Source organism: Bubalus bubalis, chromosome X, assembly GCF_019923935.1.
Source record: "Bubalus bubalis isolate 160015118507 breed Murrah chromosome X, NDDB_SH_1, whole genome shotgun sequence".
In the NCBI taxonomy this organism is placed as follows: Eukaryota; Metazoa; Chordata; class Mammalia; order Artiodactyla; family Bovidae; genus Bubalus; species Bubalus bubalis.
Genome location: NC_059181.1, coordinates 93,151,383 through 93,439,740, shown reverse-complemented (window position 1 = coordinate 93,439,740; position 288,358 = coordinate 93,151,383). Strand labels below are relative to the sequence as shown.

General features: G+C 41.4%; 8 protein-coding genes and 2 pseudogenes across 18 annotated transcripts; 3 read left to right on the top strand and 7 right to left on the bottom strand.

The window, feature by feature from the left end:
• Positions 1-1,542: 1,542 nt before the first annotated feature.
• LOC102411551 lies at positions 1,543-3,568 on the bottom strand (annotated as a pseudogene).
• A 29,807-nt stretch (positions 3,569-33,375) lies between these two features.
• On the top strand, positions 33,376-34,960 carry LOC102411883 (protein BEX2). The gene is made up of 3 exons (XM_025275788.2): positions 33,376-33,531; positions 33,912-33,997; positions 34,339-34,960. The coding sequence occupies exon 3, from the start codon at positions 34,344-34,346 to the stop codon at positions 34,728-34,730; it is 387 nt and encodes a 128-aa protein (XP_025131573.1). The 5' UTR covers positions 33,376-33,531; positions 33,912-33,997; positions 34,339-34,343; the 3' UTR covers positions 34,731-34,960.
• A 31,904-nt stretch (positions 34,961-66,864) lies between these two features.
• On the bottom strand, positions 66,865-76,875 carry LOC102415180 (nuclear RNA export factor 3). 3 transcript variants are annotated; one of them, XM_025276538.3, is made up of 18 exons: positions 76,597-76,875; positions 76,406-76,483; positions 73,824-73,968; positions 73,450-73,603; positions 72,757-72,840; positions 72,546-72,650; positions 72,342-72,422; positions 71,704-71,811; positions 71,447-71,556; positions 70,843-70,879; positions 70,411-70,479; positions 70,273-70,328; positions 69,733-69,840; positions 69,555-69,613; positions 69,347-69,462; positions 69,201-69,243; positions 68,533-68,605; positions 66,865-67,963 (listed from the first exon to the last, which is right to left on the bottom strand). In XM_025276538.3, the coding sequence occupies exons 1-18, from the start codon at positions 76,598-76,600 to the stop codon at positions 67,843-67,845; spliced, it is 1,551 nt and encodes a 516-aa protein (XP_025132323.2). In that variant the 5' UTR covers positions 76,601-76,875; the 3' UTR covers positions 66,865-67,842. The 3 variants fall into 3 exon arrangements, with proteins under 3 accessions (XP_025132323.2, XP_025132324.2, XP_025132325.2); XM_025276539.3 differs by having other exon boundaries at positions 68,533-68,602; XM_025276540.3 differs by lacking the exon at positions 76,406-76,483 and having other exon boundaries at positions 76,597-76,874.
• A 22,976-nt stretch (positions 76,876-99,851) lies between these two features.
• On the bottom strand, positions 99,852-101,251 carry LOC102412204 (3'-5' exoribonuclease 1-like). The gene is made up of 2 exons (XM_044937614.2): positions 100,237-101,251; positions 99,852-100,104 (listed from the first exon to the last, which is right to left on the bottom strand). Exons 1-2 carry the CDS (start codon positions 101,201-101,203, stop codon positions 100,022-100,024), a joined length of 1,050 nt encoding a protein of 349 aa, XP_044793549.2. The 5' UTR covers positions 101,204-101,251; the 3' UTR covers positions 99,852-100,021.
• A 40,665-nt stretch (positions 101,252-141,916) lies between these two features.
• On the bottom strand, positions 141,917-252,579 carry LOC102412527 (basic helix-loop-helix family member b9). Of its 5 annotated transcripts, none has more exons than XM_025276844.3 (5): positions 252,534-252,579; positions 252,357-252,428; positions 146,369-146,464; positions 145,957-146,035; positions 141,917-145,638 (listed from the first exon to the last, which is right to left on the bottom strand). In XM_025276844.3, exon 5 carries the CDS (start codon positions 145,486-145,488, stop codon positions 143,782-143,784), a length of 1,707 nt encoding a protein of 568 aa, XP_025132629.1. In that variant the 5' UTR covers positions 145,489-145,638; positions 145,957-146,035; positions 146,369-146,464; positions 252,357-252,428; positions 252,534-252,579; the 3' UTR covers positions 141,917-143,781. The 5 variants fall into 5 exon arrangements, with proteins under 5 accessions (XP_025132629.1, XP_044793208.1, XP_025132628.1 ...); XM_044937273.2 differs by lacking the exons at positions 252,357-252,428; positions 252,534-252,579 and adding exons at positions 198,869-198,947; positions 199,419-199,459; XM_025276843.3 differs by lacking the exons at positions 252,357-252,428; positions 252,534-252,579 and adding an exon at positions 191,689-191,819.
• Positions 166,682-169,561, bottom strand: GPRASP2 (G protein-coupled receptor associated sorting protein 2). Its single transcript, XM_044937272.1, has one exon. The coding sequence runs from the start codon at positions 169,555-169,557 to the stop codon at positions 167,020-167,022; it is 2,538 nt and encodes an 845-aa protein (XP_044793207.1). The 5' UTR covers positions 169,558-169,561; the 3' UTR covers positions 166,682-167,019.
• Positions 169,709-198,491, bottom strand: GPRASP1 (G protein-coupled receptor associated sorting protein 1). The gene is given in 7 exon segments (XM_044937270.2): positions 169,709-169,884; positions 170,207-170,283; positions 170,464-170,527; positions 170,633-170,696; positions 191,689-191,832; positions 191,970-194,200; positions 194,203-198,491. Coding segments are annotated over 2 exon segments (4,095 nt in total). The 5' UTR covers positions 198,224-198,491; the 3' UTR covers positions 169,709-169,884; positions 170,207-170,283; positions 170,464-170,527; positions 170,633-170,696; positions 191,689-191,832; positions 191,970-194,126.
• LOC112582291 lies at positions 225,234-225,684 on the top strand (annotated as a pseudogene).
• On the bottom strand, positions 247,861-270,837 carry ARMCX5 (armadillo repeat containing X-linked 5). Its single transcript, XM_025276845.3, is given in 8 exon segments — positions 247,861-249,689; positions 249,692-249,850; positions 251,782-251,860; positions 252,357-252,428; positions 262,004-262,097; positions 262,244-262,571; positions 267,751-267,878; positions 270,770-270,837. Coding segments are annotated over 8 exon segments (2,430 nt in total). The 3' UTR covers positions 247,861-248,187.
• LOC102402115 (T-complex protein 11 X-linked protein 2) lies at positions 262,185-285,428 on the top strand. 5 transcript variants are annotated; one of them, XM_045164417.1, is made up of 11 exons: positions 262,233-262,306; positions 262,468-262,693; positions 268,255-268,391; positions 270,761-270,893; positions 276,551-276,671; positions 278,057-278,277; positions 279,168-279,304; positions 279,591-279,808; positions 279,904-280,085; positions 281,080-281,243; positions 282,115-285,427. In XM_045164417.1, exons 4-11 carry the CDS (start codon positions 270,865-270,867, stop codon positions 282,345-282,347), a joined length of 1,305 nt encoding a protein of 434 aa, XP_045020352.1. In that variant the 5' UTR covers positions 262,233-262,306; positions 262,468-262,693; positions 268,255-268,391; positions 270,761-270,864; the 3' UTR covers positions 282,348-285,427. The 5 variants fall into 5 exon arrangements, with proteins under 5 accessions (XP_045020350.1, XP_045020352.1, XP_045020349.1 ...); XM_045164415.1 differs by lacking the exon at positions 262,468-262,693 and having other exon boundaries at positions 262,185-262,306; XM_045164414.1 differs by lacking the exon at positions 262,233-262,306 and having other exon boundaries at positions 262,314-262,693.
• The last annotated feature ends 2,930 nt before the right edge of the window (positions 285,429-288,358 follow it).

Below are 288,358 nucleotides of genomic sequence, written 5' to 3'. Positions count from 1 at the left end.
TGTAAACCTTAATACATTACACTGTTTTCCTCCTTTTTGGTCATGGACTATTCCAGGAAGATTTAATTGCATAACTTTAAAATTGAGGAGTCCCTAAAATATAAACCAAAACTGGTCTTAAAAAATATTGGTAAGATTAAAGTATAGATTTTTGTCTATTTAGACAAATGTGGTTAGTTGCTAACTACACTTCAACTCTATCATTACTCAGAGGATAACCATTTATGACAGAGGTCAAACTAAATTTTAAATTAGCATCAGAATTCTACACACAATTACCCAATCGATATTGAAGTAGATGCCATCACATATCCAAAGATTACAGAATTTCAGTTTCAAAATTTGGAGGAAAAAAATCTTAATAATGCTTAAAAACACTAACAAACTTAACCTAGAATTATTAGCTCCAGGACATTTTATTGTATTACGACCTTAAAAGGATGACAAAGTACACATCAGTAGAAATGCTGTTAAAACTATCGTTTGTTTGCTCAAAGTTGTTGATAATAATGAAACAAAAAAGTAATAATGTCTGAATTTCATAGAACATAATTTCTCCCTTCTTATTTAACATTCGGGGGTATGACAAGGCAAAATCTAAGTATCATACTTTCTCTTTTTGTTCTTAAACTCAAATAAAAGTCAGTATCAATACAAATGATAACAGAATAAAATAAATACATGCTTACATAGGTTCTACAACATAGGATACAGTGACATAACTCTGCCAAAATAAAATCCGGTTTTGTGTTGTACAATAGCCGATTACACAGAGTAGTGTGAAAAACTATAAAAAAAGAAAGGATGAGGAAGAATATTTTGCCAAACTGCACCTGCGACTCCATCCTAGACCCAGTTGTCTGATCATCCACTCAGTTCCAGTGCTTACAAATTCTCAATCTACCCAGTCAGCCTCACCCAAGATTAACTCCTTTTGCATCAAAGGTCTAGTTTCTTTTCTGTACACTAAGTCCTACTTTTCTAGGAAAGTCTGATTTTTCTGACTTCATGTTGAACTTAAGCCATTGAAGTCATAGAAATTGCTGTAATACTGAAAGTGGAGATGGAAATTAGAGTTGTCAAAGGTGATTTTCAAGTGTTCTGCAAATATAATGGGAAAGTTACAAGAAAACAGATTTTAAACTCTGCCTGGATTATGTAGCTACTTGGTATATTATAAAGTTACTTTGATTATTAGTCAGGATAAAAAGGTGCTTAAAGGCAATAAAATATGCATTTGGGGGACATACATGGAAATGAAGTTTTCTTGACAGTTGGCCAAGGCATTTTTACATCCATAACAACTGTCAACTAAAACTTAGTATGTCACAGTTATTAAAAAAGGAAAGGAGTGGGACTCTTGATTACAACTGAGTTTGGCAAAAACACATTTGTATATTCCTCCCCTGTAAGCACACAGTCCTTTAATTAGGGACAATGAATGTGCCCACATAGCAGAATGAAAAATTTATAAAGAATCTATGATAGAGAGTTATACAATCCTGCTTTACTAGAATGTAAAACACTCTTCTTACCCAAGCATTACTGTGTGTATCTCTGAAACATCTGAAAAAATACTCTTCTGTGACTTACTAGGCTGTAGGGAATGAGCAGTGTTGGGAACAATTCTCTGTAGTAGTAGTTGGTATCTTTCTTCCATTAACTAGATCTTAACATTTCAACTGGATCTTAGAAGGTTGTCAATTTTCATTTTTTCAGGCAAGGAGATCCAACCAGTCAGTCCTAAAGGAAATCAATCCTGAATATTCATTGGAAGGACTAATGCTGAAGCTGAAACGCCAATATTTTGGCCACCTGATGAGAAGAACTGATTCATTTGAAAAGACCCTGATGCTGGGAAAGATTGAAGGCAGAAGGAGAAGGGGATGACAGAGGATGAGATGGTTGGATGGCATCACTGACTCAATGGACACGAGTTTGAGTAAGCTCCGGGAGTTGGTGGTGGACAGAGAAGCCTGGTGTGCTGCAGTCCATGGGGTCGCAAAGAGTTGGACACGACTGAGCAACTGAACTGAACTGAGGTTTTTGGTGGATGCTCTAGATCAGTTTGTCTTTTAAAGCTTCTATCTTTGCATTCTTCCTCTGTCCATTTAGTACTTTGTCTAGAGGTGAAGACATAGCCCATAACTGATATTCATCTGGGGATCCTTTTGGCCAGGTTAGCCTCATTTTTTCTTGATCCACCTCTTTCTGAAGCTGTAATGAAGCAGAAAATAACTTGTCCCATTCTTCTTGTTTATGTCTCTCAAAGAGGTTCCAAATCTATCAGTCTTGGGGTAAAGTGGACTTGTTTACTCAGCCTGAGGAAGATTTGGGGAACATTTTTCTTCTTTTTGTAAAACAGCATGGATTGCTGACTGCTTCAGACAAAGATTCCTGTTTTTTGTTTGTTTGTTTGTTTTGGAGGTATCTTTATTGTTCAGTAGGTGAGACCCCTCATTTTCTGTCACAACTGTTATTTTCAAGTGTATGTGTTATATCTGATATTGTACATCCACTCTCAGTTTTACCATAAGGCTTAATTGCAGCTTCTCCAGAAGAGGGAACTCCGGCTTTAGGTTCCTTATGACTTGTGACACATAACTTTTTCATGACTGCTTTGTTTTGACTTCGTTCAAGACACCATTCTCCACCTCTGGCACATAACTTAGGTTTAGGTGATTCCACTGAAGATTCTGCACCTTGCTTTTGAACTTCAAGGCATATCTGAGGAGAAAATGCGGACATACCTTCCTCAATTTCTGTATCTTGCCATGTAGGGTTCTTCATATCACTGCTGTCAGTCTCCTTGGACATGGAGGTTTTCCTGTCTTTTTCTACAACTTCAAACTGTGATGCTAACCCAAGTTGAGAATTTGGTGACAAATACTTCTGAATATCACCAGTGTTTTTTTGTTTGCTCTTCCTTTTCCTTTGTGACTTGTTTGTGACAGGATCAGATTTTTTGGAATCCGAGGGGGAAGCCGAGACACTCCTCACAGATATTGCTAATATTAAGGCTTAGCCTTCTTGCCAGGGTTTTATTACTTTTCAGTTGTTCCTCCATCTCTCTGTGGCTTTTTTCTGCCTGTCTCTTTTCCTCTTCTTCCTCCTCTGCCAGTAATCTCTATATGTATTCTTCACTGGCTTTGTTTTCTTCTTCCTGATTGGCTCCTCACTCTGCCTCCATCTTTCTTCTCTCCTTTTCATATTCTCTTCTTAATTCCCCAGGTTGACTTAACAGGTGAACTGGCTGACAGTCATTAACGATTTCCTCTGACTGTTGCCCAGAGACTCTAAGTTTGCATTCCTCTGGATAGTGTTTTTGAATTATCTCCCACAGTTCCATATTGACAAGAGAATTTCTTTGGATATGGCACCAAGTCCAGAAAGCAATCTGGCAGTGACAGCTGGGACAGCACAAATTTGTCTTTTCAACAGTTGACTTGAAACATGCTTTACAGAGCGTGTGGTTACAAGGTAGTGTCATGGGCTCAATGAGGATTTCCACACAGATCTGGCACTGGCATTCCAACAAAGAAGGGATGGTGTCTTTGCGTACAGCCATTTTAATATGCTAATAAGGTGTATTCAACAACAATACAACAATTCAGGAATTGGGTGCATCAAACCACTTGACGTAAAAAGGTGTTCCGAGGGCCAGGTAAACAGTATGACCGTGGAAGGCAGTGTATTTGCCCATGTTTAAGACAAGTATCCAGAAAGGAAACAAATAAACCTTGGCAGCTCCCAGGCATTAACAACCATTGCAGTAGGGCAGATGCTGGGCAATGGCGTCTCAACAGGGCAGAAGGAAAGTGCCAAGCTCCCTTCCTCCCTCTTAGCAGCTGAGGGTTCTCCCTTAGCTTGGGGCAGCCAAGCCCAAGGCCACCAAGTCTCAAAGCCTGTGGGCCACTCCTCCATGAAGAAAGCTGCTTCCTTCAGGACTCCAGTTTCCTCAGCAGAAGGACTTCTGTTTGACCTTTGCTGTGGAGTCATTCCTGCATACTTCTCAGTGCTCAGAGTCCTCCCTCACCTCTCTTGTGTGTTACTCACTCAGTCGTGTCTGACTCTTTGCAACCCTGTGGACTGTACCCACCAAGGCTCCTCTGTCCATGGGATCTTCCAGGCAAGAATACTGGAGTGGGTTGCCATTTCCTCCTCCAGTGGCTCTTCCCCACCCAGGGATCGAACCTGGGTCTCTTGCATTGGCAGGCAGATTCTTTACCATCTGAGCCACCAGGGAAACACAATCTCCTCTCTTAGGTCAGCTAAAAAGCCTAATCCTGGAGGCAGTGCTCTAGCAGTCCTGCAAGGGCTAGGAACATAACAACCTTCTCTCTCCTTTTTCTTTATTTTTTTTAGGTGTGGTAACAGCTAATGAGGTTTTTTGCTTGTTTGTTTGTTTTAAATGAATGATTAAATAGCAGTTTCTAAGACTCTTTAACTTTAAAGTTCAAGAAGATAAATAGCAAGGCAGAATTCTCACAGAAAACTGCTGAAGCTCAATTCAATCCAAGGCCCTAGAGTTCTGGAACCATTGTCTCAGGGCCTTGAGAATAGGGCAGCTAGCACACTTCAGGGTCTGCATGCCCCACCATGCTAGGGGCTCTCACCTTCTGAAGGATGTTCCCTCCCCACCCCAGCACCTGCTGGGCTCCTCACCCAGCCAACACTCACAGGAGCCTTCCTCCTGGGCCCACTCTATCCACTGTCCCCGGGTCCTGGACTAGCCACCTCTCAGGAACCCTTAGTCAGTGCCCAGCTGCTCCTCAGATGGCCCCTGGGTTCCGATCCACCCACAGAAATAAACATGCCCAATCCCAGGGATGGGGGAGCCTGGTGGGCTGCCATCTATGGGGTCGCACAGAGTTGGACACAACTGAAGCAACTTAGCAGCAGCAGCAGCAACACCTACAGGGGATGGAAGCACTTCCAGCCACATAAACCCCATTCCCACAGTCAGTGCAGGTCATGGGCACCACCCCATGCACCCCCAGATCCTCTCTTCCTGTATCTGGCCAAGCCTTGAGTGGGTCATCAATGGGGCCTGGAGGGTCCCAAATATACTCCTGTCCTGCAAGGCCTTGACTAGGGGCAAGTCAGACCTCAGGAGGCACCTCTTTGGGAATAAAGTTTACCCTTCCCATGGGTACCCCCTCCCAGGGCAGAGACCCCTACAGCCTGCCCTAGGCCCCATGAGGCTGCCTGGGGAGCTGAAAGCTGACATCTGTCTCCATGGCAGGAGGAAGCCCACGCTGAGGATGCTGCTGGGAATTTCTATAATAAATCCTTTAGTTAGGAAATCCTGGAGCTTCCAGCACAGGAGTCACCTGCTGTTTCCACTCTCAGGTTCCTGTCACAAGCCTGGCCACCTGCTGCCTGTGGGAGGTGGGCCAGGGTCCACTGCAGAGAACAGGTCTTGGAGGGCAGCCTGGGGGGCCTTTCAGAGACATGGGGTGCAGAAGAAGTTCTTGGGTTTGTCCTTTGCACTCAGACATTGAAAGTACATTTCAGTGCCCCCCCCCCATTTCTGGAAGCTTCCATAAGGTCAAAGATCCAGAGTGTGAGGGTGTGAAATATCCCGACTGGATCCAGATGGGGTGAACCACTAGACTGAGGCCAGCAAGTGGGCCTAGGGGCTTGCTGCCTAGTGGGAGAGCTGTGTGGGTCTGCAATGCCTTCAGCAGGCAAGGATAGGCTCCCCCAGCCCAGGTGGCTTTGCCAAGAAAGTTGTCACCAGCTCCCCAGTTTGAGTCTCACCTTCGTACCCCCCAGTAACCCCCTGAAAACCTGGTGCCACAATTTGCTCACACACCCCCTCAGGCCCCCAGACCCCAGGATGACCACATGCTGCCTCCTGCTGCATGTGGGGTACATTCAGCCCAGCATAAGCCCTGCCAGCAATTTCCAGGAGGATCAAGCATGTAGGAGGTGCCCCAAGGAAGGGGGACACCAAGGGACAAAGATGAGGTACACATGCTCACACAGGACATAGGTAATAGTTGTGGACACAAGAGTCATTTATGTACCATATGAACATCCCAATTGAGCGGCTTCAGGGAAATCACATGGGTAAGAGAAGGGCATCTGTCTCTAAACAAATGTTACATTCAACAGTTAGGAAGCATCTCCATTTCCCAGGATTTTAACTAAGATCTTGAGTTGAAAGTAGTTTCACAATATGCATTGCTCTGTCCTTTCCAAATAAACTCTCTTGAAATGAAGGCAAGCTCGTGGGTTTAACCACCCAGTTAGCTAAGCAGTGAATACCACAGAGAAGGGAAAGGTTGGGAGTTTCCATGAGATCACTCAGCCCCACAGCATCCAGAGGGGGAAATGTTCAGAGCACAGGTGTCAGTGGAAGTTTAGTCCCAGGATCATTCAGACAAAGTCCCCAGAAACAGTCAACAGAGGTAAATGAAATCATCTTTGAAGTACTTTCCTTGTTGTTGTTGTTGTTGTTCAGTCATTGCTCATGTCCAACTCTTTGTGACCCCATGGACTACAGCAAACCAGACATCCCTGTCCTTCGCTATCCCCCATAGTTTGCTCAAACTCCTGTCCATTGAGTCAGTGATACTATCCAGCCATCTCATCCTCTGTTACCCCTTTCTCCTCCTGCCTTCAATCTTTCAGAGCATCAGGGTCTTTTCCAATGAGTCAGCTCTTCACATAAGGTGGCCAAACCATTTGAACTTCAGTTTCAGCATCAGTCCTTCCAGTAACTATTCAGGGTTGATTTCCATTAAGATTGACAGGCTCTATCTCCTTTCCATCCAAGGTAATCTCATGAGTTTTCTACAGTAACACAATTAAAAAGAATCAATTCTTTGGTGCTCAGCCTTCTTTATGGTCCATCACATCATTGCATGACTACTGGAAAAACCATAGCATTAACTATATGGACCTTTGACAGCAAAGTGATGTCTCTGCTTTTTAATACGCTGCCTAGGTTTGTCATATTGAATGGTTTGCCTTGGAAACGAACAGAGATCATTCTGTTGTTTTTGAGATTGCATCCAAGTACTGCATTTCAGACTCTTTTGTTGACAGAGATGGCCACTCCATTTCTTCTGAGGGATTCCTGCCCGCAGTAGTAGATATAATGGTCATCTGAGTTAAATTCACCCATTCCAGTCCATTTCAGTTCGCTGGTCCCTAGAATGTCGACATTCACTCTTGCCATCTCTTATTTGACCACTTCCAATTTGCCTTGATTCATGGACCTGATATTCCAGGTTCCTATGCAATATTGCTCTTTACAGCATCAGACCTTGCTTCTATCACCAGTCAAATCCACAGCTGGATATTGTATTTGCTTTGGCTCCATCACTTGGAATGCAAAAGTAGGGAGTCAAGAAACACCTGGAGTAACAGGCAAATTTGGCCTTGGAATACAGAATGAAGGAGGGCAAAGACTGATAGAGTTTTGCCAAGAAAATGCACTGGTCATAACAAACACCTTCTTCCAACAACACAAGAGAAGACTCTATACATGGACATCACCAGATGGTCAACACCGAAATCAGATTGATTATATTCTTTGCAGCCAAAGATGGAGAAGCTCTATACAGTCAGCAAAAACAAGACCAGGAGCTGACTGTGGCTCAGACCATGAACTCCTTATTGCCAAATTCAGACTTATATTGAAGAAAGTAGGGAAAACCACTAGAGCATTCAGGTATGACCTAAATCAAATCCCTTATGATTATACAGTGGAAGTGAGAAATACATTTAAGGGCCTAGATCTGATACATAGAGTGCCTGATGAACTATGGAATGAGGTTCGTGACATTGTACAGAAGACAGGGATCAAGACCATTCCCATAGAAAAGAAATGCAAAAAAGCAAAATGGCTGTCTGGGGAGGCCTTACAAATAGCTGTGAAAAGAAGAGAAGTGAAAAGCAAAGGAGAAAAGGAAAGATATAACTATCTGAATGCAGAGTTCCAAAGAATAGCAAGAAGAGATAAGAAAGCCTTCCTCAGCGATCAATGCAAAGAAATAGAGGAAAACAACAGAATGGGAAAGACTAGGGATCTCTTCAAGAAAATCAGAGATACCAAAGGAACATTTCATGCAAAGATGAGCTCGATAAAGTACAGAAATGGTATGGACCTAACAGAAGCAGAAGATATTAAGAAGAGATGGCAAGAATACACAGAAGAACTGTACAAAAAAGATCTTCACGATCCAGATAATCACGATGGTGTGATCACTCACCTAGAGCCAGACATCCTGGAATGTGAAGTCAAGTGGGCCTTAGAAAGCATCACTACGAACAAAGCTAGTGGAGGTGATGGAATTCCAGTTGAGCTATTCCAAATCCTGAAAGATGATGCTGTGAAAGTGCTGCACTCAATATGCCAGCAAATTTGGAAAACTCAGCAGTGGCCACAGGACTGGAAAAGGTCAGTGTTAATTCCAATCCCAAAGAAAGGGATTGCCAAAGAATGCTCAAACTACCACACAATTGCACTCATCTCACACGCTAGTAAAGTAATGCTCAAAATGCTCCAAGCCAGGCTTCAGCAATATGCGAACCGTGAACTTCTTGATGTTCAAGCTGGTTTTCGAAAAGGTAGAGGAACCAGAGATCAAATTGCCAACATCCACTGGATCATGGAAAAAGCACGAGAGTTCCAGAAAAACATCTATTTCTGCTTTACTGACTATGCCAAAGCCTTTGACTGTGTGGATCACAATAAACTGTGGAAAATTCTGAAAGAGATTTGAATACCAGACCATCTGATCTGCCTCTTGAGAAATCTGTATGCAGGTCAGGAAGCAACAGTTAGAACTGGACATGGAACAACAGACTGGTTCCAAATAGGAAAAGGAGTTCGTCAAGGCTGTATATTGTCACCCTGTTTATTTAACTTATATGCAGAGTACATCATGAGAAATGCTGGACTGGAAGAAACACAAGCTGGAATCAAGATTGCCGGGAGAAATATCAATAACCTCAGCTATGTAGATGACACCACCCGTATGGCAGAAAGTGAAGAGGAACTCAAAAGCCTCTTGATGAAAGTGAAAGAGGAGAGTGAAAAAGTTGGCTTAAAGCTCAACATTCAGAAAACTAAGATCATGGCATCCGGTCCCACCACTTCATGGAAAATAGATGGGGAAACAGTGGAAACAATGTCAGACTTTATTTGAGGGGGCTCCAAAATCACTGCAGATGGTGACTTCAGCCATGAAATTAAAAGACGCTTACTCCTTGGAAGAAAAGTTATGACCAACCTAGATAGCATGTTCAAAAGCAGAGACATTACTTTGCCAACAAAGGTTCGTCTAGTCAAGGCTATGGTTTTTCCTGTGGTCATGTATGGATGTGAGAGTTGGACTGTGAAGAAGGCTGAGCGCCGAATAATTGATGCTTTTGAACTGTGGTGTTGGAGAATACTCTTGAGAGTCCCTTGCACTGCAAGGAGATCCAACCCGCCCATTCTGAAGGAGATCAGCCCTGGGATTTCTTTGGAAGGAATGATGCTAAAGTTGAAACTCCAGTACTTTGGCCACCTCGTGCGAAGAGTTGACTCATTGGAAAAGACTCTGATGCTGGGAGGGATTGGGGGCAGGAGGAGAAGGGGACGACAGAGGGTGAGATGGCTGGATGGCATCACTGACTTGATGGACGTGAGTCTGAGTGAACTCCAGGAGTTGGTGATGGACAGGGAGGACTGGCGTGCTGCGATTCATGGGGTCGCAAAGAGTCAGACACGACTGAGCGATTGATCTGATCTGATCTGAGGTTTGTCATAGCTTTTCTTTAAAGGAGTAAATGTCTATTAACTTCATGGCTGCAGTCACCAGCAGCAGTAATGTTGGAGCCCAAGATTATAAAATCTATCACTGTTTCCATTTGTTCCCCATCTATTTGTCATAAAGTGATGGGACTGGATGCCATTAACTTCATTTTTTGAATGTTGAGTTTTAATCCAGTTTTTCCACTGTCCTCTTTCACCTTCATCAAGAAGTTCTTTAGTTTTCCTTTGATTTCTGCCATTAGAGTGGTATCATCTACATATCTGAGGTTATTGATATTTCTCCTGGCAATCTAATTCCATTTTGTGATCCATCCAACCCAGAATTTCACATGATGTACTCTGCAGACAAGTTAAATAAACAGGGTGACAGTAGACAGCCTTTCCGTACTCCTTTCCCGATTTGAAACCAGTCTGTTGTTCCATGTCTGGTTCTAACTGTTGCTTCCTGACCTGCATACAGGTTTTCCAAGAGGCAAGTAAGGTGGTCTGGTATTTCTGTCTCTTTAAAAATTTTCCACAGTGTGTTGTGATCCAACCAGTCAAAGGCTTTAGCATAATCAATGAAGCAGTAGTAGATGTTTTCTGGAATTCCCTTGTTTTTTCTATGATCCAACAGATGTTCACAATTTGATTTCTGGTTCCTTTGCCAATCCAGCTTGTACATCTGGAAGTTCTTGGTTCTCATACTGTTGAAGCCTAGCTTGAAGGATTTTGAGCATTACCTTGCTAGCATGTGAAATGAGTGCAATTGTGTGGTAGTCTGAATAATCTTTGGCATTGCCTTTATTTGGGATTGGAATGAAAACTGACCTTTTCCAGTCCTATGGCCTTTGTTGAGTTTTCCAAATTTGATGGCATATTGAGTGCAGCACTTTAGCAGCAGCATCTTTTAGGATATTAAATAGCTTAACTGAAATTCCATCATCTCCTCTTGGTTTGTTTGTAATAATGCTACCTAAGGTCCACTTGACTTCACACTTCAAGGTGTCTGGCTCTAGGTAAGGAACTACATTATTGTTGTTATCCAGGTCATTAAGATCTTTTTTGCATAGATCTTAAATCTATACAAAATTTAAAATTTTTGTATAGAAAATCTTATATAAAAGATTTGGGCAACCTAAAATAAACCTTCTTTGGGCAACCTAAAATAATCCTTCTTTGGGCAACCTAAAATAATCCTTCTTTGGGCAACCTAAAATATTCCTTATTTGGGAAACCTAAAATAATCCTTCTTTGGGCAACCTAAAATAATCCCAAGGAAGGAAAATGTATGCATGCCCAACACTAGTAATACAAAATTTGATCACATTCAAAATTGAGGCATCCATAAAGTGACCAAAAGTCTTGGGTGTTAGTCTGGACACAGGAAAACTCATTCCTTGCAGTCACTGTCTTCTTTGACCAGGTTGTGGCTGTTAGATTTTAGCTCTGCAGAAATGGGAAGTGAAAAAAAGCAATATGTAAATGATAGTGTAGTTGAATATTAAATTTGGGGTTAGCTTGTCATGGCAGTGCTGTGTCGTGATACACCTCACTGAGATAATGAAAGGAGTTGAGACAACAAAGAAGGAGAAAAACCTGAGTAATGTCAGAGATGATACAGAGATGGAACAAACCAGGGTGTGGGGAGAGGTAACAGGTGAACAGAGTGTTCTGGTTAGGAATGTGACTCCAGGCGGCAGGTAGAATCTCACTGGTAGATAAAGTCCATGGGACCTGGGATCAGAGAAAAACTAAAGAGGGTGTATGTTTTCCAGATGGAGTGGGGGTTCTCTTAGCCGTGAATCAGTCCCCTTTATGTCTGCTTCCTACTTTAAAGGAGGTGCAGGGCAATGAGAATCAGCACAGCTTCCTTACTGTCAGTGGACCTGGTCCTTCTCTGCCCCATGGGCTAGTGACAGACGTGGAGGGCACTTTACTCCTTACCATCATTGTGGCATTCCAGTGTATAAAGGGGCTCTGTAGTATCCAGAGACAAATATGGTCCTTCCCCAATCAGTCCTACACCCAGATAGCCTCAGTTTCCTGGAATGTCCCATCAGTTACCTCTGAGCCTTATCTGCTCACCTGGGAGCCCCTACTCTTCCCTCCAATCAGAGTGGACTCCCCATCTCCTCCCTTCTATCCACCTCCCCTTAAGTTTTGCCCACTGTCCCAGGCCCAGCTCCTATTTCAGGAGTCTCTGATGACTCTAGTGAGCATCAAGATTATTTTGTCTATTCAGTATCTTTTGTTGTTTTCTACCAATTTTAGAATTATTTGATTTGGTTCAGTGAAAAATGTCATTGTTATTTTGACAGAAGTTGATTTGAATCTGTAGGTTGCTTTGGTATTATGGTCATTTTAACAAATTTAATATTTTCAATCCATAAGATAGAATATCTTTCCATTTATTTGTGTCTTTTTCATTTTCTTTCACCAGTGTCTTACTGTTTGCACTATAGAGGTACTTCACCTCATTTGTTAAATCTGTTTCTAGGTATTTTATTCTTCTTTATGCAGTTGTATGGAGAAGGCAATGGCACCCCACTCCAGTACTCTTGCCTGGAAAATCCCATGGACAGAGGAGCCTGGTAGGCTGCAGTCCATGGGATCACTAAGAGTCGGACACGACTGAGCGACTTCACTTTCACTTTTAACTTTCATACATTGGAGAAGGAAATGGCAACCCACTCCAGTGTTCTTGCCTGGAGAATCCCAGGGACAGGGGGAGCCTGGTGGGCTGCCATCTATGGGGTCGCACAGAGTCAGACATGACTGAAGCGACTTAGCAGCAGCAGCATGCAGTTGTAATGATATTGAACACCTTTTCATATACATGTTGACTGTATATAATCTTTGGAAAAATGTCTCTTTAGGTCATTTGCCCATTTTTAATCAGATTTTTCTATATTGAGTTGTATGATTTCCTTATATATTTTGAAAATTAATTCCATATTATATATACAGTTTACAAAGATTTTCTCCAGTTCCATAGGTTGCCATTTTATTTTGTTGACTGTTTCTTTTGTTGTGCAAGATGTTTCGTTTTGTGGGCCCATTTGTTGATTTTTGCTTTTGTTACTTGCGCTTTTATAATATATCCAAAATCATCACCACGACCAATGCCAAGGAACTTTTTTTTATATTTTCACCTGGGAGTTTTATGGTTTCAGGAAATAGCAAAAGAACTAGAAATAGAAAAGGGGCCTGAATATGTGAATGCATTTTTGCAATCTCATGATAAAACTTTAACTGCCAAGGAACTGTTTCTTATGGGAGTGAAGAAAGTGGTTTTTTGAAAGGAATCTACCCTTGGTGGAGATGCTGTGAAGATTGTTGAAATGACAATAAAGGATTTAGATTATTACATAAACTTAGTTGATAAAACATGGCAGGCTTTGAGAGGACAGACTCCAATTTTGAAATAAATTCCGCAGTGAGTAAAATGCTATAAAACAACATTGCATGCTATGGAGAAATCGTTTCTGAAAAAGAAGAGTTAACTGATACAGCAAACTTTATTTTTGTTTCATTTAAAGAAATTACCATGGCCACCCAACCCAACCTTCAACAACCACCAACCTAATCAGTCAGCAACCATCAGAAAACATGCGTGACCCTCCACCAACCAACAAATGATGGCTCACTGAACTTTCAGATTCTGTCAGCAAGTTTCAACAGTCAAGTTTTGTTTTTGTTTTTTTTGAGGGATACTTTTTTATTTTCTTTGCTCTGATCTTCTGGAGTTTTCCCTTTGCAGTAATTTAGGTCATGTCTACATTTACTGGATGAAAGCTTTATCTGTTGTGCTCTTTTTTAAAAAAAATATTTATTTTTAATTGAAGGATAATTGCTTTACAGAATTTTGTTGTTTTCTGTTAAACCTCAAAGTGAATCAGCCATAGGTATACATATATCCCCTCCCTCTTAAACTTTGCTCCCATCTCCCTCCCCATCCCACCCCTCTAGGTTGATACAGAGCCCCTGTTTGAGTTTCCTGAGACATACAGCAAATTCCCGTTGGCTATCTATTTTATATATGGTAATGTAAGTTTTCATGTTATTCTCTCCATACATCTCATCCTCTCCTCCCCTCTCCCCATGTCCATAAGACCGTTCTCTATGCCTGTTTCTCCATTACTGCCCTGTAAATAAATTCTTTGTTCCCATCTTTCTAAATTCCATATATATGTGTTAGTATATGATATTTATCTTTCTCTTTCTGATTTACTTCATTCTGTATAATAGGCTCTAGGTTCATCCACCTAATGAGAACTGACTCAAGTGCATTCCTTTTTATAGCTGAGTAATATTCCATAATGTATATATACCACAACTTCTTTATCCATTCATCTGTTGATGGACATCTAGGTTGCTTCCATGTTCTAGCTATGGTAAATAGTGCTGCAATGAACATTTGGGTACATGTGTCTTTTTCAATTTGGTTTCCTCAGGGTATATGCCTAGGAGTGGGATTGTTGAGTCATATGGTGGTTTTATTCCTAGTTTTTTTAAGGAATCTCCATACCATCTTCCATAGTGGCTGTATCAATTTAAATTCCCACCAACAAGAGGATTCCTTTTACAAAAAGGTCCCTTTTTCTCCACACCCTCTCCAGCATTTATTGCTTGTAGACTTTTTGATGATGGCCATTCTGACTAGTGTGAGGTGATATCTCCTTGTAGTTTTCATATGCATTTCTCTAATAATGAGAGATATTGAGCATTTTTTCATGTGTTTGTTAACCATTTGTATGTCTTCTTTGGAGAAATGTTTGTTTAGGCCTTTTTTACACTTTTTGATTGGGTTGTTTGTTTTCCTGGTATTGAGTGGTATGAGCTGCTCATATATTTTGGGAATTAATCCTTTTTCAGTTGTTTAATTTACTATTATTTTCTCCCATTCTGAAGGCTGTCTTTTCACCTTGCTTATAGTTTCCTTTGCTATGCAAAAGCTTTTAATTAGGTCCCACTTGTTTACTTTTGTTTTTATTTCTATTACTTTAGGAGGTAGGTCATAGAGGATCTTGCATTGATTTATGTCACCAAGTGTTCTGCCTATGTTTTCCTCTAAGATTTTTATAGTTTCTGGTCTTACATGTAGGTCTTTAATCCATTTTTGAGTTACTCTTCATATACGCTGTTAGGAAGTGTTCTAATTTCATTCTTTTACATGTAGCTGTCCAGTTTTCCTGGCACCGCTTATTGGAGAGGCAGTCTTTGCCCCATTGTATATTCTTGTCTCCTTTGTCAAAAATAAGGTACCCATAGGTGCATGAGTTTATGTTTGGGCTTTCTATCTTGTTCCATGGGTCTATATTTCTGATTTTGTGCCAGTACCATACTGTCTTGATGACTGTAGCTTTGTAGTATAATCCAAAGTCATTAAGGTAGATTCCTCCAGCTCCATTCTTCTTTCTCAAGACTGCTTTGGCTATTTGGGGTCTTTTGTGTTTCCATATGAATTGTGAAATTTTTTGTTCTAGTTCTGTGAAAAATGTCATTGGTAATTTGATAGGGATCACATTGAATTTGTAGATTGCATTTGGTATTATAGTCATTTTCACAATATTGATTCTTCCTACCCAGAAATATGGAATATCTCTCCATCTGTTTATGTCATATTTGATTTCTTTCATCAGTATCTTATAATTTTCTGTATACAGTTCTTTTGTCTCCTTAGAAAAGTTTATTCCTTTTATTTTATTCTTTTTGTTTCAGTGGTGAATGGGATTGATTCCTTAATTTCTCCTTCTGATTTTTCATTGTTAGCATATAGGAATGCAAGTGATTTCTGTGTATTGATTTTGTATCCTGCAACATTACTAAATTCCCTGATTAGCTCTAGTAATTTTCTGATACTATCTTTAGGGTTTTCTATGTACAGTATCATGTCATCTGCAAACAGTGATAGCTTTACTTCTCCTTTTCCAATCTGGATTCCTTTTATTTCTTTTTCTTCTCTGATTGCTGTAGCTAGGACTTCCAAAACCATGTTGATTAATAATGGAGAAAGTGGACACCTTGTGTTGTTCCTGATCTTAGAGGGGATGCTTTCAGATTTTTACCATTGAGAATAATGTTTGCTGTGGGCTTATCATATATGGTCTTTACTATGTTGAGGTAGGTTCCTTCTTTTAGGTAGTTAGAATAGGAAAAAGGAGTCTAGAATGGCAGTGGCTAAAAGACAAGGAAGGGAAAAGCCTGCAATAATAGAACAAGGGAAGGTCCGAGGACTGGAGTGAGGACCTCGGGTAAAACAAATAGCACTCCTGGATAGCCTAATTTACATAGGGCAGGCCCAGGGGGAGGAGAAAAAACCATATAAAAAGAGGAGCCAAAATTGGTCTGGGGCCCTCTCTTTCCTTTGTGTCTTTTGGGTCAGCATGCCCTCACGCCTCAAGTATGTATTTTCCTTTACTTTCTAAATAAAACTGAGCTGTAACACTGGTCCATCTGAGGACTGTAACACTGGTCTGTTACTTCAAATTTTTGTTGTGATGAGGCAAAACCAAGGAAATTACAGACTCTCCCAACATCTATGGTGCCATTTCTTGGATTTAACCTGGCTGAAACAACCTCGGCACAGCCCCTGCAAAGAGGAACCCAAGCACAGCAGGAGCCCAACTCTGTGACAGCTACCCCCGTGGAAGCTGAACGTGAAGAAAACCCAGTGCAGGGGAAATGACAAGAAGCATAACACACTGGAAACTGGGACATGGAAAAACTAACTCAGCAGAAATCTCACAAGACTCAGTCTCGATTCCAGAAGATCTCCGGTTTAGGTAGGAGGTCCTCACTCCTATGGCTGGAAGGGCATATGCCTAACAAAATCTTATTTCCTTTACAATCTTTCATTTCTTGTTTCTTTGAAGCCCCCCACGAACAGGAAAGTGGAAGTGGGTGCAATTGAGGGACTCTGGAGAGGCTACTCCTCAGTGTGTCCTGAGGCTCCACTATCACCTGCTCTCTAGTAGCTGTTACCCAAGCCAGTGGGGGTTCTTCTGTCCTTAATCTTCTTTGTACCAAGGATCAGGTCAATGAAAACTGTGAACACAGGTCAGGTATTTAGCAGATTTTCTGGCAGTTTATGAAGGAGATTCCTTGGCATGTTTTCCCACTAATTTTTCCTCCTGTCTTTCAGCTCCTCTCTCCCAGGACTTTGAGCCTGGCCAAAATCCATGGTGCCTGACTTCAGGACGTAATGAAGCTCAGGCTCTCATGTCTCATTGCAAAAATTCAGTTAGAGACACAGCGATAGGTAAGATTGATGGATTTGTTTGGATTCAGACAGACGCACACTCCGCAGGGTGTGGGACTTTGCAGAGGGCAAGTGCTCAGCCATGGAATGTGGTGTGGCTAGTTTTTGCCAGCTGGATGAGTTCATATGCTAATGAGTGGGAGGATCATCCCAACCATTGAGGAACCACCCACTCCTCCATCTTTGGTGCCTTGGAACTGCCCTGCCACCTCTGGGTGTCATTAAGCTTGCAAACTGGGGATCAAGGTTTAGTTGCATTTGACTTGTCATCTTGGACCCATTTGATTTTAATTGGTTTTATGTTACGCCCTTGGACTTTGTCATTCTTTCAAAAATTGTGCCCTGCCCCTTTACTTTCTGTTTCATGCTCTTTTCCTGAGCCCATCCAGGCCCACAACGTTGCCTCTACAATCTTCTGGAGGTACAACCAGAAAATATCTGGCCCTTGAGAGGGAAATACTGTATAATATCTGATCCCTCTAGGTATTCAGGCCTTCATCTTCTATGTTTCCTACAACATGTGCAACAACAGCATCTCTCAGGGAATCCCCTAGGGTGGGTGACAGGCACACAAGGCACTGCAGTGTGCCTCACAGGCACTTCTGGCCTGCTAGAAGTCCATCTGTTGGCATCCCTTCAAGGACAACTGGATTTCCAGGGATAATGTTTACCACTTTGGGAGATAGCCCTGCAGGGCGTTTGGGTCCAAACCCTTACCACGCTTCTCCTAAAGGTTAAAACAAACCCCCGGGTCAAATCTCCACTCCACTTTCATGGAACATATGGTCTGTTGCCTCTTATGAATTTGTTCTTAAGTCAATTACTAATTCCTACAATCAGGACCCTGTCCCCTGGGTCAAAGGTTGTCACACCTCAACCTGCTTGGGGATCTGCCAATCCAGGGGTCCCAGGAGGTCGACATGCCTCAACTTGCCCAGGGACCCAATTCTCGGGAGGCCTACATGCCTGGGCCTGCCCAGGAATTCAATCTCCACGAGGCTGTCACACCTCAGCTTGCCTGGGGATCTGCACCCTGACCCAGGGTCATATTTAGTCAAACTTTATCTGACCTTGAGTATCACTTCAGTTCAGTCGCTCAGGCAACATCGCTCCACCCTGCTTATTATTAAAATATTCTAATGCCCCTAACAGGACCAGAAAACCCACTTCTTTGTCATTACTTCTGTTATTACCTAAAGTGGGTCTGTGACAATGAAATGTTTACCATTGGAGACACCTTAACCTGCTCTTATGGAGGACTAGGAAAGGAAATCAGTGACTTACATTCCCTTAGAGCAGTAAGAGGATAAGGCTTATGGCTGTTTCACCAGGTTCCCATTCTTGGGCCACAGGCTTGGATTGCTTTTCATCATGACATGTATTTCCATCTGTGGTGAACAAACTGGCAATGAGTCAAGATTACAACCCCTTAATCCTACCCAGCCCTGGTCATGCTGGAGACCTTGGGGACACCCAACTCCAGGCCACAGGTCCGAGGAGGTCGACCTGTCTCGATCTGCCTAGGGATCTGGTCCTTGAAAGGTTGTCACACCTCAACCTGCTTGGGGATCTGCCAATCCAGGGGTCCCAGGATGTCGACATGCCTCAACTTGCCCAGGGACCCAATTCTCGGGAGGCCTACATGCCTGGGCCTGCCCAGGAATTCAATCTCCACGAGGCTGTCACACCTCAGCTTGCCTGGGGATCTGCACCCTGACCCAGGGACACCTGGCTCTCAGGTTGCAACAGTACTGGATAGGATAAGCTTCAAAAAGACTCACGCCTAAGGAAGTCCACCCATGGAAATTGAAAGAGTCCTATTAGTTTTTTCTTTTTTCTTTTCCTCCTTGTCATCACTGTCTTTCAGATGGGAAATAACCAATCCATTTCCCAGTAGACGCCCTTGAGATGCATCCTTGATAACTGGAAGCTGTTCAATCCTCTAACTCTATGGAGAAGTCACTTAAAATTCTTTGGAGCCACTGTGTGGCCACGGTATCCTCTATTCTGCAAAAGACAAGGGAAATAGACAGAGATCCCCTATGTCCAAATTTTCTTCCAGCTAAGAGATATGAAGGAACTCTGTCTTAAGTATGGGATTGTTGTATGCCCTAAAAGTGAGCCTACCAGGCAAATGGTGTTAGGCACAACTAAGAGAAGGAACCACCCCCCTCCACATGAAGGCTCACCTCCCACAGCTCCCAAGTTGCCTGGTGCTCCTTCCATATATCCAAATGTGCCCCAATATCTGGGAGCACCCCCCCCCAACCAAACCCAACTCGAGTATGTCCCTTAGTCAAAACTGGAGGAGAATTCAGACCAACCCAGGTCCATAATCCCTTCTCCCTCTTAGAACTAAGATGGATGAAACAAGACCTGGGAAGCTATACAGATGATCCAGGCAAATATACAGAAACATTCCAACACATTACCTTGGCCTTTGACTTGATGTGGAAGGACATCATGGTCATATTTAGTCAAACTTTATCTGACCTTGAGTATCACTTCAGTTCAGTCGCTCAGTCGTGTCCGATTCTTTGCGACCCGATGAATCGCAGCACGCCAGGCTGCGACAGAGGAACCAGAGATCAAATTGCCAACATCTGCTAGATCATCGAAAAAGCAAGAGAGTTCCAGAAAAACATCTATGTCTGCTTTATCGACTATGCCAAAGCCTTTGACTGTGTGGATCACAATAAACTGTAGAAAATTCTGAAAGAGATGGGAATACCAGACCACCTGACCTACCCCTTAATAAACCTGTATGCAGGTCAGGAAGCAACAGTTAGAACTGGACATGGAACCACAGACGGGTTCCAAATAGGGAGAGGAGTACGTCAAGGCTGTATATTGTCACCCTGCTTATTTAACTTACATGCAGAGTACATCATGAGAAACGCTGGGCTGGAAGAAGCACGAGCTGGAATCAAGATTGCCAGGAGAAATATCGATAACTTCAGATATGCAGATGACACCACCCTTATGGCAGAAAGTGAAGAGCAACTAAAAAGCCTCTTGATGAAAGTGAAAGAGGAGAGTTAAAAAGTTGGCCTAAAGCTCAACATTCAGAAAACTAAGATCATGGCATCTGGTTCCATCACTTCATGGCAAATAAATGGGGAAGCAGTGGAAATAGTGTCAGACTTTATTTTTATGGGCTCCAAAATCACTACAGATGGTGACTGCAGCCATGAAATTAAAAGACGCTTACTCCTTGGAAGGAAAGTTATGACCAACCTAGAGAGCATATTCAAAAGCAGAGACATTACTTTGCCAACAAAGGTCTGTCTAGTCAAGGCTATGCTTTTTCTAGCATTCACGTATGGATGTGAGGGTTGGACTGTGAAGAAAGCTGAGTGCTGAAGAATTGATGCTTTTGAACTGTGGTGTTGGAGAAGCCTCTTGCGAGTCCCTTGGACTGCAAGGAGATCCAACCAGTCCATCCTAAAGGAGATCAGCCCTGGGTGTTCATTCGAGGGACTGATGCTGAAGCTGAAACTCCAATACTTTGGCCACCTCATGCAAAGCATTGACTCATTGGAAAAGACCCTGATCTGGGAGGGATTAGGAGCAGGAGGAGAAGGGGACGACAGAGGATGAGATGGCTGGATGGCATCACCGACTCGATGGACATGAGTTTGGGTAAACTCTGGGAGTTGGTGTTTGACAGGTGTTTGACAGACATTGGCAAAGTAATGTCTCTGCTTTTGAATATGCTATCTAGGTTGGTCATAACTTTCCTTCTAGGGAGTAAGCATCTTTTAATTTCATGGCTGCAATCACCATCTGCAGTGATTTTGGAGCCCATAAAAATAAAGTCTGACACTATTTCCACTGCTTCCCCATTTATTTCCCCATTTATTCATGGGGTCACAAAGAGTCGAACACGACTGAGCAACTGAACTGAACTGAACTGAGCTTACTCCCACTGCACAAGGAAGGGACGCCCTATATTGGAGGAACCAGAGAAAAGGCAAAAGGCACTGGACTCTGGTCTTCTCTCCTTCAGATGGGAGCAACCTCTTCGAGCCCCATACTTGGCTCAAGCAGACGCCTTTGGTATGTATACTGAAGAACTGGAAGAAGTTTTACCCTCAGGCCTTGTTAAAGAAGCATATGATCTTTTTCTTCACAGAGGCATGACCTCAATATGATGCATCTGATGGTGGAAAATGGCCCCCTGAGGGCTCACTTAATTATAATACCATCCTCCAACTAGACCTGTTTTGTAGATGAGAAGGAAAATGGTCAGAAGTCCCATATATACAGGTTTTCTTTGTCTTGAGAGAAAACACCCTCTTATGCAGGAGTTGTGGCCTTATTCCTTCTGTGATGCCTATAATTTCCCCCAGACCCTTGGGTTCAAACTGCCTTATCCAGGGCTGCCCAAACCTAGCCCACAGGAGCCTCCACAATCTCTGGTAACACCTCCAGCACCAGCAGCAGCTCCCATCCTAGTGGCTCCTTATGCAACCCTGGTGATCTCTAGGCTATATTCTTCCCTCCTTCCATTACAGGAAGTTCCTAATGGGAACTTGTGACGCATGCAAGTTCATGTCCCTTTCCACCTCCAAGATTTAAGACAAATTAAATTAAACCTAGGAAGCGTTACTGAAGATCCTGACAACTATAGGGTCTAACTCAGTCTTTTGAAGTGGCATGGAAAGATGTTATGCCCATCCTGACTAGCACCCTTACTGACAATGAAAGAAGAGTAATTAAAAATGCCCAAGAATGGGGAGATGAATGGTATGCTACTAGCTTGCAGGGGATATCTGACAGTGAATCATCCTGGTTTCCTATAAGACTCCAGGCAGTGCCCATAAGCTAATCCTAATTGGGCACATGACAAAGCCAATGATGACTAGAAGAGAGTTCACTTTATCACTTGCTTTAAGGAAGGCTTAAAAAAATCGTGAGCGAAGCCATTAAACCACTCCAAACTATCAGGAGTGACTCAGTAAAAGAAGGAAAATCCCACTGCTTTTCTGGAAAGGCTCAGGGAGGCATTGAGAAAACAGTTATTTGGACCCAGACTCCCCAGAGGGCCAGTTTATTCCTAAAGACAAATTTATTACTCAATCAGCTCCAGATATTCAGAGGAAACTCCAAAAATTGGCCTTCAGCCCAGATATGGATTTAAAGTGCCTCCTAAAATCTGCCACATCAATATCCTTTAATAAAGATCAGGAGGAACGTAAGGAAAAAGACAAGAGAGATAAGAGAAAGGTGGAAGCTCTCATTATGGCCCTACAGGGAGTTGACTTTAGGGCTGCAAAGGTGGGAGGACAAAAACAAAAATCTGGAGCCTCTTTCCATTATGGAAAGGATGGACACTTTAAGGGAATGCCCCCAGTGCAAGCAGAGGTCACTACCGAGGCCTTGCCTCACTTGCAAAGGAGATCACTGGAAGAGTAACTGTCCCCAGGGATGTAGGTTTCAGGAGTCAGAAACTCAGACCCAGGATCAAGACTGAGGGGACCAGAGGCTTTCCACTTTGGCTCATGTCCTCATCACCACACAGGAGCCTCAGGTGACTCTAACTAACTGTAGGAGGCCATCCTGTTATCTTCATACTTGGTACAGCAGCTACTTTCTCAGCCCTCCTCTCTAATCTGGGTCCTCCTTCTACCAAGTCAGCTACTATACGTGACATTTCTGGAAAGCTGGTTACAAAATCCTTTACACAACAGTTGAATTGTAACTGGGATTCTATTCTTTTTTCTCATGCCTTTCTGGTAATACCAGAAGGCCCAACCCCCATCCTAGGAGAGATGTTCTATCTAAAATGCAAACTTCAATTCATATGGAAATGGAATCTACAGAAAACTTATGCTTACCCCTGACAGAAGTAGAAATTAACCCTGAAATCTGGGCAACCAGAGAAAAGATAGGAAGAGCCATCTCAGCTCAACTAGTACAGATAACTCTTAAAAATCCTAATAACTTTCCTTACCAGAAACAATACTCTCTAAAGCCAGAGGCAAAACAGGGACTTATTCCCTTGATTGAAAACCTCAAAGGACAGGGGCTCTTAATAGAATGTAACAGCCCTTATAATACAACTATTCTGGGAGTTCAAAAGCCCAATGGGGAATAGTGTCTAGTTCAGGACCTCTGCCTCACTAATGAAGCTGTAATACCATTACATCCTGTCGTGCCTAACCCCTGTACTCTACTCTTCCAAATCCCAGAAACAGCCACTTATTTTACTGTTTTAAATTTGAAGGCTGCCTTTTTTTTTGCATACCCTTAGCTCAAAGTTCACAATTTTTGTTTGCTTTTGAGGATCCATCTGATTTCTCTACTCAACTTGGACAGAGTTGCCTCAAAGATTTAGAGATAGCCCTCACTTGTTCGGGCAGGTGTTAGCCAAAGACCCAGCTGCCTTTCAAGCAACTGAATCTAAAAAAGTCCTTCAATATGTAGATGATATTCTCCTTTGTGCTGACACAGACAAAAAATGTAACCAAGCCATTTGTGACCTTCTTAATTATCTAGCTCCATGTGACTACAAGATATCAAAATCGAAAGCTCAAATGTGCCAACAAGAAGTCAAATATTTAGGACTCAAACTCTCCCATGGAGTTTGAACCCTGGGAAAAGAAAGAATGGAACTTTTACAACATCCACTCCCTAATACTCTTAGATAACTCCATGGTTTCCTTGGCATAACCAGTTACAGCTGGATTTGGATTCCCAGATATGGAGAATCAGGACAAAAGGCATTACAATGGGAACCTGGAGAAATACATGCATTTAAGACTTTAAAACAGGCTCTTCTTCAGGCTCCTGCTCTCAGCCTGCCTGTGCTAAGTTACTTCGGTCATGTCCAACTCTGTGCAACCCTATGGACTGTAGCCTGCCAAGCCCCTCTGTACATGGGTTCTCCAGGCAAGAATACTGGGGTGGGTTGTCATGTCCTTCTCCAGGGGATCATCCCCACCCAGAGATCGAACCCAGGTCTCCTGCATTGCAGGCAGGTTCTTTACCACTAGTGCCACCTGGGAAGCTCCTCAGCTTTCCTGCAAGAGACCAGTTTAATCTTTTTTGTAACAAAGATCAGGATATGCAACAGTCACATTATCTAAAATTTTAGAAAGTAATCCCTTATCCCCTAGAACTAGTGCTCAATTAGCCAAATTGACTGTTTTAACCAGGGACTTAGAGCTGGGAACTGACAAGAGATTGAACATCTATACTGATTCTAAATATGCTTACTTAGTCCTTCATTTTCACGCTGCTATCTGGAAGGAAAGAAATTTTATTTTATTTATTTTTTTTTTTACTTTACAATATTGTATTGGTTTTGCCATACATCAACATGAATCCGCCAGGGGTATACACGTGTTCCCCATCCTGAACCCCCCTCCCACCTCCCTCCCCATACCATCCCTCTGGGACATCCCAGTGCACCAGCCCTGAGCACCCTGTATTATGCATCAAACCTGGACTGGTGATCCATTTCACATATGATAATTTACATGTTTCAATGCCATTTTCCCATATCATCCCACCCTCGCCCTCTCCGGCAGAGTCCAAAAGACTGTTCTATACATCTGTGTCTCTTTTGCATACAGGGTTATTGTTACCATCTTTCTAAATTCCATATATATGCATTATTATACTGTTAGTGTTTTTTCTTTCTGGCTTACTTCACTCTGTATACTAAGCTCCAGTTTCATCTACCTCATTAGAACTGATTCAAATGTATTCTTTTTAATGGCTGAGTAATATTCCATTGTGTATATGTACCAAAGCTTTCTTATCCATTCATCTGCTGATGGACATCTAGGTTGCTTCCATGTCCTAGCTATTGTAAACAGTGCTGCAATGAACATTGGGGTACATGTGTCTCTTTCAATTCTGGTTTCCTTGGTGTGTATGCCTAGCAGTGGAATTGCTGGGTCATATGGCAGTTCTATTCCCAGTTTTTTTAAGGAATCACCACACATTTCTCCATAGTGGCTGTACTAGTTTGCATTCCCACCAACAGTGTAAGAGGGTTCCCTTTTCTCCACACCCTCTCCAGCATTTATTGCTTGTAGACTTTTGGATAGCAGCCATTCTGACTGGTGTGAAATGGTACCTCATTATAGTTTTGATTGGCATTTCTCTGATAATGAGTGGTGTTGAGCATCTTTTCATGTGTTTGTTAGCCATCTGTATGTCTTCTTTGGAGAAATGTCTGTTTAGTTCTAAAACCTCAGATGGCAATCCCATTAAATACTACCAAGAAATTATGTGCCTCTTAGATGCAATTAAACTACCCAAAGAAGTGGCTGTAATACACTGCCAGGGCCATCAAAAGGATGATCCTGACATAACAGTGGGAAATAGGAGAGCTGACCAACAGGTAAAAGAAGGCAGCCATCCAGTCTTTTAATACTCAGGCTCCCCTCCTCTGGAATAAGATCCCCAGTGACATAAAATCCCAGTATTCTCCCAAGAAATGTCAACACTCTCTTTATCATGGAGATACTCTACTCCCCTCTGGATGGCTTCAAAAAGAAGATGAAAAACTTGTATTGCCCTACAGCACCCAATGAAAAATTCTTAAAACTCTACAGCAAACTTTCCATTTGGGAATTGAAAATACTTACCAACCTGCTAAGAGTCTTTTCAAGGGAAAAGGATTAATAAAAACTGTTAGCTAGATTGTTAAAGGATGTGAAGTCTGCCAAAAGAATAATCCCTGTAACAACCAGTCAGCTCTCCCAGGCTTACAGTGTACAGGAAGATATCCTGGAGAGGACTGGATATATTTCACTCATATGTCAAAAGCCAAGGGACATCAATACCTACTGGATTGGGTTCATACCTTTACCGAGTGGATAGAGGCTTTCCTTTGTAGAATAGAACAATCAAAAGAAGTTGTTAAAACTTTAATATAGGAGATCTTTCCTTGCTTTGGCCTGCCACATGGAATTCAAAGTGACAATGGCCATGCCTTTAAGGCTACAATAGCACAGGGCGTCTCCCAGGCCCTAAGAATAGAGTTTCATTTACACTGTGCCTGGAGGCCTCAATCCCCTGGGAAGGTAGAAAAAGCTAAAGTATGATTAAGCAACATTTATGAAAACTCTCACAAGAGCCTCACCTTTCCTGGACTTCATTACTTCCTTTAGGTCTTATGAGAATAAGAAATATTCCACAGTCACTGGGACTCAGCCCTTTTGAAATGTTATATGGGAGGCCATTTCTCAAAACTGATTTACTTCTAGATCAAGAAACCACTGAACTAACAAAATATGTCGCTAACTTCTTTTCAAAAATAGTTACATTCCTTAGAAAATGGGATCTCACAACCAAAAGAAAATAAAAAGTCCTTATATAATTGTGGGAAATTGGTATTAGTAAAGGCTATTCCTGACAATCAGTTCAGTTCAGTCACTCAGTAATGTCCGACTCTTTGCAACCCCATGAATCGCAGCATGCCAGGCCTCCCTGTCCATCACCAATTCCCGGAGTTTACCCGAACTCACATCCAGTAAGTCAGCGATGCCATCCAGCCATCTCATCCTCTGCAGTCCACTTCTCTTCCTGCCCCCAATCCCTCCCAGCATCAGAGTCTTTTCCAATGAGTCCACCCTTCGCATGAGGTGGCCAAAGTACTGGAGTTTCAGCTTTAGCATCATTCCTTCCAAAGAAATCCCAGGGCTGATCTCCTTCAGAATGGACTGGTTGGATCTCCTTGCAGTTCAAGGGACTCTCAAGAGTCTTCTCCAACACCACAGTTCAAAAGCATCAATTCTTCGGTGCTCAGCCTTCTTCACAGTCCAACTCTCACATCCATACATGACCACAGGAAAAACCATAGCCTTGACTAGATGGACCTTTGTTGGCAAAGTAATGTCTCTGCTTTTGAACATGCTATCTAGGTTGGTCATAACTTTTCTTCCAAGGAGTAAGCGTCTTTTAATTTCATGACTGCAGTCACCATCTGCAGTGATTTTGGAGCCCCAAAAAATAAAGCCTGACACTGTTTCCACTGTTTCCCCATCTATTTCCCATGAAGTGATGGGACCAGATGCCATGATCTTCGTTTTCTGAATGCTGAGTTTTAAGCTAACTTTTTCACTCTCCTCTTTCACTTTCATCAAGAGGCTTTTTAGTTCCTCTTCACTTTCTGCCATAAGGGTGGTGTCATCTGCATATCTGAGGTTATTGATATTTCTCCCAGAAATCTTGATTCCAGCTTGTGCTTCTCCCAGCCAAGTGTTTCTCATGATGTACTCTGCATATAAGTTAAATAAGCAGGGTGACAATATACAGCCTTGATGTACTCCTTTCCCTATTTGGAACCCGTCTGTGGTTCCATGTCCAGTTCTAACTGTTGCTTCCTGACCTGCATACAGGTTTCTCAAGAGGCAGGTCAGGTGGTCTTGTATTCCCATCTCTTTCAGAATTTTCCACAGTTTTTTGTGATCCACGCAGTCAAAGGCTTTGGCATAGTCAATAAAGCAGAAATAGATATTTTTCTGGAAGTCTCTTGCTTTTTTGATGATCCAGTGGATGTTGTCAATTTTGTCTCTGTTTCCTCTGCCTTTTCTAAAACCAGCTTGAATGTCAGGAAGTTCACGGTTCACATATTGCTGAAGCCTGGCTTGGAGAATTTGGAGCATTACTTTACTAGCATGTGAGATGAGTGCAATTGTGTGGTAGTTTGAGCATTCTTTGGCATTGCCTTTCTTTGGGATTGGAATGATAACTGACCTTTTCCAGTCCTATGGCCACTGGGGAGTTTTCCAAATTTGCTGGCATATTGAGTGCAGCACTTTCACAACATCATCTTTCAGGATTTGAAATAGCTCAACTGGAATTCCATCACCTCCACTAGCTTTGTTCATAGTGATGCTTTCTAAGGCCCACTTGACTTCACATTCCAGGATGTCTGGCTCTAAGTGAGTGATCACACCATCGTGATTATCTGGGTTGTGAAGGTCTTTTTTGTACAGTTCTGTGTATTCTTGCCACCTCTTCTTAATATCTTCTGCTTCTGTTAGGTCCATACCATTTCTGTCCTTTATCGAGCCCATCTTTGCATGAAATGTTCCCTTGGTATCTCTAATTTTCTTGAAGAGAACTCTAGTCTTTCCCATTCTGCTGTTTTCCTCTATTTCTTTGCATTGATCGCTGAGGAAGGCTTTCTTATCTCTTCTTGCTATTCTTTGGAACTCTGCATTCAGATACTTATATCTTTCCTTTTCCCCTTTACTTTTTCGCTCCTGACAATAGTTCGACCTTAACTCCCACATGGGAGGGAACTAATTCTGTTATTCTCTCTTCACCCACTGCTGGTAAGGTTACAGGTATTGATGCCTGTATTCCTCACACACCAATAAAGCCTTGGAAATGTCCTGGAGAAAAATCACAAGGACCATCTAACATCCCCAGGAGAAAATTCACAGGAAAATTCACAGTGTTTGGAATATCAATACACTCCCTTAGAAGGACTGAAAGGATAACTGTTCAAGAAGGGCCCAGGATATGAAAAGTCAAGTCTAGGCAATGGCTGATTCCACTTCTCCTTTTGGGACCACCCTATAGAACTAATTATCAACTTCCATGTGGTGGAAACCCCTGGTCCTGATCTGAAGCCGTGTTTTGCTCTTATTGCTTTTTGGCCCTTGTATTCTAAATTGTCTCTCTTGCATTGTAATGTTTCACATAGAAGCTATCAAACTCCTAATGGTTATAGAAATGGAGCCTAAGATGACATACCAAGGTCCACTACATCATCCCCCTGGTGGAGACCTAACTGCCATCCCTTTATGACACCCCTACACAGCTTGAAGAAGCCAGATTGGTCATCTCCCCTTTCCTCATAATGGCAGTTAGAGTCTCCATCTCTAGGGGGCGGTGGGGGGGGGGCGGGTGTTGAGGTAGAAATTACTAGGCAGTCAGTCTAGAACTCTGAGATCTTGGTCCTGTTTTCAGTAACCATCCCACTCCATTGTCCTGAATTCCTGAAATATGTCTTTCAGTTCAGTTCAGTTCAGTCACTCAGTCATGTCCAACTCTTTTTGACCCCATGGACACAGCCTTCCCTGTTCATCACCCACTCCTGGAGCTTGCTCAAACTCATGTCCATTGAGTCAGTGATGTCATCCAACCATCTCATCCTGGGTCGACCCCTTGTCCTCCCACCTTCAATCATTCCCAGCATTAGGGTCTTTTCAAATAAGTCAGTTCTTCGAATCAGGTGGCCAAAATGTTGTAGCTTCAGCCTCAGCATCAGTCCTTCCAATGAATATTCAGGACTGATTTCCTTCAGGACAGACTGGTTGGGTCTCCTTGCAGTCAAGGGATTCTCAAGAGTCTTCCCCAACACGACAGTTCAAAAGCATCAATTCTTCTGTGCTCAGCATTTTTACAGTCCAACTCTCACATCCATACATAACTACTGTAAAAACCAAAGGTTTGACTAGACAGACCTTTGTTGGCAAAATAATGTCTCTGATTTCTAATATGCTGTCTAGGTTGGTCATAACTTTTCTTCCAAAGAGCAAGGATCTTTTAATTTCATGGCTGCAATCATCATCTGCAGTGATTTTGGAGCCCCAAAAAATAAAGTCCGGCACTGTTTCCATTGTTTTGCCATCTATTTGCCATGAAGTGATGGGACCAGATGCCATGATCTTAGTTTTTTGAATGTTGAGTTTTAAGCCATCTTCTTCACTCTCCTCTTTCACTTTTATCAAGAAGCTCTTTAATTCTTCTTCGCTTTCTGCCATAAGGGTGGTGTCATCTGCATATCTGAGGTTATTGATACTTCTCCTGGCAATCTTGATTCCAGTTTGTGCTTCCTCCAGTCCAGCATTTCTCATGATGTACTCTGGATATAAGTTAAATAAGCAGGCTGACAATATATAGCCTTGATGTACTCCTTTCCCCATTTGGAAGCAGTCTGTTGTTTCAAGCCCAGTTCTTACTGTTTCTTCTTGTCCTGCATGTAGATTTCTCAGGGGGCAAGTCAAGTGGTCTAGTATTCCCATCTCTTTAGGAATCTTCCACAGTTTGTTGTGATCCACACAGTCAAAGGCTTTAGCATAGTCAATAAAGCAGAAGTAGATGCTTTTTAGGAACTCTCTCACTTTTTCGATGTTCCAATGGATGTTGGAAATTTGATTTCTGGTTCCTCTGCCTTTTCTAAATCAAGCTTGAGCATCTGGAAGTTCATGGTTCATGTAGTGTTGAAGCCTGGCTTGGAGAATTGTAAGCATTAATTTGCTAGCCCGTGAGATGAGTGCAACTGTGCCGTTGTTTGAGCATTCTTTGGCATTGCCTTTCTTTGGGATTGGAATTAACACTGACCTTTTCCAGTCCTGTGGCCACTGCTGAGTTTTCCAAATTTGCTGGTATGTTGAGTGCAGCACTTTCACAGCATCATCTTTCAGGATTTGGAATAGCTCAACTGGAATTCCATCACTGCCACTAGCTTTGTTCATAGTGATGCTTCTTAAGGCCCACTTGACTTCATATTCCAGGATTTCTGGCTCTAGGTGAGTGATCACACCACTGTGATTATTTGGGTCATGAAGATCTTTTTTGTACAGTTTTCCTGTGTATTCTTGACACTTCTTAATATCTTCAACTTCTGTTAGGTCCATACCATCTCTGTCCTTTATTGAGCCCAACTTTGCATGAAATGTTCCCTTGGTATCTAATTTTCTTGAAGAGATTTCTAGTCCTTCCCATCGTATTGTTTTCCTCTATTTCTTTGCATTAACCACTGAGGAAGGCTTTCTTATCTCTCCTTGCTTTTCTTTGGAACTCTGCATTCAAATGGGTATATCTTTCCTTTGCCTTGGCTTCTCTTCTTTTCTCAGCTATTTGTAAGGCCTTGTGAGACAACCATTTTGCCTTTTTGCATTTCATTTTCTTGGCAATGGTCTTAATCACTGCCTCCTGTACAATGTCATGAACCTCCATCCATAGTTCTCCAGGCACTCTGTCTATCAGATCTAATCCCTTGAATCTATTTATCACTTCCACTGTATAATCATAAGGGATTTGATTTAGGTCATACCTGAATGGTCTAGTGGTTTTCCCTACTTTCTTCAATTTAAGTCTGAATTTGGCAATAAGGAGTTCATGATCTGAGCCACAGTTAGCTCCCAGTCTTGTTTTTGCTGACTATATAGAGGTTCTCCATCGTTGGCTGCAAAAAAAAGTGACTTGAAACAGTTGGCCAAATACATAGTTCTATAAGATCAATTGATTATGATAGTGTACACTAGATATGAGAAGAAGAAATAAGAGGGAATCATTTCCTAGACCACTGAAGACTAGTAGGTCAGATGGCCCAAAGATTCGGGCTACTGTTAACAGTGCCTAGTCCAGTAATAGCACATTGAGTGACCTATCAATGAAATCTTTGCCTGACCTAGGAATGAGCATTCCTAGCTCTGTGGGATAAAATAGTCATGAAATGCCTCCCAAAACATGGTTGAATTTATTACCATGGAGTGGGAAGAGGAGGAGAGGTAGGAGCACTGACAACAAAAATAGGTCACTCACCATCTAGTTCTATAAGAATGAAGTCACTTAGCTCCTGCAGTCACTGACCTTGAACACACCCTGCAAGGAGCTCAGGAATGAGGTACTCTCTGCTCTGGGAAAACTGGCAGAATAGGCCTTCAGATCCTTCAGATAATTAAATATTTGGGGGAGACAGTTTTATGAACCTGATTTTTTGCATCTTCACATACCTAGCAAAGCATTTAAAATCATTATCAGAGATATCTGGTCCTCGTGAGTAGCAACAACCTTCTACTGAGATTTGTGCTTGATTGCACATAGCTCCTTCATGAAAATCATAAATATACTGACTTCTCACATCTTCAAAGCAGTTCCCTAGAGATAGTTGAGAGGCTGTCTCCCAGCTATGGTCCTCAAATAAAACTGAACTCACAGCTTTCACATTGTTAACTTTATGCCCACTAATATGAGTAGATACAAAGTTTCAGCTGACAATACATGGTGAGGATGTGGCAAATTCAGAATTCTCATATAGAGTTGGAAGGAATGTAAAATGGTCAACGACTTTGAAAAACAATTTGTCAGCTCCTCAAATGATTAATCATATGTTGCCATGAGCTTTGAAAACATTATGCTAAATGAAGAAGAGAGCACCCAAAGAACACATATTATATGGTTTATAAAAAAAAATGTAGATTTCCCCTTTCTGGACATTTCATATAAAATGTCCAGAATGGGGAAATTTACAGTGGTTCTCTCCATAGCACTTACTTTTCTGCAATTCTTGGAATCCTCCACCACAGAGGTGTAGAAGAGCCCCATCTAGCTTACCTCAACTATCTGGGAGATATGTTTCTAGGTTGGATTTGGGGGGGTAAATGGAGGGAAGAAGCCAAAGGAATTTACTCAGGTCAAGACCCTGGTCACCTGTCCATCTATATTTTCGGAGTAAGCAACTGCCAGGAGCTTGAATGTAGGAAATGAGAGATTCTGGAATGTGACAACAGGAAGACCAGTCCCTTCCCAATCTCTTGACAGGATGGGGTGAGGCCATTATCTCTGTATCCCTCAACCTGCTTCTGCCTCAAGGCCCTTCCCTTTGCTTAGGTCTTCAAAACCATCTTTAATAATAACTGTTAAATTTCAGCAGATGACTTCAGTTGCCAGCAAATGCTTTTCATATTTAATGAATGTTTATTATAGTAGAATAAAATATAAATGTTTATTAATAAGACTTGAAATCTGTCCCAAAAGGGGCAAAAAAGGTAGATTACTCACATAAAATAGCCAAGATTTGGCAAGCAGACTTCTGCTTGAAGGTTAACTTCACAGATCATTTTCAAAACACCAACTGTGTTTGTTTAGAAAGATTCCCCCATGTTTTTTATTCCATGAAACAATAGAAAGTTCTCAAAATGAAGCTGTGTGGAGTCCACAGAAAATATTTTCTGTGAGGTGCAAGAGAACATAAATAATGAGTTTTTTTTTCTCTTTTACTTCCCCAGCTTGAAACATGTCTTTCAAAAATGAAATTTCCTAATTCTCAGGATTTTTTTGAGACATACTGATTTTTAAAATGGAAATAAAGAGAAATTAGTAGGAAGTCAATATACAGCTAAGGAGAAAAAGAGGAAAAAAAAAGCAGAAAAGGCCAAAATTAATACCAAGGCCTTGGAGTGGTTGGGAGATGTAGACACTCCATTGTACCTAGAGAAGGTCAAACCCCAAAGATAGGGCAGCGAGGCCACCTATGGGTCTCAGATTGGGGAGGACTGAGCTGAGCCCAGGGCCTAGCACACAGCTGTGTGGACTGGGAGTTTTTTGCGTGCAGAGGTGGAGGGGCGGGTCCTATTGGGGGTTGGGGGAGGGGGGATCGGAAGGCGAGCTCGGCGATGAGGCGGGGCCCTCACGTGACTGCGAGCTGCAGAGCGATGCAGCCTTAAGTGCAGGCGTCACTCCTGTCTGGTTATCAGCTCCCCGCTGCCCTGAGCTCAGCGGGCTGGCATCGGGCCCGCGGCAAGTGGAGCAGGTAAGGGCCCCGGGGCCCGCGCGCTGACGCCAGGGAGGCAGTGGCCAACCAACCCTAGAGGCCCGCGCAGGGGTTCAGCGTGGAGAGTCCCGCCGAGTTGTTTCCACACCCCAGCTTTCCTGGGAACAGAAATAGGGGCCCCCTGGAGTGGGCATGCGGGAGGCGGGGAACAGGGTTCCAGGGAGGGCAGCAGAGCAACTGCGATGGGAAAGCATCTCTGAATTTCTGCAGGGCAGTGGTGAACCCGGGAGTGGGGCGGGGATGGGGCACCTGGCCGTGGGGCGGGGGACGATGGTCGCGGGGGGCGGCGGGGGCAGGGGAGGAGCGGTGGTTCGGCACCCAGAGCTTGATGACAGTACTCCCTCCCTCCATCCACTTAGGTCTGCTGGTCTACGTGTCAAGTGTTGCAGCAACTCACTTTGCAACAGGAATCGGAACGAGGAGGAGACAGCAAGGATAGGCTCAGGTCGGTGCAGGGGACAGTGTGCGTAAGGGAGTGCAGAATACCCCCTCTCAACTTCCCCATGCCCCGACCTCCATTTTGATGTTTGAAATGGCCTAGGGGATGGATCTGTAGGGAAAATGGTGGGTTTGGGAGGAGGGAGGGGAAAGAACTGAGAAGGAACGGGGAGGGCTCTGACTGGGGGCCCCCTAGAGGATGCACGAAGCCTTTCAGGTGTGAAAATTAAAAGAAAGAAAGAAAACCATGATATCTAGACCTCTGAAAATGTCTAGTAAGGCCTCTGTCCTCGGTGCTGATCTATCCATCAAAAATGCAGTCGCTTTTTCTTGTCTTTTGTCTTCTAGGAGCAATGATGCCCAAAGAGGAACAAGTGCTGAAAAACCTCACCATGGAGAATGCCAACGAAGAAAATGAAAAAAAGGATGAAAAAGAGCAAGATGCTAATAAAGGAGAGCCTTTGGCCCTCTCTTTGGGAGCTGGTGAATATTGTGTACCTAGAGGAAATCGCAGACGGTTCCGTGTTAGGCAGCCCATTCTACATTATAGATGGGACATGACTCAGAGGCTTGGAAAGCCACAGGCGAGGATGAGAGAAGAGAATATAGAAAGGATTGGGGAAGAGATGAGACAACTCATGCAAAAGCTGAGGGAAAAGCAGTTGAGTCACAGTTTGCAGGCAGTTAGCACTGACCCCCCTCACCATGAACATAATGATGAGTTTTGCCTTATGCCTTAAATCCTGATGTTAATAGGGAGACACACTTACTTCCTAAACTTACATGTTCATGATGTACCTTTGTCATAAACCTTTTGATGCCACTCATTTCTGGTGGGTCTCAGATTACCAGCTTCTAGATGAATGTTTTGACCCAGTCTGTAAGATTTTGTTAACAGAATAATTTTACCTGTTTCATGGCAAGATGCTTATTATATATTGTGAAGTAAATAAAGAGTTTAAAAAAGCAATTTCTGTATGTATTCTTTTTTATTTCAAATTTAATACTTATCTAATACATAAAGAGAAAAATGCTGAAATTAATGTACTGAAAGATTAATACAGGGACTCATTTCTGTGACATGGGTTGATGTCTTTTATAATTTCTGTAGTTTGAGAAGATGTGGAATTATTTTTAATGACTTTATGAGAGCCATAGAGTCACTTAATAAAGACTTGGTTATGAAATTTGAATCTTTAAGCCTGATGAATAAACCCAGGAATTCTTTACAAATTGGGAGCTATATTTGCTTCACATGACTGTAAAACAAGGTCTGGTGTGTCTGAGCTGTGCTTTTACCTATTTTTTCCCCATCTCCACATATTAAGCAAGAACCCCAGATTTTCCCCTGAGATTTTCCCCCTACCCTCAGATTTTCCCTTCAAATATTTAGCAAGAGTCCCCAAAGATTGATATCCCCAGTCCAGCATCCTTCCTCCCCTTCAGGGCTGCACTTTCTGCTAGTCAGTTTGTGATTCTGCCTGACATAAGGTAGGCACTTGGCAAAATACAATTAATAATGATTGCATCAAGAGCTCTGAGTTTTTGTCTCATTCAGTCCCTGAATAAAATAATCTTGGATATGTAGCTTCAATTCTCTAGAAGAGATTATTTGCAATTCCTAAAGGAACACTGGATTCATTTAATAATGTCCTAGTGTTTCTAAAACTATGATCATCAGCCACCCGTGTGAGAATCACCTGAGGAGTTTCTTAAAAATGTACCCATCTAAATCTACTGAATGGAGCTCTGGAACTTCTGTTTTTAGCAAACTTACCTGGTGATTCAGGTGCATATTAATGTCTAAAAGGCTACTAGTGTGTATATACTTATTATGATCTCAGTTCTTCAGTAGGAACCATAATAATTAGAAGAACATAAAGATGAATATCTGAATTTGGTGGAAAGAAGCATTAAAATGCAAAGCAGGAGAAAATTTAAAAGATCTTTAGGTTTACTATATAAAAATTAAAATTGAAAGTATATACACTAAAAAGTTAACAGTGGTTCTCTTTTGTGGGATATTGGGTGATTTTTTTTTTCCTTGTACTCAACTACATTTGTCTTAAGGCATATGGATTACTTGTGCAGAAAAGAAATACATCCAGATCCAAAGAACTCTAGAGTGAGCTTATAAATGCAATAGAAGTACATAAAAAATTCTCATTGACAGAAAGATATGTAGATTTCAAGTTACCCAGAGATACAGTATTCATGCACACATGCATGTTAAGTCATTTCAGTCATGTCTGACTCTTTGCGACCCTATGGACTGTAGTCCACCAGGCTCCTCTGTCCATGGGATTCTCCAGCTAAGAATACTGGTGCAGGTTGCCATGCCCTCTTCCTAGGAATCTTCCCGACCCAGGGATTGAACCCAGGTCTCCTGAATTACAGGCAGATTCTTTACTGTCTGAGCCACCAGGGAAGCTTCCATGGTTTAATTGTCTCTCCTATTGAATGTAGGCAAAACCACTAAGTCTTATTTCTAATCAATAGAATACAGCAAAAGTGATGTGATGTCACTTCTGTAATTGTGTTACAGAAGATTATGACTTCTATCTTACTAGGAGACTCTCTCCCTGTCCTCTACTCCCTTAGTGGCTTTGAGGAAACAAGCTGCTATATTGGAGAGACCCATATGGCAAAGAACGGAGAGTATCTTACAGCCAACAGACAGTAAGGAACTAAGACTCTCAGTCCTAGTCCTCCAAGAATACTGGAGTGGGTTGTCATGCTCTGCTCCAGGGGGACTTTCCAACTTTCAGATCAAACCCAGGTTTCCTGCATTGCAGGCATATTCTTTACTGCTGAGCCACTGGGGAAGTCCGCTAAAGAATAATAATGCTTTTCACTAAAGGGTAATAATGCTTTTAAAACATAACCACAGTATCATAATCACAAGTAAATATGGAAAACAATTATTTAATAATCGGTCATGGTTCAAATTTCCAATGGTTTCATAATTTTTAACCACAAACTATATAAACTAACAAAAAATAAATTGGGTTCCTGAGCAGCACTATTGACCTTGTCAGGTTGCAAATGACAGGAACAACCTAATATAAAGTTTTCTATTGGGGATCTGACAAAAGTGTATGCTTAAGAAAGAGTCTCATAACTTCTGAAGCCAACATAGACCTGAGGCTATAGATATTGAAAATCAGCAAACGTAAAGAAAGAAATTAGTTCTATACAATGAAAATGGGGGAAGGCAATGGCACCCCACTCCAGTACTCTTGTCTGGAAAATCTTATGGATGGAGGAGCCTGGTAGTCTGCAGTCCATGGGGTCGCTAAGTCGGACATGACTGAGCGACTTCACTTTCACCTTTTGCTTTCATGCATTGGAGAAGGAAATGGCAGCCCACTCCAGTGTTCTTGCCTGGAGAGTCCCAGGGACAGGGCGGGGGCGGGTGGCGGGGAACCTGGTGGGCTGCTGTCTATGGGGTCACAGAGTCAGACATGACTGAAGTGACTTAGCAATACAATGAAAATATAGGGTAGCATCAGGGTTGGAGAAGGGAATCACATAGACAACTTCATAACCAAAACAGTCATCTGAGATTTTGACACTTGTATTTTGCAGAAATCTTGGAAAACAGTTATACTTAGTCAAATTTGTCAAAATAATCTGTTTAGGAAAAAAAGCATTGGCTAGGAAAGCAGAGGTCAAACTGACAATATTGGAAAGGTGCAGGCATAAATCATCAGCTTACTAATCACTCTTGTGGTTGGGTAAGTATCTGCAAAAAAATTTCTATTATGGAATTACAATTGGAGGAAAGGTAGGACTAAGGAACAGGATGAAAAAACAAGTATATGAAACCATTTTATCATCTACTTTAATTGAATAAGGCACAGAGTATGTTATTAAGAAGTCATTTGTTTTTTTCGAGAAACAAAATTTGGAGGACTAACATAACTACATTAGGCTTCCCGGGGGCTCATTGGTAAAGAATCTGCCTGCCAATTCAGGAGACGTGGGCTCAATCCCTGGGTTGGGAAGATCCTCTGGAGACAGAAATGGCAACCCATTCCAGGAGTCTTGCCTGGGAAATCCCATGAATAGAGGAGCCTGGCGGGCCACAGTCCATTGGGTCACAAAGAGTCAGACATGACTTAGCGACTAAGCAACAATAACAAATACAAGTACATGGAGAATGGGAATTTCCAATGATTAGGACTCAGCACTTTCATTGCCAGGGCCCAAGTTCAATCCCTGGTAAGGGACATAAGATCCCACGATCTGTGTAGTGCATCAAAAGGAAAAAAGAAAAAAAATAAGTACACGGAGAATATAATTTGTGAGTCAACTGGACCTCAAATCTTGAAAATGTGGATACCCTCTGGGAGTTCTAAATTGGTCAACTTGACAGGCAATGAATATGGCTTTCCATCTCTGTGAATAACACAAGAAATTATCTGTGAATCTGGTAATAAAAATGTTGAGAAGATCTAGTACTCCAATTAGCATCATTTGGGAGTTGTCCAATGCAGGCAGGACCATGGAAATGCTTCAGGAAGGAAAATAATAATAATATGCCCATAAGAAGCAGAGTCTGGGAGATTCTTTAAGACACTTGAGGTTAAAACAGGCAGAGGTCCAAGAACACTTTAAAAAACTTTAAGGAAGGAAACTATGAAATAGATGGCATAAATGTGGCATAAGAGAGAAGGAAACATGCAAAAACAGGACAAAAAGTAATGCAAAATGAGCTGAAGTGAGTTCTGACCATAATATCTAGCTGTCACAGTGGGGAAATGCATTCAGAAAAGATATCAATTAACACACCTTCACAATACTAAAAATAAATCTCTTTAAGAAGAATAAAAAGTAATTTCAGTTCATTCATAATTGGAAAATAAAGTTGTCTTCTGAATGTCAAAGAAGTAAAATTCACCACACACACTATGAATCAATGTAATAATCATACACACCACACACACTATATAATAATATAATAATCATACACACAATGTACACTATATAGTAATAATAATAATGTAATAATCATATGCATCACACACACTATGAATCAATGTAGTAATAATCTAAGCAGATAATGTAAAAGTTTGGGTTCCAGAAAATAATGGTATGTACAAAACCAAAGGGAGAAGTAGATGGGCAGATGAGCTACCTAATACCTACAGTGATCCCCAGACAGAAAAAATCAAACATGTAAACAGTGCTAAAGCCAGTGGTGTGCTGATAAACTAAATGTTATTAAACAACTAGGTTTCCAGTAAACTATTCATAGTAGGTGGTTCAGTGGTAAAGAACGTACCTGACAATGCAAGAGACACAGAAGATATGAGCTCGATCCCTGGGTCAGGAAGATTCCCTAGAGAAGGAAATGGCAAACTACTCCAGTATTCTTGCCTGGGAAATCTCATGAACAGAAGAGCCTGGCAGGCTTTAGTGCATGGGATTCAAAGAGTCAGACACGACTGAGCACAGATGCACACACATTTATGTTAGCCTGTTTCCACTGTGTAAATACTCCTACTAAGCTAATTTTCAGCTACCAACATGATGACACTTAATGTAGAGTTGAGAAGATATATGCACAACTAGCTGTCCTGAGCCATTAAGAGCCAGCTTCAGCACACCACTGGCTAAGAGTCTCCCTTACCAAGGTGGTTAAAACAGGGACAGTACTATGCAAGGAAAATTAAAGATCAAAATGGGAAAAGGAAATGTCTTTTGAAAAAGAGATGTAGGATGAGCATAAAGGAGAGAAAGATAAAACGAGGCAGCACATACGAGAAAAAGGACTGGAGGAGTATGTGTGCATGTCTATGTGAGTGTGCGTGCGCGTGTATGTGTGAGACAGAGACTGGGTGTGTGTATGAGTGTGTGTGTGTGAGAGAGAGAGAGAGAGGGAAAGAGAAAGAGAGTGATTGGTAAATTACCTAGACATGGATACCCCCAGGTGATTTAAGGTGTGTTTGTAAAAGCACAGACTGGAGTCCGGCAGACCTTAGTTCAAGTACTGGCCTCATCACTCACAAGTTTTGTGACCTTATACTAAGTTGGTCAATTTCCTAGCTTCATTTTTCTTATTGGTAAAATGTGGCAAGTGTTTAACAAGATGCCTGTCATATGCTATTCTCCCAGTAAATGTTAGCTGTTAATGTTAACACACATGTAAAATTAAAAGAAAAAGGTTTAGTCACTAAAACTGACTAGCTTAATGTTTCAAACTTAACAGAATTAGTGGATTTTTGAAAGTATGTATTGATCCCACTAGTCAAAAGTTGGCATAAAAAGGATTGCATGCATGCCTGCTAAGCCCTATGGACTATAGCCTGCCAGGCTCCTCTGTCCATGGGATTCTCCATGGAAGAATATTGGCGTGGGTTGCTGTGCTCTCCTCCAGAGGATCTTCCCAACCCAGGGACTGAATTCCTGCATTGCAGGCAGATTCTTTACTGCTGAATCATCTGAGAAGCCCCAAAAAGGATTACATTTGGTGAAAGTGATTTGTTGCACAAAGTACTGTTCAATTTTTTAATCATCATTGATATTTAATAATTGAGAAATTACACAGGAAATCCAGAGTTTCAGTTCAGTTCAGTCATTCAGTCGTGTCCGACTCTTTGTGACCCCATGGACTGCAGCACGCCAGGCTTCCCTGTCCATCACCAACTTCTGGAGCTTCCTCAAACTCGTGTCCATCAAGTTGGTGAAGCCATCCAACCATTTCATCTTCTGTCATCCCTTTCTCTTCCTGCTTTCAATCTTTCCCAGCATCAGGGTCTTTTCTAATGAGTCAGTTCTTCACATCAGGTGGCCAAAGTATTGGAGCTTCAGCTTCAGCATCAGTCCTTCCAATGAATATTCAGGACTGATTTCCTTTAGGATTGACTGGTTTGATCTTCTTGTTGTACAAGGGACTCTTAAGTCTTCCACAACACCACAGTTCTAAAGCATCAATTCTTAAGCCCTCAACTAGCAGCAGCAGCAGCAGCAGCAGTAACTTTCTTTTGGCTTCCTGTATAGCTCAGTTGGTAAAGCATTAGCTTGCAATGCAGGAGAGACCTAGCTTCAATTCCTGGGTCAGGAAGTTCCCCTGGAGAAGGAAATGGCAACCCTTTCCAGTATTTGCCTGGAGAATCCCATGGACAGAGGAGCCTGGCAGGCTACAGTTCATGGGATCACAAGAGTTGGACTCCACTTAGCACTATCGTCAGCTTTCTTTATGGTCCAACTCTCACAACCATACATGACTATTGGAAAAACGATAGCTTTGACTAGACAAACCTTTGTCAGAAAAGTAATGTCTCTGCTTTTTAATATGCTGTCTAAGTTGGTCATAGCTTTTCTTCCAAGGAGCAAGCGTCTTTTCATTTCATGGCTGCAGTCAACATGTGCAGTGATTTTGGAGCCCAAGAAAATAAAGTCTACCAATGTTTCCATTGTTTCCCCACCAATTTGCCATGAAGTGATGCAACCAGATGCCATGATCTTCGTTTTTTGAATGTTGAATTTTAAGCCAACTTTTTCACTCTCCTCTTTCACTTTCATCGAAAGAGATTCTTCAGTTCCTCTTTACTGTCTGCCATAAGGGTGGTGTCATCTGCATATCTGAGGTTATTGATACTTCTCCCTGCAATCTTAATTCCAGCTTGTGCTTCACCCAGTCTGGAATTTCTCATGATGCACTCTGCATATAAGTTAAATAAGCAAGGTGACAATATACAGGCTTGAGGCACTCCTTTCCCAATTTGGAACCAGTTCATTGTTCCATGTCCATTTCTAACTGTTATTTCTTGACCTGCATACAGATTTCTCAGGAGACAGGTAAGGCGGTCTGGTAAATCCAAAGTTTAGGTTTCCATAAAAAAATCAGTAGGTCTGTCAACCCTCAGCCTGCATTCTCTTGCACCAATTTACTAGAGGGAACTTAGTAGTGGCTTCAGTTCTTTAGAAAGACACGTTCCAGTTTGACTTTTGGTACCCACCTTTTCTTATTCAAATTACATAGTTATTTCTCTGGCCCTTAGAGGCATTTCAGTCTGTAGCCCCTAATCCATATTGACTGCATTTCAAAATAATTTAGAGTAATGGTTCAGTAAATGAGTGGAATTCAGCCTAATTTGGGACTCAAGACATTTTTATGTTGCAAATCTCAAGTGTACAATATGATAACCATGAGCCACATGTGGCTATTGAGAACTTGAAATATGACTAATGCAATTTGAGATGGGTAAAAGTGTAAAGCACACGCAGGATTTCAAACACATAGTATAGAAAAAGAATTTACTTTATTAAAAATGTATATAAATGATTATTAAAAGACTAGACTAGAATGAATCAAACTGTTAAAAAAAGAATATAAAATATCTTGTTAATTTTAAATGGATCACGTGTTAAAATGATAGCATTTTGGATATAATGTGTTAAACAAAATATAATATAAAAATTAATTTAACCAGTTACTTGTTCCTTTTACAAGTGAGTTTACTTGAAAATTTAAAATTAGATATGTGGCTTACATTATCTTTCTATTGAACTACACCATTCCAAATCATTTTTAAGAAATATCACATTTTTTAATTAAAATATAATCTAACTTTTTAGTATTGCATTAAATAAGGCATCAATAGATTCAGGTTCTATTATTGTGAATTATTACCTTAATGGTCCACCATTTGCTTAATACACATTGTAAATTTCCCAAAGATAAGTCACTCTCCTGATACAGAGAAGCCATATATGCAGATTTTCCTGCTCCTCTCTTCAATCTCTGTGTCTCTGTTTCCCCTTCTTATTCCTTCTTTCTCTTCCCTTCCTCTTCCTCCTCTTTCTTTCTGTTCTCTCTTCTTTTCAGACAAGACGCCTCATTTGCCTTTGCAACTTTGAAGTCTCTGTGGTCTGATGTTAAAATCCATATGCTACATAACTGGGCCTTAATGTAGTTCATACAAAAGGTACTGCCTTTTCAGGCTTCCCTGGTGTCTCAATGGTAAAGAATCCACCTGCCAATGTAGGAGACATAGGTTCAGTCCCTGGTCCAGGAGCAATTTGAGCCTGTGCCCTAGAGCCTGGTTCCACAACAAGAGAAGCCACTGCGTGAGAAGTCCACACGCTGCAACTAGAGTGGCCCCTGCTCACTGCAACTAGAGAAAAGCCCGCACAACAATGAAGACCTAGCACAGCCAAAAATAACTCAATAAAATTATTATTTTTAAAAGGTGCTGCCTTTTCAAGTATGCATTTTGGATTTACATGGGTCTGTCCTGGTTTTTACTATGGATCATTCTGAGGTAGAAATTACTAGGCAGTCAGTGTAGAACTCTGAGATCTAGTCTTGTTTTTAGTAAACATCCCACTTCATTGTCCTGAATTCCTAGAATGTGTCTTTAGTCTCATAAATTATCAGCACTCAGACCCAGGGAATGGCAGTAATTAAATTCTGTTCCATATACTTGAGGGAAAAAAAAACACTGGTGATCATTAATCCTAAACCCATACCTCTGGTCAATGATAAAATGGCCATGGGGCATGAAAAAGGGTAGTGACTTAATCCAAGGATCAAGAGAAGCCATAAAGATGTTAAGTATCTTGACCACCAAACTGATTGGTTAGAAATAATGTGATTTAAGGAAGGATATGAAAACTACTGTAAGTCCCACCTTGGGGGGGACACTTTACCCATTCTTAGTGTCTATTCTGAGAGCTATGTACGTTCCTTCTTTTTATAGATCCTATTTACTTGATACAATGAGTATTTGTGTGTTCATGGATTCCATTTTTGGCTACACGGATAAGAACTTGGGTTTCTGTCTCAATTTGACAATTTGAATTTTTCAAAAGGAATTTCAAAGGCTTATTAAAGGAAAGTGTGATCCAAGTGCATTTCTTCAGCAAAATGTAACTAGCAACATAGGGCAGGTGGTTTCTTTACAACTAGTGCCACCTGGGAAGCCCTTATCAAAAGACATATATTTTTAAAAGCCTTAGCTATTAATTTTGCCTATATTCATAGTTTCACAGGAAAAATTGAGACCTAGATTTAAAAAAAAATTGTAAAAAAATCTCATGCCAAATGATACACATTCGTTTTGGAAAACACAAAGAATCATAAAAAGGAAATTCCAAAAATCATCTTAATCTTTATGAAAGAAAGTGAAAGTGCTAGCCAGTCAGACATGCCCAACTTTTTGCAACACCATGGACTAGCCCTCCAGGTTCTTCTGTCCATGGACGTCTACAGGCAACAACACTGGACTGGGTTTCTATGCCCTTCTCCAGGGGATCTTCCCAATCCAGGGATCAAACCCAGGTCTCCCGCATTGCAAGCAGATTCTTTTACCATTTGAGCTACCCAGTTCAGTTCAGTCACTCAGTTGTTTCTGACTCTTTGCAACGCCATGGACCGCAGCATGCCAGCTTTCCCTGTCCATCACCAACTCCCAGAGCTTGCTCAAACTCATGTCCATTGAGTCGGTGATGCCATCCAACCATCTCATCCTCTGTCATCCCCTTCTACTCACGCCTTCAATCTTTCTGAGCATCAGGGTCTTTTCTAATGAGCCAGTTCTTCACATCAGGTGGCCAAAGTATTAGAGCTTCAGCTTCAGCATCAGTCCTACCAATGAATATTCAGGACTGACTTCCTTCAGGATTGACTGGTTTGATCTCCTTGCAGTCAAAGGGACTCTCAAGTCTCTTCTCCAGCACCACAGTTCAAAAGCATCAGTTCTTCGATGCTCAGCTTGCTTTATAGTCCAATTCTCGCATCCATACATGACTACTGGAAAAACCAAAGCTTTGACTAGATGGACCTTTGTTGGCAAAGCAATCTCTCTGCTTCTTAATATGCTGTCTAAGTTGGTCATAGCTTTTCTTCCAAGGAGCAAGTGTCTTTTCATTTCATGGCTGCAGCCACCATGTGCAGTGATTTTGGAGCCCAAGAAAATAAAGTCTGTCACTCTTTCTATTGTTTCCCCATCTATTTGCCTTGAAGTGATGGGACCAGATGCCATGATCTTCATTTTTTGAATGTTGATTTTTAAGCCGACTTTTTTACTCTCCTCTTCCACTTTCATCAAGAGACTCTTGAGTCCCTCTTCACTGTCTGCCGTAAGGCTGCTGTCATCTGCATATCTGACGTTACTGATATTTCTCCCAGAAACCTTGATTCCAGCTTGCGCTTCATCCAGCCCAGCATCTCACATGATGTACTCTGCATGTAAGTTAAATAAACAGGATGACCATATATAGCCTTGAGGTACTCCGTTCCCAATTTGGAAACAGCCCATTGTTTCATGTCGGGTTCTAACTGTCACTTCTTGACCTGCATGCAGGTTTCTCGGGAGGCAGGTAAGGTGGTCTGGTATTCCCATCTCCTTAAGAATTTTCCACAGTTTGTTGTCATCCGCACAGTCAAAGGCTTTGGCATAGTCAATAAAGCAGAAGTAGATGTTTTTCTGGAACTCTCTTGCTTTTTCGATGATTCGATAGATGTTGGCAATTTGATCTCTGGTTCCTCTGCCTTTTCTAAATACAGCTTGTACAGCTGGAAGCTCTCAGTTCACGTACTGTTGAAGCCTAGCTTAGAGAATCTTGAGCATTACTCTGCTAGCCTGTGAAATGAGTGCAATTGTACAGTAGTTTGCTCATTCTTTGGCGTTGCCTTTTTTGGAATTGGAATGAAAATTGACCTTTTCCAGTCCTGTGTCCACCGTTGAGTTTTCCAAATTTTCTGGCATATTGAGTGCAGCACTTTAACAGCATCATTGTTTAGGATTTGAAATAGCTCAGCTGGAATTCCATCACCTCCACCTGCATCACCATGAACAAAGCTAGTGGAAATGATGGAATTCCACTTGAGCTTCCTAGGAAGTCCCTTAATCCTGCTACACATGTTAAATATTTCAGTTTATTTTCTTTTAGCCTTTTTTCTACACAAAATATCCACAGATGAAATCTTGTTCTATAAAAATTTGATAATACTGTATAGGCTATTTTGTATGCTCCTCTTCCACTTAACATTTTCAAAGGCTGCTGCTGTGGCCTGGATTTTGCCGGGATCCGTGACATCCCCTCCGGGGGAGACGAGGCTTGACTACTTGGAGCTTTTTGTGTAGCAAAGTTTTATCAAAGTATAATAGAGATAGGGAAAGTGTCTGACACAGACATCAGAAGGGGACAGTAGGAGTGCCCGCTTGCTAGCTTTTAGCAAGGCATTTTAGGTCTGTTAGCAAGCTGCTAATCAAATAAGAGAGACATGTCAAGGTTGAGGGAGTTTCACCAGGCCTCTTTCCCACGATATGCATTTTTGAGACAGGATAGCATGAGGTGTGTCATCCTGCCCCCCACCCCCCACCAGCCATAAAACAATGGACTTGAATCCTGGTTTGTTGAGCCACATTACCAGCCCAAGGTTTGAGCAAAGAAAAAAAGTTAGGCAGAAATGGTTTCATCAATAGAGAAGGGAGAAAAAAACAAAAGTCTGCCACTTGGAGTTTATTTCGTCCTCCCACTTGGGGACCTCTGGCCTTCCTACCTGTTACCCTCTCGTTTTTAAGATAACCCTTTTTTGCTATCTTTAAGAATTATTTCAGAGAAGGCAACGGCAACCCACTCCAGTACTTTTGCCTGGAGAATCCCAGGGACGGGGAAGCCTGGTGGGCTGCCATCTATGGAGTCGCACAGAGTCGGACAAGACTGAAGCGACTTAGCAGCAGCAGCAGCAAGAATTATTTGAAATAAAATTGCTACTTAAATGGATTGACAAATTGAATATAATTACGATAGAATTGGGAGAAAATACATATGATTAAGTTAAGCATGCTAATGGCATTTCTCAACATATAATCCAAGTGAGAAATCATGCAGAAAAATTACTTTCATTACTTTAAAAGTAAGCTTTTACATGATATAATTTTAAATGGAAAATAAAATACAGGAAAACTAACATACAGTAAACACCAAAAGTTATTATTATAAGTAATGAATTGGGTTCAAATCATCAAGGAAAGGGCAACACAGATATAAAAATGAACAAAAAAGGAAAAGGTAAGCCATTTTACAACTGAGTAATAGACGTGAGAAACAATGATGTTTCATCAGTAATCAAGGAAATTCAAAGGAGAATAAGAAAATATTTTCAAATCACAAGGTGGTAAATAATCTTCATAATGATGACAACCTACATTTATTGATCCCTTACAATCTAAGTGCCTTACATGTCCTGCTTAATTTCCCTACCCACATAAGTTGCATGCAGATACCAGTGTTAGGCCCATTTTGTAGTTAAGCATAATGAATCACATACTCAAAGTCATATCACTATTAAGGTACAGAGCTAGAATTTGAACGGTCGGATTTCTTAGTCCATGCCATTTTTAGTGATTTATATCTAGAGGTGAAGGTTCAGAAAAGTGGGCACTTTTTCATATGGTGCTGGTGAGAATGACAACTGGTACTTTTCTAAAAGTTAGTTTGAAGGTATGTATCAAAAACTTTAAAATAATTCTACAGTCTTTAACCCCAAATGTCTACGCCTATGACTACATCCCCGATGAAAAGTCATACAAATGTCTTGTGTCTGAGCTGTGAAAACATCCAAGTATGCAAATATGTAACTATATTCAATAACAAGATATTTATTTCAGCATGGTTGAAATGTCAAGAAACCCACAAAATTGAATACAACTTTAATACTTGTGAATAAGGTAGAAAATAAATACATTAGAGTTCAATAAGACTTTGGAAAACTATGCAGTCATTATAAATAATGGAATAGTTCTGCCCAGAATGAAATGGAAAATTCTCTAAGAAATATTGGATGGGGGAATTTTAGCTATATGTGAAGAAGAATTGACCGCAAGTGGCTAAAATATTAAGGAAATTTATGATTTCATTTAGCCAGAAGAACAGAAGTGGATAGAGCAGGCTTCAGGACTAACTGATTCAACAACTGAAGTATGTCATCAAGACCCGAGGTCCTTCCATCTCTGGTCAGCTTTCCCCACACCAAGTGTTACCTTTTTCCTGAGGCTGATGGTTACCCCTGATGCAACAAGATGGCTGCTTATGGTGACTGAGGGCACATTCTTCTCTGTTTCTGTTCCTCAGGAGAAAAGAGATAAACCCCTCTAACCATCAAATATAAGGCCTTTCCAAAGTGACTGGGCCATTTTAAGATTGTTGGCCTCCCTCAACCAGTAACAGTACTCAGGGAGGTTCTAGATCCTGATAGATTCAGAATAAAAAGGAATTGCTCCCAGGAGCTATCGGTGAGGTAAAGTGGGTTAGACATTCCAACGTCTGCAGTTTTGTTAGTGAGGAAGTGGGAAACCGATGTTAGCTAAGCATATACTACACTGGATGCCTCAAAAATAAGAATGCCTCAGAACACTCTGACCTCCAAGAGGCCCTGAGTGGTAAATGAAATAGCCAGAAGACACACTGAATAAACTTTGGAAGGAAAGGAGATAGATCATAAAAAACAGAACTTTCCAGGAAAAAAAAAAAAAAAGCCAACATGCAGAGGAAGGTAAAAGAGACAGAGTAGGGGGAAAGGAGGGAAGGGGAGAGAGAGAGAAGAAGAAATCATGAATGTGACTTGGCAAAAGCTCCCCAGTTGATAGAAATCTGAGATATCCTTGGAGTCCTATGATCAAAAACCAAAAGCAAAAAAGGGGACATTGCTCCAAGTTACCAGGTCCGGTAAGATCACTCACTATGGCTCAACGGACTTCAGGTGGGTCTGTGCCCACAGATGCCCTAGAAACCAGTCAGTGAGAAAGAGAACCCAGTGGAGATAATTCCAAGGAGATAAATTTTTTCACAGAGTTTCCACGTTCATCACATATATAACACCTCCCTTCGGAGAATCTTGCCCTGCTCTGTGGACCTGTGCCACATGTGTTGGGCACATCCCTTTCTTCTGAAGTAGGTAGAAAGTCAGCCTTGAATGTCATTTAACAGCATTTCTAAGAAGCCCAAGTTTTAGTTGTCTCAGCTTTTAACCTTATTGGGGTTTGTAGGGATTTCCACTGGACATTGCTTGCTCGCTTGGTGGGCTCATGACCTCTACCTGAGCCAGGCTACTCTCTTTTACTTATTCTTTCTTTCCAGAACTCTCTCTCCTAGGGGAAAAAAAAAATCCCAGAGTTAGCTACATTTCAAGGCTCAACCGAGATCCTTCTTCCTCATGACCGCTTTCCTGGCTCTGTGAATATCTCCCTTCTTATACTCCTATTAAGCTGACAGAACCCCATAGTTTTTCAATTTCTTTTTTACTAGAAGTTACGTGCAATAGCAGACCTTCCCAGGCCCATCTTGTTCTCCTTTCCCTGTGATATCTTGGATTGTGTTTTATAATTGTTTTGTATCTTTCACAGACTTTAGACCACCGAATCAGTGAACTAGTCTGTTTCTCTTCTTGCCCCTTTCCAATCCAGTCTCTATATGGGAGTCCAAGGAATATTTTAATACTTTAAAGAAGAATTAGAACATGCTCCTTCTTTCAATTAGATCCCTTAAATTCCTCCATTGCATTTGAATACTTTAAAACAAAACAAATCATTACCATGGCCTTCGAGCTCTGCAAGACTTGGTTCCTGCTCACCTCTCACACTCAGCCAGGCCACTCTCCCCTGCTTTTGATGAGCTCCAGCTACAATTCCCTCCTTTGCTTCTAACTGAGCCAACGACTTTTCTGCCTTAGAGCCTGTGCACGTGCCATGGCTCCTTAAAGGCTAACCACTTTCCCTCCCTACCATCTCACTGGCCCCGATTAACTCATTTCCTTATTTCCCCTTTAGGGCTCAACTTAAACATCATGACTACGCTTAATCCCTGGTCTAGCTCCTCATGTTATGCCTCACAGAAACTTGTTTTCTTTCTTTATCGTAATTTGGGATTACATGTTTGTTTAGTGTTTCTCTTCCACACTAGACTGTTCATCTCATGCTCTGAGAGATCACGTCTTTCTTATTTAACAGGGCGTATCCTGCAACTAGCCCAGTGCCTGACACATGGTAAGTCCCACAAGATAGTAGAGTAAATCCTACTAAACCGCCATTTTTTTAAAGGTAAAAACCAGGCACATATAGGCAATCTGCTTGTGCTCAATCTCCCTTTATGATTGTTAGCATTTGCCTTATATACTGAGATGCCTCTATGTTAAAAGCATTAATATTTACAATTGTCATGTCTTCTTTGGTGGAGGTGGCACAGTTGGTAAAGAATCCATCTGCCAATGCAGGAGATGCAAGAGACATGCTGGTTCGATCCCTGGGTTGGGAAGATCCCTTAGAGTAGGAAATGGCAACCCACTCTGGTGCTCTTGCCTGGAAAATCCCGTGGACAGAGGAGCCTGGTGGGCCATAATCCATGGGATCACAAAAAATCAGACACAACAGAGCATGCACACACACACACCATTCTCGGATTGATCCTTTGATCATCATGTGGTGTCCTTCCTTGTCTCTTGTAACAGTCTTTATTGTAAAGACTATATAGTCTGATATGAGTATTGCTACTCCAGCTTTCTTTAGATTTTTATTTGCATAGAGTTACTTTTTTAGTCTCCTAATTTTCAATCCATATGTGTCCCTAGATCTGAAGTGGGTCTCTTGTAGGCAACATATATTTGGATCTTGTTTTTGTATCCATTCAGCCAGTCTATGTCTTTTATTTGGGGCATTTAATCCATTTGCATTTAAGGTAATTATCTATACATATGGGCTTCCTGGTAGCTCAGCTGGTGAAGAATCCACCTGCAATGCTGGAGACCCAGGTGCAACTCCTGGGTCGGGAAGATCCCCTGGAGAAGAGATAGGCTACCCACTCCAGTATTCATGGGCTTCCCTGGGGGCTCAGATGGTAAAGAATCCACCTGCAATGCAGGAGACCTGAGTTCGATCCCTGGGTTGGGAAGATCCCCTGGAGGGGGGCATGACAACCCACTCCAGTATTCCTACCTGGAGAATTACCATGGCAGAGGAGACTGGCGGGCTACAGTCCATAGGGTCGCAAACAGACACGACTGAGCAACTAAGCACACATATTGCCATTTTCTTAATTGTTTTGTGTTTGTTTTTGTACTTCTTTTTTCTTTCCTTCTTCTTTTGTTACCTTTTCTTGTGTTTCTTGCCTAGAGAAGTTCTTTTAGCAGTGTAAAGCTCGTTTGTTGGTGATGAATTCCCTTAGCTTTTGCTTGTCTGTAGAGTTTTTGATTTCTCCACTCCAGTATTCTTGCCTGGAGAATTCTATGGACAGAGGAGTCTGGTAGGCTATACAGTTCATGGAATCGCAAAGAGTGGGACACGACTGAGTCACACACACACACACACACACACACACGAAATCTGTATGAGAGCCTTGCTGGGGAGAGTATTCTTGGTTGTAAGTCATCCCCTTTCATCACTTTAAATATATCCTGCTACTCTCTTCTGAACTGCAGAGTTTCTGCTGAAAAATCAGCTGATAACCTTATGGGGATTCTATTGTGTGTTATTTATTGGTTTTCTCTTGTTGTTTTTAGTATTTTTTCTTTGTATTTAATTTTGTTAGTTTCTTTAATATGTGTCTCAGCATGATCCTCTTGGGTTTATCCTGTATGGGACTCTGCACTTTCTGGACTTAGGTGGCTATTTCCTTTCCCATGTTATAGAGGTTTTCCTCTATGATCTCTTCAAATATTTTCAGACTCTTTGTCTTTTTCTTCTTTTTCTCTGACCCCTATAATTTGAAAGTTGTCATTTTCCTAGAGGCTTCTGGGACTGTCTTCATTTTATTTCATTCTTTTTTTTTTTTAATTCTGCTCCATGGCAGAGATTTCCACCATTCTGCCTTCCATGTCACTTATCAGTTCTGCCTCTGCTATTCTGCTATCGACTCCTTCTAGTGTAGTTTTCATTTCAGTTATTGTCTTGTTCATCTCTGTTTGTTTGTTCTTTAGTTCGTCTAGATCTTTGTTAAAATTTTCTTATATCTTCTTGATCCATGACTCCACTCTTTTTCTGAGATCCTAGATCTTCTTTACTATCATTACTCTTAATTCTTTTCAGATAATTGTTTATCTTGTCTTCATTTAGTTGTTCTTGTAGGTTTTCATCTTTCTCTTTTGCAATATATTTCTTTGTTGTCTCATTTTGTTGGACTTACTTTGTTTGTGGTCTCCTTTCTGTAGGCTGCTGCTGCTGCTGCTAAGTCACTTCAGTCATGTCCGACTCTGTGCGACCCCATAGACGGCAGCCCACCAGGCTCCGCCATCCCTGAGATTCTCCAGGCAAGAACACTGGAGTGGGTTGCCATTTCCTTCTCCAATGCATGAAAGTGAAAAGTGAAAGTGAAGTTGCTCAATCATGTCCAACTCTTAGCGACCCCATGGACTGCAGCCTACCAGGCTCCTCCATCCATGGGATTTTCCAGGCAAGAGTCCTGGAGTGGGTTGCCATTGCCTTCTCCGTTTCTGTAGGCTACAGGAATGTATTTCCTCTTGTTTATAGTGTCTGCTCTCTGTGGTGGGTGAGGTTGGTCCAAGGCTTTTGCCATTATCCCATTGCTATGTAGTTTGATTGGTGTTGCAGTGATCAGAGCCTGCCCTAAATATTGAGCGGGGGCTCCCCTTTGCTCTGTGGTTGTCGTTGCCTTGTCAGGGGTAGGGTTTGTTCCCTAGTTGTTGGAGTAAAACCCCCAAGATATGTTTCTTAGCTGTGATTCTGATTTGTGGTGTGAGGTAGGTGGGATTGGAGCATTCCTACTGAGAGAGAAGTCACTGAGTACGCCTCTTCTGAAGATGTTCACTTGTGAATGTGGTTGGTTTTGTCCCCTTCTGCCCATTGTGTGGGCTCACAAAGTACACTGTTGCTGGTACTGCTCTCAGTCCCACCTTAACTGTGGATATGCCAGCATTTGGCCTTGATGACTCTCAGGCATTGTTTTCACCTGGCCACCAGTGTAGGTCCACCAAGGTTAGATTCCAGGACTGTAGTATTCATGCACCTGGACCTTCTGTGGGAGCTATAGAGGCAGCTTGTACTCTGGTCTGGCCCAACTCCCATGTGTACATGCCCACAAAAGCCACAGCTGCTAAACCACCCTCATCCCCCATCCCAGATGCAAGAGTAATTTTCCTTTCAGATGTTTTGTAGGCTCTGAATTAAGGAAGCCATAAGTAGAGATATAACTTGACATTTTGTACCACCACAAGGAGAGATTTCAGCTCTTCTTCCTTAGTCACTCAACCCCTAGGGCTCAGCTCTTGTTTCATCCCTCCTATGGGAGAACTTCCTAGTGGGGGTAGCTATTTGCACCTTCCTGGGACAGTGGGGCAGGTCCTGACACTCACTGGTGGATTTCCTAGTACCGAGAGCTAACCATGGCCTTCTAGGCCAGCAGGGGCAGATACTGAGGCCCACTGGCAGAATTGCTAGTGGGGAAAGCTGTCTGCACCTTTTTGGGTCTGCAGGGGCAAGGCCTGCTGCCTTCCTACAAGTCTGGAAGAGGCAGCTAGTGCCCACCTCTGGAACCCAAGATAGTGGCAGCAACTCACGCCTGCCCACTGAGCTCCTATAGGCATTGTCCTGTTGCCTGGGTGCACTCACAGGGTTAGAATTTCTTATGGTTGTCACACCTTTCTCCATGTGCATCTGCCAATAGTGGTGCCTTGCCTCTCTGGTGGGGCAGGCTTCTTCCTAGTGATAGTTGAAAGCTTACAGTGTCCTGCCATATTCGTTGTCTCCAAAGGAGAAGATTTAACTCTGGGACCAAAGACAGTCTCAGACACTCAGAGCTTTGTGTAGTAGAAATTTTATTAAAGTGATAGTCACAGGAAAAAGCTTCTGACATAGATATCAGAAGAGGGTAAAGAGATTACCCGTCTTGCTAGTTTTAAGCAGGGAATTACATACTTTTCTGCTAGCTGTTGAGGATAGAAAAAAATACCTCAGGGCTGAGAAAATCTTGCCCAGACCCTTTCCCGTAACATACATACTGGGATGACATCAGCACGAGATTAATCAGAAGGAACAGGTTAACCCAGAGCTCAAGGCTGTGGAAGTTTTACCCAGACGTTCTTCCATAACATACATTCTGAGCTCAAAAAAAGACATGTCCTTGAACAAGAGATACTGCTGCCTATGAGGCCTACTTGTATAAGGCAAAAGAATGTGAAAAAGAAAGAATGTTCACCTCCACCCTAAAGGGGTCTTAGGCTTGGACTCCTTACCAACCTGCCTAAGTTAACTCTCTCACTAGTACACCCTCAGTTGCCACAGTGGATCCTCTTCAGGCTGTTTCCACACCTAACCCTGGTCTTTTCTCTGGGGCTGATCTTTGGAGTCTGAGCTTGAACACCTGACCCCCACCCTCACTGACAGAGGAGTGTTTCAGGTTGGGAAACACAGAGTAGTGGTGCCAACCCTCTGTGCAGGTTACTCCATTTTGCCTTCCACAAACCAGTTACTCTTCTCCCCTTTTAGGTTCTGAAACTTGCCCTCTGCCCAGTCTAATTTCTTTGCTGGTGAAAAGCCTTCCCAAGGTGCAGGAATCTTTCCTTCGATTCCCTCCCTGGGGTGGAAGCCCCATCCTGATTCCTTCTTTTTCCTTTTGTTCTACCTGCTTATGTGAAGGTTTTATTGTCTTTTTGAGGTCCTCTGTCAGCCCTCAGCAGCTGTTCTGTGTAAATCATTCCTCCTGTAGATATATTTTCAATGTTTATCTGGAGGGAGGTGAACTCTGCTTCCTATTCCTCCACCATCTTGGTCTTCCTCATAACAAGACTAAAACTTAATTAAAGGAGAGCAAAACACTTCCCTTTCCCACACATCTTACTGTCACATCAATAGGGCTCCTGTATAGTAACAGAGGAATATGATGGAAAAAAATTGAACATTGCATATATGAGAACTTACTTAAAAAGTCTCTGGGAAAATCCAAAGTCAACAAAGATGACAAAAACAAGAACACAAGAGAAAATTTTAATCTCTGATACCTACAGCTACAGCAAATAGTGAGTACAGCATAACTTCTAGTCAGACAGACATAAGCCTCACACTAAAAGCCTATGTACCTCATTTCCTTTCCCATACTACATCATTTTTGGCTTTTAACAAAAATTATGAGTCACACCAAATATAAAAAATATAATTCAGAGAGAGAGAGAGCGCACAACTATTAGACTCAAGTATGATAGAGATTTTGAAATTATCAGACCATGAACTTATGGTGAGGGCTGTAACAGGAAAAGTAGACAATGTGAAAGAAGGGGTATGTAATGTAAGCATGGAGATTGAAAGATTCAAAAGTAAATGCTAAAAAAAAAAACACTGTAAGAGGAGTGAATAATGTCTTTTGTAGGCATATGCCATAGACTGGGCATGGCTGAGGAAACATTGCAATTAAAGGTATGTCAACAGAAACTTCCCAAACTGAAATGAAAAGAAGAAAGAAAGAAAATAATAGTATAGAATATCCAAGAATTGTGGACAGTTACCAAAGGTGTAACATGTATGGAATAGGAATACCAGAATTAAAAGAAAGAAATAAAGGAACAGAAAAAATAGTATAATAATGGATGAGAATTTTCCAAAATTAAGGACGGACACTAAAGCACAGATCAATAAAGTTCAGGAACACCAAGCAGTAAAAATACCTTAAAAATGTACATCAGTATATATCATATTCAAATTTTAGGAAATCAAAGACAAAGAAAATATTGAAAGAAACCAAAGAAAGGGGAAAAAAACTATATAGGAGCAAGGATAAGAATTACACCAGACTTCTCTTCAAAAATCATGCAAGCAAGAAGAGAATAAAGTAAATTATTTAAACTGTTGAAAAGAAAAAAATTACTCATTTAGAGTTTTGTATCCAATAAAATTATCCTTCAGAAGTGAAGGAGAGATAAAGATTTTCTCAGATAAACACAAATTAAGAGAGTTTGATCCAGTTTATATATGATCCAGGAATTCTAGTATGGTTCAACATACAAAAATTGATCAGTGTAATTCACCACATTAACATAATGAATGAAAAAGACTACATAATCATTTCAATTGAGGCAGGAAAATCATTTGACAAAATTTAACACCATTTAATGATACAAAAGTACTCAATAAACTAGAAAGAGAAGGAATCTACCTCAACATAATAAAAGCCATACACAAAAAATACATAGTAAGCATCATACTTAATGGGGAAAGACTGAAAGCTTTCCCTCTAAGGTAAGAAACAAACTGAGTGAGTGAGTGAAGTCACTCAGTCATGTCCAACTCTTTGCAACCCCATGGACTGTAGCCCACCAGGTACCTCTGCCCATGGGATTTTCCAGGCAAGAATGCTGGAGTGGGTTGCCAGTTCCTCCTCCAAGAAACAAAGTAAGGATGTCTATTTTCACCACATCTGTTCAGCATTGTACTGGAAGTTCTAGCCAGAAGAATTATGCGAGAAAAAAAAATAATAAAGGCATCCAAATTGGAAAGGAAGAAATAAAATGTAAATGATATTGTCTTACATGTTGTTGTTCAGTCATTAAGTCATGTCTGATTCTGTGACCCCATGGACTGCAGCACACCAGGGTCCTCTGTCCGCCACTGTCTCCTAGACATTGCTCAGATTCATGTCCCTTGAGTCAGTGATGCTATCTAGCCATCTCATCCTCTGCTGCCCTTTCTCCATTTGCCTTCAATCTTTCCCAGCATCAGGGTCTTTCCAATGAGTCAGCTCTTTGCATGAAGTGACCAAAGTATTGGAGTTTCAGCTTTCGCATTAGTCCTTCCAATGAGTATACAGGGTTGATTTCCTTTAGGATTGACTAGTTTGATCTCTTTGCAGTCCAAGGGACTCTCAAGAGTCTACTCCAACACCACAATTTGAAAGCAGCTATGATACTAAAAGACTCTTGCTCCTTGAAAGAAAAGCTATGACAAACCTAGATATAGTATTAAAAAGCAGAGATATCACTTTGCCAACAAAAGTCTGTATAGTCAAAGCTATGGCTTTTCCAGTAGTCATGTATGGATGTAAGAGTTAGATCATAAAGAAGTCTGAGCACCAAAGAATTGATCTTATATGTAGAAACCTTAAAGGCTCTATAAAAAAAAAAGCTGTTAGAATTAATAAATGAATCCAGCAAATTTTCAGAATACAAAGCTAACATGCAAAAATCAATTGTATTTCTGTACTTTAGCAGTGAATAATCTGAAAAGGAAATTATGAGAACAATTTCATTTATAATAGCATCAAAATAATGAGAAAATAGAAAATAACCAAGTGTATTAAAGACTTGAACAATAAAAATGAAACACTGCTGAAAGAAATGAAGAAGACAGACAAATGAAATCACAACCCATGTTCATGGATTGGAAGACATAATATTGTTCAAATGTCAGTGGTATCCAAATTATAGATTAATTCAATCCTGATCAAAATCCCAATCATGTTTTTAACAAGCACAGAAAAATTTATCTTTAAATTCATATAGAATTTCAAGAAACCATAAATAGCCCAAACAATCTTGAAATAAAAAAAGCAAATTTGGAAGATTCACACTTTCTGATTTCAAAATGTATTACAAAGTACAGTAGTCAGTGAAGTACTGACATAAAGACAGACTATAAAGAATAGAGACTTCAGAAATAAACCCTTATGTATCTAGTCAAATGATTTTTCACAAAGGTACCAAGGCCATTCAATGGAAAAAGAAAAGTTTTTTCAACAAAAGGTGCTGGAAAATCTGGATATACACATGCAAAAGAATTAAGTTGAATCCTTACCTAACAACATATGAAAACATTAACTCAAAATGCATCAAAGACCTAAATGTAAGATCTAAAACAATGAGGGAAGAGGGAGGGGGGATCAAGAGGGAGGCAACACATGTATATCTATGACTGATTCACCTTGACGTATGGCAAAAACCACCACAGTATTATAATTATCCTCCAATTAGAAAAAAAAATTTAAGAAAAAAAAATTCTTAAAAAAAGGAACTTCCCTGGTCATTCAGTGGCTAAGAATCGGCCTTGCAATGCAGGGGACGCAGGTTCAATCCTGGTTGGGAGACTATGATCCCACATGTCACAGAGCGACTAAGCCCAGGTGCTACAACTAGAGTTAGCACACTGCAATGAAAGACGCCACACAGTGCAACAAAGATCCCATGTGCTCCAACTAAGACCTGACCCAGCCAAATAAATAGATAAATTCCTTATAAAAACTCTTAAAATAAAAATTTCACAGTGTTGGACTTGGCAATTTCTTTGATGTGACACCAAAGATAACAAAAGAAAAAATAGACAAATTGGACTTCATGAAAAATCTTTCAATTTGTTCATCAAAAGACACTATCCGCAGAGTAAACCCACAGAGGCAACCTGTAGAATGAGAGAAAATATTTACAAATCATATTTATAATAAGAAATTAGTATCTTAAAAAATCAACAAAATCCATACAACCTGATTCAAAAATAACCAGAGCAAAGGACATGAATAGAAATTTCTCTGAAAAAAAAAATACAAATGTCCAGTAAGTACAGGAAAATATGCTCAGCATCACTAATTATTTGTTGTTGTTCAGTTGTTAAGTCGTGTCCCACTCTGCGACCTCATGGACACCATGCTTCCCTGTCTGTCACTATCTCCCAGAGTTTGCTCAGATTTATGTCCATTCAGTCAGTAACGCTATCTAACCATCTCATCCTCTGCCACCCACTTCTCCTTTTGCCTTCAGTCTTTCCCAGCATCAGGGTCTTTTCCAAAGAGTAGGCTCTTTGCTTCAGGTGGCCAAATTATTAAAGCTTCAGCTTCAGCATCAGTCTTTCCAATGAATATGCAGGGTTGATTTCCTTTAGGATTGTCTGGTTTGATCTCCTGGCTGTCCAAGAGATTCTCCAGAGTCTTCTCCAGCATCACAATTTGAAAGCATCAATTCTTCAGACCTCAGCCTTCTTTATGGTCCAAATCCCACATCCATATATGACTACTAGAAAAACTATAGCTTTGACCATACAGACTTTGTTGGCAAAGTGATGTCTTCACTTTTTAATATGCAGTCTAGGTTTGTCACAGCTTTCCTTCCAAGGAGCAAGCATCTTTTAATTTCATGGCCGCAGTCACCATGAATTGCAAATTAAAATTACAATGAGATACCACCTCACACACATTAGGATAGCTAATATTAGAAAGAAAAAAAAAAAACAGAAAACAAGTATCACTGAGGATGTGGAGCATCCTCACTGTAGATGGGAATGTAAAATGGGATAGCCACTGAGGCAAACAGTATGGTGGTTCCATAAGAATTAAAAAAGAGAATTGCCATATGATCTAAATCTGGATATTTATCCCAAAACGTTGAAAGCAGGATCTTGAAGAAATATTTATACACCCACAATGATAGAGAGCAGCATTATTCACAATAGCTAAAATATGGGGGCAACCCAAGGGTCCATTGACAGATGAATGGATGAACAAAAATGCAATATATACATACAATGGTATATTACACAGACTGAAAAAAGAATGAAATTCTCTCATATGCTACATCATGAATGAACCTTGAGGACATTTTGCTTTGTGAAATATGCCAGTCACAAAAAGACAAATACTGTATTAGTTCATTATATGAGGTATTTAGAGTAGAGAGCAAATAGAATGGCAGCTGCCAGAGACAGAAGGAAGTGAAATGGGGAGTTTTGGTTTAATAGGTATAGAGTTTCAGTTTTATAAGATGAAAAAAAAATAGAGGTGAATGTTGGTGATGGTTGTACATTATGAATATTTAATATCACTGAACTGCACACTTAGAATGGTGAATATGGAAAATTTTATATTCTATTTCACCAAAATTTAAAAATGAAAAAAAAATATATGCTCCATTTGTTGAAAAAAAAAAAAAAAGAGTACACAAATATAGAGCACAGAAAGTAAAATTCTTTGGTACTCTTCTCTTCTAATGACGGTTGCTGTTAGTTTCAGTGTAGTGTTTGTATTTCATGTATGCATATTTTAACACATGTTAGTAATTCTTTTAAGAAAGATGTCACTATATATAATGTTCAGTCTGCTTTAATTAAAATTAATACAAATTTTTCACTAAATGATCTAAATTTTTCCCTCTCCCCAGAAGTCTACAACAAAATAAAGCAAAAACTAGAACATTAAATATAAAGATGTTGAACCAAACATCTATTAAAGCACCAAAAAATGTTCTGGGAACATTTGTCCCTTTATTGAAGTCCATCTTCTTAAATATATAATTGTAGATAAAAAATACATTCTTGCTGACATGCTTACTTTCAATCTACCCCAAACTCTTACCTGTTGTATGAACCATTTCTAGTTAACATATTACCTCAGTGCTCAGCCTGCCTCATTTATGTTCCTTTGGTGGTAATTTACAATTTCTTAAAACTGTGGACACGTGAAAATATAATGTAAACACAGGCAACCAAAAGACCTGCTGGCAACCATTGTTAACACTGTGCAGTGTTTCCCTCTGTAGGTTTTTCTGTAGAAGGCAGAGGGCTCTTCTGAACCAAAATAACGCTTTTTTCATATCCACTTCACCTTGAGGACTGGAAAGGTGTCTGCACTTTGAAAGGACTTTGTCATGTGACAAAGGAGTCAGATTTTGAAGGGCAGAGGGGTACAGAGAAAATGCGCTGACACTTATAATCACTATCTTTGACTATTATTCAGTTGCACCTATTTTTCTGCACATGACCATAGATGCACATATATATTACATTACACATACAATAAAAAATTAAATGAAACTATACAGCAGGTCGGAGAAGGCAATGGCACCCCACTCCAGTACTCTTGCCTGGAAAATCCCATGGACGGAGGAGCCTGGTGGGCTGCAGTCCATGGGGTCGCGACTGAGCGACTTCACTTTCACTTTTCACTTTCATGCATTGGAGAAGGAAATGGCAACCCACTCCAGTGTTCTTGCCTAGAGAATCCCAGGGATGGCAGAGCCTGGTGGGCTGCCGTCTTTGGGGTCGCACAGAGTCAAACACGACTGAAGTGACTTAGCAGCAGCAGCAGCAGCATACAGCAGGTGGTATAGTACAACTTTGCTCTTTTCTAAATACTTTACCAAATGGCCTTAAGACTATTGGTCTCTGCACTTATATCAGATAACACCTTTATGACCTAAGAAATATACAAAGGATCAGGGTGCAAGGGATTAATACCACATGGTTTTTTTGCCATACCAGTCCTAAGAGGAATTTTAGTGACCACTGGGAAAACAACATATTCATCCCTTTATACGTGGAAGAATTCCTCTGAGGTTCTGGCAATGTTCAACATTTCAATCAAGCATAAAGAAGAAAATGCATATAATCAGGGATCTCATTAACCATTGACAACCAGTATAACAGATAGATGTGATATTAATATTTCTGCATTTTGAATTCTTTATTGGCTTGAAAAATATACCCTATAAAGTTTTATAAGGACTAAATAAGTTTATATGAATGAAGCATTTTAGAAATGTGCCTGGAAAAGAACAAATGCTCAATATTGCCACTAATAGTAGTTAGGTTCATATTCTTTGTATAAATGCATATAAATGCACACATTCATAAATTTCATATATATGTTTTAGCCAAATATAGTCATGTTGCATATGCTATGAGAAAAAGATAATGACCTTACTTTATCCAAGTGACTACTTAGCATATAATACACTGCTCAATATCATTATTCATTGGGAAAATCCAAACTACAAACATAATGCAGTGCCCTCTGGAATGGCTGAAAGTAAAATTAACTCTCTAATAATATGCTGATGAAGCTATAAAGTAAGTGGAACCCTTTACATGGCTGGTATGGATGTGAATTGGTACAGCCACTTTGGAAAACTGTTAGGGTGTATCTACTAAGGCTGAACTTGCACGTACCTGATAGCCTACAGGTTATCCTGATAGCCTATATTATACCCATAGGCAAATATATATTGAAAGTGAAAGTGTTAATCACTCATTCATGTCCAGCTCTTTGCAACCCCATGAACAAATACATAATACTTTACAACAATTCATTTGTGTGTATGCAAAAATATATGTATAAAATGTTCATAGGAGCATCATGCATAAAAATCCAATGCTGGAAACAGCCAAATGCTCATCAATAAGAACAGATAAGTTAAATTTAGTAAAGTCAAAGAATGGAAAACTGCAGTGCAATGAAAATGAACAAAATATTGCAAAAAGTGGTAACAGACATAAAGAAGCCAGACACAAAAGAGTTCAAGCTGTATGATACTTTTTTTTGTAAACATCAAAACCAGGCAAAACTAATCCATGACTTAGCAATCCAAGTAGTAGTGAACTTTGCATAGGGGCAGTGGTAGTAATGGCTGGGAGGACGCCGTGAAGGACTCCTCAGGGGTTATGGTAATGTTCTATACCTGGATTGGGGTGGGAGTTATATGGTGGTGTTTATGAAAAGTGTTGTTGTTGAACTCACACCTTGTACAGTTCTGGTACCCCCACATTTCTGAGATATTAAGTGTTTAATTGAGGATTTGTACTTTACAGACAGAGAGGAAAGTCACTGGTGCTGGTGGTGTGCAACGTCTTCAAGATATAAATGTGGAGACTTCAGGTAAAACTTGTAGATCCTCTCTCATTAGGATCCAAAGTTTTAAAGAGACCGTTAATCATTTCTAGACAAAAACTACAGACATAGACCGTCCAAGCCTAATGATAGGTTCAGAAGTTACCTTGAAGGTTTCTAGATCAGATCTTGACATTTGCTCCCCTCACCATCCCCAACAGCAAAATTAATTAAGCAAACAAACAAAAAACAGATTCTGTTGCTTGCCAGGTTTGGCAACAACAAACCTACAGGGTCGCATCTTGATCCCCTGGACACACTGTTCTAAGCTCTCAGAGACTTGTCTGCTCCTATCCTTTCATCAGTTCTCATATCCAAGTATCTTACATTGAAGCAACACTGGACTGTTCATCATAACTACCAAGTATACCTTTGTACATTGTCTCTTCTGTACCTTGGATCATACCTGGAATGTCCTCTGGAGACCTTTCCATGACTACTTATCCTTCATCAATTCAAATCGCATCTCCTTCTTGAAGCTTCACTGAGAATTCCCAATCCCACTATTGGCAGGAAACACCCATACGCTGTTCATCCACAACGTGTCACTTATCTTTCTAGTCTGTTCATCCAAAGCATGTCACTTATCTTTCTAGTATGTTGCTCTGATGCAATTAGTGTGAGGACTATAAGGAGAGAATGCTAAATATCAGCAGGTGGCAAATCTGGGTAATGGATACTTTAGTGTTTGTAAATTTATTCTCTGAACTTTATTGCACATGCATATGTGTTTGTCATGTTGCATTTTAAAATAACTTGAAAGTGTGGGCAAACAGATACTGTAATATCTAAATTTCACAATCTTTTTGGAGAACAAATAACATTCGTGGAGCTTAATGGGAGCTATTTGCTGACTGTGAAATTTTGTTAAGAATCCAAAACTCCAAATGTTTTTCAATAGGAGCAACATTGGTGTTTAGGGGTATGAGGTCACTCTTCTTGTGAGGCATCAACCACACTTGTCATTAAACAATACTGAGTACACCAATACAGTGAAATGCTATGCATCCATTAAAAGGAGTGAGATGCTTCTATGTGTGCATAAATTTATATGTGATTCTGCATGATGGAGATGTAAATAAAACACAAACTTTTGCACTGCATTTAAGATTTAAGAAAACTGTCACACTTACTTTTGTTTCTGTCTCAATTGGAAGAAAATTTTTAAAGAATTCTTCCTTATGTTATCAAGACAAACTGACTTTCATAGAGGGAAAACAAAATTCTTTCTTTAACAAAAAACTTATCAAGCTTTGAACTTGATGTGTTACTTTTACTGTTACATATTTTAAAGCATCGATAACTCTTACAATCACCATTGTTTGCAACTTGTTTTATCATATGGAAAATATTTCAACTTGAAATAAATGCAACAAAAAATCTTTAATACCATGAAAAAACAGTGATAAAACTTTCAGCTTAGAGCAGTTCTTATCTACCATATGACCTACTAGATTAGTGAACAATAGTTTCTTGTATAAGGAATACTCTGCTTAGAAGCTATTTACCATACTAAACGATTATATTTTTCCTTGAGTTTGAATGCATTCAAGAAAATAAGAGGAATTTTAAGAATGCTGCTCATCCCCTAAGGCAAAACAATATGAGGGTGACCCAGTTGGTGGTGACCTCTCTCATAAGGGAAAAGAAGAGTAGTGAGTGAGTACCAGGTTATTCCAGCTTTGTGGGATGCATTTCTCACCAGCAGCACCTAGAGGACTGAGGTTGGACCCCAATGACTCAGGAGAGGAAATATATTGGAAAAGGGGCAGAAGTTGGCCCACAAACCTCTGAGAGAACTTCACTGAATGATCCCCCTACTAGGTCTGTGGGCTCTCCCAATACTGAATGCTAAACCCACACCTCCCTCATTCTGAAACTGGCTCCCTGTGTGCACCTCCAAGGGCAGAGGTGAGAGTAAACGGAGTGCTTTCAGAAAAACAGACCAGGGTTTCAGGTAAGGGAAATAATACACATTGAGCTATAGTGCCACCTTGTAGAAAATAAAACAGAGTTTTCCAGCATCTACCCACTCCAGTGTTCTTGCCTGGAGAATCCCAGGGACAGGGGAGCCTGGTGGGCTGCCATCTATGGGGTCGCACAGGGTCGGATACGACTGAAGCAACTTAGCAGCAGCAGCAGCAGCCTGGCAAGAACCAAAGAGGACATAAAAAGTTAAGAATTCTGCTACAAGAGTGAGTGCAGAAGTCCAGAGCAGGTGTCTCCATACAAGATTTGAGAAAACCCTAGATACAAGCAGGACCAACAAAAAATATTCTACTTGAAGACAGATAATAAAGTTTGTGAGAGATGACTGCTATCAATACTTCAAATGTGAAAGTAGCAACAAAAATCCAAGGATCATGAAGAAACAAGGAAACATGTCATCACCAAAAGATAATGATAAATTTTTCAGTTATCAAACTCAATGACCTAGATCTAGCTGATAAAGAATTCAAAACAGCAGTTTTGAGGAAACTCAAAGAAAGCACAGAAAGATAGTTCAATAAAACACAGGAAAACAATACATAAGCAAAATGAAAAATTTAACAAAAGAACAGAAATCATTAAAAAGAATCAGACAGAAATTCTGAAGCAGAAGAATTCAATTAATGAAATGAAAAGTGCAATTAACTATATATATATAGCTATATGTATATATACAGCATATATATATATGTACACAGCAGAGTAGACCAAATGGAATTTATAATAAGTGATCTGAAGGACAGAAAATGTGAAGTAACAGAGAACAAAGAAGTAAGAGCAAAGAAAGCCTGCATGATCTATGTGCTTAGTCACGCTCAGCCGTGTCTGACTCTTTGCAACCCCATGGACCATGGCCCTCCAGGCTCCTCTGTCCATGGAATTCTCCAGGCAAGAATATTGGAGTGGGTTGCCATGCCCTCCTTCAGGGCATCTTCCAACCCAGGGTTTGAACTCAAGTCTCCCGCATTGCAGACGGATTCTTTACCATCTGAGCCAACAGGAGGGCCCCTATGAAATGTAAAATGTTAAATAATTGGTATTCCAGAAGAAAAAGAAAGGGAGAAGGGGCAGAAAGTTTACTTTTTTTTTAATGGATTAGAACTTCCCAAACCTGAGGAGAAACTTAGACATCCAAATTCATGAAGCTAATAAATCACCTTCATCTCAATGCAAAAAAAAACTTCTCCAAGACACATTAAATGAAACTGTCAAAAAATCAAACATATAGGATCCTAAAAGCAACCAGAGAAAAAAAGATTGTAACCTATAAAAGAACCCCCATTAAGCTATCCAAATATTTCTCTGCAGAAAGTCTATAGGTCAGAAAAGGATGGAGTGATACATTGTTAACAAAAAATTCAGCCAAGAATACTCTATCCAGCAAAGTTATCTCTCAGGTATAAAGGAAAAATGAAGACTTTCCCAGGCAAATGAAAGTTAAGGGAGTTCATCGCTGCTAGGCCTGCCTTGCAAGAAATGCTGAAAGAAGTTCTTAACGTTGAAATGAAAAAGATGCTAGTCAGTGACATAAAAACATATGAAAGCATACAATGCATTGGTAAAGGTAAATATACAGTCATATTTGGAAAAATCTAATTCTGTAACAGATTGGGATATTAACCACTTAATATAAAGGCTAAAGGAAAAGATTAATAAAATTAATACTACTGAAGTACACACTTTAAAATGTTTAAGTGATTAAGGTAGAAAACTATATTTTATGCTTTTTTAACCACAAGTAAAAATTTAGAAAAGATAGTGAGGGTGAATGTAAATTTGGAGTAAATTTGGCAGAACAGCATTGTGTTGAGCTGATGAACAGAGCTCATCAGTCAGTGAGGAGAAGGCCCTTAGTAAAAACTCTGTGAGAGGTTGCAGAGAAAGTAAATCAAAGGGTGAATAGAGTGCTAATACATGGAGAGGGGCTGTGCTTTCTGTCTGGATACCTCAGTGTACCTGTAACTGGGTTTCTCTCTTCACACACCAGGTGGCCAGATCAGAATGTCAGCTATGAGAGCCTCAGACCAGGATGCTCAGCAAGGGGAAAGAAGGGATGGAACTTGGAATCTTGGTATAAAGACTTCAACCATTATAAAAAATTCCAGAAAGCTCTGTCTGGTGAATTTTGGCAACACATAGACCTTCCCTCCCACCTGCCTGCTCTGCCTGTTCAAGCTGCTGTCAGGCTTATGTCATGACGTAGCACCAACATAACTCCAGTATCCGAGTTCTCTACAAAGAACTTTATTTAAAGAGCAAAAAAAAAAAAAAAAAATACAATGTGGTCCCTTAAAAGCCAGCATATTGAACTAAGTATAAAGTAATTTTAATTGTCTGAAAAAAGAAATCTGATAGGTGTTAAATAAGCTGGTAAAACACTCCAGAGCCTGCATGCAATGAATCATCAGGTAGCAGTAATGTATCGGCAGTCAGCAGCGTAGGGAAACACGGGGCCCTAAGAGGAATGGGGCAGAGACTGAAGTCTGGACAGCTATATCCAGTGTCCCAGTCATGAGATGGCAGAACAGGGTGTGGGAGAAGAACTGGGCAGCTGATACAGAGGTGGGTGATGGACGTAAACACTCAGCTCCTTGGGAGGGACCCTCTACAGGGGGAACAAGTCAACCTACATTGATGGGGGAAGAGATACACCAATGAATGTGATGTAGCTTTGGGGTCAACAACAGATGGGATTGCTGTGAATTTTCCAAACAGAACTGGATTCATACTAAACAAGCCATTCCAAGACATCTGTTATTCTTTGCAAAATGTACTTCTTTTCCTTAAAAATGAAGATGGATGGAACCAGGTGGCCAGATAAGAATGTCAGCTACGAGAGCCTCAGAAGAGGGTGTTCAGCAAGGGGAAAGAAGGGATGGAACTTGGGATCTTGGTATAATGGCTTCAATCAGAGTTTTCTGGAATTTTTCACCACCTGGAAGCAATCCTTCCTTATCTATCATTTTCTGGATTACTGAATCCCAAGATTGGAATCCAGTGGGAGTCTGAGCTGAAGAAAAATTTACACTAGTGAGAAGGGGGTGATTGGGCTAGAGGAGACCTAGAAAGAGAAACATGCACACACAGATATGCTGTCAAGTACATTTTGATTAAACTTCATCTACCCACAAAATTGAACACAATGAATGATTTTCCAAGGCAATGAGTATATGTGTGCATGTACGTGCACTATAATCTTCAACATCACTTCTGAGACTGCTGGAAGTTCATCCCAGACTGGATGGAGAAATCCTGCACCATTTCCTGTTACTCCAAGGAGAAGGTAGGCATGGAGTTGACAGGTTTAGGCTTTGGGATGAAGAGCACAGGTTCAGTCTTCTTGGGGTTGAAGTCACTCACAAGCAGCTTATCATTCACAATACAAAAACTGGAGGAAATATGGACTGTTAGACAATTGACAGATGTACCGACCCACACCCCAAAAAGATCTGCTCCCACTGGCACTCAGCAACCAGATTCCTTCCATCCCCCTCCTGTGTCTGTCCCCAGACTCCTTGACTGGTTCCTCTGCCCCTTGTACAGAGCCCACCTTCAGAGAGATTGTCTACCAGCTTCAATCAATGGATAGGCTGATCCCCAACCCAGGGACAACTTCACATCTACCCTGAACAGCAGCCCAGTACACTACAGTACAGGAGTGCACATTCTGATCCCCATTTTCAGAAGAAGATACCAAGTCACAGAGAAGCCCTGTGATTTAACCAAGGTCACACAGAGAATGAGTGTTGGGTCAAGGAGAAAACCCATGTGCTCAAGGAGAAAGCCCATGTGCCAGTGAGAAAGCCCATGCTCTTCCGAACCACTAGGTTAGACTGCTCCTTGGAATGACCTGCTGGCTTTCCACAATACTGAGTCAGCCTAAGGTCTGCACTACCACATGCCCAGGGCCCTGAGACCAGGCTGGTTGGGCCATCCCGCCCACAACACAGCTCTCACCTGGAAGAGGTGGCAGGGGTAATGATGAAGGTCCGGGTGAAGGCACGCACACAGCCAGGAAACCTTCCTTCTACTTCAACAAAAAACAATAAACAAGAGTACCCCTTAGAGCCCCATGTGTTTACGGGTTCCCACAGGGGTCCCCAGTCAGGGTCTGACTTGACACTCATGCTGAGGGGTCAGTTGTTCACTTGGGGAGCCTGGGTGTTGGGAATGGGGAGGGCAACTGGAGGGCGGTCTGCTCCCAGTAACATGTTCCCATGACAACCACTTTACAAGTTCATGGGATACATTTTTCTTAACTGCCCAAGATGTGGGTATATGGGGAAACTGAGAGGTTAAGTATTGGCCCAAGTTCTCAGTGTAAGGATCTGGTATGGGAGCCACGAAACTCCACCGCCTGTGTCCCTAATGCCCAGAGTGAACAGGGCAGACATGAACGCAGTTCAGACCTGGGTTGTCTGTGGGAAAACTGAGGGCTGGAGATCACAGAGGGGAAAGGGAGGGGAGGGGAGGGAAAGAAGGGAAAGGGAAGGGGAGGGAGGGGAGTCCAGAGGAGGGGACAGAATGGAGAGCAAGGGAGGGGAGGGAAGCTGGAAGGAGGGAGGGAGGAGCCCAGCCAGGGGAGGGAGCAGTGGACGGTCTGGGAGGGATCTATGAACACTCACCTTCCTTGAACACTCCATTCACAGAGAAGCAGAGCATTGTTTGCTGAAAGGGAAGAACGCAGGTACTCAGTCACCCCTCAACTTGATTCCTCCCCATCTGCAGCTTCCCACCCCTGGTCCCAACAAGGCAGGAAGCAGGTGCCCACCGTCTGGAACCACATGTCCACCATGAAGGACTTTAAGTCATGCTGAGTTTTGGGCAACCCACAGAGGGCATGCACAATGTCACATTTTGTGTGTTTCAGCAGCAGGAACCGCAGATCTGTGGAGGAGGGGAAGCAAGCAAAGGTCAGGGACCCTATGAATCTTCCACTCACTGCCCTTTCCTGCCCAGTCTTCCCACCACACACTCACCAGGGTCCTTGAGTGTCTTCATATTCCTGCTGTTCTTGAAGTATGCACACATGCTGCTTCTAGGAGACACAGAGGAAACGGGTTGGTGGTCCAACCAGCATAGGTGTCAGCAGGAGCTGGCCTGCATCTGCTGGGGAACTAGATGGCCCTGGGGAGGAGTCTGGGCTGTGATACTCACGGGCCTGGGTCCTTGAAGTGGAATGGAATGGTCAAGGAGAAGCAGGCTTCCTCATGATAAGCACACAGGAGTCCCTGGCGGTCCCCATAGTCATGGATCAAGTAATATCTGAGGGGGAACAATGAGGACAGTCTGGCTCTGTGGTATCGAGCTCAAAGGAGATTTGAAAACTCCCATGAGCAGACCTGCAGAGAAGGCAATGGCAACCCACTCCAGTACTCTTGCCTGGAAAATCCCATGGATGGAGGAGCCTGGTAGGCTGCAGTCCATGGGGTCGCTAAGAGTCGGACACGATTGGGCGACTTCACTTTCACTTTTCACTTTCATGCATTGGAAGAGGAAATGGCAACCCACTCCAGTGTTCTTACCTGGAGAATCCCAGGGACGGAGGGGCCTGGTGGGCTGCCGTCTATGGGGTCGCACAGAATCGGACATAGCTGAAGCGACGCAGCAGCAGCAGCAGCAGCATGAGCAGACCTGAGTTTGGGTGGCCTCCCCTGTACTAGCCCTCCCCTTGCTCAGATTCCCACGGGTACTTACTGCTGCAGGAATTGCAGGATTAGACTCTTCAGCTCATCAGATCCAAAGAAGCTTCCCTAGAATCAAAACAGTCCTCAGGACCAGGGCTGACACCCCCTTGCGTACCACCTAGAACCCTGCTGGATCCTCCATGCTCACCTTGCATGTTGGTAAGCACTTGGGGGCTTCAATAGCACACTTAGACCCTGAGGGTGTCTCCTGGCCATCCTAGGGGAAGGAAGAGGAAGTCAGCAGGGCAGTCCAGGATGTGATGCTAGATGATCAGGGAAAAGAACGGACCCAGGATGAGGGTGGGGATCTGAGATAAGAGGAGAAAGGGTCCTGGAAATGCCAGGGGCAGGACTACATGTCTGTCATCTCCATGGGTCCCCAGAGCCTGTGGAGAACATAGTTGAAGAAGATCCAGGGCCTTTTCAGGTTCCCACAGAGGATGGTACACTCTTCATCCCGCAGGACATGTAAGGGTCAGGTTCAAAAATGGAACTTGGACAGGTCCTAATGGGTTTCAGAGTAGTTTGTGGGCACTGTCAGTGCTAGTTAGAGGACTCTGTGATCAAGGGATATGCTTACCAAGCTTAGTAACCTGGGGAACAACTCCAGGATGGTGCTGCCAAAATCAAGACAAAAGAGAAAAGCCAGTGAAAACGTGGACATGACCCTCCTCATGGGAGCAAGTCACTTACAGCAATTACAGTCCTGTGTGTGCCCCCCACCCACAATGCAGTATGCTAGGCTTCCAGGGCCTTGGTCACCACTCTGTGGACTGACCCAGAGGAAGGCTGTTCCCTCTATCCCTTCCTCCCACCGCCTTTCCCCTGGGTGGCTCCCAGCCAGAAGGTCCTGATTCCCTTCTCCAGTGCCACAAGGACCAGCAATTCAAACCCTTACTGGACGTCTTCCTCCCCTCCCTTCCTTCCTTCCTCTACCACCCAGTGAAGGCTGTGGAGAGAAGAGGAAATGGGGGGATGAGAGCCCAGGGCTTTGATACTTCACAGGGGTTTCATCACTCTGTCAAGTCAGGACAAACCTCAGGGATGACCCAGGAGGCTGTGACAGGGAGGTGAGTGAGATGGGACTCAGGAGGGAGGGAGGAGGATGAAGACAGACATGGAGTGGAGGGAGGAGGGGAGAGATGAGAGAGACATAAGGGTGTAGAGGCAAGGCAGAGAGAGACCTTATGTTGGTTGACTTATCAGGGGAGGTGGTGCACGTGGCATTTCTGTCAACCCACATCCCTTCTGGTTCCAGCTGTTGACCCTTGTCCATCTCCCCTGCAGACTTCACCTGGAATTATGGGGAACACCCACATGGACTAGATGGCTCTGCATCCACACCCATCCTTTCCCTACAAATCCACTTCCCTTCATCTGTCACCACCCCATAAGCCTTCCCACATCCCTTTGAAAGGAAGATCTAAGTGCTCCACCTCACCTCAGTGTTGGAAAGATTCAAGTTCTTGGTGTGGGAAGCATTCTCCATAATGGTGGACAGGCTATGCACCACGTAGGGTTTTTTGTTGCTCTGGTCCAAGGACGAAAGCTATGATGAAGAAAGAAGAGTGAGGACCCCAAAGGGGATATCTGAGACAAATATGCCTCTTCTATCTGATCTCTCCAATCCTCATCATCAGCCTCAACATTGGGCCTAGGTCCTCACCTTGGACCTGATCCCTGGATGGATGTGCAGGGAGGCAGGCATGCCATTTCTACGGTTCCATGTCATTGCAATATCATAGATCATCAAGTCTCCAGGAAACCAGGAGGGAAACACAGGCTGAGAGGGCCCTGGCTGGTGCACCTCCAGCACCATCCCATCCCCATGATATCATCTCCGAGTGTCCTTCCCAGACAGACCCTCTACCCTCACCTGCCCTACAGTTATTGCTACAGCCATACCAGGGCCAAAGAGGAGTCTCTGGATGTCAAGAGATTGCTGGTGGACATCGTATGGTTTGTTCATGGCCAGCTTCAGAGTTAGGGATGGGGTTCAGTGGCTCTGTGTCTGAGGGTGAGCAGGGGGAAGAGGTGGGGCTGGGTATCAGTGCACAGCTTGTGTTAAGTCTGCATTACCTTCATCTGCTCCACCTTTTCAGACTTCAGTGCTTTCTGCACAGATTCGGGTGCATCACAGGGCTCAACAAAGACAGATATCTGTAGAGAACACAAGAGGGGCTGGGTAAGCTCCAGGAAATCTGTGCATGGGATCAAGCAAGACCATGCCCCTCTCCTTCCCTCTTGCCCCTATTCAGCCCTGTTAATGCCCTTGACACACACCTTTTCATTATCCTCATTGAAAATCTTGCCATTGACATTCTTCAATGCACCTGCAATGTTGGCATTCTCTACAAAGAACTGGGCCTGCATTTTCTCATAGTGAAACTGTAGGGAGAGTGACAAGAGAAGCAGAATATGAGACCAGAGCCATTTCTCTTCTGGGCCTGCCATCTACCCCATTTCTTCTCATTGCCTCCATGTCCTCTCTTACTTCGACTGGAATGAAGGGGACACTGCATTCCTTCTGAATCAAATCCAGCAGCCACTTCTCATCATATTTTATACCAAAGGGAATCTAGGGGCCAAAGAAGAAATGGGAAACAAAATTGATGCAATAGAATCCAAGGTTAAGATAAGACCCAACTGTGTCTTACTTTAGAACCTATTTTCAGGCTTTAAATATATTCTTAAGATAGGACAATATCTGTTATCACTAACTTTTGTACAAAGCATGGATTTGCTAAATATAGTTTCTTTCCATTCATATACCCTTCCTGAAAAAATAATATGTTTCACATGTATTTCCTTTTATAACGTTCCAAGAGATCCATGTGAGATAGGCCTGGCCTGCCACTCTGACATGGACCCCAGAGACTCAACCTCCTCCCACACTCAGCTTGAGCCAAACTGTGTGATCTGGTATGAAGTGCTTCATCTCCCTGGCAGTAGGTTTCCTCCTTTGCTTTTAGACAACCTCTCCCATGCTCCTTCTTGCAGTCAGTCTGTTTCCTTTCTGTTGCTTCTCTGAACTTACCCTTAGATGATCTAGGAAGATAGTCCCTAGTAATAACAATACATTACCAACTCCACTGCCCCAGAAAAGTTCCCAGCATCTGTACACAAATCCAACATGACTCTCTCTGTCATCATCTACATATTAGGTCCATTTATCCAGCACACTCACTATGATCTTGAACCAGCTCCCCAAGGTCTCATTCTGTCTGTCTCGCTTCATTCTTCTCTCTGAAGGCTTTTGCTTTGTCTCCATATTAATATGCATTTGCTCTTGTTTCTGAAAACTGCTTCTCTGACGATGGGATGGAACAGCATAGGGAGCACTGTCAGGAAGTGGAGAGAAGAAAGTGGTCCATATAGACTTAGAAAGTCTTCTTCAAATTTTTCCACATGATATCAGAGCTACAATAAAGATTGCTTAAACATTAGCCAGATCCCATCATTCCTCACTCTTCCAGATTGGAGAGAAGAATGACATGTTTAACTACAAGGTTTTATTGTTCACTGGTTGGTACATGTCAGCCATGCTCACTGGTCACTTACTATCTTGCTCGGAAGTCCATGGGAACATCACCTGAATCTTGCTGCTGCTGGGAAATGACACGTTCAGACGAATAGTTGTATCGCCTTCGGTAAAAACTCCAGCTTCGTGCTCTTCTTTGTAAAGGGTTTGGTTTATCACTGTCCTCTAAAATTGACAACAACAGATCAATGGTCCCAATACCAGAAGAAGTCTTGGGTAAATATCATGGCTAAGGAAAAAATATCACTGACTGTATAATCTAAACAGAAATGCATCACTGTGCTAAAAGCAAAGGCTGAGAGACTTCACTGTGGCTCCACTTTTCAGGAAATGAGAGGTCAGAGCATTCACAGCCAAGAAAACAGGCACAGAAGAAAGGGTCTAGATCTAGAGTGTAGTCTGTGATGTTAGATCCTGCTCTACTTGGTTCAGGCTAGGTGACATGGGACAAGTGACTTTTAATCCCCAAGTCACACTTCTCTGCTCTGCTCTAGGGGGACAATAAAACATTCCCTGAAATCTACCCTGGTGTGATGTTCAAGGGTTGAAACTGGTCTGCCTCACTGGAGGAAGAACTAGAGAAATGAAAGATAAGTCTGATGAAAATATCCAGAATGGAGCCTGGAAAGATATATCAGTTCAGTTCAGTTCAGTTGCTCAGTCATGTCTCTTTGTGACCCCATGGACTGCAGCACGCCAGGCCTAAACTCATGTCCATTGAGTCGGTGATGCAATCAAACCATCTCATCCTCTGTCGTCCCCTTCTCCTCCTACATATAATATGGAAAATACCAAAAGTGAGGTGTAGAGAATTAAAGGTGATGCAGTGAGTATACCGAAAACATGGTTAATGTGAATCCCAGAGAAAAGGAAAGGAAAAGTAGAGAAATGATATTTGAAGAGAACTTGATTGAAAAGTTTCCAAAAGTAACAAGATATCAACTTAGGATAACAATGTTAGTTGGAGAAAAAATAAATTTTAAGGAAAAACTTTCCTAAAAAAAAATGTATTCATTTCACCATAATGTAACAAAAAGTCAGAAATTTTGTGACCAGAAGACTCAAACTAAAAGTAATATTACAGGCTCTTTTTTGGGCAGAAGAAATATCATCCCAGGTGGAGTCACATAGATACAGGAAAGAAAGACTAATATCATTTGTGAATATGTAGGCAAATTTAAACTATATAAAATGATGATAGCAATATTTTCTGGGGGTTCACATATATAGAGAATGAAAATGAATGACAATAAATTTGGAAAGAGTATGTGGAATCAATGTGTCTCAAGGTCCCATAATTTTCTGAGGAGTTTTAAAGAACTAATTAACTAATATTAGACTGTGAGAGGACTCCCCTAGTGGCTCAGATGGTAAATAATTCGCCTGCAATGAAGGAGACCTGGGTTCAGTTCCTGGGTTGGAAGGATATCCTGCTGAAGGGAATGGCAGCCCTGTCCAGTATTCTTGCCTGGAGAATTCCATGGACAGAAGAGCCTGGTGGGCTACAGTCAGTGGTGTCCCAAAGTGTTGGACACAACTGAAGCAACTTACCATGCACCACCACCAGACTGTTAAAAGGCAAAAATGCACATTGTAATATGAAGGGCAAGCACTACAAGAATAGCAAAAGAATGTTTAGATATCTGCATGAATTAAGAATTCAATAGTTACAAAATATTAACCATTTCAAAGGAAAGGAAAAGGAACTTAGAAGCAGCAAAATAAATACGTAGCAATATGATACACATAAAGCAAATTATATCTATCTTTACATTAAAAGATTCAGGCTAAATATTCTAAATAGAAAGACAGATATTTTCAGACTGGACTAGAAACATTTCATCAAACACTCTTGAAAAGAGAAACATGTGAAATTTAATCATCAGGAAATCTGAAAATAAAAAATGACAAAATGTATATCTTGTCCACATTAATCTATAGAAAACTGGTATAACCATATTAGTAAAAGAAAATGTACAGTTTAAAGAGAAACATTATAAGAGAAAGAGGGAAATTTCCTTATGATGATGGGTTCAATGCAATAAGAAGATATTAATACAAAATTCTAAATTTGTATACAGGTCTTAAAATAGAGCCAAAATATGCAAAATAAAACCTGACAGAAATAAGAGGGAATGGACAAATCCACAGTCACAGTGAGAAACTTTAACACTTCTCACTGAGTGACACACAAAATGGCAAACAAAAACTCAGCTAGAGGGAGAGGATTTTTAAATGTGACTTAAATAAACAAATTTATTTAATTGACATAGAACAATGCACATATCAAATACTTATTGAATATTCCAGAATAGGTCATATGCTAGGCAAAAAAGCAAGCCTCAAAAACTAAGGACTAATACAATTTACCCTGACTAGTTAATGCAATATTCAGTAGCAATGGTGGGGTTTCCGTCCTCCCTCCACCTCTAGTATAAATACAAAGAACATTAGTTTACACAATCCCACCCTCTACCTAGGTTACCATCCCCACTCTCCAAACCCTAGACCCAAGAAGATCACATTACTCATGCCTTTTCCTTAGCCAAGGAAAAAAATTCACCCAGCCAAGGCAATTTCCATAGGAGGGGAAGTTTTTTACCTGCAATCAGGAGTTTGTGAGAACCCATTTCCTCAGGAGAGTAGAAAACAGTCAGCCTGGGCCCTCTCTCACCTTTCTCTAAAAGAGGATTGGCTGGTTAGGGGTCCGGTGGGTTGGGGTGGGGAAGGGAACCCAGAAACCCTCCTGTCCTGTGGAGATCTGAAAAGAAGTTCTCATGTAGAGTGACTCACCCATGGGGTAACCTGAAGGCAGAGATTTGTCACCGCTGTCCTCACAGGCTTCTCTAGAAGAGAATGTGTGGGTCTGGAGCTGGAGGTTTGGAGAATATCAAGGAAGGCTGCCAAGCAAAGAGAGAGCAGGCCCCAAACTCTCTCTCAATGCCAAGCAAGATGGAGTCCTTACAGGAAGTCCTTTCCCCAAGGGCATAGAGGAGGAGAGCCCTGGGGGCCAGAGGAGCTTTAACTTCTTATAATAATAGCCCTCTGGGTTTTCTACCAGCTTAACACCCAGGGACCGTTTCCAACTAAACCACCCCTACAGAGGTGTTAGGAGGCACTGGGGACCCGGGTACTTATAGCTACAAACACAGAGAACTCTCTATGCCAGATTCTGCATCGGCTACATTACACTGTGTTCCTTCATTCTGCAGACCCAGAGAACTGTGAGTGCCAGAGGTAGGAAAAGTTCTGTACTTGCTACATTGCATCTGTTCTTTCATGTATTCTTCACGAGGAGATTCTGATATCAGAACCACCAACTTTTCAAGGTTGCTGAGGCTTACTGAGGTGCTGGAGCTTGTGGAGTCATTCAGTTGCTACCTGGAGCAACAGAGACTGGAATTGAGCTCCAAGGAATTGGGTTGATTTCCCTATGCACAGATTCACTAAATTCTTGGTTCAGTTCAGTTCAGTTCAGTCGCTCAGTCGTGTCTGACTCTTTGCGACCCCATGAATCGCAGCACGCCAGGCCTCCCTGTCCATCACCAACTCCCGGAGTTCACTCAGACTCACGTCCATCGAGTCAGTGATGCCATCCAGCCATCTCATCCTCTGTCATCCCCTTTTCCTCCTGCCCCCAATCCCTCCCAGCATTAGAGTCTTTTCCAATGAGTCAACTCTTCGCATGAGGTGGCCAAAGTACTGGAGTTTCAGCTTTAGCATCAGTCCTTCCAAAGAACACCCAGGGCTGATCTCCTTCAGAATGGACTGGTTGGATCTCCTTGCAGTCCAAGGGACTCTCAAGAGTATTCTCCAACACCACAGTTCAAAAGCATCAATTCTTTGGCACTCAGCTTTCTTCACAGTCCAACTCTCACATCCATACATGACCACTGGAAAAACCATAGCCTTGACTAGACGGACCTTTGTTGGCAAAGTAATGTCTCTGCTTTGAATATGCTATCTAGGTTGGTCATAACTTTCCTTCCAAGGAGTAAGTGTCTTTTAATTTCATGGCTGCAGTCACCATCTGCAGTGATTTTGGAGCCCAGAAAAATAAAGCCTGACACCATTTCCACTGTTTCCCCATCTATTTCCCATGAAGTGATGGGACCAGATGCCATGATCATCGTTTTCTGAATGTTGAGTTTTAAACCAACTTTTTCACTCTCCTCTTTCACTATCATCAAGAGGCTTTTTAGTTCCTCTTCACTTTTTGCCGTAAGGGTGGTGTCATCTGCATATCTGAGGTGATTGATATTTCTCCCAGCAATCTTGATTCCAGCTTGTGCTTCCTCCAGCCCAGCGTTTCTCATGATGTACTCTGCATATAAATAAAATAAGCAGGGTGACAATATACAGCCTTGACATACTCCTTGTCCTATTTGGAACCCGTCTGTTGTTCCATGTCCAGTTCTAACTGTTGCTTCCTGACCTGCATATAGGTTTCTCAAGAGGCAGGTCAGGGGGTCTGGTATTCCCATCTCTTTCAGAATTTTCCACAGTTTATTGTGATCCACACAGTCAAAGGCTTTGGCATAGTCAATAAAGCAGAAATAGATGTTTTTCTGGAACTCTCTTGCTTTTTCCATGATCCAGCAGATGTTGGCAATTTGATCTCTGGTTCCTCTGCCTTTTCTAAAACCAGCTTGAACATCTTGGTGCAAAGTAACAAAATATTGTGATAATAGTCAAATGTCTGAAATTAATACCAGTTCATCCTAGAGAGAATACCCCCCACCCCCCCCCGCCAAAAAAAAAAAAAAAAAAAAAACAGAGAGAGAGAGAAGAAACATACACTGGAATGGGTTGCCATGCCCTTCTCCAGGGGATCCTCCCCACTCAGGGATTGAACTTAAGTCTCTTACATCTTCTGCATTCTCAGACAGGTTCTTTACCACTAGCACCACCTGGGAAGCCTATATAATTTATGATATATAGTCAATGTAGATAGATGACCCTAGTGGTCAGAACCAGAATTGTAGTTCTAGTGCACCAGCCAGAAACTTCTGGAATTTTCCGCTACTTTCTGGAATTTTCCACTCCTTGCCCACATCCCCTTCCTGGATCTCTATCCTTCCTGAAAGAGGAAGTCTAGCCACAGAGGGGTGGAGAAAAATCTGCATGTGAGAGTGTGAACAGTTGGGGTAAAAGAAGCTTAAGACAGAAAATCACACTCAGTACAGATAAACTGTCAAGTCAAAAGCTGAAATTTTTTTTATTTTTTATAAAACAGTATCATGTGAACATTTTGATAACATGATACATATACATGAATTTTTTGTCATTTGGTTATTATTTTAAATTGTTTAAACAAATTTTCCTTATCAAAACATATTAAACATTTAATAATCTATACTTAAAAATGAAAGTATTCTACACATTCCATATATATGATCCCCTCACCATGACTTGCAGGTCCCAATATAGTCAATGCAAAAAGACTGGTGCTCACACTGAAAGGTTGTTGCTGAACGAAAAGACGCCGGGAATCTTAGCCCCTGGAGGAGAAGAATTCAATCCCGGGCCAGAGACAAGGCTTGATTGCTCAGAGCTTTTGTGTAATAAAGTTTTATCAAAGTATAAAGGAGATAGAGAAAGCTTCTGACATAGGCATCAGAAGGGGGCAGAAAGAGTAACCCCCTGCTAGTCTTCAGCTGGATGTTACATAGTCACTGTTGCTGCTGCTGCTAAGTCGAGTCAGTGTGTCCAACTCTGTGAGACCCCATAGACGGAAGTCCACCAGGCTCCTCTGTCCCTGGGATTCTCCAGGCAAGAACACTGGAGTGGTCTCTAGCAGTCTGTTAATGAAAGAAAGGAATGTCTTAAAACTCAGAATGGCACCAGGCCCCTCATCCATAAGATGCATTTTGGGATAAACTTGGCACCAGATGATTCATCCCGGGCCATAAAACGATTGACTTGAATCTTGTAGAAGGGCAGATTACCATACAAATAGTTTCGTTTACATAGATTAGGGGAACAATATCTGAGTATAACATATTGGTTTGTCAAGTAGGTTCTGAGCCATTAGGCAGAACCGACTTGAAGGCAGAGTCTGGGGTAAATGCATAGTACATTAACATAGCTTAAGACAAACATTTCCATAAGAAAAATGCATTGGTTAACTCAAGGTTTGAGAATAGTTAACTTCTGGTGAAACCAGGTGTCATTATGGCAACACAGTATTTTAAGAGAAAACTCCTTTTAAATTTGTATAGAGAAGGAAAAAAATATCACTAGTGTGTTTCCTCCTGCCGCTTAAGTGAGATAAAAATGTCTGACACTTGCAGCCTATTTCCTCCGTTTGGAGACCCCTGGCCTTCCTGACTATTACCATCTCATTCCCCTCTTTTCTTTTAGGAGAATTATGTTGCCTAGGGGAAAGGAGCATCGTTCTTGTTCCATAACTGCTTCCAAGCTGACAAGGGGCATTGTCCCTAAATTGGTGAGGCAGCATATTCTCCTAACCCTCATACTGAGGATTTCTGATCCAGCGGCCCCAAATAGTAGTTGGAAGAAGCTGCAGCAGTAGCAGAAGTTTGAGCAACCTTTTGTAACTTAAAAGCTTTCATGCGACTAGAAACAAATCCAGTTACACAGTTACAGATGCAGGGAGCAAACAGCAAAAACAAAACAATCAGAATTATTGTAATTAAGATAGTTTTCCACCGTGGGAAACTAGTTAATGTCTCCCAAAGTGAGGCAATTGAGGCTTCAGGAGTATCCATGGCCCCAGTCATCTTGTTCATGTGGTTAGTAAAATGAGTAACATTCGTGCTCATATCAGGTATATATGTACAGCATTGGGTATGAATAATGGCACAAGTTCCTCCTTGTGCAGCTGTCAGAATATCTAAAGCCAATATGTTTTGTTAAACCACCTTTCTAATTTGTGCTTGTTCAGCATTAAGAGCTGAGATAGCTTTTTGAGAATCTTGCAATGCCTGTTGAGTAAAATTAGTCAAAGCATCCACTCATAGCATAACATCTGTAGTTCCCAAAGAGGAAACAAACACTGCAGCCAAATAATCATACCAGTGAAATACAGACCTTGCCTACCGAGTTTTAAGGTGGAGTAAATTAGCAGGCTTTTCTGGAAGCTCTGAAAATATAAAGCCATGAGTAAAGGCTCAACCCAGGGTGCATCTCCCTATCCAACCAGGGGGAAGCCATGCCCATAAGTAAGAGCCACATATCCAGTAAGTCCCGTTTGGAGCAAGCCAGCGTGACTGAGATATCCAGTCCCAATTAGTGCCTGGCCAGACAAAGGGAGGACCAGAACTGGGGCTGGAAAACACGGGAATGATTATGTTGCATATTTCCTGAGGCAAAAATCTCAATTGTTTCCAATCATTGTAATTAAGTTGTTGGCTAACTTTTGGGGATGGCTCTGTTTGTTCCCAGCATATAGGGGCAGTAGATATTAGACGTCCTTTTTCAGGAGTTAGCCATATAACCTCATCCCATATTTGATAAACGTCAGGTAAAAAACCATTAGATCTAGACCTATTTGCCTTATGTGTAGCGAAATAGTCATTAAACCGAGACAGTGTATAATCAAAATTAAAAGTCACGTTATGTCCATAGTTAAAGTACAACGTGTTGCACCAGTCCATTTTAGGGTTGTTAGATGTCATCAGATGAAGACGAGGCATCACATATGATTGTTGTCAAAGGTATTCACAGACTTGGAGAAAGTCTTTTCCTTAAAGTGGAGATGTCCACCACAGGAAGCCTTCCACTGATGAAGAGGGGAGCACTCCGCAGACCCAGCAGTTAGACCGATTGTGGAATGTAGCGTAGGAGTGAGCCCAGGACAGGAAGGCATTGTGTTGAGGATCAAACAGCAGACTCAGGATTTTTGGAGTCAGCAGAAGTAGGCTCACATAGATTATCAGGCCCATCTGAAACGTACAAAGTCAGAGCATACAAAGTAAAGACATAAAATGAAGTCACTTAGTTCTGGTCAGGGTGCCACATCTTAACTCGAGTGTGATGTACCCAGGAATCAATTCCTGGCACTTTGACAGCTGTGGGAGAAGAAAGAATAACCTAGTAAGGGCCTTCCCAGAGGGGCTCTAGGGATGGGCCCTCAGATCCCAATGTTTTTATGAGGACCTCGGTTTCTGGCTCAAATAGAGGCTTGCTTGACTCCGAGGCTGGGTCAGGAGTCCCAGAGTTCTGTTAATGCCTGTTGAAAAGCTGAGAGCTGAGTTACATAACTAGTTAATTCCAACGCTTCAGGGTCTATAACAATGTCTATGCGTAAGAAAGGCCTTCCATAAACACATTCAAAGGGGGACAGTCCCTCCTTTTAGGGGGCAGTTCGAGCCCTCATTAAAGCTATGGGTAGGACTTTAATCCAATTGTCCTGCGTCTCTTGAGTTAATTTGTGCAGATGTCTTTTGATAATGTCATTAGCTTTGTCAACCTTTCCTGAGGATTGGGGTCTCCAGGAACAGTGTAAATGATATTCTATTCCTAGAGCCTTAGACACCCCCTGAGTTACAGCGGCTTTAAAGGCGGAGCCATTGTCACTCTGAAGGCTCCGTGGCAGCCCAAACCTGGGCATAATTTCATGGATTAAAATCTTTATAACCTCCTTAGCCTGTTCACTATGACAGAGAAAATCCTCAATCCATCCAGTAAAAGTATCTACCCAAACTTTTAAACAAGAATATCCATTAGCTTTTGGCATATGAGTAAAATCAATTTCCCAGTTCTCTCCAGGATACTTTCCACTTCGTTGTAATCCAGATTTTGCTAGCTTCTCAGTCTTTGGGTTATTCTTCTGACAAACCTCACACCTTTTGATAATATTCTTTAAAGTTTTCATTACATTTTTACCTTCAAACAAACGAGAAGCCATTTGATAAGTACTCTCTGCACCCAAATGAAAACTCTGGTGTAAACCCTTAAGAATTTTCCACTGAGCATTTTCAGGAATTATTAATCGTCCATCCTCGGACTGTAACCATCAGTAATCTTTGCTCCTTTTTTCTCATATCTTTCTAATTCTTCCTCAGTATATTGTGGTTTTTCCTGTTCCACAGGACCTGTCCAGATCAAAGGTGTCTGCAGTGAAGGGGTTTCGTAAAGTGCCGCTTTCCTGGCTTGACAGTCAGCCAACTGATTACCTTCCGCTACTTTACTCCCATCCCTGCCGTGCCCTTTGCAATGCATAACAGCTACTTCTTTAGGACAATATATAGCAGTTAAAAGAGCATTCTTGGACAGTAAATAGAACAATGGATTCATAGTCAAGATACAGCCACTGACCTGCTGTGTGACATCAGGCAAATGACTTTCCCTCTCTGAGCCTTTGCTAACTCATCTGTAAAATGATGGCTTAGACTAGCTTTCTTTAATGGACTCAGTAATGGGTGTTTGGGGAAATGTGTGCTTTAATAAAGGTTTGCTATTGTTATCATAAAAAAAAGTCTCTTGATCTCTCTGAAATGCTTAATAGGTTCTCCTGTTGTTGTTTTAACTGTCTTTCTTTCCATATTGCAGCATGAGCATGTAAAGTCAAATAAGCATACTTAGAATCCGTGTAGATAATTGCTTGCTCCCCTTTGCTTAACTCTAGAGCTCGGGTCAGAGCCACAAGCTCCACTAACTGAGCACTGGTTCCCTGGGGGAGAGATTTTGCTTCTAAAACCTGCTCAGCAGCCACCACAGCCTAACCTGATTTATGCTTTCCATCCCGAACAAAAGAACTGCCATCTGTAAATATTTTCATGTCAGGATTGTCTAATGGGGTATCCATTAGATCCTCCCGAGCTGCATAGTTTAAAGTTAGAAACTGGGAACAATCATGATCAGGTGTTTCATTTTCCTTCTCAGGAAGGAAAGTGGCAGGATTTAAATTTCCACAAACTTTAAGCTTAGTTACTGGTCCTTCTGACAACAATGACTGATATTTAAGAAGCCTACTGTCTGTCATCCAAATATTAACCTTAGAATTTAAGATTCCACTCACATCATGAGAAGTCAGTACAGTAAGGTTTCATCCATTAATTATTTTTAAAGCTTCAGGTGCTAATAAAGCCATTGCCCCAATTACTCGTAGGCAGTGGGGCCACCTACGTGAAATTACATCTAATTCTCTGCTTAGATAAGCAATAGGTTGCTGGTGAGGCCCTCGGGGTTGTGTTAAAACTCCCAAGGCTCTACCTTTTCTTTCAGTGACAAACAAATTAAATTCTGACCCTGTGGGCAAGCTCAGAGCTGGAGCTTGCAGGAGGGCAGTGTGAAGAAACTTAAAAGCCTTTTGAGTATCTGGAAACCAAACCAGTTTGTCAGTTTGGGCCTGCTGAGTTTCAGCTATAAGTTTATATAAAGGCCAGGCAAGTTCCCCATAACCCAGAATCCAAATATGACAGTAGCCTGTGATTCCCCAAAATCCTCTCAATTGTCTTAAAGTCATAGGTAGGGGATGATTTAGTATAGGTTTAATTCTCTCAGGGCCTATGGCCCTAGTCCCTTCTGATATGATTAGGCCCAGATATCTAACAGATTGTTCACAAAGCTGAGCGTTTTCTCTTGATGCCTTGTAACTGCAGCCTGCCAGAAAGTTTAAGAAATCTTCTGAGGCTCGTGAACAAGCTTCCTCTGTCTCAGCACAGAGCAAAATATCATCTACATATTGTAACAGCACCGCTTCAGAGCTATTAAAGTTTTGTAGATCCTGTGACAAACTTTGTCCAAATAAGTGAGGACTGTCATGAAATCCCTGGGGCAAAACTGTCCAGGTTAACTAAAAAGCTAGCTGTGTAGGGTCTTCAAAGGCAAATAGAAATTGACTTTCTTCTGCCAAAGGCACTGAATAGAAAGCATCTTTCAAATCAATTACTGAGAAATAGTTGGCTGTTCAGGAATTTCTGACAATAGAGTATAAGGATTAGGCACCACAGGGTGTAAAGGAACTATAGCCTCATTTATTATTTGTAAATCTTGAACTAGTCACCATTTACCATTTGATTTCTTTATACCCGAAATAGGAGTGTTGCAAGGACTGTTACAGGGAACTAATAGTCCCTGCTCCTTTAAATTTTCGATGATGGGTTTTAACCCTTCCTTAACCTCAGGTTTCAGTGGATACTGCTTCTTATGTGGAAATAAGTGCGGGTCTTTGAGCTTGACAACTACAGGAATAGCATTTTGTGCTTGACCCACAGATTTTCCATCAGCCCATACTCTAGGATTTACATTTTGTTCAACTAAAGGGAGAGAAAGGGAGGGCTCCATATTCATGAAAACAGAGTTATGGACCTTGTTCAGTATATCCCTCCCCAAAAGGGATGAGGGAGATTCTGGCACGATAGAAACTTGTATGAAAATAGCACAGAATCCCAGTTACAACATAAAGAATAACTGAAATAATACCTTTTGGCTCATCCAAACAGTCCCATTACGGAAGTGGATCAGGAAGAAAGTAGGCCAGGGGCTTCAGTAAGCACAGAGTAAGTTGCCCCAGTATCTAAAAGGAAATCGACGGATTGGCCCCCACAGTTATTAATACCTGGGGTTCCTCAGGTGTAATTAGGACGGGAGCTTGTGTGGGGACCCCCAGGCACCTTCAGTCCTGATTGTCTTGAGAATCTGACCCCTGAGACCTACACCACTGCAGGCAGTCTCTCTTCCAGTGTGGTCCTTTGCAGACCGGACATGGAGCCGGGGGCGGCTTAGATGCCTGAGGGCAATCCCACTTGTGGTGCCCCTCCTTTCCACAGTAATAGCAAGCCCATCCCTTTTCACCTGGGTCCCTCTGGGCATTTTTCTCAGGCTATTTAAGAAGGGTTTTCATGGCCATTGTGAAGGCTTCCACCTGTTCCTTTGTCTTTCTCTGCCTTTTTTTCTTTTCCTCATATTCCCTACCATAATAGACTGTCTGAGCCAGTTGTAACAGATTATCTAAAGACTGATTTGGTCCATACGCCTGTTTTAATAGCTTACGGCGGATATCTGGAGCGGACTGAGTGAGAAATCTATCCTTTAAGATCACTTTTCCCTCTTCACTTTCGGGGTCAATCTCAGTGAATCTGCGAAGGGCTTCTCTCAGTCTATCTAGGAATTTACCAGGCGCTTCCTTCTCCTCCTGTTCTATGTTTGCCAATTTGCCATAGTTTAAAGGCTTAGAAAGTGCCTGCCTGAGTCCTTCAAGAATACATCTGACAAAATGACTCTGAGCCCATCTTCCTTTAGCTGTGTTATAGTCCCAGTCTGGTTCTGTAATTGGGACCGCCTGATTCCCAGTGGGGAGGGCGGCTGTCTCATCCTCCCTCTTCCCTACTGATTCATTACCAAGCCATTCATCTCCATAAGCAACTGCTTTTCCCAAAACTCGACTTTTTGAGTCGGGAGTCAGCGTTTGCCCCAAGATATACACCACATCCTTCCAAGTAAGGTCATAAAGCAGAGTAACACCTTTAAAAGCTCTAATATATTGTTCTGAGTCCTCTAAATAGTTTCCCAGATCCTACTTGATTCTTTGTATTTCTTGATAAGAAAAAGCCTTATTAACTCTTATAGACTGATTATTTCTCCCGGTGGGTGCTTCATGAAGAGGCAACAGCTTGTGTGGCTGTTCCTCAGTCTCTCTGGCTGCTCTGCACGTATGATTCCAGGAATGGATTGGAGAAACCTACTTTTCTTTATCTCTTTGTTTCCTGTCCTCCCTCTCATCTCTTACTTCGATGGTCTGAGTTTCTACTGAAACTAGAGTAGTCTGAGGTCATACTGAAACAGGAGTTGTTGGACCTCTACGTGGGCAGTTCGAATCTCAGTTTGGGTTTCCACTGAGACCAAGGTAGTTTGGATCTCAGTTTGAGTCTCCATTGAGACAAAGGCAACCCTTCTTGAGAGGGGGGTGTTCTCTGGCTTTCAGTTTGCTCAGTTTGGAGCCCCAGGTATGGAGACAAAGTAGGACGACAAGAGGGAGCTGAAGGTTTCACACCCAAATCTATACCCTTAGTACATAAGCCTGGCCTATTTTGCAGAGAGAAAAAGGGCAACACATGCTACTTCTACCAATTTCCCTTGTTTTTTACAGAACCGGTCTAACTGTGAAACTGTATTATACTTAAGAGACCCTCCAACTGGCCACCATTCGCCGTCCTCCAGTGGGTACTGCGGTCATGCAGTATCACATAGGAAGACCAGGAGTGTCTTCTTTAAGCCCTGGGGATCAAATCTATCCCAGTTTTTCAGGATACAGTTCAAAGGAGTTAGGCTGGAATTGTTAGCTTCCATCTGTAAGAGAGAAAAAAAGCGATCAGTGCCATCTTTCTACCAGAGGCGTCCCTCCCTGCTCTAGATGGGGGTGTAGACAGACTTTACACCAAAAGCTTTTCCTTCCTGGTCGGACTTAGTCCGTCCCTTATCGATGCAGGCATCGTACTCGTCCCTTCTGGTTCTACCACCGAGACGGGGTGGGGATGCACCAGGGGTAGACATGATGGCATCCCTGACTGACATCCAGCTCTCCACCGTTAACCTTGCTTGCCTCTGATGCCACCCAGGGTACAATCAGAGTAACCTTCCAGAATGCCTCCCAAGCTAAGACCACTGGGGAAAACATCGTCACCTGAGTGCCTGTGCACGACCCTGAGTATATTCCTGACCACAATAAGACCAATACAAACATAATACTGAGATGTTCCTTCCAAGTGTCACCACACCAGTATAAGAGCCTCCTCTGGTCCACTAAGAGCCAGCATTACCAAAAGAAAAAAACCCATTGCAGTCCCAATCTGAGTAACCATTAACCTCAGAGATGTTCTTGGAGCTAGAGCTCCATCTAGCTTTCAAACTTCTGATTCCTAGTGAGGCTAGGCGCTTCCTGACTACCAATCCAAGTTTGGGACCTAAGCCACAGTACACAGTAACAGCATAGATCACAAGTCCCTTGAAAGTCTATGATCCAATAGATTAGGTTAGTACTTCTAATTCCCAAGGAGTTATGAAATGGTCAAAGATACTGAAAAGTTTGACTGAGAAAGGAGAGTTCAGTCCACACGCTTTGCCCATTTCTGGTCTGTTCCTGAAGGAGACATTGGGTGCCTATTGGCAATGGCAGGTCGGTATAAACCCCCAACAGGTTTCTGCCATAAGCTGTATGAGATCACCGTGGAATCGCAGAGCAGGGCTCCTCACTTGCTTTGCTCAGGGCATTTCACTCATTCACACAAGCACACTGTAGAGTTAGTAAAGTACAGCAGAAAACGTGTTCGCTAGGAGAACAAAGAACTAGAGTTCCAAGCATCCTTACCTTGTCCTGAAGGATCCCGGATGAGCCCCCAAGATGAAAGGTTGTTGCTGAAGGAAAAGACGCCAGGATTCCTGGCCTCCAGGAGAGAAGAATTCAATCCAGGGCCAGAGACGAGGCTTGACAGCTCAGAGCTTTTGTGTAATAAAGTTTTATCAAAGTATAAAGCAGATAGAGAAAGCTTCTGACATAGGCATCAGAAGGGGGCAGAAAGAGTACCCCCCTACTAGTCTTCAGCTGGATGTTATATAGTCACAGGCAGTCTGTTAATGAAAGAAAGGAATGTCTTAAAACTCAGAATGGCACCAGGCCCCTCATCCAAAAGATGCATTTTGGGATAAACTTGGCACCAGATGATTCATCCCGGGCCATAAAACGATTGACTTGAATCTTGTAGAAGGGCAGATTACCATACAAATAGTTTCGTTTACATAGATTAGGGGAACAATATCTGAGTATAACATATTGGTTTGTCAAGTAGGTTCTGAGCCATTAGGCAGAACCGACTTGAAGGCAGAGTCTGGGGTAAATGCATAGTACATTAACATAGCTTAAGACAAACATTTCCATAAGAAAAATGCATTGGTTAACTCAAGGTTTGAGAATAGTTAACTTCTGGTGAAACCAGGTGTCATTATGGCAACACAGTATTTTAAGAGAAAACTCCTTTTAAATTTGTATAGAGAAGGAAAAAAATATCACTAGTGTGTTTCCTCCTGCCGCTTAAGTGAGATAAAAATGTCTGACACTTGCAGCCTATTTCCTCCATTTGGAGACCCCTGGCCTTCCTGCCTGTTACCTTCTCAACACTCCAGATGTGTTTCTCTTTAAGTAATTCAGTTCAGTCACTCAGTCGTGTCTGACTCTTTGCAACCCCATAGGTGGCAGCACTCTTTAAGTAATGTGTATACTAGGTCCGTCTAGTCAAGGCTATGGTTTTTCCAGTGGTCATGTATGGATGTGAGAGTTGGACTGTGAAGAAAGCTGAGCACTGAAGAGTTGATGCTTTTGAACTGTGGTGTTGGAGAATACTCTTGAGAGTCCCTTGGACTGCAAGGAGATCCAACCAGTCCATTCTAAAGGAGATCAGCCCTGGGTGTTCTTTGGAAGGACTGATGCTAAAGCTGAAACTCCAGTACTTTGGCCACCTCATGCGAAGAGTTGACTCATTGGAAAAGACTCTGATGCTGGGAGGGATTGGGGACGGAAGGAGAAGGGGATGACAGAGGATGAGATGGCTGGATGGCATCACCAACTCGATGGACATGAGTTTGAGTGAACTCTGGGAGATGGTGATGGACAGGGAGGCCGGGTGTGCTGCAATTCATGGGGTCGCAAAGAGTCAGACACGACTAAGTGACTGAACTGAACTGAACTGATACCTAACTTAAAATATTTGTGTATTTATGTCATTTTAGATACTGTACATCCTTCTAAGATTTGCAATCACATACATACAGTTTTCTGTGGGTTTCTCTGGTGGTGCTTGTGGTAAAGAACCTGCCTGCCAATGCAGGAGACATAAGAGACACGATTTCAATCCCTGGGTGGGAAATATCCCCTAGAGGAGGGCATGGCAACCCACTCCAGTATTCTTTCCTGGAGAATCTCATGGACAGAGAAGCCTGGCAAGCTACAGCCCATAGGGTTACACAGAGTTGGACACGACCGAAGCGATTTAATGTGCACAGTTTTCTGTAAATTGAGTTTTTCACTTATCATGACAACTCCAGATTTTCATTTCCTCAGTTATTGTGGTTGGTCATCTTTCCAGATGTTTTTGGAGACAGCATTTTACTTTTTAGGTGAGTTATCTGCGATTATCTTTTGTCCCTTTTTCTGCTGATAAGTAAAAGTCCTTTCAATTATTGAATGTAAGCACAAAATCTGTAGCATTGTTCGAAATATTGACTCTCAGCTTTTAAATCTTTGGATTTTTTTCTCTTGATAGTACAAAAATTGCTTTAGATTTATGGATTTTTAAATTTAAGAATAATACAGCTATAATAGAAAAAAATGTATAATACATAGGATTGCATCAACTATTAGTCCACTGGGAATTATAGACTCAAAGCCTTGAGGACTTAAGGACAAAATGTAAGAAAACTTTAAACCAAATTCTACATTGATGAATAATGGGGAAAATATTTGAATATTTGTTTGCTTATAGGAGATACCATGTAAAGTGTATCTGATCTAAAATAATTCCATAAATGATCATTTTCTTTCCTTCATGGAGGCTAATTTCCTCTGCTTCGACCTGAGCCCCATGCAAATCTCTCACACAGTTCAACCCCTGGGTCCCTATACCCAAGGAGTATATTTCACTTACATCATCTTCAAGACCAAGATATGGGGGAGAGGGTTGTATCAGCATGGCATTGACACTAGGAAACTAAAAACTGGATATGTGGTACAAGAAAAGCTTTTAACTCTGTTACAAAATTATTAGAGAAATTTAAGTGAAGTTAAAAAAAAAATCTTTCTTTATTCCCTCCAAAATTCTCATATATAAATGCATATGAATTATAGGCAAAACACTTTGTAAGCAACTGTTTAATATTATCTTATATGAATAAACCTGGTTAGTAAAAAGTGTGTCATTCAAATCTATTGAAATAATTTAAATAAGAACTATTCATTATAAAACTATAAAGCTTAAACAATTATATATGCATTCTAAATATGCATATATACATAAACATTATATAACCTGTGAAGAACAGTGTGTATATATATATATATATTGAGCAAAATTTTAAGAATATATATGTTCATGTAAACCTGTTTATATAGTACTTCACACAGAGAAGTATTTCTGGGGAATGTAAACTAAATTACAAAAGGTGTGCATCTTGCTATGTAAGAAGATAAAAAATATAGAATAATATTTTTTCTAATAAATACACCTTCCTGAACTTTGTTAGCTTTCAAAATAAAAATATTAATTTGAAATCAGAAAAATAGCTGATGTAAAATTTTATAACATTATGATACATACCTGGTTGGGAATTTCATTGCAAAGATAATGCATACATATGTGACTTAAATGTATATATCTAAATTTATATATTTTTGCATTACCCTTCTCTCAATCACATATATATGTACATTTCTTGTCATAATTGGAAGGGAGGGGCTGAAGAAAATTTCTTGCCTCTAGATTTAATGTGCATGGTCTCTGACTCACCCTTAATGCTTCATTTGCCACAAAAATCTTCCAGAAATCTCCACGTGATGGGCACATTTTTCTCTTCCTCCTTCCAAGGCTTCCTGCTAAGTGACAGACAAGCTGCCATTCCAGATATGTTCACCAGGTGGCCCAGACATCTAATTTCTGAATTTTATCCAGTGAAAAATGGGTTATCTGGGAAATGGAATGAAAAATGTTTTAAAAGTTTAAAAAGAACATATAAAATAAATTCATAGTTAAATTGCTTTGCCTAACGATTTTCTTCTTCTTTGTGGTTTTCCAGATAGAAATCATAGTAATAATATGACTCCTCTTAGGGGGCTGCTGATTAGCATATGCCTGAGGTGGGAGCAAGGAGGGCAGAAGGGATCCATGTACATACTCTCTATAACCGTCCTGTAAATTTCACAAAGTTTTTCCTGGCATGATAGAGTGCAGGGTAAGGGATTTCCACTTTGGATTTTCCAAAGGGATGAACCAGGTTACAGGATATTTCCTTTGGTTATATCTGGCTTGTCTCCACTCTCTCCTCTTTTGCTGGCTAAAGCCTCCTTAGCCTCAGATCTCGGCTTAAAGTTCACTTCACGTGAGAAATCCCAGATATACCCTACTGGTTTGATTACCAAAGGCAAAGGCTAACAGAGTTTTGAAACGAGAATTCATTGGTCATAGCAAACACCCTCTTCCAACAACAAAAGACATGACTCTGCACATAGATATCACCAGATGGTTAATACTGAAATCAGATTGATTATATTATTTGCAGCCAAACATGGAGAACCTCTACACAGTCACCAAAACAAGACCAGGAGCTGACTGTGGCTCAGATCATGAACTCCTTATTGCCAAATTCAGACTGAAATTGAAGAAAGTAGGGAAAACCACTAGACCATTCAGGTATGACTAAATCAAATTATACAGAGGAAGTGACAAATAAGTTCAAGGGATAAGATCTGATAGACAGAGTGAATGAAGAACTATGGACGGAGGTTCCTGACATTGTACAGGAGGCGGTGGTCAAAATCATTGCCAAGAAAATGAAGTGCAAAAAGGCAAAATGGTTGTCTGAGGAGCCCTTACAAATAGCTGAAAAAAGAAGAGAAGCCAAAGGCAAAGGAGAAAAGGATAGGTATATATCCACCTGAATGCAGAGTTCCAAAGAATAGCAAGGAACGATAAGACAGCCTTCCTCAGAGATCAATGCAAAGAAAAAGAGGAAAACAACAGAATACGAAGGACTAGAGATCTCTTCAAGAAATTTAGAGATACCAAGGGAACATTTCATGTAAAGATGGGCACAATAAAGGACACAAATGGCATGGACCTAACAGAAGCAGAAGATATAAAGAGGAGGTGGCAAGAATACACAGAAGAACTACACAAAAAAAGATCTTAATGACTCAGATAACCATGATGGTATTATTGTTCACCTAGAGCCAGACATCCTGGAGTGTGAAGCCAAGTGGGCCTTAGGAATCATCACTATGGACAAAGCTAGTGGAGGTGATGGAATTCCACCTGAGCTATTTCAGATGCTAAAAGATGATGCTGTGAAAGTGCTGCACTCAATATGCCAACAAATGTGGAAAACTCAGCAGTGGCCACAGGACTGGAAAAGGTCAATTTTCATTCCAATCCAATTCTTTGGCAATGCCAAAGAATGTTCAACCTACTGCACAATTGCACTCATCTCATACGCTAACAAAATAGTGCTCAAAATTCTCCAAGCTAGGCTTCAACAGTACATGAAGCAAAAACTTCCAGATGATCAAGCTGGTTTTAGAAAAGGCAGAGGAACCAGAGGGCAAATTGCCAACATCCGTTGGATCATCGAAAAAGCAAGAGAATTCCAGAAAAACATCTACTTCTGCTTCATTGACTACACTAAAGCCTTTGATTATGTGGTTCACAACAAACTGTGGAAAATTCTTAAAGAAATGGGAATACCAGACTATCTGACCTGCCTCCTGAGAAATCTGCATGCAGGTCAACAAACAACAATAAGAAACGGACATGGAACAATGGACTGTTTCCAAATTTGGAAAGGAGTACATCAAGGCTGTATATGGTCACTCTGTTTATTTAACTTACATGCAGAGTGCATCATACAAGATGCCGGGCTGGATGAAGCACAAGCTGGAATCAAGATTTCTGGGAGAAATATCAGTAACATCAGATATGCAGATGACACCACCTTTATGGCAGAAAGTGAAAAGGAACTAAAGAGCCTCTTGATGAAAGTAAAAGAGGAACCTGAAAAAGCTAGCTTAAAACTCAACATTCAAAAAACTAAGATCATGGCGTCTGGTCCCATCACTCCATGGCAAATAGACGGAGAAACAATGGAAACAGTGACAGACTTTATCTTCCTGGGCTCCAAAATAACTGTAAATGGCAACTGCAGCCATGAAATTAAAAGATACTTGCTGCTTATAAGAAAAGCAATCTAGGCAGCATATTATAAAGCAAAGACATCATTTTGCTGACAAAGGTCCGTCTAGTCAAAGCTATTGTTTTTCCAGTAGTCATGTATGGATGTGAGAGTTGGACCATAAAGAAAGTGAAGTTGAAGGTCCAATACTTTGGCCACCTGATGTGAAGAACTGACTCATTGGAAAAGACCCTGATGCTGGGAAAGATTGAAGGCAGGAGGAGAAGTGGATTACAGAGGATGAGATGGTTGGATGTCATCACTGACTCAATGGACATGGGTTTGAGCAAGCTCCGGGAGTTAGTGATCGACAGGGAAGCCTGGCATGCTGCAGTCCATGGGGTTGCAAAGAGTCGGACACAACTGAGCAACTGAACTGAACTGAGGCATCTAGTGACTCTACCACATTTGCAGTCTCCAGGCATATATTTATTTTTATTTCATTTTATTTTATTTTTAAACCTGAAACACTGTATTAGTTTTGCCAAACATATATTTAAAGGGGGACCAAAGACAGAGTTCACGGTTTGTCATAGGTTGTAGCAACACACAATGGACTTAAGATGCTGAAGTTTTCAAATATCTTGCTTGAAGATTCACCTAAAATTCACACTCTTCCACTTTTGAGGGGGATTCACTGGGGACACAGGTCACTTCAGCAATGACCTGCATAATTGTTCCTCAGATAACAATCTGAGCATGTAGTTCAGAGGAACTAAGTGTTCATCAACAGATAAATGAATAAATAAAATGTTTTATATATACATATATATATATATATATATATGTTAGCATAATATTATTCAGCCAAGAGAAGGAAGGAATTCCTGCCATTTGCAACAATATGGATGAACTCTGAGGGCATTATGCTAAGTAAAATAACTCAGAGAAAGACAAATACTGTATGATCTCACTTATATGTAAAATCTAAAACAGACAAATTTATAGAAATAGAGAGTAGACTGGTGGTTGCCAGGGATTGGAGGTGGGGAAATGGGTGATACTGATCAAAGATTGCAAAGTTTGTTTATAAGATTAATAAGTTCTGGAGATCTGATGTACAGCATGGTAACTATAGTTAATAATACTGTTCTCTATACTAGGAAGTTGCTGAGAGTGGATTTTAAATATTCTTGCCACACACAGAAAAAATGGTAACTGTGAGACTGATGTATGTGTTAAGTAACCTTATTGTGGTAATCATTTCACAATATGTTCATACATCAAACTTCATGTTGTGTACCTTAAACTTACAGAATGTTATGTCAATTATATCTCAATAATGCTGGGGGTGGGAGATCACTAAGCAAACTACAAAAATGACCAAACACCCTCTTCTAATGCTGAATATGAGTGACTGATTCTTCTTTACCAATTATAGCTTTGGCCTTGCTCTATTCTTCTCTCATTTCAGTCAAAATTTATTAATATATTCATTCATAGAATCACTCCTGCTTCCTGACAGCATTAAATAAGGAGCAATATGGACCCTCTCTAAAGTCACCTAACACAAATTGAAGTCCTATAATGCTTCATTTCTAATGTCCTCTTAAGGAATCTACAGGGTGAATTCTGCCAAACTGTAATAAGGAAAAAACCCAACTTTGGCTACAGATGTGTTCCTGGTAGTCTTCTGGCTAGAGAACCCTGACAGCAGAATGGTCCTGAATTGGTTGACTCACCCCCCAGCGGAGGCAATGCAGATTTTCTTAAGTCCTACCACTCATCCTTTCCACAGTATCTGGTCTCCAGGCTGATCAAAGATCTGCAAGAAACTGAGTCCATGGTAGATGCTTGGACTAAGGTGTAGTTAGACTGTGAAATGGTATGATGTGTGGTATGGGAAGACTGATTAGTATGAAAGGCAGCAAATGGGAGTCCTGACCAGGAGGGTCCAGGGGCAGCTGTTCTGTTCACTCTCTGGGCCCTGGCACACTCTGTTTAGGGATAGGGTCACATAGGGGGCTGTGGAATTCATGTGGGATTAGCTCCAGGAATAGGCCTTATTTCCAGTATGTGTTTTCTCTTCTGCCCGTCAAGTACAAAGGCATTAAGCTCATGGACACTTCCAAAGTGTGCTAAGTCACTTCAGTCATGTTCAACTCTGCGATTCCATGGACTGTTGCCTACCAGGCTCCTCTGTCCATCGGATTCTCCAGGCAAGAATACTGGAGTGGGTTGCCATTTCCTCCTCCAGGGGATCTTGCAGACCTAGGGATTGAACCTGAGTCCTTTTCATCTCCTTGCATTGGCAGGTGGGTCCTTTACCACTAGTACCACCTATAGAGCCTGGAAAAAGTGCCTCAAAAACAGATGTAGTAACTCTAGAGGAAGTGGCTTGATGATGCCCTTTTCCATCCTTCATCTCCAACTAAGTTGTGTGCCTTCCCTCAGAATATCTCTGGCTCCTGTGTATTACTCTCTGCTCCCAACACTTTGTCCCAGAACTTATCTCTGAGCTAATCAGATACCATTGCCTCTGGGAATGCCCCCTGTAATAACTGCCCTCCACAGCAGTGTGTAACTGTTGCTTATCTTCCCAAATAGAGATTCCACTTGATCTCGTGTGGCTTCTTATAGGATTTTAGTGTCATCATGCCCTTAATGATCACAGAATTCCTCTCCATTAACTTCCCCTTGTGATCCCACCACTCTGTAACCCCTGTGCTGGACTATGTCAGTGGTTGGATGTGAACAGTGAAGAACCTCCTCACTGGGCATATCCAAAGGCAGAAAACTAAAAGGAGAGCAGAAAAGTTTAGATACTGTCCCTCATTCCTCCAAAATAAAATAAGACAGGGAAAAGTGGTATCTGGCTATTCTTAGCACACCAAACTGCATCAAAGAAAAATGGTGAAGTAATGGGAGAAGGGCACGCTTTTAGCCAAGTACCTCGTAGCTCAGGCAAAGTTTTGATCTCACCCAGACTTCCTGGACTTCCCTAGTAGCTCAGACGGTAAAGAATCTGCTTGCAATGCAGGAGACTCGGGTTCCATCCCTGGATTGGGAAGATCCCCTGGAGAAGGGAATGGCAACCCACACCAGTAGTCTTGCCTGGAGAATCCCATGGACAGAGGAGCCTGGAGGGCTACAGTCCATGGGATCACAAAGAGTCGGACACAACTGAGCAACTAACACTTCCACTTTCAGACTTCCTGGAAGCTCATGTGGTAACACAAAGAAGCAAATAAATAATAACCCTGAAATCAGTCCTGCTATAAATAACAATCCCAATCAGTCTGAGGATGACCTCAGATCCCTGGAGTGTCCCATCAGTTAGCTCTGAGTCCTGTCTGCTCACCTGGGAACCCCCACTCTTCACTTGAGTCAGGATGGATTCCCCATCACCTCCCTTCCATCTAGCCCCCTTAATTCCTGCCCACTGTCCCAGGCCCAGCTCCTCTTTCAGGAGTCTCTGATGACTCCAGTGAGCACTTGTTCCTCTTTTTAAACTAAGGGGGTTCTACAGAGGTAATCCTATAGAAGGAAATGGCAACCCACTCCAATATTCTTGCCTGGATAATTCCACGGACAGAGGAGCCTTGTGGGCTATAAGAGTTGGACATGACTTAGCAACTAAAACAACAGAAGTGACCACAACACCACAGGGATCAGGATCATGTGAAATGATTACCATGACCTGTGCAGCTCCTTGGTCCTGGGACATGTGAGGGGAAACAGATGCTCAGTAAACACCCATGTGATGATGCTGATCACAACAGGAGAAGGAACTCACCATTGGGTGGCTCCAGTACTGAGATCCAGGAGCTCCTGATTCTTGCTATCTTGTCCTTCCCTGCAGACCCGCAGTTACCTAATCTTGGAGCTTCAAGGAGGTCCCAGATCCTCAGGTCAGTGCAGTCATGATGTGAACATAGAGGAACCAACAGAGGACAGGAAAAGCACAATTATTCCATTGGAAGGGTGAGGGCTTAATCCCCAACCCAGCCCATTACAATGAAGATCACAGAAATGGCCCTGAAATTCCTACATTATGTGGAGTGTGTGTGCTTCCCTTCTTCTTACATCCCAAATACTCACTTAAATATGGTAATGTTATTGAGGCAACTAACCTCATCCCTGTAAAAGATAAAAGCATTTGGGATGGGAAGGCAGCAAATATTGGTGATGTAGTTATACCAAATACCATACTGGGATCTTGAGGGAAGTTCCCCTTGAACACCTCAAAATGATCCCCTAAGGTAGGAGTCAGGATTTCCTTTTACACATTAGAAAGATGAAGCTAAGGAGGTTAAGAATGTTTTGAGGTTTACACAGCTATTGAGAGACAGAGTCACTCTCATCTGACCTGTTTGTCTGACTCCAGAAATTGTGTTTGGAACCAAGAATACAGCCTCCCCTTTGGATGCATGATTTGGCAAAAGGGAACTAACAGGTGCCATGGTGAGTGTACAGTCACTCTGGAGAGGATGAAGGTGACAGCTAGCAAATATCTAGCAAAGATGAATGACTGGCTTGAAATAAGAAGCACACATGTTAACCAAAAGAGAGATGGTTAGGACAGCAATGGAGAATTCACTTAAAAATGTACATGTAACAATAACCCTGTATACGAGACAGCAAAAAAGACACTGATGTATAGAACAGTCTTTTGGACTAGGTGGGAGAGGGAGAGGGTGGGATGATTTGGGAGAATGGCACTGAAACATGTATAATATCATATGTGAAACGAGTCGCCAGTCCAGGTTCGATGCACGATACTGGATGCTTGGGGCTGGTGCACTGGGACAACCCAGAGGGATGGTATGGGGAGGGAGGAGGGAGGAGGGTTCAGGATGGGGAACACATGTATACCTGCAGTGGATTCATTTTGATATATGGCAAAACCAATACAATATTGTAAAGTTAAAAAATAAAATAAAATTTTAAAAAAATGTACATGTACAAAAGTACTTCTAAATGCCAAAACCACAATAACCAATGAAAACATGTAAAAATCAAAATGAATGACATTAAATTGGAAAGCAAACAAAAGGCAAGTATGTATAAAGCGATTATAATTTTGAAGAATGTGAGATTGTGCATACATATTTGTTTATCTGCAAGTACAAGTTAATACTTCACCTACAGAAATATATATGGAGAATATCTATCAGTCTATTGACAGGCACTTTTTTGTACTTTTTGATGAGGTTTGTAAGGGGAACGATACCATATACCAACTTTATTTTATAAATACATATTCACTTATTGTTTGAAATATTATATTATGAAAAGCATTAAGGAAATAATTTGGAGCGAAGATGTTTGTAAACAGATTGACAAAGACATATACATATACTTAGTACCTTTGAAATATGTACAAAATATAGTGCTCCTGGAAGAAAAAGAAGGCTAAAATAATTACCTAGACACAGTAGACGTGTGTGTATTTGTGTTTACCTGGGTGTGTTTGTGTTTACATGTCTCAAAGTCTATCACTTCCCCTCCCAAGCAAAATGGAGACATGTGCCCCTTTGCTGATCACTTCCAGAATTGCAGCTTTAAAAATCTCCATGAGCAGTGTGGGAAAGGAGATGGTTCTCACATCCTCACCAAATGTGTTGACAAACTTCTGAATTTGCCAGTGTAACAGTTTAGAAACAGTATCTTAGTGTGGTTGTAATTACATACCTCTTACTTGAATCAAGTTTGAGATTCTTTTTGTGTGTTTATGGACATGGTGCATATTTTTGGAAGTTGTTTATATTTATTACATATCTTTGATAAGGTTGCTGTATTTGATGACTCTATATTTATAAACTTATTTTTTGTTGTTGTTTACTAAGTTCTTTATGAAATTTACCACTCACAGCTCATGTTCACAAATAAGCTTCAAAAATCAAAAGGACTGTAATATTCTTAAAACCCAAAGGCTAGTAGATAAAGGCCCACCTTTCTGATCTTTTTTGCCTTTGAAGAAATGATCTGATCTAATGATGTTAATGTAGAAATACATCACATATTTTAACATCAGTAAGATATGACATTCAAGGGGAAAGGCAATAAACCTTTGCATTTTAAACCCAAAGGAGCACATATTGGATACCTTAAATTATAAAATTCAATTCTAAGAAGGAACTGTTACTGTGTAACAAATACTGCTCATATCAAAAGTGCTGGTGACAAGGAATTCAGTATACCCTACCACGGAATCTGTTCACATATGTATGCGTATACCTATTACTGTAATAAGATTTTAAATGTTTAAGGTGCTTAAATTTTGCACTGCAGGACTAATTCAATAGGTATTCATCTGCTACCTCTTTGTAGCAGCTCCAGTTACAGTGAATGATCCACAGGCAAAAGGGCAAAAATGCTGTTATTTTCTGGAATGTGGCATTTGTGGCGCTGGAGTGCCCTCTATTGGCAGTGAAGAGGACACACTCACTAGCTGCCCCGCATGTATCTTCTCAATCCACTCCAGTATTCTTGCCTGGAGAATCCCAGGGACTGGGGAGCCTGGTGGGCTTCCGTCTATGGGGTCGCACAGAGTCGGACATGACTGAAGCGACTTAGCAGCAGCAGCAGCAGCATGCATCTTCTCGTTAACCCGGAGTTCACATCCATCTTGCAGCATTCGAACTGCTATGCGTGCTACGTTCTTAGAGTCATCAAGACCACTATGAGGCCGCACGTCGTAATCCATTCCGAGTTTTTCAAGCATTATTGTCAGCTTAGTTTGGCTTCGAGGAACCTTGTAAAAGTTTCCATATGACTTTCGAATATTGATCCACTTTTTGGCAAAAGGTGGATATTTGAGCCTGCTTAGCTGGCACTGAATGTTCAAGAACTTACTCATATCCCATGAACCATCTGTTAAAATGGAATATTTATACTTTGTCCCTAATTCCTTCAATTTCATCCAGCCAATGACTTTTTTCAGTACCTGAGGGAAGGTATCAGCTTTGTCTACTTGATCCTGAGTAATTCCAGTTAAATTGATGCAGAAGTCAGAAAGTTGGGTGTTAATCTCTGGTCTCACATACTGCTGAAACGTATCTTCTATTTCTAAGGTATGCGTATTCAGTAAAACAACAGGAAATTCAATTATTTCATGTATGAACTCAGGTGGGTTTCCCTCTTCACAAGTGGCTTCAAAGTCAATAATACAAATGTAATCGTAGTAACTGTCAGCACAATTGCTCTCTTTCAACATCAGCTTCAGCTTCTTGTAATAGTTTTTCAGTCTCTTCTTTAGTACATCCTTTACACCTCTGGTTTCAAGCTTGAATTCTGAAAGTTTGGCTCTGAGCTCTTCCTTACTCATTCTGTTAATGCAACCATTCGTAATCGCAATTTCTTTGTAAACTGGGTCACTGAAATCATTTGCACTGGAGGTGATCAACGTAGATGCTTTTGTTTCTTGGCCATCAAGTCTACACCGTTGCTTTTTCTCAGGATTCGGACGCTGGTCTTCGTCCCCGCACTCCGACCCGGGAGACGCGCACCGCGCGGGAGCCACGGCCTCGTAGCCAGGCTGGAGGGTCTGCTCATCCTCCATGTCGCGTGTCACGTCAGAAGGGAGCTGCTGGAGCCCTCCACTCGCTCAGTCTCACCCGGCCAAACTCGAAAGCCTCGCCTTTCTCGGTTGAAAAATTATCGGGCTCACATTCCCGTGGCGGCGGCCACACAAACTCCTATAAACTTATTTATAAAAGGAATATCAATACTTTGTTATTGTATGTATCAATTCTAAAAATTCTCCTTTGTCCTGTATCTTCTATTTCTTTGTTAAGACTTCCTATTTTTTTTTTTGCTGTTTTTCAGCATGCTGTTATTTATTCATTGAGATATTTCTACAATTACTTTAAAATCCATATCAGATAATTTTAATATATTTCATTTTGATGTTGGTATCTGTTGATTGTCTTTTCTCAGTCAAGGGAAGATTTTCCCAGTTTTTGGATAGAAAAGAGTTTTTGCATCTGAGATATTTTGCATATTATGTTATCGACTCTGGGTCTTAATGAAATCATCTTTTTTAGCAAGGCTTCAGTGATGCCATGTCAGTAATGGAGCCACAACTACTAAATCTGTGCTCCGTAAAGCCAGTGTTCTGCAACAAGAGAGGCCACCTCAAGGAGAGGCCTGCGCACTGCAGCCAAAGAGTAGCCACCACTCGCGGCAACTAGAGAAAAGCCTGCACAGCAACGAAGACCCAGCACAGCCAAAAATAAAGAAAGAAAGAAACTAAAAAAAAAAAAAAAAACCTATTGGGGAGGGCATTAATTCTTCATACACAGTTGGAAGAGGACTAATTGGTATAATCTCTTTACAGAGACATTTGACAACATCTATGAGTGCAGAAAGTGAGGACCCTTCAGTTCCTGCTAAAGGCAAGTACAAGATAAAATGTCAACTTATCTCTTCTAATGTTTGACATTTTTTAGGAGATATTTTACAATGGAAGTGAAAAAGCAAAAAATTAAAAGCAAAAGGAGGTAGTTAATTCTATGCTGCTGATGTGATTACACATTAGAAAATCCAAAGAAAAAGTGAACAAAGTTACCACAAACTAAAAGAGAATTTAGAAAAGTAGTAGGTATTCTATTAACATCCAAAATCAATATGATCTTATATACAAATGCTTTAAAAATTAGAAGACACAATAAAAGAAAAGAAAATGACTGGATCTTAAGAAGCAATGTTCAAAACCTGAGTAGAACACAAAAGTAGATTTGAACATACAGAAAAGATATGATATTCTTGAGTAAGGAAAGTCAATAGCAAAAAGATGCCAATTTTTCCAAGCTAATAATTAATTTAATGTGCATCTAATTAAATATCATTAATGTTTTATATGAATTTAGACAGTGATATTAGCAATATAACATTAGTCAGTTCAGTTGCTTAGTCATGTCTGACTCTTTGCGACCCCATGGAATGCAGCACACCAGGCTTCCCTGTTCATCACCAACTCTCAGAGCTTGCTCAAACTCATGTCCATCGAGTTGGTGATGCCATCTAACCATCTCATCCTCTGTTGTCCCCTTCTCCCACCTTCAATTTTTCCCAGCATCAGGTTCTTTTCCAATGAGTCAGTTCTTCACATCAGGTGGCCAAAATATTGGAGTTTCAGCTTCAGCATCAGTCCTTCCAATGAATATTCAGGACTGATTTCCTTTAGGATTGACTAATAGATTATTATAAAATTTATTTGATAATTAGTTGATTCTCAGATTTGGCAGAAACAGCAAGAACAGCCTAACAAATCTTGAAAAAGAAGCATGATGGGAAAGGGTAGCAGCTAGTCCTACCAGATACTAAAACATATAATAATGTACAATAGAAGAATGTGATATTGCCCCATGAATCAACAGAAAGACTAATAAAACAGTAGAAAATACTAATACAGGTCCAGTTATATTCAGAGATATTGAATATGATTGAGGCAGCATTCTTAGAGTAGAGGTATGGTGGGTGATTTAAGAATTAGTATTTTAATAAGCACATGGTTTAAAAGGTAAAAAGAGATCCATCTCTCTATTTTACATCAGGAGAAATAACAAGGGGTTTAGATTTAAATGTAAAAAAAAAAGAATCCATACAAGTATTAGAAGAAACTATGAGTAAACCCCTCTATAATCTGGAAGTTGGAGGTAACTTTCCTAACTAGGATTCAAAATCCAAGCACATCAAGGAAAAAGAGATTGACAGACTTAACTAAGTAAAAATAACAACAACTTTGCATGTTCAAAGCACATGACAGCCAATTAAGAGGACACTGGGTAAGAATATTTACAACTAGTATCTCCAATAAATTGTTGATATTCCTTTTATAAATAAGTTTATCAATATAGAGGCATCAAACACAGCAACCTTATCAAAGACATGTAGCAAATATAAACAACTTACCAAAAATATGTACTATGTCCATAAACACATGAAAAGAATCTCAAACTTGATACAAGTAAGAGAGATGCAATTACAACTACACTAAGATACCATTTCTAAACTGGGCTTCCCTGGTAGCTCAGCTGGTAAAGAATCTGCCTGCAATGAAGGAGACCCCGGTTTGATTCCTGGGTTGGGAAGACCCCCTGGAGATGGGAACTGCTACCCACTCCAGTATTCTGGCTTGGAGAATTCCATGCTCACTTGATTGTAAGCAGGCACCCCACCCCACCCTCTGAGCAGTATCAGAACAGACTACTTGGGGAAAAAGGGCTTTTATCCCCACATGGTAGAAATTAGTTCCACCCTTCCACACACATAGTGTCAGTGGAGACCATGCAGGCAGCCTGACTTCTGTTGTTATTTAGTTGTTAAGTTGTGTCTGACTGTTTCTGACCCCATGGGCTGTAGCCCTGCCAGGCTCCTCTGTCCATGGGATTTCCCAGGCAAGAATACTGGCATGAGTTGCCATTTCCTTCTCCAGGGGATCTTTCTGACCCAGGGATCAAACCCAAGTCTCCTGCTTGGCAGGTGGATTCTTTACCACTGAACCTCCAGGAAAGCCCACCTAACTTCTACCCACACCCAATCATAATGAGGCTCTCCTTCACCTCCTCTCTGATAGAAGAGAAGGCACTCTTCCCCTCTCTGGGCTGGTGTCACCAGAAGCCAAATGGGACAGTGTAACTTTCATGGCCATCCATTGATGAGGAGGTCTCCTCCCCTCTACAGTGTCAGGGGAGGCCACAAGGAGGGCAGGTAGGAAGTGCCTTCCCACTTCTACCTGGGTGGTGTCGGTAGAGGCCTGGTGGGCAGAGAAATCCTTCTTCCACCAAGCACTAGTAACATAGAACACTTCTTTCACCCCCATGCCTGCCCCATCCCCCATGTTAGTAGAGGTTGAGTGGGGAACCTGGACTTTTATCCCCACCTGGCAGTAATAAACACCCCCTCCCCCAACATGGTGTCAGTGGAGGCCACTTGGGGAACAGCAAGGAGGTGTGCTCCTTCTCCCAGCCAGGGTAGTGTAGGGGGAGGCCTGGTGGGGAGTCTGAAATTCCACTTCTACCAAGCACTAATGAGGCACCCTTCCCCTCCTACTCACCTTCCAACTCTTGAGTCAGAGAAGGCTGAGTGGTGAATCTGGACTTTCATCTCCACCTGCTATTATACAATATTATGAGTTTCATCCCTAACGGGCATGGTGTCACAAGAGACTTACTAAAACTGATTAATTAAGACCCAGAGTCAATAACATAATATGCAAAATATCTCAGATACAAAAGTCTCTCTTCTATTCAAAAACTGGGAATATCTTCCCTTGACTGAGAAAAGACAATCAGCAGATGCCAACATCAAGATGAAACAGATATTAGAATTATTTAAAGTAATTTATTTACAGAATTATTTAAAATAATCATAGAAATATCTCAATGAGTAAATAATATGTTTAAAAACTGTGAAAAAAAATAGAAAGTCTCAACAAATAAATAGAAGATATACATAAGAACCAAGGAGAAATTTTAGAATTGATACATACAAATAACTGAGATAAAAACTCAACGGATAAACGCAACAGTGGAATGGAGCAGAGAGAGAACAAAAATCAGTGAACATGAAGATAGTACACAAAAGTACCCAATTTGAACAACACCAAAAAGATAGACTGAAAATAAAATAGAACAAAATATCAGATACCAGTGATACCATAGTAAGAGATATAATATGTCATTGATGTTTTGGGAGGGAAGAGAAAATGTACATGCAATAAAAAGTATTCAGAGGAAATATGGCTGACAAACTTCATTATTTGGCAAAACACACAAGCCTACAGGTACAGACTATTGATCAGACCCCAAAAGGATAATCCATAAGAAATCCGTGAAAACACATCATGATCAAACTTCAGAAAATTAAATACATACATAAACTCTTGAAAGCAGACATTGAAAAATGACACCATAAAAGTAATGTGAGTGACAGAGAATTTCTCATAAAGAACCATAAGGTACGGAAGAAAAGGGCAATTTTAAAGTGCTGAAGGAAAAGAACTGTCAACATCCAATGTATCTGGCTAGGCTGTCCTTTAGGAATGAAAGGGGATACATACATTCTCAAAAGAAGGAAAACTAAAAGAATTTGCCAATAGCAGATGCTCCATAAAAGAATGGCTAAAGGAGGTTCTTAAAAAAAAAAAAGGAATTGGCAAAAAAAAAATACACTTGGAACATTAGTAAGGAAAAAAGAAAAACAGAAAGAACACAAATATAGGTAAATACTATAGTTTTTCCTTCTCCTCTTTAGATTTCTAAGTTCTGTCTGATGGTTAAAATAAAAGCATAACACTACCTGATGTCGTTCTCAATTATTTCCTTAAGAGGAAATAATGAAGACTAGAGGTGTGATGGTTAATTTAATATTTACTTGACTATCTAAGGTATGCCAAGATAGCTGGTTAAACATTATTTCTGAGTGTTCCTGGTGTAAGGGTGTTTCTGATACAGATTACATTTGATCCAGGAGACTAAATAAAGAAATACACCCTCTTGCATGTGGGTGGGCATCATCCAATACACTGGGGGACCAGAATGGGACAAAAAGGCAAAAAAGGTGAATTTCCTCTTTGTTCTTGGCCTGAGTTTTCCATCTTCTCCTGCCCTCAGACATTGGAGTTCCTGTTTTTTGGGCCTTCTTATACTTTGAGACTTACATCAGTGGCCCTGTGGTTTTCAGGCCTTTGAGTTCAGAAGAGGCGTTACACCATGGGCTCCCCTGGTTATTGGGCTTTAGGAATTGTGTTACATTATGACACTAACTTTCCTAGTTCTTCAGCTTGCACAAGTCTGTAAAGACTGTGAGGCTTTACAGCCTTTGGAACAGTGTAAGCTTATATATAAATGTGTGTGTGTGTGTGTCTGTGTGTGTATGTATGTATATATATATATATATATATTTGTGTGTGTGTGTAAATATATGTAAGCATGCTGCTGCTACCGCTGCTGCTGCTAAGTCGCTTCAGTCATGTCCAACTCTGTGCGACTCCATAGATGGAAGCCCACCAGGCTCCCCCGTCCTTGGGATTCTCCAGGCAAGAACACTGGAGTGGGTTGCCATTTCCTCCTCCAATGCGTGAAAGTAAAAAATGAAAGGGAAGTCGCTCAGTCGTGTCCGACTCTTAGCAACCCCATGGACTACAGCCTACCAGGCTCCTCTATCCATGGGATTTTCCAGGCAAGAGTACTGGAGTGGGGTGCCATCGCCTTCTCCATGCATGTGTGCTAAATCACTTCAGTTGGGTCCAACTCTTTGTGACCCTATAGACTTCTCTGTCCGTTGGTTTCTCTGTACATTGGTTTCTCTGTCCATTGGTTTCTTCAGGCAAGAATACTGAAGTAGGTTTCCATAACCTCCTCCAGGTGGATCTTCCCAACCCAGGGATCAAACCCACGTCTCCTGTGTCTCCTGCATTGCAGGTGGATTCTTTACCCTCTGAGCAGTCGGGGAAGCCCATATATAAGTATACATGTACATACATTCAGTGAAACACAAAAAAAGACAAGATTTAACATTCACATTATCAAAAAATCAAAATGAAAAGAAAGAGTGAGACTTAAAAATGATCCGAAACCTATCTTACAATACTCGCTCATACACACACACACAGAGCTATGTTGTCAATTCCATTTTGATTCTCTCCTCACAAAATTGAACACGATGAATGATTTTCCAAGATAATGAATGTATGTGAGCATGTAGGTACAGTATGATCTTCATCATCAAGAGGAGTTTTTGAGTGAGTCCTTACAGTTTCACAATATCAGGGGAGAGCAAAATGACCATTCCTTCTGCCCTAAAAGCCCACTGTCTAAAAGGGAGGCTGCTCTGTAGTCCATTGCAGAGGGCAGGGGATGGAACCTCATTCCCCTAATGCCAGTTTCTAGGAAGGTGATATATACATGCTCTACAAGGACTTGCTTTGTCATCTGTGACTGGGACTCACAATACCTTTGTCACAGAGCTGCCCTGAGGGATGAATGTGGAAACCTGCCCAGAGTGTATAGCACATGGCAGGACTTTAAAGGCCCTTTATATGTTGGGGCACAGCAGTTGGGGCTGCCTGAGCCTCAGGGCTAAGGCAGGCACTGTGTAAAATCATTTCTCACTGTTCTCCTAATGAAAAGATAGATATCTTTATGAAGGAAGCAAATGTCTCTCTGATATGGCTTGAGTTCAAAGTTTTAAAGAGAGAAGGGTCTCTAGTCTCTTGGGATAGTTAGAAGCTTCTAAGAAGTGCCCAACATCATGCTTCTGAGCAGACCCTAATCCAGTCCCCACACTGGGAAGACAGGCTTGCCTCTTACTCACCTGGTGAGCTCAGTGAGAGATGGTACCAGGGGAGGGGGCTCTGGTGTTGCCTAACTGCTGCTCCTGGACTGCTCCCTGTGTTAATACATTGATAGGAAAATTTTAGACCTGTCTTCCGTTCAACACTGCAGGGGGTTTCAGATCATGCAACATCCATCCATGTCGCACCAGATTTTAGCCATCTACTATCTTCCTATGAAGTAAAAGAAAAACAACCCTAAATTACTAGCATTTCATGGATGCACAATTGTCCATTCTTTCATTCATTAATAACTAAACATACATTGGCCTGAAAACGTATATTATTCTATTCTCGTTAACTCTATATGGAAATAAGATGATAAGATGGGAAATGAATGTATGGGCAAATTCAGGGATTAAAATGAGCTGGAATGGCTCCTTCACATTAGCTCAAATTTTCTCAACTTTCAAGGCACTGAAGATAAAAAAAAAAATTCCCTCCTTGGAACCTTCATTCCCATGCTATGAGACAGTCTCTCTCTCTCTCTCTCTCTCTCTCTCTCTTTCTCTCTCGCTTTTCCCTCCCTCCATCCCTGTCTTCTCTTTGAAAATGTAAGTTGCAGAAAGTTTTATACATTTCCTGTTAACATTCTTCAATTCCCACTAACTCCTTATTCCACTGCATTATGTTTCTGTTCCCATGATTGCAATAAACATGCTCTCACCGAGGTTGCTGCTGCTGCTGCTGCTAAGTCGCTTCAGTCGTGTCCGATTCTGTGGGACCCCGTAGACGGCAGCCCACAAGGCTCCCCCGTCCCCAGGATTCTTCAGGCAAGAACACTGGAGTGGGTTGCCATTTCCTTCTCCAAGGTTAAGAGCCCCCTTTTTGTCCTAGATCCAGATGTTTTGTACAAGTAGTAACATACCAAACAAATAAATGAAAATTAATAATAGTGAAAGAGGGAAATCATAAAATATAATGAGAGATATGATGGCATTTCTGCAAAAGTATCAATATATTGGATTTCTGCAAAAGTATCAATATATTGGGTCAGCCAAAAAGTTCATTTGGGTTTTGCAGAAAAACCCTAGAGAATTTTTTGGCTAACTGAATAAATATTAATATCAACATGAATACATGTGTATATGATATATGTGTGTGATTACAAGTTAGTGTGCTATGTGCAGAGAAAAATCTGGAGAAGAAACACTAATAAATTAACAGAGATGGGCTTTATATTATGGTGGTCAGAAGGTGGGAGCAGAAGGGAAAGAATAAATTCATCTTCTAAACATTTCCATATGATTTGATAGTTGTTGGAAAAGTAAAAAAAACATTGGTAGTCTTAGTCATTGAGATGAAGTTTTGTAAAACAAGATGTGTAAACTATGTTACAAAAAACAGAGTAGAAGTACATTTATTGACTTGGAAATATGTTCATACACTATCTCATTAAAATATCACATTAAAGATATTTCTCTGATAATAATTCAATCTGTAGTCATTGGTGACAGAGTGGATCCATTCCTTTTCTAAATCTGCATTTCTATACTATTTTAAATATGGAAACAAACTTAAAAATATTTGAATCTGATTACAAATATAACATGCATGTATTCATTGTTTGGAAACATGATCATAGTATACCATTTTGCAGGTAAAAGAAGCAGACCAAGATAATTTACCTGACAATATTTTTGTGTGTGTGCATGCATGTGCTTCTTTGTCTCAAACTTATTCACACTAATTATTCACACTGATTGGTGCAGCATTTTATTCAGTTCACACAGGGGCTTGACTTCCAGCTGTAGGAGTAGAAAATCCAAGGATGGGTATCAGTATGAAAGGATCTCTATCAGTGTTTGGAAAATTCTTGAAGGCTTTGGCCTATATGTTGAATTCATCTACCTCCCTCCTTTCCATGAAATCTATTCCAAAACTAGTCTCCTAATTGAGACTTTCACATCTGCAATTCTGACTCTGATCACCAGGTGGCATCTTTCTCTACTTTCTACAGGTTGCTGCTGCTACTGCTAAGTCGCTTCAGTCATGTTCGACTCTGTGCGACCCCAGAGATGACAGCCCACCAGGCTCCCCTGTCCCTGGGATTCTCCAGGCAAGAACACTGGAGTGGGTTGCCATTTCCTTCTCCAATGCATGAAAGGGAAAAGTGAAAGCGAAGTTGCTCAGTCGTGTCCAACTCCTAGCGACCCCATGGACTGCAGCCCACCAGGCTCCTCTGTCCATGGGATTTTCCAGGCAAGAGTACTGGAGTGGGGTGCCATTGCCTTCTCAGATTATTTTCTCCCAATTGAAAAGGCATGCTTTATAAACAGAGATTTTTTTTTCTCAAAGCAAATTATGAACCAAGGAATACTGAGTGATCACAACTCTCTCTGAAAAATTCATAATGTTTATAATAAAAAAGACTGAGAGGAAATATACATGATCTTTTTTGCCTTCTCCTGCATCTACATCTCATTAATTTATTAATGTGTGTTGGGTGTCTACTGCATGCCAGACCAATTCCATATTTGCATCCCACACCTTCCTCATCTTGATCTCTAGACCTACATGAAGGGTAAATGCCCACAGGGAGCAACAAGTATGTTAGTACCCACCTAAGATGTATGACTTCAAATGGACTCCACTCTAACAAGGTTAATCCAAGCTTCTTGAGTCCTGGAAACACATTGCAGAAGAAAAGATAATGAAAACTGACTATCAGGTGCAAATAACAATAAAATTAGACATTAAAGAATTAAAAAATTTTAGAAAACCTTTTTGTAAAACCACAGCAGTGCTTTTCAAACTTGGATGAATACCATAACTAGTTGGAGATATTATTGCAAATGTTTTTGATTCAGCAGACCTACATTGGGTCCAGGAATCTGTAATTTTAATAAGCAATCCCTGATCATTTTGTGATATGGTCCAAGGACCGCACTTTGAGAAATTCTGACCTAAAGGACAGACATTTGCATAGAATTAAAATTTAATGACTACCCTGCAGAGTTCTAGGATATCTGGGCATCTCTGTTAATGTAATTACTGCAAAGTGCACTGACCCTTCCCTCGGCCTATGAACACAGATTATTTTCCCATATGGCATCACACTTAAACTCCACAATCCTCTTGGGTGCTGGAGAGGATTGGATATTGTTACCCTGTTGTATGGACTTCCCTGATGGCTAAGATGGTGAAGAAAGTGAAAGTGAAAGTCACTCATTAGTGTCCAACTCTTTGTGACCCCATGGACTATATAGTCCATGGAGTTCTCCAGGCCAGAATACTGGAGTGCGTAGCTGTTCCCTTCTCCAGGGGATCTTCCCAACCCAAGGATCAAACCCAGGTCTCCCGCATTACAGGCAGATTCTTTATCAGCTGAGACACAAGGGAAGCCCAAGAATACTGGAGTGGGTAGCCTATCCCTTCTTCAGTGGATCATCCCAGCCCAGGAATTAAAACGGGATCTCCTACATTGCAGGCAGATGCCGGAGATCTGGGTTTGATTCTTGGGTCAGGAAGATCCCCCTGGAGATGGAAATGGCAACTCACTCCAGTATTCTTGCCTGGAGAATCCCATGGACAGAGAAGCTTGGCGGGCTACAGTCCATGGGGTCACAAAGGGTCGGACACGAGTGAGCAACCAGCACTTTCACTTTCATCCTGTTGAGGCATGGGAAAGGGTAGTGACTTACCTAGTGTCCAACGATGGGACCCGATCTCTTCACTCTTGCTCTAGGAACCTGTCTAGCAGACTCAACATCACACATAATTCTTCTCTACTGGATCCTGTTTCTGGGGCTCAGTGTCCACATCCTTCCCTGATGTCTCACTTTAAGGAAGAGTAAGGAGATAAGAAAGCACGTGGAATAGAGAGGAAAGTGAGAGGAAGGGAAAGCACATGAAATGCAGGGTTAGGGGGTGAGGATGTGCTCGTCTGCCCCCTCTCATTTCCCTGGAAGTTGTGCAATGATGCTTTTCCTCTTCCCCAGCTCCATCACACAGCCCCCTCCACACACAGCAGTGACGCTGAGGCTCTCACATCGTGGACATATGCGCTTATCCCTGCCTGTGTTACATGTCCAAGTATTCTCTCCAGTGCTGTACTGTACTAGGTTGCTTCAGCCGTGTCTGACTCTTTCCAACCATATGGACTGTGGCCTGCCAGGCTCCTCTGTCTGTGGGATTCTCCAGGCAAGAGTACTGGAGTGGGTTGCCATGACCTTCTCCAGGGGATCTTCCTGACCCAAGGATTGAATCCATGTCTCTTATGTCTCCTGCATCGGCAGACAGGTTCTTTACCAGTAGCAGTAGAGATGCTATTATGGTAATATCAGAGGCATCACGCTAAACAGGATGAAGGATGTAATGTTGGAATGGGAGCTAACATTACTGAGGACCTATTAGATACTGTGTGCTATAGGTTGTTTTTTCTATCTTCAAATTCTCAAAGCAGTGTTCTGTGGGCATCATTACTTACTTTCTACAGATTAGGAGATAGGCACAGAGAACATACATGGGCAAAGAATTAGAGGGAGGTGTCAAATGGACCCATAGGTCAACTTGAAGCACTAACACTGGCCATTTTGGGGAAAATTTGAGCATTAAAATACTTAATGATAGGGACATTCCTGGTGGCCCAGTGATTAAGACTCTGCACTCCCAACACAGGGGGCCCGGGTTCAATCCCTGGTCAGGGAACTAGCTCCCTCGTGCCACAACTAAAAGATCCCACATGCAGCAATGAAGATCCTGCATATGGAAACTAAGACCTGGGCCAGCCAAATAAATTAAAAAAAAATACTTCCTGCTAATAAACCCTTTGAGAAAAATAAGACTTTAGGGGTCTTATACAAATGAAAACAATTTTTTAATAATTAATTAGTGATGGGGAAAAGGAAAAGCTTGACCCTACAGTCAAATGCTAAGTATTAATTCTAGCAGGAATGACAAAATTGGAAAAGCAATACTTGGCAGAAACCATAGCAACAAGTGGTTTTGGTAAGAATCATAAATAGACACTCAGACTGCGTCAAATCTCACTGCAGTCAGAGTTACCATGGTGACTCTGACTGCAGTGAGATTTGATGCAGTCAGGTAAAACTGGGAAAAAAATCAAACACTATTCACTCTGATTATGTTCCAATATGCGATAGAAATTAGGACTGATGTAACACACAGGAATTAACCTCAAGTATTCTGCACAATAAATATTCCTGGAACTCTAGCAATATACACATATGTATATAGATACATACATATATACATGCTCTATCTATCCCTCTCTCTCCCTCTCTTCTCCCACCCTCATTCTCTCACCACTCAATATCCCAGGAATTCATTGAGGTAGATTCACTGGAGTATAAAGAAGAAAATCCCCACAATTCAACAGATTCATTTCTATAAATTTCAAAGCTACTGGGCCATTTTAATGATGAATTTTTGTGGAAGTGACTTGTAGAACTGTCTCTGGGACATTTTTCTCCAAAGTTTCAGTAGATCAGCAATAAAGAATAAAAACTGATGTGGAAATACAGGAAATGCAAGTTATGCATCAAATACTCTTTCCATTCTAGAGTATTCTGTGCTTTCAACCAAAAAGATTCCTCAACAGATTCTGTTGAACATTTGATTGCTGCCAGTTCAACAAAAATAAAATACATGAAACTTTTAACATTTAAATTAATTAAAAATACTACCACATGTAAAATAGATGACCAATGCAAGTTTGATGCATGAAGCAGGGCGCTCAAAGCAGGTGCTCCAGGACAACCCAGAGGGATGGGTGAGGAGGGAGGTGGGAGGGGGACCAGGATGTCGGGGGCGCATGGGTGCCCATGGCTGATTTCTGTTGATGCGGTGGCCCCTGCCACCACAGTGTTGTGAAGAGATTGTCCTCCAACTAAAGTAAATAAATTTTTTTAAATACTGCCATTTATAATAGCAGCAAGAAGTATGAGATACTTAGGGATAATTTGTCCACAGATGTGCAACGCCTATACTGTAAACACTGCAAAACATTGCTCAGAGAAATTAAATAAAACCTAAATAAATAGAGAGACATGCTATCATCATGGTTTGGAGGACTCAGTATTGTTAAGATGTCTATTCTCAAACTGATTTATAGATTCAAGTGAATGAATTGAATTCAAATTCAATTGAATTTATAGATTCAATCACAATAAAAATCCAAGCAGATACTTTTTCTAGAAACTGACAGGATGATTTCTAATGTCCTATAAAAACAAAAAGGACCTAGACTATGAAAAATGACTTTGACAATAACAGGGTGGGAAGATAAACACTACCTGATTTTAAGATTCTTTATAACTCTATAATAATAAAAACAGTGTGGTATTGAGGTGAAGGTAGAAATGTATATCAAGAGAACAAAATGAAGAGTCAAAAATAGACCACCATATATGTGAACAACTGATTTATAACAAAGCTACAAAGGCAATTTTGTGAGCAAAGAATAGTCTTTTCAACAAATGGTGTTTGGAGAAGTGGATAGCCATATGCACAACCATAAAGTGTGATTCATACACAGTACCATATACAAAACTCAACTCTAAATACATTATAAACCTAAACATAAAATCAAAAACTGTACCAGAAAACACAGGAGAAACTCCTTGTGACTCTGGGTTAGGTAAAAATTTCGTAGATAAGAAATCAATACCACAATCCATAAATGAACAAATCGATAAATTGTACTTCCTGAAAAAGAAAACTTTCTGCTCCTGCAAAGACACTGTTGAGAGAATGAAGACAAGCCATTGACTCGGAAATTGTTTGAAAATCATGTAACTGATAAAGGACTTGTATCCAGAATATAGAAGAACTCACAAAAGCCCATAAGAAGGAAACAGGCATTCAATTAAATGGGCAAAAATTATGAATAGAAAATCCACACACACACAAAAAATCAAACATCAAATAAGTACTACCTTAAATGAAGCTCAACATTATTAATTATTCAGTTCAGTTCAGTTCAGTCACTCAGTTGGGTCCGACTCTTTGCGACCCCATGAACCGCAGCACACCAGGCCTCCCTGTCCATCACCAACTCCCAAAGTTTACCCAAACCCATTCCATCGAGTTGGTGATGCCATCCAGCCATCTCATCCTCCGTCGTCCCCTTCTCCTACTGCCCTCAATCTTTCCCAGCATCAGGGTCCTTTCAAATGAGTCAGCTCTTCGCATCAGGTGGTCAAATTATTGGAGTTTCAGCTTCAACATCAGTCCTTCCAATGAACATCCAGGACTGATCTCCTTTAGGATGGACTGGTTGGATCTCTTTGCAGTACAAGCGACTCCCAAGAGTCTTCTCCAACACCACAGTTCAAAAGCATCAATTCTTCAGCGCTCAGCTTTCTTTATAGTCCAACTCTCACATCCATACATGACTACTGGAAAAACCATAGCCTTGACAAGATGGACCTTTGTGGACAAAGTAATGTCTCTGCTTTTTAATATGCTGTCTAGGTTGCTCATAACTTTCCTTCCAAGGAGTAAGAGTCTTTTAATTTCATTGCTGCAATCACCATCTGCAGTGATTTTGGAGCCCAGAAAAATAAAGTCAGCCACTGTTTCCACTGTTTCCCCATCTATTTCCCATGAAGTGATAGGACCGGATGTCATGATCTTAGTTTTCTGAATGTTGAGCTTTAAGCCAACTTTTTCACTCTCCTCTTTCACTTTCATCAAGAGGCTCTTTAGTTCTTCTTCACTTTCTGCCATAATGGTGGTGTCATCTGCATATCTGAGGTTATTGATATTTCTCCCAGCAATCTTGATTCCAGCTTGTGCTTCCTCCAGCCCAGCGTTTCTCATGATGTACTCTGCATATATGTTAAATAAGCACGGTGACAATATACAGCTTTGATGTACTCCTTTTCCTATTTGGAACCAGTCTGTTGTTCCATGTCCAGTTCTAACTGTTGCTTCCTGACCTGCATACAGGTTTCCCAAGAGGCAGGTCAGGTGGTCTGGTATGCCCATCTCTTTTGGGAAATGCAAATGTAAACTTCAATGAAATACTACTACAATCCCTGTGACAATGACTGGGATGAAAATGAAGAAGACTGAACACATCAAGTCTTAGCAAGACCGTGTGGGATGGAATGCTTATACAACTGTTAGTGGAAATTAAAAATGGTGTGACTACTTTGGCAAATGGCTTGTCACTTTATTATCATGCTAATCCCATGTCTACCACATGATCCAGCCATTGCACTCCTATTTTAGAGGAAGAAAGTCTTTGTCTATACAAGCAGTAATACTGAATGCTCATAACAGCTTTATTTAAAAGACCTCTGGGCTTCCCTGCTGGTTCAGTTGTTAATGCAGGGGAACAGGTTTGATTCTTGGTTCAGGAAGATCTCACATCCCATAGGTGAGTTAAGCCTGTGTGCCAAAACTACTCATCTGATATGCCTCTTGTGCTCCTCAACAAGAGAAGCCACTGTCAGAAGCCCACAAACCGCAACTAGAGAAGCCTATGTGTGACAAAGAAGATCCAGTGCAGCCAAAAATAAATAAATAAAAACCTCTAAATTTTAAACCACCCAAATATCTATCAACAGGTAAATGTGGGGCTTCCCAGGTGGTAAAGAATCTGCTTGCCAATGCAAGAGACTCAAGAGATGCCAGTTTGATCCCTGGGTCAGGAAGATCCCCTGAAGAGAAAATGGCAACCCACTCCACTCCAGTAGTTTTGCCTGGAGAATCCCATGGACAGAGGAGCCTGGTGGGCTACAGTCCATTGGATCCCAAGGAGCAGGACACAACTGAGTGACTGAGTATGCATGTATGAAACAAATTGTGGTATATTCATATACTGGAATACTACTAAACAATACAAAAGAATGAACTTTTGATATATGCAATAAAATGGACAAATTTAAAAAATAAGTATAATGAATGAACAAACCCAGACCAAAAATAAAGAAAATAAAACTGCTTTGATTCTATTTAAATATACTTCTAGGACATGAAAACTAATTCACAGTGACAGATAACTGTTTTGGCTCAGGAATAGGGCAGTGGGAGGGCTAGGGAGCCCATGTAGTACAGAACTAAAAATGTTATGTTCTAGAAAAATAATACTAATGATATTTAAATCTATCTGGTTATTTTAGGGGACATGGTTTGGTATCATTACAATAGGGCAACCTATAGGATAATTAATATTTTTGAAAATGCAAACATTTTTGCAACTGACATTTTAACTAACAGTTGAAAAATTCCTGGCATCTTAAAAATTTCATTATACAATGGATAAAAACATGGTGTTTATGGAAGAATCAGAAGACCTTTGAACCAATGGCATATTTCAACACCATCTGAGAGACATATAAGAATCACTGATTATTATTTATAGTCAGAAAAAATATATGTAAATTTATGCACATGCATGTTAAACATAAAGATCCTTCGTCAAGCTAGACAATTCATTGCTTTCAAACAAAGCATTTGTAGGAAGGGCAGCAGGGTTACTGCAAAGCATGTTGGTGCTGGTGGAATGAAATACCACCTGCTAAACCTCTTCTTCCATGAGGAGATCAAAGTAGTTCCTCTACTTTTAGGCTAATTTATGAATTTCATGGGCTTCCCTGGTGGCTCAGATGGTAAAGAATTAGCCTGCAATGTGGGAGACCTGGGTTTGATCCCTGGGTTGGGAAGATCCCCTAGAGAAAGGAACTCACTCTAGTATTCTGGCCTGCAGAATTCCATGGACAGAGGAGCCTGGCATGCTACAGTCCATGGGGTCACAAAGAGTCAGACACAACTGATCAATTTTCACTTCATTTCACTTGGTGAACCTCATAGGAGCTATCCCATAACACACTTTTTTCAGATCTATGAACTCACTTGAGTCAAGTGTCATATCCAACTGAAGATGTGAAGTGTTGGGGGGGGGTCTTCCAAGGACCACTGCCCTTGAACCTGGAGTAGAAGCTCCATCAGCCATGACACTGATCCTCAGAAGCTGCCTCCTTCAGACACCTGATATGAGCAAGGCTATCGGCATGAGTTGCTGCACAGGGAGAGATACATCCAGCATCACCATGCTTTACTGATGTAATTGTGACTTGCACAGTGCTAGGCTCTGGGTTAGTGAAAATGACAGTGAAACAACTGGGTAGTGATCATAACAACCAGATGTTACAATGGGTTTCTCACCACAGCCTTTTTCTTCACCTTTCCTCATCTATCCCTTAACAACAAAGTGGAAAAGGAATAAGAAGTGGCCTGAATTCATAAAAACATTCATGATCCCCCAATAACCACAGGACCATGGGCTTACTCATGTGTTACCACTGAATGTTCACAGCGATCCTGTAGGTGATATATTCTTACCATTTTACAGAGGGGAAAGTTGAGGCTCAGAGAGTCACTACCTGTCCCACCTCCCATGACCCAGCATTTAGGAGGAAGGTGGCTCCAAGACACCCCTGCAGCAGGAGGACACTGCACTCACTGGGGCTGGGAGGGACCCCAATGCTTTACCTTAGACACAGCTGGGGCACTGAGCCCCAAAGTGAGAAAAAGGCGACTTGGATGTGGATCCTTTTGTCTCCCCACATCTCAGAGTGGTCCAGCCCCCCCTCCCCCCGCCCTGTGGGTACCCACACCCTAAGCTGTTTTCCAAACACCTAAAGGTGTGACCTTCTTTTCTCAGGCCACATCTATCTCCGTAGAAAAGTCGTCATGGTCGCCATAGTGACATCCAGTGTCTATGGCAACCGCTTTACATAGGCTTATCCTCGGCACCGGAAACGTCTCCTCACATTGCTACACCAATGGTGTTTCGCTGAAGAAAATCACCTTTGCTTCAGGCCACCACTTGAGAAAGCATAATGATTAGAGGCACTAGACCACGACTGGTAGTTGGCAGAACTCTGCACATGTTGTTGGAACAAAGCATGTTCCTATAGTCAGGAATTTTTCCCTTTAAATAAGCAATAGGGGAATATTGTCACTACACAGAGACCCAGGGAGGTATCCTAGGGTTCTTGAAGATGAGAGGGTGAACATGTAAAATCACAGGCCGTGCTAAGCACTTTGCCATCTGTAGCAGAAAACTCGGAGAAGGCAATGGCACCCCACTCCAGTACTCTTGCCTGGAAAATCCCATGGACAGAGGAGCCTGGTGGGCTGCAGTCCATGGGGTTGCTAAGAGTCAGATACGACTGAGCGACTTCACTTTCACTTTTCACTTTCATGCATTGGAGAAGGAAATGGCAACCCACTCCAGTGTTCTTGCCTGGAGAATCCCAGGGACGGGGGAGCCTGGTGGGCTGCCGTCTATCGGGTCGCACAGAGTCGGACACGACTGAAGCGACTTAGCAGCAGCAGTAGCAGCAGAAAACTAAGACACGATCTATAACCATATGACTTGATATAGAAAAAAAGTCATTTGAGAAATCTCAGAGTTTTTTCAAGGAGGCAGGCATAGAATAATAGTCATTTATTTGGCAGAAACCAAGTTAATTAATCCATAAATTCGCTTATCCTGGGGAACTCTTATCCATCACTCCTATTTTCTTGCATGTGAAAGGACACTCATTATGAAAACACCTTCAGCCCCTCCACACTTACTCTTTCTCTTTTGCAGAAATGGCTTATCTTATTCATGAGGTTGGATGGAGAAATAGGGGTTTCATGGCACAGACCTCTTTTCAAAACTCTTATAGCAAGTTGCTCATAGGGAAGCATGTGTTCTACTCTGCCCTTAGGGGTGGGTTTTACAATTAGCTTACAGTTCTCCCTTTTTATGCCTCTCTAGTTCACCAACTCTTATGTTATTGCTTTAAAATGCTTATGTCCTTATTTCTCCCCCCAAATACACCCTTGCTCTATGTCTGAGCTATGTAAATCAACTAAGAAATATGAAAAAAAAATAAGAACAATGTATCAACTTGATTCCTTATGAAGGTGAAATTGGAGAAAGCAGATTAGATTTTCTGGCAAATGGGTTTCCTATTAGTGATGTCCAGAATTGGACAGACTTGTCCACTTGGCAGTGTTGCACTGGAACAGTCTCTAAGGTCAAAGACTGCAGTGGACAACTATCTGCTGTCTGGTTGAAGAGTCATGTCTATGTGTACTCAAAAAAGTGGCTTTCTTGCCAAAGGCAGTCTCTGTAGCAGGAGAAAATATTTCAGGAGATCTTTGAGAAAATTTTCTCTGAGTAAAAGAATACCCCTTGTTCTGAATAAATACTCACCAAGTCACCTTTGGAGTCTGCCTCCATGCAGCCATTGTGGCAACACTTTCTCAGTACCTTGATTTGTGTGATTGAAATGTGATACCCTTATTATTACAGAATTATTTTCCAACTTCCAAGACTAGTGTGAATATCATATATTGTGAAGATTTCTGTAGATAATCTCCTCAAGAAGGAATTGATGGAATGCTCAGAAATGCACTCCCTCTCATAAACCAACACACAAATTGTAGTCAAAATGATAACAAAGTTCTATCAAGACTTCAAAGATAAGAGAATCCCTATACTATCCAATAATAACAGTTCACAGGGGGAAAAAAGAAGTAACATTCACAAGATCACAGTGTTTTGAATGTCCATTTTCTGCTTAGCAGTAAACAAAACAATAACCATGTATTATTGCTCAGGATTCTATGGGTCACCTGGGCCCAGATGGGTGTTTTTCTGCTCTAATTGGTGTCTGTTACCTGAGGCTGCACTTATCTGGAGGCACCTGTCATCCAGAACATCCAAGAGAGCCCATTCACATGCATGAGGGTTAGTGCTGGCATCTCTTGGGAGCTCACTGGGAGCTTGGAATGTAAAATAGTGCAGAGTGCTAGTCGCTCAGTCATGTTCAACTCAGCAATCCCATAGACTGTAGCCTGCCAGCATTATCTGTCCATGGAATTCGCCAGGCAAGAATACTGCAGTAGGTAGCCATTCTCTTCTCCAGGGGATCTTCCTGACCCAGAGATTGAACTCGGGTCTCCTGCATTTCAAGCAGATTTGCTTAGATTTGCATCTAAGCCACCAGGGAAGCCCACAAAAATATACAGAAGAACTATACAAAAAAGGTTTTAATGACCTAGATAACCACAATGGTGTGGTCACTCGCCTAGAGCCAGACATCCTGCAGTGTGAAGTCAGCTGGGCCTTAGGAAGCATTACTACAAACAAAGCTAGTGGAGGTGATAGAATTCCAGCTGAGCTATTTCAGATCCTAAAAGATGATGCTGTTAAAGTGCTGCACTCAATATGCCAGCAATATGGGAAACTCAGCAGTGGCCACAGGACTGGAAAAGATCAGTTTTCACTCCAGTCTCAAAGAAAGGCAAGCCAAAGAATGCTCAAACTACTGTACAGTTGTGCTCATTTCATATGCTAGCAAGGTAATGCTCAAAATCCTCCAAGCTAGGCTTCAACAGTACATGAATGGAGAAATTCCAGACATACAAGCTGAATTTAGAAAAGGCAGATGAACCAGAGATCAAATTGCAAACATCCTTTGGATCATAGAAAAAGCAAGGGAATCTCCCTCCCCCTCAAAAAAAATCTACTTCCAGTTCATTGACTACACTACAGCCTTTGACTGTGTGGATCACAACAAAGTGTGTAAAATTCTTAAAGAGATGGGAATACCAGACCACCTTACCTGGCTCCTGAAAAAAAAACTGCAAGCAAGACAAGAAGCAACAGTTAGAATCAGACATGAAAAAACAGTCTGGTTCAACATTGGGATAGTAGTACAAGGCTGCATATTGTCACCCTGCTTATTTAACTTCTACGCAGAGTACATCATGAAAAACTCTGGGCTGGATGAATCACAGCTGGAATCAAGATTGCCGGGAGAAATATCCATAACCTCAGGTATGCAGATGACACCACCCTTATGGCAGAAAGCAGAGAGCAACTAAAGAGCCTCTTGATGAGGGTGAAAGAGGAGAGTGAAAAGGCTGGTGGCTCAGGTGTTAAAGAACCTGCCTGAAATGCGGGAAACCTGGGTTTGATCCCTGCATAGGGAAGATACCTTGGAGAAGGACAAAGCAGCCCACTCTGGTATCCTTGCCAGGAGAATCCCATGTACAGAGGAGCCTAATGGGCTACAATCCATAAGGTTGCAAAGAGTTGGACACGACCAAAGCAATTTAGCATGCACTCACACAGACACTTAACATGAAATCTACCCTCCTAACATATTTTAAATGTACAATACAGTACTGTTAACAGAAGACACAGTGTTGCACAAAAGATCTCTAGAACTTATTCATCTTGCAAAACTGAAACTTTATATCCATTAAATAACTGAAGTTGCTTTTAAAAATGTGTGTTCCATGGACTGTAATCATCTGGGAGCTTATTATAAATACAGCAGAGTCACAGATTAATATACTGAATCTGCATTTTAATAAGATGCTCAGATGATTTGTATGTAAAATAAATTTTCATAAACCTGTTTTAATGAATATGTATTATTTTTTTCAGAGAAGATTATAAGAAATACTTGTTAATTTTGGAAAGTGGATTATGAAACTATAGTATAATATGATTCTTTTATCCCCACTTTGAGATATAATCAACACGGAGCATTTTATGTATTTAAGGTGTAAAGCATAATGATTTGATATATGCATATACTACCAAATGTTTACAACAATAAGTTTACTTAATATTCATCACCTCACATATGCATTTTTTTCTTTGATGAGAATTTTTAAGATCTGCTTTCTTAGTAATTTCAAATGTGCAATATAGTATTATTAACAAAAGTCATGTTATACATTACATCTCCAGAACATACTTATTTTATAACTAGAAATTTGAACGTTTTGACCACTTTCATCCTATTCCATCTCCCCCACCCCTTACCTCTGGCAAGCACAAACTTATTCTATGTATGAGGTTTTGTTTTTTAGATTCCCATGTGAGATCATATAGCATTTATCTGAGTATGACCTATTTTACTTACCATAACGCCCTCAAAGTCCAATTATGTTTTTGCAAATGGCAGAATTACCTTTTTCATGGCTGAATAGTATTCTAATAACACACACATATACACACATGCATATCACACTTTCTTTATCCATTCATCTACCAGTGAACACTTCAGTTGTTTCTATGTCTTGAGACCATAAATAATGCTGTAGTGAACATGGGGATGCAGATATCTATTGGGGATAGTGATTTCATTTCCTTTGACTAAATGCCCAGAAGTGGAATTACTGTATTATATGGTAGCTTTATTTTTTTAATTTTTGAGGAATCTCCATACTGTTTTCCATGGTGGATATAACAATTTATACTCCTACCAACAGTGCACAAGGGTTCACGTTTCTCCACATTTTTGCCAGCATTTTTTTATCTCTTGTGTTTTTGATGATAGTCATTTTAACAGTGAAATGACATCTTGTTTGTGGTTTTGATTTGTGTTTTAGTGATAACTATTGAGCACCTTTACATGTACCTGTTCACCATATGGATATCTTCTTTGAAAAAATATCTACTTAGCTCCTTTGCCCATTTTTATTTAGATTATTGGTTTTTGTTTGTTTGTTTTCTGCCACTGAGTTGTATGAGTCCCTCATATAGTTTGATACTAGCTTCTTCTCAGATATATGATTTGCAAAGATTTTCTCCCATTCCTTAGATTGCCTTTTCATTCTGTTGACCATTTCTTTAGCTGTGCGGAAGTCTTTCAGTTTGATATAGTCCCATTTGTTTATTTTTATTTTCTTGCTTGTGCTTTAGATGACATATTTAAAAAATCAGCATTACCAAGACTCCTGTTAAGAAGCTTTTCTCCTTATGATTTATTCTAGGAGTTTTATGGTTTCAGTTCTTGTATTTAAGTCTTTAATCCATTTTGAGTTAATTGTTGAGAATGATGTAAGACAGTGGTTTAGTTTTATCTTTTTGCATGTGAATATACAATTTTTCTAGCAATAATACCATTTATGGAAGAGACTGTCTTTTCTCTATTGAGCATTCTTGCCTCCCTTGTCAAATATTAGTTGACTGTATATGTGTGGGTTTATTTCTGGGCCCTATTTCTGTTCCATTGACCCATTTATTTGTTTTTATGCCAGTACTATACTGTTTTGATTACTATAGTTTTTGTTGTTGTATAAACATGTATACATATACATATTTTTAAAATTCCATAAATTTTCATATAACTTTCAGGTGTACAACATAATGATTTGATATTTGTATATACATTGTGAAATGATGACTACAATAAATCTAGTTAACACTAGTCACCTTATATGGTTACAAAGCCATATAAAGTCTTTGTGTGGATCACTACAAACTGTGGAAAACTCTTAAAGAGATGGGAATACCAGACCACCTTCCTCAGCTGCCTCCTGAGAAATCTGTATGCAGGTCAAGAAGCAACAGTTAGAACCAGACATGGAACAATGGGCTGGTTCAAAATTGGGAAAGGAATATGTTAAGGCTGTATATTGTCACTCTGCTTATTTAACTTATATGCAGAGTACATCATGCAAAATGCCAGGCTGGATGAGACACAAGCTGGAATCAAGATTGCTGGGAGAAAAATCAATAACCTCGGATATGCATATGACACCACCCTTATGGCAGAAAGCAAAGAGGAACTAAAGAGCCTTTTGATGAGGGTGAAAGAGGGGAATGAAAAAGCTGGCTTAAAACTCAACATTCAAAAAACTAAGATCATGGCATATGGCCCCATCACTTCATGGCAAATGGATGAGGAAACAATGGAAACAGTGACAGATTTTGTTTTCTTGGGCTCCAAAATCACTGTGAGTGGTGACTGCAGCCATGAAATTAAAAGATGCTTGCTTCTTGGAAGAAAAACTATGACAAACCTAGAAAACATTACAAAGCAGAGATATTACTTTGCTGACAAAGGTCCATCTAGTTAAAGCTATGGTTTTTCGAGTAGTCATGTAAGAATGTGAGAGTTGGACCATACATAAAGAAGGTTGAGAGCCGAAGAATTGATGCTTTTGAACTGTGGTCTTGGAGAAGACTCTTGAGAGTGTCTTGGACCGCAAGGAGATCAAACCAGTCAATCCTAAAGGAATTCAGTCCTGAATATTCATTGGAAGGACTGATGCTGAAGCTGAAGCGCCAATACTTTGGCCACCTAATGCGAAGAGCTGATACATTAGAAAAGACCCTGATGCTGGGAAAGATTGAGGGCAGGAGGAGAAGGGGATAACAGAGGATGAGATGGTTGGATGGCGTCACTGACTCGATGGACATGAGTTTGAGCAAACTCTGGGAGATAGTGAAGCCTGACGTGCTGCAGTCCATGTGGTCACAAAGAGTTAGACATGACTGAGCAACTGAACAACAAATGGTTGCAAGATTTTTTTTCTTGCATTACTATGTTTAAGATCTAATCTCTAAAAGTCTTTCAAATATCCAATTTAGTAATATTAACTATAGTCTATAGCTATAAACTATAGCTTTCTAATTAGTTTGAAATCATAATGTGTGATGCCTTCAGCTCTATTATTCTTTTTCAATATTGTCTTGGCTATTTGGGGTCTTTTGTCATTCCATACAAATTTTGGATTGTTTAGTCTATTTCTGTAAAAAAAAAAAAGTAATTGGAATCTTGATATGGATTACATTGAATCTATAGATGGCTTTGAGTAATATGAACATTTTCACAAAATTAATTCTTCCAAATCATGAACATGCAATATTTTCCCACTTATTTGTGTCTTCTTTATTTTCTTTCATTAATGTCTTACATTTTTCAGTTTAGAGATCTTTTAACTCCTTAGTTAAAATTATTTCTTAGTATTTTTTCTGATGCTATTGAAAATGGGATTATTTTATTTTCAGATAATTTGTGTTGTTAGTATATAGAAATGCTACTCAGTTTTTGTATGTCGATTTTGTATCCTGCAACTATATGATATTCATTGATTAGGTATAACAATTTTTCATGGATTCTTTAGGATTTTCTGTATAAAAATTATATCTTCTGAAAATAGAAACGATTATGATGCCATTTGTTTCTTTTTCTTGACTGATTGCTCTGGCTAGGAATTTCAAGGCTATGTTGAATAGGATTAGTAAGAGTATCTTGTTCTGATCTTAGAGGAAAAGGTTTCAAACTTTCAGTGTTAAATATGATGTTAACTGTGGGCTTGTCGTATATGTCCTTTTTATGTGTAGATACAGTGACTAACCAACAACAACAAATGATTCTTCTATATTGATTTACTGAGAGTTGTTATCATAAAGGGATATTGAATTTTGTCAAATGCTTTTTCTGTGTCTATTATGATCATATGACCTTTATCATTCATTCTACCAATGTCACGTATCACTTTTATTGATTTGCACATCTTGACTCATCCTTGTATCCCAGGGATGAATCCAAGTTGATCATGATGAATGATCCTTTTAATGTGTTGCTGAATTTGGCTTGCTAGTATTTTGTTGAGAATCTTTGCATCTATATTCTTTATGGATATTGACATTTAGTTTTCTTTTATTGTAATGTCCATATCTGGCTTTGGTATCAGGGTAATGCTGGCCTCATAAATTTCTTCTCTCCTCTTCAGTTTTTTGAAAGAGTTTGAGATCGATGGGCATTCGTTCCTCTTTAAATGTTTGGTAGAATTCACCAGTGAAGATACCTGGTCCAGGGATGTTCTTTGGAATGATTTAATGTTCTTACTTGTTATTGGTCAGTTCAGATTTTCTCTTTCTTCCCAATTCAGTCTTGGTAGTTTGTATGCTTCTAGGAATTTACCCATTTCTTCTAGGTTGTCTAGTTTGTTGGAGTATAGTTGTTCATAGTAGTCTCTTATGACCATTTGTATTGGGTTGTCAAAAAGTTTGTTCATTTTTTTCTGTAAGATGGCTCCAGTAGTACTTACTTGTCTTTAACTTCATTTGAAACAATTTTGTTAGATTGTATTGTGACAGCTGTCATATCAGCATGCATTAAAAAAAAAAACTTGTCAAAACTGGTGAATTTTTGTGTAGCCATTATAATATTGAAGATGGAAGAGAAAAGCAACATGTTCAGCATATCATGCTTTATTATTTAAACAATGGTAAAAACACAACTGCAATGGAAAACAAGATTTGTGAGTGTACAGAGAAGGTCCTGTGACTGATTGAACATGTCAAAAGTGGTTTTAAAAGTTTTCTGTTGGAGATTTCTCACTGGACAATGTTCCATAGTCGGGTAGACTAGTTGAAGTTGATAGCATTCAAATCAAGACATTAATTGAGGACAATCAGCATTATACCATGCAGGAGATAGCCAACATACTCAGAATTTCCAAATCAAGCGTCAAAAACCACTTGCACTAGTTTGACTACACTAATCACTTTGGTGTTTGGATTCCACATAAGTTAAGTGAAAAAAACCTTCTTGACCATATTTCCACATGCATAATGAAAGTGAAAGTGAAGTCACTCAGTCGTGTCCGACTCTTTGCGACCCAGTGGACTGTAGCCTACCAGGCTCCTTCATCCATGGGATTCTCCAGGCAAGAATACTGGAGTGGGTTGCCATTTCCTTCTCCAATTAAACACAATGAAAACATTCCATTTTTAAAACAAATTATGACAGGAGATGAAAAGTGAATACTGTACAATAATATGGAACAGAAGAGACCATGAGGCAAGCAAAATGAACCCACCACCAACCATACCAAAGACCAAGGTTTTAATTCAAAGAAGATGATGTTGTGTATATGGTGGGATTGGAAGGGAATCCTCTATTATGACCTACTTCCAGAAAACCAAACAATTAATTTCAACAAGTAGTGCTCCCAATTAGACCAACTGAAAGCAGCACTCTATGAAAAATATCTGGGATTAGTCAACAGTAAATTAATAATCTTCCATCAGCATACCACAAAACTATGTTTCTTTGATGAACAGGAAAAAACTGTTACAGCTTGGCTGGCAGTTCTAATTTCTCTGCCATATTCACCAGACATTGCACCTTCAGATGTCCATTTATTTTGTTCTTTAAAAAATTCTCTGAATGGAATAAAATTCCAATTCCCTGGAAGACTGCAAAAGGCACTTGGAACAGTTCTTTGCTCAAAAAGACAAAAAGTTTTGGGAAGAATTATGAAGTTGCCTGAAAACTGGCAGAAGATAGTAGAACAAAATGGTAAATACATTTTTCAATAAAGTGCTGGGTGAATATATGTATTTTATATTTACTTAAAATTGAATAGGCTGTTTGGCCAACCCAAGATTTTCATGGTGTCAGTCATAATGTCTGAATTTTGATCAATAATTTTGTTTTATTATTTAGGTCCTCTTTTTTTTTCTTGGCTAATACATTCATTGTTCAGGAGAGTGTTGTTTAATTTCCATGTATTTGTGAATTTCCTAGTTCTACTGTTATTGATTTTTGGTTTCATACCATTGTGTTCAGAAAAATATTCTTGATATGATTTCAATCTTTCTAAAATTTGCTAAGACTTATTTTGTAGGATAACATATTATCTAGCAAATATTACATGTGAGTGTGATAAGTCTGTGTATTCTGCTGTTGTTGGATGAAATGTTCTATATACGTCTGTTAGGTAGTATTTGTCTATAGCAGCAATCCCCAACCTTTCTGGCACCAGGGGCTGGTTTCATGGAAGACAACATTTCCATGGACTGGGGCAGGAGTGGGGATGGTTTCAGGATGATTTGAGCACATTACATTTATTGTACACTTTATTTCTATTTTGTGGCAATCTCAAAATATTCCACCTTGACTTTAGGATTAGGGTTCACACTCCTATGTGAATCTAATGCCACAGCTGATCTGACAGGAGGCAGAGCTCAGGTGGTAATGCAAGTGATGGGAAGTGACTATAAATATAGATGAAGCTTCTCACCGCAAGGAGATCCAACCAGTCCATTCTAAAGGAAATCAGTCCTGAGTGTTCATTGGAAGGACTGATGTTGAAGCTGAAACTCCAATACTTTGGCCAGAGCTGACTCATTTGAAAAGACCCTGATGCTGGGAAAGATTGAAGGCAGGAGGAGAAGGGGATGACAGAAGATGAGATGGTTGGGTGGCATCACTGACTCAATGCATATGAGTTTGGGTAAACTCCAGGAGTTGGTGATGGACATGGAGGCCTGGCATGCTGCAGTCCATGGGGTTGCAGAGTCAGACACGACTGAGCAACTGAACTGAACTCCCTCTCTAGTCTGCCATTCAATTCCTGCTGTGAAGCCTGGTTCCTAAGAGGCCATGGACCTGGACCTGTACTGGGTCATGGCCCAGAGGTTGTGGACCTCTAGTCTTCAGTGTTGTTAAAATCAGTTGTTTCCTTATTGATTTTCTGTCTGGATGATCTATTCATTGTCCAGAGTTTGGGTATTAAAGTCCCTAACTATCATTACATTGCTGTTTACTTCCCTTTTTAGTTTTGTAGTGCATGCTAAGTCCCTTCAGTTTCAGTCATGCACAATTGTCTGTGACCCTATGGACCATAACCTGCCAGGCTCCTCTGTCCATGGAATTCTCCAGGCAAGAAGACTGGAGTGGGTTGCCATGCCCTTCTCCAGGGGATCTTCCCAACCCAGGGATCGAACCCAGGGACTCCCACATTGCAGGCAGATTCTATACCATCTGAGACAGCAGGGAAGCCCCTTAGTTTCATTAGTGTTCGTTTTATATACTATGGTGCTATGATATTGGGGACAGAAATATTTACAATTGTTATATCTTCTTGATAGACTGACTCTTTATCATTATATAATGACCTTATTTGTTTCTTTTCACCATTTTTAGCTTGAAGCCTGTTTTATCTGATTAAAGTTGCCCCTGCATTCTTTTGATTACTATTTGATTGAATTTTTACTCTCAGTCTACATGTGTCTTTAAGCTAAAGTGAGTCTTTAGTATGTAGCATATTGTTGAACTCTGTTTTGTTATCTGGTATTCAGTCATTCTATTTTTTGATTGGCTAATTTAATTCATTTACCTTTGAAGTGATGATTGTTAGCTAAAGACTTATTGTTGTTGTTGTTTAGTCTCTCAGTAGTGTCCAACTACTTGTAACCACATGGACTGCATCATGCCAGGCTTCCCTGTCCATCACCGTCTCCCAGAGCTTGCTCAAACTCATGTCTATCGAGTTGGTTATGCCATCCAGCCATCTAATCCTCTGTCATCCCCTTCTCCTCCTGCCTTCAATCTTCCCCAGCATCAAGGTCTTTTCTAATGAATTGGCTCTTCATATCAGGTGGCCAAAGAACTGGAACTTCAGCTTCAGCATCAGTCCTTCCAATGAATATTCAGGGTTGATTTCCTTTAGGATTGACTGACTTGATCTCCTTGCAGTCCAAGGGACTCTGAAGAGTCTTCTCCAACACTACAGTTCAAAATCATCAATTCTTTGGCGCTCAGCCTTCTTTATGGCCCAACTCTAACATCCATACATGACTATTGGAAAAAACCATAGCCTTGACTATACTGACCTTTGTTGGCAAAGTAATGTCTCTGCTTTTTAATATGCTATCTAGATTTGTTATAGCTTTTCTTCCATGGAGCAAGTGTCTTTTAATTTCATGGCTGCAGTCACCATCTGCAGTTATTTTGGAGCCCAAGAAAATAAAGTCTGCTTTGTAGGTCCATTATTCCTTACTTCTTATCTTGCTATCTTTCTTTGTGATATAATGACATTTTTAGCTTTGTGCTTTGACTCCTTTATCTTTTGTGTAACTACTACAGGGTTTGTTTTGTTTTTTTTTTTGGTGTATGAGCTTTCATAAAATATCTTATAACATCCTATTTTAGGCTATAACAACTCAACTTTGATAGCATTCCTAAACTTTACACTTTTACCATCCCCCCTTATGTTTTAGGTTATTGATGTTACAATTTACAATGTTTTATATTATGTATCCAATAATAAATTATAGTAGTCATGATTATTTTTAACACATTGTCTTTTATGCTTTAATTGTAAGTGAATTACACAATACCATTCCAATGTTAGAGAATTTGACTTTGATCACATATTTACCCTTAGTAGTGAGTTTTACACCTATGCTCATATGTTTTTATGATATTAATTAGCATCTTTTTATTTCTAACTGAAGAGTTCCCTTTAGCATTTCTTGTAAGGCAAGTTGAAAAATATAATACATAGGACAAGACTGTTAGGATAAACAGTGAGTTTTATTTGCTGATGAGTCCCAAAGTTAAAATATTTAATTTTTTCTCAGTTTTACTTAATAATATGGTAAATGTCGATCGATATAACCCACATATAAACTAAAGCTCCTTGGGATTCTCAATAGTTTTTAAAAGTACAAACGTCTTCTGAGACCATAAGTTTGAAAACCACTGCTCTAGGTGAATCTCAAGCATACACATGGGCTGGCTATCTATGATATCCTCTAAGCCCTAGAAAAACAAGATACTAGACAAAAATCTATGACATAGGTTTGCACAAAGGGCAAATGGAGTGAAGATTAGGAGGTCTAACTGGGTCCCAGTGTCTGATCTACTACAGATTGTAGTGTGCACATAAGCTAAGTGTCTTTGATATTCTTGGAGATCCAGAAGGACAATATATTACAAGAAGCACAATGACTGATTTGCTGGCAAAGACGCTGGGGTAAGTGTCAGGAGAGTTTCCTGGGTTCCATGGTCAGAGGCATCACCGATGATAGGACACTGGGTGAATTGGTTCCCTTCTACAGGCCCAAACTGGTCACCAGGTTGAAACTGGGGAGCCTTCACAGCTGTTCTGGAGTATTGTGGCAAACCACAAGATTCCAGCTGGGAAAACCCTCTAGGTTTTCAGAAGGGTAGGAAGAAAGGAAGGAACTCTGTTAAAGCCAAAGAATTCGTTTAAGTATAGATGGAAAAGTTTAACAAAACAAAAAGAAAATTGCATTATGTTGCTTACTCTGATGTACTGATAGGAAGAAAAGAAGAAACTCTGTTGGGAACAAGGTCATCATTAACTCTTGTTATTAATGTTATTTACTGAAGTCTGTTGATGTAATACTAAGGTCACCTGAAATAACAAGTCTCCTGTTTTCTACAGAACTAGGGAAAATCACTAGCATCCAGTGCCTGCTGTGTGAGAGGAAAATTATGTTCTGACTATTCTCATTTTCTTGGAAATAATTTGGTTTTTAAATCCTTTCCTTTGCTTGAGGTTATTTTTTTAGTCACTTCCCATACAAGAGTTGTTTTGAAGTTATTAGGAAAAGATAATATAGATATAATTGGCAAATATAATCCTCATTTGGATTTTTTGTGCCTGTTTTGGAGATCTACAGGAAAAGCAAGAGAAAAGAATCTAATCCTATTTTGTTTTTTTAATGGCAGCATCTAATTTCTGGCCAATTCTTGGCATTCAACAAATGAATTTCCTCATCTTTGTCGACTCATTAACCAGTAGATATTTACCGAGCACTCACCAATGGCAAAAGAGCAATAAAAGAAAACATGATAAATGTAACACAAAGTGTTTCAGGGTAATGAAAATAATGATGTAAAAGGTAAGCTGCTGCTATACAGTTGTGTAACCTTGAGCAAATGACTTTATCTCTGAAAGTTTCCTTTAGGAAGTATGAATGAAAATGGTGACATGAGATGCCATAAAGTGTTTAACATTGTGCTTGGCACATGGAAGACAATTAAGAAATCCTACCTTGCCCTCAATCCTGCTTTTCTGCTCTAATTGCTACACCTCTTGGTTCTCAGTTCAGTCGCTCAGTCGTGTCCGACTCCTTGCGACCCATGAACCGCAGCACACCAGGCCTCCGATCTCTTTGTGCTTGAGGAACATAAAATACATCTCCCAGATTGAGTTCTATTGTGAACAGAAAAAGCATATTACATTATTGTCATTAACATATATGTACACAACACCCCAGGAAAAGCACATTACCTCTAGGGTGTTGTGTGAGTATCTGTATGTTAATGATACACCATATGCGTCATACCAGTTAAAGTTTACACCAGCCAATTCCTGGACCACAGAATACTGAAATGGGTTGCAATGCTCTCCTTCATGGAATCTCCTCCAGGGGCTTTTCCTGACCAAGGGATCGAACCTGTGTCTCTTATGTCTCATCCACAGATAGGCAGGTTCCTTACCACTAGCACCACCTGGGAAGCCCCGATTGAAGAAGAGACCTACTCAAATGCAATGCATTATTTCTACCACAGTTGAAATATCTTGAAGACTATCCATTCCCTTCAAAAGATTTTTGCATGAATAAAATTCCTGGTGGCAAAGGCTATCCACGGAACTAAAATTTAGTTCTCAACTTACATTTGAAAGATGAGGGATTGGTTTTTCAATACCTAGGGCCTTGTACCTTATTCATTCATTCCTTTAATCGTGTAAAAAAAAAAAGAACCATGTATAATTAGTTAGATTTTGTTGTTATTCCAGGTTTCCCTCCACTCCCGGCATGTAAACTTACATAATGGAACTCATAAGAAATGATAATATATGTACATTTGCTCTCCATTGAAGGAATCAGAATGAAGAAGCTGAGCCAAAACAAAAACAATGACCAGTTGTGGATGTAACTGGTGATGGAAGTAAAGCCTGATGCTGTAAAGAACAAAATTGTATAAGAATCTGGAATGTTAGGTCCATGAATCAAGGTAAATTGGAAGTGGTCAAACAGGAGATGACAAGAGTACACAGTGACATTTTAGGAATCGATGAACTAAAATGGACCAGAATGGGTGAATTTAATTCAGATGACCATTATATCTACTACTGTGGGCAAGAATCCCCTAGAAGAAATGAAGTAGCCCTCATACTCAACAAGAGTCCAAAATGCAGTACTTGGGTACAATCTCAAAAACGACAGAATTATCTCTGTTTGTTTCCAAGGCAAACCATTCAATATCACAGTAATCCAAGCCTATGACCCAACCACTAATGCCAAAAAATCTGAAGTTGAACGCTTCTATGAAGAACTAACACCAAAAAAAAAAAAAAAAAATAGATGTCCCTTCCATCATAAGGGACTGGAATGCAAAATTAGGAAGTCAAGAGATACCTGGAGTAACAGGAGGTGGTCTTGGAGTACAAAATGAAAAATGGCAAAGGTTAACAGAATTTTGCTGAGAAAACGCACCAGTTATAGCAAACGACCTCTTCCAACAACACAAGAGATGACTCTATACATGGACATCACCAGATGGTCCATACCGAAATCAGATTGATTATATTCTTTGCAGCCAAACATGGAGAACCTCTACACAGTCAGCAGAAATAAGACCAGGAGTGACTGTTTCTCAGATCATGAACTCTTTATGGCAAAACTCAGACTTAAATTGAAGAAAGTAGGGACAACCATTAGACCATTCAGGTATGACCTAAATCCTGTCATACCTAAAGGGTCATACCTAAAGGGTATGACCCTTATAATTATACTAAGTGATAGATTCAAGGAATTAGATCTGATAGACAGAGTGCATGAAAAACTATGGATGGAGGTTTGTAACACTGTACAGGAGGTTGTAATCAAAACCATTCCCAAGAAGAAGGAATGCAAAAAGGCAAAATGGTTGTCTGAGGAGGCTGTACAAATAGCTGAGAAAAGAAGAGAAGTGAAAGGCAAAGGAGTAAAGGAAAGGTATATCCATCTAAATGCAGAGTTCCAAAGGATAGCAAAGAAAGATAAGAAAGCCTTCCTCAGTGATCAATGCAAAGGAAAAGAGGAAAACAATAGAAAGGGAAAGACTAGAGATCTCTTCAAGAAATTTAGAGACACCAAGGCAACATTTCATGCAAAGATGAGCACAATAAAGGACACTAATGGTATGGACCTAACAGAAGCTGAAGATATTAAGAACAGGTGGCAAAAATACCCAGAAGAACTATACAAAAAAGGTCTTAATGACTCAGATAACCACAATGGTGTGATCACTCACCTAGAGCCAGACATCCTGGAGTGTAACGTCAGGGGGGCCTTAGGAATCATTACTATGAACAAAGCCAGTGGAGGTGATGGAATTCCACCTGAGCTATTTCAGATCCTAAAAGATGATGTTGTGAAAGTGTTGCATTCAATATGCCAGCAAATTTGGAAAATTCAGCAGTGGCCACAGGACTGGAAAAGGTCAGTTTTCATTCCAATCCCAAAGAAAGACAATGCCAAAGAATGTTCAGCCTACTGCACAATTGCACTCATCTCACACGCTAGCAAAGTAATGCTCAAAATTCTCCAAGCCAGGCTTCAACAGCAGGCGAAGTGAGAATTCCAGATGTTCAACCTGGATTTAGAAAAGTCAGAGGAACCAGAGATCAAATTGCCAACATCTGCTGGATCATAGAAAAAGCAAGAGAATTCCAGAAAAACATCTTCTTCTGCTTTATTGACTATGCTAAAGTCTTTGACTGTGTAAATCACAAAAAAACTGTGGAAAATTCTGGAAGAGATGGGAATACCAGACCACCTTACCTGCCTTCTGAGAAATCTGTATGCAGGTCAAGAAGCAACAGTAAGAACTGGACAGGGAACAATGGACTGGTTCAAAACTGATAAAGGAGTATGTCAAGGCTATATACTGTCATCTTGCTTATTTAACTTATATGCAAAGTACATCATGTGAAATGCTGGACTGGATGAAGCAAAAGCTGTAATCAAGATTGCCAGGTGAAATATCAATAATGTCAGATATGCAGATGACACCACCCTTATGGCAGAAAGCGAAAAGGAACTAAAGAGCCTCTTGATGAAAGTGAAAGAGGAGAGTGAAAAAGCTGGCTTAAAGCTCAACATTCAGAAAACTAAGATTAGGGCATCCAGTCCCGTCACTTCATGGCAAATAGATGGGGAAACAATGGAAACAGTGACAGACTTTATTTTCTTGGGCACCAAAATCACTGCAGATGACTGCAGCCATGAAATTAAAAGATGCTTGCTCCTTGGAAGAAAAGCTATGACCAACCTAGACAGCATATTACAAAGCAGAGACATTACTTTACCAACAAAGGTCCATCTAGTCAAAGCTATGGTTTTTCCAGTAGTCACGTATAGATGTGAGAGTTGGACCATAAAGAAAGCTGAGCACTGGAGAATTAATGCTTTTGAATTGTGGTATTGGAGAAGATTCTTAAGAGTCCCTTGGACTGCAAAGACATCAAATCAGCCAATAATAAAGGAAATCAGTACTTAATATTCATTGGTAGGACTGGTGCTGAAGCTGAAACTCCAATACTTTGGCCACCTGATGCGAAGAACTGACTCGTTGGTAAAGACCCTGATGTTTGGAAAGATTGGAGGCAGGAGGAGATGGGAACAGCAGAGGGTGAGATCATTGGATGGCATCACCGACCCAGTGGACATGAGTTTGAGCAAGCTCCGGGAGTTGGTGATGGACTGGCAAGCCTGGCATGCTGCAGTCCATGGGTTTGCAAATAAATCTCATATTGTCATATTGTATACAATCAAGATAGTTCTGATAAAAGATTAATGGTCACATTCTTAAACCACAGTAGCATAGCTATACATGAAAGTTACATAATACTGCATTGGCCTAAAAGAAGCTACTCTCTACAGTGCAACTTTCATTTTCCATTTTCATGTTAACATAACATTGTATCATCAAGGAGGAAAGGAATTAACAGTTTCTTGATTCAAAGCAAAACACTTGGAAACACACTATTTCTTTCTTCAATACTCTTCCCCCCAACCATTGCTAACATAGTAGGCATTTTGTCTCTTCTTGACATATTTTAGACTGCTAAATGTTCAACATCCACAACAAACATTTTGCAAGTTTCTGGAGTTTTCCTCTCCTTCAGGGAAAACTTGGCAATGACTACTGAGAGGGATATGGCACCTCTAGGAGAGAGATAGCCAGAGCTTCTTTCAGACTTGTTGACAGAGTATGTAATGCTGTTTACCTGTGAGCAGGTGTCCAGAGATAAACTAATAAGGGTCTATGTACTCTTAAAGCAAAAGCTGCATGTTGGTTTATTAAAGACTTTTTTCAACTCATGATTAATTATGATACTGTTCTGAAGCTTATTTTATAAAATAATGACCAAGTTTCTTTAATCTGAAGAACCTGAAATACGTTTATATAATCTTTGAAAGTGAAAGTGAAGTCACTCAGTCATGTCTGACTCTTTGTGACCCCATAGACTGTAGCCTACCAGGCTCTTCCGTCCATGGAGCTTTCCAGGCAGGAGTACTGGAGTGGGCTGCCATTTCCTTCTCCAGGGGATCTTCCCAACACAGGGATTGAAACTGGGTCTCCTGCATTGCAGACAGACGCTTTACCATCTGAGTTATAAGGCAATAACCAGAAAGCAATCTTGCTCACTTCAAAGCTTTTGCCTGTCTCAATAATAACCCCTATTCTGCCTTCAGCTATACTTGTGTGTACAGCTGCCTGTGTGTGACACTGCCTGTGTATAACACTTCCTGTGTTTGTTGCCTAAGTATGGGTCCATAAGAGAGTTCAGGATCTACACTCTGTAACATAGTATCAGCAAGCTAAACTCTTCACACTTCTGTTTTAAATTTAGTTCACAAAGTGTTAAGTGGTACAACTTTTCTGGTTGTCAGTTTGTGGTATTTGTGAGGGCTTGAATCTGGAGATCATATGGGAGGGGTAGTGATGAGGGGACAAATAGCAAAGTAATGTGTGTGTGTGTGTGTATATATATATATATATATATATTTCACTGTCCTCTTCCAGTAAGTGATGCGGCCCATTCTTCCATTCCTAGAATTAACCAAATGGAATACAGCTGCTGCTGCTAAGTCACTTCAGTCGTGTCCGACTCTGTGCAACCCCATAGATGGTAGCCCACCAGGCTCCCCCGTCCCTGGTAAGAACACTGAAGTGGGTTGCCATTTCCTTCTCCAATGCATGAAAGTGAAAAGTGAAAGTGAAATCGCTCAGTCGTGTCTGACTCTTAGTGACCCCATGGACTGAAGCCTACCAGACTCCTCCATCCATGGGATTTTCCAGGCAAGAGAGTACTGGAGCGGGGTGCCATTGCCTTCTCCGAATGGAATACAGAGATATGATTAAATTGCCACATTCATATACAGAATATTATATAACCTTTAAAATGTTATAAAAATAACAGAGAGATGATTTTTCTGTCTTTGAGAGTAGCAACGATGACATTATTGATACCGAGTGTTGACAAGTATATGAAGAAATAGACATTCATGCACCATGGGTTGAGGGGGTATATTTTGAAGGTCAGTAAGCCAATATATGTCAAAATTTGAAAATATCCATGAGAAGAAAAGCAGCCTCTGAAATCCAGGAGCTGGCCCAGCACTCACAGTTAAGCCTTGGTGTTCTTTTGTTGAAACAAACATTTTCACAGAACATTAACATCTGACAAGGTCACTCTGAGACTGTGACATATCAAGAGAAAAACAAGCTCACTCTGTGACCATGTATAAGCACAGAGAAATATTGCCCAATCACAAAAATGGCCAAATATCTTCTTATTCTGGCTAATATAAGTGGATGCTGCTTCTTTACCTATCATAACTTTAGCCTTGGCCTTGTCTTCCCCATTTGTAGAACAAGGTTTACTTAGATACCAATCATAGAATTACATTTGGTCTCTGAAAAACATGGAGGTTAAGGGAGCTGACCCTCCATGCAGTTGAAATTTGTGTATAACTTTACAGATGGCCCTCCTTGTATGCTATTGCACATCCATGGATTCAATTAACCACATTCATGTAGTACTGTAGTACTATTTATTGAAAAAATCCACATAGTTCTAACTCGTGTTCTTCAAGGGTCTACTGTATTCATATTTCCTGACAGCTTTCAATCTACAGCAAAGCCTCACTTCCTTAAATCCTCCTCCAAATCACTTAAGAGTTCTAATCTTAAAATAAGTCATTTCTAAACCCCCCTTACTGAAGCACACCATGATGTGTTCTTCCTCTCTGTAACCTGACTTGTTCAAATACTGGTTTTTGGCTGGAGAGCATTGCCATTCACGATCTTTGACAAAGTAGTTACATTTCAAGACATTTGTCAAACAGAAATGTTCAAACAGGCATGAAGACATAAACAATGATGCATCAATTTTCACAGAAAAAAGAATATAAAAATATGCTAAAGAATAAGTATATGAAAGAATAAGCTAATAAGTATGTTGCATAAAAACTATAAAATGCTGCTGAGAGAAATTAAAAGAGACATAAATAGAAGATTCATTGTTAAGATGTCAATTCTTCCCAATTTTATCTATTGATTCAAAGCTATCCCAATCAAAATCCCAGCTGGAGTTTTTGTAGAAATGGACAAGATGACTCTAAAATTCATATGGAAAAGCAGAGTAATAATAACCCAAATAACTGAAAAATAATAGAAGATTCACACTGTTTAATTTCAAGATATTATAAAGCTACAATCATCAAGACAATGTGGATTATAATGAAGATACACAAGTAGATCAATGGAAGAAAATAAAAAGTCCAGAAGTAGACCCATTACATACAGAGACAAGTGATTTTTGACAAAGATGCAAAGGCAGCTCAGTGGAGAAAGAAGAGTCTTTAAAGCAAATGATACTGTAACAATTGGATATCAATATGCCAAAATTGAACTTCAACCTATGTATGTGTACCATATACAAAAAACTCAAAATGGATATTTTTCTCGATTCCATGTATATGTATTAACATACAATATTAGTTTTTCCTCTTTCTGACTTACTTCACTCTATATAATAGGCTATAGGTTTCTTCACCTCAGTTTAACTGACTCAAATTCATCCCTTTTTATTGCTGAGTAATATTCCACTGTATACATGTACCATGGCTTCTTCATCCATTCATCTGTCAATGGACATCTAGTTTGCTTCCATGTCCTGGCTATTGTAAATAGTGCTGCAGTGAACATTGGCATACATATGTCTTTTTGAAATATGGTTTCCTTAGGGTATATTCCCAGTAGTGGGATTGCTGGGTCACACGGTAGTTTCATTCCTAGTTTTTAAAGAAACCTTCTTACTGTTCTCCACAGTGGCTGTATCACTTTACATTCCCACCAAAAGTGTGAGGGGGTTCCCTTGTCTCCACATCCTCTCCATAAATATTCATATTGCAGAAATCAACACAACATTGTATAGCAATTATCTTCCAATTAAAAAATGAAAAAATGGATCATAGATCTAAATATGAAACCTAAAACTGTAAAACTTGTAGAATATAAGATAGAATCTTTATGACCTTGGTTAGGCAATAATTTCTTATATATGACACCAAAACACAACTGCTAAAAGAATTGTTCTTCATTAAAATGAAAAACTTCTGCTCTCCAAAAGACATTTTTAAGAGAATAAAAAGACAATTCACAAACTGGGAGAAAATATTTGTAAAACTTATATCTAATAATATACTTATATCCAGCATATATACAAAGAACTCTTAAAATCAACAACAAAAGGGAACCACTCAATTTAAAAAGGGGGCAAAATATTTATATATATTGATACTTCACTCAATATATATGGATGGCAAATATGCCTATGAAAAGATGTTCAACATCATTAGTGATTAGAGAAGTGTAATTTAGAACCACAATGAAATATGGCTAAAATTGTAAGACCAGTCATATCAAGTGTTAGGAAGGATGTGAAGGAATCAGAACTTTCACACACTGCTATGAGAATGTAAAATGGTACAATCATTTTGGAAAATGTACAAGTTAAATATATACCTACCATATGATTCAGTCATCTTACTCCTAGGTATTTATCCAAGAGAAAAGCAATGCATATGTCCTTAATAACAATTCTACATGAAACAGTTGCAGCACCTCAAATCTGGAAACCACCCAAATGTCCATGAACAGGTGAATGGATAAACTGTGCAAATGGTGGTATAGCCATATAGTAGAATACTACTTGGCAATGAAAAGCAATGAACTATTGATACATGTAACAACTCACATGGATCTCAAATAATTATGCTGAATGGATAAATATGTTGTATGTATATATATATATACACACACACACACACACACACACAATAGAATATTACTCAGCCATTAAAAACAATTTGAGTGAGTTCTACTGAAGTGGATGAACCTAGAACCTGTTACACAGAGTGAAGTAAGTCAGAAAGAGGAAAACAAATAATGTGAATCAATGCATATATATGGAATCTAGAAAAATGGTATTGATGAATCTATTTACAGGGAAAGAATGGAGATGCAGATATAGAAAACTGACTTGTGCACAAAATGGGGGAAGAAAAGAGTGGGACAAACAGAGAAAGTAACATTGACATATATACACTATCATGTGTAAAATAGCTAGTGAGAAGTGGCTCTATAACATATCACAGGGAGGTCTGTGATGACCTAGAGGGGTGGGATAGGGGGAGGGGAGGGAAGCTCAAGAGGGAAGGTAAATATGCATAATTATGGCTGATTTGCAATGCTGTATGGGAGAAACCAATACAACATTGTAAAGCAATTTTCCTCAAATTAGAAAATAAAGAAATGAGATCTCCTTCCCTCCAAAAGAATATATGTTGCATGATTCCTTTTATGAAAAACTACAGAAAATGAAAATGACTCTATATTGTCAAAATACAGATTAGTGGTTGTCTGGGACAGCATAGGGAGAAAAGGGAAGGAGAGATTACAAAGGGGCATGACAAAACTTTTGGAGGTGATGGATATGTTTGCTATCTTGATTATGGTGATAGTTTCATGTCTGTATACATATGTTAAAACTTATCAAATTGTATACTTTAAATATGTAGGGTTTGATATATGTCAACTATATGTCAATTAAGCTATTAAATAAAAAGCATGTGGTAGATATGCAGAATACTAAATTGGAAAGATAACTGAAAGGACAAAAAGGCAAGTTGCAGAATACTGTAGTCTTATTTTTATAGGAGAATAAGTTTATGCACATTCTTTATTAAGAGGATATGCAGTGGAAGATTATAGAGTACTATGCACCAAATGTTAACACAAGAAAAACTTTAAATAAGAGATTCAAAAATATTTGTATAAGTCTATTTATTGATATGGAAAGATGGTCACAAGAGACAGTAGAGGACAGGGAGAAGGCAAGTTACAAACAGTGTTTACAGTATGGTCCTGTTTCATTTTAACTGCTTAACAAAGTATATAATCCAATATTTGTACATACCGAGACATTCACTTCAACTCAGATAAGAGGTTCTAATTCCTACTCTGAGTTTTAGAAAACAGAGCTATAGTCCAAAAGTCCTAGAAATGCTTTCTGGACCACAGACCTTCAAGAATCACTATCATGTAGACTGAGGCATCAGATTCTCTCCTAGCTTTCCTGTTTTGTGTTGACAAAGCTGCAGTTCTAGGCCTGGGCCTAAACTTCTCCAATTAAGTTTATCCCATACAGTTTTAGCTGGTACAAATACAGAGAGTAGGCTTGCCTACTAGTAAAAGATAGAACTGTTTTATCTTTTCACGACTCACAGGAGAATAAATTACAAATGGTAAACAAATTAAGGTAGCTTTGCAAGGAGGAAGAAAACAATTATCTTTTAAAACGTAAGGTATGAAACAATGTACAGAATGATTCTAGTTTTTTGGAGGGAGAAAGTACATACAGATTGACGCCCATAAGGTCATATAGCAAATTTCAATTGTTTTGACTCCAAATTTACATCTTATCCATTCAACTGTTTTGGGCACCAACTGTTTCCCAGACACTACCAGCTCAAATCCATACACGTTCATCCTAGACTTTTCTTCCAACTCCAGCAAGGTTTAGCCAAGTGCCTAATGGACATGTGCATTCAGAGGAAGTTGAGAATTGCAAGACTGGCAGAAGCATTATCTACCGCAAAATTTGATCATTAAAACCAATCTGTGAGCCTTGAAGGCTGCCACACAAAAACGTGGAAGAGGGCTATAAGGTAGTGGGGCAATGAGAGTGGGTTTGGTATCAGACAAAACAGCAATGTCACTTGTCTGCCATGTAAATCTAGGAAAAATGATTTAACCTCCCTAATTCTCATTGGAGGTGATCCAGAATAATGAGTTATAATCGTAAAAAAATACCAGTACGTAGCTTAGAGAACCATTGTTGAAAAGAGGAAACCTGTAATATGTAGTGCTAACACAGTTACTGACATTAACAGTAGGTACTCTGGAAATTGTTTCCTCTCTACACCTACCTCCTTTCTCGTCTGTATGACTTGACATAAATGAAATAGCCAAAATATGAGTTATAAATGTAGTTATCAAAATAAAAATGAATATTGCATTTTATCTGAGAATCAGGGCCATTTGTATGTTGTAGAATGAGTTATCTGATTCAGGTAAAATAGGGGAAAAATAGTAATTCCTTTTACATTAAACAGCCTGTAGCAAGCAACACTGCCATTGTATATTGAGAATGCACATTTGGCAATGAGCATGTGGGGTATATATATATATATGTTTGTGTATATACATACATATGAATATATGTGTATCATAGGTATCTTTTTGTGTATATACCTTGTTTATGCAACTACATTATAAATTCAAGGATATATCTTTGTTAATCATTTGAAGCTGCAAATGGATTTAAGCAGATACTAATGAACAAGTTTAGCTTACTTACGATGCAGCAGTTTATTATCTTAAGTAAAATGTTAAAAAGCTCTCCATCTACATAAGATAATAATCGACAGATGTTTTCAACTCATAATGAAACACTGACACCCCAAAATGGTCTAGCTCAGGCTAGACTGTCACAGGTAATATTGTGTTAAAGATGTAATTCATAACATGCACACTGTAATGACCAAAACATTATGCATGGCTCTTTGGGAACAGACAGCCTATTCAAGTGTGTAGATTGTTAAAAGCATTCTCTTTTATTTCTAGCTCATTTTACATTGTTTCAATGATCACTTTAACTTCACGGAAAATGGCCATGAGTGTAGTATAACTGGAGTGATCAACGACTACAATTGAGCCCTTTCTGATATGCTCTTTTATGTTAATAAATATGGCCACAGCACTAACGAGATTGGCTTTTGCCTCTTTCTGGTTAAAGATGAGTTTTAACGCTGCTAATGATTCTGTATTGGTCATATCTCTGGCTGCAGTTGGATTTTCAGACATATTCAAAAGTACTTTCAAAACAAGATTTCTAGTTTTACGATTTCCAAGGGACAGCAAATGGAAAAGCTCTGAAAAGTAACTGGCAACAATGTGATGATGGTTAGAATCAGTAGTCAGTTGTCCTAGTATCTTTAATCCAGACTGCTGTCCAGGTGAATTCAAGGGAAAAGATATGGTTTCTTTACACATATGCTTAACATGTAATTCAACCTTGCGTTGTCTTTCATCCCCAGAGGGGGGATTCAGAGTAATGACAGCCTTTTTTCTCATTTCAGAGGAAGGAAAACTGAGCAAGCTTTCAATAAGTGTCACTACACCCACCTCATTAATGAACTCTTGAGCAAATGGATGAACATTAATGATCCCCATTGCAATTTGAGCTATTTTATGAATGAGAGGATCAGTAGTTGACTTAAGTAAGGTAATAAGTCTTTCAAACTCCTCAGAATCCATGTAGCATTCCATTTTGCAAGGGCAAGAAAATGGCTTAATCCCATTCACCTCCCTGATCCTGATTTGGCGCCTAATTTCCTCTATGGTCTGGATGCAAGGGTCAGAACCAAATGGGAACTCAGAGACAGGCTGTGAGCTAGAGGGAGTGCTTCTAGAAGGGCGTGCTGCTGCTGTTGCCACAGGCGAAGAACGGGTATTTTCCTCAGCAGAAGCCAGGACAACATATGAAGGAGGCTTTTTCTCAAATGTGACTTGGGATCTAAAGCCTAACACTGCTGGAGTTACAGCAGGAGCTTTGGGCCATATAGTTACCTCAGACCAGTCCTTGGGCCTATCTTTTTCATTAATTTCATCCACAGGCTGAGGCTTAATTATTCTGCTCACAGGTCTAGGGTTAGGGTCAAAACTAGTTTCATCTCCATCCCAAAACCAGCTCCCAATAACGTTCTCCTCCTCCTCCTCCTCAGCTCCTGGCCTAGCCTTACAGCTGGTCCCAGCCACAGGCTCCAACTTCTCAGCACAGGATGGGGGACCAGTATCAGCTTTACCTTCATCCTTAGCACTGAAATGTTTACCAATCTCTTCTCCATTCCAGAACCAGGAACCAACATTGGCCTCTTCTCCAGCCCCAAAGCAGGTATCAGTACGAGTCTTATCTTTACACGTAAACCTGGACTCAGCAGTAGCCTGAGCCGCAGAACAAAATCGAGCTGCTCTAGTGGCCTCATCTTCAGCTTTGGGGCGGACATCTGGCAGATGTTCTTTCATCTCAGTAACAATCTTGTTCTTAGATGCTGCCTTCACCACTGCCACTGCATCTGCCCGGGGCCCTGCCTTGCTTATTGCTTTGGCCTGGGTTTTGGCTGCACCAGTAGCCTCCCTCTTTCCTTCAGCTGATCTGACTGTATCAGTGGCCTCCCTTTTTCCTTCAGCTTCTACAACAGCCCTTTTTTCAGTTTTTGCCTTCTTTTTATTCTCATTCTTTCTATTCCTATTCCTTCTATTCTTAGCTCCAGCCATAGCTGAAGCCTAGTTATATAGATAGCACTACACAGTCTTGGCCTTGGTTCTCAATATGTCTTGGGTCAGTGTCCTAATATTCTTTTACTAGGTTGAAGGTGATGATCTTCTGTCACTCCAAAGCCACCACAGCTAGCACTGGAGATAGACCTGAGGTGGAAGAAGAAAACAAGCTTTCAGTCTCTTCCAACTGCATTTTTCTATGCAGAAAGTCACACAGGACGTAAGAATACAGATGGATTGTATGGTAATAGTAGAATAGTAGAAAATGTTTTACCTCATTTTATCCCTACCATAGTCCCACTAACACCCAGCAATGCCCTGTCCAGACACTTCTCTTTCCTCTGCATCAAATAGGAACAGAGATGATGAGAAAGTTTGGTGAAAGTGAGCAAGACTAAGGGGTATAGCCCCTTTGGAATATACCACTATACTCCACAGGTCTATCCTGGTATGCCTCACACCAACCTGCACTGATATGGTGGACTTTTCTCCTCTTCTCTTGTTTCTGGTGTTGACAAGCCCTATAGCCAACTCACAGGTGGACCTACGAACAAAAACACAGAAGGGATTGGAACTTTAAGCATTTGGTAGATATGCACTCTGGCTTCTAAACCCAGTACCTGCCTTTCCAAATCTAGAGCTTTGTTTCTGGCCTCCTTGATCTTCTTCCATGTTATCCTTCTCTACTTCCTGGGTATCTATTAATTACCCTATAGGCACAACTGTGTCTTATCATATCCCCATTTCCTATACATAAATGTGAGGGCAAAGGTGTGTGGGAAGTTGGAATACAATGGCTTCAAGATATGATCTAGTCTTACTTGTCAATAGCCAATTCCCACTCTCAATCAATGAGGGTACTCATGCTCCCACTCACCTTGGATTCGAATGAATAGCTTTCGTCTTCTTTCCTAATCAAATTCAAAGAGAACAGCTACCTGCAGATTTCTACAGGATTCTGAAAAGAACAAACCTATGAAAGACAAAAAAATAAGAAAGAAAACAGAAGAGACTGAGATGACCCAACACCGATCACAAGTGTTACAACACACACTTCTGTATATTCAAGGCCATGAAAAATGTCTCCCATCTCTCTGCTCTTCCCAAGTGATATCCCATCCACTCCCCTGCTACAGACCTGCAGCTTGTCTAATCATACCTCCAAACTCTAAAGTCAGTCATTTTCCTAGCAGAGGCATCACATCCTCCCTTGAATAAAAATATGAGATGCAAGAGTCAGTAGTGGAACGTAGGCAACTGTATTTAGAAGGCAGGCAGTGAAGATAATGGGGGCTATCATTTCAATATCATTTTGCATGCCGCAGCCTTTTCCCCTTCCCCACACATACATAGTTCCGACCTCATTCACCACCTATGCCAGCCAGGCCACATAGCAGGTGGTTTCAGGAGATGCTATCTTTACCACTACAAAACAGTCCACCAGCTGAAGAGTCACACCCTGCATAAAAGGGAGGGACATTCAGTAAAACACCAAAATAGTATGCTGACAATGGTAGAAAAGTATCAGGTTAATGAACAGATTCCCAGAATTCCTAAAATGTCCTTTTGAAGAATCAAGGAATAACTAAATAAACATCTCTCACCTTCTAGAAATTTATACCCACTCCCAGTAACTCCCAGGGGCTTCCCTGGTGGCTCAGAGGTTAAAGCGTCTGCCTGCAATGTGGGAGACCTGGGTTCGATCCCTGGGTGGGGAAGATCCCCTGGAGAAGGAAGTGGCAACCCACTCCAGTATTCTTGCCTGGAGAATCCCATGGACGGAGGAGCCTGGTGGGCTACAGTCCACGGGGTCGCAAAGAGTCGGACACGACTGAGCGACTTCACTTTCCTTTCCCAGTAACTCCAAAATTCTGTGGGACTGCTTCTGCACCAAAATGAGAGTGGCTGTGAAAGGAAAATGGGTTTGGGTTTCCAGAACCAGAAACTGAATGGGCAGACTGACTTCATGCGTTCTAAACCGACCCTGCAGAAAATTTTCCTCTCTATTCTGAAGAGCCATTCCCACACTTCAACATATTCAAGTGCGCTAGGATGTTCAGAAAACAGGTTCCAAACGAGAAACGTGGATTAATACATCATTTATTTATATGGATCCTTCCTGTGAAAGCCTACGGACTCCTCACTGTGTCATCTGCTTGCATTTGACACATGCAAGAGCTAAATACGGAAGGCAACTAAACAGCTGTATTAAGAAGCAACAGATTTGTCATTTTGGTGTCTGTCTTCATAACCTACGCGCTCAGTTTCCCTTCCATTGAAGTCGCCAGATCAACTGCGCAGACAGAAGACTGACATCAAAGAGGTGCCTGTGGGAAGGGACCACACCCGGCAAGAGGGGCACGACAGGCCCCTTGGCAGAACCATGGCCCGGGCTGCTCCCGTCCCTGCTCCGGCGGCCTCCCAGAGCCCCCACACTGGCTCCCTCCGCCATTTCGGCCGTAGCAGCTTCCCGCACAGCCCTCTCCCCGCACAGGCACCGTCGAGGGCGGGGTACAGCCACCCGGAAAGCCCGCCAGGGACTATCCGCGCCATATGCCTCCCCAGCATCCGAGGGAGCCCCTGCAGCCAAGACCCGGCCCCGGCCCGCGCCGGTCGCCGCCTTCTCAGCGCCAGTCCCCCGGCGCTAAGGACCTCTCTAAGGGTCCAGCTCCGACAATCTCGCCTCCCCGTCCTCAGGCTGCCAAGGGCAGGCTGTGAGCCGGTCGTCGCCCCGCGAAACCCCCACTTGCCTTCGCAGGCTTAAGGTTCCGGTGGTCGGCCTCCCCACTCCGGTCGCAGCTCCTCTCTCAATTCCCACTGCTCGCCGTGTGGGCGGAATAGCAAAGAGGGCTCCCTCTCCCCGCGCCAAACCCCGCAGGGGCTGCACAAGTTGCTGTACCGACTGCTCGCAGAGAGAATATTAGGAAGGGGGGCGGAGAGATACGCCACAAATGGGCTCGACGCCCCCTCGCTGGCCCACCGTAGTTCCGACCCAGAGTGGGCGGGGCCGGGAGGAATGCCAGCCTGAGGGGCGGAGCCACGCCATCCCGCCTCGCCAGCCTTCCGCCACCCTGTGCCGACCTCCTTGCGGTGACCACCCCTACGCTTCTGGCCCTGCAGCGGGCTCGCGGGCCGGGGCTGGGAGGGTCGCGAGGGGTCGCACTGCAGGGAGCAGCGGATGGATACAGGCCGCCCCGCAGTGTGTGTGTGTGTGTGTGTGTGTGTGTGTGTGTGTGTCTGTGTGTGTGTGTGTGTGTGTATGAACCCACAGACTTTTCGGTGTCCGCCCCCTCCCTTCCCCCATCACGCCGGCCATCCTTCTTGGGCGCGGGTGGCTGGGGGGGCTGCTTTCACCTTCAGGGGCCGTGGGCTGGAGGAAACTGGGAAGGGGACGCCCGTGGAGGCCGAGCCCCTGCCCCTCTTCTAAGGGAAGGCAGCCCCTGATAGACCTCTGGCTGAGGAGACAAACCACTTGTCTGCGCCAGTGTCGTCATTCTTTCTGCCACACTGCTGTTCTCTCAGTCGCTGTGGTGGCACACTTTACCATTTCACTGTCCGCACGGTTGCCCAGGAAAGAGGACCTTTCCCTGACAGGACCCGCACCTGCTCAGACAATCCCGTTTCTCACCCCACAGCGAGGGGTCAGGCACCATGTAGGGGCAGTCCTGGCTCCTCTTCCTGGCTCCTGTCAGGTCTTCTCTTGCAGGGGATTCCAAGGGCTCCTCATCTTTGGCAGAGTGGGAATACGCCAAGGATTAGAACCAATTGGGATCTCACACACTTGCCATACACACCAGTCTAGTTTTATCTACTATGGCTATTAACATATTAATCATAGAGAATCCAGAAAAATAGTACTGATGAGCCTATTTAAGAGAAGAAATGGAGATGCAGACATAGAGAATGGACTTGTGGATGCAGTGGGGGAAGGAGAGGCTAGGGCAAATCGAGAACGTAGCATTGACATATATACATTATATCATGTGTAAAATAAATAGCTAGCAGGAAGCTACTGTATAACAAACACTGGGAGCCCAGCCTGGTGCTCTGTGATGACCTAGAGGGGTGGAAGGTGTGAATTTGGGGGAGCCTCAAGAGGGAAGGGATGGAGATATATATATATATATATATAATATATAATTATAACTGATTGGTGATGATATAGTGCAGAGACAACCACAATATTGTAAAGAAATTATCCTTCAATTAAAATACCAAGTTAATGATGTTAATTTTAAATTGCCTGTTTGATAATCCCCAATCTGCATTATATCTGAGCCTGGTTCTGATGCTTTGTATCCTTAAACAACGCTTTTTCTTGCCTTTTAGTACATCTTATAATTTTGTGTTGAAAGTTGGATGATGGTAATAAGAACTGAGGTAAACAGACTTTTAGTAGCAGTTGGGCTGTGCATAATGTTTGCTGTAACTGTAGGTGCCAGTCTTCAAATTGCTCTAGCCTCTATTTTTGTCTCTCCTCTTAACTTTCAGTCCAGTTCAGTTCAGTCGCTCAGTCGTGTCCGATTCTTTGCGACCCCATACATTGCAGCACGCCAGGCCTCCCTGTCCATCACCAACTCCCGGAGTTCACTCAAACTCATGCCCATTGAGTCGGTGATGCCATCCAGCCATCTCATCCTCTGTCGTCCCCTTCTCCTCCTGACCCCAATCCCTCCCAGCATCAGGGTCTTTTCCAAAGAGTCAACTCTTCGCATGAGGTGGCCAAAGTATTGGAGTTTCAGCTTTAGCATCAGTCCTTCCAAAGAACACCCAGGACTTATCTCCTTTAGAATGGACTGGCTGGATCTCCTTGCAGTCCAGGGGACTCTCGAGAGTCTTCTCCAACACCACAGTTCAAAAGCATCAATTCTTCGGCACTCAGCTTTCTTTATAGTCCAACTTTCACGTCCATATATGACCACTGGAAAAACCATAGCCTTGACTAGACAGACCTTTGTTGGCAAAGTAATATCTCTGCTTTTGAATATGCTCTCTAGTTTGGTCATAACTTTCCTTCCAAGGAGTAAGCGTCTTTTAATTTCATGGCTGCAATCACCATCTGCAGTGATTTTGGAGCCCAAAAAAATAAAGTCTGACACTGTTTCCACTGTTTCCCCATCTATGTGCCATGAAGTGATGGGACCAGATGCCATGATCTTCGTTTTCTGAATGTTGAGCTTTAAGCCAACTTTTTAACTCTCCTCTTTCACTTTCATCAAGAGGCTTTTTAGTTCCTCTTCACTTTCTGCAATAAGGGTGGTGTCATCTGCATATCTGAGGTTATTGATATTTTTCCCAGCAATCTTGATTCCAGCTTGTGCTTCCTCCAGCCCAGCATTTCTCATGATGTACTCTGCATATAAGTTAAATAAGCAGGGTGACAATATACAGCCTTGACGTACTCTTTTTCCTATTTGGAACCAGTCTGTTGTTCCATGTCCAGTTCTAACTGTTGCTTCCTGACCTGCATATAGGTTTCTCAAGAGGCAGGTCAAGTGGTCTGTTATTCCTATCTCTTTCAGAATTTTCCACAGTTTATTGTGAACCACACAGTTAAAGGCTTTGGCATAATCAGTAAAGCAGAAATAGATGTTTTTCTGGAACTCTCTTCCTTTTTCCATGATCCAGCGGATGTTGCAATTTGGGCTTCCCTAATTATATCTTGCAGAGAGAGTCTGCATTTGCAACTCTTTCAGCTGCACTTCACTGTTACTGTACTGGAGGCCTGTTAGCATGTGGAGGAGAGGAAGTGTTCTATAATCTTACAGTTAAATTCCAGTCTTTTGTGGGCCTGTGCCTCTTGATTCTGTCCTTCACAAGTGTTTGTTTAGCATCTTTCTTCTCCTTACAGGAGAATGGAAGGTTAGAGTGGGCTGGATATAAGGAATGCCTTTCCCTTAGCTGGGATAATGTTCTGGGAAAGTCTTTTCCACTGGAGGGTAGCCTTTTGTTATGGAGAAGATTGGGGAGTGTTTTTCTTGAGTGTACACTTCCCCTCCCACTGCCAGAGCCCTAAGATCTTTCTGCTGTCTTCACTATGAATTCCTGGAGGTAAAGTCCACTGCAGGTCCCTTAGGGGTTTCTCATTCTCATACTATTCTACCCTCAGTCTCCAGCAGTTTGTCAAAATTCCCACTTAAGTGTTCTTACCTGTTTACGTCTCTAGCAGTTTCTACTCAATGTAGAGAGATAGGCTGTGACTCTCCAATTTGTCTTTTCTCCAGAATTTGGTGTGGTCATCTGCCTTGTGACCTCAGTTCTATGATGGTTCTAAGTCACTGATTCTCAGTTTGTTCAGCTTTTTTCTTGTTGTAAGTACAGGGCCTCCAAGCTCTTTGCATGTCAGAACTGAAAGTGTAGCCTAGGGATTTTAACCGGGTAACTAAAGATCAGTGAACACAGCTTTCATTCTCTTCTTTTCAGCTGAACTTCAGATCTGGGAATAAAGTTGCTCTTGAAAACCTAGCTGCTCCATGAATATTTGCTCTTTTCTCTCCCAAGTATAGAAAATTTACATGACTCTCTGAACTTGAAATCTTAGCCCCCAGATTCTTAATGTGGAGTGCAGATTAGAATTCAGACTTCCTGAATTAAAGATCTGGTGAGGTCCGAACAACTGGGACTTAACCTCTGGAGAAAAGTCATCTCTGTTACCACCACCACCATAAAGAGGTGGTGCACTACACTACTAGGTGCTTTCGTAAATTAGAGTTACCAGTTTCTAAGCCCTGTAGTGAGTGATAGTCACTCAGTTGTGTCCAACTCTTTGCAACCCCATGGACTGTAGCCTGCCAGGCTCCTCTGTCCATGGAATTCTCCAGGCAAGAATATTGGAGTGGGTTGCTGTTTCCTTCTCCAGGGCATCTTCCCGACTCAGGGATCAAACACAGGTCTCCTGCATTACAGGCAGATTCTTTACCATCTGAGCCACCAGGGAAGCCTACTATTAAAGAGACATTTCTAAGTATAAAGACAGGTCATCTTAAAAAGTATCAGCAGATACATCCTTGACTTTATCTTATAATCTGTAGACAATATGTTAGAATATGTAATGAATCCATACACCTTTTCCAAAGGAATACTGGAGACAGAAGTAACAATAAAGTTATATATGACAACCATCAATCAGATGAAATAATTTAGATGAAGCCGGTTTCTCTCGAAGAGAGGGGGACTGGGCAAGTGGTCATGAAGGAACTAGAATGTGCTTTTAACTTTGTATGAAAAATAATGTTCAAGTATTCTTCACAGAGCTAGAACAAATAATTTCACAATTTGTATGGAAATACAAAAAACCTCGAATAGCCAAAGCGATCTTGAGAAAGAAGAATGGAACTGGAGGAATCAACCTACCTGACTTCAGGCTCTACTACAAAGCCACAGTTATCAAGACAGTATGGTACTGGCACAAAGACAGAAATATAGATCAATGGAACAAAATAGAAAGCCCAGAGATAAATCCACGCACATATGGACACCTTATCTTTGACAAAGGAGGCAAGAATATACAATGGATTAAAGACAATCTCTTTAACAAGTGGTGCTGGGAAATCTGGCCAACCACTTGTAAAAGAATGAAACTAGAACACTTTCTAACACCATACACAAAAATAAACTCAAAATGGATTAAAGATCTAAACGTAAGACCAGAAACTATAAAACTCCTAGAGGAGAACATAGGCAAAACACTCTCTGACATACATCACAGCAGGATCCTCTATGACCCACCTCCCAGAATATTGGAAATAAAAGCAAAAATAAACAAATGGGACCTAATTAAAATTAAAAGCTTCTGCACATCAAAGGAAACTATCAGCAAGGTGAAAAGACAGCCTTCAGAATGGGAGAAGATAATAGCAAATGAAGCAACTGACAAACAACTAATCTCGAGAATATACAAGCAACTCCTACAGCTCAACTCCAGAAAAATAAATGACCCAATCAAAAAATGGGCCAAAGAACTAAATAGACATTTCTCCAAAGAAGACATACAGATGGCTAACAAACACATGAAAAGATGCTCAACATCACTCATTATCAGAGAAATGCAAATCAAAACCACTATGAGGTACCATTTCACACCAGTCAGAATGGCTGCGATCCAAAAGTCTACAAGTAATAAATGCTGGAGAGGGTGTGGAGAAAAGGGAACCCTCTTCCACTGTTGGTGGGAATGCAAATTAGTACAGCCACTATGGAGAACAGTGTGGAGATTCCTTAAAAAACTGGTAATAGAACTGCCTTATGATCCAGCAATCCCACTGCTGGGCATACACACTGAGGAAACCAGAAGGGAAAGAGACACGTGTACCCCAATGTTCATTGCAGCACTGTTTATAATAGCCAGGACATGGAAGCAACCTAGATGTCCATCAGCAGATGAATGGATAAGAAAGCTTTGGTACATATACACAATGGAGTATTACTCAGCCATTAAAAAGAATACATTTGAATCCGTTCTAATGAGGTGGATGAAACTGGAGCCTATTATACAGAGTGAAGTAAGCCAGAAAGAAAAACACCAATACAGTATACTAACACATATATATGGAATTTAGAAAGATGGTAACAATAACCCTGTGTACGAGACAGCAAAAGAGACACTGATGTATAGAACAGTCTTATGGACTCTGTGGGAGAGGGAGAGGGTGGGAAGATTTGGGAGAAAGGCATTGAAACACGTAAAACATCATGTATGAAACGAGTTGCCAGTCCAGGTTCGATGCACGATACTGGATGCTTGGGGCTGGTGCACTGGGATGACCCAGAGGGATGGTATGGGGAGGGAGGAGGGAGGAGGGTTCAGGATGGGGAACACATGTATACCTGTGGCAGATTCATTTCGATATTTGGCAAAACTAATTCAATTATGTAAAGTTTAAAAATAAAATAAAATTAAAAAAAATAATAATAATGTTCAGTTCCATGCTGGTGAACATAGTTCTGTTTTTGCCACATAAATCCTCTACTTCAAATTACTGTCTGAATGCTTTACTAAAACTCTGCTCCTGGCCTTTATTTTGGAAACTGTTACTTTTGTTGCCACCTGCTGATCACTGTCCTCTGAAGCTTCTACTGCTTTCCCACTGTCCCCTGACACCTTGGCTGCCCTTGTGTTGTCCCCTGAAACTGTGACTGCCTTCCTGCTGTCCCCAGAAGTTGTGATATCCTTCCCATGGTCCTTGTAGCTCTGGTTGCTCTGTGGCCAGAGAAAGCTGCCAGTGCCGTGAATCATGCCACTTTCCCTGTACTTCTGTTACTGATGCAGTAGGGATATCAAAGCAAACACCGTGCTTTCCTTTGAGAAAGACCATTCACTTCACTTTGTAATCGATATCCTCACCCAGTTACTCTTTAAGTTCTTTCCAAGTATAACTAATGTTTGACATTTCAAACATTACAAAAAGCCCTGTAAGCACTTTCTCAAAGGAGGCTGCATAGTAGAGTAGGGACTCTTTCCTGCGGGCTCTACTCTGGGACATGGCCAGACTTCAGAGCTATAACAGTCCAAAGCATAAGTAGAGACTTTACCACTATTTGTGTCACTTTGAAAAAGGTACTTAATGTTTCTATAACTCAGTTATCCTTCCAAGGGGATTGGTAATTACTTTACAGGATTCTTGTATATATACTAACTGAGGAGCTATCTGATATTCTGAAATATCTGCAAGTATCAAGTCTTTCTAGTTCCTTTTAAAATTATGATCTAGTCATATTATGGGGTGGGCTGGGAAAGCAGTAAGAGTAGATGAGATTTCCTTGGTGGCTTTTAGAGGTCACAATTGCTAAGACATTGCCATTGTGCTCTTTCTCACTGTAATGTTGGTGCTCTGTATATTCTGTGTTGCTTAACATAATCCTTTACTATATTAAAAGAACATCACTTTTACATAAATATGTCTCCCTCCTCCTTATAGTGATGTACCACAAGGAAACTGATCCCAATTCCAGAGGTGAGTCTGCTTGGTCTAGGGATAATTCATTCCCTTGGTACTCTGGAATGGGTGGTGATGTAACTCTGCTCAATGAGAAGTGAAGAGAAGATTGCAGAAAAATTTCTGAGGAAAGTGTCCTCACTCATAAGAAAAGGCCATCAGTAAAGATGTCTTCTTTTCTTACTTCAAAAGTTGCTTGACTCCTTGCACACATCAAGTTTCCAGCCTTAGGATGGAAGCTGATATTGTGAGTGGCAGATGAAAGAGATGGGGAAAAAGCTGAGTCCTTAGCTGAATCAATCATCAAGACTGCTGTACCTCAGTACTTCCAACCAGTGAATAATAAATATCCTTATTAAGTTAGTTTTAGTTAAATTCCTGTTCCATAGAACAACCCTAAATGTACTCTATGCTCAAGCACAAAATAATCTTTCAATGAGTAACAGTTTGTGACCTTTGTTTGTTGGTAAGCAAGGCAATGGTACCCCACTCCAGTACTCTTGCCTTGAAAATCCCATGGATGGAGGAGCCTGGTAGGCTGTAGTCCATGAGGTCGCTAAGAGTCGGACACAACTGAGCAACTTCCTTTTCACTTTTCACTTTCATGCATTGGAGAAGGAAATGGCAACCCACTCCAGTGTTCTTGCCTGGAGAATCCCAGGGGCGGGGGAGCCTGGTGGGCTTCCATCTATGGTGTCGCACAGAGTCGGACACGACTGAAGCAATTTAGCAGCAGCAGCAGCAAGCCTCTTAAACTGTTGGTGAGAATGCAAACTAGGTCAGCCACTATGGAGAACAGTGTGGAGATTCCTTAAAAAACTGGAAATAGAAGCCATAATACCCAGCAATCCCACTGCTGGGCATACACACCGAGGAAATCAGAATTGAAAGAGGCACATGTACCCCAGTATTCATCACAGCACTGTTTAAAATAGCCAGGACATGGAAGCAACCTAGATGTCCATCAGCAGATGAATGGATAAGAAAGTTGTGGTACATATACACAATGGAATATTACTCAGCTATTAAAAAGGATGCATTTGACTCAGTTCTAATGAGGTGGATGAAACTGGAGCCTATTATACAGAGTGAAGTCAGAAAGAAAAACATCAATACAGTAATATTAACGCATATATATGGAATTTAGAATGATGGTAATATGACCCTATATGCGAGATAGAGAAAGAGACACAGATGTAAAGAACAGACTTTTGGACTCCGTGGGAGAAGGCGAAGGTGGGATGATTTGAGAGAATAGCATTGAAACATGTATATCATCATATGTGAAATAGATCACCTGTCCAGGTTTGATGAATGAGACAGGATACTCAGAGCTGGTGCACTGGGATGACCCTGAGGGATGGGATGGGGAGGGAGGAGGGAGGGGGGTTCAGGATGGGGAACACATGTACACCCATGGCTGATTCATGTCAATGTATGGCAAAAACCACTACAGTATTGTAAAGTAATTAGCCTCCAATTAAAATAAATTAAAAAAAGAGTCCAAGTTTCTTCCTCTATGCTATCTATCCATCAACACTAGTTCTGTCTTATTCATAAAAAAAGGCTCCAGTGCATGATACAAAGAAACAAATGCTAAAATAGGGGTGAATAAAATACTGTGTAAGTACAGAGGATGGAGGAATTACTTCCTACCAAGGGACAAAGAGTAAGAGTGAGAGCTTCAGAAAGACTTCAAACAGGTCCTAGCATTTGAGCTGAGCCTAAAAGGATGGCTATGTTTCCCATAGGCAGAGAAAGAGCATGAGGATATTGAAGACTGAGAGAACAGCCTGGGGAAATGCACAAAAGTAGTAATGTACAGAGAACAGTTGGGTTGGAAATGGCAGACAGTCCCATGCAGCTTGAGTACAGGCAAAGTGGAGCAGGGCTTAGAGTGGGTGAGGCACGAGTGAGTGCCTCCTTAAATTATACCTTTATCTCATTCTAGTTCTGGCCCAGACTTGGAAGAATGTGTTGGAAATGGAGATGGAAAGGTAGAACTGTATGGGAGAATTGCACAGGGCCCTGAAACTCTCCATTGGGAGCCTGGTAGAATTTTCTAGATGAGATCCCACTGAAGGTTGCATTTTTGAAACGAGGTAGAGCAGAGGATCAGTTGTGATACATAGAATGTCATCTGTCCTATATCTTTCATTCATGATAGGACAGATGACAATTCCACTCTAATTTTATCCCCAGGCAGCAACACTGTAGATCAAGTGACATCTGAACGGGTCCTGATATTTATTACATGAGATAACCCATAATATTTATCCAGAAAGGAGGGAGAAACAAAAAGGCCACATATGTGTTGACAAACTTACTTCAACTACACTCCCAGTAAAAAAAAAACTGAGGGATGATCTAGCCCTTATAAGTGCTACCCAAGGAGTGATCAGAACAGAGGTAATCATCTTTATGCATAGACACACACACCTCACACTTCCTTGTCCTTTGGCTTAGATTGAAAAAAATCCACAGTTGTGAGTTAGTTAAGTATCTGCACTAGAATGCATGTGGGACTTAGAGGTATCTCGCTGGACTGCCCTGTGAAGTTTCCCAACTACAAATACACCGTATGCACCGTGTTAAGTTTCCCTAATAGAAAATAAAGGCTGAGGGAGCGCTCTGATAAGAAAAAAATATAGAAAAAGATCTTTAAAAATCATCTAAATTGTAGACATATGCCACAAAAACATAGGCTGCTTATTAACATAGGCTGCTTTTTTCATGGAATTTAACTTGTTTATGCATGATGCATAGGATCAAACATCGGTTTATAGATATGAACTGAGAGTTGGCTGCTAAAAATAGGAGTGTGTGACACTTTTTTTTTTTTTTGACATCATCAGTTCTTTGACACCAACTACCCTGAGTTAGAGGCAGACTCCACAGGTTTAAGAGTACAGTCCCCAATAATACTGTCCCCATTTGAGATGCCAGTTACAAGTCCTGGAGTACCACCCACACTTTTGACTGACCAGTAATAAATTCAAAGGTTCCCATGACACTCTCAAAAAGGTCTTAATGACCCAGATAACAACAATGGTGTGGTCACTCACCTACAGCCAAACATCCTGGAGTGTGAAGTCAAGTGGACCTTAGGAAGCATTACTATGAACAAAGCTGGTGAAGGTGATGGAATTCCAGCTGAGCTATTTCAAATCCTAAAAGAGGATGCTGTTAAAATGCTGCACTCAATTTGCCAGCAAATTTGGAGAACTCAGCCATGGACACGGGACTGGGAACAGTCAGTTTTCATTAAAATCCCAAAGAAGGGCAACATCAAGGAATGTTCAAACTACCATACAATTACACTCACTTCACATGCTAGCAAGGTAGTGTTCAAAATCCTTCAAAGTGAAAGTGCTAGTCATTCAGTTGTGTTCAACTCTTTGTGACCCCATAGACTGTAGCCCACCAGGCTCCTCTGTCCATGGAATTCTCCAGGCAAGAACACTGGAGTGGGTAGCCATTTCCTTCTCCAGGGAATCTTCCCGACCCAGGGATTGAACCCAGGTCACCTGCATTGCAGGCAGATCCTTTACTTACTGAGCCACCAGGGAAGACCTAAAATCCTTCAAGCTAGACTTCAAAGGTACATTAAACGAGAATGGCCAGATGTACAACTTGGATTTAGAAAAGGCAGAGAAACCAGAGATCAAATTGCCAACATCTGACAGAAAAAGCAAGGGAAGCCCAGAAAAACATCTACTTCTGCTTCATTGATATATGCTAAAGTCTGTGTGTGGATCACAACAAACTGTGGAAAATTCTTAAAGAGATGGGAATACCAGACCACTTTACCTGCCTCCTGAGAAACCTGTATGCAGGACAAGAAGCAACAGTTAGACTCGGACATGACAATGAACTGATCGAAAATTGGGAAAGGAGTACACCAAGGCTGTATATTGTCACTCTGCTTATTTAACATCTATGCAGAGTACATAATGCGAAATGCTAAGCTGGAGGAATCACAAGCTAGAATCAAGATTTCCAGGAGAAATATCAACAACCTCAGTTATGCACATGATACCACTCTAATGGCAGAAAGTGAAGAACTAAACAGCCTCCAGATAAGGGTGAAAGAGAAGAGTGAAAAAGCTAGATTAAAATTCAAAATTCAAAATATAAGGTCATGACATCTGGTCCCATTAATTATTTCATGGCAAATAGATGGGGGAAAAGTGGAAGCAGTGACAGATTTTATTTTCCTGGGCTGCAAAATCACTGCGGATTTTGACTGCAGCCATGAAATTAAAAGACACTTGCTTCTTCAAAAAAAGCTATGATAAACCCAGACATCATATTAAAGAGCAGACTTTGCCAACAAAGGTTCATATAGTCAAAGCTGTGGTTTTTCCAGTAGTCAGTATGGATGTGAGTTGGACCATAAAGAAGGCTGACTGCCAATGCTTTCAAATTGTGGTGCTGGAGAAGACTCTTGAGAGTCTCTTGGACAGCAATGAGATCAAACCAGTCAATCCTAAAGGAAATGAACCCTGAATATTCATTGGAAGGACTGATGCTGAAGCCAAAGCTCCAATACCTTGGCCACCTGACGCGAAGAGCCCAGTCGTTGGAAAAGACCCTGATGCTGGGAAAGATTGAGGGCAGGAGGAGAAGGAAGTAACAGAGGATGAGATGGTTGGATGGCATCACTGACTCAATGGACATGAATCTGAGCAAACTCCAGGAAATAGTGAAGGACAGGGAAGCCTGGAGTGCTGCAGTCCATGGGGCTGCCAAGAGTTGGATACAAATGAGTGACTGAACAATGCCCCCTTCAGGTTTGATAATTTACTAGAACAACTTAAAGAATGCACTAAACGTGCTATATGTAGAGTTATAGTTTTAATAGAAAGGATACACATAGAACAAGTTATGGACGCGTTTCAGACATACAGACAAATTTCATGCCTGCTTTTCACAGATTTGGGGCAATATCATCCTCCCTGGAAATCAGTGTGGTTACCAACCAGGAAGTTTTCACTGGGGTTTCATTACATAGGCATGATTGAGTAAATTACTGGTCACATGATTGAACCCCAAATCTAGCCTCCTCCCCACTCAGGAGTTCCTGCTGGCCTAAAGTTCTAACTCTAAATATGTGGTTGTCCCATTATAGTGACCAGCCCACATTCTCACATCCTGAAGCTAAGTAGGACCAACCACAGTCCATTCATAAGCATAGATCTTACCAAGGTTCAAGAAATTCCTGGCTCTGTGCAAGGATCCAGAGACAAAGGTCAGATGTATTCTCTCTTATACCACTTAAGGGCTTCCCTGATAGCTCAGTTGGTAAAGAATCTGCCTGAAATGCAGGAGACCTGGGTTCGATCCCTGGGTTGGGGAGATCCCCTGGAGAAGGGAAAGGCTACCCACTCCAGTATTCTGACCTGGAGAATTCCATGGACTATATAGTCCACGGGGTCGCAAAGAGTCGGACACAACTGAGCGACTTTCACATACCACTTAATGTTTGAGGTGTTTTGTCAAACTCTAAAACAACACAGACAAGACAACAAAGTTTGCGGGGAAAGGCCACAACTTAAATGTTGGTACCAATACATATATTACCAGAATTCTGGAGAATGGAGGGAAGAGGATAACAACAAAAGAGGCAGGGGGTAAGAGAGGAGGGGGCAGCCCTAAGAACTCAATCTCTGTAATTTTACCCACATGCCCACTACTCTATTCCAGCTTTTAAATATAAACAGGAGGACCTGAAATAGAATTATTGCATAGTTTCAACTCTATACTGAGTATAAAAATAAGGATATGAGTGGGCTTAGGAGAATTCATTATTTCCTAGTGGCACTTTCTTAAATTGCCCTGGTATCTGGTGGATATGGGGGTTGGAGGGAGTGCGTAGGTGGAGTGGGGATATTTAGTTAGAAAGAGGATAGGGATATACCAAGGACCTGAGAGGGTGACAGGCAGGAAGGCCAGGGGTCTCCAAATGGAGGAAATAGGCTGCAAGTGTCAGATATTTTTATCTCACTTAAGCTGCAGGAGGAAACAAACTAACAATATTTTTTTCCTTCTCTATACAAATTTAAAAGGAGGTTTCTCTTAAAATACTGTGTTGCCATAATGACACCTGGTTTCACCTGAAGTTAACTATTCTCAAACCTTGAGTTAACCAATGCATTTTTCTTATGGAAATGTTTGTCTTAAGCTATGTTAATGTACTATGCATTTACCCCAGACTCTGCCTTCAAGTCAATGGCTCAGAACCTACTTGACAAACCAGTATGTTATACTCAGATATTATTCCCCTAATCTATGTAAACGAAACTATTTATATGGTAATCTGCCCTTCTACAAGATTCAAGTCAATCGTTTCATGGGCCCGGGATGATCATCTGGTGCCAAGATTATCCCAAAATGCATCTTATGGATGAGGGGCCTGGTGCCATTCTGAGTTTTAAGACATTCCTTTCTTTTATTAGTAGACTGCTAGTAACTATATACGGAGAAGGCAATGGCAACCCACTCCAGTACTCTTGCCTGGAAAATCCCATGGACGGAGCCTAGTAGTCTGCAGTCCATGGGGTCGCGAAGAGTCGGACACGACTGAGCAACTTCACTCTCACTTTTCACTTTCATGCATTGGAGAAGGAAATGGCAACCCACTCCAGTGTTCTTGCCTGGAGAATCCCAGGGATGGGGGAGCCTGGTGGGCTGCCGTCTATGGGGTCACACAGAGTCGGACACGACTGAAGTGACTTAGCAGCAGCAGCAGCGACTATATAACATCCAGCTGAATACTAGCAGGGGAGTACTCTTTCTGCCCCCTTCTCATGCCTATGTCAGAAGCTTTCTCTATCTCCTTTATACTTTAATAAAACTTAATTACACAAAAGCTCTGAGCCTCATATCTGGCCCCAGATTGAATTCTTCTCCTCCAGAGGCCAAGAATCCCAGCATCTTTTCATTCAGCAACAACCTTTCAGACCTACACTTAGTGTAAGACCAAGGACCTTACACCTAGTGCAAGGATACACCAAGGATCTTATACCTAGTGTAAGACCAAAGAAACACGCCTGAAGAAGTGGGCAGAAAGCAAAAGGCAAAGAGAGCAAAGTGTCAGCAGAGCAGACACACATGAGACAATCCATAAAACAGTTTTCATAAGGTGGTTGCCAGAAAAACCCTATTCAGACGCCCAGCACGGGGGCAGCAGGAGGGAGCCTCCAAGGAGTAGCAGTTTTGAGTTCCTAGATGGGAGGGAGCTGCTACCTGGGGCACAGATTCAGGAATCATCTTGGGAACTGAGAAGCTTGGCAGTATCCCAAAGAGAACTCCTATGTGAAGGGCCCCAAACAAACAGATTCCCTCCTCCTGAGTCTGTTATCTCCCCTTCCCCAGAGCTGCCCAGATTGGGGTTAATTCCTCTTACATCTCCAGGCAGCTGCAGCCTTGGATATCCCACCCCCTGCCCCAATTTCGAGCTGGTTAAAGACAAAACAGTAGAGTGCCAACGAGGTGGGAGGAAGGGAGTGTAGCTAACAGTTCTTATCTTCACACCTGCATTTCCTGATGCAAGACCACAGGTGTTCACGAACTGTCACTTCACAATGTCCTCTTTCTAGGCACCTCTGAAGCCAACTGCTTCCTCGTATCCACCTCCCCTACCCAAACAGAGAAACAGTCACGCCACGCTGGGTGGTGTGAGGGGCCTTCAGAAAACAGGAGGGAGCAGGAGGGAGCACGAAGATCCCAGGCGCTTCCTCCACGAGGATCTAGTCTCTACCACCACCTCCCATGGATGCTATTTCCTGGCCGGCCTCAAACCCACCTCCTCCAACAGCGGCCGCTGCTTCTCTCCACATATGCCTCCCTCAGGATGACTTCCAGCCTCTTGAGCTCCTGGACAAAAATCAGGCCCTGGCTGACGCTCGGGATTGGCTGAGGGATTGTGTCCTCTGCCAACAATTACCGTAATCCTGGGCACCTGAAGAATTCGTTTTCAGGCTAGTGCAGCATGAAGAGACACCCACCCACCCACCGTTACATCCTACCACTCCTCTTACAGCCGACTGTCAAGCGTCAGGTGCAAGTCTTTCCCGACCCTTTGCAGTGCTTACACACCTCTACGCTGGTCCAAGTGAGAGTGCCCTCATGGAATCCACCCTCAGCCTCACGTGACCACACATTTGGCATGTCTGCCGCTGCCCTGCAGTAGCAAGCAAGGTACAGTCTTCTGCCTCTGGGGCTTAGCTGCTTGCTAGAACAACCTGAAGCTCCCGGTGGTGGTAAAGATAGAGAACTGAAAGGAAGGCTGGATTGGAGCCAACGCTTCCAGTCCTAGGCCTGGGCTTTGCTCTGTAGGAACACAGGGCTGGTGAGGAACACTCCATGAGGAGTTCAGAGACCAACTGACTTTTAATAATCTGTATAAAACTCGTTTGAGTAGGTTCCGGGAGTCTGACAGGGAAGCCTGGCGTGCTGCAGTCCATGGGCTCGCAGAGTCAGACACGACTGAGCGACTGAACTGATGAGACTGGGGTGATGTATTAAAACACGTGCAAGATCTATCTTGAAAATACTGATAGGCAAAACAAACATTCAGTCTCCAATTTCCATCACCAGGAGGATCTCTGTTATCACTTCTGGTTTGTGAATGGAGGCAAAACTGCCACTTTGCCCCCCTTCCAAAAACCTTGGAGCCTAAAATTGGATGGGAGGTGTTGCACTGTCAGAAAAAGTATACAAAAATTGGGTAAAGACAACATAAGTTACTGGATACTAGTTCAGTGCAGTGCTGGGATTCACTTCCTGTTGACTGAGCAAGTTTTCAACCCTGAGAGGCTATATTAACTTGTAGGTATTTTGTCCAATAGATATGGAAATGATTCATGTCCAGTGGAATAGAAAACATAAATGATTTATCACCCTTAAGATATTAATCAACTTTGTACCTGATCCAGCAATGTTATACTAACATTTATTAACTTTCTATGTGTATGAAATTTAATACATATATATTTTGTCTGCTTCCCTGGTGGCTCAGCAGTAAAGAATCCGCCTGCAATGCAGGAGATGCAGGTTTGATCCCTGAGTTAGGAAGATTCCCTGCAGAAGGAAATGGCAACCCACTCCAGTACTCTCCCCTGGGAAATTCCATGGACAGAGGAGCCTGGCAGGCTACAGTCCATGGGTGTCTCAAAAGAGGCAGACTCAAATTAGCAGCTAAACATGTTTTGTTTATGATTATATAGTGTATATTGTATATACACATCTCCTTCAGCCATTCTCATAATCTTAGTGGCTGTTGTGTTGAAAAAAACTTCCATATGTCCATTTCTAATTTTATTGTTGTTTAGTTGATCAGTCGTATCCGACTGTTTGCAACCCCATGGACTGCAGCACGCCAGGCTTCCCTGTCCTTCAACACCTCCCAGAGCTTGCTCAAACTCATGTCCATTGAGTTGGTGATGCCATCCAACTATCTTATCCTGTCACCCCGTTCTCCTCCCACCTTAAATCTTCCCCAACATAAGGGTCTTTTCCAATGAGTCAGTTCTTCACATCAGGTGGCCAAAGTATTGGAACTTCAGCTTCAGTATCATTCCTTCCAATGACTATTCAGGGTTGATTTCCTTTCAGATTGACTTGTTTGATCTCCTTGCTGTCAAGGGACTCTCAACACCACAGTTCAAAAACATCAATTCTTTGGTGCTCAGCCTTCTTTATGTCCAACTCTCATGTCCATAGATGACTACTGGGCCATAGTTTTGACTATACGGACCTTTGTTGGCAAAGTGATGTCTCTGCTTTTCAATACACTAAGTTTGTCATAGCTTTTCTTCCAAGGAGCAAGAGTCTTGTAATTTCATGGCTGCAGTCACCATCTGCAGTGATTTCTAACTTATGAATCATAAATTTACCATTTCAAAAATTAACAGCATCCTCAGACAAAACATTTTCACCATGTCTAAAAATAACAAGACATATGGTATTTCCCACAAACCTGTATTCCCTCTCCAAACCAAACCTATCCCTGACTTCTGCAATTCTTGTCTGAAGGTATGGTATGATATTTTTCTTATTTTGTGGAAACTACACATAACATAAAACTTACGATTTTAACCATCTTAAGGTGTATAATTCAGTGGCATTAAGTACATTCACAGTGTTGTGCAATCATTACTACTATCTGCTTCTGGAACTTTGTTGTCCACTTTGTGCACTACAAAAGGAAATGTGATGATCTTTTGTATGTAACGGTCATGTCAAAAGGCTGCCATCTTCATACAATCAAGAGACTAATAGAAACTCAGCAACCTTTGTCATTTTACTTTTCTTTAAAACATTTCATAAGCTAGTTTTTCTGAAGTCTCATTCCTTTTCAACTGTTCTAAATGAGTTTAATCTCTAAAAGACTATTTTAACACATGTTCATTTACATAACTATATCCCTTCCAACGTGTCCACCTATAACTTAAAGCACTAGATATAAGCATATTAAAAGGTAAAACCATTGTCTTATTTTGTATCTCCCCAATGCCTGTCTCTGAAAACTTCTTTAGCACAGTATTTTCTTCCAGAATATGGAATATGTGAAGTTTCTTAGAAAGTCATTACTGAAATTGTACAGGAATTGTGTCTGTTTACACACAGGTTTTAAAAGTGGAATCTATTAATAATTTTCTACAGATGATGTCACAGTCTTCTCTATGTCACCAGATATAAAAGCATCGGTGTCATTCCATGCCAATAAATAGATCTCTTTTAATAGCTGTATGGTATTTCCTTAATAATTTCCTTGGATTAGGATCACAAAGGAAATCTTATTCCTGACTCCATTTAACTGTTATTCTACTCTACTTGTTCTCTCTTCAGGTGGCACTGAGCAGCACCTCTACTTTGAGTTGCAAAATGTGCAGATTTGGCCAACTTAGTTTTCCAAAGTGGCCTCATTCCAACTGCATCCCTCATTAAACTTGTCTCACCTATTCCAGGAAGACAGATAGAGTTTTCTGGGTACACACTTTTCTTCACACCACACTACTCACTTCCAAGAATGACCTAATGGGTTGTCTCCTCCTACTATTCAGTGACCAATTTGAGTCCCTCTTCTCTGAAGCATTCCTCAAGTACCACAGCCCACAGCAATCCCTTCCTCTTTAAGCTCCAGGAATGGGATTTTCCAATGAGGGTATGTATGTCATACTACAAATTGTCTGTCACTGTGCACGATGTATCTACATTTAGATTTTAAACTGAAGAAGGGTCACTTCTGCCACTTTTCACACAGAACTTTATTTAAAACACTGACTCAAATAGAGAACAATATGTTTAAACAATGAATAGCAGAGTAACTTACACAGGCGGCTCAGTTCATTAGAAGCTCAATACTGAAAAATACAGCAATCTGGACAGCAAGATAAATATCGACAAATTTTTTCAGCACTAATAATCATTTGGCATCCACAAAATGATCCAGCTCAAACAAAGAATTGGACAAAGTTAACATCAGAATTAAAGTATAAGTTACAATAAAAAACCAGACTGAAAACCAAAGCACTACTCAGGGTTCTTTGGGAACATAAGGCTGATCAGAGGCAGGTGGATAGTCATATTAGCTTTGCTGTCCTACCTCAGGATCACTTTGATTGTTTATTTGGACTTGCAGTTCCTCAGCCAACTTCTCAAATTCATGGAATGCAGAAATAAGTGGCTCAAGACTGAAATCATCATCAATTAAGGCCATTGTTCCATTTTTGATAATATTACTGATATTCTGAAACATTTTAATAACAATTTGAATGTTATCATTTGTCTCTTCTATGTTAAAGAGACCCACAAATATTGATAGAGCCTTGGCACTAAACAGTTTTTTTGCCACCATGGGATTTTCAGACAAATTCAATAGCATTTTCAGAATGTGAAACTTTGTTCTTGCATTGCCTGTGGTTAATAAGGAAAGAAATCCAGACATATAATTGGAAACCAGTGTGTGATAGTCAGTAGTTGAGGTGAGGTGTCTAAGCATCCTTAACCCAAGCACCTGCTCAGGGGAACCCACGCTATGAGCAAGGGTTTCCTCACACACTTGACACACAAATGTCTCAATCATGTTCAGATTTGGGTAAGGTGGAGCCATGTGAATCATATTTTCCAGAAAACTTGTCCTAACTCGGGAGGAGGGATAATTGAGTAAGGTTTCAATAAGTGAGACAACACCTGAATCGCGAATGAAATCACGAGTAAATTGAGAAGCAGTTCTCATACCCATTGCAATCTTAGATATTTCATGAATAAAAGGATCTCGAATTTTGTCCATTAATAAGAGGAGTTCTTCAAACTCTTCAGGACCAATTTTAAGCTCACACTGTATGCAGCTGCAGGACCAACTCTCAGGCTGTGCACTCTCCTTGGCCCTAAGATGCTCCCGAATTTCCCTGACTGACCGGTAGGATGGATCATATTGAAATGGGAACTCAGAGTCAGGCTGATCAGACTGAAGCAAAGATTCCTGCTCTTCCCCTTCTGGGGTAACTTCCACATTCTTGGGCTTTCCCTCAAATAGTTCGGTGTATACAGATGTTGTTGCTTCTTCAGGAATTCTAAAGGGGCTTGGGGATGGGAAGCCAACCCCATGACAAGGACCAGGTTTGAATTCGACAGTGACCTCTTCCCAGGTTTTGGGCCTGGATGATACATTAACTTCCTCCTCGGCTCCATCTCTGAACCTGGGACTAGCCTTGTACACAGGACGAGGATTTAAGTCAAAGCAGGCCTCATCCCTGTCCCAGAACCAGGACCCAAATATGGCCTCTTCTTCAGACTCTGGTCTGGTCTCTTCTCTGGCCACAGCTCCCAAACTGGAATTTTCCTCAGTCCAGAACAACGATCCACCAATGGCCCCCTCCTCAGCCCCTGCCTCAGATTCACAGATGGCTGAAGCTCCAGCCTCCATACTGGCCTCTTTTTCTGCCCAGAACCAGGACCCAATAATGACTTCCTCCTCAAACCTGGTTTCTTGTTTGACCCTGTCACTGTTATTAACAACTTTCTGGGTCCTGGGCTTCAATACAGTATTAGGTGCTTCCTTGTCTCTGGGTCTGAATCTACTATTGGCCTCTTCTTCAGGCAAAAACCAAGATTCCTTATAGTACTCGTCTTCAGACTCAGATTCAAAAAAGTCCTCTCTTTTTGTCCGGAGCTTGGATCTCATATTTGCCTCATCCCTGACTCTGGACCTGAACAAGTTATTGGTATTTTCTCCAGCCCACAAGCAGAATGGGTTGCCAGACTCCTCCTCAGACCCAGACCAGGAATCAATAAAGGGATCTTGCTTGGATCTGGGCCTGGATCTGGGATTAGGCTGATGTTTGGCCCTGTGCCTAGACCTGGTATTGGCCTCTTCCCTAGGCCATGATCTGATACTGGCCTCTTCCCCAGCCCAAAAAGAAGACATTGTAGAGGTCTCATCTGCTGACCAGAATCCAGACTCACTAGAAGCCTCCTCTCTGGCCTTAGCCCTGGGATAGCACCAAGACCCCATACTAGTTTCCTCCCCAGACCCAAACCAGGGTTGGATTCCTGTCTGAACCTGGGAGCTAGGAAAGGTCTCACTGTCCACATTGACCAGTTCCCTATCCACAGATAGGGCCATAGGTTTAGTGACTGACCCAGACTCAGTATTGACCAATGGCCAGGCTACTACACTGGTTTGGGGCATGCCCTCTGATTGCAACATTGCCTCAGCCCCAAACTCAGTCTGAGCCCAAACTTGGGCTTCATCTTTGGGTCTTGCTCCAGGGATTGCCTTGGCTTCAGTCTTAGGACGTGCCCTGCCTACTGCCCTGGCCTCAGTTTTGGGCCTTGCTCCTGGCATTGCCTGGAATTCAGTTTTAGGCCTTGCCCCAGCCATTGGCTGCGACTCCGTTCTGGGCCTTGCTCCAGCCATTGTCTGTGACTCAGTTTTAGGCCTTGCCCCAGCCATTGCCTTGGACTCAGTTTTGGACCTTGCCCCAGATGTTGCCTGGTTCCTAACCTTAGGTCTGACCACCATTGGGACTTCATTCTCTCTCTCAGCCCCACCCACAACCTCTTCTCCAGGCTTCTTTTCAGGCTTGGCCTGGGCAACAGGCTCAACTTCAGCCCCAGTCATAGTACAAGTTACAGAACAGACCTAGTTAAATACCTCAATCCAAGTCTCAGTTTCTACCACAGATCTGTCACAGTTCTGAATCCTCACACTGTGTAATCTCTAGATGATTCAGACAATATAGTTGGAAACAAAAGTTAGAGTCAATCACCAGTCCAGAACTCAATCAGCCTCCTTTCCAATACCAGTCCCAGCCAATATCACAGAGTGCAGAAGAAGACCAACCAAGCTGGGAGAGGATGGATGGTTCCCCAGGGCAGGGTGCAGACCTGTCGATGGTGATGGTCAGCAGCAATTCCAACACCACCAGAGCTGCCACTGGAAGTCAATCTAGGAAGCAAGAATAACATGGGACATTGAATCTCTTCCAACTGTGTCACTCCATGCAAAAACTCACAGAGAGACTGGACTTTAAAAGCTTGGTGGGAAAGTTAGGCTATTAGAAAGTCTCTCTGTCATCCTCATTTTACCCAAACATACTCTTTAGTTCCAGAGATGCCACATTGCTTTGCTTGCTACAACACACATGCATAAATAGTGTGAAAGTATCTTGGCAATGGGAGAGGCTGAGGAGCCCCAAGACCAGACCCTAATCATTCATGGACCTGTTTGTCTTTTCTACCTCACCCAAAAGCTGTACCCACTCTCATACCTGCACTAATGTGGCACAATCTTCCTCTCCTTGTTTTGTTTCAGTGGTATTAAGCCTTATGCAAACAGCAGGCTGTCCTATGGATAAGTAAACATACAGTAAAAATGGAGTCTGACTGCTTGGTTGACAGGCAGACACCCTGACCCCGGATACAAATATCTCTTTTTGTTTAAGTGTCTAATTTGTCTTATGTTTTCTTTCTCTTGGTCCCTGCTCTCTGGTCTGCTCCTCCCATTCACTGCCCAATCCACACCTACCCAACAATCCTAACACTCCTGCAGGACAGGAAATGGTCAAGGGGTTCTGCAGCAGTCTGCAAATCTAAAAGAGAGTAGGAGATGTGAATCAGCGACACCCAGCTGGATGGAAAACACTTGTCAATCTTCCTCTGTAGCTGTCCCCTGCATTGCTCCTCTTTGCACAAACCTTCAGAGATTTCAGTCTCTTCCTTCTTTCCTTCCTTGCAGAAGTAACCAGCCTTAAAGAAGGTCTATGGACAAAAGATGAAAAAGACAGTCAGAAGACCAAGGTAGCAACTAAGAGGCTGGTGGACAGACCAACACCGAGTATGGGAATTCATATACTGTCTTTCAATATTTAGAGTCCTCTTAGTAGAATATTCTCATTTTATTTAGGTCCTGTATTTCAGCAGTCAAGATAACAAACAGCATCTCTTGACGTCACATTTTTCGCATTGCTCCCTTCTCCTATTATGAAGATTCACCACTAGGTGCACCACATCCCTTTGCCTTACGCAGCATAATTTGGGGGAAGGGTGCCCACATATTCTAGAAAACAGGTTGTGCAGTGGTACCTGAATTTATGATTTCTGTCCCACCTTTACCTCCCAGTTCATCTTTTCCACCCCCAATTCTGGATTGCGAAGAGGAAGGAAGGCAAGGGAAGTGTGTAAAAACCTGGTAGACAAGAAATTTATGAAATATTCCTGCATGCCTGACCTGTGCTGGTCGCAATCACCCCACCCCGATTCAGATGTCCAGTCAACGGCTGCTGCCCACCCCCATCCCCCATACACTTTCAGAAAAACAGGTCTTTTCCCTGTCCCTGGTTTTCCTCAAGCTTCTCTACAGATGCACCCCGTGGCCTGAAATTGCCAGACCTACTGCACAGACAGTAGACTTTGGCATCAAAAAGGTGCCTGTGGGAAAGGACAGCACCCGGCACGAGGGGTCCGACAGGCCCCTTGACAGAATCATAGCCGGGGCTGCTCCCGTCCCAGCTCCGGCGACCTCCTCGGAGCGCCCACCCAGGCTCCCTCCGCCATTTCTCCCATAGCAGCTTCCCGCACAGCCCTCTCCCCGCACAGGCAAGTCGAGGGCGGGGCACAGGCACCCGGAAAGCCCGCCAGGGACTAGTCCACGCCACACGCCTCCCCAGCATCCGAGGGAACCCCTACAGCCAAGACCCCACAACCCCGGGCCCGGCCCGCGCCGGTCGCCGTCGTCTCAGGGCCAGGGGTCCCCCAGCGCTGCGCATCTCTTTAAGGATCCCGCTCCGCTCGCCTCCCCGTCTTCAGGCTGCCAGGACAGGCCGTGAGCCGGTCGTCGCCCCACGACACCCCCACTTGCCTTCGCAGGCGCAGGGTCGCAGCTCTTCTCTCGCTTCCCACCGCTCGCCGTGCGGGCGGAATGGAAAAGAGGCGTCCCCACCTCCCGCGCCGCTGCGCCAAACCGGGTAGGGGCTGCGCAGGCTGCGGCACCGACGGCTCGCGGCGAGGGTGTCGGGAAGTGGGGCGGAGGGATACGGCACGAATGGGCTCGACGCCCCCTCGCAGGCCCACCGTAGTTCCGACCCAGAGTGGGCGGGGCCGGGAAGCCAGCCTGAGGGGCGGAGCCACTCCAGCCCTCCGCTGCCCCCCGTGGGGTGACCCCCCCCCCACGCTTCTGGCCCTGCAGCGTAGGGGGGTCGCGGGCCGGGGCTGGGAGGGTCGCACTGCAGGGAGCGGCGGATGGATACAGGCCGCCCCGCAGTGTGTGTGTGTGTGTACCTGCAGAGTGTTTGGTGTCCACCCCCTCCCTTCCCCCATCACGCTGGCCATCCTTCTAGGGCGCGGATGGCTGGGGGGCTGCTTTCACCTTCAGGGGCCGTGGGCTGGAGGAAACTGGGAAGGGGCGCCCGTGGAGGCCAAGCCCCTGCCCCTCTTCTAAGGGAAGGCAGCCCCTGATAGACCTCTGGCTGAGGAGACAAACCACTTGTCTGCGCCAGTGTCGTCATTCTTTCTGCCACACTGCTGTTCTCTCAGTCGCTGTGGTGGCACACTTTACCATTTCACTGTCCGCACGGTTGCCCAGGAAAGAGGACCTTTCCCTGACAGGACCCGCACCTGCTCAGACAATCCTGTTTCTCACCCCACAGCGAGGGGTCAGGCACCATGTAGGGGCAGTCCTGGCTCCTGTCAGGTCATCTCTTGCAGGGGATTCCAAGGGCTCCTCATCTTTGGCAGGGTGGGAATACGCCAAGGATTAGAACCAATTGGGATCTCACACGCTTGCCATACACACCAGTCTACTTCCCCCAGCCATTGTTTGGAGTCGGCCCCACCAGACACCCACTTCCCCAAGACAGTAATCTGCTGGTTCTTGATTCCTGCACTTCTAAGTCCTCCTTGTAGTCTCCATCCCCTTCATTGTGCTCCGTTGGGCAAAGAGCAGCCATGGTTAAGAACATCTCTGGTTGAACACAAACCTGTTGGTATTGTTGCCCATTTTAAAACCCAACTAAATGGCTCCCTCGCTTTGGTAGGCTGAATAAAAGTCCCCCCAAAATGTCCATGTCCTGTTCTCCAGAACTATTGCCTGGAAAATCCCATGGACAGAGGAGCCTGGTAGGCTACAGTCTATGGGGTCGCAAAGAGTCGGACACGACTGAGCAACTTCACTTACACTTTCACCTTGCACAGGAGACTTTAGGTCACAGATGGAATTAAAATTGCTAATCACCTGAATGTAAAGGAAGATTACACTGCTTTATCTTGGCCAATGCCATGGAAGGCTACTTTAAATGTGGAAGAAGCAGGCAGAAGATTTAGTGTCACAGTGAAGTTGCATGCAAGATGCCACCAGTGGATAGAATGTCTCTGGTTTTGAAGAAGGAAGCCAGAGGCCAAGGCCCATGCAGACCCAGAAGGTGGAAAAGGCAAGGAGACAGATTCCTCTAGGACCTCTTGGAAGAATGAAGTCCTCCTATCACCTTTATTTCAGACCAGTGAAACCCTTTCCTATGTGCAACCTTCAGTATTTTTATTTTTTGCCTTTTTTTTTAAGCCAGCAATATTGTGATAATTTGTTACAGCAACAGTAGGCATGGAATTAAATCACCATCCTGACTGTCCACTCCTCTTCACTCAAATTGGGCTTCATGCCCTGGGAGGATCAATTTGGGGGCTCATCTCTCACCACTCACCACTATAACCACCCTCTTAAGAACCTTCTCTCTTTGCTAAAGGAGAGGGATTTTGTAATCCTCTGAGGTTCATCTTGGAGAAAGTCCCTATTTACTGAAAATCACTGATGCTTACCAGAATGAAAAGGGAGCATTATTCTTACCATGAATTTTCATATATTTACCTATCAGCTTTTACTTGTTACTAGATACTTATTATTGGGGTCACAAAGAGTCAGACCTGATAACTGTACAATATTTAGATAACAGGAAAAAATCTAGAGACAATTCTATACTGTATCTAGAGACAACAGATGTCAGTTGTCACAGGAAAGTCTTTCACTGTGCTCTTTCAATGGCCTTAGCTGAATTGTGGATTATGTTTTCTTTGTTCCAAAGTATACTCTCTCTTGGGTGAATGCCAGGCTTAAAGAAGGGAGTCTGAGCTCTGCCGAGATCTGTGGGTGTATGTGAATCTCTTTGCTTCTCTGAACTGTTCTTTCTCCTCCTTCAAGTGGCTGGTGCCTTGCGTTCATTCAACGACTATATATATGAGCATCTACTTTGTCCTCGGCACAAACAAAAAAGAAATCTCCACTCCCATGGAGGTGACCTTTACTTGTAGTTTCATTCTTATTAATTTTTTTCTAAAAATTTACATATTTATCCAAAGTCATATTAGCAATCCTGTGTGGTAATTCTGGATATAGTGAAATCTTCATTTCAAGATACTGACAAAGGAGTGAATCTACTACTAGCTGACAGATTATACTGTGAGATTTTGAAATGTCTGTTAGACATTTTATTGTTAATTCATTTAGAGAACAGACAGTACAACTCATTAACATTTATTGAACCGAGGAAGGTCCTATTTTAAACATTTTGTGTATTAACTCACAAAAATATTGGACAGTATGAACTATTATTGAAATAAACTATTGCCTTCATGTTACATGTGAGGAAACCAGCTTGGATGAATTGTTTCATCTTTAAAGTCAATGGGAAAAAGAAAAGCTTTAAATATTAAAAGAATGCTGACCTATATCTGTCTGACTGATAAGCAGTATTTATTTCATCCTAAATGAAATGATATGTTGGATCATCAAAAAAGCAAGAGATTTCTAGAAAAACATCTACGTCTGCTTCATTGATTACGCTACAGCCCTTGACTGTGTGGATCACAACAAACTGTGGAAAATTCTTAAAAAGATGGGAATACCAGACCACCTTACCTGCCTCCTGCGACACCGGTATGCAGGTCAAGCACCAGACATGGAACAAAGGACTGGTTCAAAATTGGGAAAGGAATACATCAAGGCTGTCTATTGTCACCCTGCTTATTTAATTTATATGCAGAGTACATCATGAAAAGTGCCAGGCTGGATGAAGCACAAGCTGGAATCAAGATTCCTGGTAGAAACATCAATAACCTCAGATATGCAGATGACACCACCCTGATGGCAAAAAGCAAAGAGGAACTAAAGAGCCTCTTGATGAAGGTGAAAGAGGAGAGTGAAAAAGCCTGGCTTAAAACTCAATATTCAGAAAACTAAGATCATGACATCCGGTCCCATCACTTCATGGCAACTAGATGAGGAAACAATGGAAACAGTGACAGACTTTATTTTCTTGGGCGCCAAAATCACTGCAGGTGGCAACTGCAGCCATGAAGTTAGAAGATGCTTGCTCCTTAAACTTCCCTGGTGGCTCAGAGATTAAAGCATCTGCCTGCAATGCGGGAGACCTGGGTTTGATCCATGGGTCAGAGATCCCCTGGAGAAGGAAATGGCAACCCACTCCAGTATTCTTGCCATGGAGAATCCCATGGAGGGAGGAGCCTGGGTATTCTTGCCATGGAGAATCCCATGGAGGGAGGAGCCTGGTAGGCTATAGTCCACTCTCAAAGAGTCCGACGAGACTGAGCTACTTCACTTTCACTTTCTTTGCCCCTTGGAAGACAAGCTATGACAAATCTAGACAGTGTATTGAAAAGCAGAGACATCACTTTGCCAGCAAAGGTCCATATAGTCAAAGCTATGGTTTTTCCAGTAGTCATGTGTGGATGTGAGAGTTGGACCATAAAGAAGTCTGAGCACCAAAAAATTGACACTTTTGAACTGTGGTGTTGGAGAAGACTCTTGAGAGTCCCTTCGACTGCAAAGAGATCAAGGAGATCTAAAGGAAATCAACCCAACAACCAGTGACGACCAGCTCAGTGGTTGGAAGACACTCCAAAACACTTCCCAAAGTCAAACCTGTGCCAAAAAAAGATCATGGTCACTGCTTGGTGGTCTGCTAGCAGTCTGAACCACTACAGCTTTCTGAATCCTGGTGAAACCATTACATCTCAGAATTATGCTTAGCAAATTGATGAGATGCACTGAAAACTGCAATGCCTGCAGCCAGCATTGGTCAACAGAAAGGGCCCAATTCTTCTCCATGACATCACCCAACCACACTTCACACAACTAATGCTTCAAAAGTTGAATGAATTGGGCTATGAAGTTTTGCCTCATCTGCCATATTCACCTGACCTCTCATGAACCGACTACTACTTCTTCAGGCTTTTTGCAGGGAAAAAGCTTCCACAATCAGTAGGATGCAGAATATGCTTTCCAGGATGTTGTCGAATCCCAAATCACAAATTTTTATGCTAAATGAATAAACAAACTTATTTCTAATCAGCAAAAATTTGTTTACTGTCATAGTTCCTATTTTGATTAATAAAGATGTGTCTGAGGCTAGTTATTGTTGTTCTTCAGTTATTCAGTTATACCCGACTCTTTGCAACTCTCTGGACTGCAGAATGCAAGGCTTCCCTGTCCTTCACTATCTCCCACACTGTGCCTAAACTCATGTCAACTGAGTTAGTTGATGATGCCATCCAATGATGTCATCCTCAGGCACCTTCTCCTCCTGCCCTCAATCTTTCCCAGCATCAGGGTCTTTTCCATTGAGTTGCATCTTCACATCAAGTAGCCAAAGTATTGGAGCTTCAACTTCAGCATCAGTCCTTCCAATGACTATTCAGGGTTGATTTCCTTTAGAATTGACTGGTTTGATCTCATTGCTGTCCAAAGAACTCTCAAGAGTCGTCTACAGCAGCACAGTTAGAAAGCATCAATTCTCTGGCGTTCAGTCTTCTATATAGTCCCACTGACATCCGCACATGACTACTGGAAAAGCAATAGCTTTGACTATATGGATCTTTGTGGGTGAAGTGATGTCTCTGCTGTCATAGGTCATAGCCTTTCTTCCAAGGAGTAAGCATCTTTTTATTTCATGGTGGCAGTCACCATCCACAGTGATTTTGGAGCCCAACAAAATAAAGTCTGACACTGTTTCCACTGTTTCTCCATCTATTTCCCATGAAGTTTTGGGACCAGATACCGTATCTTTGTTTTCTGAATGTTGAGCTTTAAGCCAACTTTTTCACTCTCCTCTTTCACTTTCATCAAGAGGCTCTTTAGTTCTTCACTTTCTGCCATAAGGGTGGTGTCATCTACATATCTGAAGTTATTGATATTTCTCCCAGCAATCTTGATTCCAGCTTGTGCTTCTTCCAGCCCAGCGTTTCTCATGATGTACTCTGCATATAAGTAAAATGAGCAGGGTGACAATATACAGCCTTGACTTACTCCTTTTTCTATATGGAAACAGTCTGTTGTTCCATGTCCAGTTCTAACTGTTGCTTCCTGACCTGCATACAGATTTCTCAAGAGGCAGGTTAGGTGGTCTGGTATTCCCATCTCTTTCAGAATTTCCCACAGTTTATTGTGATCCACAGAGTCAAAGACTTTGGCATAGTCAATAAAGCAGAAATAGATGTTTTTCTGGAATTCTATTGCTTTTTAAATGATCCAGCAGATGTTGGCAATTTGATATCTGGTTTCTCTGCCTTTTCTAAAACCAGCTTGAACATCTGGAATTTCATGGTTCACATATTCTTGAAGCCTGGGTTGGAGAATTTTGAGCATTACTTTACTAATGTGTGCTGCTGCTGCTGCTAAGTTGCTTCAGTCATATACGACTCTGTGTGATCCCAGAGACGGCAGCCTACCAGGCTCCTCTGTCCCTAGGATTCTCCAGGCAAGAACACTGGAGTAGGTTGCCACTTCCTTCTCCAGTGCATGGGAGTGAAAAGTGTAAGTGAAGTCACTCAGTCATGTCCAACTCTTCGCGACCCCATGGACTGCAGCCCACCAGGCTCCTCTGTCCATGAGATTTTCCAAGCAAGAGTATTGGAGTGGGGTGCCATTGCCTTCTCCATACTACTGTGTGAGATTAGTGCAATGGTGTGGTAGTTTGAGCATTCTTTGGCATTGCCTTTCTTAGGGATTTGAATGAAAACTGACCTTTTCCAGTCCTGTGGCCACTGCTGCGTTTTCCAAATTTGCTGGCATATTGAGTGCAGTACTTTCAAAGCATCATCTTTTATGATTTGGAATAGCTCAAGTGGAATTCCATCACCTCCACTAGCTTTCTTCGCTGTGGTGCTTCCTAAGGCCCACTTGACTTCACATTCCAGGATGTCTGGCTCTAGGTGAATGATCATTGTGATCATCTGGGTCATGAAGATCTTTTTTGTATAGTTCTTCTGTGTATTCTTGCCACCTCTTCTTAGTATCTTCTGCTTCTGTTAGGTCTATACCATTTCTGTCCTTTATTGAGCCCATCTTTGCATGAAATGTTCCCTTGGTATCTCTAATTTTCTTGAAGAGATCTCTAGTCTTTCCCATTCTATTGTTTTCCTCTACTTCTTTGCACTGATTACCGAGGAAGGCTTTCTTATCTCTCCTTGCTGTTCTTTGGAACTCTGCATTCAAATGGGTATATCTTTCCTTTTCTCCTTTGCTTTTTGCTTCTCTTCTTTTCACAGCTATTTATAAGGCCTCCTCAGACAGCCATTTTTCTTTTTTGCATTTCTTTTTCTTGGGGATGGTCCTGATCCCTGTCTCCTGCACAATGTCACGAACCTCCATCCTTAGTTCATCAGGCACTCTATTAGAACTAGTCCCTTAAATCTATTTCTTACTTACACTGTATAATTGTAAGGCATTTGATTTAGGTCATACTGGAATGGTCTAGTGGTTGTCCCTACTTTCTTCAATTTTACTCTGAATTTTGCGAATAGGAGTTGATGATCTGAGCCACAGTCATATCCCTGTCTTCTTTCTGCTGACTGTATAGAGATTCTCCATCTTTGGCTGCAAAGAATATAATCAATCTGATATCAATATTGACCATATGATGATACCCACGTGTAGAGTCTTCTTTTGTGTTGTTGGAAGAGGGTGTTTGCTATGACCAGTGTATTCTCTTGGCAAAACTCTATTAGCCTTTGCCCTGCTTCATTCTGTAATCCAAGGCCAAGGTGTTTCTTGACTTCCTACTTTTGCATTATAGTCCCCTCTAATGAAGGACTTCCCTGCTGGCTTAGAGGATAAAGCATCTGCCTGCAATGCAGGAGACCCGGGTTTGATCCCCGGGTCGGGAAGATCCCCTGGAGAAGGAAATGGCAACCCACTCCAATATTCTTGCCTGGAAAACCCCATGGACAGAGGAGCCTGGTAGGCTACAGTCCATGGGGCTGCAAAGAGTCGGACATGACTGAGTGACTTCACTTTAACTTTTAACACCCCTGTAATGAAAAGAACATCTTTTTTGGGTGTTAGTTCTAAAAGGTCTTATAGGTCTTCATAGAACTGTTCAACTTCAGCTTCTTCAGCATTACTGGTTGGGGCATAGACTTGGATTACCTAGCATATTGGGTACCTAAGGACTTGGGGGGTTCATCTTTCACTGTCCTATCTTTTTGCCTTTTAATACTGTTCCTGGGTTCTCAAGGCAAGAATAATAATAGGACTCCTTCTTTTGAAGGAGGTCACCATTATCTTCATTACCTCCACCATAGTTTAGCCCCAGGTAAATAGCAGGGGAGGAGGCTTTACAAATAGCTGTGAAAAGAAGAGAAGCAAAAAGCAAAGGAGAAAAAGAAAGATATACCCATTTGAATGCAGAGTTCCAAAGAATAGCAAGAAGAGATAAGAAAGCCTTCCTTGGTAATCAGTGCAAAGAAATTGAGGAAAACAATAGAATGGGAAAGACTAGAGATCTCTTCAAGAAAATTAGAGATACCAAGGGAACATTTCATGCAAAGATGGGCTCAATAAAGGACAGAAATGGTATGGACCTAACAGAAGCAGAAGATACTAAGGTGGCAAGAATACACAGAAGAACTATACAAAAAAGATCTTCATGACCCAGATGATCACAATGGTGTGATCATTCACCTAGAGCCAGACATCCTGGAATGTGAAGTCAAGTGGGCCTTAGGAAGCATCACAATGAAGAAAGCTAGTGGAGGTGATGGAATTCCAGTTGAGCTATTCCAAATCATAAAAGATGATGCTTTGAAAGTACTGCACTCAATATGCCAGCAAATTTGGAAAACGCAGCAGTGGCCACAGGACTGGAAAAAGGTCCATTTTCATTCGAATCCCTAAGAAAGGCAATGCCAAAGAATGCTCAAACTACTGCACAGTTGCATTCATCTCACAAGCTGTTAAGTAATGCTCAAAATTCTCCAAGCCAGGCTTCAACAATATGTGAATTGTGAACTTCCATATGTACAAGCGGGTTTTAGAAAAGGCAGAGGAACCAGATATCAAATTGCCAGCATCTGCTGGTCATCGAAAAAGCAAGAGAATCCCAGAAAAACATCTATTTCTGCTTTATTGACTATGCCAAAGTCTTTGACTCTGTGGATCACAATAAACTGTGGGAAATTCTGAAAGAGATGGGAATACCAGACCACCTAACCTGCCTCTTGAGAAATCTGTATGCAGGTCAGGAAGCAACAGTTAGAACTGGACATGGAACAACAGACTGTTTCCATATAGAAAAAGGAGTAAGTCAAGGCTGTATATTGTCACCCTGCTCATTTTACTTATATGCAGAGTACATTATGAGAAACGCTGGGCTGGAAGAAGCACAAGCTGGAATCAAGATTGCCAGGAGAAATATCAATAACCTCAGATATGCAGATGACACCACCCATATGGCAGAAAGTGAAGAGCCTCTTGATGAAAGTGAAAGAGGAGAGAGGAAAAAGTTGGCTTAAAGCTCAACATTCAGAAAACTAAGATCATGGCATCTGGTCCCCTTGCTTCATGGCAAATAGATGGAGAAACAGTGGAAACAGTGTCAGACTTTATTTTGTTGGGCTCCAAAATCACTGCAGATGGTGACTGCAGCCATGAAATAAAAAGACACTTACTCCTTGGAAGAAAAGTTATGACCAACCTAGACAGCATATTAAAAAGCAGAGACATTACTTTGTCAGCAAAGGTCCATCTAGTCAACACTATGGTTTTTCTAGTAGCCATGTATGGATGTGAGAGTAGGACTATAAAGAAGCTAAGTGCCGTAGAATTGATGCTTTTGAACTGTGGCATTGGTAAGGACTCTTGAGAGTCCCTTGGACTGCAAGGAGATCCAACCAGTCCATCCTAAAAGCAATCAGTCCTGAATGTTCATTGGAAGGACTGATGTTGAAGCTGAAGCTCCAATACTTTGGCCATCTGATGCAAAGAGCTGACTCATTTGAAAAGACCCTGATTCTAGGAAAGACTGAAGGCGGGAGGAGCAGGGGACGACAGAGGATGAGATGGTTGGATGGCATCACCGACTCAACAGACATGAGTTTGCATAAAATCCGGGAGTTGGTGATGGACAGGGAGGCCCGGTGTGCTGCAGTCCATGGGGTTGCAAAGAGTTGGACACAACTAAGAGACTGAACTGAACTGAACTGAACTGAAATAGCAAGGAGGGAACACAGCTCCAACCATCAACAGAAAATTCGATTAAAGATTTACTGAACATGGCCCCACCCATGAGAACAAGACCCAGGGATGCAAGGATTCTTCAATATTTGCAAATCAACCAATGTGATCCACCATGTTAATAAATTCAAAGATAAAAACCATGATTATCTCAAAATATACAGAGAAAGGCTTTGACAAATTTCAACACCCATTTATGACAAAAACTCTCCAGAAAGAAGGCATAGAAGTAACATACTTCTACATAATAAAAGCCATATACAACAAACCCACAGCAAACATTATCCTCAATGGTGAAAAATTGTAAGCATTTCCTCTAAAATCAGTAACAAGGCTACAGTGCCCACACTCAACACTACTATTCAACATAGTTTTGGAAGTCCTAGCCACAGCATTCATAGAAGAAAAATACATGAAAAGAATCCAGATTGAAAAAGAAGAAGTAAAACTCTCATTGTTTGCAGAAGACATGATCCTGTACATAGAAAACCCTAAAGATACAGACAGAAAATTAATAGAGCTCTTCAATGAATGTAGTAAAGTTGCAGGATAAAAAGTTAATACACATAAATCCTTTGCATTCCTATACACTAACAATGAAATAACAGAAAGAGAAATTAAAGAAGCAATCCCATTTACCATTGCATCGAAAAGAATAGATAGGAATAAACTTACCTAAAGAAACAAAAGATCTATATATAGAAATCTAAAACACTGATGAAAGAAATCAAAGATGACACAAATAAATGGAGAAATATACCATGTTCATGGATTGAAAGAATCAACATAGTGAAAATGAGTATACTACCCAAAGCAATCTATAGATCCAGTGCAATCCCTATCAGCTACCAATGATATTTTTCACAGAACTAGAACAAATAATTTCACAATTTGTATGGAAACACTAAAAACCTCAAATAGCGAAAGCAATCTTTAGAAAGAAGAATGGAACTGGAGGAATCAACCCTCGTGACTTCAGACTATACTCCAAAGGTAAAGTCATCAAGACAGCATGGGACTGGCACAAAGAGAGAAATATAGATCAATGTAATAAAACAGAAAGCCCAGAAATAAATCCACACACCTATGGACACCTTATCTTTGACAAAGGAGGCAAAGCAATACAATGGAGAAAAAACAATCTCTTTAACAAGTGGTGCTCGATAAACTGGTCAAGCACCTCTAAAAGAATGCAACTAGAATACTTTCTAACACCATACACAAAAAGAAACTCAAAATGGATTAAAGATCTAAATGTAAGACCAGAAACTATAAAACTCTTAGAGGAAAACATAGGCAGAACCCTCTCTGACATAAATCACAGCAAGATCCTCTAGGACCCACCTCCCAGAGTAATGGAAATAAAAACAAAAATACACAAATGGGACCTAATTAAACTTACTTGATTTTACACAATGTGGAAACTATAAGCAAGGTGAAAATGAAGCCCTCAGAATGGGAGAAAATAATAGTAAATGAAGCAACTAACAAAGAATTAATCTCCAGAATACACAAGCAGCTCATGCAGTTCAATAGCAGAAAAATGAACAACCCAATCAAAAAGTGGGCAAAAGAACAGATATTTCTTCAAAGACATAGAGATGGCCAATAAACACATGAAAAGATGCTCAACATCGCTCATTATTAGAGACATGCAAATCAAAACTACAATGAGGTATCATCTCACACAAGTCAGAATGGCCACCATCAAAAAGTCTACAAACAATAAGTGCTGGAGATGGTGTGGAGAAAAGGGAACTCTCTTACGTTGTTGGTGGGGATGAAACCTGGTACAGCCACTATTGAGAACAATGTGGAGATTCCTTAAAAAACTGGGAATAGAACTGCCATATGACCCAGCAGTCCCACTGATCGGCATACACACTGAGGAAACCAGAACTGAAAGAGACACATGTACCCCAATATGCACTGCAGCACTATTTACAACAGCTAGGACGTGGAAGCAACCTAGATGTCCATCAGCTGAGAATGGATAAGGAAGTTGTGGTACATATACAGAATGGAATATTACTCAATAAAAAGGAATGCATTTGACTCAGTTCTAATGAGGTGGATGAAACTGGAGCCTATTATAAAGAGTGAAGTAAATCAGAAAGAGAAAGAAAAATAGTGTATATTAGTCCATATATATGGAATTTAAAAAGATGGTAATTACAATGCTATATACAAGGCAGCAAAAGAGACACATGTGTAAGGAACAGACTTTTGGACTTATGTGGGAGAAGGTGAGGGTGGGATGATTTGAGAGAATAGCATTGAAACATGTATATTACCAGATGTAAAACAGATGACCACTGCAAGTTTGATGCATGAAGCAGGGCACTCAAAGCTGGTGCTCTGGGACAACCAAAAGGGATGAGGTGGGGAGGGAAGAAGGTGCGGGGTTCAGGATGGGAGGACACATGTGCACCTGTGGCTGATTCATGTTGATGTATGGAAAAACCATCATGATATTATAAAGTAATTATCTTGCAATTAAAATAAATTGATTAAAAAATAATACAAAATATACAAGCAACTCATGTGCTCAATACCAGAATATCAGACATCCCAATCAAAAAGCAGGCAAAAGAACTAAACAGACATTCATCCAAAGAAGACATAAAGATGGCTAATAAACACATGAAAAGATGCTCAACATCACTCATTATTAGAGAAATGCAAATCAAAACAACAATGAGGTATCATCTTACACCAGTCAGAATGGCCATCATCAAAATGTCTACAAACAATAAATGCTGGAGAGAGTGTGGAAAAAAGGCAAGCCTCTTACACTGTTGTTGGGAATGCAAATTGGTACAGCCATTGTGGACAAGTGTGGAAATTCCTTAAAAAACTGGGAATAGAACTGCCATACAACCCAGCAATCCCACTGCTAGGCATACACCCTGAAGAAATCAGAATTGAAAAAGACACATGTAGCCCAATGTTCATTTCAGTACTATTTATAATAGCTAGGACATGGAAGCAACCTAGAGATATTCACCAGCAGAACAAAGGATAAGGGAGTTGTGGTACATATACAGGATGGAATATTACACAGCTATAAAAGGAATACATTTGATACATTTGAGTCAGTTCTAATGAGGTAGATGAAACTGGAACCTATTATACAGAATGAAGTAAGAGAGAAAGACAAATACTGTATGCTGCTGCTAAATAGCTTCAGTCGTGTCCGATTCTGTGTGACCCCATAGACGGCAGCCCACCAGGCTCCCCCATCCCTGGGATTCTCCAGGCAAGAACACTGGAGTGGGTTGCCATTTCCTTCTCCAATGCATGAAAGTGAAAAGTGAAAGTGAAGTTGCTCAGTCATGTCCAACTCTTAGCGACCCCATGGACTTCAGCTCACCAGGTTCCTCCATCCATGGGATTTTCCAGGCAAGAATACTGGAGTGGGGTGCCATTGCCTTCTCCGAAATACCATATATTAATGCATATATATGGAATTTAGAAAGACGGTAACAATGATAATACAGATGTAAAGAACAGACTTTTGGGCTCAGTGGAAGAAGGCAAGGGTGGGATAATTTGAGAGAATAGCATTGAAACATGTATATTACCATATGTAGAACAGATGCCAGTGCAAGTTTGATGCATGAAGAGGGTTCCCAAAGCCGGTGGTCTGGGACAATCCAGAGGGATTGGGTGGGGAGGAAGGTGGGAGGGCAGTTAAGGATAGTGGGCACTCATGTATACCTGTGGCTGATTCATGTCAATGTATGGCAAAAACCATCACAATATTGTAATTACTCTCCAATGAAAATAATTTTATATGCAAATATTCTAAACAAAATGGTAGCAAACTGAATTCAATAGTACATTGAAAGGATCATATTCCATGATCAAGTGAGATTTATATCTGCAATGAAAGCATGGCTCATCATATACAAATCAACAAATGAGATACACTACGTTAACAGAGGGCTTCTCAGGTGGTTCTGTGGTAATGAATTTGTCTGCAATGCAGGAGATGAAAGTTCGACCCCTGGTCAGGAAGATCCCCTGAAGAAGGGAATGGCAACTCACTCCAGGATTCTTGCCTGAAGAATTCCATGAACGGTGGAGCCTGGAAGGCTACATTCCATGGGGTCGCAAAGAGTCGGTCACGACCGAGAGATTAACAGTTTCTCTTTCACTAATATCTAAAACATATCAGGAATCATACAATTGAATAGTAAAACTAATAATCTGATTTTAAAATTGGTAAAGAACCTGAATAATTTTCTACAGAAGAGATATAAATGGCCAACAGTTACATGAAAAGATGACATCACTAATGTCATGAAAAGATGACATTACTAGTCATGAGGGAAATGCAAATCAAATCACAATGAGGTATCACTTCGACCAGTTAGAATGATGATTATCAAAAATACAAGGGATAACACATGTTGACAAGAATATAAATAAAAGCAAAACTCTTATACGCTTTTGGTGGGAATGTAAATTAGTGTAGCTACTATGGAAAGCAGCATGGAGGCTTTTCAAAACTTTTTTTTAAATCACCACATGATCCAGTAATCCCACTTTGGTGTATATATTCCAAGGAAATGAAGTCACTATCTTTAAGAGATATCTGTACTTCCATGTTCATTTCAGCATTATTCACAATAGACAGACACAGGAACTACCTAAATATGCACTGACAGATGAACTGACAAAGAACCTGTTATATATGACTATATGTATATATATATATGTAACATTTATGCTGCTGCTGCTGCTGCTAAGTCGCTTCAGTCATGTCCGACTCTGTGCGACCCCATAGACGGCAGCCCACCAGGCTCCCCCGTCCCTGGGATTCTCCAGGCAAGAACACTGGAGTGGGTTGCCATTTCCTTCTCCAATGCATGAAAGTGAAAAGTGAAAGTGAAGTCGCTCAGTCCTGTCCGACTCTTAGCGGCCCCATGGACTGCAGCCCACCAGGCTCCTCCGTCCATGGGATTTTCCAGGCAAGAGTACTGGAGTGGGGTGCCATCGCCTTCTCCGAACATTTATTCATATATGTAAATAAAATTCAGTCATGAGAAAAAAATTATGCTATCTGACATAGCAACATAGAGAGATATTCTTTGGCCTGGCCAACACACTTTTCCTTTTTGAAACGCCAAGAGAATTTCAAAGGAGTTATATGAGAATATTAGTAACCCTCTATCTCAATCAATATAATAATATTAAAGATAAGATAAAATGACAATATTAATTGGAGAGTAATCAGGTATGAACTATAGATATTACATTTCAGATAACCCACAATATTTATTATAAACTGCAATAAGTAAGCCTGTATGCTTCTAACAGCAAAGAGAATTTACCTCAGAAACATATTTGAAGATAACCATATACTATAAAAGAGACATGGGAAATTGTTGGAGTAGGGGCATATTATTTAATAAAACATACTGGTATTATGGGGAAAGAATCCATCTGCATTTCCCTCTACATATCACAAGCCAAAATTCATTCTAGGTAAATGAGTATTTATTTTTCTTTATCCTTCTGCATCTTTTGAAATATTTATGATATCTAATCTTCCTGGAATTTGATTACATGTATTGTGACATAACATTACCTGTTTTCCCAAATGATTAGCTAATTATTCTAACACCATTCACCAAATGTGTAGAAAGAAATAGCATAGCAGATGTAAGATTGCAAGCTTTATAAAGACTTACTTGCAAGGCTGGCCTTTGGTTGGATTCTGTTAACTTGGATTTAAAGAAGGTGTCCACTATTCCCAAAACAGATTATGATTGGCTCACTGTGCCTAAACTCTCTGTGTGAACAATACAGTTTGTGCTAAATATTAACACCTTTTTTCCTTCTGGGAGTCTCGAATTTTGGTGCATGCTAGGCAAAAGGTACCTCCCTCAAATCTTGGGCACTGAGTATCTAATAAGCCTCCTTGATAAATAATATTTCACACATGTTGTCATAAATTATTGAAGGAATTAAGTGTATCCTGTGGGACTCCACTGGGAGAGAAATATTGGAAGTTTTCAGGAGTTTATTTTGAACTTTGCCCCATGCACTTTTTTCCTTTCACTGATTTGGTTTTGCATTCTTTTGTAATAAATCATAGCTGTGAGTACAACTGTATACTGAGCCTTGTGAATCCTGCTAGTGAATCACTGAACATGCTGAGGATCCTGGGCACACTGAATCTTTCACTTTTCTCCATGAATTTTAACTGCCACCCTAATATAAATACCCACATATATGTGGAAACATATGGGCTCTCTGTCTGTATTCCATTTAACTTTTCCCAAGTAGTTCTACCCTACCAAGAGATTTGACAAAAATTTTAAAATTCTTTGTGGGAAAAACACTTTCCAACTTCCATATTATTTTTCTTTCAAAATTCCCTGAACTATTCACAGGCTTGTGTGTATGTAGAAATCAATAAGAAGTTCTTGAACTTCTAAGAACCTCTAAATCAAGAACCTCTAAAAGGCAAATGATAAAGCTTACAAATACTCTGCTTACAAAAAGAAAACCCAACTGGCTAGGTTTAACCTCTGAAACATCTGAAAGTAGGTTTAACCTCATTAATAATACCAAAATAACAAGGCAATACCATGTTCCCCAATTCCATTAGTAAAAGGCTTAAAAATTTTGCTGATAGGCTTATAGACATATGTATCTACTAAGTTCACTATACGTTTCTAAGACAGATTACCCAGCCCACAGCCCCATCCTAAAGGAAGAAGTCCTTGCTTGATTCTTGAGAAGGCATGACCAAATGGATAAGCACTAGACACCTGAAGGTGAGAGTTCATGGAACTGGTGAAAGGGATCAGCAGTGTCACTATGAAGGGGATAGATGGCCTTCTAGAAAATCTTTGAAGAATGGATAGGCCTCTGACAGAGATTACAGGGGGCTGGAGATGATGAGTGAGAAAGGACAAGTGAATGAGAAAGTTGACCTCTCCAGGTGCAAGGAACTGTGTGAATAAGCTATGGTGAAGATGTCTGTGAAAGCCTATTTTGTGTGATCTGTAAAATGCTATATAATGTATGTTCTACCCTAAAAGGCATTAGTTAAAAAGGTTTTAAAGATGTTCTAAGGTATATTCAAGGTACAGATATTCTTTGTTATACAAACTCTTCCTGAGACCAGAAAAAGAACAAAAGCTATCCTAACTCATTTAATGAAGCGAATATAACCTTGAAACTATAATAAGAAAATTACAGCATTAAAATATAAAACCATAGGTCAGTATCATTAATGAAAAACATGAAAAAAACTGGCAAGTTGAATCTAGTAGTATATTAAAAAACAGTAGCAACAAAAATACTGTGATAGAATGTCAAGGAGAGAGGCATAACCATAACTGCAGTCAGATTTTAGCACAAATACAGACAAAATAAGTAAAGATATATAATAGAAGACTTAAACAAGATTATGAACTAACTAGACCTAACTGCAGAGAAGGCAATGGCACCCCACTCCAGTACTCTTGCCTGGAAAATCCCATGGATGGAGGAGCCTGGTGGGCTGCAGTCCATGGGGTCGCGAAGAGTCGGACACGACTGAGCGACTTCACTTTCACTTTTCACTTTCATGCATTGGAGAAGGAAATGGCAACCCACTCCACTGTTCTTGCCTGGAGAATCCCAGGGACGGGGGAGCCTGGTGGGCTACTGTCTATGGGGTTGCACAGAGTCGGACACGACTGAAGCGACTTAGCAGACCTAACTGACATTTATAGAAAAGTTCACAGGACAACAGAAAGATACACAATTTTTTCTATTGATATATTTACTAAATATATCAATAGATATATTTACTAAATATATCAATAGATATATTTACTAAAATAGACCATATTCTGGGCCATAAAGGAACATTCAATAAATTTAAAAGATTCAGACCATACAGAGTAAGTTCTCTGACCAGGTCAGTACTGTAGAAATATATAACCAAAACATATCTGGAAAAGCCTCAAATATTTAGGAACTACATAGCCTACTTCTAAATAATTGTTGGATAAGAGAAGAAAATTAAAAAGAAATTAGTATATAATTTCCATTGAAAAATGAAAACACAACATATCAAAATTTGTGGGATGCAGCTTAAGCAGTATTAGAGGAAAATTTACAATACTAAATTGCCTATATTAGAAAAACAACGGGCTCAAATTAATTGACCTCAGCTTCTATTTCAAGTAGCTAGAAATAAAATAGTAACAAACACAAAGTAAACAAAAGAAAAAAATAAGAGCAAAATCCAATATAAAATAGAAAACACAAAATTTTTAAAATCAATAAAATTAAACACTAGCTTGTTGAGGTCAATAAAATTGATCAGCCTCTAGCCAGAATGATAAAGGAAAACAAAAGAGAAGACACTGATATCAAGAATGAGAGAGATGACATCACTAGATAACAAACATCAAAAGGATAATAAATTTATTGGCAAGGCTGGAGGCAAACAGACAACCCATAAACTGCTGATGGTAATGAAAATTTGTAATATCCCTTTGGAGGGATATCTCAGAATATCTAATAAAACTACATATGTATTTATCATTTGACCAAACATCCTCATTTCTAGGAATCTACCTCTAACCATACAAAAAGTATAATTGCACAAGGTTATTCTTCCAGCACTGTTGCGACAGCAAAATATTGGAAAGAAATACCCATATACAGGAGAGTAACTGAACAAATTATAGCAGTGACTAGAGAAGGGAATGGCAACCCACTCCAGTATTTTGGCCTGGAGAATTCCATGGAACCTGGCAGGCTATACACTTCATGGGATCACAAAAAGTTGGACATGACTGATTAACACATAGCAGTGACACAATGGAGGAATATGCAGCTGCAAAAAATGAAAAAAAAAAAAAGATTGCTACATACTGCTGCTGCTGCTGCTAAGTCGCTTCAGTCGTGTCTGACTCTGTGCGACCCCATAGACGGCAGCCCACCAGGCTTCCCCGTCCCTGGGATTCTCCAGGCAAGAACACTGGAGTGGGTTGCCATTTCCTTCTCCAATGCATGAAAGTGAAAAGTGAAAGTGAAGTCGCTCAGTCCTGTCTGACTCTTAGCAACCCCATGGACTGCAGCCTACGAGGCTCCTCCATCCATGGATTTTCCAGGTAAGAGTACTGGAGTGGGGTGCCATTGCCTTCTCCATGCTATGTACTAATTGGCTTCAAATCTGTAAAATGTGCAGATAAAGAGGTTAATAGGATTAGTCAAATTTTTATCTAACTATACTCTCCTAAAAAGACTTTGGTATCCTGGAAATACCTCATAAAGCTGAGCTCTGATCAAAATGGATTAGCACAAATAAGGGAGTACCACTAAGGATAGATGCAAACCACCAAGAGTCATTGGCCAGAAAACAAAAACAAGGAAAAGAGCAAAGAGTCAATGGAAGGGAACCTGTGAGAAAATTCATAAAGCAGTTCCTGTAGGTGGTTCCCAGAAAGACCCTCCTCTAGGCCCAAGACTGGAAAAGGGAGGGAGCCTCAGATGCAGCAGGTAGAACCATGACCCTTGTGTCTCTGGATGGGAACTGTTGAGGGTTCAGAATCTCATTTCCAGGGCAGATCCCCAGGATGCTGCTGCCTGGGTTGAGATCCAGGGATCCTCTTGAGGGTTGAAAAGCTTGCAGATATCCCAATGAGAACCACTATGTGAAGGGCCCAAAGCATCTAGGTTCCCTCTTCATGAGTGTGTCCTCTCTCCACTATACTAGAGCTGCCCAGGTTGAGGTTCATGCCTCTCTTGCATCTCCAGGCACCTGGAACCTTAGAGCAAAAGTCACCTCCGTTACTCTCTGATCAACCTCATACCCACTCCCACCACTAACTTGCCTGCAATATTGAGTCCAGTCATCCCCACTGTCTGACAGAAGAGAGAGTGCCAACTGGATGGGAGGAAGGGAAGGGTATAGTACCTCAAAGATCCCATCTGATCCCATCCCTGCCTCTCCAGAGCCAGCACTATGGGTGTACACAAATTGGGTGTTCACATATTGTCACTTCACCGTGTCCTCTTTCTAGGCACCCCTGAAGCCAACTGCTTCCTCGTGTCCACCTCCCCTACCCAAACAGAGAAACAGTCGCGCCACGCTGGGTGGGGTGAGGGGCATTCAGAAAGCAGGAGGGAGCACGAAGTTCCCAGGCGCTTCCTCCACGAGGATCTAGTCTCTGCTACCACCTCCCATGGATGCTATTTCCCGGCCGGCCTCGAACCCACCTCCTCCAACAGCGGCCGCTGCTTCTCTCCACATACGCCTCCCTCAGGATGACTTCCGGCCTCTTGAGCTCCTGGACAAAAATCAGGCCCCGGCTGACGCCCGCGATTGTGTCCTCTGCCAACAATTACCGTAATCCTGGGCACCTGAAGAATTCGTTTTCAGGCTAGTGCAGCATGAAGAGACACCCACCCACCCACCGTTACATCCTACCACTCCTCTTACAGCCGACTGTCAAGCGTCAGGTGCAAGTCTTTCCCGACCCTTTGCAGTGCTTACACACCTCTACGCTGGTCCAAGTGAGAGCGCCGTCATGTGACCCACCCTCAGCCTCACGTGACCGCACATTCGGCATGTCTGCCGCTGCCCTGCGGTAGCAAGCAAGGTACAGTCTTCTGCCTCTGGGGCTTAGCTGCTTGCTAGAACAACCTGAAGCTCCCGGTGGTGGTGAAGATAGAGAACTGAAAGGAAGGCTGGATTGGAGCCAACGCTTCCAGTCCTAGGCCTGGGCTTTGCTCTGTAGGAACACAGGGCTGGCGAGGAACGCTCCATGAGGAGTTCAGAGACCAACTGACTTTTAATATTCCGTATCAAACTCGTTTGAGTAGGCTCCGGGAGTTGGTGATGGACAGGGGAAGCCTGGCGTGCTGCAGTCCATGGGCTCGCCAAGAGTCGGACACGACTGAGCGACTGAACTGATAAGACTGGGGTGATGTATTAAAACACGTGCAAGATCTATCTTGAAAATACTGATAGGCAAAATAAACATTCTGTCTCGAATTTCCACCACCAGGACGATCTCTGTTATCACTTCTGGTTTGTGAATGGATGAAATCTGCCACTTTGCCCTACTTACAAAAATCTTACAGCCTAGAGTCTTATAGAAAAAAAAATTTTTTTTTCCATCCTGAGACAAACCAAGGTGAATAAAAATTTGTATATTTTCCTTTAGCCTGGACTCCCTCCTACCCCAAATCAACATAATCCCTGACTTTTAATCCTGTCTGAAGATAATTACTACCTTTGTGAATCCGAAAAAATAAATGTGTACCATAAAGTCAAACTTTAGAAAGTTTACAATTTACTCCTTTTAAAATAATTATGCATTTTTATTTGGCAACCCAGTCCTAAATTGTAGTCTCTCACACTTCTTTACTCTTTTGACATGTTTTAAATGGTTATAAGATTTTCCATAATCAAATAATATACATTTCATAAATTCAGTCCATTTCACACATTTGGGGAGTATCATCCTTCCATATATTTTACCAGTCTTTTCTATTTCATCAAATATAGAAGGCAGGAGCTTTTCTTAGCCAATTAAAAAACCTGTATATCATCACTCTTAGTAGCTGTATGCTGTTACCTTAACATTCTCCATGAAGAAATGGTCTTCCTGACAGTTAAATTTGTGTGCTTTCTGGTCTTTTCCTTTTAACTTGTGGGCCAGTGGTCTCCAACATTTCTGGCACCAGGGACCACTTTCATATAAGACAAGTTCTTCACAGACTGGGGGTGGGGAGGGGACAAGGATGGTTCAGTTGGTAATGTGAGCAATACAGGGGGGCATGGTTCAGACAGTAATGCAAGGGATGGGCTGAGCTCAGAGGAAGCCTTCTGCTCACCTCCTGCTGTGTGGCCTGCTTCCTAACAGGCCACAGACCAGTACTGGTCCGCACCCCGGACCCCTGCTTTAGGCATTATCAAAGAAACACCCATACTTTGAATTGCAAAATGCAACTTCTCAGCTCTTCAACACTTACCTCATTTTATATTGCTTAATACTTAATACTCCTCACAGCCACTCCAGGCAGACTGGATAACTCACTCCCACAGGAGCACTTTTCCAACTGTGAGCTTTTCTTCACAACATCCAACCTCTTCCCTACATTTCAGAGCCCAAATCAACTGGGTGCTTTTTTTCTAAATCATACCCTGAGTATCAACCCATGGTAATATTTGCATTTACAGATATAAGAGTAAGCTTTTTCAAGGAGCATTATTATTCATACATTAATTATCTCTATGTTGTCATGTGTTATCTTGGCATCTATATTTTAAGTTCAAGGAGAAGGGTGATTTCTGCCTACTTAAACACAGAACTTTATTGAAAACAGGACATGACTCAAATCGACATCAGTAACACCAGAACAATCAAAAGGGTAGCTTACTTACGATGGCTCAATTCACTGTAAGTTTAAATACTAAATTCACAATCTGGACAAAAACAAATATCAACAAATGTGCTTTCAGTTTTAATACTTGTTTGGCATCAGAAGATAGACCCAGCTCATACAAAGTTGGGCAAAATTAGTATCAGCATTAAGGATGTACATTACAACATAGAACCAACTTTGAAAACATTATTCAAGGATCATAACTCAGGAACATAAGGATAATCAGAGCCAAGTAACTAATCATACTAATTTTTTTAGTCTGCCTAGGGGTCCTTTTTATGATCTACTTTGCCTTGCAGTTCCTTAGCAAATTTTTCAACTTCATGGAATGCAGAAGTAATGGCTCAAGACTGAAATCATCATCAGTGAACAAAGCCTCTTTTTTTATATCATTACCAATATTCTCAAGCATTGCTAGAACAACTTGAATATTATCATTTGTCTCTTTCCTGCTAAAAAGGCCCATAAATTCTGACACTGCTTTAGCATTGAGTAGTTCTTTTGTCATGACAGGATTTTCAGACAAATTCAACAGTATTTTCAAAACATGAAACCTTGTTTCAGTATTGCCTGTGGCTAATAACAAAAGAAATCCAGATATATACCTGGCAATCAGTGTGTGATAGTCAGTGGCTCTAGTGAGGTGTCTAACCATCTTTATTCCAGATAACTGCTCAGGGGAATCCAAGCTATAAGCAAGAGTTTCCTCACATACTTGACATACATATGTCTGAATTATGTTCAGATTTGGGTAAGGTGGAGCCATGTGAATCATATTCTCTAGAAGCCTTGTCCTAACTCAGGAGGAGGGATAATTGAGCAAGGTTTCAATAAGTGAGACAACACCTGAATTGTGAATGAAATCATGAGTATATTGAAAAGTAGTTCTCATACCCATTGCAATTTTAGGTATTTCATGAATAAAAGGATCTTGGATTTTGTCCATTAATAGTTCTTCTTCAAACTCTTCAGGACCAATTTTAAGCTCACTCTGTATGCAGCTGCAGGAGCAACTCTCAGGCTCTGCACTCTCCTTGGTCCTAAGATGCTCCCGAATTTGCACGACTGACCAGTAGAATGGATCATACTGAAATGGGAACTCGGGGTCAGGTTGATTAGCCTGAAGCAAAGATTCCTGGTCTTCCCCTTCTAGGCTCAGTTCCATGTACTTTGGCTTTCCTCCAAACATTTCAGAGAACAGAAATGCTGCTTCTTTTGAAAATCTAAAGGGGCTTGGGGATGGGAAGCCAACCGTACCCCATGGACCAGGCTTGAACTGAACAGTAACCTCCTCCCAGCTCTGGGGCCTGTGTGAAGCATCAGGCTCCTGCTCAACTGAACATCTGGATCTGCAAATGGCCCTGTACACAGGGCTAGGATCTGATTCAAAATGGGTCTCATCTTCTGCCCCAAACCAGGACCCCACAATGGCCTCATCCTCCTCAGCTATTGTCCTGGACTCATAGTTGGTTCCAACACTACTCCTGTTATTGTCCTCATTTTTAGCCATAAACCAGGACCCAACAACTGCCCCTTCCTCATTTTCTGGCCTAGACTCAGAGGTGGCCCCAGTTTCAGTCTCACTAATGTCCTTCTCTCCAGACAAGAACCATGACTCAACAATCATCTCTTTATCATCCTCTGGCTTAGATGCACAGCATGTTTTGGCTTCTACATTGACTTCTTTTGCATCCCAGAACCAGGATTCAAAAATGGTTTCCTCTCCAGACCTTGATGTGGTCTCTTCTACTGCCTGAGGTCTAATGTCTATACTCTCTTCTTCAGCCCAGAACCAGGACCCAACAATGATTTCCTCCTTTTCAGCTCCATGCTTGGACTCAAAACTAGCCCCTGCCTCCAGACTGGTCTCTTCTTCAGCCCAGAACCAGGACTCAACAATGACTTCCTCCTCTCCAACTTTTGGACTTTATTTGCTACAAATGTTAGCCTCGTTCCTAATAGCCTCTTCCCTGGCCCAGAACCAAGACCCAACAAAAAGTTCTTCTTCAGCTGCCAGCCTGTCCTCTTCTCTAGCCTCCACTTCTGTTTTAAGCCTGTCTTCCTCCCTAGCCCAGAACCAAGAGCCAATAATGTCTTCCTCTTCAATATCCAGCCTGGATTCTTCTTTGTCTGCAGCCTCTATAATGGCTTTATTCCCTTTCCAGAACCAGGATGTGATCATGGTCTCCTCTTTGGTAGGTGGCTTGGCTTCTTCTTCAGCCCTATCATCTGTACTGCTTTCTTCCACAGCCCATAACGAGGGACCTACAATGGTCTCTGGCCCTGTATATTTTATGGACCAGAACCATGAATTAACAATGTCTTGTTCGTCCTCTAGCCTAGACTTCCAGCTGCCTTCATTGGCAGGAAACATACAGGGACTTTCTCCTGACCAGAAACCAGACTCACTGTTAATCTCTTCAGCAGCTGTCATAAATTTACACTGGGCACCAGCAGCATACTTCATACGGATCTCTTCAGTGGTCCCAGACCAAGACGATGTAATACTCTTTTCCTTGTCCTCCAGGCTAGACTTATTATTCACTTTAGCCCTCCCACAAGCTTCTACTCCAGGCCAGAACCATGACCCAATAATTGGTTCCTCCTCCTCAGTCCCTGGCATAGTATCACAGTTGACTTCAGCCCCAGAATCCATGTGGGCCTGGTTTCCAGCCCAAAACCAGGGCCAAAATATTGTCTCCTCTTCAGCTCCTGGCCCGGCCTCTTCTCTGAACTCAGCCACTGTGCTGATTTCTTCTCCAGCCCAAAACCAGGGGCCAATGACCTCTTCTTCCTCAGACTTTGGCCTGGACCCACAGTTGGCCCCAACCCCAGCTTCTACACTGGCCTCATCACTGACCCAAAACCAAGACCCAAAAATGGGCTCTTCTTCAGCCTCTGGGTTGGATTCTTCATTAGCCCAGCAAAAACTGGCAATGACCTTTTCTTTGTCATCTGTAAGCAATGATTTGGAAGTGGCATCAGCCTCAGTTTCCACACTGGTCTTTTCCCCACTTCCAAACACAGAACTGCCAATAGGCTCCTGCTCAGCCTGTGGTCTGAATGTATCACTGGTTTCTTCTTCAGTCCAGAACCAACTGCCAACAATGGACTCATCCTCCACTTGAGAACCGGACTTGACAGTGGCCCCACCAACTATGCTGGAGTCTTCCACAGCCCAGAACCAGGCCCCGGTGAGGAACTCTTCTTCTGGCCTGGCTTCTTGCTTGGCCCTGGCTCTGGCCTTGATTTTGGCTTCTTCCTTTGCCACTGCTCTGGCCCTGACCTCTTTCTTGGACTTGGGCTTGGCCAAGTTATTAGTCTTCTCTCCGGGCAGGAACCAGGGCTCTTTTTTGACTACATCCATAGACTCAGACATGAAATCAATGGAAGTTTCTTGCTTGGCCCTGTGCCTGGCGCTGACATTGGCCCCCTTCCTGGCTCTGGGTTTGTACCTACCCTCCTCTCCAGCCCAAAACCAGGATTTGACATTGTCTTCACATTCAGACCCAGAACTGGATTCAGAGACTTCTTTCTTAGACCTAAACCAGGGCCTACTATTGGTCTCTTCCCTAGGCCTAGACTGGATACTGGTCTTTTCTCTGACCCAGAACCAAGATTTCTTGATAGATTCATCTTCAGAACCAGAACTGGAGGCAACATAGAGTTCCCAACTGGTTTTGGGCCTAGACATAGCCTCTTCTTTGGTCATGTGCCTAGACCTAGTACTAGCTTTTACCCTATCTCTAGGATGAAGCCTTGTACTGACCTCTTCTCTACTGCAGAACCAGGAGTTCATAAAGGATCTATCCACCCATCTGAAATCACAATTGTGAAAGGCCTCTTTTTTAGATGTAGGCCTGGGATGGCACCAAGACCCCATATTGGTCTCCTCCTCTGACACAAGCAAATGCTGGATTCCTGATTGGGACTTGACCTTAGTGCCAGGAAAGGACTCAGCATCCATACTGGCCAGTTCCCTAACCATAGATGAGGTCTTAGGTTTTGCAACTGACCCAGACTCAGTACTGATCAGCGGCCAGGCTACAGCATTGTTTTGGAACACTCCCTCTGTCTTCAGTAGGACCTCAGCATCAAACTCAGTCTTGGCCCATGAATAGGTTTCATTCATGGACATTTCTACAGTGATTGCCTTGGCCTCACTCTTAGGATGTGTCTCAGTTACTGCCACGGTCTCAGTTTTGGGCCTTGCTCCAAGCATTACCTGGGCCTGGGTCCTAACCTTTGGTCTGACCACCATTGGGACTTCATTCTCTCTTTCAGTCCCACCAGCAACCTCTTTGCCAGGCTTCTTTTCAGGCTTGGCCTGGACACCAGTCTCAATCTCAGCCCCAGTCATAGTACAGTTACAGAGGAGACCTGAATAACTACAACTATCCCAGTCTCAGCTTCTACCACAGATTTCTCACAGTTTTGTGTCTTCACACTCTAATTTTTTGATGATTCAGGTGATACAGTTGGAAAGAAAAGTTAGAGCCAATCACCAGTCCAGCAGTCAATAAGCCTCCTTTCCAATCCCAGCCTCAGTCAATATTACAGTCAGAGTGAAGAGAAAACACAACCAAGCTGGGAGAGGATGGATGGTTCCTGGGTGGGTACACACCTGTTGAAGGTGGTGCTCAGCAGCAATTTCAACACCACCAGAGCTGCCACTGGAAGTCAATCTGGGAAGTGAGAATGACATGGAGGTTTGAGTCTTTTCCAACTGTCTCACTTCATGCAAAAACTCACACAGAGAGACTACACCTTAAATGCTTGGTGGGAAAGTTAGGCTATTAAAGTCTATCACTTTCATTTTGTTTACAGTTTTTATCCCCAGAGCTGCCATATTACTTTGCCTGTTATAAAATAGGTATGAAGTTGGTGGAAAACTACCTTGGCAATGAGAGAGGCTGAGGAGCCCCAAGGCCAGACTCTAGTCACTGCTGGACTTGTGTTGGTCTCCTCTACCCCACCCAAAAGTTGTACCCACTCCCATACCAACCTGCACTGATGTAGCACAATTTCCTGCTCCTTTCCTTGATTCCAGTGGTGTCAAACTCTACAGCAGCCTATAGGCTATCCTGAGAACAAGTAAACATATAAGAGAGAATGGAGCCTGACTGCTAAAAAGACAAGCAAGAACCCTGACCCTGATACAAACATCTTACTCTTTTAAAGGTCTAATGTGCCTAATATTTTCTGTCTCCTGGTCTCTACTCTCAAGTCTTTCCCTCCCATTCACAGCCCAGTCCACACCTACTCCAATATTCCTGGTATGCTGCTGCTGCTGCTAAGTCGCTTCAGTCATGTCCAACTCTGTGCAACCCCATAGATGGCAGCCCACCAGGCTTCCCCATCCCTGGGATTCTCCAGGCAAGAATACCGGAGTGGGTTGCCATTTCCTTACCCTGTAGGAAATGCGAGGGTTTCTGTGGCAGTGTGCAAATTTGACATGGAGTAGGTGAGGTAGAGAAGGCCCTGCAACCACTTGGATCAAAGATATCTGCCATATTACTCTAGCTGTCTCCTCTATTGCCCCTCTTTGCACAAACCTCCAGAGATTTGAACCGGACTCCTCCGCCTTTTCTTCCTTGCAGAAGTGACCAGACTTAAAGCAGGTCTATGGAAAAACAGATGAAAAGGTAAGGCAGTCAAGAAATAATAGCAGCAACTGAGTACTTGGGGGACAGACAAACACCACAAACATAGGAGTTCCCAAGTTACCTGCCTTTTAACATTTAAGAGTCCCATTAGGTAGAATATTTCCTTTTAACTTAGGCCATCTGGATCAGATTTCTGGATAACCACTCAACATCATATCACACTCCTCCTCTTACTCTCTTCTTCAATTCTGAAGATTCACCACTTGTTGCTCACCTCCTTTGTGCTGCACAACAAATTGGGGGAAGAGCACCCACATATTCTAGGTTGTGTAGTGGTATTTGTATTTATGACTTCTCTCGTACCTTTATCTCCCAGTCCAGCTTTTCCACCTCCAATTCTGGACAGAGGAGAGAGAGGAAGGCAAGAGAGGTGTGTAGAAACCAGGTAGATAGAAGAATTTTAGAAAGTATTCCTGGATGCCTGACCTGCGCTGGTCGCACTCACCCCACCCTGATTTAGATGTTCAGTCAATGGTTGCTGCCCACCCTCAACCCTTCATTCCCCACACACCTTCAGAAAAACAGGTCGTTTTCCCATTCCTTGTTTTCCTCAAGCCTCTCCTCTACAGATGCACCCCATGGCCTGAAATTGCCAGACCTACTGCACAGACGGGAGACTTTGGCATCAAAGAGGTGCCTGTGGGAAGGGACAGCACCCGGCACGTGGGGCCCAACAGGGACCTTGGCGGAATCATGGCCCGGGCTGCTCCCGTCCCGGCTCCCTCTGCCACTTCAACCATAACAGCCTCCCGCACAGCCCTCTCCCCGCAAAGGCACGGTCGAGGGCGGGGCGCAGGCACCCGGAAACCCCGGCGGGGACTAGTCCGCGCCGTATGCCTCCCCAGCATCCGAGGGAACCCTCCCACCACCACCCCGCCCGCGCCAGTCGCTGCTGTATCAGCGCCAAGGATCCTCTGGCGCTGCGCACTTCTCTAAGGATTCCCGCTCCGACCCGCTAGCCTTCCCGTCCTCAGGCTGCCAGGGGTAGCTGTGAGCCGGTTGTCGCCCCGCGACACCCTCACTTGCCTTCGCAGGCGCAGGGTCCCGATGCTCATCCTCCAACTCCAGTCGCAGTTCCTCTTTCGCTTCCCACCGCTCTCCGTGTGGGTAGAACAGCAAAGAGGCGTCTGGCCCCCTGCGCCAAACCAGGCAGAAGATGTGTAAACTGCAGCACCGACCGCTCGCGGCGAGGGTGTCGGAAAGCGGGGGTGGAGGGATACAGCACGAATGGGCTTGATACGCCCGCACCCAACCCCCGCCAGACCCAGTGTAATTCCGACCCACAGGGGGCGGGGCTGGGAATAACGCCTGCCTGAGGAGCGGGGCCACGCCAGCCCGCCAAGCCAGCCCTCCACTGCCCCCCCGTGGGGTGAGCCCCCCGCCACGCTTCTGGTCCTGCAGCATAGAAGGGTCACGGGCGGCGCGGCGCGGACCGGTCGGGACGGGTCGCACTGCAGGGAGCGGCGGATGGATACAGACCGCCGGGGGGGGGGGGGGGGGAGGGGGGTGTGGATGTGTGTGTGTGTGTGTGTGTACCTGCAGAGTGTTCGGTGTCCGCCCCCTCCCTTCCCCCATCACGCCGGCCATCCTTCTTGGGCGCGGGTGGCTGGGGGGGCTGCTTTCACCTTCAGGGGCCATGGGCTGGAGGAAACTGGGAAGGGGACGCCCGTGGAGGCCGAGCCTCTGCCCCTCTTCTAAGGGAAGGCAGCCCCTGATAGACCTCTGGCTGAGGAGACAAACCACTTGTCTGCGCCAGTGTCGTCATTCTTTCTGCCACACTGCTGTTCTCTCAGTCGCTGTGGTGGCACACTTTACCATTTCACTGTCCGCACGGTTGCCCAGGAAAGAGGACCTTTCCCTGACAGGACCCGCACCTGCTCAATCCCGTTTCTCACCCCACAGCGAGGGGTCAGGCACCATGTAGGGACAGTCCTGGCTCTTCCTGGCTTCTGTCTGTCAGGTCATCTCTTGCAGGGTATTCCAAGGGCTCATCATTTTGGCAGGGTAGGAATATGCCAAGGATTAGAACCATTTGGGATCTCACACGCTTGCCATACACACCAGTCTACTTCCCCCAGCCATTCTTTGGAGAAGGCCCCACCAAACACTTAAGAAAGAAACCTGCTGTTTCTTGAATCCTCTGATTCCTGCACTTCTACATCCTCCCTTTATTCTCCATCCCCTTCATTTGTGCTCCGTTGGGCAAAGAGCAACCATGGTTAAGAACATCTCTGGTTGAACACAAACCTGTTGGCATTGTTGCCCGTTTTAAAACCCAACTAAATGGCACCCTCATTGTGGTAGGCTGAATAAAGATCTCCCAATGATGTCCATGGGCTTCCCAGTGGCACTAATGGAAAAGAACCCACCTGCCCAATGCAGGAGACATAAGAGACCCTTTTCCTATTTGCAACCTTCAGGACTGTAAGATATTATTTTATTGTTTTTGTTTTGTGTGTTTTTTTTTTTAAACCATCAACATTGCAGTAATTTGTTACAGTAGTGCAGTTCAGTTCAGTCCTCAGTCGTGTCCAACTCTTTATGACCCCATAAATTACAGCACGCCAGGCCTCCTTGTCCATCACCAACTCCCAGAGTTCACCCAAACTCATGTCCATCAAGTCAGTGATGCCATACAGCCATCGCATCCTCTGTCGTCCCCTTCTCCTCCTGCCCCCAATCCCTCCCAGCATCAGGGTCTTTTCCAAAGAGTCAACTCTTCGCATGAGGTGGCCAAAGTATTGGAGTTTCAGCTTTAGCATCATTCCGTCCAAAGAAATCCCAGGGCTGATCTCCTTCAGAATGGACTGGCTGGATCTCCTTGCAGTCCAAGGGACTCTCAAGAGTCTTCTCCAACACCACAGTTCAAAAGCATCAATTCTTTGGCGCTCAGCTTTCTTCACAGTCCAACTTTCACATCCATACATGACCACAGGAAAAACCATAGCTTTGACTAGACGGACATTTGTTGGCAAAGTAATGTGCTTTTGAATATGCTATCTAGGTTAATCATAACTTTCCTCCCAAGGAGTAACCATCTTTTAATTTCATGGCTGCAATCACCATCTACAGTGATTCTGGAGCTCCAAAAAATAAAGTCTGACACTGTTTCCACTGTTTCCCCATCTATGTGCCATGAAGTGATGGGACTAGATGCCATGATCTTAGTTTTCTGAATGTTGAGCTTTAAGCCAACTTTTTCACTCTCCTCTTTCACTTTCATCAAGAGGCTTTTTAGTTCCTCTTCACTTTCTGCCATAAGGGTGGTGTCATCTGCATATCTGAGGTGATTGATATTTCTCCCTGCAATCTTGATTCCAGCTTGTGCTTCTTCCAGCCCAGTGTTTCTCATGATGTACTCTGCATATAAGTTAAATAAGCAGGGTGACAATATACAGCCTTGACGTACTCCTTGTCCTATTTGGAACCAGTCTGTTGTTCCACGTCCAGTTCTAAGTGTTGCATCCTGACCTGCATATAGGTTTCTCAAGAGGCAGGTCAGGTGGTCTGGTATTCCCATCTCTTTCAGAATTTTCCACAGTTTATTGTGATCCACACAGTCAAAGGCTTTGGCATAGTCAATAAAGCAGAAGTAGATGTTTTTCTGGAACTGTCTTCCTTTTTCCATGATCCAGCAGATGTTGGCAATTTGGTCTCTGGTTCCTCCGCCTTTTCTAAAACCAGCTTGAATATCTGGAAGTTCATGGTTCACGTATTGCTGAAGCCTGGCTTGGAGAATTTGAAGCATTACTTTACTAGCCTGTGAGATGAGTGTAATTGTGCGGTAGTTTGAGCATTCTTTGGCATTGCCTTTCTTTGGGATTAGAATGAACACTGACCTTTTCCAGTCCTGTGGCCACTGCCGAGTTTTCCAAATTTGCTGGCATATTGAGTGCAGCACTTTCACAGCATCATCTTCCAGGATTTGAAATAGCTAAACTGGAATTCCATCACCTCCACTTGCTTTGTTCGTAGTGATGCTTTCTAAGGCCCACTTGACTTCACATTCCAGGATGTCTGGCTCTAGGTGAGTGATCACACCATCGTGATTATCTGGGTCGTGAAACTCTTTTTTGTACAGTTCTTTTGTGTATTCTTGCCACCTCTTCTTAATATCTTCTGCTTCTGTTAGGTCCATACCATTTCTGTCCTTTATCAAGCCCATCTTTGCATGAAATGTTCCCTTGGTATCTCTAATTTTCTTGAAGAGGTCTCTAGTCTCTCCCATTCTGTTGTTTTCCTCTATTTCTTTGCATTGATAGCTGAGGAAGGCTTTCTTATCTCTCCTTGCTATTCTTTGGAACTTTGCATTCAGATGCTTATACCTTTCCTTTTCTCCTTTGCTTTTTGCTTCTCTTCTTTTCACAGCTATTTGTAAGGCCTCCCCAGACAGCCATTTTGCTTTTTTGCATTTCTTTTCCATGGGGATGGTCTTGATCCCTATCTCCTGTACAATGTCACGAACCTCCATCCATAGTTCATCAGGCACTCTATCTATCAGATCTAGTCCCTTAAATCTATTTCTCACTTCCCCTGTATAATCATAAGGGATTTGACTTAGGTCATACCTGAATGGTCTAGTGGTTTTCCCTACTTTCTTCAATTTAAGTCTGAATTTGGCAATGAGTTCATGATCTGAGCCACAGTCAGCTTCCGGTCTTGATTTGCTGACTGTATAGAGCTTCTCCATCTTTGGCTGCAAAGAATATAATCAATCTGATTTCGGTGTTGACCATCTGGTGATATGGGAACCAAATTCTATCACCATCCTGATAAAGTCCATTCCCCTTCACTTTCTTGAATTGGACTTCTGCCCCCAGGAGGATCAATTTGAGAGCTCATCTCTCACCACTGTAACTACCCTCTTAAGCGCCTACTCTCTTTGCTAAAGAAGAGAAATTTTGCAATCATCTTTGAGGTTCCTCTTGGAGAAGGTCCCTATTCATTGAAAATCACTGATGCTTACCAGGATGGAAAGGGAACCTTATTCACAGCACGGCAGAGGATGAGATGGTTGGATAGCATCATTCGACTCAATGGACATGAGTTTGAGCAGACTCTGGGAGACAGTGAAAGACAGGGAAGCCTGGTGTTTTACAGTCCATGGGGTCACAATCAGTTGGATATAACTGAGCGACTGAACAACAACAAATCATATCACAAATTTTCATATATTTTCATATCAGCTTTTACTTGTTATTGGATATTTATTGTAACTGCACTATATTTCAATGATAGGAAAAAAATCTGGAGATGATTCTATAATGTATCTAGACAAAACAAATGTCAGTTTCCATAGGAAAGTCTTTCACTGTGCTCTTTCAATTACCTTAGCTGAATTGTGGATTATGTTTTCTATGTTCTAAAGTTTACACTCTCTTGGATGAATGCCAGGTTTAAAGAAGGGTATCTGAGGTCTGCTGGGATCTGTGGGTGTGTGTTAAGCTCTTTGCCTCTCTGAACTGTTTCTTCTTGTTGTTAAAGTGTCTGGTGCCTTTCATTTATCAACAGATATATATGAGTGTCTACTTTATCCTAGGCACTAGACATGCAGTAAAATATATATACATACATATACATATATATATGTATATTCAGTTTACATTTACTTGTATTTTCTATTTTATTTAGATTCCTACCTAAAATTTTATGTTCATATCAATGCAAACTTCTCTGGTAATTTCCAGATGCTGAGATATTGATCTCCAAAACATTTACTGGTAGGGGAGTGGATACTGTGGGACTATGAAATATATTTTGGACAATTTGTTCTAAATTCACTTACAGAACAGACACTATTGCTGTTAACATTTATTGGACTAGAGAAGTCCTATTTCATGCTTCTTATGTTAGTTCTATATGTGTGTGTATCAGAGAGACCGTCATGTTTAAAATCAAAGAGCAAATAAAAGATTTAAACAGGATGCTGACCTATGTCTGTCTGACTGTTAAATAATATTGATTTGTTGTTGTTCAGTCACCCAGTCATGTCTGACTCTTTGCGACCCTGTGAACTGCAGCACGCCAGGCCTTCCTGTTCCTCACCGTCTCCCCAAATTTGCCCAAGTTCATGTCCATTGCATTGGTGATGCCATCCAGCCATTTCCTCCTCTGATGCCCTCTTCTCCTTTGTCCTCAATCTTTCCCAACATCAGGGATTTTTCCAATGAGTCAGCTGTTCACATCAGATGACCAAAATACTGGAGTTTCACCTTCAGTATTAGTCCTTCTGTTAGGTAGTTAGAATAGGAAAAAGGAGTCCAGAATGGTGTTGGCTAAAAGACAAGGAAGGGAAAAGCCCTCGAAAATAGAACAAAGGAAGGTCCGAGGACCGGAGTGAGGACCTCAGGTAGAACAAACAGCACTCCTGGCTAGCCCAATTTACACAGGGCAGGCCCAGGGGGAGTAAAAAACATATAAAAAGAGGAGCCAAAGGGCCGGGGGTCTCTCTCTCTCTCTCCTGCACACACTCTCTCTCTCTCTCTTTGCATCTTTTGGGTCAGCATGCTCTCATGCCTTGAGGATGTGTTTTCCTTTATTTTCTAAATAAAACTCAGCTGTAAAACTGTCCGAGAGCTGTGATACCCCAAGGGCTTTAACGTCAATCACTTCAAATTTTGGTTGTGATGAGACAGAACCGAGGAAATTACACAGTCTCCTGACACTTCCAATGAGTATTCAGGGTTGATTTCCCTTAAGATTGACTGGTTTGATCTCCATGCTGTTCAAGGGACTCTCAGGAGTCTTCTCCAGCACCACAGTTCAAAAGCATCAATTCTTTGGTGCTCCACCTTCTTTACGGTCCAGCTCTCACAACCATAGCCTTGACTATATGGATCTTTGTCAGCAGAGTAATGTCTCTGCTTTTCAACACACTGTCTAGGTTTATCATAGCTTTCCTGCTAACAAGCAAACATCTTCTGATTTCATGGCTACAGTTACCATCCGCAGTGATTTTAGAACCCAAGAAGGGGAAATCTGTTACTACTTCCACCTTTCCCCCCTCTGTTTGCCATGAAGTAATGGGGCCAGATACCATGATCTTAGTTTTTTTTTTTTTTTCTTGTTTTTTTTTTTAATATTTAGTTTTAAGCCAGCTCTCCCACTCTCCTTCTTAACCTTCAAGAGGCTCTTTAGTTCCTCTTCGTTTTCAGGTAAATACTGTATTTGTGAAAGTCACTCAGTTGTGTCCGACTGTTTGCGACCCCATGGTTTATACAATCCATAGAATTCTCCAGGCCAGAAGAGTGTATTTACTTCCCTGTATTTAAAAATACTGTATTTACTTCCTTGTAAAATGGATTCTCATGTGAATGCAACACCCACAGTTCCACCTTCCAGTGTCTCCAATGGCACCTGTGTAATCCTGACCAGCCTCTGAAATCTAAATTTCTGTGGTGTAAATGCTGGGCATTACACCTTTTGATTTTATTTTAAGTGCCTGACATTAAGCTTTTGAGTTGCAAAGGCATCAATTTCAAAAGACATCCATCTTAAATAAACATATAGGTTGTAAGACAGCTACAGAATGGATCTGAGAAGGAACTAGGCCACTCCCACTCATGAAGCTCTCTCTTTCAGAAAGCCTTGGTTAACCTAGTTAACTGAGTCCTTAAGAGATCCTTATTTTTTCACTCTTGAGACTACTATCTATTCTTGTGCTTTAAATTAGTAAATAAAGACAACCTGAGGAACCCTAGGCTCCCTATGCTGGGACCCTCATAAAACAAGAGCCCCAGTTTCATGTTCTCTGTCTCTCTCCCCACACCCCCAAATAATCCCCAAACCAGTAAGCCTGGGGTACAGAAGCAGTTGTGCTGCCTTACTACACCCACCCCACCTCCCATATCCATGCACGTGAACTCTAACATATACCTTGTATATCTTGCCTGTGCAGCTTGAGTGATCTACTCCTGCCTCTCTCAATCATCATGGTCATGGACCTAGTTTTGCCCATTTTACTTAACTTACCTTTCTTCTGTCCTTCATGTGCCTCAGACAAACTTTCCCTCTGGTATCTCCCTTTTTTTCAAGGTTGATCCAAACCCTATGTATTCTTAGAATATATCCATTCTCCTGTTCCTGAGTTCCAGGCTGGGTTGGGTTCTTGTAAACTATGAAACTGGCTCAACAGTTGTCTACTTTCAGTAGATACTGCAGAACCTCTAGGAAAGCTCTAAACTGTCTGCTACTTGAGACAAAGCACATCTAAAGAATTTATGGGGAGTCTTGACCCAAGAATATTTTCAGGTTACATTTACAGTGGGTTCTTCTTTAAGAGAATTTATCCTTAGGGAAAACAAAGCCAGGCACAATGACCTCAGCCCAGGAACAATGCCTTTTCATTAGGGAAGTTTAGCTATTCTATTGGTAAAGGTAGCACTGGTATTAGGACTCTTGTTTTTGCCTCTTGTAACATATATCTTCAACTGTATGTCTATCAAAACAAAGGCAGGTTCATAAGTTATCCCAAAAATAACTGTCTGAAAAGAAACTGTAACATTCTGGTGTGCAGATTCCACCTATAAAGTATAACCTAAAGAGAAGAAAGTGTCTGTTCTCCAACATGGTTTTAAAGTTTAGAATAGTAGTCAATTCTAACATCATGAGGACTCTGGGTATGGGTAGTGGTTGGACAAATTAGAGGGAGCAATTGGAGGGACTTAAGTGCTTGACAGTAAAGCATACTGTGCCAACCACATACGGAAAAATCGTGTGAAAACCATCAAAATTCAGGACATGGGAAATACCCCTTGAGGATTTCTAGAACTAAAGGGACTGGTGAGGTGAGCTCATGGTTATTAACTTTGCAAGGAGAAGAGATCTTGAATTTCCACAATGCCACCGAATACTGGCAGTTAATTGAATGTCAAAGTAACTTTCCACCTGCTTCCTAAAATCCTTAATAAAGAATGTCCACATCATTTACACTTAGATTTCATTGACTGGAATTCAATCACCATTCATTGAGAGTGCTGTCCATTCACAAGCTGTGCTGGGACAATTAGATATCCACATGCAAAAGAATAAAATTGCTTCAGCAAACTAGGAATAGAATGGAACTTCCTTGATTTGATAAAGAAATATACAGAAACATACAGTTACCAGGGAAGCCCACATAATGGTTAGGAACTGGCTTTACCATTAAGATAAGGAAAAGTCAAGAATGTCCTCTGTCACCACTCCTTTTCAAAATTGTACAGGAATTCCTAGCTAAAGCATTAAGACCAGAAAAGGATATCAAAGGGATACAGATTGGGAAGAAGAAATAAAACTGTCTTTGTCTGTAGATGACACGATTGTCCATGTAGATAATCTGAAAGAATATTTAAAAATTGGAACTAATAAGCAACTCTAGTAAGGTTACAGGATAAGGTTAATATTAAAAAGTCAATTGCTTTTCTACATACTAGCAATGAGCAAGTGAAGTTTGATAACACAGTACCTTTTATATTAGCACCCTCAAATATAAAGTACATAGGTATAAATCTAACAAGTATGTACAGGACCTATATGAGGAAAATTACAAAACTCTGATTAATGAAATCATACAGGAACTAAATAAATGGAGAGAGAGTCCATGTTCATGGATAGGAAGACTCACTGAGACTAGTTCTTCCTAACCAGCTCTTCCCAAACCAAAGTATAGCAAGCTATTTTGTGGATATCAAAAGATATCAAAGTTTATATGATGAGGCAAAAGACCCAGAATAGCCAACTCAATATTGAAGGAGAGGAACAGTCAGAGGACTGACATCACTTGACTTCAAGATTTATTATAAAGTTACAGTAATCATAATGATGTGATATTGGTGAAAGAATGGACAAACAGATCAATGAAACATCATCAGAACAGAGAGTCCAGAAATATACCAACATAGTCAACTGATCTTTGACAAAGGGGCAAAGACAACACAATGGAGCAAAGATGGTCTTTTCAACAAATAGTGTTGGAGTAAATGAACATCCACATGCAAAAACTGAATCTAAACTCAGACCTTACATCTTTCACAAAAATCAACTTAAAATGGATGACAGACCTAAATATGAAATGCAAAACTATAAAACTAGAAGATAACATAAGAGAAAACCTTGATGCATTTCTCTGATGATTAGTGAAATTGAGCACCTTCTCATATACTTGTTGGCCATTTGTATGTTTTCTTTGGAGAAATTTCTATTCAAGTCCTTTGCCTTTTTTTTTTTCTTCTTTTTTGGCTATGAAGTTATAGGAGTTCCTTGCATATTTTAGGTATGAGTCCCTTAGATATATGGTTTGCAAATATTTTCTCCCTTTTCATTCCATTGATTATTTCCTTTGTTGTGCACAAACATTTTAGTTTTAGTTTGATACAGTCTCATTTATCTATTTTTACTTTTGTTGTCAATGAGTTTCGTGCTGTAACCAAGAAATCACTTCTAAGACAACCATGATATTGTAAAGTAATTAGCCTCCAATTAAATGAATTAATTAAAAAACTTTTCTGTATTTTTTTAATTGAAGTATAGTTGATTTACAATACTATATGCTTCAGGTGTACAACATAGTGCTTCACAATTTTTAAAGATTATACTCCAGTTATACAACTACAATAAAATATTGGCTGTATTCCTTGTGCCATACAGTATATCCTTGCAGCTTATTTATTTTATACATAGTACTTTGTACCTCTTAATCTCCTACGCCTATCTTGTTCCTCCCCGTTTCCTTCTCCCTACTGGCAACTACTAGTTTGTTCTCTGTATCTGTGAGTTTGTTTCTTTTTTGTTATATTCACTAGTTTATTTTTTAGATCCTGCATATAAGTAATAACATGTAGTATTTGTCTTTCTCTATCTGACTTATTTCATTGAGCATAATAGCCTCCAAGTTCAGTCATGTTGTCAGTCACAAATGGCAAAATATCATTCTTTTTTATGGCTGAGTAGTATTCCACTGTGTGTGTGTGTATACATATTTTTTTAATTTTAGTTTTTTGAAATATAATTGATTTACAGTGTGTTAATTTCTTCTGTACAGCAAAGTAATTCAGATACACACACACAAACATGTATATACAACATTCTTTTTCATATTCTTTTCCATTATGGTTTATCAGGGGATATGGAATACAGCTCGCTGTGCTATACAGTAGGACCCTGTTGTTTATCTATTCTGTATATAATAGTTTGAACTATTGGGAACAAGAATGGAAAGCAGGGAGACCACTTGGAAGCTGGGAAGTAATTGCAATGCTCTAGGTCAGAGATGATAGTGGCTTGGACTAGGGTGTTACCTATGGAAATGGTGATAAGTATCCAGCTTTGGCATATATTTTGTAGGTAATGCCAATGGATATTATAGATGGATTGAATGTAAAGAGAGAGGAATCGATGATTCTGATTCTGAGCAACTACTGAGATGAATGAAGACTGGGAAGAACAGGTTTTAGGGGGAGGGTCATGAGCTCAGGTTAGGGCATGTTAAATTTTAGATGCCTTTTATACATATACATGGAGATGAAAAGTAGGCAATTGGATGTATGTGTGGGACTTTTAAACGAGTTCCAGATTAGAGATAGAAATTTGAGAGTCATCAAGATGCTTGCATGCACGTTCAGTTGCTCAGTTGTCTGACTCTTTGCAAACCCATGGACTGTAGCCTGCCAGGCTCCTCTGTTCATGGGATTTCCCAGGCAAGACTCCTGCATTGAAAAAATCAAAGCAATTTGAGGAGAACTCCCACAAACTCCTACTGCCATATCTACCTGCATCTGTGCCCATAAATTCTGCCTTTTCTGGTATTCTCACAATGAACTCTTCATCCTGTTATCTAAAGCTGGCCTTTTCATTTGTCCATTGGATGATATCCTATTTCTTCTACTCAAGGTCATTGTTCCAAAATTTTCTTCTCTCTTTTATCATAAACATTTGCCTCTCTAGTGGAATGTTCTCACCAATATTCAAACATACTGTACTATCTCCTATCTTCAAAATAAAATTCTCCCTTTACACTATAACTACACTCAGTAGTTACTACCTCATTTCTCTGATTCCTTTTGCTACAAAATTCCTTAAAACTGTGGTTTTCAGGTACTGTATCAATGCTGTCTCCTCCTTTTCTCTTGAAATCGTGTTAGTCTTTCATCTCCACCATCCAATGGAGTTTCACTGCACCACTGAAACTACTCTTGTCAAAATTGCTAATGATGTCCATGTTGGTAAATCCAATAATCAGTTATCAATCCTCACTGTGACCTACAATCCCAGTTACAATACAATTTACCATTCAAGTCAGAACATTTCTGAGAGTGAAAAAGGATTCTGTTGACAATTATTTCTGTACAACAGACATAAATTAGGACTGTCCTGGGAAAGGAGGGGTATTCTGTCACCTTACCTATCAGCAGTGTTAGGCAGGGTTGAAAACTTAAGAAAAACATCTTAATTTGCAGGATACCATACATTCCGGGTTTTTCTCCCATTATACTGGCAACTCATGACTGCACATTCTTAACTTTCTTTTTTCAATTTTGCTTTTGCTAGTTCATTATCATCTCCTATATCTCAATATTGAAAAGCCCCAGAAGCTCAATCGCTGGACTTCTTCCCTTACTACCTGCATTATTTATATTCCTTAGTGATCTCACCCAGTTTCATGGCTTTAACTGCCATCTATATTACTGCCTAGAAAACTCCATGGACAGAGGAGCCTGGCAGGCTACAGTCCATGGGTTCACAAAGAGTCAGACACAACTGAGTAACTGAACATGCATGCAAGCATCTTGATGACTCTCAAATTTCTATCTCTAATCTGGAACTCGTTTAAAAGTCCCACAGATGAGATCAGATCAGTCGCTCAGTCGTGTCCGACTATTTGCGACCCCATGAATCGCAGCACGCCAGGCCTCCCTGTCCATCACCAACTCCCGGAGTTCACTCAGACTTATGTCCATCGAGTCAGTGATGCCATCCAGCCATCTCATCCTCTGTCGTCCCCTTCTCCTCCTGCCCCCAATCCCTCCCAGCATCAGAGTCTTTTCCAATGAGTCAACTCTTCACATGACGTGGCCAAAGTACTGGAGTTTCAGCTTTAGCATCATTCCTTCCAAAGAAATCCCAGGGCTGATCTCCTTTAGGATGGACTGGTTGGATCTCCTTGCAGTCCAAGGGACTCTCAAGAGTCTTCTCCAACACCACAGTTCAAAAGCATCAATTCTTCGGCGCTCAGCCTTCTTCACAGTCCAACTCTCACATCCATACATGACCACAGGAAAAACCACAGCCTTGACTAGACAAACCTTTGTTGGCCAAGTAATGTCTCTGCTTTTGAATATGCTATCTAGGTTGGTCATAACTTTCCTTTCAAGGAGTAAGCGTCTTTTAATTTCATGGCTGCAGTCACCATCTGCAGTGGTTTTGGAGCCCAGAAAAATAAAGTCTGACACTGTTTCCCCTGTTTCCCCATCTATTTCCCATGAAGTGATGGGACCGGATGCCATGATCTTCGTTTTCTGAATGTTGAGCTTTAAGCCAACTTTTTCACTCTCCACTTTCACCTTCATCAAGAGGCTTTTTAGTTCCTCTTCACTTAATTGCCTACTTTTCATCTCCATGTATATGTATAAAAGGCATCTAAAACTAAACATGCCCTAACCTGAGCTCATGACCCTCCCCCTAAAACCTGTTCTTCCCAGTCTTCATTCATCTCAGTAAATGATACCATTATTCACTCAGTTGCTCAGCATCAGAATCATCAATTCTTCTCTCTTTACATTCAATCCATCTATAATATCCATTGGCATTACCTACAAAATATATGCCAAAGCTGGATACTTATCACCATTTCCATAGGTAACACCCTAGTCCAAGCCACTATCTGACCTAGAGCACTGCAATTACTTCCCAGCTTCCAATCGGTCTCCCTGCTTTCCATTCTTATTCCCCTAAGATCCATTCTTTACACAGCAGACAGAATTATCCCTTAAAAAATGTAAGCTGTATCACACTACTCCCCTTGTCAAAATCATCTAATGGCTTCCCATAAAACTTCTTTTATCTAAACTTCTTTCCATGGCCTACAGTATCTCACAAGATCCAGCCACTGGCTACAAATTTACATGTCTTTCCAACCTCTTTGCTTACTCTATTTGAGCTACATTGGCCTCCTTGCTATTTCTTTAACAAGCTAATCACTTCTTTACCCAAGGAGCTCTACATTTATTGTTCCCACTGCCTAGAATATTTCTTCTGCAGATAGATTCATGCCCCAATCCCTCATTTCATTCATTTATGTGTTTATAGAGAATTTCTCTATCTCATTAAAAATAGTACCTCACTTCCAGTATCCTTTATCCTCATATTCTCAATTTTTATTCATAGAATTTATCACTACTAAATATTGTATTACATATTTTATATATTTACTTTCTTACTATCTGTTTTACTTCATCCTAAATGTAAGCTCCATGAGGATAACAATTTATCTTTTTCTATGCTCTATTCCCAGGACTTAGGAACAGTGCCTGACATATAATAGATTGCTTAATAAATCCTTGGGAAAATCAACCTTTTCTGTTGATTATAAAAATCATATCACTTTACACTATAATTTTAAATCTGAGGAGAGTTATTATCCTTTTACATTTTTTGAAGTCAAGAGCTACCTGGAGAAATAGGGAAGTTTGGCCTTGGAGTATAAAATGAAGCAGGGCAAAAGCTAACAGAGATTTGCCAAGAGAATCCACTGGTCACATCAAACACCCTCTTCCAACAACACAAAAGAAGATTCTACACATAGACATCACCAAATGGTCAATACCAATTCAGATTGCTATATTCTTTGCAGCCAAAGATGGAGAAGCTCTACACAGTCATCATAAAAAATACCAGGAGCTGACTGTGGCTCAGATCATGAGCTCCTTATTGCAAAATTCAGATTTAAATTGAAAAAAGTAGAGAAAACTACTAGGCTATTCAGGTTTGGACAGAAGTACAGCTGCTTCAGACAGCATGATGCAAGGCCAGGGCACGGCAGCTGCGCTTCTGTCCTGCAGCAAGAGGCGGGTGGCTCCTAGGAGCGACACTGCTGGCTGCAGCCTACCAGTCCCCTGAGAAACAGGGCGCCCGCCTAACCTGGGGCCAAACTTTGCTCTCAGGGCTCGGGCAGGATGTGCTTGTCAGAGGTGCCTTCCTATCACAGCCCTGTCCACAGCCCACTTCTCCCTTCCTCGCACCTCAGTTTCCTCATCTATAACATGATGAATTTAGACTAGCTAATCATTTAAAATGTTTCAGCAGCAGAACTATTTTTTTAGGTATCTACACCAAAGTCCAATATTTACAACATAAACTTCTAAATTTTATTATTTCAGATGTATAAGATATACTTATTAAGCAGTTAAGTGCTCTGAAACTTAGAATGAATAGGACAGTTGCTTATTTACACCAACCTCTGCTTCCAATTCTTTATCTTAATTTTTTTTTTTTGGTTGTACAATATTAGAATATCAGAAAAAGCCTGATTACAGAGTTAGGACTTGGAGTAGAGCTTCCCTGGTGGCTCAGATGGTAAAGCATCTGCCTACAATGCGGGAGACCCGGGTTCAATCTCCCTGGGAAGATCTCCTGGAGAAGGAAATGACAACCCACTCCAGTATTCTTGCCTGGAAAATCCCATGGATGGAGGAAACTGGTAGGCTACAGCCCATGGGGTCGCAAAGAGTCGGACACGACTGAGTGACTTCAAACATTCAGATATGACCTAAACCAAATCCCTTATTATGATTATATAGTAAAAGTGATAAATAGATTCAAGGGATTAGATCTGATAGACCGAGTGCCTGAAGAACTATGGACGGAGGTTTGTAACACTGTAAGGAGGCAGTGACCAAAACCATCCCCAAGAAAAAGAAAAGCAACAAGGCAAAACGATTGTGTGAGGATGCCTTACAAATAGCTGAGAAAAGAGAACTGAAAGTCAAAGGAGAAAGACAAAGATATACCCAACCAAATGCAGAGTTCCCAAAGAATAGCAAGGAGAGATAAGAAAGTCTTCTTAAGTGAACAGTTCAAAGAAATAGAGGAAAACAACAGAATGGAAAACACTAGATATCTCTTCAAGAAAATTAGAGATACCCCTGGTGGCTCAGATGGTAAACCATCTGCCTGGAGTGCAGAAGACCTGGGTTCGATCCCTGGGTCAGGAAGATCCCCTGGAGAAGGAAATGGCAACCCACTCCAGCATTCTTGCCAGGAAAATCCCATGGTCAGAAGAGCCTGATAGGTTACAGTCCATGGGGTCGCAAAGAGTCAGACATGACTAAGCGACTTCACTTTCACTTTCACTTTCACTTTCAAGGGAACATATCATTCAAAAATGGGCAAAATAAAGGACAGAAATGCAAGGACCTAAAAGAAGCAGAAGAGGTTAAGAAAAGGTAGCCAGAATACACAGAAGAGCTATATAAAAAAAGGTCTTTTCATTTTCATTAATGAAGATAACCATTATGGTGTGGTCACTCACCTAGAGCCAGACATCCTGGAGTGTGAAGTCAAGTGGGCCTTATGAAGCACAACTATGAATAATGATAGGGGAGGTGATGGAATTCCAGCTGAGCTATTTCAAATCCTAAAAGATGATGCTGTTAAAGTGCTGAACTCAAAATGCCAGCAAATTTGGAAAAGAGGAGTGGCCACAGGATTAGAAAAGGTCAGTTTTCATTCCAATCCCAAAGAAGGTCAATGCCAAATAATGTTCAAATTACCAAACAACTGCACTCATTTCATACGCTCATGAGGTTATGCTCAAAATCCTTCAAGTTAGGCTTCAACAGTACATGAACCGAGAACTTCCAGATGTACAAGTTGGGTTTAGAAAAGGCAGAAGAAACAGAGATTAAATTGCCAACATCCGTTGGGTCATAGGAAAAGTAACAGAATTCCAGAAAAATATCTACTTCTGCTTCATTGACTACACTAAAGGCTTTGATTGTGTGGATCACAACAAAGTGTGGAAAATTCTTCAAGAGACGGGAATACCAGACCACCTTACCTGCCTCCTGAGAAAAGTGTATGCAGGTCAAGAAGCAACAGTTAGAACCAGGTATGGAACAATGGACTGGTTTCAAATTGGGAAAGGAGTACGTCAAGGCTGTATATTGTCACCTGGCTTATTTAACTTCCATGCAGAGCACATGATGCAAAATGCCAGGCTGGATGAAGCACAAGCTGGAATCAAGATTGCCAGGAGAAATATAAATAATCTCAGATATGCAGATGACACCACCCTAATGACAGAAAGTGAAGAAGAACTAAAGAGTCTCTTGATGAAGGTGATATAGGAGAGTGAAAAAGCTGGCTTAAAACTAAACATTCAAAAAATGAAGATCACAGCATCCAGTTCCATCACTTCATGGCAAGTAAATGGGGAAACAATGGAAACAGTGACAGACTTTATTTTCTCTTTGGCTCCAAAATCACTGTGGATGGTAACTGGAGCCATGGAATTAAAAGACAGTTGCTCCTTGAAAGTAAAGCTATGACAAAACTAGACAGTGTATTAAAAAGCAGAGACATCATTTTGAGAATCCCTTGGACTGCAAGGAGATTTAACCAGTCAGTCCTAAAGGAAATCAACCCTGAATATTCACTGGAAGCACTAATGCTGAAGCTCCAATAGTTTGGCCACCTGATGTGAAGAGCTGACTCAAGGGTAAAGACCCTGAGGCTGGGAAAGATTGAGGGCAGGAGAGAACGGGGTAATATAGGATGGTATGGTTGGACGGCATTACCAACTCAATGGACATGAGCTTGAGCAAACTCTGGGAGATAGGGAAGGACATGGAAGGCTGGAGAGCTGCAGTCCATGCGCATCACAAAGAGTCTGACATGACTGAACAACAACGAGTGATTGAACAACAACAAATCATTGGCCAAACTAAGAAGCACCCCATTAAATATCTTTAAACTCATTAGTTTGTTGGAGATAATATTTTTTGTTTGTAAAGGTAAAAGTATTCTACCCAGTACATTTTTTTTTACTCTGCCATCTAAAACAGATTAAAAAAACTAATGCATATACATTATTACACTGAAATTGTATATAATACTGAAAGGGGGGCTATTGGTTTGCTAGGATTTATAAAATTTGGAATTTTGAAGAAACGTGCACAAAATTCTATATATTAAGCATAAATATGGGTCTTCTGTCTCCTAAAATGGATGTGAGATGCCAAATCAATGAACAGAAATTTGAGGATGTATTAGTTTCTTGGGGCTGCCCTAACAAAAATAGCACAGACTGGGTGGCTTAATTTATTAATAGAAATTTATTTCTCTCCGGTGCATAGGCTAGAAGGTCAAGATCAAGGTGTTGGCAGGTTTGGTTTCTCTTGAGGCCTCTCCTCTTGGATTTCAGATTATCACCTTCTTGCTGTACCTTAGTGTGGTCTTTCCTCTGTGCACATGCATGTCTGATGTGTCCCTGATAAAATTTACACTTCTTATAAGGACACGACTCGTTTGAAGTTGATCACCTCTTTTAATGCCCTGTCTCCAAATATAATCACATTTTGAGGTACGAGGGGTTAGGAATTCATATTAATTTAGGAAAAGAGGGACAATTTAGCCTATAACAGAGGGTCATCATGATAAACACAAAGTTAAAATGAACCCCTATCATATGTACTGGAAGTCCATCACAGAACAGTTTTCCAAGTTGTTCATTTTGAGGTGAAATTTATAGAATGGTAAAATTTCACAACCCCACTTTGGTAAGGAAACCTGAGGGGTTTATCACTCATCTGTTTTTACCTTATCATAATATGCCCTTGTGTGAATTCATGGATAATGACTGGATGGATGTCTGTCAAAGATATCCATATAACAAAACTCAAATTATGTGAATAGCCTGTTTTACCACAGTATCGACACATTTGTAACTTGTTTTACTGTTTCTGTGACCACTGCCTTTACTGTAAGTGGTATGGTAGACTGAATAAGGCCCTTTCCCTCCAGAGATGTCAGTATCTTGATCCCTGGAACTTGTCAGTATGTTAACTTATATGCTAATAAAAATCAGTTAAGGTTCTTGATATGGGAAGATTATCCTGGATTATGAAGATGGGCAAATGTAAGTACGGGATCCTTAAAAGAGGGAAGCAAGAAGGTCAAACACAGAAGGAAGAGATGGGACAAAGGAATCAAAGTTTGGAATGATACAAGAAAAGGACTATGAATCAAGGAAGGTATGCAGACTCTAGAGGCTGAAAAAAGACAAGGAAATGGACTCACCCTTCACAGCCTTCAGAAGGAACCAGCCTTGCCAATATCTTCACTATATTCAAGCGAGACTAATTTTGAATTTTTGATCTCCATAGTACTAAGATAATAAATCCATGTTGTTTTAAGCAATTATATATGTAGTAATTTTCACAGGACCAATAGGAAACTATTATAAGAAAAGTTGCCTCTGATTTTAAGCAGAAGAGAAATACTAGAATTCTTCTTTAGGGAATTACCTAGGTGAATTGTTGAGAATATTGAAATTAAGCACACTGCAAAGTCTCTATCAAATCTGCCCTAACCCTAGTGCTGAATGCTTTAAGACAACAGCTGAGAAGATCTTTCTGGAGTTTAAGGGGATTACTTAGAATTTAGGGAAGAGTACCAAGGCCTATTCTCAGGCTTAAAGATCTCAAACTTGTTTACTGCTCTGTGAGGAAAGGTGAACTCATAATTATGATTTTGTGATAACAGTGGCAGATAAAAATAAAGCAGGTAGAAAACTCAACATATTATCTACAAGTATATGATTACTAACTAGTATGTTCCCTAATGTCTAATGAATCCTTAAAGGAGTAGCAACATCCCTTCTTTTCCTAAGTCCTGACTGGCCTCTCTATTCTTGGAAAAAGTTATTTGTAATTTTCAAAAAGTTACAGAAAAGCATATATGATATTATCAAAGTCTTTAAAGATGCTGTAACTACCAGTGTCCTGTGAATAACAAACTATAATAGCATTTCCTAAACATTCAGTTCATGGTATCTTTCCCTGAATGTATTAATGATGATAAATTATTTCCAACTAATATATAAATATGGTGGTTGTGGACCTCTGATACACAGAGTGTACCAAAGTGATGAGGTTAAGAAGTCTCCACACTGTGTTTATCACCAGAATCTCAGATTCATATGCATCTTTCACAGTGTAACTTGCTAAAAAAAAAAAAAAAAAAAAGCCTCATAATCAAAATGAACAGAATAGACCAGAAACCATAAAACTCCTAGAGGAAAACATAGGCAGAATAATTGTTATAAATAGTAGTAGCATTTTTTAAAATCTCTCTTCTAAAGGAAAGGACATAAAAGCAAAAATAAACAAATGGGACATAATTAAACATAAAAGATTTTGCCTAGCAAAGGTAACCACTGACATAACAAAAAGGTAACCTACAATGGGAGAAAATATATGTAAATCATACGATCAGTAAGGGGTTAATATCCAATATATGTAAATAGGACATACAACTCAACATCAAAAAAACCAGGCAGAGCAGCGGCCCCAAGATGGCAGAGGAATAGGACAAGGAGAACACTTTCTCCCCCACAAATACATCAAAAGATCATTTGAATGTTGAGCGATCTCCACAAAACAACTTCTGAATGCTGGCAGAGGACACCAGACACCCAGAAAGGCAGCCCAATCTCTTCTAAAGGAGGTAGGACAAAATATAAAAGACGTAAACAGAAGACAAAAGATTTATGGACGCAGATCTGTTCTGGGGAGGGAGTCATGAAGGAGAAGTTTCCACACAATAGGAAACCCTCTCACAGGCGTGTCAGTGGGGAGCTTCAGAATCACAGAGGGCAACATTAAAAAAAAACACACACACAGAATATGCACCTAATAATAACTATCAGTGGAGAAGTGGCTCAGATGCTCACATCCACCACCATTGAGTGGGGACTGGATAGGGAGGCCCAGGCTGCATCGTCCTTCCTTAGGGTAAGGACCAGGCTTGAATGCCCTAAGGACAATCTGAGGGAGCTAATGTGACATAGCAACCCAAACCAGGAGATCGCCAGAGAGACCAAAAAGACTCTAATGCCCTGTGGTGATGCCTGGCATGCTAACAGAACAAAGGATTGTGCCCCAGTGAATACCAAAGGAGAGCAAGCCGGCTGCCATTTAGGGTCCTCCCTTCCCTGAAGCAGAGAGGCAGGTGTGTGACAGCCAGAATGAGAAGGCAAGGGGCTGCTGCAATCTCAGTCACAGAGTCCGCATCTTCCACCAAACTGTGAGCAGGCTGCCAGTTGCTAATCACATCTTCCTGGGATTGTGGATGGATCACATCTGCCAGGAGTGTCACAGCCTGAGATCAGCTCCCGAGAGGAGACACACAGCACACCTGGGACTGTGCTCTTGGGGCACCAGGGAAACCAAGTGGCCGGGATGGGGGAGGTGCATAAGATGCATGGCCAACCTGGAACAGTGCATTCACCAAGCAACCAGTCGCCTGAACTGTTCAGACCTGGGAAGGGCACAAACGCACAGCCCATCTAGGTCTGTGCCCCTGCAGAGCACCCAAGAACATTAGCAACGCAGACCTGAGAAGTGCATGAACTGCAGGGCCCACGTGGAACAGTGCCATTGCAGAGCACCCTGGAGCCTGAGCAGTGTGGACCTGGGAAGTACACGCTGCCTTGGGCTGTGGCCAACCCAGTGTGGCCCATCCACTGCAAGCACTTCCCACACATGCCAGTGGTATTTGTTTGCAGTGTGCCTCCCTCTCCACAGCACAATTGAACAAGTGAGGATAAATAAAGGGCCACCATCACCCCCTCATGTCAGGGAGGAAATTAGACACTAAAGAGACTTGCAAACAAAGTAAGGCAGAATAAACAAAGAAGGGGGAAGAGCATTCTGGAAGTGACAGGTACAACAGATTAAAACCCTGCAGTTAATGCTGAGACTGCATTTGAGGGGCAACTTTAGACCTTGAGAACAAGTACAAGCTGGAACAAGGGACTTTATGACACTGAACTGACCCCACACTGCCCACAACTCCAGAGAAATTCCTAGATATTCAATTTTTTAAAAATTAAATATTTTAAAAATTAAATACTTTTTAATTTTTTAAAAACTTTAGTTCTTTATTACTCCTTTAACTTTCATTTTATAGCCTAATATTACCTTTAAAAAACCCTATTTTTAAATAAATTCCATACATATTTTATTAACTTTTGTGATCAACTTTTTTGTATTTTTATATTGTATTTTTTGAGAGTCTAACCTGTATTCTAGGTTTTTAGTCTTTGCTTTATGGTATTTGCGATCAATTTTGTACCTTTAAGAATCTAATCTTCAGTATCCATTTCCACTTAGAGATTTGATTACTGGCTTGATTGCTCTCTCCTTTTTGACCCTCCCTTTTCTCCTCCAGGTTACCTCTATTACGGTACACCCTCTTCTCTTCTCTATATAACTCTGTGAATCTCTCTGGGTGTTTCTGGCTCTGGAGAATTGTTTCATCAATAAACCTAGGGGGTTTTATCGTCTATGCTGTGTGAATGGAGAAGTTTTGAGGCTACTGTAAGACAGGGACCGAAAGCCAGAGGCAGGAGGCTTAATTCTAGAACCTTAGTACATCAGAGAACTCCTGACTCCAGGTAACATTAATAGACAAGAGTTCACCCAAATGTCTCCAAACCTACACTGAAACGAGGCACCACCAAAGAGCCAACAAGACCCAATGCAAGACATACCATGCTAATTTCCAAGCAAAACAGGAACACATCCCTAAACATAAAAAGAGAGTCTGCCCAAAGCCATGCCAAACCTATAGACACCCCCAAACTCATAACTGGACACTTCACTGCACTCCAGAGAGAAGAGATCCGGCTACAGCCACCAGAACACAGAAACAACTTCCCCCAAACAGGATACCTTGACAAGCCACTGGTCCAACCCAACCCAGAGGGAGCAGACTCCACAATCAAGAGGAAGCACGAACTTCCAGCCTGCAGAAAGGGCACCCCAAACACAGTAATCTAAACAAAATGAAAAGGCAGAGAAATATTCAGCAGGTGAAGGAACATGATAAAAACCCACCAAATAAAGCCAAAGAGGAGGAGATAGGGATTCTACCTGAAAGAGAATTCAAAATAATGATAGTAAAGATGATCCAAAATCTTGAAAACAAAATGCAGTTACAGATAAAGACTAGCGACAAGGATTGAGAAGATGCAAGAAATGTTTAACAAGGACCTAGAAGAAATAAAGAAGTCAGTCAATAATGAACAATGCAATAACTGAGATTAAAAGCACTCTGGAGGAAACCAACAGTAGAATAACTGAAGCAAAAGAGAGGACAAGTGGTTGGAAGATAGAATGGTGGAAATAAATGAAGCAGAAAGAAAAAAGAAAAAGAATGAAATTAAATAAGGACAAACTCAGAGACCTCTGGGACAGTGTTAAATACCCCAACATTCAAATCATAAGTGTCCCAGAAGAAGACAAAAAGTAAGGGCATGAAAAAATATTTGAGGAGATAATAGTCAAAAGCTTCCTTAAATGGGGAAGGAAACAGCCACCCAAGTTAAAGAAAACCAGAGTCCCAAACAGGATAAACCCAAGGCAAAACACCCCAAGACACATATTAATCAAGCTATCAAATATTAAAAACAAAGAGCAAATATTAAAAGCAGCCAGGTTAAAGCAACACATAATGCACAAGGGGATCCCCATAAGGATAACAGCTGATAACTGGAGGAAAACTCTCCAGGCCAGGAGTGAACGACAGGACATACTTAAAGTGATGAAAGAGAAATACCTACAATCAAGATTATTCTACCCATCAAGGATTTCGTTCAAATATGATGGAGAAATTAAAAGCTTTACAGACAAGCAAAGGCTGAGAGAATTCAGCACTACCAAACCAGCTCTTCAACAAATGCTAAAGGATCTTCTCTAGACAGGAAACACAGAAAAGGTTTATATAAACAAACCCAAAACAACAAAGTAAATGGTAACAGGATTGTACTTATCAATAATTACCTTAAATGTAAATAGGGTGAATGCTCCAACCAAAAGACAAAGACTGGCTGAATAGATACAAAAACAAAACTGCTATATATGCTGTCTACAAGGGACCCACCTCAAACCTAGAGACATATGCAGACTGAAAGTGAGGGGCTTGAAAAATATGTTTCATGTAAATGGAGACCAAAAGAAAGCAGGAGTAGCAATACTCATATCAGACAAAATAAGACTTTGAAATAAAGACTGTGGTAAGAGACAGAGAAGGACACTACATAATGATCAAAGGATCAATTCAAGAAGAAGATATAACAATTATAAATATATATGTACCCAACATAGGAGCACCTCCATACGTAGGCAAATCCTAACAAGTATAAAAGGAGAAATTAAGAGTAAAACAATAATAGTGGGGGACTTTAATACCCCATTCACACCAATGGATAGATCAACCAAACAGAAAATTAGCAAGGAAACACAAGCTTTAAATGATGCAATGGACCAGTTAGACCTAATCGATATTTACAGGGCATTTCATCCCAAAATAATGGGTTTCACCTTTTTTCTCAAGTGGGCTGCTGTCTATGAGGTCACACAGAGTCGGACACGAATGAAGCAACATAGCAGCAGCAGCAGCACTCAGAACATTCCTCAGCATAGATCACATCTTTGGCCATAAATCTAGCCTTGGTAAATTTTGAAAAACTGAAATCATTTCAAGCATCTTTTCTGATCCCAATATGGTAAGATTAGATGTCAACTGCAGGAAAAAAAACTATAAGAAACACAAACATATGGAGGCTAAAACACACTTCTGAATAACCAACAGATCAAGGAAGAAATCAAAAAGGAAGTCAAAATATGCACAGGAAAAAATAAAAATGAAAACATGACAGCAAAAACCTATGGAATTCAGTAAAGTCAGTGCTAAGAGGGAGGTCCATAGCAATATAAGCCTACCTCAAGAAACAAGAGAAACATCAAATAAACAACCTAACTTTACATCTAAAGCAACTAGAAAAAGAAGAACAAAAGAACCCCAAAGTTACTAGAAGGAAAGAAATCATAAAAACCAGAGCAGAAATAACTGAAAAAGATGAAGGAGATTATACCAAAAATCAACAAAACTAAAAGCTGGTTCTTTAAGAAAATAAATAAAATAGACCGTACCCCAGCCAGACTCATCAAGAAAAGAGAGAAGAACCCAATTGATAAAATTAGAAATGAAAATGGAGAAATCAAAACAGATAAAAAGAAATACAAAAGATCATAAGAGACTACTATAAGCAATTATATGCCAATAAATTGAACACTTGGAAGAAATAGAAAAATTCTTAGAAAAGTATACCCTTCAAAAACTGACCCAGGAAGAAATATAAAATCTTCAGACCCATCACAAGCAAGGAAATCAAAACTGTAATAAAAATCTTCCAACAAACAAAAGCCCAAGACCAGATGGCTTCACAGGTGAATTCTACCAAAAATTTAGAGAAGATCTAACACCTATCCTACCCAAACTCTTCCAGAAATTGCAGAGGAAGGTAAACTCCGCAACTCATTCCATGAGGCCAACATCACCCTAATACCAAAATCAGACAAAGATCTGCAAAAAAAGAAATTTATGGGGAGGGGGGCGGAGGCGGCCAGGGCGGGCGCTCGGGGAGCTGGCGGGAGGCGGGAGGCGGGAGGCGGGTGGGCCTGCGATGGCGCGGTGGTCGGGCGGCCTCGGCCACCCGGTAATCGCTTCTCTTCTCGGCCTCTTGTCCGTAGAGGGAGCAGTATGTCTGCGGAAGTCCCCGAGGCAGCCTCCGCGGAGGAGCAGAAGGAAATGGAAGATAAGTGACTAGTCCAGAGAAAGCTGAAGGAGCAAAATTAAAAGCAAGGTATCCTCATCTGGGACAAAAACCTGGAGGTTCCGATTTTTTAAGGAAACGATTGCAGAAAGGGCAAAAATATTTTGATTCTGGGGATTACAACATGGCTAAAGCAAAAATGAAGAACAAGCAACTTCCTACTGCAACCCCGGATAAGACAGAGGTCACTGGTGACCACATTCCCACTCCACAGGACCTTCCTCAACGGAAACCATCTCTTGTTGCTAGCAAACTGGCTGGCTGATTAAAAAGAGCTGAACTTCATGAATCTTCTAATTCCCATTATTTCTCCTTAATATGTTACTCCTCTGCTTTTTATTTCCTTTTACTCCCTATGTCATTTGAGAGTGATGGCTTTGCAGGTAGCGGTAGTGTGTGCTGCTATTTTAAGGGAATATACATGTGTAGAGTTTTTGATTAGTTTAACAGTGCACTGATGAAAAGAACATGTTACAGCAACATAAAGTAATCTACTTGAAAATAATTGTATATATTACCTAACTCCTAGCGTAGGGCTGGATCCAACAAGTAACTAACAAGTTTTGCAGTTTTAATGTTGGCTTTCTTTAATTCATCTTAATTATAGCTTTGTATGTTACTCTTATTTAATATAACCTCTACTGTTTGTTTCTTCTGGATTTTCCTTTTGGGTTTTGTAAACAGAAGTTTAAGACCACAAGTTAGAAGAGAGGTCACATATTTCAAACACAAATAAATAGAGCTCCAAAAGATTTGTATCCTGTGCTTGAACGTGAACGGCCTTAAATCTGTTTCAGCTTTAACAACAGAATTTTACTTGGGCAATATTTGCCCATTCTGGTGTAACTTACGTGACTCTATTGCTTAACAGCTGCTGTTGAAGCTAGTATTCTTATTCAGTTCTATAGTGTTCAGAATACCTTTTGTCATTGAAGATGTGAATGAAGTGTGCATGTGCATCGACTGTTGAATTCACTTTTGTGCCATTTTTGTAAATACAATAGTTTTGCACAACCTCTCACAACTGTCTGTGTTACTTTCACATATTAAAGAGTAGAAATGTGCCAACCAGAAGCACAAGAGTTCCTACAAAAAACTCTGTATGTCATTAGAGCTTTTGTATAGTAAGAGTAGTTTATAGTCTTAGGGTTATAGAATACCAAACTGAAATCTTCGCTCAGTCTGCCGTAGACTTAAGCTTTTTAATTTGTTAGCAGTGCCCATGACATTCAGTGGCCTTGTGCAAATATGGTATGTTGCTTAGGCATATCTTTTGTCCTATGCAGAACGTTTCATTTTGACTTTTATGAAAATTACTGTTCATATAATTTATATAAACTTTTTTAATGTAGAAACTTTTTACTTCCACAGTCAATTTAGGGGACACTAGAATAAAATACTTTGCCTCTTGTGGCCCCTCAAAAAAAAAAAAAAAAAAGAAATTTATGTGCCAATATCATGAATGAACATAGATCCAAAAACCCTCAACAAAATTCTAGCAAACAGAATCCAACAACATATTATAAAGATCACACATCATGACCAAGTGGGCTTTATCCCAGGGATGCAAGGATTCTTCAATATTCACAAATCAATGTGATATACCAATATTAACAAATTGAAAGATAAAAACCATATGATTATCTCAAAAGATGCACAGAAAGCCTCTGACAAAATTCAACACCCATTTATGATGAAAACTCTCCAGAAAGCAGGCACAGAAGGAACATAACTCAACATAATAAAAGCCATATATGACAAACCCACAGCAAACCTTAACCTCAATGGTGAAAAATTGAAAGCATTTCCTCTAAAATCAGTAACAAGACAAGGGTGCCCACTCTCAACACTATTATTCAACATAGTTTTGGAAGTCCTAGCCACAGCCATCAGAGAAGAAAAAGAAACAAAATGAATCCAGATTGGAAAAGAAGAAGTAAGACTCTCACTGTTTGCAGATGACATCATCCTCTACATAGAAAACCCTAAAGAAACCACCAGTAAGTTACTAGAGCTAATCCTTGAATGTAGTAAAATTACAGGATATAAAATTAATACACAGACATCCCTTGCATTCCTATATACTAACAATGAAAAAACAGAAAGAGAAACTAAGGAAACAATCCCATTCACCACTGCAATGAAAGGACTAAAATATTTTGGAATAAATTTACCTAAAGAAAAAAAAAGACCTTTATATAGAAAACTATAAAAATTGATGAAAGAAATCAAAGATGACACAGATCAATGGAGAAATATACCATATTTGTGGGTTGGAAGAATCAATATAATGAAAATGAGTATACTACCCAAAGCAAATCTATAGATTCAATGCAATCCCTATCAGCTACCAATGGTATTTTTCACAGAACTAGAAAAAATAATTTCACAATTTGTATGGAAACACAAAAAGCCTTGAATAGCCAAAGCAATCTTGAGAAAGAAAAATGGAACTGGAGGAATCAAACGTCTTGACCTCAGACTATACTACAAAGCTACAGTCATCCAGGCAGTATGGTACTGGCACAAAGACAGTAATATAGATCGACAGAACAAAACAAAAAGCCCAGAGATAAATCCACGCACCTATGGATACCATATCTTTGACAAACAAGGCAAAAATATACAATGGAGAAAAGACAATCTCTTTAATAAGTGGTGCTGGAAAACCGGTCAACCACATTGCAAAATAATGAAACTAGAACACTTTCTAACACCATACAAAAAAATAAACTCAAAAAAAAAAGGATTAAAGATCTAAATGTAACTATAAAAAACTATAAAACTCTTAGAGGAACTATAAAACTATAGTTTTATAGTTCTTAGAGGAAACTATAAAACTATAGTTTTGTATAAACTATAAAACTCTTAGAGGAAAATATAGGCAGAACGCTCTCTGACATATATCACAGCAAGATCCTCTAGGACCCACCTCCCAGAGTAATGGAAATATTAAAAAAAAAAAATACACAAATGTGACCTAATGAAACTTAAAAGCTTTTGTACAATGAAGGAAACTATAAACAAGGTAAAAAGGTAGCCTTTGTAATGGGAAAATAACAGCAAATGAAACAACTCACAAAGAATTAATCTCCAAAATATACAAGCAGCTCATGCAGCTCAATACCAGAAAAACGAACAACCCAAACAAAATGTGGGGAAAAGAACTAAACAGACATTTCTCCAAAGAAGACATTACAGATGGCTAATAAACTCATGAAAAGATGCTCAACATCACTCATTATTAGAGAAATGCAAATCAAAGGTACAATGAGGTATCACCTCATGCTGGTCAGAACGGCTGCCATCAAAAAGTCTACAAACAATAAATGCTGGAGAGGGTGTGGAGAAAAGGGAACTCTCTTACAGTGTTGGTGGAATGCAAACTAGTACAGCCACTATGGAGAACAGTGTGGAGATTCCTTAAAAAACTGGGAACAGAACTGTCATATGACCCAGCAATCCCACTGCTGGGCATACACACTGAGAACTGAAAGAGACACAAGTACCCCAGTGTTCACTGCATCACTGTTTACAATAGCTAGGACATGGAAGCAACCTAGATGTCCATTTGCAGATGAATGGATAAGAAGTTGTGATACATATACACAATGGAATATTACACAGCTATAAAAAGAATGCATTTGAATCAGTTCTAATGAGGTGGATGAAACTGAAGCCTATTCTACAGAGTGAAGTGTTGGGGGCCAGCGTGAGGCACCCCACCCGTGGCAAAGGTCATGAGGAAGGAGGCTCGACATACGCAAAGGTGGGATCGAGCCTCAGGAGTCCCCCTGGAAATCCTCAAGCATCTAGCCCCATAACCAGAGCCTGCCTACTTTGCTACTTTGTGCTCTCACCTACACCTCTGACTTTACAGGGGGCTATCCCCCACCACCTCTTTCGGAGAAGGAGTTAACTTAGAGCTCCAGTTAATAAAAACTCCTGGGCGTGACAAGAGTGTTTTAACCTAAAAACTCCTCTGAAGGTTCTCTAGCCTGCCTGACAGGCTTGTCTGGCCACATGTGATTGCTCACAGCCTCCCAACCGTGAGAGGCACAAGATGCTTTAAACCTTCTAAAAATAGGTTCCTTAGAGAAGTTAGAAAATTATTAGTATAAGTATAGTGGGCTGATTAGAAATTGTATTGGTGAAGGGTTTTTCATTTGTTGAGCCAATGTTTACTGCTAAGTCTCCACATCCCCTGCCCTTATACACATTAATGAATATATAGAAGAAGTAAGTATTAACCTTTGATAAAAATCACGTTAGACCTTAGGTCAAGTAAATTCTTTCCTTAACTAAAACCCACTACACCCTCACCCTATAGGAATGTAACTTTATTTGAGTGATGTCTGTTTTAAGAACAATCACCCCTGGAGAAATAAGTGTTGACTGACCGCTGTCACAAGGAGAGGGTCATAAATTGTCAGCAGGCCCCCCAGCCAGAAGATGATGTAACACCCCTAAGACCTCTGTATACATTTGTGTGAAGCACCTGACTTTAATAAAAGTCAGGACTGCTGTCCCCGCGTGACTTTTGCATAACATCTCAGTGTATAAAAACAGACTCTGGAAAATACTGGTCTCCCTATGTCGCTCTCTCTCTCAAACTCTGGCTGAGTCTCCATCTGGAGCGCGGAACCCGCCATGCTTACTAATTATGCCTGGGCTTCTAAGATCCGACCGGGGAGGCCTCAGTGTCTCCTCTCCTTCGGGAGAAGGGAAGGACGCCTGCGGCCTACGTAAGTGGTGCAAACTTCTTGTCTTGAAGTTTTATTGGTCTCCCGCATAAACCAAGCTACTCAGCCTCTTTTCTCCACTGAATCTTCCTACTGAGCTATCCTCATTCTATTACTCTTTATATCTCTAATTAATATCTAATTGAGGCTATTGTATCCTGATCCTCGCCGACACCGTCCCCGCTTCGAATACCCTGGATTAGCCGGGGCTGGACCCCGGCAGTGAAGTAAGTCAGAAAGAGAAATACCAATGCAGTATATTAATGCATATATATAGAATTTAGAAAGATGGTAATGATGACTTTATTGCAAGGCAGCAAAAGAGACACAGATGTAAAGAACAGACTTTTGGACTGTGTGGGAGAAGGGGAGGGTGGGATGATTTGAGAGAATAGCCTTGAAACATGTATATTACCTTATGTACAATAGAGGACCAGTGCAAGTTTAATGCATGATGCAAGGCACTCAAAGCCGGTGCTCCGGGATAACCCAGAGGGATGGGGTGGGCAGTGAGGTGGAAAGGGGGTTTAGGATGGGGAAACACATGTGCACCTGTGGCTGTTTCATGTTGATGTGTGGCAAAATCCACCACAATATTTTAAGGTAATTATCCTCCAATTAAATAAATTATTTTTTTTTAAAGTCAGACAACTCAGACATCCACGGTGGTCCAGTGGTTAAGACTCGCACTTCTACTGCAGGGCGCACAGGTTTGATCCCTGGTCTTCCTGGTCAGGGAAGTTTTACAAGCCACACAGTGTGGCCAAAAAAATTAAAAAAAAAAAAAAAACTTTTAAATTAAAAAATTTTTATTTAAAAATGTAAAAAATTTATTTTTAATTGGAGGACAATTACTTTACAATGCTGTGTTAGTTTCTGCCATACCCCTCTAGGTTGTCACAGAGCACCAGGTTGAGCTCCCTGTGTTATACAACAGCTTTCCACTAGCCATCTATTTTACATACAGTAATATATGTTTCAAAGCTATTCTCTCAGTTGGTCCCACCCTCTCCTTCCCTTGCAGTGTCTACAAGTTCATTCCCTACATCCACGTCTCTATTCACACCTTGTAAATAGGTTCCCCAGTACCATTTTTCTAGATTCCATATGCTCACTCAGTTGTGTCCAACTCTTTGTGACCCTATGGACTGTAGCCCTCCAGACTCCTCTATCCATGGAATTCTCCAGGCAAGAATACTGGAGTGGGTTGTCATTTCCTTCTCCAGGCCTAGAGTCCATATATATGTATTAATATACAACATGTGTTTTTCTCTTTCTGACTTACTTCTCTCTGTATTACAGGCTCTAGGTTCATCCACCTCACTACAACTGCCTCAAATTCATGGCTTCTTAAGAGAGTCCATGAAGCAGCTAGTAGGATTATGTCCCATTAGTGCCCTCCAAGAGTCCTATATGTTACTCTTTCAGCCTCTTTGTACTCCCAGTCATGCAGCTCACAATGCGGTACTCTGAATGGAATGAGAGAGAAATGGGTTCCTGACATGCTGGGGAAGCCAGACACTCCTTAACACCCTTTCACTAACCCTGCACCCCTGGACCATGCAGGAGAAATCACTGGCCAAGAAAGTGTCTGTGTGTGTGTGTTTGCTTTCTCCAACAGCATGCTGGACCTTCTCTGCTGAAAACCTTGAATTCCATAACAGCTTTCATGTCAATGGGTGACTATCTCATCCACAGATGGTTGACAGTGTTCTTCAGGGGCTCCTAGACCATGGATGAAAAGGACTGGGGCCAGAGCATGGGCCACTGCAGGGTCTGAAGCCAAGACTGAGATCTGTATGTGTATCACCTAAGACATGAGTGGGTGAGACTCCATCCAGGTCCTGTGATATATAGTGTTGGATCCCACAGCTCTCACAAAGGCACTTTTGTCCGTGTGCTTAGACACTCTAGTTGCATCTGACTGTTTGACCTCATGGTCTATAACCCGCCAGGCTGCTCTGTCCATAGAATTTTCCTGACAAGAATACTGGAGTGGGTTTCCATTTCCTCCTGCAGGGGATCCTCCTGACCCAGGGATTTAACCCATGTCTCCTGCATTGCAGGATTCTTTACCACTGAGTCACCAGGGAAACCCACTCAAGTCTGTAGATAGATGCTAAATTGTTATTACTGAAAGTGAAAGTCACTCAGTCGTGTCTGACTCTATGCGACCCCATGGACTAAACAGTGCATGGAATTCTCCAGGCCAAAATACTGGAGTGGGTAGCCTTTCCTTTCTCCAGGGGATCTTCCCAACCCAGGGATCAAACCCAGGTTTCCTGCATTGCAGGCAGATTCTTTACCAGCTGAGCCACAAGGGAAGCCCGGGTATATATTCAAAGAATGTCTTACTTGTCCATTTTGCCTTTTTGCATTTCTTTTTCTTAGGGATGGTCTTGATCACTGCCTCCTGTACAATGTCACAAACCTCCATCCATAGTTCTTCAGGCACTGCCTTACAAATAGCTGAGAAAAGAAGAGAAGTTAAAAGGAGAAAAGGAAAGATATACCGATCTGAATGCAGAGTTCCAAAGAATAGCAAGGAGAGATAAGAAAGCCTTCCTCAGTGATTAATGCAAAGAAATAGAGGAAAATAATAGAATGGGAAGGACTAGAGATCTCTTCAAGAAAATTAGAGATACAAAGGACACATTTCATGCAAAGCTGGGCACAATAAAAGACAGAAATGGTATGGACCTAACAGAAGCAGAAGATATTAAGAAAGGTGTCAAGAATATGCAGAACTATACAAAAAAGATCTCCATGACCCAGATAACCAGGATGGTGTGATCACTCACCTAGAGCCAGACATCCTGGAATGTGAAGTCAGGTGGGCTTAGGAAGCATTACTACGAACAAAGCTAGTGGAGGTGATAGAATTCCAGCTAAGCTATTTCAAATCCTAAAAGATGATGCTGTAAAAGTGCTGCACTCAATATGCCAGCATATCTGGAAAACTCACCAGTGGCCACAGGACTGGAAAAGGTCAGTTTTTATTCCAATTGCAAAGAAAGGCAATGCCAAAGAATGTTCAAACTATCACACAACTGCACTCATCTCACACCCTAGCAAAGTAATGCTCAAAATTCTCCAAGTGAGGCTTCAAAGTACGTGAACCAAGAACTTCCAGATGTCCAAGCTGAGTTTAGAAAAGGCAGGAGAGAGAGAGAAGTCGCTCAGTCATGTCAGACTCTTTGTGACCCCATGGACTGTAGCCTACCAGGCTCCTCCGTCCATGGGATTTTTTAGGCAAGAGTACTGGAGTGGGTTGCCACTTTCTTCTCCAGGGAATCTTCCCAACCCAGGGATCAAACCCAGGTCTGCATTGCAGGAAGACGACTTACCATCTGAGCCACAAGGGAAACCTCTTAGAAGGCAGAAACCTCTTGGAAAGGCCGAAGAACCAGAGATCAAATTGCCAACATCTGTTGGATCATCAAAAAAGCAAGAGAGTTCCAGAAAAACATCTACTTCTGTTTTACTGACTAGGTCAAAGCCTTTGACTGTGCAGATCATAACAAACTGTGGAAAATTTTTAAAGAGATGGGAATACCAGACCACCTTACCTGCCTCCTGAGAAATCTGTATGCAGGTCAAGAAGCAACAGTTAGAACCAGACATGGAACAGCAGACTGGTTCCAAATTGGGAACCGAGTACGTCACAGCTGTATACTGTCACCCTGCTTATTTAACTGATATGCAGAGTACATCATGAGAAATGCCAGGCTGGATGAAATACAAGCTGGATACAAGACTGCCTGGAGTAATACCAATAACCTCAGATATGCAGATGCCACCACCTTTATGGCAGAAAGCAAAGAGGAACTGAAGAGCCTCTTGATGAAAGTGAAAGAGGAGAGTAAAAAAGCTGGCTTAAAACTCAGCATTCAAAAAACGAAGATCATGGCATCAAGTCCCATCACTTCATGGCAAATAGATGGGGAAACAATGGAAAGATTGACAGACTTTATTTTCTTGAGCTCTAAAATCACTGCAGATGGTGACTGCAGCCATGAAATTAAAAGACGCTTGCTCCTTGGAAGAAAAGCTATCACAAACCTAGACAGCATATTAAAAAGCAGAGACATTACTTTGCTGACAAAAACCCGTCTAGTCAAGCTATGGTTTTTCCAGTCGTCATGTATGGATGTGAGAGTTGGACCATAAAGAAGGCTGAGTGCCGAAGAATAGATGCTTTTGTACTGTGGTGTTACAGAAGACTCTTGAGAGTCCCTTGGACTGCAAGGAAATCAAACCAGGCAACTCTAAAGGAAATCAGTCCTGAATATTCATTGGAAGGATTGATGCTGAAGCTGAAGCTCCAATACTTTGGCCACCTGATGTGAAGAACTGACTCATTTGAAAAGACCCTGATGCTGGGTAAGACTGAAGCAGGAGGAGAAGGGGACAACAGAGGATGAGATGGTTGGATCGCATCACCAACTTGATGGACATGAGTTTGAGCAAGCTCCAGGAGTTGGTGATGGACGGGGAAGCCTGGCCTGCTGCAGTCCATGGAGTCTCAAAGAGTCAGACATGACTGAGTGACTGAACAGAACTGAACTGATTTGTGCATGTTGCTAACAACACTTCTAGCAATAAGTTCTTAAATATAGAAAGCATGATCCATGAAAGAAAAACCTGTGATGTAGGACTTTATTAAAATTAAAAACTTTTCCCTGAAAAAAAGTTTTTTAAGATAATGATAAACCAAAGCAGGGACTGGGAATAAATCTCTTTAAAATACATATATAATAAAGGACTGATATCTAAAATATTCAAGAAATTCCTAAAACAATTAAAAAATAAACATCCATTTTAAAAACGGGCAAAAAGTCTGATTAGACACCCATTGTATCTTAATGACTCTAAAGTTGATTTTACAAACTGAGGACAAGAGACCAAATATTATGACAAAAGATGCTCCAATTGCTCTTATCACTCAGGAAATTCCCAGGGTTTTGGGACCTGTGAGCTAGGAACCATGGATGAAGACCAAATATACATGAGAAATAGATTTTGATCATCTTAATAACAAATATATCACAGATCCTTTATAGAAAAACAGTAAAAAATGTTTAAAAATACAGCATATTACTAGAACCTCATTCAATCACTAATAACCATCCAGTCCATTATCAAATCTTATGAAAATGTCTCCCAGTGCAAGGTTACTCAGGTTTGCAGGCTTCTATTCAATCCTGTCAGGTTCCAAAAGCAGAAGTGGTATCAGCAATATATAGGTAAACCATTTCAGGCATTCAGCATAATTGAGCCGAGAGACAAAAGAGATCTTTTGCTCTGGGCCTCTTTTGAGATGCTCATGTAATACAGAATTTCTCTGATTACATAACCAATTTATTCATTTTCTAACCCTCAGTTACTAATATTTTTCATTTTCTTCACTGAAACCCAAACTTTTCCATCTTTGGAAAGGATGTTAGGTTCAGTCACTGTACTAGTATAAATGGTAGGCAGCAATACTAGTCTAGCAAGTCCTACTCCCTCAGTTCACTTTTAGTCAGATAAAGTAAGGCTACACATGAGCACAAGTTACATAGGTGAGCTATCAATAGGCAGTATAGCTGTATTCACTGTTAACCCTAATTTTACTAGATTGGGTGAAGGCATATCCTCCTAATATCCTTAGGAATTCTGACATAAAGGCAAACATTTTCTTGCTTAGGAATCTTCCCTGTTTCAGGCCCTTGTAGTTGCAGCCCTGGTCCTGAAACCATTGTAACAAGTAGTGCAGAAAAGAAGAAGGTGAGGTGATATGGAGAAGAGAGAATACCAGTATTTTCCCCACTCCCTATTCCCTGGATCCACCAGAAAAAAACACAAATCTATCCTGTGGGAACATTCTTTTAGCCCCACTCATATTCAAGTTGAGAATGAGTACATACTTGAAAAGGGACATAAGCCAGCCCTTCATGCCTTTACCCAGCCCCCACCCCCACATTTTAAATAACCAATATTTTAATAGCCCATTTCAATTCTCTATCAAACTATGACTCTAAAGAGGTTATTTTTTTTCTTACCATTGATGGACATCATGTGATGTAAAGTCTATGTTCCTTCATCTAAAGAAGTGATGCTCAACTGTCCAAACTTGTGCAACATCTTTTCTTATAGTACTTTGAGCATTTGCCATCTACCACTGGGTAGGCAAAACCCAGTAAAGAGTCAATATCTAGTCCTGCATTTCTATCAAGACTCATTTGTAGCCCCCAGGGCTACCAGCATTAGTCTGACTATAATTAGTCTGTCAACTATAATCACGGCCTCCCCCTACCCCCAGGGAATCTGCCACATAGCCATCTGCAGTCTGTCTCTTTTGCTGGCATACAGAGCAGTTCTTACCGGCATTGCCTCAGGTGGTGGAAGAGAAATATATCTGGATTCAGCCCATCTTTGCCTTGCTGCCCTTCCCCCATGTCCACTCATTTCATGGACCCAGGTGGCAAACTCAAGGAAGCACACCAAAAGGTCCACTTGGTGGTTCCAATCACCTTCTGAACCTTGGAAGGGGGTTCTTCTGATGAGCATCAATATGTCCTACTTTAATGTACCCCCTTAAATTCCCGGTGATTTCCATGGAGCTGTGCCCTATATGGTCATCCCTTTAATAGTCCAGTTTTCCATTGCCTATCTACCTGACCATATGGCCAGGCCATGGGTTACTGCCCAAGTGTAGGTAAAAACCCAAACATAAGGGATTTTGCCATTTCTCAATTCCAGCACTGCTAGGGAAACGGCATGCAATTCAGCACACCAGGCTGATCTATTTTTGCCTTCTTCAATCAGGAGTGCTGGCCTCCCAAACACTTCTAAAATATTGTCCATTTCCCATGAAACTGGCCATCCACAAGTTGAGCAGCTCTTTGTTGGTCAGTTAAGGGCTCTTTCTATGGCACTGTACACATTACAACAGAATCCAGCAGCACCTCACAGTTTCAGAGTCAGCCCTTAGTGAAAAGAGGCCCCCTGCTCTCAGGAGTACCTCATCCTTGCATCACTCATGCAGCTTGTTCTTTTACCAACCATTTTCATTTTACTGTGGAACTCTTCTGGGTACTGCCAGTCCCATTATCCTAGACATTATGGCTATTTCAAGTTTCAAGATCACTTTATGCCCTTCAGTCAGTCATAAGGGTAGCTTCAATTCATCTGATTGCAAGGTAGTAAAATGCCCCTCAAATGGAAATCTTCTAGTCCAAAGTGCCAGTAATTGTCACTGTGAGGTGCTCACAGACTCTTGCTATAAGCCCCAGTCAGGAAGGAAATGGCAACCCACTCCAGGATTCTTGCCTGGGAAATCCTATGGACAGAGGAGCCTGGTGAACTACAGTCCATGGGGTTGCAAAAGTGTCAGACACAACTTATATGCCTCATATAGGGCTATCACACAGCCTACCAACACCTCAGCCTCTATTCTACACTGTTTTGGCTCAGGCAATCTTACTGGTTCCCATTTAGCATGACCAATTAACACTGCTTGAAGGGTGGATTTACCTGCCTTCTGTTTTACACTACTAGGTATGGGAAATATTCATCAGTCAGATACAATGTCCATCCCCATAATACAATCAAGTAAAAAGGGGAAAAAAAGATGCAATCACTTCACATGAAACCTGTTAAAATATATCAGTTCTCCTACAAACGTTTACCTTAACTTCATCAACCCTTACATTCATAATTGTAGCCTCCGTTAGGACTTCATCAATGGGTTTTGGTTTTACAATACTATGTAAGGGAAGCGTTCCCCCAGTCAGACATAATTTCCATTCCAACTTTCATAATTTAATTAACCCTTACACTTATATGTTCTCTCAATTTAACTGCAGCCTGAGTCAAGGTTTCATCAATGGATTTTGGTACCAGTTTGTAGACTCCTGTATCAAGGAGTCTTGGAATCTTTTCTCCACCATCTATTTTATCCAAGCTTATGCAAAAGACTTTAGATCCTTAGCAAGAGCCAAGGGACTCTATAAGTCATAAAGTCTTATGTATAAGACATATAAAATGTTATATGTCTTAAATCTTATATGAGATTTGTCCATCTTATATTGATTGTCTTACTATTGCCCTAAGTGATTGGTCAGATTTCTCATTGTAATTTCTGTTTTCTGGCTTTCAAATTTTCTCAAAATTGTGGTAAACAGAGCTGACTTATCTGGGGCTATTTAATGCTGGGGGGTCAGTAAGTCCATTGGTAGTGCTGTATTAAAATCTCTGTCATTCCAATCCTTAATTACTATCTAAAGATTTCTATTCTGCTAGGATGAGTTCCATGACTCTTTCTTCTTCGCTCCACTCCTATCAACATTAGCTTTATTCACCTTATTCCTTAACTGTTTAAGATTTCTCCCCTGATAAAACCATTCTCTTGATTCTCTTCTCTGCCTTCTCCATTCTCTTGTTAATAACGTAACATTTTTACTAGCATCAATAAGACCATGAGAGGAAGCTGAGACAGTAAATTTCATAAGGCTTTTTGAACTGTCCCTCAGTTTTGTGGCAGTAAGGTTACAATAGAGTATCCATACAAAAGGAGCACTTTAACATAGCATCTACCAAGACTGGGTAACAAGTATATTCATTGGGTGAATATCCTGGTATTCATAAAGCCAGTCCCACAAGGTTTGCATACAAAGCATATCAGCTGCTTCATCTGGGGGTAATCCAGTTTCCATTCATACAGAAAGATGGGCAGTCCCCCTCTCAGGGTAAACAGACCTTACAGTGACTTTTATCCCATCTACCAGGCTAGTTGTTCCTTCAGGAATAACCTCCTGTGTGTCTGGATCACATATAGCCATCTGTGATTGTTATATAGTAGTCTGTGTGTCCTGTGCCAACCCAAACATGCTCTTTCATTCTGCAGCATTCAAAACCAAAGACACAGCTCCTAAATTAGTCACTCTCACAATACTTTTCAGTAAAGGTTCCTCAGGAGACTGATGATATTGATCTACAAAATAAAACAACTCCTTCACACTAATGTCCCCTGGTTTCAACAGTGTTTTGGTTTTGCCCTCCCCCTACAATGACTACCTTCCTAGTAACTAGAGGTTTTAGAGGTACTTTCTGTTGCCTCTGCATAATTTTTACCTTGGGGTGGAGGCAGCTGTGAGGCTAGTGACTGAAGATCAGATTCACTGAAATCTGAGCTTGGTCTAACATCAGGGTCTGATCTAACACTCTCTTTTACTTTAGCTATTAACAGATAATTACCAAGATTGTATCTTTACCTTTTTTCTTATTAGTCTGCACTTCCTTATTCATCTAGTGAGACAACTCCCCAGGAGTTGGATCTGATGAAATAAAATTCTAATTTTATGGCAAGACAAGAAAATGTAAACATAAAATTTTTCTCTGACCATTTGGGCCTCCTCCCTTCCCTTTAGTGTGTATTGTGCATCTGCACTAATCAGATCTCTCTAGGATATAACCTTCCTTCTTAACCTTGTAAGGAGTCATGGTGACCCACTCACTACTCACTTTGTACTTGCAGACCTGGATTGTATCAATATGTCAGTTGACATATAATCCTTTGTCTCAAAAACTATATAACTGTGCTTTGACCTCTAACAAATGGGACAGTCCTCAGAACTTTCTGAAAGTCTGCCTCCATAGTTATAAGGTTGCTTCGAATAAAATTTTCATGCCTTTCTTAGATTGACTACTAATTTCTCATCGACAGATCCATCCCTAAATTCCATTGGTAACTTTTACCCTTCGTATCAGATTGTAGCACAGCTGTTGCTCCATACCATGTATGATCATGAATCAAAGGTTCCTCATCCCCCACCTTTTCATCCTTTCTTTTCCCAAACTACATGTTTACGCGAGCCAGGGCTTTCTAACAAATCCCACTTCTCTGATACTAACTAAAGTAGTTCTGAACCCATTTCCAACGTGTATGTGTCAGAAGGTGGGGAGGGGGAGGTGGTTTCCTATACCAACAAGTAATTCTCAAATGTCAGCAAGACAAACTTAATTATGATACTATCTATCCAGAGATAGCATCAGATTCCACAGGTTAGGGACCCAGTCCCATAAGACTGCCTTCACTTCAAATGTCAATTTCAAGCCAAGGTTGTTACCTGTACTTATGACCAACTGGCTATAAATCAAAGGTTCCTGTGGCTTCTTCCTTGGTTTTAATTAATTTTCTAGAGTGACCTACAGAATTCAGAGAAATACTTTACCTACCAGATTACTAGTTTATTATCAAAGGATGTAATTCAGAAACAGCCAGCTGGATTACACAGGACAAGGTATGGGGAATGGGTGCACAGCTTCCATGCTCTCTCGTAGTGCTCCACTCTCCCAGAATCTTCATGTGTTCTCCAAGTCTGAAGCTCTCCAAACCCGATCCTTTTGGATGTTTATCGAGGCTTCATTACATGGGCATGATTGATTAAATCATTGGCTACTGGTGGTTGATTCAACTTCTACATTCTCTCCCTTCCCAGGAAGTAATAGGAGGGGTTTGGACTGAATATTACAACTTCTCATCACAGGGTTGGTTCCTCTGGCAATGGGTTACTATCTCTGGTGCTTTCCAAAAGTCATCTCATTAACATAAACCTAGTTGTGGTGGAAAAAGGCAGGGAAGCCTGGCATCCTGCAGTCCATGGGGTCCCAAAGAGTCAGACACAACTTAGCAACTGAACAACAAATGAATAACAAAACATGTGTTTCACCATAATGGCTCTGAAGTGGATTTCAGGAACTGAGGATAAGAGACCAAACATTATCACAAAAGGTGTTCTCATTGCTCTTTTTCAGGAAATTTCAAGGGTTTCAGGAGCTGTGAGCCAGGGACAGTGGATGGAGACCAAATATATATGAGAAATATATCTTGGTCATCTGAATGACCAATTATATTCCTTATAAATCACAATACCACACAAAGCTTACTACAGTAACTGCAGCAATCTCAACAGTATGGTACTGGCATAAAGATAGACAAACAAATCAGTGAAACAGAATAAAGAGCCAAGAAATAATCCCTTGCATATATGTGGCCAAATGAGTTTTGACAAGGGTACCAAAACCATTCAATGGGGAATGAACATTCTTTTCAAGAAATGGTGTTGGGAAAACTGGATATCCACATGCGAAAGAATGGATTTGGAGCTTTATCTCATACCACATGTGAGAGTGAAAGTGTTAGGCACTCAGTCATGTCTGTCCACCAGGCTCCTCTGTCCATGGAATTCTCCAGGCAAGAATACTGGACTGGGTAGCCATTCCCCTCTCCAGGGGCTCTTCCTGAGCCAGGGATCAAACCCAGGTCTCTCACAGTGCAGGCAGATTCTTCAACATCTGAGCCACCAGGGAAGCCCCATACCACGTACTAAAATTAATTCAAAGTGGATCAATGACCAACTCAAGAGCTAAAACGTTGAAACTCTTAGAAGAAAATATAGGGAAGAACTTAATGGCATTGAGTTTGGCAATGATTTCTTGGATAGAACACCAAAACATAAGAAAAAATAAACTGGACTTTGTCAAAATTAAAGGCTTAGGTGTATCAAAAGATCCTTTCGAGACAGTGAAAAGGCAAGCCATAGAACAGGATAAAATACTTGCCAGTCATATATATAATAAGGGGTTAATATCAAGAATATTTAAAGGACTCCTAAAAGTCAACAACAATAACAAAACAGACCAAACATCCCTATTTTTAAGAGTTTATTTTTAAGGGCAAAGTGAAGTGAAAGTGAAAGTTGCTCAGTCATGTCCGACTCTGCAACCCCGTGGACTACACAGTCTATGGAATTCTCCAGGCCAGAATACTGGAGTTTGTAGCCTTTCCCTTCTCCAGGGGTCTTCCCAACCCAGGGATCAAACCCAGGTCTCCCGCATTGCAGGCGGACTCTTTACCAACCGAGCCACAAGGGAAGCCCAAGAATACTGGACTGGGTAGCCTATCCCTTCTCCAGCAGATCTTTCCCACCCAGGAATCAAACCGGGGTCTCCTGCACTGCAGGCAGATTCTTTACCAACTGAGCTATGAAGGAAGCCCTCATTAAGGGCAAAGGCCTCAAATAGACATTTTTTTCAAAGAAGATATGCAAATATCCAATAAGCACATGAAAAGATGCACAACATCACTGGTCATTAGGGAAATACAAAGCAAAACCACAAGATACCACTTCATACACATTAAGATGGGTACTATACAGAAAAATAACAAATGCTGGCAAGGATGTGGAGAAATTGATACCCATGTGCATTGCTGATGAGAATGAAAAATGATGTAGCCACTGTGGAAAACAGTATGTGAGTTCTTCAAAAAAAATTAAACATAGAATTACCATATGATGTATCAATTCCACTTCTAGTTATTTAACCAAAATAACTGAAAGCAAAGACTGAATCAGATATTTGTGCCACCAATGTTCTTAGCATTATTCACAACAGCCAAAAATTGGAAACAACCAGAATGTCCATTGACAGATGAATGGATAAACAAAATGTGGTATATACCAGCAACGAACTATTATTCAGTTGTAAAAAGAAATAAAATTTTGATACATGCTACAAGGATGAACTTTGAAAATATATGAAGCAGCCAGACACAAATAATAAATATTGTATGATTTGTTCTCCTACTGCACCATGATACCCCCCACCTTCCTCCCCTCTGGAAACCATAAGTTTGCTCTCTGTAAGTCTGTTTATGTTTTCTAGTTTTTGTTGTTGTTGTTGTTGTTTTTCATCTGCACAGATTATGGGATCTCAGTTCCCAACCAGGAATTCAACCTGGGCCATATCAGTGAAAGCCCAGAATCCTAATCACTAGGGTAGCAGAGAATTCCCTGTTTCCGTTTTGTTTCTTTCATCTTTTAGACTCCACATAAAAGTGAGCTCATATGGTACTTGTCTTTCTTTAACTTATTTCACCTAGCAAACCATCAGCAAAATGAAAGAACAAGATATGGAATAGGAGAAAATAATTGTAAATGATATATCTGATAAGGGGTTTATATCTAAAATATTAAAAAATCACGTAATTCAATATGAAAAGAAAAATGAACAATCAGATTAAAAAATGGGCACAGAACCTGAATGGACATTTCTCTAAAGGACATACAAAAGGCCAATAGACACATGAAAAGATGCTCAACATCACTAATCATCAGGGAAATGCAAATTTAAACCACAACGTGATATTACCTCATACCTGTTAGAATGTCTATTATCAAAAAGACAAGAAGTAACATGTTGGCAAGGATGTGGGAAAAAAGGGAACCCTTATGCACCTGCTGGTGGGACTATAAACTGGTGCAGCCACTATGGAAAACAGTTGCTCAAAAAATCAAAAACAGAACTGGCATACCATCAAGCAACCCCACTTCTGATAATTTAACTGAAGAACACAACAACACTAACTTTAAAAGATATATGCACCCTATATTCACTGAGGCATTATTTACATTAACCAAAATGTGGAAACAACCTAGATGTCCATCAACAGATGAATGGAAAAAGAAGATACACACACACACACACACACACACACACACACACACACACACAGATTACTCAGCCTTAAAAAAGAATGAAATTGACAGAAAACAGCAAAATTCTGTAAAGCAATTATCCTTCAGTAAAAAATAAATTAATTAAAAAAAAAGAATGAAATTGTGCCATTTGTCACAACATGGATAAATTTATACTGTATTTTAAAAGCCAAATGCATAAACTATAACTAAAAATCTGTACTAATGGACATGATGTATAAAGATCTAACTTGTGACAATAACATAAAGAGGGAAATTGAGCAGTAAGGGCAGACTTTTACTCTTGAAACTAAGCTGATATTAATTCAAACTTGGGTGTTACGTAATTAAGACACGGTACACTGGGCTTCCCTGGTAGCTTAGGCAGTAAAGAATCTGCCTGAAATGCAGGAGACCTGGGTTCGATCCTTGGGTCGGGAAGATTCCCTGGAGAAGGGAACTGCAATCCACTCCAGTATTCTTGCCTGGAGAATACTGGACATGGACAGAGGAGCCTGGTGCGCTACAGTCCATAGGGTCCCAAACAGTCGGACATGGCTGAGCGACTAACACACACACTAGAGAAACTGCCAAATTGTTTTGTATGTTGGCTGCAACTTTTTACATTTCCACCAGCAGGTTCAAGAGGTCCAAACTTTTTACATCCTTGCCAACACTATTATCCATTTTTTAAAGAATTATAGCCATCCAGTGGGTGTGAAATGCTTTCACTGTGGTTTTGATTTGCAATTCTCTAAAGATGTTGGGCATATTTTCATGTGTTTATTGGACATTTACATATCTTCTTTGAAAACATGTCTAATCAAATCCTTTGCCATTTTAATTGCTTTTTATTTGTCTTTATTGGGTGGCAAGAGTTCATTATATATTCTGGATACAAGTTCCATATCATATATATGATTTGCAAGTATTTTCTCCTATCCTATGAGTTGTCTTTCTAATTTACCAATGCCATCATTTGAAGCATGTTGCTAATTTTAAAGCCAAACTGAGTAAGTTTCATGGTTTTGCTCTGAGAAGTGTTTAAGGAGAATACTTCTTATTCATTATATTATTCATCAAATCCTGTTACGGATGTAGTGGAGTCAACACTTAAGTTACTCAAGATATCCATGTCACTGGTTTACTAAATCATTGTAACTCTTAGGATATTCTGGTAGATTGAGCTCTGGGGACAAAGATGCCAGAACAAAACTATTTCAGGGAAGTTTGATTAACCAAAAATGATTTTTTGCTTCAATCACAATAGAAACTTATCTGTATATGCTTTAAGCTATGACTGGTAAAAAAAAAAAAAAGCTGATATGTGACAGTTCCTATAATAAAAAGGCTGACTTCATTTTTTTAACTTTGACTACTTGATAGGTTTTAAGCCTCACCCCTCCCTCTCCTCTGCTCCACATATGAATAAGTTGATATCTTCCCCCTCTGCCCCACATCTGGGCAAGCTGATCAGAAAGCCAAGGTGCTCCCTCCTTAGGCACTGGCAAAAGTTCAAACCATCTGCAGGACCCTCAATCTGAACCCATCTCTTAGCTACCATAAAACCCAAAGGTCATATTCTTGCCCTATTCTCTCAAGCCATTTTCAGACCTGCCTGGGAGCTACCCTGCTCTGCCCAGAAAGCCTCATTATTGAGTAATAACTTTTTATACTCTCTTGGTGTGTATACATGTGTGACATTATCAATACCAGCATCTGAACAAAATCTAGAGTGATAATGTATTTCATCTCTGAGGGGTGGCCACAACAGTCCCCAAAAAGAAAATACTTTTTTTCTGTACAATGGAACCATGTTTCTTGCAGAATGAAGAGAGAGAGGGAATTAACTGTGTTGTTCATCTAGGCTATCTTTGGGAATTTTAATATTATATTTTGAAACTTTACTACATATATAACAACATAATGGATTTATGTAAATCATAAAAGTTCCTACCACTGTTCTTGGTATACCAGAAAAATCACTTTAACAGGAATCTCAAATGGAAAAGGTACAACCTTTGAGTCATTTCCTTTGGTTTTTTATCCACTTGAGATTTATATATCAAGGGATGACAGCAACAGAAGTTTTTGTTTTTCATATCAGACTGGTTTTAACTCAGAAGAAATAATCTGTTATGAAAACTGAAGGATGAGTGTGCCTCTTCTCTAAAAGCTTTTTAGTGCTTGATCACTGGTTCACTGAGGGATGAACTGTTAGTTGTGGACCAGGATTTCTCACCTAAGGTGTTTCAGAGAACCTGAAGTACCCTGTAGGTTGAATGCAGGTCACGTAGTGGCATATAATGCAGACAATGGCAAGATCCTGAAGGATATTGTGCCTTGAAAGCCTTGCTAGGGAATCTGGTGATATGTAGATGGATTTCCTCTGAAAGTTCCTCTTTTAAAATTAAGGGCACAGCAAAGGGTCAGTAGATGCTAATGATCCAGTTGTGTTGTAGGAAGAGTTCTTGTTTTACTTAATGACAGGGAAGATGAGAATTCTACACTGGGTTTTACCCCCAGCCAGCAACATAATGAGATAAGTAATATCTGGATCAGCCCTGATACTACATGGGTTTGCTTGAATTATTTTTCCAGGAAAGGAGATGAAACAAGAGACGAGCAATGAACAAGTGGGAAACTGATTCTGCCTTCCATAATTCCCACCCAAGGAGAAACCATCAGCTTCTTCCTTTGATACACCTATACACCCTACACTCACCCTTCTCTTTAGCTGATGGAAAATTCTACACCTATCAACTGTTTTAAGTGTGTGCTCCATAGGGCATTTGAGACACAGAATACTTCCAAAGGGTCTGGTCCAACAGTTCTGTGAAGATCCCCAATTCTGAAGGCAGCACCCACAGATGGAACCCCATGCTATGGGAGTTCTGTGGATTAAAAACAAGTTATAAAGAACTTCAAATATCATCTACCGTATGTTGCAAAAAGCCAGCCTGCATTTTTTCACCCTTAATGCACATATGTGGCTGTCCTTCATTTCAACTCCTAGATATACAGTAGATTCAGATTTGATCTTAATAGAAATTAAAGATAATTGCTAAAACTAGGGGCGCATGACATCTTGTAGAGATTTTTCAGTTTAAGCCTTCCCCTCAAACACATAAAAAGTAAGGAGAGAGAGAAAATTCAATAGGAAGACCAGTATTTGTACACTGCATTTTACAATACTCAGTATTCCAATGCTGGCAGTTAAGGAAAGAGGATGATAACAGCAAAGGAGATAGAAGGTAGGAGAGGCAAAGGGGACCCCAGATCCCAATCTAAACTCTGGCATTCTATGCCACAAACTCTTAACCAGAACCTAGGTTCTGTTAGGTATAAACAGGAGGAGCTGAGGTAGTATGGACAACATGGCTTCAGCTCTGTAAACTGTACAAATAAATAAAATAGTGGGATTAGGGGAATTAATTTCTTCCTAACCACACACTCCTAAAGGACTTCAGTACGCTGTGGCTGTCTCACAGAGCTGAGCTCTGATCAAAAGGGATCAGCACAAACAGGGCACTGTCATCAAGCATAGGTGTAAATCACCAAGTCCAAAGCACTGGGCAGCAAATAAAAGCAAATATGAGAACAGTCATAAAGATGGGGCAAATGAGATTATCCATGAAGCAATTTCTGTGGTTAGACCTTAGAAAGGCACTCCTCTGAGACCCAGGAATACAGGGGGAGGGAGCCTCAGATGAAGCAGTAAACTTGGTACCCCAAAGATGAGCACCTGAATGTTGAGGACACAATGAGACTGGGTCCTTTTAGAACCACACTACCATGGCTTTGCTAGTTGGCGATGAGAACCAGGAATTTTCTTGAAGGTTATAAATCTTCCTGATGAGACATCATATGTGAAAGGCTAAGCACAAGTTCTGAAACTCAGACTGGAATGAAAGCATCTGTGAAAAAGAAAAAAAGAAAGAAAGAAAGCATCTGTGTTCCTTTACTCCTAAAGTCTATGTCTTCACCCCTTTTCCCAGATCTGCCCAGATGGCAGCTAGTAGCACAGTCCTGTCTTCTTGTGTAGAGTGATTCTCCTTCTTGAACATGTTGAAACTAAAGGATCTGTCAACATAAACTTGTTGTTTGTACCCTGCTACAGACATGGACTGTGCTCTTTATAATCCTGTTATTTGTGCTTTGACTAGATTTCAACTGAAGAACTAGGACAATGCTTTCACCAGTTTTAGCATGCAACTTTATTCACATGTAATTGAAATATTAAATAAATACACTTATGTTAATATAAAGCACAGAAGTATAACTTACTCAGAATGAATAGGTTCATTATCAGGTCATATTGCAAAAATACTAAAAATATCTGAACTTATATAGCACAATGAAAACCAACAAACATTCAAGCTCTCAAGATCATTTGGTATCCATAAAATTGGCTCCTTCAATCAGCACGGATAGCATAAATACTGAACTTATAAGTTGCATTGGTTTCAAACTACAATACCAAAAAAACTGCTAAAGGTTTTGTGAGAACATACAGCTATTCAGAGTTTGAGTATTAATCTTATAACTTTATCTCTCACCTCAGGATCACTGTGCTCTGCTAAGTCTTGTAGTTTCTGACCAAACTCTTTTGCACCCTCAAATATGGAAATAAGTTCATATTTAGTGAACTCTTCCTTGGTAAATAGCTTCACCTTCTTTTTAAATTGGAAATTTATATTCTCAAATATTTCAATGATATTAAGAATATTGGCCTTTGACTCTTTTTTGTTAAAGGGTGCAACCAATGATGACAACACTTTGGCACTGATCAGTTCTCTTGTATTGGCTTGATTTTTAGACAAGTGCAAACACACTTTTAAAACATAAAGCTTGGTTTTAACACTTCCCTTGTTTAACAAAGTGAGGAAATCTAGAATGTAATTGACAATTATATGGTGGTACTCAAACCTTACACTCAGCTGCACTAATAATTTCAGTCCATCCAGCTGCATGGTGGAGTTCAAAGGATAAGAGATTATGTCCCTACAAACTTGATTTATGTACAACTCTCCTATTTGTGGTTCTCCAGAAGGCTCAGAGTTGTCATCCACCATATTTAAAGTTCTAGGGTGTTCATTAACATTGGGATTATTGACCAAGTTTTCAATCATAACAGTAATACCTACATCATGAATTATATCTTGGGTAAATGGATAAGCAGGACTGATACCCATTACCATTGTAGCTATTTCATGAATGAAAGGATCCCTAGTTAATTTAAGTAGGGCAACAAGTTTATCAAACTCTTTAGGCTCTAAACTAAAAACATGTGATTTGCAGCGACAGGTTTTTGGACTGGGCCTATACTTTTCCCTACACTTAACCTGATTTTTGAGCTCAGCTAAAGTCTGAAAGTAAGGCCCATTACACGGTGGGATCTTGGTCAGAGGTCGAATCCCTAGAGGAGTTTCAATCAAGGTATCAACCAGAGTCCAATTCCCTGCTGGAGGTAAGGATTGCTCCCCTCCATTTACCGGAACTAGGACACAAAACCTGGCCCTTGACCATGCTTTTGCTTTTTGCTTTACAGTGAGTTCAGGTTTGGGTGTAGGCTTGGGCATTTCCTGGATCTTAGCTGGAGGCTTATACACTTGAAATGGGTTGTCTTCTTTAGGCCAGAACCAGGATCCTACACTAGGCTCTTCTCCAGTCCAAAACCAAGAACAGACATTTTCTCCATCCTCATCACTGAACCGAGTTACAGTACCAGCTCTGTTCCCAGCCTTCAACTTGATGCTGGCCTTGCTCCTTCTCTGGGACCTGGACCCAATGTTGTCTTTGGAACCGATACTGGCTTCACTTCCAGCCCCAGCCTTCACTTTATAATGGGTGACAGCACTGAGCCTGGACATAGGCATGGCCTTTGATTTGGTTTGGGACACTACACTAGGTTCTGTCAGGGGGATTGCCTTGGTCTCAGCCATGACTCTAGTCTTAGTGTTAGAATTCATCTTGCCCACTTGCCTTGTCAGAGCCATGGCCTCAGCATAGGTCACTGTGTCCTGGCCACTGCTCCATCCCCAGCCTTGGCCTGGGTCACCAGTCCTGTTTTCAGTTCTGCCTCAGCCACCGCCTTGGCTTGGATCTTAGCCTTGGCTTTAGTGTTGGCAGGGCCACGGATGCCAGCTTTCAGGCCAGCCCCAGGCCCTCCTCTGCCCTTGCCTCAGCACCAAAGTCAATCACGATCCAAGTTACAGGCGAGGCCAAGTTATATATCAGCACCCCTGTCTCAGCCTTGACTGAAGATCTCTCCCAGGTTGGTGTTTTCATACAAAGTCCAGTTGTCACTCAGCCCCCTTTCAAACTACAGGCTCTGCCAGTGATATAAACAACGTGCAGAGGAAGCTCACTCAGGGAAGGGAAGGATGGCTGTGTGCCTGAGCACAGCCCTGTGGAGGGTGGTGGTCTTCAGCCAATCCAAGGCCACCAGATCTGCCACTGAAGTTGGACCTAGGAGTGGAGGAAGGAAATGGGACTTTAAGTCTTTTTCTAACTTTTTTCCATGTTGATTATCTCAACATGGAAACAAAAAAGTATGGAAATTCAGGGCTAAGTGTAAAAGGCAGATAATTAGCAAACTCTTCCTCCATTTCATGTTCCCTACTATTGCAGGTAAAATCAATCTTTTTTCCAGACACAAAACAAGAGCACTGAGAGTGGAAAAGTTGGATGGGAGTGAGAGAGGCTGAAGAATCCCTAGGCTGACTCTTTACCTCTGCTGCACCCAGGCAGATCTCCACTACTTCATCCTACAGGTCTACTGAGGAAGTCTCCACACACACAAACCTTCACTGATCTGCAGTAATTTCCTCCTCCTTTCCTTGTTTTCAGTGATGATAAGACTCACAGCAGACCTAAAAGGCAGATCTATGGACAAATAAACAGGAAGATATGAAAACTGATCTCTTGGTAGACTGACCTTGGTCCCTGGTCCCTACATTTGTAGTGTGTCTAGTGTTTCCCTCCTTCTTGTCCCTTTCCCCCATTGCCCTGCTTCATTCAGTACCACTCCTCCTCCCCGTTTCCCATCATATTCCTCTTCAGAGACTGCCCTAACATTTCCCTGTTTCAGAACTGGGCGAGGAAAACCAAGTGGGAAGTAACAAAAGCAGGCATTACCCTTCTATACCTCTAAAGCTTAGGAAGGCTTCCACCTAAATTGGCAGAAGACCAACTGTTACTGCTACTGCTAAGTCACTTCAGTCGTGTCCGACTCTGTGCCACCCCATAGACGGCAGCCCACCAGGCTCCCCCGTCCCTGGGATTCTCCAGGCAAGAACACTGGAGTGGGTTGCCATTTCCTTCTCCAGTGCATGAAAGTGAAAAGTGAAAGTGAAGTCACCCAGTTGTGTCCAACTCTTCGCGACCCCATGGACTGCAGCCCATCAGGCTCCTCCGTCCATGGGATTTTCCAGGCAAGACTACTGGAGTAGGGTACCATCGCCTTCTCCGGGCAGAAGACCAAACAGGTTAGTAAACTGACAAAACAGAAGAGACAGATAATTCCCTAGTCTCAATCACTCTACCCTCCCACCAATCTAAACAGACATAGGGCACATTTCTCTTCCTCCTTATTTCCAAGCTTCAAGCTGAGTTCCCATTTACAAGTCTTCACAACAACTGAGAGGTCCGCAAACCTAAAGAGAGATCTACACACAAAGACTCACAAGTGCAGAGATAAATAAATAAATACAGATACAGAAGACAATGGAGATTGAGTCCTTGGTAGATATCAGAACCTAAAACACTGATCCTTTCTGGATACAAGCACCTGACTGCCGAAAATTTCTTTCTTCCTCTCCTCCCTCAAGCCCCAAGCTCCTCTGCTCCATTCTCAGTCTGACAATTCCCCTGCAGAGACAACTCAAAAATCGCTGCAAGACTGTGCTGCTGGTAGTAAGGATGGAATGCTCAAACCACTGAAACTGTTTTGGAAATCAATGAAAAGTATTATTTTCTTGTTCTTATGTTTGCTTCTTCTCCCCAAAGCCTATCATTTTCTTCAACACTATAGGAAAAGGGAGGATGGTTTGGAAAGCCAGCAGAAAGGAGTTAGCCCTAGATCCCTACCTGCTCTAGTCCTAGCCACCTACCACACCGAAGCACTGCCCTCTCTACAGAGGTTATGCCAATTTTCTTTTTCTTATTCCTCCTTTTGCGGTTCACTGCCCCCTACAGATCATGTTTACAGAAACATGGAGAACCACAAACGTAGAAACAGACCTACACAAATAAACGCATGATACACACTCAACGACCCAATGAAAAGACAGAGGGAGAGACTTTATTAATACTCAGCCTAGTAATCAGGACAGGAGGCTGTCTTCTAATACAGGGCCAAACACTTACAACCTCTTTTCACACTCTCCCTAGGGCTCTCCAGACAACTGCTCTCACGAACAGCAGGAGCCCCTCCTCCTATTACTGTAATCCACCATTCCTCCGCTAGAGGCCGCTACTACTCTCCTTTCCCTCCCCAAACATGGTGGCGGGGTGCAGTGTCTGGAAGTCAAGCTAGCAAGAAGCAGATAATTCATTTATCATTGTATGCCATGCAAATGACCACTGTCCCTCTTTCCCTCTCACCAACCCCGTTCGCCCCAGGACCAAGTCACATCGCCCACGTTCACCTCTGACACCCGTATCCACACTCCCAAACAGTGCCCACCTCTTCATTGACCTGCTCCGCTCGGACGAGAAGTAGCTTTCTCATTTCCTTGCCTCGAAGGGGTGCAGACACCTACGAAAGAGGGACAGACAGTCAGATGAGCTCAAGGACATGAGACAATGGCGCCGACTGTTTGGAGACGGGCCCGGCACCTGGGACTCAGGACGAGATACCTACTTTATCAGATGAAAGACCGCAATTGGCATACGATTGTCACTTTTTGGTATTTCCTTCTTCTTGTCCCGAGGACACCTCAGGGACCCGCTCCTAGTAACTCTTTAACAGCCACCATTTTCTCCGCAGACTTTGTCTCGCCTCATCCCAAGAAACAACACAGACAACCAGAGCTGCTAGAGGGGAGTTGAAGAGGATCCGGCTTTAGGGAAGCGGAGTGATACCACGCTTTGCATAGCGCCGCTACTTCCTCTTCCGGCGAGCCCGGTCCCACCCGCCCGGCTGTTTACGCTGCTGGAGTGGGCGGTGGCGAGGTTTGGATATAGAGAAAGCCTCGCTGGTCGGTGAGAAGCCGACTAAATGAAAGGATCTGGTATTAGTTCCTTTCTCTTAGAGAGCTCCCCTACCGCAAACCTACAGTCTTTTCCCCTGAACTGAAATGTGTACGGGTTTCGGGACGTGGCGTCAGTGAATCAGCTCTGACCTGATGAGGCAGACAGGTACCAAAATGTAGATTTACACATTCCGCTGTCCGAAGTCCGAGGTCCGCAGCTATGGGTGGGGTTAGGGGTGTGGGTAAAGGTCGGGAAAGAGTCTCAGGACCGACAGGCTCAAGACTGACACAGGAAGGAAAATTCTCGTCTGTTCTGAAACTATGCATCCCTTCCATAAGAGAAGCCCTTCCATGAAAGTTCAGTTCAGTCGCGTCCGACTCTTTGCGACCCCCTGAACCACAGCACGCCAGGTTGTACATCACCAACACCCGGAGTCCACCCAAACCCATGTCCACTGAGTCGGTGATGCTATCCAGCCATCTTATCCTCTGTCGTCCCCTTCTGCCCTCAATCTTTCCCAGCATCAGTAAATATTAGTAAGTATTAGTCTGGAGAAGGCAATGGCACCCCACTCCAGTACTCTTGCCTGGAAAATCCCATGGACGGAGGAGCCTGGTAGGCTGCAGTCCATGGGGTCATGAAGAGTCGGACACTTACTGAGCGACTTCACTTTCACGCATTGGAGAAGGAAATGGCAACCCACTCCAGTGTTCTGGCCTGGAGAATCCCAGGGACGGGGGAGCCTGGTGGGCTGCAGTCTGTGGGGTTGCACAGAATCGGACATGACTGAAGCGACTTAGCAGCAGCAAGTATTAGTCGTCCAGTCGTGCCCGTCTCTTTGCGACCCCATGGACTGCAGCCCACTAGGCTGCACTGTCCATGAGATTCTCCAGGCAAGGATACTGGAGTGGTTTGCCATTTCCTTCTCCAGGGGATCGTCCCAACCCAGGGTTTGAACCTAGGTCTCCTGCACTGCAGGCAGATTCTTTACTGACTGAGCTACAAGGGAAGCCTCAAATGAGTCAGCTCTTTGCACGGTGGCCAAAGTATTGGAGTTTCAGCTTCAACATCAGTCCTTCCAATGAACACCCAGGACTGATCTCCTCTAGCATGGACTGGTTGGATCTCCTTGCAGCCCAAGGGAGTCTCAAGAGTCTTCTCCAACACCACAGTTCAAAAGCATCAATTCTTTGGCGCTCAGCTTTCTGTATAGTCCAACTCTCACATCCATACATGACCACTGGAAAAACCATAGCCTTGACTAGACGGACTTTTGTTGACAAAGTAATGTCTCTTCTTTTTAATATGCTGTCTAGGTTGCTCATAACTTTCCTTCCAAGGAGCAGGTGTCTTTTAATTTCATGGCTGCACTCACCATCTGCAGTGATTTTGGAGCCCAGAAAAATAAAGTCAGCCACTGTTTCCTCTGTTTCCCCATCTATTTGCCATGAAGTGATGAGGCCGGATGTCATGATCTTAGTTTTCTGAATGTGGAGCTTTAAGCCAACTTTTTCACTCTCCACTTTCACTTTCATCAAGAGGCTCTTTAGTTGCTCTTCACTTTCTGCCATAAGGGTGGTGTCATCTGCATATCTGAGGTTACTGATATTTCTCCCGGCAATCTTGATTCCAGCTTGTGCTTCCTCCAGCCCAGCGTTTCTCATGATGTACTCTGCATATAAGTTAAATAAGCAGGGTGACAATATACAGCCTTGACGTACTCCTTTTCCTGTTTGGAACCAGTCTGTTGTTCCATGTCCAGTTCTAACTGTTGCTTCCTGACCTGCATACAGGTTTCTCAAGCCCCTCCAAACCGTCCTTCCCAGCAATCCATTTGCCCAGTGAATGGGTTAGGGAGTCTGGAAATCTGCTCTGATCGGATGTACTGATCAATGTCAAACACCTTGGTCTTGTTCTTCTCTAAGTCTCTGGCCCTTATTGCCTACTTTATTTCTTGCACAGAAATAGTTGAAGATAAGATGGGTAGAGAATACAGGGAAAGCACAGATGTATGGAGAGAAGCATATTAATACCATACTAGGCAGGTGTGTACATATGCCATTCTTATGCCCTGCCTCCCCTCTGAATGCCCACAATATTTTCTACACCTAAATATGCAAGGGCCTGATTATGGATATGTGGAAAACAATTCTGTACTCATAGAAGAGGATGAGTACTCAGATATCTTTGTACCCTTAAATACCTCCCTCCCCCCCCGCCACACACACACACTCCCATACCCCCACCACAGGGTTTCCTTATCACCTAAAATGGAATATGAAATGGAAGAGTTAAGAAAGCAGCACTGAATAAGAATGGGTTAAATGCCAAACTATCTCGTTGTGGGCCCCTCTTTATGCCTCACCACATATTGTTGTTCAGTTGCTCAGTCCTGTCAGAATCTTTGCAACCACATGAACTGAAGGACCTCCAGGCTTCCCTGTCCTTCACCATCTCCTGGAGTTTGCTCAAACTCGTGTCTATTGACTTGATGATTATGCTATCCAGCCATTTCATTCTCTGTTGCTCCCTACTCCTCCTGCCCCTCAATCTTTCCCAACATCAGGGTCTTTTCCAATGAGTCAGCTCGCATCAAGAGGCCAAAGTATTGGAGCTTCAGCTTGAACATAAGTCCTCCCAATGAATATTCAGGATTGATTTCCTTTAGGATTGACTCATTTTATTTCCTTGCTATCCAAAGGACTCTCAAGAGTCTTCTCCAGCACCACAGTGCTAAAGCCTCAGTTCTTCAGTTCTCTGCTTTCTTTATGGTCCAGCTCTCACGTCCATACATGACTACTAGAAAAACCATAGCTTTGACTATATGGACCTTTGTCAGCAAAGTGATGTCTCTGCTTTTTTAATACACTGTCTAGGTTTGTCATAGCTTTTCTTCCAAGGAGCAAGAGTCTTTTAATTTCATGGCTGTGGTCACCATCTGCAGTGATTTTGGAGCCCAAGAAAATAAAGTCTCTCACTGTTTCCATTTTTTCCCATCTATTTGCCATGAAATGATAAGACCGGATGCTGTGATCTTCATTTTTTGAATGTTGAGTTTTAAGCCAGCTTTTTCACTCTCCTCTTTCACCCTCATCAAGAGGCTCTTGGTTCCTCTTTGCTTTCTGCCATTAGGATGGTGTCATCTGCATATCTGAAGGTACTGATATTTCTCCTGTCAATCTTGATTTCAGCTTGAACTTCATCCAGCCTGTCATTTTGCATGATGTACTCTGCATATAAGTTAAATAAGCAGGGTGACAATATACAGCCTTGACATACTCCTTTCCCAGTTTTGAACCAGTCTGTTGTTTCATGTTCGGTTCTAACTGTTACTTCTTGACCTGCATACAGGTTTGTTAGGAGACATGTAAGGTTATCTGGTATTCCCATCTCTTTAAGAACTTTTCAGTTTGTTGTGATCCACACAGTCAAAGACTTCAGTGTAGTCAATGAAGCAGAAGTAGATGTTTTTGTGGAATTACCTTGCTTTTTTGATGCTCCAACGGATGTTGGCAATTTGATCTCTGATTCCTCTGCCTTTTCTAAACCAGCTTGAATATCTGTATGTTCTCTGTTCATGTACTGTTGAAGACTAGCTTGAAGGATTTTGAGCATTACCTTGCTAGCATGTGAAATGAGTGAAATTGTGAGGTAGTTTGAACATTCTTTGGCATTGCCCTTCTCTGGGATTGGAATGAAAACTGACCTTTTCCAGTCCTGTGGCCACTGCTGAGTTTTCCAAATTTGCTGGCATATTGAGTGCAGCACTTTAACAGCATCCTCTTTTAGGATTTGAAATAGCTCAGCTGGAATTCCATCATCTCCACTAGCTTTGTTTTTAGTGATGCTTCCTGATGCCCACTTGATTTCACACTCCAGGATGTCTGGCTGTAGGTGAGTGATCACACCATCCTGGTTATCCAGGTGATTAAGACCTTTTTTGTACAGTTCTTCTGTGTATTCCTGACACCTTTCTTAATCTCTTCTGCTTCTGTTAGGCCCATACCATTTCTGTCCTTTATTGCACTCATCTTTGCATGAAATGTTCCCTTGGTATCTCTAATTTTCTTGAAGAGATATCTTGTCTTTCCCAGTCTATTTTTTCCCTCTATTTCTTTGCATTTTTCTGTTAAGAAGACTTTCTTATCTCTCCTTGCTTCTTGGAACTGTGCATTCAGATGCTTATATCTTTACTTTTCTCCTTTGCCTTTAACTTCTCTTCTTTTCTTGGATGTTCTTAAGGCCTTCTTACACCAACCATATTGCCAGCATAAAAAGTCAGGTGAGGTAGAGGAAATATCAGAAAAGGAGGAGAGGAGAAGCAATTTGAGGCCAGACCACCCCAGAGGTTCTGGGCAGCCCTCTGCAGTTCTGCTTTCATTGTTTCTGGGGCCATGGGAGGGAAGGTGGAAAGGCGCACCTGTGGCGGCCGAGCCCCTGCCCCTCTTCTAAGGGAAGGCAGCCCCTGATAGACCTCTGGCTGAGGAGACAAACCACTTGTCTGCGCCAGTGTCGTCATTCTTTCTGCCACACTGCTGTTCTCTCAGTCGCTGTGGTGGCACACTTTACCATTTCACTGTCCGCACGGTTGCCCAGGAAAGAGGACCTTTCCCTGACAGGACCCGCACCTGCTCAGACAATCCTGTTTCTCACCCCACAGCGAGGGGTCAGGCACCATGTAGGGGCAGTCCTGGCTCCTCTTACAATGTTCTCTCTAAGGAAAAGGGACACTACCCACTCACTTCTCATGGCAGATCCTTGAACTGCTCTCCTGATTCCTCCTCTTCTCTCACCACTGTGTCCTGCCTAATGAATGCATTGCTCATTCTCCCTGAATGTATATATTCTTTTCAAGTTGAAACAAGCGAGAGGCCATTTAGTCATGAAAATTCCGTGGTACCTTCTACTGTTTGCAGATCAAGACCTGTCTCTAGGTTTGTCTTTGTCTTTCCCTGGTGGCTCAGATGGTAAAGAACCTGCCTGCAATGCAGGAGACCCAGATTTGATCCCTGAGTCAGGAAGGTCCCTTGCAGAAGGGAATGGCTACCCACTCCAGTATTCTTGCTGGAATAATTCCATGGACAGATGAGCCTGGTGGGCTACAATCCATGGAATCACAGAGTCCGACAGGACTGAGCAACTAACACCTTCACTTTTCACTTTGATGTCTGTAAACCAAAGGCTTTGCCTAGAGTCTGCCACACTGAAGATGCTCTCTAATTTTCAGTGGAGGAAGGAAGCAAAGAATTTGTTTTAATATATTTTGGAAAGAAATCTTGAGTATCTTAATAACATGTATTGCAATGAACATTTGGGGGGACACATTTGATAAAGGTTTTTATCCTTTTCTGTCTTCTTTTCATGCTTGAAACTGTACCTTACTAAGGTCTTCAATATATAGCAAACCTCTGTGAATTCATAAAGAAAAGACCAATGACCACCAACCCAGTAGAAAAATGGTAAAACATTGTTCATCAAAAGACAATGTTTCTCAAATATACGAGAAAATATTTCACCTCACTGACAATAACAGAAGTGCAAATTATAATTAGAATTATATACTGTTTCTCATCAATCATATTGGCAAAGAACAAGAAGTTTGGAAACATTGGAATGGAGAAGAGGTGGGAAAACTGGCATTCTTATGCATTGTTGGTGGCTTATCTCTTTTGGAGGACAGTCAAAGATGTGAAAGAGACTTGGAGACTTACTTGTATGAGCCTGTCTTAGAGGATATTTAAAACACAACACATATTCTTAGAAATGCTCCAACTTCTCAGACTTACACACTTGGACTCTAAGATGGGCCACCATGTTAGTAAAAGACAGTGAAAAAGGCCCATTGGTTGGCTTAGCAATTTCCAGTTCTGAAATGGCTTTAATGAGGGTAGATGGCTTATCCTCCAGATTTGAAGAACAAGCTTCCAAGACACCCTTAACTACACATTCTCCTGTGAGAGTCACAATCTATTTTACTGGGTAAATCCATAATAAATGCTGTAAAGATACTGCTACTACTATTACAGATAATGTTGCTTTTCATTGAGGAGACTGTATCTGAATCCACACAAAAGCATGATGTGAAACAGCACTCTTGATACTCAAGAAACATCTAAAGAGAAGAAATGATAGCTGTTGAAAATAATGATTATGGGAGATAAGCTTTCTATTTTTAGGCATCTTTTTTCTTTTAGGGTGGTCCCAGATTTTGGCCCTTCCATTGGAAGAAACAAAGAACAATGAGATAGTTCTCATGATCATACTGTTAACTGAATTCATATGTTGCTTTAGAAATGTACTTTGTTCTGAAAATAATTCAACTTCTTTTCTACCACAATTTTTTTCTATTGAACTTTCTGGGAATGTTTATTTTCCCAATCCTTTAACTTATTTTTTATTGCCTAAGTTGTATATGCTCATAGTAGAAAAAATAGTAAATATAAGAAAAATTATTAGGAAAAGTATAGAATATCCTGGGGCTTCCCTGGTGGCTCAAATGGTAAAGAATCTGCCTGCAATTCAGGAGACCTGAATTTGATCCCTGGGTCGGGAAGATCCCCTGGAGAAGGGGATGGTTACCTACTGCAGTATTCTTGCCTGGAGAATTCCATGGACAGAGAAGCCTGTTGGGCTATAGTCCATGGGGTCACAAAGAATCAGACATGACTGAGTGACTGGCACACACACACACATACTATATCCTAACACTGATAAATACCACTAATATTTTGGTACATAATATTCCAGACTTGTATCAGTGCCAACCTGTGTGTATAAACACACACACACACACACACATATATCATAACCAAAAACATTTCATTATGTTTATTTCATTGTAATCAGTTACCTTTCCAGCAGCTGGAACATGCTGTTATATTTCTTATTCTTAAAACATTCTTGGGAACCTATTTCAACACAATAAAGGCCATATACAACAAACCCATAGCAAACGTCATTCTCAATGGTGAAAAATTGAGAATAAATATTGTAAAAATGAATACACTACCAAAGCAACCTACAGACTTAAAATTAAATTATCAGTGACATTTTCCACAGAACAAGCACGAAAAATTTTACAATTTGTATGGAAACATGAAAGGGTGGATGTGAGAGGAATTCTGAGGATTTGAGGTGGATAGATTTAAGATAGACTTTGGAGTTTGGGGCAGGAGTGGGGAGGTGCCTGTCTGGGGCTTCCTGTCAACCCAAGAGATGTGGAAATTCAGTCTTACACCTGGAGCACTGGATGAAAATATTGTCCATGTTGCTCCTGGAAACAGATCATATAAATCTGTAATGATAGAAAACTTGGCTAGGAACTACATATCACATTCAGGATAAGAGTACCCCTGGGAAAGTGAGAGGGGAGTGGAAATGGGGTGAAGGTTAAGAAAACCTGAATTTTTCTGTAATGTTTTTATTCCTTTAAAAAAAAAGACAGTAAATATACCTAAATATCAACAACATCCAAATCAGAGTGGCAGAAACACTGGTGTTTATTATATTTAATGTATGGGACATTGTAGGTACTCAGTGAATGTCGTTTGTTGAATGAGCTTGTTTTTCTGTTTTACAAGTTCACCCAACAAACACACAAAACTCTCAAGTTTGCACCCCATGCTACAAGAGCATAGAAAAATAAATGAAGAGATGTGGAGGAGGTGGAAGAGATGTGGAAGAAATGCTTGAGGAGAGAGTGATTGATGATCTATGTAGATCTCTTCCACAATACAAGAGCCATATAGAAAATATGGAGTACAAGCTGAAAATATAGTCCTATCTCCATTTTATCTTAACATTCTAAGGTTCTGGGTGAATATACACAAAATCACCTTGAAGACCGAGTTCTTGCAAGTAACTACCAGATCCTCACTTTTCTCCCCAACATAGACACTGGGTGGTGCTGCTGTCCAAAAATTCTGCTCTATCCTGGACTTGCTGCTGCTGCTGCTGCTAAGTCGCCTCAGTCATGTCCGACTCTGTGCCACCCGATAGACGGCAGCCCACCAGGCTCCCCCATCCCTGGGATTCTCCAGGTAAGAACACTGGAGTGGGTTGCCATTTCCTTCTCCAATGCATGAAAGTGAAAAGTGAAAGTGAAGTCGCTCAAGTCGTGTCCGACTCTTAGCAACCCCATGGACTGCAGCCCACCAGGCTCCTCCATCCATGGGATTTTCCAGGCAAGAGTACTGGAGTGGGGTGCCATTGCCTTCTCCCCTGGACTTACTACTTCAATCTAAAGATGGGTGTTTATCTAAGCAACTACTGTGGATCAAGCAAAATGATCAGGATTGGAGAAAATCAAGATGAATAGCCTCAGCAGATTCTCTGATTACCCTAAACTGACTGTTACCATGTTCACTGGCTGAAAATCAGAAAATATAACTTACATAGGAGCCCACCACTGTCACAGAAATGCTCAGCTGAGAGAGTGAATGACCCCAAACCGCTCACCCTCTTCATGAACATCCCTCCTCCATGACCTCGCAGAATTAGAACAGACAACACTGAACATTGCTTCCAAATCACTGTTTGGTTGTCACAACGTATAGCTCCTATGGCTATAAAAAGCAGGGAGTATCTGATTAAGGCTCCTTCAGCTTGGATCTCGGAGCTTCAGACAGATACAAAGCTAACTGAGTAAGATGTATCTACTTATTGTAAAGGCCCCTATTATCATGGAGGAGTGAGCATACATAGGAGGAAGGGAAGTGGACCCTCAGGATGGACATAGTGGGAGAAGCAGGGGAGGTAGGCCAGCCATCAATCCCTGGAGGAATCAGAGTGAGTTTGAATGGGGCCTAGGAAGGCAATTCTGGTATGACCTTATTAAACTCTGATAGCTCAGTTGGTAAAGAATCAGCCTGCAGTGCAGGAGACCCAGATTAAATTCCTGGGTCAGGAAGATCCCCTAGAGAAGGGATAGGCTACCCACTCCAGTATTCCTGGGTTTCTCTTGTGGCTCAGCTGGTAAAGAATCCGTCTACAATGTGGGAGACCTGGGTTCGATCCTTGGGTTGGAAAGATCCCCTGGAGAAGGGAAAGGCTACCCATTCCAGTATTCTGGCCTAGAGAATTCCATGGAATGTATAGTCCACGGGGTCACAAAGAGTCGGACACGACTGAGCGACTTGCACCGGGGAAGCGAATCTGGTATGACACTATTAACACCAGGTTGCAGGGGTAAGGTCCTGAGTAGAGGAGAAAGAGTGGACTCAGGCCAGCAAGGCTAAAGCGATGGGAGGGGCAAGGAGGCGGATCTAGGATTCCTTGACCAATCGGAGATTGTTGGGGCGGGTTTGCGGGGGCGGGTTTGCGGGGGCGGGGCCTGCCACGCAACTTATAACTGCAGGAGCTCCTCACGGTAACACTAACCTCGTCGAGTGTGAAGTGGTGTCGGTGCCGTAGTCTACCTTTCTCTGGTCTTCAAGTCTTCGGGTGAGGATGTGTGGCCCCGCCAGAGCTAGAGGGCTATGGGGAGAGGAGGGCGTGGTGGCTGCGGGGCTGGCGAATCCGGCCTGCAGGAATTGGAAGGGCGGAGGTTGGACGCGCGACTTGTAGCGGCGCCTTCTGGCGAGTGCACGCTTTTGTCTTCGCAGCGCCGCCTTCTGAGCTGGATTCGGATCCTTCCCGGGTCGGTCCCTGGCAGGTCCGGAGGCAGGAGCCCCAAGAGCGGCCGTCCGATGCGGCTGTAGGTCCGATGCTGAGGGGACGAGGAGTTTGGGACTTGGAATGAGAACTCTGGGGCTGGCCCTTTGCTCCCTCCGCTCCTGTGACTGTTCGGTTGGACTGGGCTCCCAACAATGATGATAGTTATTTTAAAATGTAAGCAAATTGCTGCTAACAACGTGGCTTATTTGCCCAGCCCTGTTTTACATATGGTAATATACACATTTCAATGCTATTCTTTCAAATCATCCTACCCTCGCCTTCTCCCACAGAGTCCAAAGTCTGTTCTTTATCTCTGTGTCCCTTTTGCTGTCTTGCATATAAGGTCATCGTTACCATCTTGCTAAATTCCATATATGAATTAATATACTGTATTGGCTTACCACTCCTTTCTAATGGACTACCCTCCAAGGGAACTGGAAGCTGTTTTCTTTGCTAGAGCATAAACTTCCACAAGCAAAACAGTAGATATCATAGGTCTTGGTGTTGCTGGAGGATTTGAGACTTGGAAGAAAACATGTTGGCCACCAAGACTTAACCTCTTGCTTGAAATAATTATCCTATAAAGTTGTTCAGTCCCTTGTGGTGACCTGCTGCTTATACTGTGCCCAAATCTTCCTCCCTGTAGCTTCGATCAAATAGACCTAGGACAATATGCTGGAGACTCACACAGCAGGTAATATCTGCTTCAGTGTTTGAAGATAGATATTGTGTGCCTGCTCCTGTACCTCTAAGTCGTCTCCTAATGACATTTCTCAGATCCTTTGGACCCAAGTTGCATGCATGGGGAACAACCCTGGTTGCCAATATGCTCAAATTTGCTTATCAGATCTCTTTGGATCCTAATCCCTTCACACAACATATTACTCTCCTTCTAGTACTGCCACTTGCAAATTTGAGAAAGATACTGTATATCCATGATAAATTGAGCAAACTCTGTATTTGTACATTAATCACAGATTAGGCCCATTTCAAAGGGCTTAAAGGAAAGCATGAGCATTGTCAGATAAGCTGGTGTTGGACAATAACTCCCATTGTTCAGCTGCATCTGATAACCAGTCTTTTCATTAATGTACTGATTCTACCCTGGGCAATGTAAGTACTAAATTGAGGGGGAGCAGATGAGAGGTGTATGGCAGGAGATGAAAAACCTGGAGCTTCTAAGTGAATACTCATACAAATATGAGAAAAATGATTGCCAAAATGGAGTAGTTTTACCCTGCCTTTCTTAAATATATAGTATGGGGTACTCTTCTAGTTACTAGATTTACTTGCCTACCCAAGTGTGATAATGTTTTCCCAGTAAGTTCACTATAAGCATTGAGATTTAAGGCCTGAATCAATTTATTAATTTATTAATTACAAAACTGAAGGAATGGTGTCATCCAGATTGCAATATACATCATTCCTGACTTCCTTCCCCCTCACAAGAAGACCCACTAGCAATCATCCATAGCCAAGACAGCACTGTGAAAATTCCAGAACATAGGAAAGAGGGATGAGGTTGAAATCTCCCTTGGACCACAGAGACTGAGAAGCACTGCATATTAGAAAGGCTAGAGGAGCAACTACACTGCGATCACATTGCCTCTCTCTCAAGCTGATAAAGTGCTGCACCAAGAGGGACCTCTTGGACTTAAAATTTCTCCACTGTGAAAAATAACAAAAGGTGGATGTCCAGCTTCTCAGTGTTGTACGAAATTTCCCAGGAAGCTCACAGGGGTGGCACCTCACAGGGATCACTGGGAAAATCTGCAGGGCTTGACCATTGGGGGACAGATAGAGATGGAAAAGGGGAGCAGGGCTTTCAAAGATTAGCACTCAGATCTAGGCAGACTGCAATCTTGCTAACAATGGTGATGGAACAGACATCCTGGCCAGTAACTCTGCCCATCTGCAGAGCTAAACTGGTGGCCACATCTAGCAAGGTACTTTAGTTGGCATTTCTGCCTGACTTTGGTCCTCAGCCAATGAACCACATGGGCTGTAGAACCCTTTTTATGGGAAGGGAAATAAATGCACAGCCCTGCCCAACTGCTGAGTATAACCTCTAGTCCTACCTGACCAGAAAGTCTGGCCAGAGAACCCAGCCAGCAACGGGGCCCATCTTACACCCCGTCTTACAGCCCTGCTTGGACACAGAGTTAAGTATGGGTCAACACACAAAAATAAATACATGATACACCACATTAACAAAATGAAGGATAAAAATCACATGATCATCTCAATAGATGCATAAAAGCATTAAAAAATTCAAATCTTTTTCAAGATAAAACTCTCAACAAATTAGGTATAGAATAAATGTAACTTAACATAATAAAGACCATATTTAACAAGCCCACAGCTAACATCATACTCAATGGTGTAAAGCTGAAAGCTTTTCCATAAGATAAGGAACAAGACAGGCTGCACACTCTCATCATTATACTGGAAGCTTTAGCTAATGCACAAGACAAGGAAAAAATAGTAGGCATACAGATTGGGGAAAAGACATAAAACTATCTTTTGTTCATACATGATAATACAAAAATACAGATGTACAAAATCTGAAGGAATCAACAAACTCCTAAACAAGTGATTTTAGTAAGACTGCAGGATATAAATACATATGAATCAACTGCTTTCCTATATATCCCAATGGGGTAGCAAAGAGTCAAACATAACTGAACAACAACCTTGGAAGACAGTTTCTTCTAAACTAAACCTACTTATACCATATCATCCAGTAAACATATGCCTTGGTATTTACCCAAAGAAGTTGAAAAAAAATATTACACACAAAACTCTGCACATGAATGTTTATAGCAAATTTATTAATAATTGCCATAACTTGGAAACAACCATGATAGCCTTCAGTTGGTGAAAGGATAAATGCACTTTGGTATATCTAGACAATGGAATATTATTCACAGCTAAAAACTAATGAGCTATCAAGTCATGGAAAGAAATGGATGGAACTCAAATCCATATTACTAAGTAAAAGAAGTCAGTCTGAAAAGACTAATTGCTAGGTAATTCCAACTATATGACACTCTGGAAAAGGCAAAACTATGGAGACAATAAAAGATCAATGGCTGCCAGGGGTTAGGTGGAAGAGAGGGATCCTGTGAAACAGAGGATTTTTAGGGTGAAACTACTTTGTATGATATTATATTGGGGGGTACATATTGATATTGTTATTGTTGTTTAGTTGCTAAGTCGTGTCTGACTCTTGTGACCCCATGGACTGTTTCTCACCTTGTACAAAACCATGGAATGTACAACACCAAGAGTGAATCCTAATGTAAACTATGGATTCTGGCTGATAATGATGTATCTCATCAGTTGTAACAAATGTACCACTCTCATGCAGGATGTTGATAATGGAAAAGGCTAGACATGAATAGGGACTGGGGGCATATGAGAAATTTTTGTAACTTCTGCTCAATTTTGCTGTGAACCTAAAAGTGCTCTATAAAATATACTCTATTTTTTAAATGACAGTTTAACTTAAACAAATTTAGTACTAACAGAATTTGAAGTGTCACTGAGAAGAATCTTTTAAACACTGCAATTTTGTGAGGGGAAAAAAAATCTGTGTCATTCTGGATAATTTGTCTTAGAAACCAAGTAGAAATCTTATTTTTAAAAAGATAAATCAATTTCTGGTTGATTCATGCTTTATGAATCTAAAATTTGATGTTCAAATCGAGAAAAATATAATTAACCATTTCTTCCGAGTTTTGTGTGACAGCATTTTGTTTCAAAGTTGATATTACTGAGGCAAATATCAAGAGAAGATGAGCAAGACATTCAGATTTAGCATTTATTAATATTATACACTCTCCAACTAAGCAGAAACTTAACTGGTCAATACCCTTCACATCCTTTTGGACCCAGAGGGTAGTTAGAGTTTCCTTAGACTGGAAAGCTCTTGGACCTCTCCTCTATAACTGTTGTGCAAGATATCCACACTTCATTATTGACCCTAACAAGGCAAGGGATGAGAATTTGGTCGAATTATAGTTTTGTTTTATGAAGTAAAGTTAGTGGGTAAAAAAACAGTTATCAGGATAAAAGAGCAGGATAGAATAGTGCAGAGTGGTGGTGGTGGTTTAGTCACTAAGTCGTATCTGACTCTTTGCCATCCCATGGATTGTAGCCCACCAGGCTCCTTTAATTCCCCAGGCAAGAATACTGGAATGGGTAGCCATTTCCTTTTCTAGGGGATCTTCCCTACTCAGGGATCAAACCCGAGCAAGTCTCCTTCATTACAAGCAGATTCTTTACTGACTGAGCCACCAGAGAAGTCCCTAGTGCAGGGTAGAGACATCTTTGAAAAAAATTTTTCCCAGAATTTGGAAATGAGTCAATCCAGGGGTCCTCAAATCACTGTAACTAACTGGCCAGTAGAGTGAAAAAGTAAACTAGGACTAATGAGTGAGCAACCCGAGTGCCCTCAGAGTCATCTATTCTAGCACCCACACATTCTAGGTGATCTCCAAGGCTCACAATTGGATTGTAATGAAGAAGCCAGGAAAATAGTCAGAAGAACCAAACCAAACCTAGGCTCCCTCTGAGACTTATGATCTGGCCCCTTCACCACAGTTTTTATAACCAGCCCTTTAAAATGATGCTGCTTTCTATATTTGTAAACTGGAAGTTTAACAGCCTATTTGTCTCTACATTGCAAGGAGGATTGACTTAAACAAAAGGGGGGAAAAAAACCCTGAAAACATAATTCTGGATTTCTGTAACCCTGTTGGTTTTTCATTTCAAACGTTACATGAGCTTGAGGTGAAACAAAAAATAATGCTCCTTTTCCTTTCTAAATTGTTATTTAAATGTTTTTCCCCCACTGGGCAGAGAGGATAGTAGCTTTGGACAGTTCTTGCCTGGAGGGGAGGCACAGGACTTGAGAAGATTAATTGAAAACTCTCTTCCTGGAGAATCTCAGCTGCGTACCTGCTCTATCACCAATAGTTGCATCCCCACTTGCCTTGCCTGCTCTCTAGGTTCCCATGGTACCCTGGGCACATGACCCTTTATGTTACCTGGACACCCTTTGTTTTCACGTTTCGGACTGTTCTACCTAGAGTCATTGGCGGGGGTGTATGCTGGGTTGGTTTCATCATCTCCACAGTTGTGTCCAGCCCCTTCCGGCTGATCTCCCCTCCTGTTCTGTCCCACATGGTATGCCCCAGGACCGCACTGGCGAGGCAGAGGGGCCTCACTAACACAAACAACCGTGGGGCAGCTGGTCGAGGACTGGGCTGAGGTGAGGGGCTGGGGTCTCGAGGGCTGTGGGGGTGTCTTGCTGCCTGAGTCCAGCTGCCAGACCTCTTCATAACCAAAGGCAAATCTGGGGCAGAAGTTAAGGAGGAAGGGGGTTATGCCCAGACTAATTAAAGACAACTGAGTTTGAGGAAGTCCCTTGAGGAAGTTATTGTCCATCTCTGGGCCTTGATTGTCTCTCCTTCTTACCCAATGCTAACTTTCTTGAATGTCAGGAAAGGCGACTCTACTAGACTCACTGTTCTCCTTCCCTCAAGGCTATTTGAGAAACCTAGCTATTCCAAAAGAGACCCCTGAAACCTTTGTCCCCATCCTCAACTTGGAGCCACAGATTCAGTCAAAGCACAGACTGGCAACTGAAGAGCCCTCCTGTCTGCCTCCCTGTATCAGAGCCAAATCTTCCATCACTAACAGCTTGCCTCTTCTTTTTGCCCCAATTCCAGATACCATCAAGATGCCCAAGATGGAAAAAACTGTGCTCAGAATGATTCCAATGAAGCAGAGAGTGGAGCCCATAAGCCTGAAACACCAGAGCAGACCCAAGAAAACCAGAGCTTCTGTTTAGATGACCACTCTGCTGGTAGGTCTGGAATTCTATCATCATTTCCTTGGGTAGTGTTCGATAGCAGCTAGGTTTAAGGAATAGATAGCATGTGGTTTAAGTGCCTTTAAGGAGCATAGAAGGCTCTCACAACCTTATGTTTTTCACTCCTCATCCTTCTGCTAACTCCTCTTTCATATTATTCTTTTTCTTGTCTTTTTCCCCCTCTAATCTTTACCTATTGGACCTAGGTCCCTGATTGTCAAGTGAAATTAAAAGATATTTTAACTCTAGAGAAAGAGGCCAACAAAACATAATGACTTGTGTTTGACAAGACTTGAGTGTGTCTGAGTTAGTTCAAAACATGGGAAATTGGTGGCATTCTTATCTTTTGATTTTATAGATTGTAAATGATAAACCTAGAATGGATTTGAGAGAATCCTAATTACCTAGTGCTGAAAGTGTGTTCTGTCCACTCCCAAAACACTTTGTTGACATAAGAATTATCACTGCTCAAGGTAATGTTTTAGATCTATAATAACAGATGCATAGAAGCATGAGGTCTCTTCTGCACCTTGTGGTAGGCATTTATTTGAGACTTTTGTTTGACTAGTCCAATCTCATAGGAACTCAAATTGCAATTCTCTTATGAAAATCGCCAGTAAATTCAACCAAACATAAATCTGAAGATCTGTCCAAATGTAGTGACTTGATCTAAACTCTTGAAGACAAAAATGAGAAAAATAGTTGGAAGCCACAATATTGTTAAGTTGAGTCATGTATGTTTTTCTAGTGGCCATTTAGGGTCACTGCTAGTAAACGGAGTGGAACAGTTATTAATTCATAGTGTCTCTCAAATAAATGACTTAACGAATTGGATAAATTATATATTTCAACATATGTAGCTTTTTAGTTAGAGTGGAAAGGAGATATGGATTGATGATACTAACTTCTGTTGAAAAATTTTTAAATGAGAAGTAAATTTGCAGTAGACCATCTCCTTGGTGAAGTTTTAGGGTTCTTAGATGAGTCTTATATTTTTGGTTATAAGTAGTTCTTTTTGAACAAATTATGGAACAGTGTTGAAAGTGAGAGAGAAAATAGTTTTATTTTATATACCAAGTAATAATCGTAACTACTGTGTGTGCTTACTATTATCTCTCTGTAACTAAGTAGTCTGTACAACAATCACTCTGTATCCACAAGAGATTGGTTCCAGGACTCTTCCTCACCTCGTCCCTCAGGATACCAAAATCCATAGTGCACAAGTCCCTTATGTAAAATGGTGTAGTATTTGCATATAACCTACTTATATCTTCCTGTATAATATAAATCATCTCTAGATTACTTATAATACCAAATTCAATATAAATTATATGTAAATAGTTACCAGCATGGAGCAAATTCAAGTTTTGCCATTTGGAATTTTCTGAAATTTAAAAATATATATATATTTTTTATCTGCCATGGGTTGAAACTTCAGGTGCAGAGAACCAACTGTATAATGAACTCAGAAAGTTGTTCCTAAATTCCTATGAGAGTGTGTGATAAAGTTCTTACCAATCTTGACGTAAGTAAAGCAAAAATATCATAGGTTTTAAAAGTAAAGTTAAATTGATGCAACTTAAAGATTGCTGAGTTCTATTTTCTTTTTTGCCTTTTGAGATGTTAAAATATAATTTTTTTTCACAGAATAATTATTTGGATTATGGTAAGGTGGGGTTTTTGTCACAACACCCATATGTGGAAAAATTAAAATTGGTATATTACTGTCACTCATTTTTTGTGTGTGAAATTTTATTGGTCTGTGGAGTCCCAAGATTTTGAAACAATGTTTTAAGAATGGTTCAGCTTTAGAACCATATACTAGTACTTATGGTGTTATCTGTAAGGAGACTGTCATTTTATGTCTCTTCCTCTCTCATCAGAGGTAGAAAAAGGATTTAGGAACCACTTTCTAAAGTTCATCATATAGTTGGCTCTCTGCACCTGAAGTTTCAACCAATGGCAGATAAAAAATATTTTTTTTTATCTGTAGATAAAACAGTAAGTATAAAAAGTAAATTCTAGCTAAAAGTTTATTTTATAAACCACAACTTATTCACTTTTTCTTTGCTATATTTCATTTATTGTTTTGACAGTTTAGGCAAAAGTTTTTGAAATAAGTTTTACTTTTTGTGTTTCATAAGGTAACTTCTCCTCATATCTGACTTCTCTGCAAGTTGCTAGAGCTGTTGAACAGCAAAGAGTTCAGAAAACCTCAAATACTGTAATGATCGAGTGAATCTGTTCAAGATCTGTTTGATAAATCTAAATTTGAGGAAGTTATTTGGCTGAGTGGATCTCTGATGAAAAGCAATTCTATTTGTGTGGGTTCCCTGCTTACTGATCTCTATGCCTTTTTCCAGCAAGCCGACCTGAAGTACTTTCTGTCACGGATCTGATAGAGACAGTTAACCAAATTTCTAAGCTTAGCATTGCTCATGAAATCGTGGTAAATCCAGATTTTTACATGGAAGACGGTGTATTACCTCCCAACAGGTATCAACTCTATTTTTTCCATTTCATTCCTCCTGGCATATGTACACAGCACAAATGACTTTGGATCAGGTTTGAAGCACTTTTATTAATACAGTTAATGTTTTAGTATGTCTTAAATGGTACCAACAAACAAAACAGAGGAGTAATCTGTGTAATTATTAGTTTTACAGACTGAAAGCAGAAAAATTTTATCTAAGCAGGGAATAAATTAATGAAATTATTGTCAGAACTTTCATTTTGGTACCTCATTTAACAGTGAAACACAGTGAATTCCACATCTTCTTAGACAGCTTTGGAGAAAGTAGCTACTAGTAGTTATTCTCTTAACTATCTATAGATTGATCAAGTACAAATGAAATTATTTCTTTTCTAATAGTGATATTGCCAACTCTTCATGGGATAAGAGCTTTCAGGGAATATTTCTGCTTCATAATCGGCTTAACAAAAATTCTGTGAACCAAGATCAAAACCCATTAATAAACACTGCCCCTCTAAAATCACACTTTATCCTGGTTCTTATTAATTGTATTGATATTGCGATACATACATGAATCATTCAGGGAGTATGATTTGAATACTTCTGCTGCTGCTAAGTCGTTTCAGTCGTGTCCGACTCTGTGCGACCCGATAGACGGCACCCCTCCAGGCTCCTCCGTCCCTGGGATTCTCCAGGCAAGAACACTGGAGTGGGTTGCCATTTCCTTCTCCATAAATACTTGTAGTAGTTTGTTAATAGTTAAATGAGTAAATTTCTTTGTTTGACTCAATATTTCATATAACATTCTAATTTCCCAGCTTTAAAAGTGGCTTCTATTTTGCCACTTCAGGTATTCCATCACTTAAGCACCTTGCTCTGTCAGTGTCTCTTGCTCTTTACACTTCTTACTTTTTTCCCTTAGTTTGCCAACACTGCCTTCACTGTCCCTGGAGCCTCAGTTAGATTTATTTTTTTGCTGGCAGGGGTGCGGAGAAAGGGAAACAAGGAGAGTGAAGATCTGTTAAAGTGGCTGAGGGATTGTGGTGGTGATGAGGGGTGGGGAAATGAAGCAGAGGGAATAATACTCTTGAACTGGCCAGTTTGTTCAGTTTTTCCTGTAAGGTGGCTCTAGTAGCATTTAGTTGACTTTAATTTCACTTCAATTTTATTAGGTTGTATTTTGACAGCTGTCATATCAGCATGCATTTTAAAAAAAACTTATCAACATTGCTGAATTTTTGTGTAGCAATTTTAATATTGAAGATGGGAGGAAAAAAGCAACATTTTGGCATATTGTGGTTTATTTTTTCAAGAAAGGTAGAAAAGTTCCATTTTTAAAACAAATTGTGACAGATGATGAAAAGTGGATACTGTACAATAATGTGGATTAGAAGAAATCATGGGGCAATTGAAATGAACTACCACCAACCACACCAAAGGCTGGTCTGCATCCAAAGAAGGTGATGTTGTATATATGGTGGGATTGGAAAGGAGTCCTCTATTATGAGCTCCTTCCAGAAAACCAAACAATTAATCACAAGTACTGCTCCCAATTAGACCAATTGAAAGCAACACTTAACAAAAAGCATCCAAAATTAGTCAACAGAAAACACATCGTCTTCCATCTGAATAGTGCAAGACTGCATGTTTCTTTGATGACCAGGCAAGAACTGTTACAATTTGACTAGAAAGTTCTGATGCATCTGTGTATTCGCCAGACATTGCACCTTCAGATGTCCACGTATTTCAGTCTTTACAAAATTCTTTGAATGGAAAAAGTTTCAATGCCCTGAAAGACTTAAAAGGAACCTGGATTAGTTCTTTGCTCAAAAAGATAAAAAATTTGGGGAAGATTAAATTATAAAATTGTCTGGAAAATGGAAGAGGTAGTGGAACAAAATGGAGAATACGTTGTTCAATAAAGTTGTTGATGAAAATGAGAAATGTGTATTTTTATTTAAAAACCAAAGGAACTTTTTGGCCAACTCACTGTTTAGAAATAAATCTTCATTGTTTTGTTATTAACAGCCTTATTCTAGTGTAGTAATGCAAGTATACCAGAGAAGTTACTGAAATACAATTGAGGGTTATCTATTATCTATAGGTAATCAATGACTGCTTTTATCTTTGGACTTATAAAGTGATACTGATTAGAGTTATGGATTCCTAAGAGAAATCTCATTGTCAGATATTTATTCTACAAACATTTATTGAGCATGTCCTAGGTGGAAGGCTGAATGTTAAATGTTGGAGACATATAGATGAGTATGATGCTGGCTTTGCCATTACGAAGCTTCTGTAGGTGAGATAGTCAAATAGTATATAGTTCCTGTGCAGTGATAAGTTCTCTCACATCGAGTATGTGGAGTTCCTTATTCCTGCTTAGCTGCCGAAGAGGGTTTGGGAAACCTTCCTGATGAGGTAATGTTGAGTTGAGTTTTTAGATATGAATAGGTGCTTTTCAGGTGGTCTAGGGTTCATAAAATTGTATAGGAGACAGGGACCAAAACCACCCCAAAGAAAAAAATGCAAGATGGCAAAATGGTTGTCTGGGGAGACTTTACAAATGCTGAAGAAGGAAGAGAAAGCCAAGGGAGAAAGGGAAAGATATACCCAACTGAATGCAGAGTTCCAGAGAATAGCAAGAAGAGACAAGAAGGTCTTCTTAAGTGAATAATGCAAAGAAATAGAGGAAAACAATAGAATGGGAAAGACTAGCGATCTCTTAAAGAAAATTGAAGGTATCAAGGGAACATTTCATGTAAGGATGGCCACAATAAAGGACAGGAACAGTAGAGATCTAACAGAAGCAAAAGACATTAAGAAGAGGTGGCAAGAATGCACAGAAAAACTATGCAAAAAAAAGTCTTATTATCTGGAAAACCACAATGATGTGGTCACTCAATTAGAGCCAGATATCCTGGAGTGTGAATTCAAGTGGGCCTTAGGAAGCATTAGTATGAACAAAGCTAGTGGAGGTGATGGAATTCCAGCTGAGCTATTTCAGATCCTAAAAGATGATGCTATTAAAGTGCTGCAGTCAATATGCCAGCAAATTTGGAAAACTCAGCAGTGGCTACAGGTCTGGAAAAGGTCAGTTTTCATTCCGATCTCAAAGAAGGGCAATGACAAAGAATGTTCCAACTACCAAACAGCTGCACTCATTTCACATGATCAGAAGGTTAGAACTGGACCTTTGTGAGTCAAAGTTAGAACTGGACATGAAACAACTGACTAGTTCCAAATTGGGAGAGCAGTATGTCAAGGCTGTATATTTTCACCTTGTTTATTTAACTTTTATGTAGAACACATCATGAGATATGCTGTGCTGGATGAGTCACAACCTGGAATCAAGATTGCTGGGAGAAATATCAACAACCTCCAATATACAGATGACACCACTCTAAAGACAGAAAGGGAAGAGGAACTAAAGAACCTCTTGATGAAGGTGAAAGAGGAGAGTGAAAAAGCTGGCTTGAAACTGAACATTTGAAAAACTAAGATCATGGCATCCAGTCCCATCACTTCATGGTAAATAGAAGGGAAAAAAGCGGAAGCAGTGACACATTTAATTTTCTAGGGTTCCAAAATCACTGCAGACTGTGACTGAAGCCATGAAAGTAAAAGATGCTTGCCCTTGGAAGGAAAGCTATGACAAACCTAGACAGCATATTAAAAAGCAGAGACATCACTCTGCCAACCAAGGTCCATACAGTCAAAATCATGGTTTTTCCAGTAGTCATGTACGGATGTGAGAAGTGGAACACAGAGAAGGCTGAGTGCCAAGGAATTGATGCTTTCGAATTGTGGTTCTGGAGAACGCTCTTGAGAGTCCCTTGGACTGGCAGGAGATCAAATCTGTCAATCCTAATGGAAATCAACCCTGAATATTCATTGGAAGGGCTGATGCTCCAGTAACTTGGCCACCTGATATGAAGAGCCTACTCATTGGAGAAGACACTGATGCTGGAAAAGATTGAAGGCAAAAAAAAGAAGGGGGCAGCAGAGGATGAGATGTTTAGATAATACCACTGACTCAATGAACAAACTCCAGGAGATAGAGAATGTCAGAGAAGCCTTGCATGCTGTAGTCCATGGGGTCACAAAAAAAGATGAGGACACTACTTAGCAACTAAACAACTTTGGTGTTCCTCTGGTGGCTCAGCAGTAAAGAATCCACCTGCCAATCCAGGAGACCCAGGTTCAATCCCTGGGTCAAGAGGACCCCCTGAAGGAGGAAATGGCAACCCACTCCAGTAGTCTTGCCTGGGAAATCCCAGGGATAGAAGGGTCTGGAGGGCTATAGTCCATGGGGTCACAAAGAACTCGGACACAGCTTAACTACTAAACAACAATGACAACAAGAAAATCTTCCTGGTGATAGGGAGGTTCTGCTGCTAAGTCTCTTCAGTCGTGTCCAACTCTGTGTGACCCCATAGAGGGCAGCCCACCAGGCTCCCCCGTCCCTGGGATTCTCCAGGCAAGAACACAGGAGTGGGTTGCCATCGCCTTCTCCCAGGTGGCTGAGGGAAATGATCATGTCATTATGATCAGATTTTTTTTCTTAGAAATATCATTGGTCTAAGCAAGAATATGTGGCATTGTTGCAGTAAGACTTTGATTGGGGGCCAGAATACCTTTACTGCTGCTGCTGCTAAGTTGCTTCAGTTGTGTCCAAATCTGTGCGACTCCATAGATGGCAGCCCACCAGGCTCTCCCGTCCCTGGGATTCTCCAGGCAAGAACACTGGAGTGGGTTGCCATTTCCTTCTCCAGTGCATGAAAACGAAAAGTGAAAGTGAAGCCACTCAGTCGTGTCTGACTCTTAGCGACCCCATGGACTGCAGCCTTCCAGGCTCCTGCATCCATGGGATTTTCCAGGCAAGAGTACTGGAGTGGGTTGCCATTGCCTTCTCCTTACTAGACTATTGCAATAGTCCAGGTAGGAAATGATGGCAGGAGGAGATGGATTCCAGACATATTTAGGAATCAAAATCTCTGTAATTTGGGGACCAAGTGCATTAAAAGGATGAAAAGAAGTAATTGTTATGCATTAGATAAATAACAGTTGGTGACATCTCACAAATGGGATTGGTGTGTTGGGGAAGGAACTTTGACTTTTTTCATTTACCTCTGTATTGCTTGTAAAATTTTCAACAAAAGCATGCATTACTATTCTAGTTTTAATGGGAAAAATGTAAACTTTATGATTTGTTTGAAAAGACACAGGTTTGAGAAGGGAAGATAATGAGTGGGAGGTGCACATAAGATTTTCAAGTGTTATCAAGAAGGAAAATCCTTTTTTGGATTTTAAGGCTGAAGGGAAAAGATCATCTAGTTCAAAGGTATAAGTCTACAGGTATTAAAACCAAGGCATACATTTAAGTCAGATGAAGAACCAAGGCTAGAACTCAGGGCCTCAAATGCAACTTCTTGGTTCTTCTTACTAGAAGGAGAGCTTTTCTGGAACCATGAGGAATCCTTCTGAGAGAAATTGATCAGTGCCTTTGCATCTGAGACTAAACTCAGTGTATTCAACTTTGCTAAAGTCTAAACATAGCTCCTTCCCTATCAACATAATGGTCTTTCATGATCTTAAATGATGTTTGGGATTTAGGAGATTAGGATCCTTTATCAACTCTCTGGGTAAAGAGCAAGTTGCTCATTTAACCGTCTTATAGTCTGGAACGCAGGATGATGGAGACAATGTACAAGGCTTTTGGGGACCATCTGAAAGTCCAGCTATCAAGTACTCCAGCTGACTTCACTTCTGCACTTGAACTCCTAAAAGAAATTAAGGAGGTGAGGAACCAACTTCCCATTTGTGGATATTAAATCTTAGTTGTGGCATGGGGTATCTTTCATTGTGGTGCATGGGCTTCTCTCTAGTTGTGATGCACAGACTCAGCACTTGCATCTTGTGGGCTTAGTTGCCCTGCAGCATGTGGGATCTTTGTTTCTCTGAGCAGGGATCAAACCCATGTCCCCTGTATTGCAAGGCGAATTCTTAAATACTGGACCACAGGAAAGTCCTCTTTTTTTTTTTTTTTTTTTTTAATCCCAGACCTTTTAATTGTTGATAAATAGGAATTATTTTGGGGCTTCCCAAGTGATGCTAGTGGTAAAGAGCCCACCTGCCAATGCAGGAGACGTAAGAGACTCGAGTTTGATCCCTGGGTGGGGAATATGCCCTGGAGGAGGGCATGGCAACCCACTCCAGTATTCTTGCCTGGAGAATCCCATGGACAGAGGAGGCTGGTGGGCTACAGTTCATAGGGTAGCAAAGAGTCGGACATGACTTAGCATGCATGCATGCACAAGTTTCATTTCTACATATGTTCCACTACTTGAACAGATAATATGGAGAAACTTCCATTTTATTTGTATGAGATGAAGCTTGAAAGTTGAGATCTTGCTGTAACAACACAGCATGTCATTCAATTAAACAGATTTTTGCTTAACTCCCATTATGTTTTCTGTGTTTCAGAAGCACGTAGATACATAAGAGAGCCTTTGCCAACAAGAAACTTATACTTTAGAGTGAAAAGATTATTTCGAGTGACACTTAAAGGTTTCTCTGCCTATTTCATCTTTTCCCTTTGTGGTCAAACAATCTAATGATGTCCTTATCCTTTATTAAGACTATCTCACCCCCACAAGGCTATATTTAAAATGGATAACCAAGGACCTGCTGTAGCACATGGAATTCTGCTCAATATTATGTGGCTACCTGAATGTGAGGGGAGTTAGGGGAAGAATGGATGCATGTATATGTATGGCTGAGTCCCTTCACTGTTCTCCTGAAACTATCACATTGGTAATTGGCTACCCGAATACAAACTAAAAAGTTTTATAAAAAGAATATCCCATTACCTTGTGATGGTATGTCTTTTATATTTTTTATATCCTGCAATTGTTTTTGTCACAGGTATTTTTCTTCCTATCTTTATCTCATTCTGCCAAGAAAATAGTACAGCACTACTATTACTACTAATCCCAATGAAGCCTTAAATTATAACTGGCTCCTAAACAGAGAGAAATAATATTCTGTATATGCAGTTGGGAAACCTAGTTTCTGGAGGCCCAATAGACATAGGCTGGCATGCCTTTGCCTTAAGGAGATTGTTCATCAAAGAGTGTTTGGAGTTCTAAATAATTTGGCTCCATTGATTTTCTTTTCTGGGCAGATATTGCTATCACTGCTATTACCACGCCAGAACAGCCTAAGAGATGAGATTGAAGAAGCTCTGGACATAGATCTCCTCAAGCAGGAAGCAGAGCATGGGGCCCTGGATGTCCCTCATCTCCCCAACTACATTCTTAATTTGATGACCCTGCTGTGTGCACCAGTCCGAGATGAAGCAGCGCGAAAACTAGAGAGCATAACAGATCCTGTACAGTTACTGAGGTGAGAAACTAGATGTACTGTTCCTGAACACTAGATGTAGTATCCTGTCTTAGACACTGTACCAGAAAACTGTGGGCCAGATACTGGGTTATAGCCCCTGGCTTGCCTAGCTCTTCTATACTGAAGAACGAACTAATATCTCTGCTGTTCCTCTGTGGTTTATTGGCTTTTATTTTCAAAGGATGGATTCTCAGAACCCTTTTGCTGATCTCCAGATCATTCGGACACTTTCTGAGAAATGATGCTGTTAAGACACTGGCTTCCCAGGTGACACTAGTGGTAAAGAATCCCGCTGCCAGTGTAGGAGATGCAAGAGAAGAGGGTTCGATGCCTGGGTCGGGATGATCCTGTGGAGAAGGAAATGGCAACCCACTCCAATATTCTTGTCTAGACACTAGAGTACAGTAACTGTTTCTTTGGGATATTTCAAACAGCACTTTCGCAGATAATTTCTTATGTATCCTAACTCAAACCCTGTGGGGGAACAAGAATGAGAATGATCCCTGTTTCACAGATAGAAGAACCAAGAACCAGAGGTAAAGTAATAAGCCAAATGAGTTAGAAATTCAACCACCATCATCCCGACTACCCACAGGGAGTTAGAATTTTAATCGTTTTTCTGAGGTGGAGTACCTACAGTGGAAAGAACTCTAGGCTGGTAACTAAAAGATCAGAAGATGTATCTGTTCCTAGCTCTGATAACAACTCACTCTGTGGCCTTGGGTCCCTGGCTGCAATGTCTGTATTTGCAAATTGAAGTAGGACTGTGGTTTTTAAGGCCATTTTTTACTCTATGATACTGTGATTTTAGGACTCTTGGCTTCAGTTCCACCTCACTCCACTAGATTACCTTTCAGAGTGTAAGCATTTGATTTTTCCTCCATTGACAGGGGCATCTTCCATGTTCTGGGCCTGATGAAAATGGACATGGTGAACTATACTATACAGAGCCTCCGACCCTACCTGAAGGAACACTCTATCCAGTATGAACGAACTAAATTCCAGGAACTCCTCAACAAGCAACCCAGTATGTTCAAAATTTAAGGACAGGAGAGGGGGAGATTTGACTTTGGGTCTTATTTCTTATAGTGATAGGGTACTTTCTGTTTTTTTGTTGTTGTTGTTGTTGTTGTTTTTTAATAGATAGCTTCTCCCTATTGGACGGGCGAAGGCATGGGGTAGGAAGAAGGAACATTGCTCTACGAGAAAAGATGTACAAAATCACTTATTTATTGAGGAAGAATATATCCTCAAACCTTACTTTTCAAGCCTTGCTGTTAGAAGATATTTACATATTCCCTTCTATGTCATAGATCTCCTTGATTGCACCACAAAATGGCTAACCAAAACAGCTCTAGACCTCACTACACCACCTTCAAGTTCTCCTGACTCTCCCAGCTCCTCCAGCATGGCCCATTCATCTTCAAATTGGGCAGTGGACAATCCACAACTTCCCAGTTCCACAGTGGTGCTATACCAGGGTTACCTGAACCTTCTTCTCTGGGATCTTGACAGTAAAGAGTTTCCCGAGGTAGGAACATATATAAGAACATTGCCTTTTTGTTTTGTATTTGATACCTTTACTAAAACACTTTTCGGACAGCTTGCTTTTCCCTGTCTCACCAGACTCTGCTAATGGATAAAATCCGGCTGCAAGACATGGAGTCCCAGTTGAAGCAGTTGGGCATTCTGGCCTCAGTCTTGCTAGTGGCCAGAAGTTTCTCTGGTAGTGCTTTATTCAGTTCGACTGAATTTGTGAATAAACTGAAACACATAACCAAGGCCCTGACAGACGAATTTAACTCCAGGTAAACTTCATAGAGGCTTTCCTGGTGACTCAGTGGTAAAAAATCTGCCTGCCAATGCAGGAGACCCAGATTTGAACCTTGGGTCAGGAAGATCCCCTGGAGTAAGAAATGGCAACCCAGTCTAGTGTTTTTGCCTGGAGAATTCCATGGATAGATGAGCCTGGCAGGCTACAGTCCATGGGGTTGCAAAAGAGTCAGACATGACTTAGCGACTATGCAACATGAGCAACAACAAATTTCCTAGATCTTTCTGAGAGTTGAAAATAGTTTATTGGTTTTGGAACTTAGGCAGTTAATGTATTACTGCCTTATTCTTTATCATAAACCACACAAAAGACCTTGGGCATCATCTTCAAAGGTCATCGGTGTCTTTTGATAAATTGTATTAAAGTTTGTGATGGAAACAAAACATATTTCCAAGGAGGTGAGTGTGGAAACTAGTTTGCTATGAATGATTCAGTACTGTGTTTGCTAAAAATGAGTCATTATATACTTAAATAAGTGACACTGGATTTATGTGTGTATATCCAGAAGTTGATCCCTTGGTCAATATGTATCCATAATTTGCTTCATGCAGGGCACCCCAGCTGAAGTAAAAAGAAGAACTGGAAGTTCAGATCTCAATATATTTACAAGTTAACTGGCGAAGTAGGGAAGACAACTATGGAAAATGCTTAAGAAATCTTAAAACAGAATTTGAATAAAGTTTATGGGACTAAAGAATACTGAGTAGATCCAAGAATGGAACTGAACCCTTGTCCAATTTGTTTCATTTAAAGTGGAGAATAGTATGAATTAGTTAATATGTACGAATTAATGTGTGTGAAATAGTTGACATCTTGAGGGTAACAATGAAATGATTTGAAATGCTGGGTCCTCTGTTAGTGGTGGAGAGCTGGAATTCTTTTGTAAGTGGGCCTGGCTTCTGGTGTTGGACTCTCTGAGCTTTGCCCCTATGCCAAGGCCACTCTGCTTTCTGTCCTTCATCATCTAGGCCTGAAGAAGCTATGGTGAGTGTGAGTGAACAAGTGTCTCAGAAAATCCATGAACGCCTCAAAGACATGGGCCTAACTGCCCTGAGTAGTGAAAAGAAAGCCTCTCTTAGAGGCCAACTTCAGAACATCGCCAAGAAAGAGAACCGTGTTCGTAACATCATTGGTAAGAGTCCTCCTGTGGTGGTGGGGCTGGGAAGGGGTGGCAAGGGAAGGGGTAGCAAGAATGTGGAAGGTAACAAGGTGGACTGAAGCTTGGAAGTCAGTTGTGAAGACCTTCAGAAATGGAATGATTGTTGGGAAAGTCCTTTGGCTTTAGTTTCCTTATATATAATGTGCAGAATTGAAATAAATTGAAATAAATTTGTCCAAACAAATTGGACAAACTCTTTCAGTTTGAAGAGTGAACATATGGTTTTAAGGTCAGCTAGGATGTGTAACTTGCAGGTGCTAGTGCTGAGTGATTCCTGGTCATTCTCTAACTATAACCCAAGACCTGTGATGGGAAACCCTTTCTCTAGCCCATGCTTTAAGTTACCATGATGGTCCCTACTTCCCTCTAAGGAACTGATGCTAATTTAGGCTGAAGGATATATTCCCTGCAAGAATGGAAGCAGTGAGCTCGACCACCTTGCTTCTAATTTTTACATCTTGACAAAGTCTGATATGGTTGTATGGACCCAGAGTTGGTACACTGGCTGCAATGTGTGCCCTTAGAATTTCACATACAATGTCTAGGATCCTCTTGTTAGGTCACACACGTCGGGAGCTCACTTAGCACCCCATAACATTATAAACAGCCAGAAACTTACTGGCTCGACATCTTTCAATAATGCATTGCTTTTAGAAGCTTTATAGCATTCCTTCTTCCAAAAGAAAAGAAAAGAAAATCTCATTAACATGTTTTACCTGAATGAGTGAGTAGGTCAGTGAAAATGTGTTAATTTAAACGTTGGCGAACAGGGAGTGCAAGGGCATTGTGAATTTCTTCTGAAATCTCTTTGATCTTTCCCTTTTAACTTTTTTCTTGCACACAGATCAGCGGATCCACTTGTTTCTCAAAGGCTGTTTGGTTCGTGGGATGCAGGAGTCTCTGCTAGACTTCCCTGTTGGCCTTATTCTCATCAAGGGAGAGTTGACAAAACTGGGCTGGAAGTTTTTCAATCTGATGCGTCACAATCAGCAGGTATTTAGCCCCTATTACGATGAAATCCTTAAAGATATCATCCCTCCAGCTCAGGCCCAAGAAACAGAAGTGGAGTCTATCTGATAGTTCCAGACCACAGTCTGGCAACAGGGACCCAGGAGAGAGGGCTAAGTATGTTCCTGGGATGACATCACCTGTGCCCAGCAGAGTAGCCTCTTCCTCACTTCAACCTGGACTCAAGGCTGCAGGATTCCAGCATGTAAATACAAACTGGCCCAGCCCCCTTCATAATAAACTTCTGTGCTGCAAGAAAACCTCAGTTCCTTCTGTGTTGCAACTGAACGCAGGTTTTGTGCCCTTATCCCCTATTATCTGAGAACCAGGGATCCCTCAGTTCTCCTTCACTGGCTGATCATTCTTCAGGATGCTGGCTTGAGCAGGCATCAGGGCGTCGGCTGCTAGCATTGTTTCCTCCAATGGAAAATCATTTCCTTGAGGGCTGTGAAAACTTTCTGTGGAATTTTTTCAAACTATGAGTTCTGGAAGTATAAGGGCTTCTAGAGGTTGGGAAGACGCTGAGTTACAAATCAGGGGAAGACAGAATCCTATTTCCAGTATCACATTCTCCCTATACTTTTAAGGCTGCAGTAATAGTAAGAGCCCTCACATCCTGTTCTGGTGTGGGGCATGAAGCAGTATGAAAACTGGGGAGTGGATCAATATTGTCTGCCAGTGAACATTCAGTTGAGGACCGTTCTCAGCCTCAATGGGCGCTCTCTCTCTCTCTCTTTCTCTCTCTAGTGATCCTGGGAGTCAGTTTTAAACTCTCTCAAACCAACACCAAATGCAAGCACTTAGGCCACAGACACTTGTTTCACGTTCATCTCTGGTTCCAGTCTATAGCTAAATCTATCTTTTATTGTGATATTTCTAGGCTTAGAACACTTCTTTCTTCTTGAGAGAAATAATGAAGGTATTCAAGAGTGGGATAGCCACGGTGTTTCTTCCCACTTGCAGTCTGAGCCTCTAACTGCTAGATTGTGATTGTCAACTCATTTGGCATCACAAATGACAGATGTCCTAGATCCACATAGATCTGGGCTTGTTTTCTTCAATTGCAGAGATTCACCCTATCATTCTCAGGCCACCTACAACAGACCACCAGCAATCTAGGAAATTAGGAGCAACATCAGTTTCGTTTTGGACTTATTTAAAACGGACAGGAGAAAACAAAAATTCACCTGTGGGATATTATAACTGGATGAGGGGTGTCCTCACCATATCAGGGAATGGCAAGAGCTGAGTATAATTTACTTAATCCAAGAATAATAACAGATGGGATCTGAGTTCCATTAGTCCAAGGGTAATTTTTCTAGAAGATGGATCCCAGGTGGTTGCTACAGCTAGGTGAATAGGGTGATACATTTATTGTCTGAATATAAGGCACACAGAGGAAGGAGCTTAGCAAGCTACAGTCCTTGGGGTTGCAAAGAGTTGGGCATGACTGAGCGACTGAGCAAGGCACAGAGGGAAGCTGGGGAATAGATCATTCAAAGATTCTAGTCTTGTAACTTATCTTATCCTCAGGAAAGAAACCAAAGCTGGTTAATTTGCAATTAATAAACAGGCTGTGAATTCTAACTGAATTTTCTGATCTGATTTGCCAATATTAACGCATTGTTTTTAAAAAATCTTAATTTTAGAGTCCTGATTGTCTTATATAAAAATGTACTCTGAAGGGATCCCTGTGGAGATGACTAGGTAGTTGTTGGATATAGACATTAGACTGAAATGGAATTTTGACTTATCCTTTACAATCGAAATTTGGTATAATTGATTTCTTTGAGATTCTGAGTTAGTTTTATATCTCCACATGGAGGAGATAGAAATCCTAATCTTAAACAGGGAAAGATGGCTCTATTCAATCCTGCTCACCATTTAAGGGGAAATATATATGTATACACAAACACACATATTGTATGTGTATCAGCTCTGCTTCAACTCAAGCTAAAGAAAAAGCCCAGAAATGTGCAAAGATATTCCCTTTAACTCACTCAACCAGAGAAGATAAAAAACAGAAACATGGTGGCTGTCCCACCCGTGAATACTCACATCATCTCTCTCAAGAAAAATGAAGTGTTCTCAACTTCGATATGTGACAAAAAGAAGTTTGGTTCAGCTGTAGGATGGGACATGTATTCACAAGCGGATACATTACCATTGAGCCGCCTGGATTGATAGTATGTGCACATGATGAAATATGGTAAAAAGTCAATTTCTCTCCCATGCTCGTGTCTCATTCTACCCAGAAGACATTGCTGTTTTTACATTTCTGTGTATCCTTCCAGAGATACTCTCTGCAAATGAAGTACACATTATAATGTTATGATCACGTACAAGCCAGTCACTCTTTTAAACTTTCTATAAATATGACTTTATTTATCCCTCCATTGTTTATTTCCAGTCTATGTTTCCAGCTCTAGTGCAGGATGCTTGCCTAGAAAATTCCATGGATAGAGGAGCCTGGTGGGCTACCGTCCATGGGGTCACAAAGAGGTGGACACAGCTGAGCACACATGCACAGTGCAGTGTGGAACAAGAAGCGCTGATGGGAGTTAGAACCTGTTTGGTGTTTTGTTTATATTCTCAGGTCGAGTGAGTTAAGGGAACATCTTTACACACTTCTGGGCTTTTTCTTTAGCTTGAGGTGAAGCAGAGCTGAAAGAAGTTCTTCTGAGGATTGTTTGAAGCCACTGTACTAGATTATCTTGAAAGGTCCCTGGGTTATTTTCTTACAGCAGCTATAACAAATTAACATGAACCTAGTGGCTTAAAATAATACACATTCATTCTGTTTTAGCCCCAGAGGTCAAGTACAAAATCAACATTACTGGGTCCAAACCAAGGTTTTAGCAAGGCCACTGTCCATTTGGCAGGCTTTCACTAGGGGAGATTACTTAAGTTGCCTTTTCTACATCTAGAGTTGCATTCTTATAGTCCTTGCCTTGTGATACATTCGTCCATCATCCAAACCAGCAGCATAGCAACTTGCTTCAGTCATAATACCGCCCTCCTTCGTCTGTGTCAAATGTCCTTCTCCTTTCCTCTTCATAAGGATATATTATTACAATTTGGGCTCACCAAGCTAGTCTCCTGGTGGCTCAGATGGTAAAGATTCTACCTACAATGCAGGAGACCTGGGTTTGATCCCCGGGTCGGGAAGATCCCCTGGAGAAGGGAATGGCTACCCAGTTCCGTATTCTTTCCTGGAGAGTTCCATGGTCAGAGGAGCCTGGCGGGATATACTCTATGGGATCACAAAGAGTCGGACAGGACTGAGTGAATAGCACTTTCACTTTTTGCTTTCAAGATAGTCACAAGATCCTTAACTTAATCACATCTGCAAAGTCCCTTTTGCCAAATCAAATAACATTCACAGATTTCAGGCACTAGGGCATGGATATCCTTAGAGGGCATTGTTCAGCAGACAACAGTCTGTCTTCTGACCCCGTCAAAGGTTCATATCCATCCTTCATGCAAAACACATTCATTTCATCCCAATATTCCCCAAAGTGTCAACGTATTACATATCAAGTCCAGAATCTCACCTGTAAATCATTTAATCAAATATGTGAGAAACGGTATGATTCTCCCTGTGGAAAAATTTTCTCCATCAGTGGGTCTGTAAACTAGTGAAAAAGTTAACCTCTTCCCAAATTACAGTAGCGGGATAGTTATAGGATAATAGTTACAGACATTCCCACTCCAAATGGGAGAAAATAAAGAAAAGAGTTATTGGCTCCAAGCAATCTTGAAATCCAACCAGGTAAACTCCACCAGGGTACAAGGCCTGGAAATCATCGTCTGTTTCTGGAGATTCTGGCCTTTGCCCCTGAAGGTCTATACTTCACATCAAAGATTCTATACTCAGAATCATCCTTCCATTTTTTTCTACACGATACTACATGTTTGCAGCTGAGTACTTTTTTATCAATTTGTTCCCTGCATGTAGGTTTTTGGGAATCTAACACCCTTTTTAATTTGTATGCTGAAAATTTGCTTATAAAGCATGTCCTCAATATTTTTTTTAAATAACTCACCATTCTTTGTAGGAGATTTTTTTGGATGGATAGACAAGATCTTCTTAACTTCACTTTAATTTTTTAAAATAAATTTTAGCATAGTTGAAAGCTTTTTCAGAGTCATGTAGCTAGTTTTTAATTCCTTTGATGATACCCGTACCATGCCTCCAATGTACACAACCCACCTACTTGGTGCTGAAGAAAATGAGGAAGATGAGATCCTGCTGCAGGCCTGGATGCAGAGCTGTCAGAAATGGTAGTGTGTAAGGTCCAGGCAGAATCACTGGAAAGGAGTGACCTCTGAGGAGAGAAGGGACTTAACAAGAACAGAATTAAGAAACTAGTGTCTTTTTGTTTTTTTATTTTTATTTTTTTGGACCCATCCTGCAGCATGTGGGATCTTAGTTCCCCAACCAGGAATCCAACCCAGGACCTGCTGCATTGGAAGTACAGAGTCTTAACCACTGAACAGCCAGGGAAATCCCACAAAGAGAATTAAGTCCGAGGCATTTTCTATGGTGTCTTCTTTAAACCAAATAAGCACTCGGTTATTCTTAAGTTGTATCATTTTTATGCTTAAAAATCAATGAGAACTCCCCTGGTTGTCCAATGGTTAGGACTCAGCGTTTTCCCTTCCCTGGGCTAGGTTCAGTCTCTGGTTGGAGAACTAAGACCCTGCAAGGCAAGCAGCACAGTCCTCAACACCCCTTGCCAAATAATCAATGAATAAGTTTAAACAATTTCTGTACTACCAAAAGAAGGAAAAGTATTAGAAGTAAATATTATAGACTTTATGCTAATATGCTTGACCAAAGAATACTTTTACTAATCAGTAGAGAAGCGGTTGCTATTACCCACTCGCTACTACTGATTGGATGGTTTAGTGAGGCCCTGGGATGGGCCCGCCAGGGTCTGCCCAAAGCCCTGGCTGAGCATTAAGACAGAGGATATGACTATTTACATAGGTGAACCTGCAGAACCACATTCTGACAGCATGTGGTCCACTGGAGAAGGGAATGGCAAAACACTTCAGTATTCTTGTCTTGAGAACCCCATGAACAGTATGAAAAGGCAAAAAGAACACTGAAAAATGAACTCCCCAGGTTGGTAGGTCCCCAATATGACACTGGGGATCAGTGGAGAAATAAGCCCAGAAAGAATGAAGGGATGGAGCCAAAGCAACACCAACAACCAAAAACAACACGCAGGTGTGGATGTGACTGGTGATGGAAGCAAGGTCGGATGCTGTAAAGAGCAATATTGCATCAGTTCAGTTCAGTTCAGTCAGTCAGTCAGTCGTGTCTGACTCTTTGCGACCCCATGAATCGCAGCACGACAGGCCTCCCTGTCCATCACCAACTCCCGGAATTCACTCAGACTCACGTCCATTGAGTCAGTGATGCCATCCAGCCATCTCATCCTCTGTCGTCCCCCTCTCCTCCTTCCCCCAATCCCTCCCAGCATCAGAGTTTTTTTCCAATGAGTCAACTCTTCGCATGAGGTGGCCAAAGTACTGGAGTTTCAGCTTTAGCATCAGTCCTTCCAAAGAAATCCCAGGGCTGATCTCCTTCAGAATGGAGTGGTTGGATCTCCTTGCAGTCCAAGGGACTCTCAAGAGTCTTCTCCAGCATCACAGTTCAAAAGCATCAATTCTTCGGCGCTCAGCCTTCTTCACAGTCCAACTCTCACATCCATACATGACCACAGGAAAAACCACAGCCTTGAATAGATGGACCTTTGTTGGCAAAGGAATGTCTCTGTTTTGAATATGCTCTCTAGGTTGGTCATAACTTTCCTTCCAAGGAGTAAGCATCTTTTAATTTCATGGCTTCAGTCACCATCTGCAGTGATTTTGGAGCCCAGAAAAATAAAGTCTGACAGTGTTTCCACTGTTTCCACATCTATTTCCCATGAAGTGATGGAACTGGATGCCATGATCTTCGTTTTCTGAATGTTGAGCTTTAAGCCAACTTTTTCACTCTCCTCTTTCACTTTCATCAAGAGGCTTTTTAGTTCCTCTTCACTTTCTGCCATAAGGGTGGTGTCATCTGC

Coding starts and splice junctions, on each gene's coding strand:
- LOC102411883 (XM_025275788.2), top strand. CDS start 34,344: ATGATGCCCAAAGAGGAACAAGTGCTGAAAAACCTCACCATGGAGAAT.
- LOC102415180 (XM_025276538.3), bottom strand. Junction 69,841..70,272: donor ATCCTGCAATTCCTGCAGCA/GTAAGTACCCGT, acceptor GTTCCCCCTCAG/ATATTACTTGATCCATGACT. Junction 67,964..68,532: donor ACCCCTGCCACCTCTTCCAG/GTGAGAGCTGTG, acceptor TATTTCCTCCAG/TTTTTGTATTGTGAATGATA.
- LOC102412204 (XM_044937614.2), bottom strand. CDS start 101,203: ATGGAGGATGAGCAGACCCTCCAGCCTGGCTACGAGGCCGTGGCTCCC. Junction 100,105..100,236: donor CCGGGTTAACGAGAAGATGC/ATGCTGCTGCTG, acceptor TTGAGAAGATAC/ATGCGGGGCAGCTAGTGAGT.
- LOC102412527 (XM_025276844.3), bottom strand. CDS start 145,488: ATGGCTGGAGCTAAGAATAGAAGGAATAGGAATAGAAAGAATGAGAAT.
- GPRASP2 (XM_044937272.1), bottom strand. CDS start 169,557: ATGACTGGGGCTGAAGTTGAGCCTGTTGCCCAGGCCAAGCCTGAAAAG.
- LOC102402115 (XM_025277546.3), top strand. CDS start 270,865: ATGGAAGACGGTGTATTACCTCCCAACAG. Junction 279,809..279,903: donor ACAGTAAAGAGTTTCCCGAG/GTAGGAACATAT, acceptor CTGTCTCACCAG/ACTCTGCTAATGGATAAAAT. Junction 281,244..282,114: donor CCGTGTTCGTAACATCATTG/GTAAGAGTCCTC, acceptor TCTTGCACACAG/ATCAGCGGATCCACTTGTTT.